General features: G+C 38.9%; 2 protein-coding genes across 17 annotated transcripts; one reads left to right on the top strand and one right to left on the bottom strand.

Annotated features, from left to right (window-relative positions):
* Positions 1–28,641: 28,641 nt before the first annotated feature.
* On the top strand, positions 28,642–129,991 carry EPB41L2 (erythrocyte membrane protein band 4.1 like 2). 13 transcript variants are annotated; one of them, XM_065680868.1, is made up of 25 exons: positions 28,642–28,729; positions 32,562–32,639; positions 43,139–43,190; positions 68,272–68,750; positions 70,075–70,287; positions 81,429–81,533; positions 86,928–86,970; positions 94,355–94,430; positions 95,715–95,933; positions 96,357–96,444; positions 97,941–98,093; positions 99,264–99,361; positions 104,512–104,684; positions 105,588–105,763; positions 110,222–110,284; positions 113,060–113,206; positions 114,578–114,682; positions 117,548–117,694; positions 118,667–118,720; positions 118,941–119,504; positions 121,375–121,497; positions 122,054–122,152; positions 124,183–124,263; positions 126,291–126,412; positions 128,728–129,991. In XM_065680868.1, exons 4-24 carry the CDS (start codon positions 68,286–68,288, stop codon positions 126,396–126,398), a joined length of 3,300 nt encoding a protein of 1,099 aa, XP_065536940.1. In that variant the 5' UTR covers positions 28,642–28,729; positions 32,562–32,639; positions 43,139–43,190; positions 68,272–68,285; the 3' UTR covers positions 126,399–126,412; positions 128,728–129,991. The 13 variants fall into 13 exon arrangements, with proteins under 13 accessions (XP_065536940.1, XP_065536939.1, XP_065536950.1 ...); XM_065680867.1 differs by lacking the exon at positions 43,139–43,190; XM_065680878.1 differs by lacking the exons at positions 43,139–43,190; positions 118,941–119,504.
* Positions 129,992–132,237: 2,246 nt separating this feature from the next.
* SMLR1 (small leucine rich protein 1) lies at positions 132,238–140,583 on the bottom strand. 4 transcript variants are annotated; one of them, XM_065680884.1, is made up of 3 exons: positions 140,342–140,583; positions 134,433–134,519; positions 132,238–134,018 (listed from the first exon to the last, which is right to left on the bottom strand). In XM_065680884.1, exons 1-2 carry the CDS (start codon positions 140,469–140,471, stop codon positions 134,476–134,478), a joined length of 174 nt encoding a protein of 57 aa, XP_065536956.1. In that variant the 5' UTR covers positions 140,472–140,583; the 3' UTR covers positions 132,238–134,018; positions 134,433–134,475. The 4 variants fall into 4 exon arrangements, with proteins under 4 accessions (XP_065536956.1, XP_065536955.1, XP_065536953.1 ...); XM_065680885.1 differs by lacking the exons at positions 132,238–134,018; positions 134,433–134,519 and adding exons at positions 136,946–136,983; positions 138,497–138,524; XM_065680883.1 differs by lacking the exons at positions 132,238–134,018; positions 134,433–134,519 and adding an exon at positions 136,168–136,980.
* Positions 140,584–288,358: the final 147,775 nt, after the last annotated feature.

Below are 288,358 nucleotides of genomic sequence, written 5' to 3' on the forward strand. Positions count from 1 at the left end.
TAAAGTACATGCAGTGGAAATGTGGAGGGAGAGTGTTTTACTTAAAAAGACACTGCCTGAAATGAAAAAACAGTTTGATTTTGAATGCAGTGAATATTGCCAGCTACATGCGGAAGTCATACAGCTGAGACACTAGATCCTGCATTCCTCGAGCAAAAGACACTTTTACTGGGAGTCTTAGGCAAGTAAAGAATGCAGTTCTCAATCCAAAATTCGTATTATTCCAGATGTGGGTGGGAGAAATACATATTTACTGGCTAAAGTGAAAAATCTTGATTCTTAGCTGCTTCTCTGTTGTGTTCGCTGCTCTCCTTTCCTGCTCTTCTGTCTGTCTTTTCCTTCAGCCACAAGCTTCTGTTTTAGCTGCGGCTTCCTTACCTTCCCCACTCGAGGTACTTCACAAACACACTATGTATTTGTCACCACTGTGCAGATTTCATGTGTGGCCTTCTATCTTTTTTCCTCTTTTACCTATGGTCTTTTGTAAAGTTACGATGTTATGTGGAATAGGGGCAGTATCTTTCATGCACGTTTGCAGAGCACAAAGTCCAATTAAAAGGAAACAAATCCAAACTTCTTATTGCTAGAACCTAAGACAGTGTCTTCTGAAGTTCAGATCATCACTGTTGGCCCTGCAAGCATTTCTTCCTAAGAGCAGCTGAGATGTTAGTTCACAAGCACTACCAAAGCTTCAGCCAGTTGCTTACTTAGCCTGAGATGTGAATGTACCTGCCCTGGGACTCTGCAGCCAGACTGAGTCTTTTCCAGACGGAAAATGTAATGCACATAATAAGAGTTGTTCTAGAGATGCTTTTTTCCGTGCACAACAGAGTTGGCCAGGACAAACCCAGCTTGTGTCCTGCTTAGCCATGTCAGTTAAAAGGCTCAAGTTGGGTGAAATGGATCGAGCCCTGAGTTTTGTGATCACCTTGTTCAGAATTAGGAAAAAAGCTTTGTGCTCTGACTCAATATTTCAGCCTCTGGCAAAACCTCTTGGAGCCCAGACAATTAAATTCAGCATCTACTCTCTAACTGGAAACAGTTGTGTCAAAACAGCCTTTCTCAAATATTATATTAACCCTCATCCAGTTAGAAGAACCTGATGATGGCTATGGCTAATGCTACAAAGCCCAAGAGCTCAGAAAACTTCACGCAGTGTAGGTTTTGGGACTCTGCCAAGTTAGACCCTACCTAGTAAGAAATAATTAAGCCGTGTTTTGTGTTTCACATGAATTTTGAAATTGATTTACCCCTGGTGTTACTGGGCCTAGCTGTGCAAAAAATCCCTCCCACTGCTTTCATACCAGCAGTCTCTTAAGATGTCTGTTTATATTTAACCAGAAGTATAACAAAAAAAAGGGCGATATTCAAAATACCTTTCCTAGGAGCTATTCAGGGAAACAGTAACTTATTGTTTGAAGGAGAAAAGGGTCCCTGATCTAAACAGAAATGAGAGATCTCAGTTCTAACATTGTTTTAGCTGCCACTCACACCTGGAGCAATGTGATCCAGCATCCAGTTTCTGCCACTGAAATCTCTTGCAGTTATCAGGATCAGTCTGTATGTATTACTTTGAGGGTATTCACCATCTCTTTGCTGACCATAGAGTTTCCTTATCCTCTTCTTGAGGCTCAAGGTTTTAATGTATCAAGTCACAAGGACGAATCAACTTAAAGTTCCCTTATTTATGATCATTATTTCTAACTTACATTAAGTGAAAGACTTGTGTCCACATTCTCACATTATGACAAAGCATGAAAAAGAAAACAAACACAATTAAACAAAAACACATTCTGGATAATAGGGAAAGAGGTTTTCATTCTCCAGTTTAGCACATTGCTATGTCTTTAACAGTCGGTCCTTTGCAGTTCTTGCTCAATCCAGCAGGCTTTTGCTGAGCCACTTTTCAATTCACATTCACTCATACAGTAGCACTAGATATGTTGCAATAAGTGATAGGCAGAAAATCATTTACATTTCCACTGGTAAATCTGACTTTCAGTCCAGGTTAGAACAGTGTTTTCAGCAGCCCTATTGCAAGGACCAGATTTGGGTCATTTTGTCAAGCATCCAGCCTGTCTCCATAAACCAGCATATGCCCATTACCATTATATCTGTGAAAGTGGACTAACAGCTTTTTAATACAGTTAGTATAAAGGGAGGAGGAGAGGGTGAGGAAAAGCATCTTCCCAGGGCTCCAGAAGAACTGTAATTCATTTGGTCTGATCACAACAGCCAGGAGGAGTGGCACCAGCTGGGAGTGGCTAAAAAACCTTCCCAGGGAGCGCGGCGACCAGGAGCGCGGCGAACAGAGCCGGCAAACAGAGAGCGTCGAGGCAGTGGGTCGAGGCAGTTTGCGCGGCAGTTCGCGCGGGCAGGCGAGCGGGCAGGCGAGCGGGCAGGGAAGCGTTCCAACCGCCTCATCGAGAGGACTCGCCTGGATTACAGGAGGGGGAAGGAGTGCTGAGGGACGTAGACGGATTGATTGACCAGATAGATCATGGTTACAACACGATCGAAAGCTGTAGTGAGTACTAATGTGGGTATCCAGACTGAGCCTTCCTGCAGACATGCAGCTGTGCAGGTCTCTGGCTGCAGCGAATGCCTGAGCCTGGCACTTGTATTGGAGGGAGCCAGTGAAACTGCTTGTGTTCACTGTGAGCAAATAAATGACCTGCTCAGGCAGGTGGCTGAACTGAGGGAGGAGGTAGAAAGGTTGAGAGCCATTAGAGAGTGTGAAAGTGAAATAGATTGGTGGAACCACACCCTAAGGCAAGGGCAGAGGGAAGTGGTTCAACAAGATATGGATCCCCTTCCCTCCTACCATCAGACAGAAGGAGAGAGCTTAATGGACAAGGATGGATGGAGGGAGGTTCCTCCTCGGAGAGGTAAGCGAAAACCCTCACAATCCCTTCCTCCCTCCCAGTTGCCCTTGAATAACAGGTACGAGGTCTTGGAAATTCAGGGCCAGGTGAATGGAGATGGTGAGGCAAATCTATCTAGTGAGTCACCCAGGGCTAGTCACTCACCCACATACCTCAGAACTTCTACAACCAAGAAGAAAAGAAGAGTAATTGTGGTGGGTGACTCCCTTCTGAGGGGAACAGAAGGGCCCATTTGTCGACCGGATCCACCCCACAGGGAGGTCTGCTGCCTGCCTGGGGCTCGGATTAGAGATGTTAAAAAGAAGCTCTCTGAACTGGTGCAGCCGTCTGACTACTACCCACTGCTGGTTTTTCAGGTTGGCAGTGACGAAATTATTACGAGGAACGTAAGGGCGATGAAGAGAGACTACAGGGCCCTGGGACGGCTGGTTAAAGGGTCTGGAGCGCAAGTGGTGTTTGCCTCCATACCTGTTGCAAGCGAGGGTGAAGGGGTATATAAGAAGACTCTGCAGGTTAATGTATGGCTACGTGACTGGTGCCAAAGGCAGGGGTTTGGGTTTTTCAGTCACGGGCTGCTGTATGGGACACCTGGTTTGCTGGTAACAGGCGGGATACACCAGTCCCAGAGAAGAAAAAGGGTTTTGGGGCAGGAGTTAGCAGGGCTTATTGACAGGGCTTTAAACTAGTTAGGAAGGGGGGAGGGGATTTAACAGGGCCTGTTGGGGACAAGCCCAAGAGGAACATGCTAGGGATTGAAGGATGGCGGGCTAAGGAGGACTATCAATCTCTTGTTTCACTTGTGGGAAAGGATAGCTTTTCAGACCCTGTCCCGCAGGGGAAAAAGGGTACTAGGACTGGCTCCCTGAAATGCCTGTACACCAATGCACGCAGCATGGGGAATAAACAGGAGGAGTTAGAAGTCTGTGTGCGGGCTAAAGGTTATGATCTAGTGGCGATTACAGAGACATGGTGGGACAGTTCACATGACTGGAATGTGGTCATGGATGGCTATGTCCTTTTTAGGAAAGATAGGTCAGCGAAGCGAGGTGGTGGAGTGGCTCTTTATGTGAGAGAGCAACTAGAATGTATTGAGTTCTGTCCGGGGTCGGATGAGGAGCAAGTGGAATGTCTGTGGGTACGAATCAAGGGGCTGACTGGCACGGGTGATACAGTTGTGGGGGTCTATTACAGACCTCCTGATCAGGACGAAGGAGTTGATGAGGCTTTCTACAGGCAACTGGAAGTAGCCTCGCGACTACATACCTTAGTCGTCGTGGGGGACTTTAATTACCCCGATATTTGCTGGAAGACTCACACAGCCAGTCATTCACAGTCTAGGAGGTTCCTCGAGTGCATTGATGATAATTTCTTAATGCAAATGGTGGACGTACCAACTAGGGGAGCAGCGCTGCTAGATTTAGTACTCGCCAGCAAGGAGGGTTTGGTCGAAGTGGTGACGGTCAATGGCAGCCTTGGCTGCAGTGACCATGAGATGGTGGAGTTTAGGATCCTGTGTGGGAGGAATAGAATACCTAGCAAAGCCACAGTTCTGGATTTCCGAAGGGCCAACTTTGGCCTCTTCAGTCAACTGCTAAGGGAAGTCTCATGGGAAAGTGTACTAGGCGGTAAAGGGGCTCAAGATAGTTGGTTAGCATTCAAGGACCGCTTCTTCCAAGCTCAGGATCGGAGCGTCCCAATGAGTAGGAAGTCAAGTAAGGGATCTAGGAGACCGGCGTGGTTAAACAAGGAGCTGCTGGGCAAACTCAAGTGGAAAAGGAGAATCTATGGATTATGGAAGGAGGGGCTGGCCGCTTGGGAGGAATATAGGACAGTTGTTAGAGGATGTAGGGAGGCAATTAGGACAGCTAAGGCCTCCTTGGAACTCAATCTTGCTAGTCGGGTTAAAGACAATAGAAAGGGCTTCTTCAAATACATAGCAAATAAAACTAAAACAAGAGGCAATATAGGCCCACTGCTGAACGAAGTGGGTACCCTGGAGACAGAGGATATAAAGAAGGCAGAGGTGCTGAATGCCTTCTTTGCCTCTGTCTTTACTCCTGCAGACTCTCCCCGAGGGCCCCGGATTTCTATAGCCCCAGAAGGAGTCAGGACAAAGGAGGAGTTTGCTTTGGTAGATGAGGATTGGGTTAGGGATCAGCTATGCAATCTGGACATCTGTAAATCGATGGGTCCGGATGGAATGCACCCACGGGTGCTGAGGGAGCTGGCGGAGGTCATTGCTAGGCCACTTTCCATCATCTTTGGTAAGTCGTGGGAAACGGGCGAGGTGCCTGAGGATTGGCGGATGGCAAAGGTCACACCAATCTATAAGAAGGGCAAGAAGGAGGACCCGGGTAATTATAGACCGGTCAGCCTTACCTCCATCCCTGGAAAGGTGATGGAACAACTTATTCTTGACTCCATCACTAGGCATATCAAGGATGAGGGGGTCATTAAGAACAGCCAACATGGTTTTATGAGGGGGAAGTCATGTATGACCAACCTTATAGCCTTCTATGAGGAAGTGACTAGGTGGAGGGATGAGGGTAGAGCGGTAGATGTAGTTTTTCTTGATTTCAGTAAGGCATTTGATACTGTCTCCCACAGCATCCTCATAGATAAGCTAAGGAAGTGTGGGCTTGACGATCAAGTAGTGAGGTGGATCGAGAACTGGTTGAAAGGAAGAAGGCAGAGAGTTGTGGTCAATGGCGCAGAATCTAGCTGGAGGTCTGTGACTAGTGGAGTTCCTCAGGGGTCGGTGCTGGGACCGGTGCTGTTTAATATTTTCATCAATGACCTGGATGAGGGAACTGAGTGCACCCTCAGCAAGTTTGCTGATGACACAAAACTGGGAGGAGTGGCTGACACACCAGAGGACTGTGCTGCCATTCAGCGAGACCTGGACAGGCTGGAGAGTTGGGCGGGGAGAAACTTGATGAAATTTAACAAGGGCAAGTGTAGAGTCTTGCATCTGGGGAAGAACAACCCCATGTACCAGTACAGGTTGGGGGTTGACCTGCTGGAAAGTAGTGAAGGGGAAAGGGACCTGGGGGTCCTGGTGGATAGGAGGATGACCATGAGCCAGCAATGTGCTCTTGTGGCCAAGAAGGCAAATGGCATCTTAGGGTGCATTAGAAAGGGAGTGGTTAGTAGGTCAAGAGAGGTTCTCCTCCCCCTCTACTCAGCCTTGGTGAGGCCGCATCTGGAATATTGCGTCCAGTTCTGGGCCCCTCAATTCAAGAAGGACAGGGAATTGCTTGAAGGAGTCCAGCGCAGAGCCACAAAGATGATTAAGGGAGTGGAACATCTCCCTTATGAGGAGAGGCTGAGGGAGCTGGGTCTCTTTAGCTTGGAGAAGAGGAGACTGAGGGGTGACCTCATCAATGTTTACAAATATGTAAAGGGTAGGTGTCAGGATGATGGAGCTAGGCTTTTTTCAGTGATATCCAGTGATAGGACAAGGGGCAATGGGTGTAAACTGGAGCATAGGAAGTTCCACGTTAACATCAGGAAGAACTTCTTTACTGTAAGAGTGACAGAGCACTGGAACAGGTTGCCCAGGGGGGTTGTGGAGTCTCCTACACTGGAGATATTCAAGGCCCGCCTGGACAAGTTCCTGTGTGATGTACTGTAGGTTACCCTGCTCTTGCAGGGGGGTTGGACTAGATGATCTTTTTAGGTCCCTTCCAACCCTTGGGATTCTGTGATTCTGTGATTCTGTGATTTGGTCTTACCGCAAGAACTTGTACCTGTGTAGGAGAGAAAAAAAGTCTTATTGTTAATTAGTTTCTGGGTGATTTTCATTTGAAGAGTTGCATTTGCCAGACTCACTTCTGTGTGAGAAAATCAGCCTACAGCTTAAAAGTCATGGAAGGTGAACACATGTTCTGAAACATTGAAAGGCAGGAGCTCAGGTATATATGAAAATGAACTCTGTCAAGAACTCTACTTTTGGTTGGCAGCCAGAGAATCAATGATTTTTTTTTTTTTACACATAATTCAAACTCAGTTCAAAATATTTCAGTATCAGATATGCTTGCATTCAGTTTTGACCAAATGATATGATAACTTCCCATGTAACACAGCATTGTGACATGGCTGCTCTCTTTCTTTCTAATTTGTACTGGGTCCTAAAAAACTTCATCATCATTATTTTGAGAAAAACAGACAAGCATCAAAATTGCAAATAATAGGTAAATCGAAAATAGCAACAAATAATACTATGGGGCATATAGTTGTTTTCCTGCTATGTCTTGGCACAATGGTATCTGCAATCCTAAGGATAGATTTCCTTGCAGTCTAGCTCGCTGAGACAGGTAAGCTGCATGGAGACTTTTAAAAGGGTGAGATCCTGCCCCAGGAAAGGTTGTGTTATGCTTTCGGGATAGTTAGGAAGAGCAGTAATAGGATCGCTCACTTGAGGGGCATTCAGTGAAAGAAGTCATGTTTTCCTTCAGTGGTGTAATATGGCCAGGACCTGCTCCCTTAACTGAAGAGGAGAAGGACCAGCAGAAGAATAAGGCGGAAAAAAAGCAAACTGAATTGCCACAGGAAATGTTGAGCTGCACTTTTGTCAAATGTATGTGTGGATCTACAGCAGATGTTACCAATTATGTACTGTATTTGGAGGACTCCAGAGACTCATGGGAAGTACCACTAATGACAGCTGACTTGTCATATCCATGCAATTAGAATGATCATTAGGGAAATTTCAGAGCAAGAGAGAGTGATTAGACAGAGTTCACTGACTTCCCATAAGAACTGGCAACCTAGGGGGCCTTTGTCCCTTCAATGACAAGTCTGTATATACTTGCATTTATAGAAATTACACGTCTTACCCATTCAGCTCCAGACTCAGTCAATACACTGTTTACATTTGCTGTCTATATTTTCCTAAAATTGTATGTTCTACAGTGCAGTTTCTGTCTTACAGCTGAAATGTTTTCGCCCAATTCTCAAGTGTCCCAAGTACTAGAAATAAGACTCAATCATTATTCTTAGTGGCTAGTTGACATCTTGAAAATCATATGGTCAGATTTCTCTCACTGAAGTCTTGTCTCGCTTGCTTTTTTTATGACAACACTGACTTATGATTCTCCCATTTTTCAGCACTGCCTTTGGAGGATTTGTCTTACCCTTTCTGTATACCCTTCACTTCCTACCCTCTTTCACTTAAAGCACAAGTTACCGTCTTTATCAAGATCACTCCCAGGTCTTTCTGTCCTTTATATTTGTCTAATTAAGATCTCAGCCTGTTTATGACTGTCGATCTGCCTGTGGATGCCTGGCTTCCAGCCCACATACAAAACCATGAAACACAGTTTGTCCTATCTCTCCATACTCCTTCAGTCACAAGCCACAGCTTACTGCCTGTCAGTTAGTACCCATCACATAGGCATTGTTTGTCTCAAACCTCTCAAAGGTTTTCGCTCAATCTGTCATAAAGATGTGTTATGCAGAAGCTAACTTTTTATTTAACATAGAATCTTGTCAATGTAACCTATAAAGCTTACTGTTGAAATTCTTGTCTATATCTTCACCTTACATGTCTAATGCTAAAACATCCCTTTTTTTTTGCCTCAACAAATACAATTTAATACCCCTATGCAGTAATTTAGAAAGTTTTGGGGAAGTTAATTTTTCTAAATTCAGCTTTGGCAATGTCACCTATCTTTAAATTCCTCCACAGCTTCTGTATTTTAGCAAACAGTTTAGGTGTCATGACTCATTCTTTATGGTTAATTGTCTTTTGTTTAATACTGAGAAAGTTGATTTATTTTTCTGGAAGATTTGTAACTTAATTTCTAAACAGGAGCTACCAGTTGTGCCTGCATAGCTCAAGAGAAACAGACCAGATCTTAACAACTGGTCTTGGGTACTGGAAACTAGGTGGCTGTATTACTGTGGTTGTACATCTGGATGAATATATTGTGATCCTTAGCTGGGTAAACAACCCAAAGATAATACTGCACTAATGAATTTGTTCTGCTTCCAGTGTGATTTTAACTCATTCGAAAGCAGCTCAAATATCTGTGCACATCATTACATTAGTACTGGTCAGACACAAAATCCGTGTTTCTTCCTGTGGTTCTTCTTTTGTTTGAAAAAAAATTAAAAAAAAAAATGCTGTTAGCACCAGCAAAACATCTTTGTTATTCTTGAAACTGTTATTTGCTATGATATTGCCAGAAAAAAAAAAAAATCCCAAATAACACCACCACTAATCCTTACAACTGCTGAGCTAGTAATGCACTAAGACAATCTTCTAAGCCATTTAACGCTTATGGCTCCCTTGTATATATCCCTGTCTGTCTCAGATGGAGCTTGTCTGCTTTAAAACTAGAAAAAAAAAAGAAGAACAATAATCAGGCTCATGAAAACTGGACAAGAAAACTTCTTGTTTGTGTGATACATACATCAGTTCAAACCTTGACAGAACAGCTGATGTCCCTTTGTAAACCTTTAAAATCTCATTTTAAATTATTAGTAAATAAGAATACCAGTAAATTGTGTGTCATAAAATGCACATCCTCCTGCAAATACCTTTTCCTGAATCTTTTAAGGTAGTGTTACTTGAAAAGTATACTTTCCTCCAGGTATATTTCCTAATGTTGATTTCTGAAGGACTTATTGCATCCAACACTGTTGAAAAATGATCCAGTTAATTACATGAGATGACATCTATGTTGGTAGAAATCCAGGATGTAAAGCTGTAATAAAATCTGTACTAGAAGGAATTATCAATATAATTATAAAGCCCTTTACATTTTACTTAAATTTGCATTTTTGAAAGTGGTGGGGTTTTTTTTTTACCCTGATTTACGCCATGAAACAGGAAATAATGTATATTGCCTCTCTACAGTGAGGACACTAGAATATTAACTAAGTCCTTTGCAGACAAAAAGGGGTATATGCTTACCATGATTCTGCTGGACAGATTTTTTGTATGTGTGTGATTCTCCTCTTGCTGGCAAAGGGTGGTTAAATCCATCTGCTTCTTGCTAAACAGTTACTACAAAACTACCAGCACACTGAAAGGAGAGAGTAGCTTTTGGAATACCAGGGCAATTTTTGCCAAAAATACTGCCCCTTAGGATCAGAAATCAACACTGTTGCTGCTGTGTTCCTGCTTTCAACCAGACTGTACATACCTAACAATGAGCAAAAATTTAGCACAAATATATTTAACAGAGTTAGCTTATTACAGTTTCTTGACTATATTGAAATAGCTGAGTATAAACCAGACGATAAAGTATCTAAGTAAGTGTTTGGAAAATGTATTTACTGTATTTTTCCTTACTATCTTGTGCTAGTTTTTCCATGCCTCATCACTGAGTGCTCACTGTGAAGGCTACTGTACTCCTCTTACTCAGGCAAAAGGAATTTTTGCCAGAATTAGGACTTCATGAGCAGGTTCTGTACATTATGAACCAGCACATGGAAGGTCATTAGGAACTGGCTGAACACTGAGCACAGAGGCTGGCAGTTCTCTTTCTTTCTCCTTGTATATCCTGCAGCACCTGATTTTATTCTGACGCATCTGAAAATCATATTTTTTAATACTGCAAAACTTTAAATTTCTGGTGTTCATATCTCTGGCACTGTTAACACTGATTTTATGGAAAACAGGTCACAGTCTGTATTAACTGACAGTGGTTTAAGAAAAAAATTGAACCAGGAAAGTTAAAATACTTGCATAAAATATTTACCTAAACTATGAATGTAAATATAGGCACAGCAGAATTAAAAGCTTTTTGTATCTTAACTAAGTTCTGAAAAGATCAGGATAGTTTTAAGTCTGGAGCAATACTAATTTTATCTTTTGGTCCTTTAATAATTCTTTTTCCATAGTTACGATTGGAATTTGTAATGGCAGGGCAGATTCTACCCACAGATAATGTTTCACAGGTTTTACTGCTATCCTAGCACAGAGTCACAACTATTGGAGTTTATTCAGTGCCAAGACGTTGAATTCATGGGATATTTTACTCCTGATGTCGGTGGGGGCTGGATTCTTGCCCTTGCTCTGTGGCTGCACAGACTGAAATTCTACCCACTCTGCAGTAAAAGACAAACTTTCTGGTATCTTCAGTTAGGACAGAATTTCACACTTCAGGGGTAGCTCAAAATTAATTCCCCATTAACAGCAGATCCACTTTAAGACTCATCTCCTTGCTCCTTTCCTCACTGCAGCTGTGCACATTTGCCCCTGCACCACTGAAGTGGAAAAGATAAGAATGAGAATGTTGGAAAAAATTAGATTAACAGTACCTTAAAAAAATTAATTGGGGTTTTTATATTTATTCCTAGTCATTTTAGCAAGCCACCTTACCCTAGCATCCACAGACAGCTGTGTTCACACAACTGATGTGGATGCAATGCACAATACAGATTTGATAAGATCAGGAGCAGTAGAAAAGAGTCCATCAACTTGACTTGACTTGAGCTGACTTCGCTACCAAAAGCAGTGCTCCATAGTACACCTAGTTTCCTAAGGCGCATGTGATTGTATTGTCAGCCATTGCCCTTTAGCTTTTGAAGCCAGTAACCAATTTGAGCCATATGTGCAAGAGGGTAGTGATATTAAAGACAGTTAACATTTTACAAGCTTTGTAAAAGAACCCCACAGTTGGCTAGAAGAGAAAGCAAAATAATTCTTTAGCAGATGAAACCCTAGGCTCAGCTACTCTCCTTGTTCCAGGTTAGCCACAGGTCACATTCTCCTTTGTCTAGGGCAGGTGCCACGGAAGACAGAGGAGGACCTGAGATCACTGCAGTAGGGAAGGAGATTTCAGGACCAGAAGACACGGATTTTGACCTAACCAGACTCCATTAGTTGTGCTGCTCAGCGAAATATTTGCTGTTTCCTCATTAACAGCTACTAAATGTTCCTGATATGAGTGCAAATGAAAGACCACTAGCTCCGAATTCTCTGGCAATGCAAATAAACCGTTTGATTTTTATTATGAGGTAAAAATAAAACTATGAAGAAAGAAGGAAAGAAATAACTTCCTGGACAGCTTGGAGGAAACAGGAGAAAAGACCTCTCTTTTTTCTGCTTTCCTCTTTACCGGATACAGAGCTCCCAATATCCTGGAGCATAACACCTATGAATAAGTGGAATCTGATAGTCCATTTTTAATTACCACCTTTATCTGCAATTCTGCAAACCAAACAGATTTAAAATCCTAAATCTGGGCTCGCACAGAGAAAACTTAGGTGTTCGTAGGACTGAATTCACCACACTTCTCTCTGCACCGTTTCTCTTTTCTTCATTCTGACTTTTGAATCTGCCCTGATGCCCTCATCTGACACAGCAACTACATCAGGGAGAGAGAAAACAGGATAGGCTTTCACTTTTGTCTGGCAGCACAAGCTTGCATTCTGTGCTTTGGAGGTTTTCAGAGGCTCTTTATTCCATGTAATGTTCCTGGAGTGGGGAAGCGTATCTTTTGTTCTTCCTTATAAAGGGATATTTTTATACACAAAGATATACAGTACACTGAATTACAAGAGTTTTTGTGTATTGGATTGTGAGGCTTTAACACAGAAATTTCTGATGATTCTTTAATTCCGCCTCATCCAAAGCATTTAACTTCAAAACCCTTAAAGCACAGATGAATCGAAGCCCCAGAATCCATCCAACACATCAACTAATTGTCTGACATCAAAACCAGAATGAGACTCTTAATTTAAACAGATTTCACTCCTAGCATGCTAAACATGCAGCCTGTGTGTATGTGCTAAGCTGTATTATCTCATACATACCCATACATATGTATGCCTTTGTACACTTGCAAGTAATTAAAATGAGGGAGACAGACACATATCTTCTCTGCAAACAGAAATAATTCTTTTATGTTTAAACGTATCTCTTGTTTTAAACACAGCTTTCATGTTTTCCCTGTGAAACACTGTATGCCCAAAGTGTCGAAGCCTGTATAGGTCTTCTGATTCCTTTAATATTGTTTCCGTATTAGATAGCCAGATGGTGGAGGGTGATAATACTCTGTACTAATCACTTAGGAAGTCTACAGAGTGGTGCTTTGAGATTTAGACCCACGGCTACCACCATCACTCTTTTGATGGGAAGCTGCAGATACTATTCCAACCAATTGAATGTTTTTAAATATATCAACACTGAACAAATTGTCTAAACAGGAAGAAGACTGATAAATACCATTCAGTGCTAATGAACAGAGGGTTTTGTCTGAAGGAAAGACTTGCTTTTACAATGGCCAGAGATCAATACGGCATATGCAATAGTATTTATACACATCTAAAAAAATATTTTTGTTTCTTCGTAGCCATCACAAACAGGAGATGTGCATTGCTAAGTTACTTTACAAAGAAAAAAAACAGCCTAAGGAGAAGAATAATTATCTCAATTAGTTCCTTAGGGTTTGATTTTTAGTTCCACACCAATCTGTTCTGCCACTTTTAAGATCTTGTACTTCCCACAGATAAATCAGCTGAAACCATTTTTCTCACAGCAATTTCCAGTTATGTACTGGAATACATTTTTAATTTGTGTTTGTACCATGAAAATACTTGGGTTTTCTTTCTGAACAATGCACTGTTAATCTGTGGGTGCATTTTATAGGAATGAAATGTCAGATGTGTCCATTTCTCATGTCATAGATTTTTTCATCTGTTTTATTGCTCTGATTTCTACATAGGAAGGGAAAATATTTCTCTGTGAATTTTACTTTTATTGCTAAGCCTTTCATAAAACCCCACACTGCAGACTCCACTCCACGCTGACAAGCAGAGGCTCTGGAGAAAGAGACTGAGGCAGCACTAATCAGCACTCAAATATGATAAGCAAGCAGCACCAACTGTCATTTCAGTAGAGGAACAAACAAGTCACTTCAGATTATCTGGCTTATTAATTGTAGAACACTTGAAATAGTAAAGGTAAAACACAAAGTAATGTTAAGCAAAAAGGTCTCTAAGGCAGTGCTCAGAACTGGGCTGCTTTAGCAAGAATTCTCAAACAGTAGCAATGCTTTCCTCCATCCTTAGGGTAAAATGAGCATCTTCATTGTCCTAATATTTGTACAGTATTGTACTAATGTTGCAAAGGTGGTGGACTTCATAGAATCTACCTATTCAGCATTATCTTCTCAACACTACTGAACACATATTTGCTCAGCATTTCTGAAAATCAGGCTGTTTAACATCCTAGAACAGAAAATTAAAGTCATTACTTAAAAAATAATCATGTATCAGATACAAGTCCAGAGGAGGGCCACGAGGATGATCAGGGGGGAGCACCTCCCGTATGAAGACAGGCTGAGGAAGTTGGGGCTGTTCAGCCTGGAGAAGAGAAGGTTGCGTGGGGACCTCATAGCAGCCTTGCAGTATCTGAAGGGGGCCTACAGGGATGCTGGGGAGAGACTCTTCGTTAGGGACTGTAGTGACAGGACAAGGGGTAACAGGTTAAAACTTAAACAGGGGAAGTTCAGATTGGATATAAGGAAGAAGTTCTTTACTGTAAGGGTGGTGAGGCACTGGAATAGGTTGCCCAGGGAAGTTGTGAATGCTCCATCCCTGGCGGTGTTCAGCGCCAGGTTGGACAGAGCCTTGGGTGGGATGGTTTAGTGTGAGGTGTCCCTGCACATGGCAGGGGGGTTGGAACTAGGTGATCTTGAGGTCCTTTCCAACCCTAACTATTCTATGATTATGTGATTCTTAACTCAATGTGTATTTTCCTCTTACTATGCTTAGTAAAAATATATTGTTATGAATGCCACTGTTAAATTGCTAACTTGAGTTAGTTTTCTTTCTGCTCTCCTAAATCCCTTACTCTGTATTATAGTATGTATCATTTCAGATTCATTAGTTACATTACCATGCACTGTGGTTATTTCACGATGGTGCCCAGTCAGCCTGAAGCCAGAAAGCCAGATTTGAACCTTGAATGACTTTGTGAAGTTATTCTTAATACACACTAATATATTAAAAAAAGATCCCACTGGATCATAAATTGTATAAAACCAGCACTCAAGACATAATTACTGTTACAGCACAATTGTGAAATATATGTGAGAAATAAACAAAGCATTAAGGAATGTCTTTAAAATGAGGATGGTGCAGGCACATGGATAGGAAGAGTATGTAAACAAGTGGTGGAAAAGAACAGATGTGTGCTGTTTAGACACACAGGCAACTTGCCCGAGGGAAGTTTGGATTACTGAACTAACATGGCAAACATACATAGTCTGTTCACATTTAAATCATAAGAGGTTTTGCGCATCTTGTATGAAGACTGTTCCTGCTGCTTCTCTAAAGAAGTATGCAATTTCTTTGAGTATGCCACAGTCATACATACAGCCAATTTACAGTTCAGTTTGCTTAGAAATTTCCTCAGAAATGCTGGTAAATGCTGCATCTAGTACAAAATTCAAGAGATGCAAGCTACAGAAGCCTCTCCAAGATGCTTCCAGGTCAAGAGAAAAAAGTGCTTCAATAAGGATAATAACTTCAGTAGGTGTTACTGGGTTTGCTTCCATAGATACAGCACCCCTGTGCTAAACCTTTACATTTTCCAGAGAATACAGAATACAGTTCAGTGCTGTCATTACTGTATGCAGGAGGGCCTGGATATACTTTTAAATTTTGTGGACAGCTTCCCAAGACAGTTGTGCATCATAAAAAACCCAAAACAACTGATGGAACAGGAAAGGGAGAAGAGAGAGAGGTAACATCTCCAGACACTCTGATGGAAGTAGTCCAGAGATTGACAGACCACAAAACTCATCTGAGTTAACTTTCCTGCCCTCACGTTAGTTATGATCCCAGTAAAAAAATAAAACAGACCAAGAAGGAAAGTTTCATCCACATTAGAAGAGAAGAAGGAATATTTCTGTGTTCTATTTTCAGTCTTTTCATAAAAAATGGTACATGAAGTGTGGCAAGCCACAAGAGTACATATTATGTAGGAATGACAGCAATTTGTTCATAGTGAAATTAGAGTTAGAGCTGAAGACTCTACAGCAGTAGTCAGTAGTTCATTGTCGCAAAAGTTACTCTTTTGTATGACTCAAGCTTGCACCTTCTCACCAGCATCAAAATCTTTCCCACCCCTTGTCCCTGTCACATTTTGTCACTCAGCTGAAGCCTTAACAGAAAGCAGGGATTGAATACAGGGCCTTGAAAAAGTCAAACAAACAGGGAAAGGAAGAGAGTGAAAAGGCTGCAGATGAGATAGGTGATGCTGAGTGAGGTGCAAGTTTTAAAAGTGTTTCATGTGGGGTGCCCTGGCTGAGCCCTGAAGGAATGGACAGACATGACTATCCCTAGCAACTCCAGCTATAATATTTTCTTAAAGAAAGAGAACTTAAGAGGATTTGCAAATGCAAGCATTAGCGAGGCATGCAGAACTGTTTGTGTGTTTCTCCACGTGCTGTTAGCAGACTCTTAGGAGGCATTTGGTTACCCTTTCTCCCTGCACAGTCACCCCCCTGTTCTTCCACAGAACCCCAAATCTCTTCTCTGGGTCTTGCACTTTGTACCACACTGCTTGGCTCCAGCCCTTCTTATCAACCAAGAGAAAATTGTTCAGTGCTGCTATCCTTCTGTAGTACCTGTGGGGATATTTTTGCATTTGTGATGGTGGCTTCCCATGGCAGCTATGCGCAGTGAGACTGTGGACTGAAGCAGTGGAAGGGGGAGGAAAGGGGCCAACACCATCCTGGGTGCCAGGCAACTTTCACGGTAAGACCAGAAGAAGCTTGGGGAGCTTGGCAAAGGTCTCTCCTGGTCCTCCTGATCTCACCTACAGCAACTTGCCCTCTGGCTCACCATGAAAAGTGAAGGAAAACAGACAGTGATGGTGATGGGTAGGGAAGACAGCCAACAAATACTATGATTAAAGGAACTCAGTGGGTCCTGTAAATTGCTGCTCCTTTTGAATTAGTCAGGGCCACTTTTCAACAGAGTCATGCTTGGCAGAAAACTACAAATAGACCTCACAAAACCAGGGTGACTGATGCCTGCAGGAGCAGAGAGGCTAAGACTGTCAGGCTTCCTGTAGGATAGAGGCTTACTGATTTTATTTGAGAGAGGGAGAATGAATAACGCTGCTAGGCTGGAAGCCAAGCCACTAGAAAAGAGTTGTGGAGTAAAGGGGAATCCAGGCGAAGTCCCTGAACACCACCACCTCCAAATGACAGATTTGTGAGAGGCTGCCATTGTGCAAAGGAACAGCTGAAGGTCCCGAGAGATATTTAACCTCCCTTTGCAAGGCTGTGAAAAACTGTTTGGCTATAAAGTATACATGCAGTATAGAACTCTATTGTAAAGTAAGTTTAACATTATTTATAACTTTTTTTATATACTTTTTTTTTTTATTTATACCTGTACTAAACAAGGTTGACGGTATATGAAATTACAGACCAATGCTTGCCATGAGTTAAATTGCATAGGGTCTGCAAACACTATATGATACAGCAGAACATTACTAATCCACAATAATGCAGGGAAGCCCCAGTGCAGATTAGCGGGGTTTGTGGATTACGGACTGTGAGGGCATTTGAGGAGAAGTCAGCCATGCCTTACTCCAGGCCCCTCTTCCCTCTCAGTAGTGCAGCGAGTCAGTGGAAGGGGCTGCAAGGGGCACCACTGTTCTGCTCACCTCCAAAGGACATTACAGGCAACATCGATGTTGCTATCATTTCTTTTTCAAAAGCCGTAGGAGGCCGACTCCGGAGAAATGCACTCCTGGTCTCCCCTGAATCACACACTTAGCACTCACCTGCTGTGCAGACACGTTAAATCAATTTAAAGTGAAGTTACTTTGTGCATATGGAATTGGCAACAAACTCTAACCTGCTCCGGGCACAACTCCCATGGGTATGTATTATTCTATGTGTGCAAGTCAGATCTTGAATGCAAAAGTTAGTTACCCAGAGTTTCTAGGCAAAACACTAGTGATGCAAACAAATACACTGTGTTGCTGCTAGTCTCTGATTTTATATATGTATGTATATATATAATGGCTATTTCCACTCACCCAGAGGACAACATCACTGCCTAATTCACATTAATCTAAAACTGCACACAGGATAACCATGTTTCTCACTAATGATACAATTAGCCACATAAATTTTTAACAGTGGGGGATGTTTTTATTTGTATGAAACTGAAATACTACTAGATGTCATACGAATAACAATCAAAGTTAGTATCATGATAAATACCAGTATAGTAACCATTTTGATTAAAGATTTTATGGATACATGCAATAATAAAGAATTGGAAATTGAGTAACTAAGCCCAATATTTATATTCATTGTAATTTCACCCTTTCAAGAAGCAAAATGAATAATCCATATTGAAAAAGAGTGTGAAGCTTTTGGCTGTGGGTCAGGCAAATTTTAAATTATATGAAAATCAGGATATTAATTATTTTTGATACAAGACATCACAGATGTCTCGGGAATGTCATGGCTATACATGGTATGCTTTTTTTATGCTAAGAAATTACCTGAGGCAAACACTTAAGATAGATGATTTTGAAGAAATTAGCTCTTTGTGATGAACATTTTCCCCTAGGCACTCTTTAGGCTCAAAGTGTAAGTCTGTGCATTTTGAGTTTATTGACCTTTTGGAATATAGTACTTGAAAACTGGTAACTGATTTCTTTGAAAATCAATGCCAGTTGTGAAGCTGCTTGTTACCCACTATTTCTTCTTGAGTGTGATTAATAATAAAAAATCACATAATTGAAATTGTAAGCTGTAATTGTTTAAAAATGAAATACTCATTCTGTTCTTCCTGGGAAAAGCAAAATGTAGAAGAGGTGGATGTTTTATCTCGATCTCTCTCAGATACATATATTAATGTAGTTCATCACAGACAAAAAAACCTTCCAAAAGTCAATCCTGACCTTTCCATGAGAAAACACTGTGTAGGAACAAACCAGCAAGCTCATTTGCTTCTTCATCTTACTTTCGTCTAAACTCTAAAGAGTTATTTCACACTGCTGGCCATATTTCAATATAAAAACATACAGGATAAATTTCAGGTCCCATTACTGTCAAGAGAGGTTGGTTTTTAGTGATGCAGTGAAGCCAGGATTTGCCCTTTGTTTCTCCTATCACCACTGAAGACAGTGGACTGACTTTTTACTAGAATAGCGACAATTAGAAACATCAACATAAGTAATAATTTTGCTTTAAAATACATTTTTCTGACACATTTTCTGACAACGGTGCACATGGTCTTTTCTCAAGGAATTTGCTATGAAGGTATCTAAGCCTAACTGGCTGCATGAGAAACCTCTTTTGGGCAAACCTAGTTTCTAGCTCTGCAAACAGACAAAAGGTATGAACTATGTACCTAAAGGTCTGCAGGACTGAGGTCTTAGCAACCTTAGGCCAATCAATACAAACATTAAAACCCAGTTATAGGGTAACTTGTCAATAGCCACATCCCCTGAATCAGCCATGGTTGCAATATATAGATGGGGCTCCACAAGCTATTCAAAGAAAACGTTGCAAAAGCTGCTTGCATTTAATGATTGCATTAACAGCATTATCTACCACCTAATCGATGCTGTGACTGACAACTTTGCAAATCAGATTAGCTTTCAGTCTGTGTATGATAGTAGTGTGGCCGGGAACGGAAAATTGCACGGGCCCCAATTTATGGCAGATGAACAACAACGGTCAAAGGTATCAAACAGAAAATCACTGATATTGCAGATTAGTTGTAACAACTAAACCCCAGAATGTATTAAAATCACCCCTGTGATTTTATTCTCATCTTGCATCACATCACACCAATGCTGCTCGCATACAGTGAGGGGAAGTTCCCACCCAATGACATCATAGTTTGTCTTTGGCTACAGCAAGCTACATATTTTTAAAGAGGTCCTGTTTGTTCCATAACTGAACTCTTCACCTTTTGATTATGTTTTGTTGGGGATGAGGGGGGGGTTAAAGGGAAGAAGCCTGCTAGTAAATTTACTTAAACTTGGCATTCACAGGCTCAGACTTGGGTGGGCTGCATTCCCTTCTCCGGTTACACCCTACCTGAAATCCTCATATGTTAAATCACTTGACTAGTTCAGCCTTAATGATTGGTCATACCCTGGGAAGCAAGTCCACAGATACTGGAAATGTGTGCTTACAAAGCACACTAATTGTAGAAAAGTATGTGGGTAAACTAAGAGAGGAACACTGGGACTGCACTAAGAAAAAACTCAGTTATTTGGAAGAAAAAATCTTAGTTGTGAAGTGTCACAAAATACACATGACATGCTACATGTCCAGTGACACATTTTTATGAGTAAACCCCTTGCTGATCAGGAAACTTTATTTTCACATACTAACACCAACTTGAATATTCTGTTCTGCTTCAGCTGCTACAAATACATTCCCTATTAATTGTATCTTCTTTGCTCGGTGAAAGGCTTACGCAGGTGTGGGAACACAGTCACATCATGAGGAGGAGCTGGGTTGTCACACAAGTACTGGTATGAGAGAAAGATATTCTGTAAATATCTGGATCTTTGTAGCAGTGGACCAAGCTATTGATAAGCTTGAACTATTAGAGAAGTTTTATGTCACAATCAAGTGAAATGGATTTATTATTACAGTTACAGGCACACAACTTTTGTGTTTTCCATAGCAGCAATCTCCAAGATGGGATCAGCAGGCAATTTTCTAATGGTCTGTAGATGATATGGTACATAGTGCTGCTTTCTTCTTTCCAAATACTCAAGAGGAATAGCCAGGAAAAAAAAAAAAGAAGTCAGTGATCTTATTTAAGAACTTGGAATGGGACAGAAATAAGTATCTTAACCACCTCTTGTATCGTTATATGCAGTGTCCTCACAGAGAAAGTGAAGGCTGGAACCTAAATATTTTCTTAACATTATTTTTCCATTGGAGTATTTGTTGTGGTTATCCCTGTTCCACAAATGAAATAGGAGGTGACACACACCATCAGTATCCTGTGTCCCTCACTACGGCCTCAGAAAACTTGCTTCAGAGGATCCTCAGCACATACCCCAAGGAGAAGCAGTGGATGCTGGATATGTTTTTTATTTTGAAAAAGTTTTAGCTTTCAGGGAAATGGTTGGCTATGGTATCAAATCTGTGGGGTTTTTTCTCTTTACTGGAACTGTGAGGAGAAGAAATGTTAACCACCATGCTTGGGCTGTGGTTGGTTTTGGTGGTTGTTTTTGAGGGGTGTTGCTGATTTGATTTTTTGCCTATGTTGTGAATCCCTGTTATTAACTTTTTGCCATTGGAAAGTTTCAAAGCTTAGCAGGAAAATAAAGTCAGCAAGTGGTAGAAACTTGAAACATTTTATAAAGCAATAGGGGAAGTATAGAAATATTCTGTTCAAAGTTCTTGCAGGAATTTAACTTTATTCCTTTACAAGTATTCTGATACATACTCTGGTTTGTCCTTGTCAGAGCAGTGAGGCCAAGACTCCCATGCAGGGTTGTGGGGTTAATATGTAACTCATCTAATTAACCAATATCATCTTTCCTCATTGTGTGGTCTGTCACATTGCAGTATGTTCTTTCCAAAGCATTCTTCGTGAATGGTTTGGCTTCCTACCATAGGCCACTGTGATACAAGACCTTCTTCAAAGAATAATGGTGAGTCTGTTCCTATGAGGTGTTAAGTGATTTATACTGAGTTATAATCAGACTCAACTTCTTTGAACTTTGCTAAGTGGTAAGGTTGCCCACAGCTTGGTTTCAAGATTTTTAGCTGGATGATTCTAGCAATATGTATGATAGATACCACACTGGTGACATAAATACCCATTTTGCCATCAAGGATAATGGGACCAAAGTGGGACCTTAGCCTACCTGGCACAGCTTTCATGGGACTCCAAAATAAATAAAAAACATCCCCCCCAGGCTACATTTTTTCTAAGATTCTATTTATCAGCTGCGTGAAAATGCCTTTCAAATGTGATAATTCTCCATAGCTTTTCTAAGCAAAGTGTGAGTTTCACACAACCCCATCTGCTCACTCTGAAATAGTAAACTGAAAGTCAAAACAAGAAAATCTTTACCCCCAGGAGGAAAACAGATCAGTGTGATCAGTACAGTCCACAGGCTTTTGGTAGCAACAATTCTTCAAGAAGGAATAGAGATTAGAGATTATACAGGCACACAGAAACCTTATGTTCCTGTAATAGCACTTATGCACATCCCTGCATGAAGAACATGTGGGCTCCGTCCTTGACTTACTTTAATGGGACAGCAATAAGATGTGCCTCTGCAAGTTAGATGATGATATTACTGTTAATGCACATGTATCCATTTTATCTAATCCTTTCCACACACTGATATCTTAGAGAGACAGCATTTTCTTCCAGTTCTCTCTTTTATATTCAGCTTCTTTCCTTTACACTGTATGACTGAGCCAGCTGCTTTGGCCTCTTTACAAGGTGTTCATTCTTTCATCCCAAATGCTTTTTACTTTATGGCCTTACACCTAAAAGATGTCGCTAGTGTCTATGTGCCAAATTTATCCATCACAGCTTTTGATTTGATGAAGACAAACTCTCTCCTACCAGAGTCTTGAAGCTTTCATCAGTACTTAAATAAATTAGAATCAGAAACATTTTAGAGTTGTTAACAGATTGTATATGAATTGAGAATTACCAGCTTTGCAATTGAAATATCAGAGACCCATCAATCATGTTTTCACTAAGTTACTAAAAAAATGCATCCTTTGCTTTTCTTAAGATTATTTTTTTCCTTGGAGTCTCTCTTGGTTGGTATGGTGCAGCTGTGAAGTACGTAAATTATTTTCTTTCATAATGACTTTCATTCTCTAATTTATTACCGCACAACAATGTTTCAACTACATTTCTTTTGCCTTAACTGATTTCAAGCCCTGGCTGGTCTGCCAGGTTGGATCTTTCCGTCTGTTGTGGATGTTTGTTCTACAAACAAAATCTAGGTCTTCAGCAACACTTCCCACTTACCCATGCCAATATTTGTTATCCGCTTCACTACCCAGTCGGTAGCAATGCCAAGCAGCAACATCAAGAGAATACAGGCTTTTCACTTCAGCAGTCACTTTGAACTACTGGTTGTTTTTTTGCTGTTCAGGGGAATTTATGTTATGGCATTGATTTTGATACTTAACAACACTACAGAATCAAACAAATCTAAAGATAAAAGATAAAGATCACCCAATTTTATGACCAACATAGTGTGCTTTCCATGCAATTCTCTCCCTCCCTCTTACCTCCAGCTGACTAGAGTTTAAATTCATTGTGTTTACCTTACATCACATACTGTTCATATTCTGTGGCCTTTTGTTGCTATTTTGTGTTTTGCCATTAACACTCCTAACTACAACTTCTATTGCTATAAAAGGTGCAAATGCCCCCCTTAAGGTGTGCCTTTTCTTCCAGAGGTAAAAGCAAGCTTCTTTTCTTTGATGGTATGGTCTGACAATCAACAGAGGCGACATGTCCCAACTGGAGGACAACCCTCAAACCAGTAGAGCAGTAAGGTGCATTCACAGGAAAGTCTTTTAACCAGTAGTGTCTGCAAATTGGAATCTCAGTAATTCCAAAACCTCACAATTACATTTATAATCTTATAATCACCATATAAGAGCTATCAGAGTGGGATTGCTACATTTGTCCCCTCTGTCAGCACTACGTCTGGGGTGTGAGAAAACTCATGCCTTCACACTGCAGCAATATAACTTGTCTCTTGTTTTGGGCTGTATCTGATGTGTCAAAATCTGAGGCCAGAGGGAATCCACAGCGCTGTTCTACTGCAGGGAACACAAAGCAGAATCACACATTCCTTGACAAGCAATCAAAGGTAGCAACATCCACTCATGTGATGCCACAGGGTACCTTTCACATGACCACATGCATGTGCCTAAATCACGTAACCCTGAAACGCTGCATACAAATTATATTACAGGCCACATGAAGCCTCGTGTGCCAGTAGATTAAAAATACTGTCCATGATGAGCATAATGATCAGTAATGCCGTTTCATCACAGTAGAATTTCAGGTACATGAATTTCTTTTCCTAGAGCACATTTCTATGCTGTAGCACATTTTCTGTTCATTGTGGAAGATATGTTCACCTACTTTTCCAATGCCTTTGAAACTTCCTGAATGCCAGGAGGAAGACCTTTGGACAAAAAAGGAAATACATTTTCTTTCCAGAAAGCTGTCTTTTAGCAGCTTATTCCCATCTATAAGTAAATTTACGGGAGGAGAGACACTCTTTCAGGACTCATTTCTCGACCACTCTGTATTTTACCCATTAAAAACCACAGTGATGATGCTGAATAACTGAAGTAGCTAAAATTAAGTTTAACAGTAGTTCTATGATTGTACTAGGAATAGATTATGTAGTTTTATTGTGTTTACTGTGTCCATTTCTTGGGAGTTTTTTGTTTGCTTTTGGGTTTTTTTTCCTAAATTTATAAAATGGAGATATTTTTATAGAATCATAGAATCATAGAATCATAGAATAGTTAGGGTTGGAAAGGACCTCAAGATCATCTAGTTCCAACCCCCCTGCCATGGGCAGGGACACCTCACACTAAACCATCCCACACAAGGCTTCATCCAACCTGGCCTTGAACACCGCCAGGGATGGAGCACTCACAACCTCCCTGGGCAACCGATTCCAGTGTCTCACCACCCTAACAGGAAAGAATTTCCTCCTTATATTCAATCTAAACTTCCCCTGTTTAAGTTTTAACCCATTGCCCCTTGCCCTGTCACTACAGTCCCTAACGAAGAGTCCCTCCCCAGCATCCCTGTAGGCCCCCTTCAGATACTGCAAGGCTCCTATGAGGTCTCCACGCAGCCTTCTCTTCTCCAGGCTGAACAGCCCCAACTTCCTCAGCCTGTCTATAAACAAGAAGGCATCATTTTTCCTTATGTTGTGTTTTCCTTCACAATAAAATAGTTTTAAATTAGAAATGGATATATTTTTCCTCATTTTCTTTTATAACAGACAGTGCTGATGGCTGTGCCATGAGGTTAATGCATAGACTGCAGGCTTAACACTATATAGGAGGAGTTACCCGAGTGTTATTTAGGTAAAGCCAAGAAGCCAACTGGTGCAAGAGCTGAGCAAGCAGCCACTTTGACTACAGATTTATAATCTACAGAAACAACAGCTCCAATATGAGGTTCAAAATTGACAGTGTTTACATTCAGTTGTATTGCTGCAGTCTCTGTATCTGTTAAACAAGTACTAGTTGTATCAGCACTTTCAGGAGATTTTGCATATTGAGTGCAACAACGTATCAGTAACATTCTTATCACTGTGGCACCTACACAAAATTAGATGTAAACTCAGAAGAGTGAAAAGGGCATGGAGGATAATATTTGAAGCTGCATTAATGGCATTTCTCTAGTAGTAGTGCAGCAGCAGTGTATCTCCAAAGAAAACAGCAGATTATGAAAATTGCCACCTGACATGCTGTAGGGAGAATGACACAGACTTTATCTGGCTACCCAGATGTTTCATTACTCTGCTTATGAAATTGTCCATATCTGTTTACACTTTAGGCCATGTACGTCCCACAGTAAAAGAGTTAAGGAAAAGCATACACCAAAAATTGTGTTATATTTTATACTGTTTAAAGAAAAGCAGCATAGCTTTTAAATTGAGTGAAACAGGTTATTTACTTTTTCAGAATCGTACATCAGAGAAGAAGAAAAGTTTGTCCTAATGCAGCAGATCTTTTCAGGAAAAAAATAAGGCCCAAAATGAGTGTGAGAAGAAACATCGGCATAATTAAAGCTCTCGGGGAGGCACAACTAACTGGGATTCTCAGCAGAGGTGTCCAAGTCTCTCTGAGGGATGAAGAAAAGAGTCAGAAGCAATTTCCTTCAGACTCCTCCTGACTTTTTGCAACTAGGGAAATTTCATTACAGGCGTTTCCCCTGGTTTTATCAACATTGGCAACATTACTGAAGACCAGATTGTTGCAGGTGCAGCTGTCTGTAGTACTGTGCCAATTAAACTTTGTCAGGCCAATGGTATTAAATACTGGCAGTCACACAAGTGCTAGCACTGAGAAAGAGCAGTTTGGATGGTGCAGACTCAGGTAGCCTCAGAAAGCTGCAGAGACCAACAGCTGAGCATGTAAATTAAGCCTTTTATAGTAGTAGCTATTGGTTCTAGGCAGGCATGTGAAGCTGCTACATTATTTCTTGAGAAACTGGAGCATAATCTATCATTCCTTATGTCAAAGCATCTGAGGAATGGACCAGGGAAGATCTCATACAAAGTTTTAGAGTCCATTCTGCATATAAGAAGCACCTAGAGGTAAGATCCTAATCAGTTGGTGCTGTGGTAATTTTAGCATCTGCTATATCAAATAAAATTAAGTTAAAATAAAATAAAAGCACAGTGACTGGTTTTCCTGAAAAAGAAAAATTATACAAGTGATACTCCATCTCCTCTTTCAAAGAGTCAAAGGCTTTTTTCAATGCCATTTTTGAACGCAGAGCAACAGATACTGAAAGTATTTCATTAGCTTAATTTATACACTATAATAAATAAAGCATGAAGATCACAAAGTAAAGCAATGTAGCTAGTAAGAATTAAAACTGCTTGTGCACATACAATTGCTTCTTTAATTATTGATTCCTAACCTCTTTCACTGAACACTGTGGGATTAAGCACAGGTATCTAAAACTGCTTTCACTCTATTCACTGCCAACTCATTGCCTCTCTGTGTGCTTACACTAATTTCTTTAACAGCACTCCTATGAGCTGCAGGGTTGTTTTTACCTCTGAAGCACCAAGATTAAAGAAAAGGTATTAATCAGTTTCTAATAGGACTTGATTTCTCAATCTTATGAAATACCTAGAATATTTATGGTATAATGCCTGTTGACTTCATTTTCAGTAGTAAGCTACTCTAAATGAGACTCTAGCATCTTAAGATTGGCATTGTGAAAACACATCCTTCAACCCCTTCACATAATCAGATTCAAGTGTGGCACATGGCATCACACAGAGATTTTTGATAAAGGAAATTTGGCATTTTACAATTTCTAAAGAATTCTTAAAGAACACTCAGCAACCTGTCATGATCCTGCTCTTCACTCTGCCTGCCCTTTCTAATTTTTCTAGAAATGACCAGGAATTACATATAAATTAATTTATTTCACTGCACAGCTCTGCTCCAAAGGAGAAAAAATTCTTCTGTGCACTGAAAAAAGAAATAGTCATGGCTTGGTGTGCATATGAGGGTGAGGTGGGAAGTCTGTGGTTAACTTGAGGTTATAATTCATAAAAGGGATAAAGTTGCACAGGCAACATATACTGTGTGCTGGATTATGTAAATTCAGTATGACTGCATGTAATGAGAAAAAAAGATCAAAGCTAAGAGAGGCCTCATTTCCTTAACCAACTAGTTGTTTAGTTGTTTTGTTTTTTTGATGTTTGGGGTTTGTGGGTTTTTTCTTTACACCTGTTAGTACTACATTTCTCTCCCAGCGTTTTCTTTTTCTTGTGCATACATGCACAAATTGCAGGCCAAAATATCATCTCTCAGCCCACGATTTGACACACCTTTTGTATGCTAGAAGTTACAAAGAGAATGAAAAGGCTAATAAATGGTTTAAAGGAGAGCCCAAAGGCTTAAAGACCTGCTCTTAGGCAGAGGTGGTGTCAAGGGCAGACTGCCCACAGCAGCACCCCTGGGGCCTGCAGCCTGTGCGGCCCAGCAGCTGCCATTACACAACATCAGGTTTTTCGTATCTGGTCTCTCAGCAGTCACCATCCACAAAGTCATCTGAAAGATCTTTAGCTAAGTGAAGGACAATCCCTGTCAAGCCTGTAGAACATCAGAAAACAGGTTGAAAGGAGATCTATATTCCAATCTTCTGCTCACGTCAGAGCCAGATGCGTGGTCAGAGGAGGTGTTGCTCAGGGCTGCCCCCGTTTTGGAGCGTAAAATCCCCGAGGAGCTCACTCCATCGCCCGGCTGCTCTCAGCAGCAAGGAAAACTTACTTGCACCCGGCCTGAACCTCTCATTTCAACTCTCGACTGTTTCCCCTCAGCCTCCCACCACGCAGCACTGACTGTGTCTTCTCAACCACCTTCCCATGGGTGCTGAGGGCTGCTGCGAGCCCTCCAGCGTGACTTCTTCCCCAGGCTAAATCAGTCCCGACCCTCGGCCTCGCAGCACGGGAGGGGTGCTCTGGCCGGCCACCCTGGGACCCCGCTGAGCTACCTCCGGTGTGCCCGTGTCCAGCCGGCGCGGGGCCCCGCTGGGCAGGGTAACCGCTTCTTCCCTTCGGTACCCCCCAGCCCAGCCCGCCGTGCCACTGGCCTCCTTCGCAGCCCGGCAAGAGCTCCTTCCGCCTAATACCAGCGGATTACGAGTCTGCGTGGAGACACAGCCACGACAGGGACTGCGGGACAGCGGCATCCCGCAGCCATGCCCGGCGGGCAAAGGCGGCGCCTGCGGCACAGCGCACAGCCCGCCCGGTACTCTGGCTCGCCCGCAGCGCTCCCCGGCAGCCGTCCCCCTGCCGCAAGTGCCCAGGCTGCCCCGGCATCCCCCCCAAAGCCCACACCACCGCGCAACTCCCCCGGCAAAGGGGCCAACCCCACCGCGCCCCTCACAGGCAGCGGCTGCTGGAAGCGGCCCAGGAAGAGGGGGCGGTGGAGAAGAGCCCGCTGTGAGGATTGACGGGAGCGCCAACCAATGGCAGCGGGGCGCGGGGGCGGGCGTGGCGCGGATTGGTCGTGGGGCGGTGCCGGCGGGGGGTTCTCCCGTGCTGCGCTGACGGCCGCAGTTGCAACTTCGCTATCGTGTGTGAAGCGGAGCGGCGGCGGGCGCTCGGGCGGCAGGTACCGGCGGGGAGGGGGTCCTCGGGCACTGCGGCCCGCAGCCCGGCCTCACGCTGGCGGGGGAGGCGGCAGGAGGGCGCCGGGCAGCCGCAGCGCTGCGGCGGGGAAGGGGGGCGGCTGCGCGCCGAGGGGCCGCTTTGCCCTGCATCCGTCAGCGCTTTCCGCCGTCCGGTGCGGGATGCGGGGGCCGCGGGCGGGGCCGGGCCGGGTGATCGTCCTGTGGGCCGAGTTGCCCCCTTTCTCCCGGCCGCGAGCGGCTGCTGGGCGGGTGGGAGGTCGGTCGGTCGGTCGGTGGGGGCTGTCAGAGCCGGGGACGGCAGGGGGCGGCAGCGGCCCTGAGGAACCGTGTCCGGAGCGGTGGCCTGGGTGAGGGAGATCATCTCGGTACCGCAGCCCCTCCTCGCCCTGGGGCCTTTCCCTGCTCCGGGGTGGACGGGGGTCTCTGAAGGGGCCGGCTTCTCCCTCCCGCCTCTCCCCCACGGGTTTGGGCGCTACTTCCAGCGAGTCGCGCCGCGGGGAGCAGCTCCTCGCCGCTCAGGTTCAAATCTCCCTCGCGGGGCTGCCCCGGCGGGCACTGCCCGCCCGCCGCGCTGCCCTATGAGCCTGCCGGGGCACGGCCCGTCAGGGCTGGGCGTGCTCCCGCGGTCCCGCCCGGCCTCGCATCTGCTGCCCTGTCGCGTCCGCCACTTCCTCGTCAGAGGCAAGCAGGAGAGGAGGATTTTTCCCTAAAAATACGTCCTGTTTTCTGCTGGCTGCTCTCCCGCACCCGTCGTGTCAATACTGCGAGAGGAGTGTTTAATTTTTTTTCCGTTTCCTGCTAGAGCACCACTCCTCGTTCTGATAACTTCATCTGTTTGCATCTTGGGCAGTTTCTTTCAGCTCTAAGTGAGCAACTGCAGAAAAATGCGCTAAATAGGATTCTGCACTAGAGCTGTTTATCAGTAGTTAGGTAGGGGATGAAGTTGAGGAAGACTACACATTCCTAATTTGCTTAAGAGTTAGACTAAAAGTCAGCTTAGAATCCTATTGTGTGTGTTCTTTATCTACTATTAAAAAAAAAAAGTCTACCTTTCAGCATGTAATGACCTGGTCTCCGTGTGAACATTAAGCACTGACAGCTTTAAAAAACTGAGGTGTTATTTATAAATTTAGGTCCAGAGTTCATCTCCCATTATTGTTCATTTGGGAGGCTTTGATTACAGGGCAGTAAAGTCTGAATACTCTCAAAAGAGCTATTAACTCTGTGGTAACATTTTTAGTGCATCATTTTTCCGCAGGTGAAGATACTGCTGAGTTGAAGATAATGCCTTCTGATGTTAATAGTATTGTGCCTGCATGTGTATGGCTGGAATGGACTTAAGGGAGGTTACTGTATGAATGATCCCTGATTGACAGAAAGGGAGTTGGTTTGAGGGTTTGTCGTCTTAATGATTAGGATTTCCAGAAACAGCTTCTGAAATAAATCACTGACAGGGAACAGGTAATAGCCAGCTAGGGAGTAAACTTAGGTTAAGGTGCTTCGATACCAGTAACGACTAGCAAGCAGATCAGTTAGTTGGGTTTTTTTCTTCATGTAAAGCTGTCTAAGACCCATTTTTAATTAAAACAGTCTAATTTATAGCTTTTTCATTGACAAGTACTGCTTTACTTGGCTTTACTGCCTCATTTTCCTGTCTGCTAGCATGGGTGCTTCCAGAGTGTTAGTGAAATGCAACAAGCACATAGTTCTGCAAAACTTAGCCTTCAGCAAGTTCTCACAAAAACACATATTTCCAGACCTGGAGTGTTTGAAATCAAAAGTGGTGTGATATTTTTAAGTTTCAAACATCAGATAAATTCAGCCCCTAAGTTGCAGAGCTGTCTGGTTATAGAACAGACCTAGTTCAGAACCAGTTTTGTGGTATCCTGGTTTACACAGAAGCAGTCCTGAAAGGGTGTTCAGCGGAAGCATCCTGCTTCAGCCTACTCTGCTCCTTTCCGACAGGTTTTCATTTTTGCTTGCCATGCTGTTTTCTATCTGGTCTTAACCTCTATGGTGGGAAGTTAAACTGCTTTCTCTTGCTTAAATTGCAGAGTCGTAATGAATGTGATTTGCTTTGTGCTTACGCTGTGATCTTCCCTTTCGTGTTGTCAGAGGTTATGGATCTCAAAGTTTGTATCAAGTGTGTACCCATGGCAGATGAGCTTATATTGTAGCAGTACCATTTAGAATGGTCCAGACAAGGCTTTCAAAAATTGTACGTATTCTGTGCGCACACATCTTGCAGTAAAGAAGAGGGAGAATTCAAAAGTAACAGTCAGGGCCATGTGGAATGGACTTCCAGGCTTCAGTTCTTTGAAAAGATAGCTGTTGAAAAGATAACTGTTCCAGTTTGATAAATCTCCAGCAACTGCAGTCAATTCATGATAGATTTTATTACCACTTTTTGGTATGACTTAAAAAGTAGGAACAAATGCAGTGCTCTGAAGCCGTTTTGACTTGTTGATGTGAGTTAATGGAGTTTTAGCAGCAACACTGAATACATCTCATTTAGAGAGGGTAACCTGAAGAATAATTGCATTTCTTATTTTATTCAATATAATCTGAATAATGTAGTGAGGTCAGATATAGGAAAAATACGCATTTTTCATGTGGCCATCTCCTAAGCATACATTTAAGGATGAACAACATGGGTCATAGAGAATGAGAAATGTTCTGGGAAATAAATACATTTGAAAGGCATATTGTGAGTTGTGAATAATAATAATTTGAATGTAAGTTCTCTGTAAGTTGTTAAACTAGGCATATAAACAACATATAAGATACATGACAAGGTAATAAAACCTTTCTGTAGTTGGTGCTTATGTGATTTGTTTTGGAATTCTGTGTTACACTTTTGGCATTAAACTTTAGAAAGTTGAGAGTAATAACCTGAAAGAATTGCAGAAGTTAGATGAAGAACTGGGAAGCATGTTTCAGTACAAAGATTCATCTATTTAAGGATTAAAAAGGGATGGAACAAGCTAAAATGGTGATAGTTGTGCCTGTAATGTGAATGACAGCCATTAATCATGGCCATGAAAAGATTTAGTGGCAGGGAAAGGATCTAAATGGTTTACATTAGTAATAGTTATGTCTCTAGTGCCTTATTCTAATGGTTGAAAGAGGACAGGTTTTCTACATTTTGGTTTACTGAGTGTAAATTTCAGTAGGGTCAAAATGGTTTTACCAAAGGTGGTTGTGAATAGCATATTTGCCATTAGATATCTTTAAAGCAAGATTAAATGCTTTCCTGAGAAAGACGTACTAATTCTAATGGTGATTTCATTCTGGAACTGATCAGAAGTTGGGGGGATCAGGAGGAGGGAAGGTGGGCTTTCTCCTCATTGCACGCAAAATTAACCCAAGAAAAGTAGTGTTGGAAAACTGTTGTATATTTGAACAGTGGCTGGACACAAGAAAGGATGGGAGCAAGAAAAGGGGATGTGGAAGTGTCTGATTGTGTTATAGCCTAGGTTATACAAGAAGTCAGACTACATTCTACGGGGTTATTTTCGGTTTTCTAAACTGAAAGACTCGACTTAAGAGTGTTAGACTTCACAATTAACTGCCACACTTCCATTTTTTTTAAAAGGAGATAAAATCCAAGAGCAAGTTAAATGACTGTGTAATGACTGTGTTGGTGTTTTTGTTTTGTTTTGTTTTTTTTTTTCTTATGTGAAAGGGTGTTCATGTTTTAAAAAGGTATTTCTCATTTAAGCACAGTTCAATTTCACTTTGGTTTTCTAATTCGCTTGGTGGGTGGGATAGTTTTCGATGTAATTTGACTCCAAATTTAACTCTTTCTGACAGGCAAAGAAGATACTGTGCTGTTACCCAGTTGTCACAGTTGACTGGATTCTACTAATCTTCAAGACTTTGGAGTGAAAGGTAACTTGTGATTAACTTTTTTTTTTAGTCAGAAAATTCACTGTAGGAATTTACTAAATAGGTGAAGTTCTGTTTCAACTTGTCCAGTATTTCTGCTGTTGTAATAAACTTACATGGTTTAAATTGTCAGTTTCGTAATGTTATACAGGAAAGAACATATTAATGGTACAGTAAATATTTCTATTTTTAACAAATCTTATTTATTAATTAAAATGTTTGTGATATAAACTCTTCTGTGAAGGTAATTTTACTGGGAATTTATTTCCTCCATAGACTTCACTTTGAGTGCTTTGTGAAGATTTACACTCTAATTGAAGGCCACATCAACAGATCATTGATTAATTAGTATTGGGTAATCCCAAAATAGCCATTCTCTTTGTCTAGTCAAATAAGAAAAGAATGTTCTGTGTATAGTATGAGATTATAGACTTGCATGTCATGCAAGTGGGGCAGCTCAACGGGAATACAGGCTTGTTTATTTTAATCGGCATGGAGGAAAAAAAGTTTGTTTCCATTGCAGTAGTGTCTGATAGGTTAGTGGCACTGTGCAAACACTACATTACAGCAACTATACAAGTGCTGTTGTCTGCCCAGCAAGCTGTGTAGGCATTGCTGACAGTAATGCTGAATAGTGCTGTCTGATTTCAGTTTCCAGCTCCTGGTTTGGTTTCTCCATTTTATATTATTCATGTAGCTCCTTACATCTGACATACTACCTTGAAAATAGAAACAATCAGGAGAAATCTGTGGACTAGATATGTAAAACTTGAAACCCAAACAAAACACAAATCCTTTTTTCTAGTAATTCTTTCTACCTTCTTGCCTTCTACATTCCTGCATTCTGTGTTATCTTCCTAGTTCTAGGGGAGAACTGGGCTGTATCTCCTTTAATTCTTTACTCAGTTGTAGGTAATGTTTATGAGGTCTCATAAAGGAGAATTTCAGATGCCTACCTTTTGCTCTGCATATCACATGTTTCATGACTGGACTTACGAGATTCTCTGAAGGCCTGACTTCAGCTAGGTTGGCCTCTTGTATAAAAACTGGTTGGCTGGCTCTGAATACTCTCAGAAGCAGGTAGTTATATTTTCTTGGTTTTTGGTTTGTTTTTTTTGTCTCTCTAATGGAGATAAGGTCCTAGTGCTGTTCATCTGTGTAGTGCTTTCATTAATAGTACCTTGGCTCTTCAGAGACCTGATTGAGAAGGAGCATTGCAGGAAGATACTCCCTTTAAAACTGGAGACTTCTTTGTCAGTGTCTAGGGGGTTAACTGGGTGTTTTACTTGATATTGCATCTGCCATGGTGCTCATAATTCATCTGTGTCTTGGTTTCTCTTCCCTGCATTCTTTCTGACCTGTCTTCTAACTTACCTTGCTGTTAAGTCATGCAGCCTGTGTGCTCTATGAGGTCATTGTTAGAAGACTTTGATATTGAGTAGTAAAATAGGGTTAGCCAAAGGCAGTTTAAAGGGAACTATGGATTGCCTTGGTACTCCAGATTTGAATCTCCCTTTCTCTTCTACATTGTCTACATGGTTTTCTGTTTGCAAAGCGGTAGTTCTGGAGAAACGTTCTGTAGGAGATGTTCAGTTACCAGAAAATAAAAATAGACTCTAAAAAAGTGTGGACTCTTTGAAAGATCAGTTTCATCTTAAATTGCTTGCACTGATGACAAAGCAGAGTTTAACCAAATATTTATTGTTGAAATTACTCTATAATTAGTAGTGTCGTACAGCTAAATGTAACACCAGATTTTACTGTAAATTGCTGCTATCCCATTACTGTGGTTTGAGAAGTATAGACTTTAACTGTGGTATTCTTTTTAGTGGCCTGAATAAGAATTTGACTACAATGTTTTAAGAAGATAGTTTTATATTTTTAATAACATTCTTCAGTACATATTTAAAATGCATGATGTGCTGTCTTACCACAATGGAAAATTAAAACAGCTTTTTCTAATTTGAAACATTCAATTGTCTTGTATATGGGATTAAAATGTATATTCTTGTTGCAGGCTTTTGAATGTGGACTAGGCAAACTTTTAAAATTCTGTTTGACTCAGCATGTATTCTACTTCTTCTGAAAATCAAACCAAAATTAGAATCTGATGATAAAAATACGTACTTAGGTTTCGTATTTGTTGAAAGCAAGAATTCATTAATAAAATATTTTAGAGTACACTGAGTCAAGCTCCTTTGAGTTTGAACATTTTGACTTTGGAACTGCAAGTTCTTGTTCAATTTCCAAATTGAACAAGTTTTGTACTTTGTAGTCACTATATATAAATGAACTGTTTGCTGTTTCCTAAGCTGGAAGAAGCTGCTTTATCCCCTGTTTGGCTTATTCCTTTTGAAGTTGTACTTAAATGCTGTACTTAAAAACTGTAACTGCTGTTGTTCCATCATCAATTGGTTAAAGAAATTTGGCGAAAGAGCAAGCCGGTACATCTCTGATACTGTCTTAGAGCACTGGATCCTTTTCCTTGAATAGCTTTTTGGGTACTTTTAGGATATTGCATTATTGGACCATGAATCTGAAACAAATGTCTGGAGAAAAAGAGGTGGGGAAGTGGGGCAGAAGCCACTATCAAAACGCAAAGAATGTCACAGCATAAACTTCATACTTAAGTTCATGTTTGGTCTTAAGGCTGCTTTGTCCTCTCTGTACTGAACAGTTTTGTATTGCAGTGATCTTTGACAACAAGTTACCTACTTAATGGTAAGAGGCAGCTACTTGGATCAAGGCTGAGATTGCTACATATCAATGCTACTACTTCTGTACAAACCCCAATTGCAAGTGATTTAGTATGAAACCTGTTTTGACCTGCAGTTATCTCATCTTAATTAACTTAAGCTGTTGGATATTTGAACTCAGTTTCACAGTGTGCTTTTTCTACTCTTTGTGTACTTAAGGATGTGTCTTATAGAAAGCAATTAATGTTTAATGAGATCTGTGCACTTAAAGTTTTTCTTTACCCCTCTTTCCCCCTCCTATACTTGAGCATGACATTTGCTTACAATGACACCATTGTAACTTTTTCTGAGTAGATTGTAATATTTTCATTCAGAAGGGTAAGACACATTTCTGAAGACTGAGATCCATGTTCTCAGACTTCTTCCCTTAATTCCATTCAATAGAAAAGGTGAAACACATAGCATATTAAAACTTTTTTTTTTTTTTGTCTCAGTTGAATTTAGTCAGTATGTAATTTCAGAAAGTAAGGATGCTGTATGTAAGTGAATTTGGGAATACTTCAGTCCTGCACTGCAGGTGAGAAAATGCTGGGGGGAAAAAGGTGCATTCTCCATAAAAGCGTTCTATAAAATGACTTGCCTTATTAGAGATTTATGTTTAAAAACCTCATCCAAAACCAAAATGAAATCTTACTACAGAGCACAGTAGTGCATGGCAGTGTTCTGACTTGGGGAGAGTGCCAGCATGATTGATTCAAATAGAATAGTTTGAAGACACCATATATAACAAATTTAACTGGATATTCCTGCTTTTTGAAGACCTGAAGGGGCTGAAGATAGAAACTTTTTTACCATGGCTCCCCCCCCTTTCATCTCCCCCCACACCCATGCGGACTTGTTTTGGCAAATTTAGTAAAACACAGAGCCCTACATTTTACTTTCATCCATCAATCATTCCAAGATCAATAATCCTGATAGGGTATTTGCAGTCTTAACTGAGTTACCGGCTGGGCTTAAACCACAACAACTTGAGATCAAGTATTAAATGTGAGACAGTTCTTTATGGAGGAAAAGTTTGTACGATTTTGGCTTTGATAGAAAAACATGATGCAGGAAGCTTCATTACTTGTCTCTGTTACGTATCACAACTCCTGTTTTTTGTGTTTCAAGAAAGCCTAATGAAGCTCTGTAAAAATACTGGTATGTTAGCTGAAGTGTATTTTACTATGCTGACTTATTCAAAAGTTAAAATAATTTAACTCGTCATCTTGAGGGATCATGGGACTTGGAAGTACTGGGCTAGGAATGTTTTATTTGTTGCCTGCAAATGGATTTTTAAAAGCCTAGGTGAAAAACCAAAACGTGCTTCCCGTATATTGGGAGCAGATTTGATTCAGTCTTTTTTTTTTTTTTTTTTTGCTTTTATAGAAATGCAGCTTCTTTGTTTTGTTTTTTTTTCCAGACTTTTGTTCAGTTTCCCCTGATTATTATTTTTTTAATTAATTTTTTTATTTTTTTCTTCATTCTCTTAACTTTCATCACAGTGGAGCACCTACTAGGAAGATGGTTGGTTTACCATAAAATTCCCCAGCTGTTGGTACTGGTTTAGAGTATGTCATATGTTTTAGATAAAGGATGAGACATACACCATATATAGCACCACATGAAAACAGTTTTTATTGGATGAACTTTTTAGTCACTGTCATGAGCCGTAATTTTCTAGAAACATCTTGTCTACATAAACTGTTGAATGGTGTGGGAAGATTAATTTGCCTGGTGAAGTTTTTTTGGGGTTTTTTTTAGGTTGGTGGTTGGGTTTTTTTTTTATGCATTAGAATTTATATTACATGGTGTGTGAGGAAGTTATCCTAGTCCTTACAATAGGGAAAGTGCTTGAAGTTTTAAGCATCAGGAGCTAGTGCAAGATGATATTATAAAATGCATTACATTGCCATGGGATTTTTTTTGGTCTCTTCCAACCTTAGTAATGGCTTATGACTTTTTTACTAAGAGTTAATTGTATTTTTCTTGAGTGCTGGTTTCTGTTGGTCTACCTTCTATTTGTTACTGGATGCTGTTCTCTGTTAAACTTGAATCCATTTTTAATTAAGTTTTGCAGTTTCCCTCTTTGAGGTAATTTTTTAGTAGAAAAGGTAGTTTGTTATATATGTGGGTTTTTTTCAATTTTAGTCAAGTTAGGTGACTTAATATGTAATTATTTGAGCTGAAGCTTAGTGGTGCAGTGGGCGCTTAGTGCTTCTGGAAGTATGTCCAGCTTTATCAACTTTTTTGAACTGTACTGTGTTAGGTAGTACTTGTGTGTTGCCCACAGGTTCTGTGGCGGTTTGTCAAATCTTGATCTTCCACCACCCTCTTTTTTTAGTATAAAGTGGTTTAAAGATTAACCCTTTTTTTTTTTTGGGGGGGGGTGGGGTGGGTAACAAAGTAGTTTGCTTGTTTGTTTGTTTTGCAGGGGTATGGAGTTTGTAATTTCTTCCAGAGAAAAGCAGCTTCTGCTTCAGGTTCTGCCTCCAGCCAGTGTACTGGGGCTGGTCACTTAGCTCCTAGTCTATTGCTGCTGCATGTATGTGTGGGGAATCTGTGGGACAGCACTGTGTCATAATGGCATTTGTCTGCCATCAGATAGTACTAATTCTTGAAATGATCTCTTCCTGATTTGAGGAAGAGGGTTTCTATATGCTTATGGAAAGCAGCAGTGTTTCATGACAGCTGTGACTCAGATTAGTCTGATTTTGTTATGCAGATGCAAAAATGTCTGATTTTATGCAGTTGTCTTTTTTTTTTTTTACCCAGATGATTTCATATGTAGTAGTAATCTCTGACAGTTTCTGATGATTCTGATACTTGAATGTGGAAATTCTCTTACTGAAGTTCCTTTAACTTTCTCACATGACAGAACAATTTTCTGTGCAGAAACAAACTTGGAAAGTTTTACAGTATATACTTCTGTTATAAAATGAAAGAATAACAATCATAAAATAGCAAGTTTTCCATCTGTTAAAGCAAAGTTTTATGACTACTAAATATTCTTATTAGAACAGCAAGATTCTGCTATCGTGGGAATTACACTTGTGCCATTTTTCAAGTTCCTTGTTTGCTGCTGTTAGGGTATTAACAAATCTTTTTATAGATGACAAACCGTGTTTTGCAAGCTTCAAATTATTTCTACAGTACCATAAAGTAAAATTACAGAGATTTGTTTTCTTTCAACATATTTTTGCAGAGCATTATTAGTCTCAAATGGTATGTAAACTATGACAGCATGGAGGGAAAATGTGCCACTGTGTAGGAGTGAATTGAAACTGGAGATACTAGAGACATTTCTGACTATGACACTACTTGTTTGCCTGGTTTATAGTGAAGACTGTGACTTTTGTACCTTTAGTCATATGTATCTGGTAGGTACAAACAGTCGAACAACAAATGTGGCCGCTAATTAGATTGTAACTTTTTTTCTTCAATACTTACTTTGACCATACTGAAGTCGTGATATCTGTGGGAAGCTCTGTGTCCATGGATCCTTCAAGGACAGTACTTTTGAGCTATTGCTCCTATCATGGGACCTTTAAAACAAGAATGTACTTAGAGATGCCTTTTAAGTAGGAGGCTGAGTATATCTGTAGTCTGTATGGAGGTTATGTTATGCAACTGAAGTTGGGCTTCCATTTTCAGCAATAGATGTACTGTTCTGAGTGATTTCCTTTCCCTTCCTTCCACTTCAGTTCATCCTCTAAAGGCATGGTTCCCTGTATTTTCTCTCTCCTTCATCCTTTGTGCTCCAAGCAAACACTTTGTAACCTTTCTTCCCCACTTCATTTTCTTCTGTTCTCTTGTCTCTTTTGGTCTCCCCTTGAATTAATGCTGAAGTAAACACTACTGTTGTTTACAAAGTCGTGTACTACTGAAGAATTGAAGATGGCTTTTCCTCTGCTAGTCATTGCTAAAGAAACATTTGGCATGAGTTGAGAGTGATCTGATAATTATATGATGCAAAGGTATGCAAAACTTCGTCTCTACTGTGAGCAGTAAAATGTTACCTGCTGGTTTTTTAAATGGTATGCTAATATGGAAGATTTCTTGTTGCTTTATATGAAGGTAGTCACATTCATTGAAATTGAAACTGATGCCTCAGAATTCTTTATTTAAAAATAGGCAGCATAACTATGGCTGCAAATGAGAACCTAATATAGACCCTTACATCAACATGATTAGAATATAAAGATTCTTCTGCAAAACCAGGCTAAGTTGAATATCCTCCCATACAGGACTTGTAAACTTTTGTTTTAAAAACAGTTGTTGCGCCTTTCACCTGGCTAGACCAAGGGAGATGCCTCGTTATCTTCTCAGGTATATCTTCCTTTGCATGAAAAACCTTTCAGTTTAGTGACTTGTCTCTATGCTTGAGAAACACTGCCATAGGCATACTTACATTTCAACAATATGCAGTCATTCACATGACAAAGCTGTCTTTTGATGCTGATATCGTGAAGGGCTGGTAATTCTGCAGAGGGCTAAAATATTCTGCAGGAGTTTTGCCAGAAGTTAAGTGCTTTTCAGCCAAGAGAACTTGTGTTCTATATTCAGTTTTCCTGTTTGATCTGGAAATCTGTTATCAAACATCTAGTGATTTGGTTGTAATTACTTTTTTGAATAATTTGTATGCTTTATGGTTTTGCTGCTGTTCAAAAACACACTTACAAATTTTAGTGTAGAAGTTTTGAGGAACCCTTGTTTAAATCCTTAGCATGCTGCAGCACAACGAGAAGTGATGGCAAAAGTCACTAGTGCATGTGGAATGAATAGGTACCAGTCCTGGACTTTGACTTCCACTAGCTTTTGATTTCTGATTGCAGCGCTAAAGAGGGTGTAACTTTGGGGGTGATAAATGTGACTTCTTAGTTAACAATTTTCATGCAAAAACTTTTTTATTTAGAGTGACATTTATAAATACAGAGTGATTTAATAATCACTCATATATATGAATCTGTAAGTTTGCACAAAAGAAGGTGTTGTAATACAGGAGCTGATAGGCAGACAGAAAATACGTTTTTGGGAAGGATTTGTTGTGGTGAAAATTATGCTTCTTTTACCACCAAAATGCAAAGACTTAAGTATTAAGATACTTCCAAATGCTTTTGAATGATTTTCGGTGGTCTTGTGAGTATTGTATCTATGTCATTCTGCAGCTTACATAATCATTAGGGGACCCAAGTGTTACTAAATACGAAGTATCTCCTGACCTTTCAAAAAAGGTTGAGATGCCATTATGAGACTTGTAAATCAGATGTGCTGAGTTTTTGTAATAAGATGCCAAAGATCCTTCACTTTTTTTCTCTTCCCCATAGAGTCTCGAGAGTATTGTAACTTGATTTATATTGTTTTCTTCCAAGTCAAGAAATTTATTTAAGCAGCTTAAGCTCTACACAGGCTGCAAATGCACTTCTCTGATGTATTTTGCATCTAACATAGCTTCTAACATAGCCTACTGGACTTTGTATTTTCTTCAAAAGAAAAATATATGGAAGTTGGTATAGTCAGTTCCCTGGGTGAGACTGAAGTGCTCTATGAATTGTCTGTATGTGAAGATGAGTCTGTGTGAACTATCACTGCAGTTTTGAAACTGTCCATTGGTGCTCAGATCAGAGGTAGTTGGACTACCTAGCTGTGAGTAAAGGTAACCTTTTGATTCAGGCCATGACACTTGTTTCCATGCACAGTGCTCTCTGCTTCCAGTCTAAGAAGTCACCATGCCCAATAAACTAAACTGCAACAAATTCTGTGCCCTTGTGATGGGGGGTAAAGAAACGATGCCATAATTTATTTGTAGTCTGAATTGCTGCTGCCAAAATTCCAGAATGACTGTCTAAAGTTTTGCTTTCTTAGATTTGTAAGCTGCAACCGTTGAGGTGTGTTCTGAAGTAGTTACATTTATACACTGTGATAAGATCACCTGATCCCAGGCCTTCTCTTTCCCAAACAATCTCTGCTTTCTCAGCCTCTCATCATATGGCAGATGCTGCAAGCCTTGAATCATCTTAGCTGGGCTTGTTCCAGTATATCCTCAGCTCTCTTGTATGGGAGAACCTAAAACTGGATGAACATGCAAACCGTAATTTGCAGTGGGGGCATGGTGGAAGATAAGTCTACTGTGAATCTGTAGGCATCAGTTAGATATGGGGGAGGGTCCCACTAGTTTGTCTTGTAATGCCTGTGATAACCTTGGCACTCCTTATAAGAACATATGGTTCATATTTGGTTCTGAAGACCAGTTTCCAGGCTTGTATAAGGTATAGTAGTAATAGGATAAGATGGGATTAGTGAAAAGACAATTAATACAGAGAATGGGGTTTACTTTCAAGTATGCGTGTATGTATACGTAAGAAGTTTGCTTAGCTTGTGATGTGTAATATAATGATTAAAGATAGAAAGTTACATGATTTAGCTTCTGTTTTGTTTCATTTTGATCGTTACCTGTACAGGTATATCTTCAGCAGATGTCAGGTGGGATTTGAACTGTATGTGAGGATCAGTAGTTAGATTGAGAGCAGTTGTGGAAATTTTATGACTGGGAGACAGAAGGAAATGTTTCCAATTTCATTTGAGAATTCCGATTTACTTCAGCAGGCTTTTTGGTTAAAAAATGGTTAATACTTCAGGTAAAAATGAGTATTTAGACTGCCTTTTGCTGTCAGGCAAATTTTGCTGCTATACAAACTTAATTTGTGAGTTCATGGAATCATGGAATCACTTAGGTTAGAAAAGACCTTTAAGATCATCAAGTCCAAGCATTAGCCCAGCACTGCCAAGTCCACAACTAAACCATGTCCCTAAGCACCACATCTACATGTCTTTTAAATACCTCCAGGGATGGTGACTCAGCCACTTCCCTGGGCAGCCTGTTCCATTGCCTGACAACCCTTCAGATGAAGAAATTTTTCCTAATACCCAATTGAAACCTCCCCTGGTGCAACTTGAGGCCATTTCCTCTTGTCCTGTTACTTGGGAGAAGAGGCTGACGCCTGCTCCCTACAGCCTTTGTTTCAAAAACTATGTCAACTTTTTTGCTATATCCTCTGTAAGCTTTTAAGTTCATTCAGCTAAATATATGATATTTAGCAATTGAAATTTCTGACAGCTTGTCATGAGTAAAAGGTCTTATTTCCTCCTCTCCTACAAATAGGAAAAGATGTTAACTAGCAGAAGGATGTTGCAAGTTAGGGAAAATACACTCATTATTGTTACCTTAGCAACACTTCAGTCTTGTCTGTTAGACCTAAATCTCACCTGATTCTTCTTCTGTGGAAACCTTATTATGAAAGTAAGAGTTTTCTTAAATGCCTCAAGATTATCTTTGATGCAGGGTTTTAGAGTAGTTATTAATACCTCTTTCACATTTGTTCTCCAACAAGATCTTTTGAATTTACTGTTAGCTACTCTTAGTTTTTCTTTAATGAGGAGTCTTTTGAAATTGTAGGCTGGGTTTGTCTAGTATTTTGCTGGTATCAGTCATTTGGGGTAACACTAAACTAATTACCAGAACAATTGTCTCAGTGCTGTAATACTGTCTGTTAGCTGATTCCCTGACCCTTGTATTTTTCTTTTCTACTTGCTATCTTCTGTTGCCTTTTAAGCATCAGAAGTTATCCATTAATTTATATGTATCCTGTTATTTAATTAAAACATCTGGCAGTGAAAAGTTTGGAGCAAGCTCCCCTTCTAATTTCAACCAAGGGCATGTCATGATTCAAGTGCAAATCCTTCATGTTTATTCCTTTACTGTTTCAGACCAGGAGACAACCTATTAGTAGACCACTCAGTAGAGCAGACCCAGCAACAGGTAGGGCCATACCCAAAAAATCTAACCCTCCAATGTGTTTTGAAGTGTTTCATGAGTAATAGGAGACAGAGTCTCTGTGTTAAATTACAAAACTTGTCCTGGTTATTGTCTTGAGTTGCTAAGAAAATATAGAATATTCTTAATCAAACGAATCTGAGTATTCCAGGCAGAGAATTAACTAGGCTTCTTTTAAATGTGGAAACTCTGTGGTTTCTTTTTCTCTGACCTTAAGCACGTGGGAAAGAAGATAGTTTCTAAGCAAAGGGAAAGGGAAATTGTCTCATATTTATTAAATCCTTTTCCTATCAGGAAGTATGCACCAGGATTATATGCTTGGCAAGCAAGAGTACGTATTTTGGCTCATGCTTCTGTCTTTGTAACTTTAACAGCCTGCCAGCATTGCAGGCAACACTAGCAGCAGTCTGTGTCCCAGACAGTTTTGATTATAAATCCCAGTCCCTGCAGTGGGGCAGAAAGCTCCATGGGGATGGGTACTATTTGGTCTCCTTGTCTCCTTTTCCTTCCTTAGTGCACTTGGAGAGAGGGTAAGGGATATCTGATGAGGGCAAGAAGATGGTCATGCTGATAGTTACCCCTCTGCATCTTTGTTAAATATCCTGTGAATATTGCCTAAATTTGATGATGTTCCAGGCTTCTTGTGATGGAACCAATGGTCTGCAACCTAATTGTATCTGAAAGATCTTCTATAAACCATTGTTTGAGTGCACCAACTGCCAGAATTACAAAAGGCATTGCCCACGCAGGCATTCCAGAAATTTTGTATGCAGTCTTTTCTTGCTTATCAAATGCAAAGATGATTGTTATTTCAAATTCATAAATATATGGCTAAATCTTCCGTGAATTTCCTCTGGGGCCAACAACAGTTACGTTAAGACTTCGTGTGATAGTGATGGCAATTCTGTTAAAGTATCTTAGGTATTTTAAATGAAGTAAAAAATTCTTGCACTGTCTTCATTTTCTGAAGTGTAAGGAGAGGCAAATGAAGAGAGTAGATGCACTTGTATGGGAGAGAATCCGAGGGGAAGACTGGATGTCATTTCTGTGAACATTCCATCTACTAATATATTTATCTTCATTCTTGGGGAATGAATATGAAGGGAACCAAATCATGTAATCATGTATGTCTTTCTAACTTAAGTCTTCAAGCAAATGTTATTGTATTTAAAACCTTTTTTTTTTTTTTTTGGTAATTTAAAAAGCTTACATCTTAACATCTAGGATGGTCCCTGTAATATTAAAGTTAATTCTTCGGACTGGAGACAGATATGTAAGGAATATTTTGAATAACTTATTTGACTGTAAACTGCTTTTATGGAGCAGTTAAATGCATACTCTGCTTTTGGCCAAAATGTAGTGATGTTTTTTGGTTTGTGTGTTTTGTTTTGCTTTCTTTTTTTAAGAAAGGTTTTTAAAGCCAGTCAGTTTTCTCAAATACTTGGGAGGTATTTAGGTTCTGAATAGCACCTTAGCATAAAATATAAACTCAACTACTGACATTGTTCTTAACTTCATATAAGATATGGATGGTGATATATCTTTGTGGCATGTGAACTCCCTATCTATGTATTTGGTTGTGTGAAATGTCTGATAATGCTCCATCCCTGGCAGTATTCAAGGCCAGGCTGGAAAGAGCATTGGCTGACATGGCCTAGTGCGAGGTGTCCCTGCTCATGGCAGGGGCGTTGGAACTGGATGATCTTAAGGTCCTTTCCAACCCAAACCATTCTGTGATGCTGTGTTAATAACAAATTGTCAGTACTCGGCTCAATTTTAGCACTTATCTGTTAGGCTCTGGTTTGATCTCAAATGCAGCTTTTTAAGGAAAGCTGAAGCTACAAAGACTAAAAACTTTTGTTGCTGTTTATGTAGAAGCTACTCTCCGTAATCCAAAGGAATTGGATTAACACAACAACGTATTTGTTCAAGGGAGCACTGAAGTCCTGCCAATAAGACAAATGTTGAAATAGCTGCATAGGCTTCCATAGTTTCATTTATATTGCCACATGCAAAGTGTTTAGTATCTTACTAGGATCAAGGTATTGAATGCGACATAGTCATGAAGATAAAGGAGGGTTGTTGTTTTGTTGTTTGTTTTTTTTATCTGGCATGAAATCTGAAAATTGAGTTCATAACTTTTGTAATGTCTGTGCTGCTTCCTGAAGATAGTCACAAGACTAGGTTTCTCTGTACAGAGACACAAAAAGTGGATTCCGAAAGCCAGTACCACAGCTTGTAAAGCTTGATCTTTACCTCTAGGTATTTATCTTGAGTCAAGGATCCTGAATTTCTTTTTTGAGGACTTTGTATTTCACAAGCCATAGGCAAAACAAAAACTACATTGCTATTACTGCTAGCTTTGATCATATCCTATAGTTCATTCATTAGATTGGTGTTTTTTTGCTAATTGCAAAAAAGGGTTATTGTTGATTTTTCAGATTGCAGCAAAGTCTCTATTATCTTTGTAGCATAAAAACAAACAGGTTTGATTACTTGCTATAATTACTTTGGCAGCAGTTCTCATTTAGGAAACTTCTGCCACTGTACAGTTTCCTGGTATCCCCCCGTTTACCACAGAAGAGACTGCTGCTTCAACTTTTCCTATACATCCTACAAAAACAGAGTTATTGTCCCTTGTTTATTTAGTTAACTGTTTAGGTAGCTTCTCCCTAAACCAAGGATGTGAAATATTTGATTTCAGATATCAGCTGGGGAGATGCATCTTAAACCAAAATCGTACCTGTAGCCTTACTAGATGGTACCTAGCATTCTTCTTCCAGTTATGGAACTGCTTTTTATTCAATTTGTTATAATCCAGCTTGGTTAGGAATGGGCACACTTGATATGCATTGTAAAGAAAAGTTGAATGAAAGAGTATTGTACATTTACTTCTTTTTTTTAAGGTTGCAGATGGTGCAAGATTTAACTGGATGAACATCATAGTGAAAAAAATGGTGCTGTTGTATGTACCAGTGCAGTTGTATACCTGCTTGGTATTCTTGAATGAAAGTAGCAGTGCTTCTTTCTTTAATAAGGCACAAAAATAACTCTTTGAAATTACTATTGAAAATACTTTATGCCTTTGACAAAATTCTGACTAAACTGCAAAGCTCTTAATGACTGACAGATTGTGGAGAATAGTTTTTAAAGTGCAGGTATCAAGAACAGTATTGAAGGGGAAATGCAGATGTCAGACAATAGTTTTTAAAGTATATGTATAGCCTGAGTCTGTGTAAAATGCAGGTAGCTGATGGCAGCAGTTAAGTGTAGCTGTAAACTGAGGGACAGCTGTAATGGGATGAAGAATTTATAGTGTAGCTTTGTAGAGTAATTGCAAGCTTAACACAGAAGAATGTCTCCTGAGGCACTTCAGGAGGTTTGAGTGAAATAATTCACAGTGAATTTAGCTCTAGCTGGAAACATTTTTGTTTTGTTTCAGTAGTAGTATTAACCTGATTGCCTTGTCTACCCACTCTCACCACCTGAAAAACGTTCAACTGAAATGCTTAAAGTAAACCCCTGTAAGAGCTGATAGGAATGATTATACAGGTTTGCCAAACAGCTGCTTGGTTTGAACCAAAAGTTAATGTTGGGGACAAAGAAACAGTTTTAATGTTTTTGGAAGGAGAAAGTATAGACCAAGATTGCCTTTGTTATGTGCTTTGCTTAACTATCTTTTGTCACAGAACTGATATGGTGCATGGGGGGCTGATAAGGGCAGCAAAACCTCAGCATAAAGTCAAAAGATGAGATTCTCTGGGTAGCGACTCTGTGTTTGGTCTGCTTTGGCACAAGGGCTGCTTGAATGGCTCAGGGAGCCTGCAACCCATTCCTCTGCATCTTGCTCCATCCTGTACTGGCATTTATTATGGTAACAGGGGGTAAGATAACAGTATGTCTTTGCAACAGCTCTTGGTTGTGAGAAGCAGAGGCAAGCGAGTGAGAAGCTTGATTCTTGTAGTATCCTTAGTTCTGTTTGTGTTCTCCTGGTATAAACTGGGCAGACTTCTGGGAAGCTGTCAAAGGTCAGAAATGCGGACAGAGAGGAGCCAGGAGCACAGTGTGACAGCAGTAGGACTGGAGTCACTGTGCAATGAAGGCTGGGCATTGGAGTTCCTAAAGTATGGGAGGAGGGATGGAAGTGGAAGCTAGTACTGTTGCTGCAGAAAAAATTAAATTGGACTGGAAAAGTTAGTCCTGTCAGTGCTGCTGAGAAGCCTTGAATTTGCACTGCTCTGTCTCTAAACTTTCAAATTAATTAAGTGGTTAATAGTCTTGTTCACTCACATGACTGGTGACTATTTAACAGAATAGACAGATCTTGGAAAAACTGAATACCAGCTATGTTTAAGTGTCTGTGCGGTTTGCTTTTGAAAATGCGTTCATAATAAGTGATATCATACGTCTCCTCTGATAGCTTTGCTTTTCATTAAAGTAAGTTTCCTTTTAATTCTTTGGCTTATCGAGATGTTAGACATAGGATAAAATGTTGAAGGAGACTTGAGAAACTTTAGTCTTCCAACAATGCGTACAAAACTTAAAGCTAAAGTAATTTGAGAAATGTGGTGCTTGACCTGTGATACTGCTGTAGCTTGTTGTTGGAATCAAATGAACTAGCCAAACCAGTAAATCCACTGTGTAGAAAACAGTAGTCTGAAAAAAGACCTCTTTCAACAAATAAATCAAATATGTTAACTAGCATGGAAGACCTTTGTTTCTTGAAAAAAGTCAATGCAGAGTAACTAGTTTAATAATGGAATAAAGACGGCTTTGTCATGACAATAAAAAAATTACCACTAGAAATTTTCACTTGTCATTTACTTCCTTATATTTCTGGAGGTACTCAAATGCTCACCTTTAAAAAAGTTTTCTACTTGTTCTGTAGGACAGCTATTTGAAGAGAATTAGTATTTGTTATGCCTGACACTCTACTTGGAAGTCAGCCTTAAGGGTGCCCTGACAATGAGTTCTGAAATGATGCATCCACTGTAACTTTCAATGCCTGTAGTGCCATAGAAGGATATTTGTCAGATTCAGCAATACAGTGTACCTCAAACGAACTGATTATCTAATTACACTATATTCCAAAGGCAGCCTTGGGTTAGAGATACTGAAAAGTCAAGTCATTGCAAAGTAAAGTGCTGTGTGTTCCAGGATAAAATAAATTTTCCTTGAAAATTTTTTTTCTGTGGAATAATTTTCTTATTGGCCCATGGAGTCTGATGCAAACAGTTGCATTGTGTCACTCTTGTTAAAATTTTGAAAAGTAGATGCGAATCTCTCTTCAGTGCAGGTCTAGTCACTTTTTTTTTTCCTTCCTTATAGTTAAGTATTCGTTTATTTTGAAAATTTCAAAAATGCCCATCATTTTAAATAGACATTGATAGGCATTGAAATAGATCTGATTTAATGGAAGGAGAGGGAAGCATCAGCAGTAGTTAATGGATGGGAGTGCTGAGTACAGTGGGTCCTCATGGGCCCACTTTGCCATTGTAGAGTCTCAGAATGATGCTGTGACGTCCCTGCGACTAGTGGGGATTCAGGTGACCATGTTTGCCCCTGTGGTAGCCCAGCATTGATAATTGACATGGAAGAGGAGCCATTTCTAAGCTGCGAGAAGCTACATTTGCTGTAGTTGTGCACTGGCTAGGACCACATTGTTGCTCAAGGGGTAAAGTGGAGTTAACTGTACTTTTTATAAGTCTTCTGTAAGTCTTGTATAAATATGTTTGTCTTATGCTTAAGTCCATAGAGACATTTCTGGAAAACAACATTACATTTCATATTTCATTTTGAAACTAAAGCCTTGATGTTTCTGGGAGTTTATAGATAATCTTATTAAATATCTCTATAAGGTGTGTATATATAGTGAGGTACACAGTCTGGTTGCCATCAATATTTTCTCATGATAAACTTGCAAGTCAGGGAAGTAGCAGGGGTACAAAGTTAAAGGTAAGCAAACAAACAAACCCTACCTTTTTTTGTAGAGAAGCCTGATAGCCTAATTTTGTGGATGAGGTTGCGGGGGTGGAATTTTGTGTTGCTTTGTCTTTTTCAGAATTTACATCTGTTGACAAGTGGCAGAGTCACATTTTCAGTGCATGAGTTCCAGACATAAGCATTTCTGAGTTAGAGATGCTAACCATGGCAAAGACTTGGTGTATTTGCTAGTTTTTGCTGCTTGAGGTGGTAGTGTGCCTGACCTAAGTGGGTAGAAAATTCCAGATTTGGTTCTTAGCCTTTTTCTGAGTATTTGGCAGACTTTTAAACTAAAGACTGCATGAAAATTTACTTCTCATTGACTCCTTTGGAAACAGTAGTAACCTTTGGAGCCTTAAAAAGTTTCCCCTGAGGTATTGGCTTCAGTTAAAATTACTTCAGTTCCTTTAGGTAGTTGTAATCTATTGCTTTGCAGTTTTGACACTTAAAAGGTGAACGGTATTGTGATTTGTAACTTAGTGAGAAAGTAAGTGGAAGTTTTGCTATTTGCCTTTTTTCTTTTTTTTTTCTGCTTATAAAGAGAGAATTTAAGTTTAGAATTTTCAGTTCACTGGGAAAAGTCATATTTAATGCTACCAAACGCTTCTAGAGGTTAAATTAAGTATCTTTTAATGAGGAAATAGGCATGATGCTCTTGATACCAATTTTAATGTAGATGTATATGTTCTTAGAAATCTCTGATATGCTGTGGATTTCTTACACATGTCACTTACTAACTTTCACTGCGAAAGCAGTTGCATTCAAAGCAGGTTTGTTTCAATAGCAGCCAAAAATTCACTTGAAGACAAGAAATACCGAAGCAGCTGCCTAGTACGTTGGTTCTATTAATTAAGTGGAGTGCATTGTATTAAGTGATTGAGTGTCTGTGTGGATGATTAAGTATAATCTGACTCATAGTCAAATCTTACTGCAATAAACAAGAAACTTCTGCAGGTTTGTCTGGGAATCTTTGCTGGCAAAGTTCGAGAAATACCTAATATTTGCGCATTGTGACAATTGCACTGTTGGTTTGGTCAGGTACAGTGCAGAACACAGCATAAAACAAATTGTCAGCATCTGCAGTACTATTGCAATTTTTCTTCAGATAAATACGTGGGGCTTTGGCAGGATGTCCAGTGATGTCTGTTAGGTATTCTGTGTAGTTTAGCTCGTAGCATGATCCTACTGGCAAGTGAGGCTTCTGTAGTTTGCCAAGGGTCTTTAATGGCTGAGTGTTTACAATGATGCTACTTTAGTTGGGTTTCTTTTTTAAATCTAGCGGTAGACCACTTCTAGATTTATCTGTACATCCTGATTGAAAATATTAACTCTGTAAATCTGGGCTTTATTTCACCACTATATTTTTATTTATACTCTTTTAAAAATTGAAGATATAACAGGACTTTAAGGAGCAAGGAATTGTGCAGGTGTTCTGCATATAGCACACAAGAAGGCAAATTCAATGAATTACTCTATGTAAAATGGTGATTTTTTTTTTTATTTTTCTTTTGTCGAGCTTTCAATTTCAACAGTTACCAGTTGAAAATTCTTATAAAGCTTTAGTATTTATAATAATGTGAATGATTTTTCTGACCAATCTTTATTATAAGGTAAATTTGTAAACTTTTCATGTAGGAGGATATTTCCTGAGGAATCCTTGGCTGGTCAAGAGAGATAAAACTATGGTATATATACATGTGTGTGTGCAAACATTAAAAAGAGTGTGTATGCATGTGCTTTTTGTGTGTAGCTTCTGTGAACTCCCGTCTGTTAGTGACTACTAATACATAATGATGGTTTTGGACTGGCAATGCCTGCATTTCTGGGCGCTTGCAGCTATTGCAGATATTACTTGCATGACTTCATTAACCTCACTGTGAATAGGGCTTGTTAAATGCATGCAGGTGTACTGATCTGAATTGCTGTTTTGCACTTCCTGAATGTTTTACTGTGTGATAGCTCCTAAGCCTTAGTGTACCTCCTAAAGCCACAACAACTCCTACACTTAACACTGTCAGCTATGCTTCTGGTCTCTTGGCAGAAGCAGCTGTGCTGCTTATCTTGTATGTTTTGTGAGCTACTATGATGACATTAAGATGCCATTTTCATCCATGAGCACCTGACTTGAATGAGATATTATTTCTGTAATTTAGTATTAAAATTTGAAGTTGTAATAAGCCATGCCTCACACTGTGTGAGCATGTGTTGAAGCACTAGAGCTATTGCTTGAAGGCTTTCATTTGTTTCTACTGTGAAAGTAGTCTTGAAAGGCTGTAAGACTTCTAGATTTAGCCTATGGATAATCAGAGGAGAGCAACTTGTTTGTTCGCAGACTTTCCAGCAGCTCTGTAATGGATCTCCTGTGGCTGATGCATGTGACTATGCTGCTCGTAAATTGACCATGCTTGAGTGCACTGATGGTAGAATAAATGAGTGGATTATTTTTCACAATAGGCTGTTATGACTGACAGTGATTAAATTATGAGAGATTGCAGAACACATTCTTTGGGTGGCTACAAAGAGAGCTGTCTGCTCAAAGCAACAGAGAAAGTACATTGCGTTTCTGTGTTCTTATTCTGAAAGGGTAAAGTGATGCATAAAGGAGACGCTGAGCACTGTGACAGCAGTGTGTCGACAAAATCCTAGTCTGAGTTTTGGTGAGTGTTAGGACATTTGAATTACTAGCTGTTAAAGACTTAGAATAGGTTCCCTGGGTCATCAAGAGCAAAGTAAGTATCACCTGTTCCAAGACCTTTGCAAGTGCCATCGAAAGATTGCTTTGGTTTGTTTATCTTGGCTATGTTTTAGGGAAGGTGGCCCCAAAATCTCATTCACTTGTAAGAAAAAACACTTTATTTAGTGACTAATTTTATCACTTTTATTCAGAAGTAATGTGATAAAGAATATTCTGCAAGTCAAACATGTTTAGAGACTTGAGAATTAACATTAATCATCTTAAATTTCTTGAGCTGTTTTGGTATTTTATCTTCTTTGCACAAATACAATTCTATTTTAGTTTGGGTACTACAGTGTATGATCTGCTGAGTAATACTGATTGTTGTTGTGGTCACTAGTGGAAAAATACCATGACAGTTAGCATTCATCCTTTATGAGCCTTTATGTGGTTTTGTATTTTCTTTTCCCGTGAAACTTACAGAAGCAGGGCAAATGGAGCTCTGCAAAAAGTGGGGAAATACTGTAGTCTGTTAGTAGAGAGTGTTACATGAGCTAGGGAATAGATAGATACCTAAGTTGGTTGATGTGATATACCTAGAGTAATATTATGTCGCAGATGTGACTTAATTTGTCTTAGTAAGCATTTGTAAATAATTTTCTTCTGCTGCCATGTTTTTTTTTTTTTTTATTTTTTTTTTATTTAACCTAGACAGTGGGAAGAAATAGAGCAGAGCTTGCATGCATTTCTAGGTAAAAATGTTGCAAGTATAGAGTAAAGCATGAAAAGCACTCTTTTCATTGGGAGTTACTTTCCAGCGTATTTCCTGTCATAGTGACTTAGCATGTGTTATGTACAACTCTCTTTCTAACTTGCTATTTTGTAGATGCCATAGCAGTGTCAGGCTTGATGTCTTCAGTGAACTTTGTATATTACTTTTTTCATGTTCTGGATCTTGAGCAGACTGATAAAGATGTCCTTCTAAAATGACTTTTCCAGTTTATGTGTATAAATTCAGTTCAGACTTAACTAAATGATGTGGGTCAGAACATGAATGGTGGTTGCTGCCTGGGGTGAGCCTGCTACGCCTGGCACAGCACTCCACAGGCTGCTTTGTTGGGTGTCAGTCTCCATCCTCTCCTGAGATCTCACCTTTCAGTTCCTGCAGCAAAAATGATGAAGCAAGAGGTGGAGTGTGCTGTCCAGCACCTTGCCTTTCTCCTTTCTCACTTTTGTGAGCCGTAGCATGTATGCCATTTGGCAAAGTGCTGGAGGCAAGCTCTGCTGTGTGGAGAGGGGCTGTCAGCCTTGTGGAGGGTTGTGCTGGAGTCAGTACCTCAAAGTACTGAGGTGACGTGAATGGAGGAAGGGACTGCAGTAAGGAGAAAGAAACAACCAACTTTTTTGCCTGGAATGTGTAATATTATTGATAGCTCTGGTGGTTATATTTTGATGTAACTGTTGGCAAATGCTGAATTTGTGTTGCATATTGCTAGTCAGGACTAATCTGCATGGTTTTCTGCACTGCACAGAGCACTAGAACTCCCATAGGAACATACGTGTTCTAGAGCTATGTGATTTTAAAAAGGGAATTTTAAATAAGAAATCCATGGCTTTAGCTTATTTTCAGCAGTAGCTTTTTTTTTTTTTTTATATGGGTAGATCAGCAAAAAAGCATGTCTAATATTCATGCTGTTCATTAGGTACCAATACAAATACAAGTTCATGTGCTGATGTATGTGTTCAGAATAGCACTGTAAATTGTGATATAGCGTATTCTGTTTTAAGCTGTATGTGGTTTTGTTTGGGAGCCAAATGCTGCCTGCTAAGTATGACATGAATATAGATATTCAGAATGGGGATAGCTGAAAGTTCTGTTGGATACATCTATACTAATAAACTAACCCATGTCAAGCTCCTGCAGAACCTGGCAGAATCCATAATACATCTTCTTTCCCTTCACAATAGGGTGGCAGACTGTTAGTGCAGTGCCAGAGCTGTAAAGAACCACTGGAATTACCTGATAGTTGTGCTAGACACTAGGGCGTAGGAGTGGAGAAAAGACCTTGATGGTTTGTAAACTGTAAGTGATCATGTATTAAAATACTGTTGGCACTTTCAGTGTAGACAATTTTTTAAAGCGTGCTGGAAAGCAGAGAGGAGAAAATTTCATTTTAAAGCTCTTGCATAATAGTTTTTATTTTTCACCTGTTGAGTTTATCAAAACTAGTTTACTAAAGAGATTGGAGTGGGACGATTTAATATAGAAGTACTTTAACACAGGAAGAACATTGAGAACCTAGGGGCTGCCTAGTTCCAGACAGGGAATGTTGTTTTCAGAGTCCGTGTAGAAGCTGAGCCTGACACACTTAAATTAGAAGCTGGTTGATACTTCTTAGCAAGCATAATTAATTTTGAAATCAGATTTGAGGATAGAAATGCGTTCTCTACACACCAGGTCTCTAATCAAACTGGGTATCTCTAAAAATTTTCATCTCAATAACGTAGTACAGTTTTCTGTGCCATGATTTGAAAATGTATTTCAACTTCATTCTTAGTATGATGTTATTAATCACAAATAAAGAATAATTATTTTCATTTAACATCGTAAAGTTAGTAAAAGTAAGTATATATCAAGGTAAAAAATACCTTGAATGTGTGGGTAATTGATTATCACAAGCAATGCTAAATGTAACATTAAAGTTGCATTCTACTGAAATAAATGAATTTTAACAACTACTGAACAAAAAGAAATGAAAGTTTCTTGAGAAGAAACATGAAAACATCTATGTGCAGGCATATGTACACAGTTTGATAGAGCATTACTGTCAGCCAGTTGAAATCAGGGGATCTATTCTTTATTCCTGAAGGTTAGACTGAATACTGTAGAAGGACTTCACAGATTTCTCAAATGGCAACACTGAACATTTCTAGAAAGTGGCTTTACAGAGTCTATGGTCACTTCATTAATGAATTTGGAGATTTTAACATTTTAAAACTAGCCTTCAGAACTGTTTGAGCACCTGTGACTAAAGCAACCTAAAAGAATTCTAAGAACACAGCAATATTAATAGAGCCGTTTCTTAAACAAATTACCTATTTTTTTTCTAAACAGCTTTTATAAATATTAGCTTTTTTTCCATCAGCTTACTTTTTAAATATTAAGGGCTTTTCTTGGATCACTCTCAGCAAAGTGCTCAGAAGAAAAACTTGCTCCAGCTCCACTTGTTAAATTTTATTTGCATTCCTCTTATTCTTGCTGTGTTCCCTGAAGGGATTAAACACCGAGTAGACGAAATACTGCGCAACTTCCAAATGACTTCAGTATTCTTTCTTTTTCCAAAGCCCCATAATGCTAAGAATTACTGAAAAGACAAATGGCATCTCTCCCTCTTAGTTTTTCTTTTGGCAATTGATTTTTGTTCCTGTTAGGTTTATTTTCATTTACTAAAGGATATACTAAGGATTAGTTAGAGCAAGTTCTTAAGATAGTGGCATGGTCAAAATTGAGAAGAAAAAGGTAGTATTTCTACCACCTCTCCATGACTTCTGCAAACACTATAACCTACTCTGATTAATGCAGAGTATATATTTTTCCTGAAACTTGTATGTACATTGAAACAGAAAATTTACTCCTTAAACAAACACAGTGCTTGACTAGAACAGAGATAAGGAATATTATTTGTCTGCTGGGCATGGGCAGATTGCAGCTCTCCAAGTATCTTAACTTGTAGACAGATTAACGTGGCCTTGTGCAGCACAGCATGCTGCTTAAACCCTGGCTCAGACTGAGCAGTCATAAAATGGATTGGTGACTTAGGCTATTCATCCCAGCCATGACAGTTTAAAGGAGGTCACTGACAACGTCAACAGAGCATACAATCCTTTTTTTCTAGATAGGCTTTGCCTTGGTTTTTTTGTCAGGCGGATTCTTTCAAAAGTATTTAGGCCTTCCACTTTCATCTCCATTAATCAGGGGTTATTCTGGAAGAGATTCCCTGTGAAAGGAGATCTAGTGTTGCTTTTCGATGCCTGTGATCTCTTCAGTTAGAGAATGCAGAGGTCTTCATAGGCTGTGGATCAAGAACATAATCAGTCCGTGTTTTTCAGAACAAGATATTTTGGGAGATAAGAGCAGAAAAATCTGGTGATTTATACCATTCTCAGATTTTATTATTTCTTTGTTTCAAGAGGATTTCTGTCACTTCCACAATTATTTGGGATATTGAAAACACTAACTGGAACATATGGTGTAATCTACAGAAAAGAAATAACTGACTTGCCTTTGTTTCAGCCTCTCAGCACGTCTTTTTGATATATTGGCTATACTGGTTTTCAGTCGCTTTGCGCAGAAATACATCCCCAATCCTAGGTAGTGTAATTGTCATTTAAAAAATTAGCTGCATTCTCTATTTCTGAAGCTGTTTCATGTTTTGCCTGTGGCATAATTTGATTAGTTGAACAGCTTTTAAGTACTGTTTGATTTTTTTTGTTTTGTTTTGTCATGATCAGTTGACAGATAAAAGCATTCACATAATTTCACAAACAGCTTATTTTGCTTGTTTTCCTGTGGATATGATGGAAAGAAAATTCCAGCTTGCTTTTTGAACGGCTTATGTTGTTTTTGTTCAGGTGACATCCTAAACTGTCTGGATGTAAGTCAGGCTTTTGACGAAGTCTGGCACCTTGGATTTCTAACAATGGTCATGGAGTTGAGTGGAAGGTATAGGACTTAATAATCAGGAAGGTTCTAAAAAAAGGCAAATAAAATTAAGCAAAGGTACAAGAGGGAAGGGAGAAGAAAAGAGAATGAAAGAGGGGGTTTATACATCAGACTAAAGAGTGTTTATTACAGATGGTGAAGCCCACACATCATAGCTTAAAACAGCCTTGTTGCAATGTCCTGGGAATTTTAGGGAAGCTGTGTCCCATTATGGAACATTATACTCCAACATAATTTTTTTTTCACCATTTCCATCTAAATGTCTTTATTGTATGGCTATATATATATTTAAAAGGCTTATCTGTGCATCTGAGTATGGGGTATAACACTAGCTGGTAATGTATTTTCAGAATATGAATTATTGATGTAACTTCTCAGCTTTTTGGAAGTCTTTTGATAGCTTAGCATATTGACATTTTATGTGAAATATGGTGTAATATCTTGGTTCATATAACCTTATGGGAAGAAAAGTTATTTTGTCTTTTCAACAATTTGAAACTTCTTTGGAAGCCACCCTGAGCATGCTGTATTACTTATCTGTATATCTTAAAAGGAATGCCTTCAGTTTCATTTCTTTCCCTTTTTCATTAAGTTTGCTATAATGTTTGCAACTTTTATTTCAAGTGTTGCAGTATATTTTATACATGTGCTATCTAAAATCCATTCTCCTTTGTTAAAGAAGACAATAAAACATTGTTTTAATTGGCATAAGAAATGCATGAGAAATGCTGCAACTTTGCAGAAAAAGGATAGCATATTAGTTTTGCTTCAAGTATTGAGTCATTTCTGTGTAAATGTGCTCATGGAGATTAATGAAGTTGCAGGGAGTAATTTGATGACAGCATTACCTCATAAGAGTAATCTGCCAACTTAAAATTCTTCACCTGATGCGACTGAGAATTTGGTTTGTTTGTGCATAACTGTGGTGAATTCTAATTCGGTTGAATTGAAATGTATAGTTAGTGGTGTCTGTCTCCTCCAGACTTGAATTTGAACTCAGAATTTTAGTGATATCACACAAGCATTAATTAGCTTGGATTGTTCAACAGGAAAATGTTACATCACTTGACAAGAGCAAACTTTTGGCTTCTTTGATAGTTATTTCAATGAAAATTGAGCTGGGAATACATATGTTTCGGAGTTATAGCTTTAAAAGCAAAAAAGCTCATTTCATAACTTTCTGTAGGTTTTGTAACTCCCACGTAACCCAGTATTGACACTCTGTAATGTAATACAATTTTTGTGCATGTCTAGAGGGTCTAATAATGAAAACAGATCAAAAAGACTTATCACAACTTTCTCTTTTCTGTATTGCTATTGAAGTATTGCTATTGTCTAAGCAGTATTAAACTCTTCCTGTGGTACATCACCCTTTTGTTTTTGGAGAGAAGTGACCTCTAGGTTTTAAGTGATAACAAGTGAAAAACTGTTGTCTTCTTACGTGGAACATCTAGAAGTATTTGATGTCATGAGAGGAGGCCTTGAGACCTGTTTATGTTTTGGTTTTACTACTGTCCCAGTGAACATGTCTTGTATGTCACTTCCTCTGTGTAGTGCCCTGAGTTTCTTTATCTGTAAAATTACTTTTTGCTAAAATCAGAAATACTTCTATAGACATATAGAGAGACAATTTTGTAACTACCACAAAGCACTCTAGCTCGTGTCTTCAGATAGTTATTTTACACAGGTGGTTGATCTTTGAGCTCCCCAACGAAAGTAAATGGGGTATAATTCATGATGTGTTTTAAAACCAGAAAGAGGCTTACTGTGTAGGAACTGGTGAGCCAAAGATGTAGTTCAATTGTTGAATCATTATGCCTCAAATCTTCCTATTGAGTGTAACCAAAACACTTATGAACGTGTGGATATGCCTGAGAAATGAACTAATGAGAATCCTGTCATTTAGGGATTTGGGGACACATTAACTAAGTTTTTCCAGGAAGTGCAACTTTTTGCTTAATCCGGCAATCCAAAGCAAGCATTTACTGCTTAAAAATAAATACATAAATAATTAGAAGTGCAAAGGAAGGAGCATTCTGTTTAAATCTGACAACAGGAGAACAGGTCTTGAAACTTGTTGTGAAATTAACGCTCAAAGATGAAGAGGCTACTGGAAAAGGGTTGTAAGTATTGCTCTTTGTGAGGCATTCGATTACACAGAAAACAGATTTTTAGGCTCTTAAAATAAATTCTTCTGTGGAAACAGTATGGTGTAAAGGCAGCAGATTTAAGGGTTTTGCTTTTCCCAGTCTTGTAGGGGGGTATTTGCCCTTTCTTGCATAAATTCTTTTGTGGTTAAATGACTTTGCTGGATAGGATTTTATATGTGAGGGTGAAATGACAGTTGCTGGATCTCCTCCAGCCAAGCATTTGAAGGGGCACCAGCGCTTGGAGACTGTGGTCTGTCTGGTGCCCTCTGCAGTATAACTTAGCCCATAGTGGGATTCTGGTGTCTTCCCACCCCGCTCCCCTTTCGGGCCTCACTGCAGTTTTTTGGCTATTACACAAATCATGATTTTTTTTTTTTTTTCCTGTTTTGTCTTCAGTGTCTGTTTCCTGTTTTCTCCTTCCCTCCCCCATCCCATATTTTACTTCTGACTTTCTCTCCACTGGTGTCTTTACGTTCCTTAGCTTGTTTGTTAGCTTCTTTTTCCCATTTTTTTTTGTTCATAATAAAATGCAGAGAAAATGGAGAGCTATAACATTGCCCTTCCTTTTTGCTGTGTTTCTGTATTGACACTTGTTACTGAATTTATTGAACATTAATTTGCATGGTGTTCCTCTTGTTTCCCAAAACTCAAGTATATTATATGGATGTATTTCTTCCATCTTAACACAGATACACAGATGTACACATTTTCCAAGGGCTAGAATTTTTCAGTCTTACTTGTAGAAGCTCATATGTTTAGGCAGACATCTTAGACTAGCACATTGCAGACTTCATCTGGATGAGAGCTTCAGCAGGTCTCTGACATCTCACTTTGGGAACTGTTGTTCAAGTGATCTTATTTCTGAGAGAATGTGATCTTTTTGTTAATTTACACTTCCTGTTGCTTCCACACAAGAATATGTTCCTTCAAAAAAATTTGTTCACCAGTGTAGTATGGTCAAGAAAAATTTTAAATGAATTACCAGTTTTCGCTTTCTTGTTGCTTTATATTCTGAAGTACTTCAGAGTTAAGGAAAAATTAGATATCTAGGATGGATGGAATGCATGAGTATAGATTGGATATAAGGAAGTTCTTTACTGTGAGGGTGGTGAGGCACTGGAATGGGTTGCCCAGGGAAGTTGTGAATGCTCCATCCCTGGCGGTGTTCAAGGCCAGGTTGGATGAAGCCTTAGGTGACATGGTTTAGTGTGAGGTGTCCCTGCCCATGGCAGGGGGGTTGGAACTTGATGATCTTGAGGTCCTTTCCAACCCTAACTATTCTGTGATTCTGTGAGCTCTATCGTGGTGTTGGGTCTAAGACTAAATGTGAGAGAAGTGTACCCACAGAGAGCAGTGTGGTAAATATGCTTTCAATCATTTGGTTGGTCAGCCCAAAACTGATGAGCCCAAAATAAGGCAAATAAACCCCCATACCAATGCAGATGAGGAGTTTCATTCAAACAAAGAAGTATTTTTGATACGGTGTTCATAATGCTGTGTTATGTGGTTTGTGTAATAAAACAGGTAGATGATGAATTGCTGCTGGCTTGGTTTTGTGTTTGCCTTGGACTGTTTCAAGGCTTGAAATTTTTCTGGATGTATAGAATGAGAACTGAAAATACAGCCCAAGAAGGCAGAATAAAGCCTCTACTTAAACTGCCCTGAAAGCTTGCTGTAATAATACAGCATCCCCATTTGTATGTGGTCATTGAAAGGCTTTTCTGCAGTGGGTGAGGCTGCTTCAGTAAACTGCAGTTTTGATGTATGTTTACATGGGAATGTCATTGCAGCTGTGGTTTGGCAAGTCACCATCTTTTTTTCTTTGTCTACAGGCCAGTTCTAAATACTCCTCCCTACCTTGTTCTTGGTGTTCACAAATGAATTATTCTCTCTTATCTGTTGTCTTTCCCTAACTCTCCAAAGAAAACTTTGTTTAAATAGTTACTCTCTTGGGACTTCCATGCATATCCTGTTATCTGTTTTATATTACAGTCTCTCATGCTGGGAATGTCCTTTCAAAAAGCACAAAATGGCTAAAGCACTTAGATGACTAACAAACATGTTAAGTACTGCAGTCAAGGCACAAACCCAGCATTATTAGCTTTAAAATTATTTTGCTTTTTTTCCCCCCTTTGTGTTATTAGACTTGTTTCTGACCTCTAGGGAATCATTTCACTTTGTCCGGCCTGAAGATGTTGCCATGGCCTAAATGTTGTTAGTGGCGAAACCATTGCCATGAGAAGTGGGAAGCTTTTAGAAAGTTGATGATACTTTCATTCTTCTAATCAGATACCAGCATTCAGAAGAGCCTATGGGAGTGATGAACTTTTGGCTGCCAATTTTATTTGCTCAGCTAAGAGGCATCTCCCCTCCACTGCTTTTTGTTTCTCGGGATTGTCAGTGTTATGCTCCCATAGGAACACCAGATGCATACCTTCCTGAAGAGCAATATTATCTGTAGTTTCAATACTTCATTATGTATTCCAGTAAACATAAATATGTAGGGAGATGTTTGCATTGTTTTGCTTTATATAAATCACTTTACGTGCATTATAATTATTGGGGAGGGATGGTGGGGGGGGCATGACACTGGGCAAATTGGTTCTTCTGTTTCAGTGGAATGCTTCCAGTAGCACATGAAAGACTCGGCTAGCTTGTGCTAGCTGCAAACATAAAAATGAAAACGCCAACACAAGACATCTCAGATGGCTAACCTCTGAGGTTTGTGGAATGTAGGATGGCTGGCAAGGAATATGAAATACCATTTATTCTTTGTAGCAGCAGTTGTAAATTACCATACTTTTAACTATTTTTTTTTTCCATTTATTTTCTATAAAATAATTCTATACTGTTAGCAGCCTGGGTTTGCTTACTTGCATGTGTGTCATGATCTCTGCAGGTTCTTCAGCAGTTGATTCACATACTGGTACTGACATACCCAGCAAAGAGACAGCTATAAGTTAGCTGCAAAAATCCTTAAATACTTCACTGTATAGCTTGAAAATTTGCACTTACTTGGAATTTGGATTAAGCTTGTTTAAGATTAATTGCCAGGGATGCCATTTAATCAAGTATTTGAAAACAGACTTTGCTATTGGTAGGAAGTGGTGTCATATCAATTTTTGTATTTCAGCTGGCATCCTAATAGAGGAAAATTGGTATTAAAAAAATAGTAGCCTGAGAAGATCCTACATCTGTCACCTGTATAAAATAATTTATTATTTTAATGTCACTTTCATCCAAGTTTTTGTTTCCCTCAGTAATGTGCAAACATCAACCAGTATTGTTAAACTGGGTTGCCAAAGAGAACTGTTCTCTCTATATTGCTTATCTTTGACAATAGCAAAGATGAAGTGCACTTTGAAGTTGAAATACAGAACTGATGTTGCTGCCAAAAAAGGCACTTCTGTGTCTGTTTACACCCTGAAGCTTTGTAAACAATGTTTGTCTATTGAACTCTATTCTTGTACATGACAGAGCAAACTGTCTTAATGCATTTTTCAGTTGGTTTCTGGCATTGTTCCTACGTTGGATTAGCTGAAATAAAAAGCTAACAGGAATTTTGAATGTGTGCATCTGTATGACATTCAGCCACGGCATACTGGTGAAATAAAGCTAATGGTTATATCTGCTTATGAAAATTACTTACAAATGTGTTCTGCTTGTATGAGACTGTCAGTACTGTCACCAGAGTTCTACCAAAAGCACAGATTAGTTGCTTTTCATTTCTCTTCCTGACCTTCAATCATGGTATTGTGATTATTTCCCTCTTTTGCATGCTGTTGTACATTTCCTAAACATGCGAGATGGTAATTATTTTCTATATGACTCCCACTGAAGAGGAAATGGATACTTGTCAAAACAATGATACGCGTCTGGGATTCCAGCATCCAGAGATTTATTTCACTGGGGCCTCTCAGTTTGCTGTTAAAAAAAAAAAATTCTCAGGTAATAGTACATGAATTTTCAACCTGAGTTGGAAAGTGCTTTGATTACCCATGTTATTATAAGTGCCTTCGAAGCATACCTTACGCAAGAGTAAACTTAATGTTGTAAGTATGAAAAGAAACTGGTTTTAATCTTTCCAAGAGATTATAAACAGAAAGAATGAAAGTTGGAAATGAGAAATTTGCTGTGGCATTAGAAATCAATTGCCACTTGATTTAGAGAGATTTCAGAACAAGCTAAATAATTTACAGAACACAGACTCCTTCCCCCCTCCCCACTCCCCTTTAAAAAGAATTGGAGAAAATTACATGTTTGCCTGTGCTTCAGTGGAGTAGTGGCACTGTTATAGAAACAGCCATTTGGAGAGGTGAGATGAGGTGGAAGGATAGGAATAGAGGTTGGAGGGGCAAAATTGCTAAAAGCAGATGTTCAGTGCTGTTTTTAATCTCTGAAATTGTGGTTATTGTGAGGGTTTAATGTGAACAGTGAAAACTCACTGTAAACTTGCAACGTTGATTTTAAAGATAGGGCAGAGATTTTTCTCAGACTGTGTTGTTCTTTGTTTGTTGGACAGATAACAGGAAAACAGAGCTGTCTCTTGACCCATATTCATTTTCTGGCTGCTGGAATGAATTTGGAACTTAATCCCAGTTTTCCACTGAGCATGTCCTTTAGCAGTGTCAGGGCCTGGGTGGGGTCACTCACTCTTGTTCAATAGAGCCTTTTTCGAAAAGGCTGTCGGATTCTCATCAGCTTACAACATTTTTTTCAGTGCTGGGGAACAGCACAAAACCGGTTTGATAAACAACAGATTGTATATGTGCGTGTGTACTCTGGCAGAGAGATTTCCTAACTTGAATTTGAAGTTGCTGTTTGAGATTTTTTTCTTTTTTTTTTTTTTGTTCCTTTTTTTCCTATCAGAGTATTTGTAGATTGAAAATACAGAAGGAATAGTTTCCTGTTACCTCTGGATATGATATAGGTAGCACTGAGAGAGCTGCAGGATGTGTATTTGCTTAAATGTAATCTCAAAGAAATGTTGATGTGGGCATCACAACCTGGCTACATATAGAACTTGAAAGGTATTTATGTTCTGGTTTTACTGAAAGTTTTGGGGTTGGTTTTGTGGTTTATGATGAGCTTTTCATGTTGCATGAGTACTGTTACACAGATGATGCAGTTTCTCAATGAATTTCATTTAGTTTGGGACAAAGCACTTTCTAATATTAATCTGTGGTTTTTTTACATGTTTTTAGGCTGCTACCCAGTGTAGCAAAGCTGTTTGAAGAACTGTTTAACTTTCTCTTCTTAAAGAATTCTCACTTGGTTTTGTGTCTCACAGTGTTATCTTTGCTTTCTGGAGAGTTGTATCTCTTCCACTGAATTTTCCTTTAAAACAAATCCTTTTAAGTTGTATATGGATTGTGGGAACTATGTTACTCACCAGACAAAATAAAGATGCCCTGCAGCAGGTGTTTTCTGAGAAGTTCAGAGCTCTTGAGTGATAGGATATAGATACATGGTGTTGTCCTGCTGCTTTAGCAGGAAAAAGATTCTGAGAAATAGTAGTGTTCCTGGATTCTGCTTTCACTTTGCAAGGAGTGGAGGTCGCTTCCCTAGAGATGGTTTTATAAGAATTTGTCACCATAATAGCTTTATTGTGAAAATGTTCTATCTAGACTGCTGATACTCACTTGGCAGATTTAGAGAAAAATAGCTTTGTCTTCTTTCATTTGCTGTTTATAGCCTTGATTTTTAGTTTTTGTTTTCACAGTGATCTTCAGAATTACTCCAGTACTTGTCTTACATTGCTGTTTCAGAAGTATCTTTTAAGTTCACACCACCCTATGTAGGGACTTTTAAAAGTTTTTCTGGACAGTCCCTGTGTATTCTGTGTATTGCAAGGAATGATGAGACATCTGCAGTAATTTTCTAGCACTACAAAAATTAGTTTTAGAGACTTAATGATATTTGAGTATTTATATAAGGGTAAAAATGTTTTCCTAGTCACTCAGGTGGGCTACTGTATTTGAGAGGGAAATGTATGCTTGTAAACATCCAGCTGTGTAATGGTTGTCATGGATGTAAACGTGAGAGCTAACAAAATACCTATTGTTTTGAATAGTGACTTTACTATCTAGGTAAAAGGATGATTATCAGTGTAGTTGCCATTAACTCTGAGGCTGCTAGCCACTGTGATGCACCTGGAATTCTCTGGAAACTGTATTTGATAGACATAGGACCCTTAGGGGAGACACCATTTTGTGCCATTTCTGCTCTTGGAGAAAAGCTTAGATGCTATGTGAATATGTGTATATACTTAGGCACACACATGTTCATGTACACATGTAACTAATTTTTTTTTGGTCATGAAGTAGTAATTCACTGTTTGGCTGTGAAGTTATATTTATTACAATATGTTAATACTTCTGTGAAAGCATTCAATTACTTTTTGTATTTTGGGAATTACGCTTGAAATTGAAGTATTGGTGCTGTTAAAAGTTTGACCTTTGAAATGTGGTACTGATTTTTAGAACTATTATGGCACCATCTGCTGACCAGTGTACAGACTGGCAATGGCAGTTTGCTCGCCTGGTTACTTCTTTGCAAATAAGCTTCCAGTTTAGGAGGCAGTGGGACCAGAATCATAAGGAGAAAGGGTGATCTTTATTTTATTTTATTTTTTATTTTTATTTTTTTTAGTTGCCTTTATGTTTGGGAAAAATATTTTTAGCAGGAAATACTGTTACAGTGCCAACAGTTTGAAGTATAATATACCTTTAGTTCTCTAATCAGCTGCATTATTGCATCAGGCTCCTCTGTGACCTGTGAAGCTTTATAAGAAATAATTTTTGTGTGTCTTTGACTATATGTGGCATAGGATTGTTTGTGGCAGTCTCTTGGTCAATGCATTACCTTCTAAGCCTCCAGAGAAGAGCTGTGATAGCATGAGATCAGTTCAGGCCCCAGCTCTGGTGGTATTGTCACAGCGTGGGAAACGGGTGGGCTCTGACAGGCGTCTGCCCTGTGGCTACTGCTGAGACTCGCAAAAAGCCGAGTCTGCAGTCTGTTCAGTGTAGGGAAGGGCACGTAGACCTGATATTCCGTTTTGCATAGTTCTTGTGCCAAAATTAAACTCTAGAAAGAAACAATAATGCCAAGCTTGTGATAAAGAAGATGATACATATTTGGGGAAGTTTGGGAAGACTATCTCTTACACTCCTGGTCATTGCCCTTGTTCAGTAAATTCATCCATCCCTTAAAAGTTCATTCGTAGACTACTGGGAGTATAAAGAAATCTACAGGCTTAGCAAAGAGGTGTGTTTTGTACGTTTTCCCTCCCTATTTTTCCTTTTTTCCCCTGGAAAACCACTGAAGTTGCAAGCTTACAGGAAATAGAGCTCTTGAAAGAAATCACCTCCTGCTGTTAGCATCAAATAAAGGCATTAAATGAACACGGACAGACCTGTTCATACAGGAGCTGTAACAAGTTTCCCTTGCTTCTGTAGTATAATGCCAAGTTCTCCTTTTAACTATACCTTCGGTTATGAAATCTGGACACTTGGAGATGCAGAACCTTTCTTTTTTCATACTGAGCAAGTTTGTATCACCCACTGCTATCCTGTCTAGATTTAATCAGTTAAGATGTGTAACTTGGTATCCTCAGTTCCTTTTATTGTTAGAACAATACCATAGGGATATGTTTACAGGGTGATTTATTTTGTGTAGTTCTAAGGAATTCTCTGGAGATGCTTCCTATTTGACTGTATAAACAAAATACGATCTTAATTTTGAGAGTTGGGGTATAATGACTTTTTATTAGTGTGTAAATGCATTTGTGCATATTTTGGAAAGTAAAAAAAAAACCATGCAGGGAATGCAGTGATTTTGCTTTCCTGTAGCTTCTTTTAAGATTTGTTTATCACTTTTTCTGAAAGTTTTCAAGCTACTTTCTGAGAAGAAATTGGTTCATTCTTAGAGATGCATGAGAAAAAAATCACCACCATGTCTGTTAATAATGAAATCTCCATTTGACTTTATTAAGTGGAGTGGATTGCTAATCTCTGATCAGCAGGAGTTTGGATTTTTCTCTTAGGGAAAGTAGATTATAGCTCTCTATATATTGTTCATTTTGATAATAATTTTTTACATTTTTAAGATTGATACCTACCATTAGGAAAGAACAGCAACAATTCTGTGTATATGAAGGTGACAACAAAATGGAATTTGATTGGTAGCAGCTTTAAAGCTAGCATACTAATATGTGGCTTTAAATAGCAAATTCAGTGAAAACCTGCTTTTCAGAGACCTATTACATCTGAGATAAATAATACTTAAAGCTAGTTGTGATAAAGTATTAATATTTATTAATAGTATTAAAACTTGAAGGGTTTTATAAAAAGTGAAAGAAATGGCTGCATAACTAATATTTAAGCTTGACATGTATTCAGAAGTCTAGTGTAGCAGTAAAGATGCTAACTTTCCCTTCAGTTTCCCCAGTTGGCAAATGTTTTGTTTTAGACAGTGAAGTTTTAAAGTAAGAAACAAAGAAATACCCACAACTTGTAGTTACTTTTGGTCTCAAGATGTTTGCTTAATGTGAGTTTGCCTGTAGATGGTTCAAAGTTCCCATGTCTATGCTTCTTACTAAGGTAACTGTCAAGTTTATTTCCTTTGGCTCAGTATTGTTCATCCCTTTTGCCAGAAGGGCATATCTCTTGTATATTTAGGCATCTATTAGCTTCCTAATGGCTTAGTCTAACTTTGTCTGACTACTTATGAATATGCTTTGGAAACCTGGAGTCAACATGTTGCTGCTGCCTCGTGATCTGAACTAGTTTCCAGTTGGCATGAAGTGCAGTTTAAAGTGTTGTGCAAGTTAACTGCATCAAGCCTGCATTAGGTTACTCTCTCCTTGACTTTTTTTGGCAGGGATAAGGGCAGCAGCTTTTGCATTCTCAGCAGGAGTCCTGAACTAATAGCCTTCTGATTCTAATGGCAGGCATTGGTGACAATCTAGAGAGTGTCCAATGTTTTAGTTATGTGATTGTAACTACTAACCTGCTAACCTTCAGGCCAGAGAGACCATCAGTTTAAAATTTAATTGTCACTGGTGTTTATTTACAACCTTCTTAAAACAGCTAATGGAATCTAACCACTTTAAACTTTGTTTGTTGGACCCTGGTATGCTTATTTTTGTTGGCTCACTTCAGTAAATTGGAAAAGATAATTATTGAGTTTTCAAAGTAATGCAGCAAAGTACAGTGCCACGCAGCTAACAAAATTTGTTTATTCTAGTGATTTTTTTTTTTTTTCAAGAAATACTAGTAATGTTAAGATTAAAGGGGAAGGAAACTATTGGTTAAGTCTGTCTAGAGCAGTACTTTTGAGAATGTTTATGTGTAGAGCACTAAGTTTTAGCTTATTGCTTTTACTTGAGTAGAGAATTTAAAAAGTATTTCTTTAACCAAATAATTTTACTTTAGAAACTCTTGTAGACTATTGCTACAAGTTACTGCAAAGAATTTAAGAGTCAGTAAAAGTAGTGATGTTACATAGCAGCATTATTTTTATTGTTGCTTCTTTTAGTATTAGTTGTGACAATGACAACTGAAGTTGGCTCAGAGACTGAAGTAAAGAAGGATTCTGATCAGCTGGGACCAGAAAAAGCCAAGGACAAGCCTGAAGAAGCATCAGAGACTCTAGAAAATCAAAAGTCCAAGGAAACATCGTCTGAAGAAGCTAAAGATTCTTCCTCTGTCCCAACACCAACTAGCCAAAGTAGTCCAGGTAGCCAGAAGAAGGAAAAAACTTCATCTGAAAGCAAGGGTATTTCTCGTTTCCTTCCCCCCTGGCTTAAGAAACAAAGATCTTACACCTTGGCAGAGCCCAAAGATGAGACCAAGAAGAGGACAGGGGAGCAAATAGCTGGAGAAAGTGAATGCCAGACACCAGAGGGGGTGTCTCAGCCAAAAAAGGGCTTAGAAGCATTAGTGGCTGGAAATCAGCAAAATGCTAAAGCAGATGACAAAGAAGAAAATCACTCTGTTAGTAGTGCTGAAACACAGGTACGTGTGGAAAGGTTAAGAGATGATTTGGAGCAATTTTACTGAAACCTGATTAATGATTTCTGTAATTCATGTAAAGTTCTGTTAGATCATATCGGGGGAAAAAATGACAGCTACTATCTGCCTTCTTTAATGCAGTTGGGTTGATATGAGAAGCATACCTGGTTTTAAAGGTTCCTACTCTGTGGCAGATCTTTTTTCACTCCAGTAAATAAAAAGAAAAAACTTCACGCTTTGGCAAAGGAACTTTTAACTGCATCATTGTGGTAGAAATGAGCAGGGATCAGAGTAGAAGCTTCTTAAAGTCAGCTTTGTCTCTGAAGCTATTGGATCACATAAATACTTCCTTAGTGACTTAACCACAACAAATAGCAAACAGATTATCTCTTAGTCCTTATAATCGCAATTTTTGTTATCCTTTACCTAGAAACCGTGCTTGTGGTCACTGTCCTTACTGATTCATTCTAAGAGGCTGGTGATGAGTTCCAAGCCAAACACAGCTACTGCAGTGCTCCAGAGTCTTGCTTTTTGAGAAGTTGCATGTCAGCTCTTAACACTCAAATCTCATATTCTATGGAGGTGAAGGTGATTAAGGGCATAAAGAATCTTTCACATGAGGAAGTTCTGAGAGAACTGATACTGTTCAGCCTGGAGAAGACAAGGGTCAAGGAGAATCTTATCAATGTATATAAATACGTGAAGTGAGGTAATGAAAAGGAGCCAGGCTTTTCTCAGTGGTATGCAGTTCAGTGACAAAAGGCAAGGGATATAAACGAAAACCATGAAATTCCATCTCGTATCACAAAAAAGTCTCGTTTACCATGATGATGAGTCAAACACTGAAACAGGTTGCCCAGAGAGTCTCCATCTGTGAAGATATTCAAAACCCATCCAGGTATGGTCCTGGGCAGACTGATGTAGGTGGACCTCAAGAGGTCCTAGGGCTATTAGACTAGATCATCTCAAGAGATTCCTTCCAACCTCAATCGTCCTGCCATTTGGAGTAACCTGACTTGCATAATCACTTGGTTTTCAGTTTTGTATAAGTCCTGGAGCTTAGATTTGTTTCTGTTAGGGGGGAAAAAAAAAAGCCAGTAAAACATTAAAAATATTATCTCATTTTAAATCAAATAAAACTAAACCCCCAAACCAGGAAAGGACCTTCTGTGGTTTGAGTGCAGGAATATCTGGTTCCCAAGGAAGACCTTAGTGCTTACACTGGTTATTGTGCTTCCTGTATGTGCATAACTTTAATGAAAGCTTTATGAACAAATTAAAAATACCCACCTTCCTGAGTTTATTTTTTTAATTGGTTTTTGCATAGCCTGCCAAAGAAGATGGTAAAGAAACAAAAGTAGAGCAAGTTGCAGAGGAAAAGGAAGAAAAACCTGAAGGAAAAGAAAAAAAGGAGACGAAAGAAGTGCAGACAGCTGAAACTAAACCAGAAAACATTCCTCAGAAGTCTCCCAAGAAAATTAAAACTGTGCAGTGTAAAGTGATGCTTCTGGATGGCACAGAATACAGCTGTGACCTAGAGGTAAGAGATCAAGTTTCTATAAAGAGAGCTGGTTTTTTAGAGAGAAAATTTGCTTTCATTGCACTGATAATTTAACAAATACTTTTTTGTATATCAAGAGAGCTCGTTACAGTGTTACATTCACATTGCTATGTGTCATGGCTTAACTGCACAGGCAGCTATACATGAGTCAGCCACTCACTCCCCCTTGCCCTCAGTGGAATGGGGGAGAGAATCAGAAAAAAAGAGTGATATTTGTGGGTTGAGGTGAAGACAGTTTAATAGGACAGAAAAGGAAAGGGAAATAATAATAGCGATAAAAGAATTTGAATATAAAAAAAGTGATTCACAACGCAGTTGCTTGCCACCTGATACTACTTTACGTTTACAACTGAAAAATTCTATTTTGCAGTATTTTAAGTCTATCATGATTCAGTTAAGTTGGTTGGCAAGAAATAAGTGTGATTATTTGTAATAAATGATAATTTTCTGTAAGAACAGAAGCAAAATTAAATAAGGAGGGGGAGAAAGTGGAATAGAAACAACTTGTTTTATACGTTCATTGGAATAATTTATGGGACATGAGCAGTGCTGACTGCAATTTTATAGATGAATGCATGTTCTTAAATACATGGAGAACTCTTTATACTCTGTTACTTTACCAAAATAATAAAGTCTCAGAAAGCTGCTTCAACTGGTAATTGAAATATCAGTGCATGATCTCTTCAGTGGATCCTTGATCACTTTCTGATGCTGATCTTTTCTTTAGTCTCCCTTTAGAATATTTACTGTTTGGGTAAATGTTTTAGTTCTGCTTTTACAAAGTAACAGAAATTATACAAGATTTAAAAAGAAAATAAACAAAACCTCTGCAGTCTAAGCATAAAGTGTGAAGCCCAGTTTACCTCGGTTGACTTTCTAGCAATACAGTTTTTAGTTTGGAGCAGTTTCCATGGCTGAGACATTCCTGATGTCTCCTCCAGTCTTTTCTGTGCACTGTAGATGAACTTAATTATATTTTATTTATGTTAGAGGCAGTTCTTTAAATATACTTGTTAATAAGGAAGTAAACCTGAAAAATACATTGTTTACATTGCTGTTATTTTACAGACTGTTTTTGGTAGAACCCTGTCTTTTTCTAACTGCCATCTTAAACTTTCATGATAAATCAAGTAATAAAATCTGAGATAATACACTGTTTGTAGGGGTCTTTTCTGTTTGAGTTACGATTGCTTTTTTTATTTCCTTTTAGAGAACCCCATCAGTTTCTACTTAACCTATAAGGAGTGTGAAAGAAAACAATTTGTTACGTTTTGTCATTGTTCATTCTTATTGCACGTATAAGACAGTAGCTGGGAAAGGGTATAAAAGGAGATAAAGCCATGACAGAGTAGCTTCAGTATCAGCATATAGATTAATGCTGTAGTTAGTACAAGTGGTTAGGATTGTCAGCAGTAACTAAATACTGAAACTTTTTGTGGTCAATTAGTAGATTCAATACTATACAATTAATCTGTGACAGTGATGTAATTGTAATGTAAGAGGACTTGATATTTGAATTCAGGTATTACATACCTTAGATTCTGGTGAACCTTAATAGATAAAGTTGATAGTAATGCCTTGTTTGTTTTTAAAATAAAGAAAAAAAGAATACTGGTATACTACTCTTAGTCCATAAGCTGTTTTAGTAAGAAAAGCTTTACTTTTTCCAGCTTAAAATCATAGAATCAACCAGGCTGGAAACAACTGGGAAGTCTCAGCTTTAGCAAGGCTTTTGACACTTTCCCATAATTGTTCTAAACAAATGACTTATGGGCTAGGTAAGTGGAAAATGATGAGGAGTGGAATCTGGCTCAGCTGTTGGGTCCAGAAGGTTGCAGTCAGCAGCCTGAGGTCTAGCTGGAGGCTGGTCACTAATGCTATATTAAAGGCATTGATTCAAAAGGTGATTAATGACCTGGATGATGTCACTAAGTGTGTCCTCAGCCTGTATGTTGATGATAAAACTGGAAAGAGTGGCTGATATAAATCAGAGGGACTTCAGCAGGCTGGAGAAATGGGCAGACAATCTTGTGAAGTTCCACAAAGAGAAATATGAAGTCCTGCACCTGGAGAGGAACAGCCCTGTACAGGTTGGACTGATCGGCTGGAAAACAGTTTTCCACAGAAAGAACTGAGGGGTGTCCTAAAGGACAAGGTGACCATGGGCTAGCAATGGGCCCTTGCAGAAAAGAGGGCCAACAGCTTTCTGAACTGCAGAAGGAAGAATGTTGGCAGCAGGTCAAGGAAGATGGTCCTTGCTCTCTGCTAAGTACCTGGAATGCTTGGTTAAATTTTTAGCTGCCCAGTACGAGAGAAACTTGGACATACTGGAGGGAGTCCAGCAAAGACTGCAGCATTGTTTAAAGGCCTTAGGCATGTGGCATATGAGGGACTGACAGAGGTGGAACTGTTCAGCCTGGAGAGGAGGAGGCTAGCAGTGTGTATGATTATTTGGCAGGGGGATGAATAAAGAAGACGAAGCCAGGCTTTTCTCAGTGGTGCCCAATGATAGAATGAGAAGAAATGAGCACCAACATGAAATACAGGAAATTCATGAAATTGAATGCATTGAAACATGAATGTGAAGGTATATCAATTGAGGGTGAGCAAACACTGGAACAGTTTGACAGATAGGTTGTGGAGTCACCACCCTTTGCAAGGGTGACTAGACGACACCTTCACCAACCTGTTGTGCGCAGGGTTGTTAGACTAGATGACCTTGAGAGATCCCTTCAAACCTCAAGTAATGTAGGTAATTATAGCTGTATTTTGCCATTGTAGAAAAATAATTCAGGAATTCTAAGCACGTTAGTCTAAATTATTAACAGTTACGTAACGTACATTGCACACATACTCTGTCAAATAAAAACTGATGGTAGTGTCTGTGGTGTTAGCATTAAGTTATTATTAAGGAAAACTGGAAAAGTGCAAATGGAGAAACAACATAATTCAGTATAAAATATTTGTCATATTTTTGAGGGAAACATTTTTGTGTGTCTTAAGTTCTCAAAATTAATAGCTTTACATGTGGTCCTTCTAGCAAGGTAACAAATTCTGACTTTTTTTTGCTTGCAGGAAAAAGCAATTCCATAAAGTCTCATCTGTTTATCACTATTGTACAAATGCCCATTTTTCTTCAGCTTTTTTGAGTAAGACAGTAAATTTCTAAATAATGAAAAACTTCCTTAGGTTTGTCACACTTGTCCAATTGGAAGACTGTAGTTAGAGATTTTATACTTTTTGGGACTACAGATGAATTCAGGCATATTAACCCTAACAGTCCCTATTAAACAGTTTCTAAAATGGCAGTTCTCTTCTGTAACTGCTCATTGAATTTCATGATCTAGGCCAGTTCTTTGGTCTGACAACTATCTTTTTATTTCCCTCTGTCTTCCTTCATTTAGAAAAGTAATTTTAGTATAGGTTCAGGTAGTAGCTGTCTTCCTGTGTCTCACTTTTGGCTTTTTTTTTTTTTGTTTGTTTTTCCTAAACTTTAATTTCCATTCTTTTTGCTGTCTTGTTTTTCATCTTTCCTGAAAGAACAGAATAATCTCTGACAATAGTTGCGTGCTTAGGAAGAAATGCAATTTCAGTAGACCAGAAATTGCTCTCTAAGCTTCTATCCACGTGATAGTTAGATTTCTATCCTGCTTATCTTCCCTTTTGCTTTTTGAGCTTAATATAGTTCTAGACGTATTTGTGGCTGCATTTCTTTAGCTCCAGTGCTTTAAAACACTTCAACATACTTAATTTTTTGATAATGAGTTTTGAATTTTGGATATGGAAATAATTGGACCTTTTTTCATTCAGCATCTTATACAGAAACCACCCTCCCCATCCCTCCCAGTTGAAGCTGGTTTTGTTCTTTATTTTGCAAAGTGGCATGTTTGGTACAAATTGAATTGGGCTAATTTTTCAAAGTTGACTGGTTCTAGAAAGTATATTATTCAAGCTTAAAAAAAAAAAATAATCTGTTCAACTAAATGCTAGTGAGCCTCTGTAGAATGCATTAAATGATTGTATTGGAAGTTACAGGTTTTAGTTAAGGTTTTGTTTAACAGAAGAAGTTTACCTGGGATTAGATTTTAAAACTGTATTATCTCTGAGATTTAGATTTAGCAGCAAAAGCTGTATAGAGGTTGGTCTGGACCAGGTTCTCTATGCCTCACTAGGTGTTTTTACTAATTTAGTATTTATCAAGAGATGACCTGATATCATAGAATACGAACTTGTTGAAAACTGAGTTCAGCTATAGGCCTTAGCACTTGAATTCTGTAACACGAAGCTAAGATAGGTAAAGGAATTAATATAAGTGAATAGGTGAAGTCATGTGGTTGTGATATGACTGAAGCCATTTTATGTATGTGGAGTTACCTGTTTTCTGTTATGGCTACCACAGATTGGTTTTTGTAATAGTTCTGATATTGCTCAAGAATCTTTTTAGTGTTGGCAGTTGAGAGCTGTGTGTGGCAGTGGCTTTGATTTTAACTGAAGGAGTATGGAAGAAAATTCATGAATCTTTTGTATATTGAGGATTACCAAGTTCTTTTTTGCAGCCACCTAGTCTTGTTTGAAAACAGAATTATTTCTTCTGGCTTGTTTTTGCATGTCTTTAGTGTTGCCCAGGGCATGCCTGACATGGTTGATGTTTGGCTTCCAACATAAAGTGCATCTCAGATATTTCTCCATTCTGAGAGTTACTTTGTAAATTAATTTATTACTTCTGAGAGTAATCTGTTTGTTGTCTTGCCCTTAGAACTCTTTATTTTGCCTTATTAGGTTTTCTGACTGGTATCAACTTGCTAGTTTGAATTTTAAGTTGATAGTTGTTTGGGGTTTTTTTTCTACAGAACTGTTTAAGGAAATATTTCAGGCTCTGTTGTGATGATCTCCTTCAGGTGTTGGTTGTTTGTTTTTTTTTTTCTCATCTATCTTCATACTTTTACTTTGCTTTTGTAGATACAAATTTGAAGGACCTGGTTTGTAGTATTTTTTTCAGTGTAGCTTCTCCACATAGGGTACTCCACTCTTGCCAAGAAAAGTCCATGAACTGTCAGTGTAATGAAACTAAGCCTTGTACCAGGTGAAACGTATTCCTCAGTTCATTGTAATTTGAAATTCTTACAGTGTTTCATGGTCTTTGATTTCTCAGTCAGTTCTATCATCAGCATCTCTGCATTGGTATCTTGGGATAGTTGGTAAAATAGGTCCCTCTGGCCTGGTAATGATTACTTTCTATCTTGGCTACTTGCTCTGAAGAATTAAAAATTTTAAGTGAAAGTTGTGTTATGTACTTGCATGCCAGCCACTCTTCAAACATGCTTTATTTTGGGGGTTCGGAACCTGAAAGTTTTGTAAGGAAGCAAAATAACCTCAATTGGATTGTTATATTTAACCTCTGTAGCTTTTACTCTGAAATGTATAAAGTTCCTTAAGTACACAGGTTCCATATTAACAAAATAGTTTTATTTTCTGTGTTCTGTAGCTTTAAAGTAAAAATGTCCAAAGTTCTTTCTCTTCAGAAAACTTCTGAAGTACATCACAAAAATATTGTTCTGTTAAAGTAGATGAGTTACAGGTACACAGCATGTACATACATAGAACATAAGCAATTAATTGAATTATTTCAGCACTATAATTGTAAGTCTTAGAGATCACTCTTCAGAGTAATGTGTGAATGCTGGGAGAGGAGGAAGGAGGAAAAAACTGTTGTTTGAATAGTTCTGAAGGAGCATGACTTGAAACAACTTTCACAGGCTGTTAACTGTTAAATTTCAGTTATATTTTACTACTTTCTTTAAAGAGTTCAGTTCACTTACAGGACTAATAACATACAAGCATATCAGATTTGTCGGAAGTATGTGAGTATGAAAGACAGTGAGTGGTATTTGCCAAAAATAGTGAAAGACTGAATCTTTGTGCTTACTTGAAATTACAGAACATTTATATTAAAGATTCTGTAAGAACCTTTATATTAAAGGATAAAATAATGATTCAGTACTGTAGTATTTGTGAGGTGTAATGGCAGTTGAGTTTTAATAGTTTGAATGAGTAGACTGTTGGAATGTTTGAGATTTCTAGAAGCAATTTTAAACTTATTTATGAAAGAGTGCACAGTGTAAGTGACATAATTTTGACCTACTCCTTTCCTGAAAACTGACATCTGTGGGAGCACATGTAAGTTGTTTCAGGGTGATCCACATGTGCCCCTTGCTTTCACGGTAGGGGAATCAGCTTGCTTTTTCTTCTTTTTCTGTGGTTTCTTAGGTAGTTGGGAGGAAATTTTGTTGAATTTGGAATCTGAGGTAAAGATTTGTTCAGATTTTCTCCTTCCTCTGGGGTTTAGTAGATAACACAGTTTAAACAAACAAAAGAGTGCTAACTGCATAATGATTATTAGTTAGAAGCAAATGAAGATCCTGTTGGGTTTGTTTACTGCATTCAGTCAGTGGTCTAATTAAATATTTATAACAAAAGGCATTTAAAGGTTGCCAGCATTGACCACATTTTATGCACGTATGAACAAGTGAAATGAATTGGAGTTGACATAGTTTCTGTGGTTACTTACGGTTTGCTAATACAAAGTAAAAATATGCTTCCTTAATGTACAATGATCAGTGTTTAACCCTGAATTAAGGAAAGTACGAATGAAATGCAGGGTTGGTTTCTGCTGTGGCCTGAGAGAAGAGTAGCAGCACTAAGTTTGTCCTTGGAAGCTGAATGGCACAAGTTTTCCACTGCAAGGACAGCTCCTACTTGGGGTGCATTTAAAGCTCGTTTGATGGACTGAAATCCTACCTCAGCCGTTGGGGAACAGATGCCATTTCCTCAGATGAGAAAAGGCACCAACACCTAGAAGTATCAGAAGCTAAAAGGCCTTTTTAGCTGTACAGCAGTGGAAAGACCAATGGAATGCCTTTTTGAGGAGCGTCGAAGAGTTTGCTGTTGTCATCCCCTGCACAGTCAGGAGCAGCAGCTGTAAGAAATGGGATGCATAGATGTTGCTTAGAGGATTGCAGTGCTTTGGAACACCCACTGGTGTCCTGCCAGGCAAGGGAAGGTTTTTTGCCCTCAAGTTTGATCAGGCTGGGGGAATTTTGCTGCTCTTGGACACATCTCTGAGAGACTTCAGGTTGAAGAATTGGGACTGGGCATCTCCTGCAAAGCATGACCAGCCTGTGGGATGAGGAGTCAGGTCTATCCAGAAAGCAGCTCTACAGTGCAGGTCCCAAGCCCTTCCAGGAGACAGGGTCAGAGACAGGCATACCTACAACATTGTTCAGGCATGGACTGAGACATGTCTTCTGGGCCCTTAGGGTGGGGGTCCCAGGGGAGGCTGCTCTCAGCCATTGAGGCCTATGACCTCCAGGACTCCAGGCACTCCTCTCCCAGTTTATACTTGTGTTCTTACATATACTTCTGGTGTTACTCGTGTCAACGGTGCAGAATCCAGCGCTTGTTCTTGTTAAATTTCATCCCATTAATCATAGTTGAGTGCTCCAGTGTATCTAGATACCTCTGCGAATCCGCTTGTCCTTTGAGAGAGTCAGCAGCACCACCGAGTTTGGTATCATCAGCAAATTTGCTAATGGTGCATTCAGCTCCTGCATACAGATCATTGATAAATGCATTGAACGGGACTGGTAGCTGCAAGTGTTTATTTTGTATTTGTAGCTGGCAACTCTTTTATAGCCAAACAGATCCATGATACGTTATTCCAGTTCCCAGCTGGGTAACGATTTGGATTCTGTATGTCTGATGCAATTGCTTTGCTCTTGTTTGCTGCTCTTGTGAGAAGGAAGTAAATGACAAACTTTGTTACTCCTAGTTTTATGGAGTGGTGGCAACTGTGATGTCTAAATAGACTTAGAATGGGTACTGGAATAACTGTCATCTTTTAAACTGCTGGCTCTGCAAGCTTGTCCTCACTGCTTGGACTGTTTGTATAGCTAGGCTGAATACGCTCACGTTCTTGCAGGACCTGAGAATGGATGTATACTTTTACTGCCATTTTATTGTTAGAATCAGGACTGAGGAGATTTCCTTATTTTCAGTGCTTATGTCTGCTGTGCTGTATCCACAAGCATATATGTGTGTGTATACCTATGCATAAAGGCTTATCTATACATATATATAAGGTTAGCAATTATCATTTTACACTGTTGTGACTACCACTCGACATATCAAAGAGCTAGTAGAAACAGGAAGAGAATCCTGCTGAAAGTATAACATTAAGCTGTTCAAACCATGATGTTGACTTCTTAAAGTCTCCTGCTCTTCTATGAAAAAGTTTCTAACTTCTGCAATGACTGGATCACAGCGGTTGTCTTCTCTATTTAACTTCACTTCTCCTTTAGAGACACCCTCCTAAGAGCATGTGTTTTTCCAGAAAAAATTATATGTTACCATCTATTTTAAACTATGTAGCAATGCCTGTTTCCCAAAGGGATTACAAAGAAATTTCACTTGAAAAGGTTGTTTTTTCAAATTAAATACCCCTGCAGATTTTTAAAACTATACAACTATATATAAAAAACAAACTAAGTATTTTAATTTTAGAATTATATACAATTTTATAATGAGAACTGTTGCTGATACTGATAGGCTTCTTATGCTTTTGAATTCACAACAGTTCTATAAAAGTCATTTTCTGATGCTGTAACTTCTTTGTATCATATTGTAGTTTAGAATGTAGACTAACATAACTTGGCCTTCATGACATGATGTTTTTCCTTACATGGACTTAGAAGCTATAAAAGCTTATATAAAAGCTTATATAGAAGCTATAAAAGCTTAGAAGCTTTAAAGATACAGTGTTTATTGCCGGTGTATCAAAGTTCTGTTGACTATAACTACATAAGAAACTGCAATATTTTGCTGTTAAATTTGAAATGTATTTCCTGTAAATGTGGCCAGTTTGTTTCTGTATGTTAAAAGATTTAATATTAACCATGGGTTTTAGTTCATGAACTTCATAAAAAGCTACATAATTAGCAACTGGCTCCATATACGGTCTTAGTCATAGCATACATTATTTCTGCACTAATCTCTACATTTCCTTTACTGAAATATGTATGCCTGAACTTGCCTTTGCAAGGTGTGATGACTGATGTGCACAGTGATTTAGGAAGAAAAATGATACATGCATCTGAGCAGGCTAAAATTCTTTAGTCCCTCTCAAACTTTTCCTGCTTTCAAATCAGTTCTTTATATTTCTGATTTTTTTTTTTTTATTAAGCTGAAGGTGAGGCTCTCAAGAAAACAAAGTATTTAATTCAGACTCTCGTAGGAAATAGCCATGTCTCTTTGAAGAGTAAAATTTTTGAGAGTACCAAACAGACTTAAGGTTCCTAGCTCCCCATTTCAAAAGTGACTGACTTCTAACTTCCACTGCTGTATTTTGATGCTTGTGCTACTAAATGTGTTCACTTTATGAGTTTGCGTCTTTGAAAATTTTCTGATCTCCAGGACTGTAATGTTTGCTGAACAATGTGATCTTGAATAAATAAAGGCTTAGTTTTTTGGGGAATAAGCCAACAATGCTTTCAGTATTTGCTCAGCGCATGCCTCCGTTTCTCTCCCTTCCTCCCCTCCTGGCCCTACTGCTTTGTGCAGTGGAGCTGAGCTGCAGGCCAGTGCAGAGCTGGGGCATATTGTGAGCATGCTGCCACTGTCTGCGGGGGACAATGGCTGCAGTGTCACCAGGGCCTACACAGGGGCACTTGATGGCGTTTCTGTGGAATTGCAATGGTGCTTGGCATTTACTGAAATCTGTAGGATGAGTAAATGCAAAAATTCCTTTAAGCTGCCAGGCCTCTGAAAATGCTATGTTGAGGCCTCATTGATAAATGCCCCGAATAGCAGAACAGTCATGAAGGAGTTGGTTCAAACTGGGAGACTGCATGCCATTCATGTTCAAATTTTAACTGTGGAAAGAAATTCTCATTTTCCCTATCAGTGTGTGCTGTGGGCCATCTGCTCTAAAACTTCATCTCCTATCACCTTCCGTTTCCAGTACAATGAATCTTTTCCCTCACACCTGGCTCACAGAACTCAGGCTTGAGCCTGGTTTTCATTAGCAGCACTAGGGAGTTATGGGATGCCCTTATTTACATTCCCAGTTCCAAGGACAAGAAGAACAGGGAAAGCTAAAGGACTAATTGCCATTTGCTTAAGCTGTATTAATACTAAGCTACAGCAAGCAGCCTTTTAAGAGTGTGTTAAAATTATGATTACTTTTCAATTACTGTTATAAAGTGGCAGACTACAATATTGAAGCTAACCTCAAACAAAAAAACGTTTAGGTTTTTTTATTCTTTTGTTATTGACTACCACAAATATTTTTTTGAAGAATAAACTTCCTTAAGGCTAGTTTTTATTTTTGAGTACCTAATGGATTTATTGGGTACTGAGAGAGTTCATAAATCTGCAGGTAGAAGGCAACCCTCATGTCTAGCTGTCTATATTGCAGAGGTTTTGAGGGGCAGAACATGTTGCTTATGTTCTGCTGACACTTGTATGCTTCTTTGACTGATCTGATCACTGACTTTTAGTGGTTTGATTGTTCTTTTTGCCTCTTGAAGGTGATAACATGCTTTATTTTCCTTGGGAGCTCATATCATGTAATTCATAAAAGTCATCGAGATGAATGCCAAAATGCTATAAATGCAAAATTTAACAGAAATTAGCACCATTGGAAGTAAATTAATTTTTAGAAAATAACAGTATAGAAAAAGTTGGCTCACATGAAGGAATCTTATATTATTTTAAAAAAAGAGATCCAGGAAAACTGAAAGCTATTTATGGTACACACTTTATGGTGCAAAATATTTGAATCAATGTAGGTACTGAATTTTCCTTGTGCATTCAAGCTGGTTTTTGTTGTTGTTGTTTAATTTATTTTTTATTAATTTAAAAAATTTTGAAATGTTTTTATATTTGTCAGTGATATATATACTTTTCAAAATACGGTGAAAAAAAGTATCGTAAGAAAGCCACAGCTGTGTAATCTGTTTTATTGATATTTTGAATTTTCCTAATACCATCAAATAACAGTACCTGTAATTAAGAATTACTGATTTACTGATAGTAACTTATTCCTTTTCATTTTGTTCTTTCAGAAAAGAGCAAAAGGCCAAGTGCTGTTTGACAAAGTATGTGAACATCTCAATTTACTGGAAAAGGACTATTTTGGGCTGCTGTTTTATGAGAATTCAGAGCAGAAGGTAAGCCCGTACGAGGGTTTTGCTTGTTTATTTGTTTTTCTAAATTGCTACTGAGTTCAATAGTTTAGTCAGATACTAAATGACAAACATTTGGAGTAAACTGTTGTAAAATGCCAGTGCCAGTCTGCTAATTATACAAATGAATGGTGTTTTGATATGACTTCATTTAAAAGGATCTCTTAAATACCATTTGGTAACTTATTTTCAGTTTTCACTTGCACCTGCTTACATGTTGAATGGTTGAGCACACATAGATTGTCGAGCTGAGAAGAATCTTAAATCAGTCAGTGGCATTCATTCCATTAATTACCAAAAAGCCAATTTAGATTTTCTCAGCATCTGGACATTTACAGTTATCTATGGGCTGGCTGCCACTTTGTGAAGTAAAGATATACCAGAGGTTATATTTTGCCTCATAAAGTAAATGAACTAATAGTTACACGTTGAAGTGGAAAAAATTGTAGTTCTTTTTAGTCTCCATATTGTAGCAGGAAACATCATTACATGAGTACTATGCTTGGTCTGGAAGGTTTTGCTTTTTTTCTGCCATATTTCTCATCCCACTGTTGTGTTTGAAATGTAGTCTAATTTAGTGGTCTGAATAGATCTGAATCTCTGACAACTTCCATTCAAATACAGTAGTTTTCCAGACTTGCTTTGCTGCAAGCATTAAGCAAAATACTCAATTCCTCTGTGTTAAAGATACCCATATATAAAACGGGCTTGATGTATTTTTTTACCTGGGTATTTTGTTTTTTGTCTTAATTTCTATAAATGGTTTACAAATCTGAACTTCTTTGGTGTAACAATGAAAAGCATGTCAGTTGGTTTTCAAAGTAATTGTTGTGGTTTAAATATCATAATTATTATTTGTTATTATCACCTGTTGTCCCTTTAGTAGTGCTGCTCATTATTGAAAATCTATACACACAGCAAAATAACATAAAAGGGCAGTCTGATCTCTGACAAGAAAGGAAAAGTCTAATAGCAGACCTGGGATCCTGGAGCTGAACTAGGACATAGCCCACTTGAGCAGATCCTACAAGGTGGAATAGGGAGCCTTTGGCTTTTGAAAGTGCAGCAGGAAAGTCTGGATTGGTGTAGGGTTTTTTTTTTTTTTTTTACTTATTTTATTTTTAATGTGCTTCTGGTCGGAGTAATATTTCTTGCTCTTCCTCAGTCATGTCAATGGAGGAACAGCGCATCACACCTTAAAAAGATCTTATCTGTTTTTTCATACTTGACTGTATATGAGCCTGGGCAGTCTCATCTGTTCCAAAGCTGGCTCTGCCTTGAATCACAGTTAGATCAGTTATCTCCAGAGGTCCCTTTCAGCCTGAATGAGCCCCTGAGCTCCCTATCCATTGACTATGGAGGTGCTATTGTAGCAACACTCACAAATGAGGTATTTACATAAATTCAGTGAGAAGTATCCTGTTAATGAGGTCCCTGTGGTTCTGTTATTTATATGCCCAGGCTAATTCTAGCACTCTATTCAAGGAGTAGACCACTCATCACCATAATTATGGACAGCAGCAGGCTTTTGTTTAAGAACTCCTGGAGAAAGCTGGTCTGATTTGTTACGAAGACTTAAAATCCAACAACTGTGGTTTTTTTTTTTTTGTCTTCTTCATACAAGTATTATTTGAAGAAGCTTAAAAAGGAGTCTTCTAGCAGATTTGCATTTCTCACCTCCTACTTTCTATTGCAAGACTAAGCTTAATTTATGGTGAACTGCAGGAACTACAAGATTTTGAATGCCTGTGAGTAGCAGAGAAGGAGGGGTTTATTTTGGGTATTTCCTGGCTGGATAGCCCATATGCTCTAGGTTTTACTCAAAGTACCATTATGTGGCTGGTACTATGCCCCTGGTGCAGCTCTACGTTGTGATTACCAGGTAAGTGGGAATATCCAGGTTTTCAAAGAGTTTGAAAATGTGGGTTTTGGCATGAACTGGTCACTTGGCTAAGCGCTTACATTCTTTTACAGGCTGCACGGTGTACTGTAACGTGCACATTGATATATGCTTGTTTTTACTGCTATCATCACTCAAATTACCTAATTCAAAGCTACTGTTTTTGTACAACACTGTGTTTGGAATTTCTTATGGAGGTTATGGTATAAACATATCCCGATAATGTGAAGGGTAGCTACTGCAGTGTCTTAAGAAAGCTTAGGGACTTAGAACTTTTACTGGTTTTAGGGCCTTCTATTTTGTTCACCTCTAAGTTTTTGACAATTTTTTAATCTCGGTACCAGTTCTTTCTGATCCTTTTCTTCTCCTGTTATGACTGCCTCTTCAGATTAAAACGCCACAAATCTCTGACCTCTAGGCCGGTCAGTACTAAATGCTGAATGATGTGTTTTTCTCATTCTTGTGCACACATCACAGCCACCCATTTATAAGCCAGCTGTTGAACTCAATGGCAGCTGTGGGGTGTGGAAAATGAATGCCTGGTTCTCTTTTAAATTAGAGCTGCTCCCTAATGCACTATCAGAGTACCATTGGAGGAGCAGTCCCATTAACTTTTCTCTATAGTGTTCTGTTCAGCCTTGAGAGATGTCATGTCTTCGAATCAGACAGATTTTTGTTAGCTTCAATACACATTTTAAAACTCTTTAGGTCAAATTACTCATTAATAATTTCCTTCATTGTTTTGCAAATGTTAAATTTATTGGCCTAAAGTTTATGTAGTGATTTCACTGCATTACACCCTCAGAAGTTCACAAATGAGCCATTCACACTAACTGGTCTGCAGAAGTGTTAAAAAGCTTCTGCTCTTACGTTCTGGGCAGCAGCTGGAAATACTGCGTTTCTGGATTTGTACAAAATACTTTTGTACTGGTAGAGAACATTTTGTTGTTCTTTGACAATTCATTACTTTCTGGTCTATAACCGTACGAATCAGAGATTAAACCAATAATTATTGCCTACTGGAGCAAAGTTGTGTATATACACTGTCTTTTGATTTGAAAGACAGACCTGTCTGTTCTGCATCAAGAGGTCTGTTTCAGGGTAGACTCTTTCAATAGAATTTTTGTCCATAACAAAGGGCACAGATGCAAAAAGCCCACCTTTGGAGTATAAGCATCTGACTTTATTTGACCTAGTAGTAATGGAAGTTGGTGGAAAAGTCTGCTACTCTACAATAAGCTCACTCTAAAGTTTTGAAAATCAGAAAATGAACTGTGTAACTTCTGGAAAGAAAAGGTTATTCTTCTTATCTTGCAGCATATTCTGTATTATACATGTTCTACTTGATAGTGATAAAGTGTTGAAAGTAGCATGCTCAGAAATCCTATTTTTTTGCTGTAGTTATGCCATGCTGTATTCTATATTTACTTACTTTATTTTATACTTGTACTATAATTTATGAGTTTAAGCTAATTGCAGTTATCTTTAAGCTACTTGTAGTTATCTTTGCAGTTATAAGAATATGGCTGTGTATCATTTTGGAGTAGAACTCATGCCAAAACTGAAAACCTAGGGTAACTGTAGCTGAAATGATTTTCAGCTAAAAGTATCTGAAGACTTCTGTTGTCTTCCAAGGCCTTTCTATGTCAAGGCTTTTCCAACAGATAGTAGTTTTTCTGACTTAAGCAGAATAAAGATTATCCAGAGTTTTTTTAGGAGTGTTTTGTATCTCTTCCTTTGTAATGATGTTATGGACTGTGCATCTCTGGAAAAGTTGTAGTAGCTGTGAAGTCTGGATGTCACAGACTTCTTAGAGCAAGTAGAATGAATTTTTTTATTAATTTTTTTAATAACATCTATAAATTACAGGAAGGAGGCTTTACATTTAATTTAAAGAATAGTTGTCTAATATGTGCATGCTGCGTTTGTGATTAAGTCAACTTTGACCAAGGTCATTTACAAAAGGGAACTTAGTATTTTATGTCATATTTACAGAAGCCACATCCTTTATCAGCATGAAAGATGTGCAGTAGTGCAAAACCACACAGTCCCACATTCTTTTAATCCATGCAAAAACCTGTAGCCTCATGTTTTGTCTCCTTTAAATAACTTTGACTCTTGGTGGAAAAGCCTGTAATAATGACTGAGGGATATGGTATTGGAATACAGTTGTTGCATCGGCAGTTTGGTACCACGGACTGAAAGTTGAGTCATATTATACCCAGTGTCTGCTGCTGGCTAGGTTAGGCAAGAAATGTTGGTAGAGATAAAGGTTTAGCAACATTTGTGCTGGCATTGAGGTCCCCTCTGACTTTAAAGCTGCTGATATGTGTAGTGATTTGTGGAAATGCACGTTGTCCTTGACCTTGCAAGTTTTCTTCCCTACTTTGCACAACCCTGTGATGTGCGCGAAGTCCTGCTGGCAAGTTGACTGTGAGCATGCTTGTTTCTTCCACGTATATGCATGTGTATGTGTGTCTGGCCATGTGAAATAATGGTTCAAACACTATATAAAGTAAATTCTCAGTAACTGCAGTTAAAAGGCTTGTTTCTAATCTCGCATTCAGTCTATTTTGTAACATCTATAGGTAAAATTAGTAAACAGGATTGTCTGAGTTAATGATGAATATACATTACTGATTTATTAGTCTTATTTCCCAAAGTTACATTTTTGGATGATCAGTCACAAAAAGGTGTCTTTGTAAATATCGATAGTAACTGAAATGCTATGAGCTGTTTAATAGGTTGCACAGATGATGGGAAAATATTTTTGGTATTGAGGATAAAACACATTTGAAAAAGGCATCTAAAATATGAAAATCTGACTTTATTTGCATTTCCTAAAATAGAGCTGAGTACCCAGACTTGAACCTTGCCAGTGTATCACTGTTAACATAATATATGTTCATAAAGAACTTTGCTTTGGGGGAGGTTAGAAAGATGCTTGAAATTTGATTAGGTTTTTCCAAGCACCCTTGATTGAATGTTACCAGAACTGAAACATATACGCCTTGAGACAAATGATACAAATAGTAAGTCTCTGGAATTCAAGAGAAGTGTTATCTTAGGTAGCTCTTATTTGGGTGTCATGAGCACAAGCATGTAGAGATTACGTAGCCAGTCCTGGAAAGTCTGCTTATGTTCAAAAAAGGACTATGAGAGAAAATTGTGTTTGTCAAATGTCATTTGCTAGGCCACCTCCACTGGAGGACTCTTTGGTTTTTAATAATACAGGGCATAAATATTCTAAAGCAGTAAGACAACCATGAAGGGAGTGTCACTGCACAGTTTCATTTATGTGCATGGGTGGGGAGACTTGCTAGCAAATCTCAAGTTCAATTTTAGAGTTCTCTGGATTATTTTAAAATGGAACAGATGTCTGAACAATACAAACTTTAATTGCACTGAAAGAAATTACTTCACCATCTTCAATCTGTGGTGATTTTAAATGTTGTTTGTGGGTTTGTTTTTTTTTCCAGAACTGGCTAGATTCTTCAAAGGAAATTAAGAGACAAATTCGAAGTAAGTACTTCTGTATTCAGATATTATGCTCCTTTTATTTCCTCACAGAAACATTCTTGATAAACTTAGTAGCCTGGATGTTGACTACATTGTATACTTGCAGCATTAAAATAATGTGTGTCTGATAATGACATATTCAGTGTTAGAACAGAAAGCAAAGAACAGAAAGCAAAGAATAGAAGCTGTTTCTGTCCACTGTCCACTTAGCCTTGTGTTGCAGAAGTTAATCATTATACTGGCTGCTGCCTCAAAATTTTCCTGTTATATGCAACTAATATTTGGTCTTTTTGCATCCTGAAACAGTAGATTTATTTTTTTTTCTCAACTTTTGTTGATATTTGTGTTATGGGATGGAGAATATCATCTTGCAACAATGGTCATGGTTATTGCGATGGGACTTTCTCACTTAAGACTCACCATAATATGAAATTATAAAAGGAGAATCAATATGTCTTACAGAAAATACATATTCCTCAATACTGCTCAGTCCAGCATAGTCTTTTTTGATGTTTCCATCATTTCTTGGAAGTCTTACTTTTCAAGCTAGATCCATGTGAAATCATAGTGCTGTTAATTCAGTTTTCTTCAGGGCTTTCCCAGTTGATGAAATTCCTTACTAGGCAGATGTGGTTTGTATTTTCAGAAAAGAAATTAAAGTTACAGAAGCTTCCTTGGAACCTATTTTTTTGATACAACATGCTCTTGTGTAAGAAAACTAGACATATTAAAATGGTGAATGTACTAATATGCAAGTAGAGGACACCTTTTTAAGGATTGTAAAAAGAAACTTCCTTACACTAATTTGCAAGTAATCAGCATACTGTCACTTGTGTTCCTCATAAGCAGTGCATTAGCATTTCTAGATATTGGAATGTACTGCAGATAAATTTTATCCTCCAGCTACTTATCAAGTAGTGAGGCTTTCCTTTGTTTTAGGTTTTGTTTTAAATACTTGTCTTTGAATCAATAATAGAAATCTTACATACTAAAATACTCATTCATAATAAATTGAAGGTACCTCCAAAATGTACTAGTACATTTGAACATTTGAAATGAAGAAACTAATTTCTTTCTGTCTTGTACAGCACAAACTGAAGCACTAGTATGCTATATAACCATCTAGACCATCTAGACCATCTGAACACACAAAGGTGATAAATTCAGAAGTGGAGTTGAGCATGTCAGTCTGCAACTTTATAATAATCTCTGCTCTCTCTTATGTGAAAGCAATACCAATACTCTGCACATTGGCCATATATGTATCACCTGTTGCTGGAGAAGGCAAAATAGAATCTTTAAATCTCTACATCTGGCTGCCTCTTCCTAAGTCAGTGACCTCAGGCTTTCTATGTGGTCTGTTATTTATTCAGGCTGGCCTTTGGCTAGGCAGTTATGTTGGATCTCAGCAATTACTGATGTTACTTTGGCTCACGAACATGATGTGCAAATTACTGGCTCTGTTCTCAGGGCCACAAAGGTGGCAAGAAACTTGTTTGCTTTCAGCTAGCCTGATCTCTTCAGGAAAATTAATTCTTGACTTTTTTTGACTCATGTAATTGGATATCCACCAGCATGTGTTAAAACCTCTATTAAATTCCATTAGGGATGGGTAGGGTAATTACACTTCTGTCACTATCTTCTTGAAATTTGCTACATCTAAAGTGGATTGAGGCTTTTGCAAAACTGCCAAGTTCAGCTTGAATATTGTGATGGTACAAGCAGTAAGAACTGACTTTCGACTAGACAAATCTCAGACTTCACAGGGGGGTGTAGGGGTTCACTCTTATGTAAAGGTAATTTGAGAATTTATCTGTGTGAAATGTACATGGAGTTAGTGTAGAACACGTTATTACACTCTTTTTTTCTATAGGTATTTTCATAACTCAGTGACAGAATTGGATGAGTAAACTACATAAACCTGATATCATAGTGTTTATTGCAGTTGAAGATCAATCTTCTGCCTGCAATTTAGGTATTCACAGTTATGGATTAAGATTAGAGATGTGAATGTTATAAAGCATCTGTTGGGAAGTCTAATTATTGGCTTTTATTGTTTGTATAATTGAAGTAAATGGAACTGGGTTACAGACCTCGTTATCTTTCTCTTCACGCAAATTTTGGAGCTATTTTTTTTTAGATATATCCTGGGTTTAGTGTAGATGTATTTAATTCTCTTCCAAATGGGAATTAGATTTGTATGCTGTGTGAAATAGTTTAAATCCAAGGGTAATGTTATGTCAGGTAAATCTGTTTCTAGTCTACAGCACAATTAGTGGTTTTATTACAAAAAATACACAACACCGGATAAGCAATATGGAAGTATCTTACAAAAGTTGGAGAGGATTTGGATATTCTGAGGTCAGAAAAGACTGGCATATGGAGGTTTTTGTGTATTCTCTCGCAGTAAAGGATACATTTAACCGTTTTGCTCTTGAAGTTACCTGTAAAATTGTCTTAATGTCTTCTGTCAAGAGAACACTTATTTAGCTTGAACAATTCTTGAACTCGTCACTGTATCTGGGATATGACTTATGGGATGTAATACAGGTTGACTGTGTCTGTCTAAGGTAAATGCACTTGTTTTTTACAAGGAACACGCACTTCTAGGAGATGACTGAGTTCATTCTGAAATACATGTCTGAGAGGGGAACCAAACTAAATGCCTCTGTTCTTCCATCGGCTATGAAGGGAGTCAGTACATACATAATTACATCTCAGCAGTCTAGGGTAAAAAGAAGCTGTGTCCACTAGCATCAAAAGAGATAATGGCTACAGTGATAGAAAAGACATTTTCTTGTTAGAAAAAGGAGTGATTAACTGAAGGATTGAAGACAGAAAACTTACTTTGCCTGTTACTTGATTCAGTTTAATTATTGAGGGGAGTAAGGGAAATCGTCTGTATAATTCTATGGAAGTGGATTAGAAGAGATGAAACAGTATAATAGGTAAGGCAGCTTGTGACAAATCTTGGGTTACAAGTTTAAACCTTTCTTTTAGCTCATGCTCAGTATTCATGTTCTCTTAGCTCATGGTCAATAAGCATCCAGTCTCAGCATCCTTTTGTTAATGGGAAATCAGTCATTCTGATTCGGGAACCTGAAAACAACAAAATGTGCAATACTGGCCTATTCTGAGACATACTTAGCCAACAACTTACATAGTTCTGGGGCTTGTCATGGAGTTGAAATGGATTTTTTTTTCCTTCTCTTTTTTTTTTTACATTCTTGGTTCTATGATGTATTCTGCAACACAGCCTAAACAACTGCTGAGGAAAGAGGATGAAACAGAAAAATAATTATATGGTTAAGCAGGTATATTTTCAAATTATGCAGTGGACCAAATGGTGATAAATTCATAACTAAAATTCCATGAGAATAATGCAAACATGAGTTCAGAATTCTGCAGCACAGTGTTCTAAAATATTTAAGAAATCTAAAGTTTGTATTTAAAGTGTTAAGGTAAGTTAGAATTAAGAAAAGTGCTTGCATTTTGAATGTACATCTGTGTCTGGCTGACTTTAATGCTAACAAAATGTATGATCATGCTCAGGCACCAAAATATGGGGGTCACTTTATGCAGTGTCACTTTATTTTTAGATCCATATCTTTTATGTAAATAACTATGTATCTGTAGAAGTTGTAGCTAATTTTGATCTAAGCTAATTACACTAGAGTCTAGCTTACAGTTTCTGAAGAGACCGAACTACCTGTGCCAAGGGAAGAATTTTCCTGCAGAGGTACTTCTGTATGCCTGCTAATTATAAAGAATGATTTTGCAGTTTGGAAATGTGTGAGTTTGAGAGTTGAATCTTGTCAGTCCAACCAGGGCTGTCTGTATGCTGCTTTCTATGCATTTTTGAAAATGCGGACTGCGCATGTATCTTCCTTATTATTCCCATTATATATCCTAATGGTAATTTTAAGAAAAACGATAGAAAAAATTTTCTTAATTTTATGGGACATTTTTTGCATCTGCCTGTGAGTAACATGTCTGTCCTGGTCACAGAGTACCCTAAAAATCTTAGCTCGGCCAAAAGAGACATCATGAGTAAAAGCCAAAAAAAGCCTTTACTGGAAAAAAGGCCTCTCTGATTTTCCAGTTTAAATGGGATGAATCATGTTATGTGTATGCTGCTTGCTGGTTGGTTTTATTGCATTCTTTTTCTCTCAGAATGTGCCTAAAGTTGCCACAGAAGCATTTTTGAGGTAACAAGCTGGTTAGAAAAATTTCTGACATTTTTGCAGCCCATATTATTAACCATCAAAACAGAGAGCCTTATCAGGGACAGAATGCTACGTACTATTTTAAATATCAGATTTATTTACTTTTTTTGTCGTGGCCACCAGTTCAAAGAGCCAGTAATAGTGTGCATCATTGTGTGAAGACAATTCCATTTGTATGCCTCAGTTATGCGGCTATAAACAGTACGCTGTAGTGAGAAGTGTAAGTATAGACTGCTCCCATTGTAGTATACTTGCTAGTGTGTATTCAGGGGATAGATGGGCTTTCAGTAATCAGGGAAAATATAAGGTCACCAACTGTCCAGAAAATATTTAGTACAAAGCCAACTACAACATTTTTTCAACGGATTAGCTATGGAATTAGTATTTGAAGACATCTGAAATTTCTCACATAGCCTATACATTGAGCATTTACACTCTTTTTAGCTATTTGTAGAGAATACAGCTTTATTTCTTCTTCTCCTTCAAATGGTTTCTAGATCTCCTGGCAGCAGTGCTTTCTGAAAGGTAACTGTAGAAATGCTGACAAGATAGAGGAATATGTTAAATAGGGATGCGTCTCTGACTAGTTTAATTTCAAGTTTTAGATCAGGAAAAAATGCTTCCAAACAGGAAATACTGTTTCATTCCAGGAAAACTTGATGACTGGTTTAGTATCTGTATAGAAGGACACGTCCTTCATCCATTTCTCCCCATCCCACTGTCCTGTTAAGATGACAACGATTCCTGAACTGTTTTGCTTAGACATTTTGGCCCAATTGCTTATCTTCATCAGTTTGGCTTGTTCCTTATCAGCAGCTTCTCATTAAATGATGAAAATTCCCTGGGAGATAAATGATGGAAGTAGACTCATCTATTACAGATTTAATTCTGTTCATGATGCTAGATGTATTAACTAGTGTTAGACTTTTTTTTAAAGGTATCTTTGTCCTAATTCTGTTTTACACTGCATTGCGGTAGATGATGCAATGAGGCATATTTTACCTAATTCAGCACTATATGTTCATCCAATAAATTAGGCTTTTCCATTTAAGGAGTCCTGGCTTGTTTCATAAGCAAAGTAATCAATATTCTAACAAATAATTGATAACTGGGATCATTAAGATGTGCTAAAACCCTAAACTCTCTGCAGGAAGTAGTGATTTAGGGGCTAGGTGGAGAAAGAGCTTCACATGTAAGCAGAAATTGAAGTGCACCAATGAAGAGACATGTTGGGAAATCTGAAATAATTTTTGAAATGTTGAAAGACTTCATTACAAATACTGACACAGAGCACCTCTTCACCTTTAACAGATGTGAAATTTTAAAAGGGGATTTTTTTTTTTAAAGGAAATAACCTTAAACCAAAATGTCAGCACTCTTTACTAGAATTATGCTGGAAATGGCATTTCGGTGGGGTTTTTCTGTTGTTAAAATACATGTTTTTCAAAGCATGGTTTATCTGTGTAGCACAAATATTTAACATGGTTTACTGTCCAGAATTCATCATTAACAAGCTTTATAGAATTATTAACTTTGTACCAGAGATTTTTGCGAGACCTTTCACCAAAATACTATTTGCACTTAGGAGAAAAGGGGCAAAAGACAAAAATGGCTACTGAATTGTTTTGATATATATTTTCATAGAATCATGGAATGATTTGGTCTGGAAGGGACCTTAAAAGTCACCCAGTTCCAGCCACCCTGCCATTGGCAGGGACACCTTCCACTAGACCAGGTTTCTCAAAGCACCATCCAACCTGGCCTTGAACACTGCCAGGGATGAGGCAGCCACAGCTTATCTAGACAACCTGTGCCACTGCCTCAAAACTCCCATAGTGCATCAAGACCTTCCTCCTAATATGTAACCTAAATCTTCCCTTTTTTTGTTTATAGCCATCCCCTTTGTCCTATCACTACAAGACTGTGTAAAAAGTCCATCTCCAGCTTTCTTGTAGGCCCCCTTTAATTACTGGAAGGGTACTCTAAGGTCTTCCCTGAGCTTTCTCTTCTCCAGCCTGAACAACCCCAGCTCTCTCAGCCTGTCTTCACAGGAGAGGTGCTCCAGCCCTCTCATCATCTTTGTGGCCTTTCTCTGGTTTGTTTTTATTAGTATTAGTATTTCTTCAGTTTTTAGCAGCCCTACATTTTGGTGTAACTTTGGTAAGATACATTAAAGCTCAACTGCATTTGCTTTCAAGCAGTGTGCAAAACCAAACTATTAAATTCTTCTCCTAGACTTCTAGTTTGTAATTTTCTATTACATCTGTGTCTGCATTGTACTTAAAATCTGTTTGAATTAGGAAAGTTCCACATTTTGTCAAGCTGTTAGTGCTATCCGATGAATGTATTCCTCTTGCACATAATGTTACAGTACTGGTAAAGTAACATTCTGAGAATGTATTTTAATTATTGATGAGTGACTTCAGGTTTCAAATCTTAAAGATTTATTTAAAATTAGAGCTGTGACTAGAGGTAATGTTTTATAATTTGTCAAACTATTAATCTAGTTTTAAGAATCCTTTTGCTTAAAAACTGCACGTGGTTTTACCAATTCTAATCCATGAGAATTTAAACTAGGAATGTAATAGTTATTATAGTTGCTAAAGGTATAGTTTCTCAAAAAATATTTTAAAGGAGGAATGGCTAATATTTTTTTGTCCTGCATCCATACTGTATGAATATGAATATTCATCTTTGTGTATACAATGCAGACCTCATTTTGACATCTCGAGTTTGTAGTTATTGTACAGTCTCTCAAACTAACAGTCAGTTAAAACAGGAGGAGACTGTTAGCCTTTGAGGAGTTGGAACTAAACACAAATTCAGTGCAAGTGCCTCTGAACACAGAATATCTTTAAAGTGTTAATTATATTATGGTAGTTTTCAAAATAAAAATGTCTTATGATATTTACATAACTTGCTGTAAAACTTTATTTAACAATTATTTTAATGTGCTAATTGTTCACTGTCTCTGTATATGATTTGCTACCTGAGAATGAAAATATTCTATGCTTCTTACTAGTATGTTGTAAAAGGAGGAAAAAAACTTTACTCAGGATTCAGTGATCTAAGATTTCTATGACTGCCTAACATTTTTTGTAAGGTTTTTTTGCTTTGTTCATCTTGTTAGAGAGTAACAATCCAGCATTTCCCATGTTTAGGTTTACCTTGGATATTCACCTTTAATGTGAAGTTTTATCCCCCTGATCCTTCACAGTTGATTGAAGACATCACTAGGTATGTGTAGTTCCTATTTCAAACTAAAAAATGCCTGTTAGTCTGTTTTGAAGGACATATAAAATTTCTTCAGTTTCTGGATGCCATAAGAGTTTTGTCTGTTACTTTAGAATACTATAGATGTTTTTACATCAACTTCTTTTGAACAAGGTTGAAAAAGGTAAAGTGAAAACTTCAGAAAGAAACCCGAGAACGAATTTAATGGTAAATGGGAATATGATTTGGGCAGGAGATAAGATGCAAATGATCTTTTATGAAAGAAGACAGTGGTTTATTGTCCGGCTGCTGCTTTATTATAAAGTAAACAAGGGTGTGGGGTATTGATGTTAAGCTCAAGGGATCCAAGGTACTTCAGCAATAACCTAGGCTAGGCTGATGAAAAGCTAGTTTTATACATATGCATTAAATAGAAGCATTAGAATCATAAAATTGTTTGGGTTAGAAGGACCTTAAAGATCATCTAATTCTAACCCCCCGCCACAGGCAGGGACACCTTCCACTAGAGAAGGTTGCTCAAAGCCCCATCCGGTGTGGCCTTGAACACTGCCAGGGATGGGGCATCCACAACTTCTCTGGGCAACCTGTGCCAGTGCCTCACAGTCCTCACAGTGAAGAATTTCTTCCTAACATCTAACCTAAATCTACCCTCTTTCAGCTTAAAGCCATTTCCCTTTGTCGTATCACTACAACCCCTGTGTTGGGTAGGATGTCTGCTGATTGTTAACTTGTTAAATTTGGTAAAAGTCTGTATGCAGTACCTGAAATATTAAATTCTAATACATACATTTAAGGCAGGTAATTATGATTTCAGTACTAAACCAGGTTTCTTTTCTGTATTACATGACTTGATTAGTTCATGAACTGCAAGGGATATAAAAGTTAAAATTTTACAGCCGAAGGGAAATGTCAAATAGGTTTTATTTTTAAACATTAGATACCTGCAGGCTACAATGTGAAATGTATGAGTTCTAAACCGGCTTTTGTTAGAAGCTAGATGCAGTTTTTCATTCATTTATACTGAAAATCAGAATCTTTCCTGTTTTTCACATTATTTATGAAAGTAGTATCAACTGTTAAAAATGGAAGTGAAATTTACTGTGTGGTAGTAGTACTCAAAGAATGTAAGGTGTAACGAATTATTAATGCATTGATTTAATTTAAAATAAATGATTACATGCATCTCAATAAATTCTGTCATATCTCATAAGCGCCATTAGTAACACTTTGTCTGTTCTTGGTTTTGTTTGATTCCCCCCCCCCCCCCCCCTTTCTTTTATCTTGCAGGTATTTCTTGTGCCTACAGCTTCGTCAGGATATTGCTTCTGGTCGACTGCCATGTTCTTTTGTGACTCACACCCTCCTTGGTTCATATACCCTGCAGGCTGAGCTGGGTGATCATGACCCAGAGGAGCACCGCAGTGACTATATCAGTGAATTCCAATTTGCACCCAATCAGACTCAAGAAATGGAAGAGAAAGTAGCTGAGTTACACAAAACACACAGGTGTGTTCGATACAGTGGGATTAAATGAAATCATTATGCTTTGTCATGTTTATGTCAATCCTTTTAAAAGTATGTATGTGTAAAACTGCTAAGCTGAAGTCACTCTTACTTTGGAAATCTTTTTCTGTGTTACTAGAGCCCCTTCCGTATGTTTAAAAAGTTTTTAAAGAGAACTTTTAGAGAAAATATTTTTATCTGAGAATATGAATTAGTTTAAGCAACATAGAGCCTGGACTATTTTGAATGAGTGAAGGTGGATATCTCATTTCAAGAAATTTAATATGCTTTAAAATAACTCTTTCCCATTAGGGCAAAAGTGCTATTGATACCTTACAAAATGATGTGTCTGAATTCCAAGATTCCACTCAGTTTTGATTCTCAGTTCTTTTGTCAATAAATTCAAGGCTTATTCAATGGTTTTAGGGGCTTAACTCCAGCACAGGCGGATTCCCAGTTCCTGGAAAATGCAAAGAGACTCTCCATGTATGGAGTGGATTTACATCATGCCAAGGTACTGGGGATTGGTTTGGGTTTGTTCTGTTTTTTGATAGACATGCTTAGTATTAAAGAATATAGTATATATATATTTTCTAAAAAACGTCATACTCTCAGTTTTTAGGTATAAGCCTTTTATCTATTGGTCATGATAATTTACAGTTTATAGCTTTAACATACGTAGAATTTATTTTAAATCTAAGCTCGCTTAATGCATGATGTATGTGCAGCTTAGAAATAATATTTTATTTATAAAAGTGGCTGAATATATTTAAAATGTCAGATTTTTTGATGCAAAGGGGACATAGGGCTGTAAAATAAATCCTAAAAGAACATATAATGGTTTTAGTAATACCATGAGAGTTAAAATCAGGATGAGGGGAGGAGTGTGTTTTTTAGTGTTTTCCACTCTTCTGGGAAGGTCAAATCAAATTTACATTTCTAGTGGGAATATTTTTGTTTGTTTGTTAAAAGCCCAACTAACCAACCCCTTCCCACTCCCTTGCACAAATCCAGAGCCTCAAGTAATTAGGAAAATCAATGTGTTCTAAGCATAACACTCCTATATTTAAAAACAAAAAAAAAAAGAAAAAAAAAAAAGGGTTTTAAGTACTGGCAAAACACTTTTTTATTCTGTTACGTATGGAAACAATGTGCACTTGTTTTTGCAAATTTTCCATAGACTTTTTCCTGTGTTCTCGTTAGAAGCACTTGAAGCAAATACACATAAATTTTTATTCCTGTACAGTTAACTATATAACATTTATTCATTTTTGTTTAATACAAGTGCAGCGGTCAGTTCAGTTGGTCTGTAGTGTTTTAAGGAACTTAGATTTTTAGAGTTTTATTGGAGCTTTCTTTTGCTGGAGTGAAGTTATCTACAAGCATTAGAACTGCTGTTTTCCAGGAACTACTTGCAGCATTAGTTATGCCAGTGAAGTAACTTCTTAATGATAGTGCTGGCATTTGATGTAGTTGATTCGTTATTGGGGAGGACATGAGATTCTGCTGTATTGCATACCACCAGCACTTCGAAATTATATGTTGATATTTTCAACCACCTAGCCATTACTTCCCCGTATCTTCACTGGAATAGTATGTGGCTATCACCATGATCATCAACTTTTTCAGACTTTCACTCACTGTTTTAAGTTGGTTTAAGTTTTCTTTTAATATTTGTTGAAATTACTGGTAGCACATCCACCATACATTTTCTTGCTTTTAGATTGTTAACTTTTAGTCCCTTTTGTTCAGAATATTGAAGAATTTCCCAGAAATGTGGCATACGCAATGGCATATGAGAGCCAAAGCCATTACTTAGAGTCCAAAACCTTTCCTGTAAAATAATATATACTTGGCAATTTCTGCTTTAAGAGTCTCATTGTTACGGTCTTTCGGGTTTAAATATGAAGTAAATTCCAGTTACATTATTCCATCAGGGTATGCTAGCAATCATTACTTGTTTGGAATGTTATTAAATTGATTTTTATGAAATTGTCTCATATGTGGTAGGATTCTGAAGGTGTGGATATCATGCTGGGTGTATGTGCTAACGGCCTGCTCATTTACAAAGATAGACTCCGGATCAACCGCTTTGCTTGGCCAAAAATTCTTAAGATTTCTTATAAAAGAAGTAATTTCTACATCAAAGTCAGGCCAGCAGAAGTAAGTAGCACCTTTCTGTCCTGCTTCCTTTGAGCGATCATTTCTGTCTAGTAACAAGAAAACATCCTAATTTTTTCCCCAGATGTTCTCACAGGCTTTTGTTGCATTCGAGCAGAGCTTAAGATCATTTTATTTTCCTTTTTGTATTCTACTGATTGTATTAAACACTTGTCTGGATCACTAAATGCAAACCAAGAAGAAAATCAATTTTCTTTGGTTAATAGATGCCATGTTGTAATTTTGAATTTTTTACAGCAAAAGCTAGTTATGCTGGCCGTGTTCTGGGTGTTTATACAAACTTGCAGTCCTGGGAGAGAGCCAGCTTCTCTTCTTCTTTGGGTATAATTGTTCGCTAAATGTCAGTGCATCTAGTTTATGGCTGTAACTGAAGGCCTGAGTTTTCTGTAGGAGGTTATATAACTTTTTCTGCTAGCTGCTATGGAAATGGTAGATTCAACTTTCTTTTCAGATAGCCTTCTAAGTTCAGGAGAGTTGCCGAAGGGAGGGCAGGGGGATAAGTTTTGAACACATTGTAACTGGATATTTAACAAGATGTCAAAAACTAATGCTTTTTTAGATTATATTATAAAATGTTTAAAGTAGCTTTTACTGTGTGAACAAACAAAACAAAAGAGAAGTCTAAATACCAATAATACAATAGTAACGTAGTTTTATAAGTTTTGGAACACAGAGGTATTGTTCTTGCACTCGCTGTGGTATATGGATGCAATAGTTTTGCTAAGAAACTGTTACATAGTGAAACTGCTTCGGTGAGTTTAACACTGGACTATGGATTTCAGGCCGTTTAATAAATCCAAGGGAAATGTGCAGCACAACCTGCAGTACAATTACTTCATGCAGTTTAAAAATAAATACATCAAGCAGCTAGTCAGAAAATGAGCAAGAAGCAGTAAAGCATTAGTGGGTTTTGCAACAGTCATAAGTTCAGTTAGGAAGTGGTGATGTGATTACCCATCATGGCTAACTCCCCAAGTATAATTTTATTAAAAGGCTGGAAATTTTGATTAATTTTTTTATTATTTCTAAATCTTATGAAGCCTTATGAAAGGAGAATTAGAGCTTGTTACAGTAATGGAACTGTCTGAACTCTACTGCTAGTTAAAAGCCAGCTTAAGGAAATGGGTTAATTTATTTGTGGATTCTTTCCAGACGGAACAGTTTGAGAGCACTATTGGGTTCAAACTGCCAAACCATCGGGCTGCTAAAAGGTTATGGAAGGTTTGTGTGGAGCACCATACTTTTTTCAGGTAAATGATAATTCTCTGCTTCTCCCACTTTACCAGGTATGAGCATATTTTCCTTTTAAAGCATAGGAGGAAACTAGAGATTTCCCCCCTTTTTTGCCCCTTATTTCCCAGTCATGTAACACCTCTTAGAGAGAAGACGCTCCCAACAATCACTTACCCCAAACTGACAGCTCTGAAAGTCTGAATTTAACTGCTTTATTTAAACTTTGAGTTCTAACAGGATGGGGCTAACATAGTTACTATATGTTAAAACTTCCTGAGAGATTGACTCTTCAGTGACCATCAAGAAAGCCACTGTACACCTTCTAAAGAAGTTCTCAGGGCTTGACAGTAATCTTTCTTCACTTCACTTTTTAGAATATTCTGCTGAGTATAAATGCTTACAGCTTTTTAATATTCTGAACTGGTCATTAAAATTATGGTCTATTTGTAAATGAGCACTTTAACAATAAGGTACAGAGCAGTTTCTCTTTTTACTTCCTCCATTGAAAAAGAATTTGAAAAATCCTAATTTCATTTTTATAATAGCACAAACTTCATGAGGGAGTGCACATGCCCCATGCACCCTGAGAGTCACAGATTTAGGTTGACCCTCTTAAGCATTGAATGGGCACTGAATAAGAGTTTCTTGCTTCAAATGAGCACAGTAACTGAGGTATTTAACAGGTAAGCTTTCCATTCAGTAGCCTGTATTTTTATTTTAAAAAAGCAATTATGTTTTAAGTTAGATACAATCCTGATGCTGAGTACTAGTCTAAGCTGGATATGCTTTCTAGACAGAGAACCTGGGGGCCATGAGACCTGAGCAGTTCATTACTGGAACTGTCAGATGGTTTTCAGTATTGAGATTTTCATTAAATGTATTCTTGAATGCAATGTCAGAATTTGTGCCAAGACTGGCAATCAGTCTCAAAACGCTTAAATTGGAAGTACTTTTTTAAACCCTGATCAAAGACTTTTTTTTTTCGTACTTGCTAGAGTTCATTACTAATTTTATTAAGATACATTCTATTCTTTAAAATTTAAAATATTTTTTTGACTGGGTATGTGTGTTATGTGCAGTTCTGTCTGCAGTGGAAAGTTTAGCAACACTCTTCAAATAATTAATGCCTTGATTTTCTTGTCCGGGAAACTGTATTTCCTAATTATATAGGAATAAAATGGACCTGAATATGAAAAAACAAATCCTATGGAAGTCAAATATTGTAAATGGACAAGTACCATGTGAAAATATATAAGTTTTTAGGAGCATTATCACATATTTTATAATCTTGCAACAGAAATTCTGACATAATAAAAATAATTGGATTTTATTCCAATCAGAAGTGGCTTTTGCTTACTAGAAATTACATTATAATGAAAATTATGTAACAAATACTTGAATAATTCTGTAAAATCCATATACTTCAGTGATGTCACAGAAAATCCTCATAACCCATCATCCTAAACTGTAAAATAAATCCAGCTCTATTTTTCTCCAAAGACAAAAAGCAGAATACAACTGCAGTCCAAGAGATTGTAGCTCTTTCAGAGCACGTGTAAAGCTTGTGTATGATACCACAGTAAATGGTACTGAATTTAGGTGTACATTTTTAGCTTCCAGATCTCTTAACATACCCTGTGTAACACTGCAAGACTCCTTGTGTTGTCTTTTGCAATGTTTCAGTTTTTCTCAAATAATTGCATTAAGATTAGTCTTCTTCTAATGGATGGGAAATTCAACCAGCATATGAAGTTATTAATAAAATTTTCTAATGAACTATATTGAAAAGACAACCAGAAGGGATTGGATTAATTTGTGATACAACCTTACAGGATTCCGGTACCATTTTCAAAGAGCAACAATCTTCTTTAAGAAATACAGTTAGATTATGTATCTACAAAAATCTTTTGAGCTAAGTTTTGTCTGCAACTTCCAATTTAAGCAATAGCTGCAGAACACCTGCTTAGAATTCTGCTTTACCATGTTTTATTTGAAACTCTAGCGATTGTATCTCCCTAGAATGTCTTAAAATGTTAAGGGATAGGCTTCAGTTATTTTATGTAATTAATCTTGTAATACAAAAAAATCCATTAAAATGCCCTTAATCAGGAAGTAATAGGTTCTCTTGTTTTTTCCACATTAAAAGATTAGAAGTTTATCTCAGCAGGGTGAAAGATAAAAACTGGCAGTTAATGCTATAGCCTTGCCAAGACTAGAAAATAAAGAAGAGGAATAACCTTGGGAAAACCCTTTTAGCCTTCTTCCTCTTAATGCATAATGCACTCTCTCTTGAAAATCATGTGGAGAAATAAATTGTCACAAAGATTGCATAAGGTTTTTTTATAGAAGCAATGAAAGTGAAGCTGCAGATACTAGTGAATTTATTTCATTAGTGTCCTTTGTGCAGAAGGTTGGATTAGGTGGTCTTGAATTTTGTTTTCTTTAAAAAAATCTGTTGAAACATATTAGGATTCAGGTGCTTGCGTATCTGAATCTTAGGCATGCAGGATTAGATCTTTCTGGCTAGCACTCTGACAAACCCATAAACATAGAATCATAGAATGGTCATAGATGACACCCTCTCCTAGAAAAGATGGTTACCTTCTACCTAGTGTTATTTGGTTTGTTTGCATGGCAAGGTTTTGGTAGCAAGAGGGTTATAGGGAGGGGTGGTTTCCATGAGAAGCTGCTAGAGGCTTCTGTCCAATACAGCCAGGGTCAACCAGCTCCAAGACAGACCTGCTGCTGGCTAAGGCAGAGCTGTCAGCAACAATGGCAGTGCCTGTGGCATAACATATTCAAGAAGGGGGAAAAACCCCAAACCTGTGGAACCACAGCCAAGGAGAAGAGTTGAGCATATGTGCGAGAAACACTTCTGCAGACCCCAAGGTCAGTGCAGAAGGAGAGGCAGAAGTGCTCCAGCCACCAGAGCAGATTCCCCTGCAGCCTGTGGTGCAGACTGTGGGGAGGCAGGCTGTGCCCCTGCAGCCCATGGAGGTTTTACAGTGGAGCACTTATCTAGCTGCAGCCCATGGAGGACCCCATTTCACAGCAGGGGGATGTCTGAAGAAGGCTGTTGCCCTGTGGAAAGCCCATGCTGGAGCAGGCTCCTGGCAGGAGCTGTGGCCCATGGGGAGAGGAACCCATGCTGGAGCAAGTTTGCTGGTAGGAGTTGTGACCCTGCAGAAGGGACCCACGCTGGAGTAGTTCAGAAACTGCAGCCTGTGGGAAGGACTCACAGTGGAGCAGTTCATAGACAAATGTCTCCTGTGTGAGGGACCCCATGCTGGAGCAGGGGAAGAGTGTGAGGAGTCCTCCCCTTGAGGAGGAAGGAGTGGCAGAAATAACCTGTGACAAACAGACCACAACCTCCGTTTCCCATCCCCCTGTACTGCTGAGGGGAAAGGAGGTAGAGAATTTGGGAGTACAATTAAGCCCAGGAAGAAGGAAATGGTGGAGAAAAGGTTTTTTAAGATTTGGGGTTTTGTCATTATCATAATCTGATTTGGTTTGTAATAAATAATTTTTTCCCCAGTCAAGTCTATTTTGCCCACGACAGCAACTGGTTAATGATCTCTCCCTGTCCTTATCTCAGCCTAAGAGCTTTTCCTTATATTTTTTCTCCCTCCCCTGTCCAGTTGAGGAAGGGCAGTGATAGAGCAGCTTTGTGGTGGTACCCTGGCATCCAGCCAAGGTCAGTCCACCACACTAGTTCACCATTCTGTTTGCTAAGTATCTCAAAATTCTTCAGAATTTCAGAAACTTGCTGAAGTATCTTTAGCGTGACTACCAGTTTTCACCACCCACCACTGGATACTGTCTTAACATATCTTGGATTGGATTCCACTGACACAAACATTCCCTGGGCAAATGCTTTAAAAGAAGAGAACAAAGTCAGCATACTTTTTAAGTCTCGCTTGCCAATCTGTGCTATCCTAAATACTCAGGGCACAGTAGCTGCTGGTTCTGCTTGAAAGATGCTGATGTTCTGTGAGCTTCTCATTCTTTGCAGATCCTTAAATCAGAAAGCTTTATCTATTCTGGTGGTTTTATACAGAGAGAGAATAGGCCATAGAGGCAGCCAGGCTGGGTGATCATGTATTTGAAGTACTACACTGATCAGGAGGCAGCATGAGAGGCCTTTCTAGAGGAACAGAGACTGGGAAGAGTTCCTGCAGTGATGACTGTTCTGTTCTATCAGCAGGGGTAGCACTGGATCAAACAGTTCCATCAGTGTTGAAGCTGATGGCTCAGATTTCAAAAACTAAGTACAAGCAATGAGGGTTAGATGAATAAGAACTTTAAGTCCTCATACTAAAGGGAATTCACGCATCACACATGTGATGTAAAAAACTGATGGAACAAACCAGAATTAATCATCGCAAATTCTGCCACGTTGCTGCTTAGACTTCTGACATTGACTCTGACGCTTAGGTACAAACACACAGAATCCAGCATTAATAGTCCTCATAACTGAATCCTTTTTTTCACCCTTTCCAGAATATGTTTTTTTCTTGTCCTTACATCCAGTAAACATCAACTTACATAAACCTATAAATGACATTGTAAAGAAAGTGGAATCTGAATCTACCTTGTTAAACTTCTTATTGCTGGGTCGCACCTCTCCAGCCGTCTCAGTCTTTTTTTTTTTTTTTTTTCAATTGATGCAGCCTTCTATGTAGCTTTGAGATGCTGTTCCCTAACTTGAGGAATAGCAACTGCTGTATTGATACGTCAGAATATAGAAGGCACAGTGGAGGTGGGATGTATAGATTCTACTCTAAGTAACATTCTAAGGAGAGAGATTTGAGAGGTATTTTACTTACAGTGGCCTCAGCTTTCTACAAAAAATATAACTTCATTAGCACCAAAAGATAAGGAACCCAGTTGCTTAGTCATACTGTCAAAAATATGATGGTTATCAGCATCACTTCAACTCAACTTCAATTAATAAATAACATGCATTGGTTTATTAAATTCTTAAGAGCTTATTGTATAATCCTTTCTTGGAGTGTGCATATCATGCATGGTGAACTGAAGTTTAATAAGGAGCTTCAAATGTGCATATCATGCATGGTGAACTGAAGTTTAATAAGGAGCTTCAAAGTACCTTATTAAATACATAAAATAAGGTCTTTTTAACTGACTTCCTTCATATTCCTTTTAGGCTTGTATCACCAGAGCAGCCGCCAAAAGCAAAGTTTCTAACCCTGGGTTCCAAGTTCCGCTACAGTGGCCGTACACAAGCACAGACGCGACAGGCTAGCAACCTCATAGACAGACCAGCTCCATACTTTGAACGCACTTCAAGCAAGCGTGTTTCCAGAAGCCTTGATGGAGGTATGAAGTTTGTCTTATTTCTTCAGTGTAATGATTACATTATGTGTCTGGTTCTGAACTAACCAGCGCTCAAAATGTTGACATTATAGATGGCCAGAATGCCTACTGCAAAATATGTGAATTTCAGTTTCTGGTGAGTGATCTGAGGAGTAGCCACTTTGGTTATTTGTCAGTTTTAGGTAACCTAAACCGTAAGTTTAGTCATTGCCTAAATTTTATGGCGCTGCTGTGAATATGTGGAGAATTCTGTATCGGGCATGTAGCATCTGTGTTCACGACTCGTATGTATATTACAGTATATCAATCAATTAAGAGAGAAAAATAATTTAAGGCTTTTCACTCTCTTATGCTTTGACTCTATTAAAGTATACATATGCAGTATTTCCTAATTTTTTGCAGGCATGTCAGGAGGAAAATTCTAACATTCACTGAGCTGTTGTTTCTGGAGTTTTGCTAAGAATAAAAATACTGTGACAGTTATATGCATATATGTATGCTATTTCTGTATTGCATTAAACCAGTCCTCTCAAAATAGTGAATTTCCACAAAACTCTGTGGCCTATTTCTCTCTTTTGTTATGCTGATTTACATTATCACAAGAACAGTACTTTCAATTTGTCTTCCAAGACTAATCGAAAGTTGATTATCAAGTACCTACCCAATACTGTGAGATTTTTCTCCCTTGCATGGTAAGTGCACATTGTATTACAAGGTTGTGTTGCTGTTCATGATGAGAACCATAGACTTCCTGCAAAGGCGAGAAGCTGGAAAAGTGTACTGTTCAGTAAGTAGCCTGTATTGCTCATTCCTGACACCACCATAAAATGGTTATTGTTAAGAAGTCTTAAAACCAAAATGTTCCATCTTACCTAAATTAACCGGAATTATTTTGCTCTCTAATAGCTCCTATGGGTATCTCAGACCTAAGTCTGTTAAGAGACTTCCATGCTACTGGAGTGCAGACTGCTGGAGGGAAAGGAATTGACAGTGGAGCTGCTGGTCAGGTCAAGTTAAATGAAGATGGTGAAGATGGAAGCCCTGTCAAAACTCCACAATTAGAACTGACTCAGGATGGAAAGGTATGGCTGACTTTCACACCAAACTTATTTGTTCATGTGGTATGTGTCTGTGGCCTGTCACTTCTGGGCATTGTACAGAACACCATATTAAAATATTAAAGGAAAATTGTCAAGTGCTTTCTATAGATTTAACTTAATGTAAATGTATGTAAGCAAAAGAGAATACAGACTTCTGAATTGCATTGACTTAGTGTTTCTTTTATTGCTAGAAATTTAATTTGATTTCTCCGTAAGCTTGCATGAGTTTTTGAAAAAATGTTTCAAAGGTTATATAATGTTGTATTAATTTCTTTAGTTCATTTAGACTTATAAGTTAGAATGTTCACAACTGTGGATATACTACAAAGTTGGGTATATAACTGTATTTAATTACAGTAGGTAACAGTACCGTTTTAGTAGCCATTGCAGAATTATTTCATCCTTCAAGAACTTGTATGTTGACTGAGGAATAGATTTCTGTGAGAAGCAGAGTACTTTGGTCTGTGCCTGTTACAAACAACCATTTACTTGTCTTGTTTGTTTGAGCTACTGGAGAAATAGGTCAGAAAATTAAATTTAGATCTTGTATGATTTGATGTAAAAATTCCTTGTGGAGTGTCAGCTAAAATCTGCTGCTCCTCTCTCCTGGAGAGCCTTTCTTTTTCAGCCAGTTCTCCAAAACTTTGTCATACTTTGAAGTAGTTTTGTTTTCACACATTTTTGCAAGTGAGCTACCTGTTTGATTCCTAGGGGGAATGCTGAGTTTCTCTGTGTGGTTCACATGTTCCCACTGCATTCAAGTGTAGCCAGGGAACAAGTACCAACAGCTTTTTGTTTTTCTTTTTTTTTTTTTCCCTTTTTTTTTCCCCTTTGTTGGTTGGTTGGTTTTTGTGGTGGTTTATGGTTGTTGGGGTTTTTTTGTTGTTTTTGTTTCGTTGTTTGCTGCTAAGTTGAAATAATTTTGAATTAGCAGAGAGTTTCTTTATGGGAGAAAAATGGTAAAGTAATTTGCTATGTTTTGACTGTGGGCTTGGTAAAATAATGGTACTCCCTTGTTTTCGAAGTGGCAGCATCTTTCAATATTTTAGCCAAAAGAAGAAGAGAAAAAAGCAGTATTTTGGGAAGTTGTTTCAGGAAGCTGTTCAGTAAGGTTTTGTTACACATGCCAATTCTTTGAACAGCTTTCTTTTCCCTCTAGTGCAGATACTTCTTTAAGTTTCTGGCTCTCTTTAAGTCTTAAAGGAAATGGCTATAAACCCAAGAATCAAAGTGGTAGCTTGTCTTTTGTGTACTGCACTGTCCCCTGACCTTTCTGTCTTTGGATGTCTGTCTGCTTCCATCTGTTGTGAGTGACTATTACAGTTCAAAAGTACAAAATTCTCTATAGCCTGAGAACAAAACATTTATAATGGGTTCCTTTTATAATCCACGGAAGTAAACAAGTTGGCTGCTTGTAAAATGCAAGGGGAGTTCTATTTTTATTTGGCATTTCTATTGCGTTAGTAGAGCTATCCCTGCTTCTAAGTGAAAATTTTCACTAACTAATAATTTCTTTTTTTCCCCTTTTCTTGTGCCTTCAAACTCATATTTTGTTGTGCTTTCATTTTCCACTGTGCACAGAATTCTTTTCTTCAGCTCACTCATGTACACCCATCATCACTACCCATCCATTCCGTGTCATCCAGAAACCTGTCACCTGTCCCTGAGATGGACATGCTTTCAGATATTTCCGAGGAAGATCCCTTTGGGGAGCCCCTTCTGACCATCCCAGATGCCTCAGAGTGCAATTCCATGACAGAAACACCAGATCATAATAAAAATAAAGTAACTTCGCTGAATAATACCTTTGAATCTATGGGACCTGTAGCTTGTCAGGGCTCCCCAGCTGTTGAGGCAAAAATCTATACAAAGGACTACAAACCCACTGACTTGTGTGTCTCATTCAGCTTTATCAGATGCTTTGCTTTTAGTTTCCATTCGCTGCTTGATGAGAATGGTTATATTACTTTTCCTAGCCTTCCTGATGTTTGCGTCTCTTTCCTCCCACCCGGGCTTCAGCACTATATTCCTATTACCTCTCCTTCTTTCATCCCCTCTTTTCTCCTTATCTTCCTGCTGCTTCTGTCTGCTTTCCAGTCTATTTATTTTTCACTCACATTTTCCTTTCCTCTCGCTCTGTCCCTCTGCTACCTGGAGCCTAAGGCAACTTCCTTTAGTGGCTCTAATGACAATGACCTCAATGACAAAGCAGAGGAAGAGGAGGTGTGTAATTTTGTTGCTTAAATGTTGACACTTGCACATAGCTTTTATGCTTATTCTCCCAGAAGCTTGCTCAGTTTTGCACACTTCCTAGTATAGGGATATGTCTATGTAGATGTCTGTACATATATATATATATATATACACACACACACATGTGTGTATCTGTATCTTTCTAACTTTTCCCATTTGTGAAAAATCGCTATTGTGGTATTTAGTAAATAGATAGCTGGTGGGGTTTTTTCTTCCTGCCTGAAATCCTGCAGCATGCATAATTCTACAGATAACTGAGCTGCAGGTACAAAAAGAGTTGCTTTCTAGTTCAGAATTTTTTACGGGCACATAAATCTGAATACCAAAAGTGCTGCGCAATAATAAATACATTATTACTTGATGCTATTTGCAAGTTGTGCTGCTTGCATTATCAGCTTGTGTTAAAACACACATTCTGTGTGCATTGACCAGAATGCACATCTCCAAAATTCTAGTTAGATCCAAAAAGTGAAGTTCCTAAAAGCTAAATTCAGAAAACTCTGAACACTTTAAATGCTTTTGTTAATCTAGATTTCAGATGTTTCTGGTCTATGAGGGTGTGTGTAAATCTGAGTCCATCCTGGGCACTTTTTATGTTTTTCAATGCTTTGATTAATCTCTAGGAGCAGTTAAGGTGGAGACTGATGTCATTCATGAGCTGGGATTGCAGATTTTGTCAGATTTTAATCACTGGAGTCTGAACATTCTTTGAAATACTCAGTTAAAATTGCTGTACAGAAGCTTCAGCCACACCAATATGTTGCTCTGATCATCTGGAGGGGTTAAAGAAAATGCCTCCTTTCTCTATGTCTACTGTGCATGTTACAGCAATACCACTAGAAAAAAAGTGCTTTATTTTGATCTTCAAGGGAAATATGAATCCAAATATTACAGAATCAAAAAGGGGGAGGGCATGTTCAATGTTCCATTTAACAAAGTTTGTTAAACTGATTAAATCGATACAATATACACATTAAAACCACACTAAACACAACATGCCATTAAAACCACTGATCTAAGTTTAAAATAATGGAAAATTACTTTAAAGGCTTTGCATCATTTGTAACATAAAGTTGCAGAAAATAGAATCCCAGATAAGCAAGAAATAAATTAAAACGTGGTATGTCCCACATTATGTACATCAGTATATGCAGTAAGTGATCCCCTCTTCAAATTTATGAACTTGAACAGTTTTGAATTCTAAATGCATCTTTTCCTAAGACTAGCAGTTGATAGTGATACCTGTGGAAAAACTGTGAAGTTGTTTGCTTTTTAAACAGTTGTGTTCCGTAAGGCATTTCAGAATACTTGTACGAAGATCAGCTATCATTTTCGACGAGTGCATTGCAGTTTGAGGAAGAATATATTCACCTAAAAATGGGGGATGTGCAAATAAGTATCCCAAGACTGCAACTTCCTTAAAATAACTAAAACACTTTGTAAATACTTTTTGTAAATACATCTAGATATTTAGGTGCTTGACTTGAATCCTAGACTCTCCTACCAAACAAACTCTTGCATTAGATTCCATTTTCACATCAACTTGTTGCGGAGTTGAAGGCGCTTCCCACAGAAATTACGCATATCATTATTCTTTTTTCTTTACTCATTCTTAACTTTCCATCTGGGAAAACACTGCAAAGTACGGCAAGAAAGGGACACAGTGTGAAACTTCCATTTTTCATGCCACTTACGCCAAATATTGCTTCAGCCATTCTACAACATGTAGGTGAAGGAAGACCAAAGCCGCTTAATAATTTCAACATCTGGGGCCGAAACAGTAAAGGTGTGTAAATACAGCACGCTTTGCAGCATTTACAAAGAGATGAAGCCTCTGTATTAGTCTGGAAGCATGTGTTAACAGTTCCTTTTCTTGCTAATTTTGCCATGTGCTCACATAGGTGGAATATGAAGAGGAGGGAGCACAGCAGAAGGTGCATGGTTCTGTTTTTTTACAGTTAAATCTGGCTGTAGCTGCCTGCCTTGACAGCACCCCGAGCTTTCTGTGGATTTAGTCTGAATAGTGCCTTTTCAGCTTGCCATTTATTTTTAATTTTTTTTTCCCTTTATTTAAATGTGATTCTAAGGGTCTTCTTTATTTGCTGGTACATTTTATGTTCTCTTTTTTTTTTTTTCCCTTTTATTTTTTCTTTTTTTTTTTTTTTTTTTTGTGGCTTAATTTCACAGAGCAATTCCTTGAGAGTAGACGGGGAAAATATTTATGTCAGACATAGCAATTTAATGTTGGAGGTTTGTATATAATTTAAGCAACACTTTTCCTTCTCACGGGCTGCCAGGCTGCATGGGATGGGAGGCCACTTGCAGGCTGTACAGACACAGTGCATGAAGTGCATGGGGGAAAAACAGCTTGGAAATGTTGCATGTCACCATTCTAGTTTCTGAGTTTATATTCAAAACAAACAAAATCACCAACAATATCCAAACAAACAAAAAAAACCTTCAGCTTGAAAGTTCAGTGTACATTTTTAGTATTTTTGCTAGATGTATTTCAAGGTGGCAACTGGGAATAATAGCCCTATTTAGATAAAGCAAACACTTGGGTCCAATTCATAATCCTAAATGGGATTTTTATACATTGCTTCTCAATGTGGGCATCTTCTGGTAAACAGGGTATCTAGTTTTTGCCAGTTTAATCAACCTTTATCACATACATTATGTGAATAAATGGAGTTAGTGACGCATAAGCAGTGGTAGAAGTATAGAAAAACTTAAGTGTGGTCCTGATGTGCATTGATTGTAGGAGTTTTGAGAAATGTATGTGAGCATCAGATTTTTAAAGAGAATGTTTAGATATGCTTCTGAAACTTTTATTTTTTTTTTTTTTTTTCACTTTTCAAATGGAAGTAATTTCTGCTTCCTGAAGGTTGGTTTTCATTGAAGATGAGCAACAACAAAAGAGCTTTGAACAATATGTTAATGCATAGTGCTTTGTCACTGAATTTCCATATAGTTTGTTAATCTGGATTATTTTATCAAAGACTGTAGTTCTTATCATTTAACTTGTGGTTATTAACATAAGATAGAAACTGAAGAAATTTTAGAAAATCCTTTGTCTTTAAATGTCATTCATTTATTTTATTCATCCAGATGGGGCTATAAGTAATTCCCTTTGTCACAAAAATTAGGTTTTTAAAAAAATCATTGGGTTTGTTCTGTAATAAGGAGATGTATGGATCGCAATAACCCCACTAATAAGTTTTCTGGCTTTTTGCAGCTTTTGATCACTATTGAAACTTTGCTTATGTATAACTTACTAAAGCACTGAGTGTGTGTTGCATAACTGTGCTTTAATCAAGTCCAAGAAACGTGCCTTGTGTCAGGTTTTAAAATAATTACGTGATTGTTACGAGCTTCAGTTTTGCAATAGGATCCTTCGGCATAAGACTTTACTTCACTCGGAAAGTACATACTTTAGGGGCACATATTTATTGTCTCGTTTGTTAGTCCTAGATTAAAAGTGAAGCACTGATCCTGTCACAATATGAACCTACAGGGTTGCCAGAAGGGGAGAGGTTCTTAGTGTTCAAGGTGCATGTAAGAATATTTGTAGAATTAGGAAATAGATGTGCAGCCCCAAACTGTTATTTGAGCTGAACACATAAGTGAAAAGAAATCAGAAACTAATGAATTTGTATTGGGTTTGGATTTTTCATGACTTAAGACAAAGTGTCTTTGCATTGTGAGCACTGACTACAAAAATCCCAACCAAATCGTTGAAGTAAAATTTCAAAATATTCTGTTACAAAGTATGTAAAATCTTTGTACAAAAACCAGCTGCCTTACGTAAATTATTGTATCTGATTACATTTTGTTGTTAAAATTTAATTAATTGTATCTGCAGTGATATTATTCCATTTTAATCTTCAGTCTTTTAATTCTGGACTACAGATGGGTCTGAGGCTTAAACATGGATTTCAGCACAGAATACCAAAAAAATATTCTTGTGTTAGAGTGTGCGTAACCCACACCAGCTTGTCACAAGTTCTGGCATCCTGGAAGGAGGACAGATTATAAAAGCAGAGTGAAATCTGCTCTTCCCACCAGAGCCTAGCATTGTATTTAAAGGATAATGAATTTCTAAGACAGCTAAGCAGACAGATTTTTGCCTACCTACCAGAACAGTTATGTTCCTGCATAGCTCCTGATCCTTGTATCTGCTCCTGTATCTGGTACAAAGTGAAAGACTAGCTTGTAGTTATTTGATCCAAGGTGCTGCAGCTTGGCCTCAATCATCACAAAATATAATTCAGTATTCATGCTGTGGTGTCCCCTTTGGCACTTGCCTGTGTCAGTGCAATTTAGAGAGAAAACCCCTTTGATATCAGCATGCACAAAAACTATCCCTACTTGAGTGGTGTGTCTGCTGTCAGGTTCTTAAATTGGTACATACCAGGCTTGAAGTCTCTAAATCTTATCCTTCCAGTAAGTTTAAGCCTACATGACAGATACAATGAGTAGTCCCTCTGAAGTTGAGCAGATGTTAGATGCTTACATGTTTGGCCCTGTAGCATTGTCTTCGCAGTAATATTTTTCACGGAGCTTGTACTATCAAGAAAGATGCATTTTTATAATGCTTCTTGGGTTAGACTGTTGTTTCTTACAGCTACCTTCAGTAATGTTTGTTGTGCAATATCCCAAAGTATTTGCTTCTGGACTTACAAATTTTAGGTGAAAGCCAGTAACTACTGTAAATTATGATTGATTCAGATTGTTGGTAGTTTCACGTTTTGGATGAAAATAGCCCTCTGTTAAATAACCATGCACAGCATTATTTTTCTTTGCCCTAAAATATGGAAGAAACTGTGTGAGTGATCCAGATAAATCTTGGCTCCCTCATAGCCTTCAACTTTTTTATTTCAAAGCACTCCAGAGAAGTGAAGCTCTTCAGACACAAGGCACTTTCCTTGGTTTGGTTTCTTTTTTTCCTTTTTTTTTTTTTCCCCAGTTAAGTTTGCTTTTGTCGTTACGTTTTGTCCTACTTTGTTTTACGTTGCGGGTTGCTAGGACCTGGATAGGACCCAAGACGACTTACTGAAACACCAGGCTAGCATTAGTGAGCTCAAGCGCAATTTCATGGAATCCACACCTGAACCACGCCCAAATGAGTGGGAAAAGCGGCGTATCACACCTCTGTCCCTACAGACACAAGGGGTATGTCACTGCTGACACTTGTCCACATGCGTTTCATACAACCCTGTACGTAATACAGTAAATGCAGTTTGTCCTTTGGATTAACACTTTGTTTGGCTAATGTGATATTTGTATATACTAAGTATGCATTAACTTTTTAGCACTTACTTACCATTGAGCCTGACTTTAAATAATGTGGAGGATTTTATTGTTCTATAAGAGCAACTTAATTCAAATCACTAGAAAAAAAAATGGAGGCAATAGCAGTATTTCTTTGTGTGTTAAGGACAGCTGAAATTTTACTTACACAGATTGATGGAGATAATATTTCAGTGACAGTAGAACTTTCCATTTCCCACTCTTTGACTCTTCATACACAGCATGTGCATAAACAAACACACAGCCTGTGTGTTGTTTCAGAAGGACCTTACACAATCAGTTAATTTACACTGATGACTTCTTTGGAATGTATTTAATGTACTTGTTAAAATTTACTCAGTCTCCAAAAGTCTGTTAAATGAATTTATCTACTTTTCCTCTATACCTCCTTCCTTCCTGAACCTTAAAACAGCAGTTTGAAAAACAGTTTTCTACAGCTATCACCCTGAATGCTTGTGGCAAGAAAATTACCTAGATTTCTCTTGCTGTTGTGAAACTTACAGGTTTATGCGGAGTTATTTGTTGCTTCTTTCATAAAGTAAAAGAGCAAATCAGTCTTCAGAAACAATCAGATTATCTTCTGTTGTTACCCTTAATTTTCACCACTGTTTTTACCCTTCCGTCCTAAATGTAATGTTGTCCTATTCCCATTAAATTCTTAGGTATTCTCTTCAGTTCCTAGAGAGGTGAACTTTCAAGCAAGCTTGCTTGCTGTTACCAAATTATTTTTGTTAATAAGACATTATTTCAATAAGAGATTTAAGGAATCTGAACTGTGAATATGTGCCTACAGATAAGTCAGTGACTGTACGGATCGCTTCTTTAATGAGTATTTTGTTAATTTATGGTTACTGCCAGGAAATTACCCCTCAAATTTCTGAATAGTTCCCAAATAGTTCTTCATATAGTGGTATATACATAGGTACAAAAGTTGGTCTGATTTTCAATTGTCTACGATACATTGATTCATTTATTGTCTATTTTAACAAACAAATATTTATAGCCATTTATGTAAAAACATAACTTATTTTTTATTATATGTTTGTATGTATTTTCTGTGTTGATTTCTTTGTATTGAAGTTGAAGCCCCTCCAAGTTACTTTATCTCAGTATTTTTGTTTATCTAGTATGTTCTGTCAGTTTCAGATGGTTTGGTTTTATGTTTATGTATAGCGTATGTCTGTCTCATTGCTTGTTGATTTACATTGGTTTTATGAAATGAAAACCAAATAGAAAAAAGGAGACCACATTTTCCAAGTCAAAACGCTGCCTGGGAAGGAGATGCAATGGAGTGCAATGCCATGGATTGCTGGAGCAAAACCAGAGGAAACTGATAAGGTGGCTGCCCTGAAACCTACTGCCTTTTTGCTGTACCTGCTCTGGGCTAGCTTGGGCACTTCTTTCTTTTGCTTTTCCGCCTGATGGAGACAACTTTTTTTTAAGCTAGTACTAAAAGCGAAGGTTGAGTTGTAAAGCAGGATCTCTGTGTGTAAACACATACATGAAAGCCAGCAACATTTTGCTTAAACACCATGAAGTTCTGAATGGATACTATTGAAAAGAAAACCAATTTCTCGCTGGAAAATTACTGTATTTGATGGGGTTAGGATGACAGCAAAACATGTTATTTCCATTCTATATGGAAATAATTGGAGTTGTTTGACAGCTTCACGCAAGAGCTTTTGTTTTACTTGTACACTATATAATCATTATTCAAATGAATAATGCTGTAGAAGCAGCTTAATTCCAAAGGCAGCCTGGTTGTGAGTATCTCCACACTTCTGTACCTCTCTTTTCATCCGGGGAAAGAGGGAGGTTTCCTCCCCATAAGCTGGTTTAACATCTATGTGAAAAACACTAGATAACCAGTGAGGGGTTACTACCGGTGTATAGTGATGATGGGTGGCAATTGTGATGTTGTTTTTTTTTTTTAAATCACCTTTGGACTATTTTCTATCACTGGGACAAAAGTATGTTAACTTGAAGCTGTTCCAGTAACATATATGGATATGAGGTTTGTGAAACAGAGTATTTCCAGCCTGAAATATCTGTGATGGATGTAGAGAAGTTTGTGTACAAGTGCTTTGTTATCCCTGGTTTATAAACTTGCTGGCATTAGTAGACAAAAATACATTGCTCAGTCCTATTGCTGGACTGTGTTTCCTGTCTTTTAGGATAGCTAGACAATATACCAGAATAAAGCAGGGATACATAACATTGCTAATATTCTTTCTCTTTTTCCTTCTTTTGCTCCAGTGAAAATACTTGCAAATAAGTATATTTTTGCATATGAGAAATGTTATTTTGGGTACATCTTGTTAGTGCCACTATACTTCTGTATTGCTGTACTCCCACAAATGCACAACATCTGTGACTTAATTGTAAGAGAACTTGTGACACATTGATGTGTATATCACAAATGTGTGAAATGCTATGTTATGGGTGCCCCCAATATTTTCCTTTCTTGTAATACATCCTCTCCTGCCCACTGCTTGTAAACTGTATTTCATGTTAGTGTTGATGACTGTGTACCAGAAGGAATTTGCCAGGAATTTAAACATCTTCACAGACTGATACAGTATTGCAACTACAGTAACTTGATGAAAATTGCCAATTCTATCTATACATTTTAATAATTTTTAGTATATGCCTCCTCAGGGAATGGGGGCTACGTTCTCAAACAAATTGCATGATTGGGGTTTTCCTTTTGAAAGATTATAAGACCTAAAAATTTGAATGTGGTAAAATGCAGAAAGATAGGTGGTATGTGCTTCTCTTAATTATATATGTATTTATATGTGTGGGAGAGAAAGAAATGCACACAGTCTGACCACATACCACTTTGATAATTTCCCCCCACACCACCCCTTTTTTTCATTGTTTTGAGTGGTTAGAAAACATGAGGTACTAGAATATAGTAGGAGTATCATGAACATTTATGTCTTTTGGTGTAATCTGTTAATAAAAGAACATTGGACACATTAAACTAAGCAAAGAAAGTGGGGGTGAGGAACACATTGCCCTGATGGATCTTGAATGCGGCAGGAGGGCAGAATTCAGTCAATTGCATTCAAGTTAACTCTTCTTAGCCACGTTTGAAATACACTTTCAGCTTTATTTTGGGGAAGAAAATATAGGGGTTCTTTTTCTTTTCCTTCTCTGTTCTTCTGCATGCCATATGTGTTATAGGATACACACAGTAGCATGTTGTAACTTACGTCAGTTCAGATTCTACATTGCTACTCACATGCTGAGTCCACATGGACCACAGTTGTCTGCATGGCACCTTGGCTTTCCTCTGGCATGTGCTTCTGCTGTGATTCTCTGTAGTACCGTTTTCTAAGACAAAAATCTGCTTTCTTGAATGTTGTCAAGATGTACGTTATGACCGTGTTGGCTGTTTTTTACGTTACCAGTTTTTAATTTTAACTGGTTTTACTTCTAACTTAATAGAAGACCTTGTGGAAGGAAAACTGGAATGAAGAATTTTAGCCTTTTCAGAGGCTTGTACCCACGTGAATTTTAAAAGTTTGCTTTGTTATATGGATTTGTAATACTACAGAAAATAGGCCAGAGGATGAACATAATTTATGCTTTAGAGCAACATACCCTTTTCATGTGTTTGATTAAACACTTTTTCCCAATAGAATGGCGAAGGCTTTTTGAAAACAGATTCTTTAACAGAAACAAATTTGCTTATGTGATGTAAGCATTTGAAAAAAAAACCCAAACATATATATATAACACATATAAAGAAAACCTTGTTTCAGTGTTGTGGGTGTGTATTATTCAAAGTATATACAGCTGAATACCCTAAAGCTCTGAGCCAGTTGGGCATCAAAAGGTTGTTAAAAATGGATTTTTAAAACAGCAAAATGCCACTAGTAAATATGGAATTACTGGCTAAGTGTTCAGTTTGGGACGTCCATGGAAGTGTTAATGTTTTTAATGTGTATGGTGTGAGTTGCATGGTGGAGAGATGCAGTATTAGAGTACAACTGTGTGCTGTGGTGATCACCGTTCTTGTCCTGTCTGTTCTTCTACTGCCCGGGACTCTGTGCCCTGCAGCGCTCCTTCAGTGTTCTCCCAGCCGAATCCTTTGCTCTGTTACGTTGCTCTCTTGCCAAACCTTTCCTTTGTAGGTCGCTGCCGCTCCGTCTGTCACTGTTTAATTCTTTCCTTTCCCTTCTCTGACTCGTCTAGAGCCTAGAAGAGGAGATTACGTCCATTTTGTTTAGTAAGGAGGGCTTTTGCGCTGGCACCAGAGGGCCCTTCGCCGCCGCCAGCGTTGGGCCAGCAGAGGGCGCTGCGGGGGAAGAGACAGCCGCCTCGGCCGCGCCGCCGCCCCAGGTGCATCCCCCCGCCCTCCTCTCAGACCGAAAGCATTAAAATGCCGGAAAGGGGACCCGCAGCTCGGTTGTCTGTCAAGACGCTGGGCTGGTGTTAGAGGGGAGAGAGATCCGGCTAGAGAGCTTAATTCTGTATCTGCAGCACTCGGGAGGTACCACTTGGTGCTTGGTTAAGCGTCACCAGGAGTGCTGCCTTACACTTGGTAGGTGCTTTACTAGGATTAAGTCACAGATGGTGTTGATTTTTCCTTTGAACTCAACTTTTGCTGCAGACTGTTCACTAAACATACATTGCATCAAAAATACTACCTAATGCATAATTTATCGTGGGCTTTCTGGAGTAACCATTACATAGCATGCTGTTACAGAGCAAATACTAATGTAACTGCTTTAATCTCATCATTTTGGCTCCAAACTGAGTCCTAATGAGAGCAGCTCAGTAATTAGCTACTGCTATTCTGATAACATACAAGCCTAAATAGTTTCCTCCTTGCTATCTATTAGCTTTCATAACGTAACAGACCAAAGATGAACAACTAATAAAATCTTAAATAAAGTATTTTTGTATTTTCTGTGATGATAAATGGATAGTAGAACACTAAATATGCTTGGGTTGATGGTTTGTTTGGGTTGTTTGTTTTTTTACTTATTATTTATTCTTAATTTCTGATTTAACTGGGAGAAATAACTGCCTCAGTAGGATCACTGGCCAGTGCATTCATGCTTTTATTTTCAGTCTTTCATAATTAAATTCTTATGCCAGTTAGTAATACCTGTAATTCTTCCTTTTGAGTGGAATATTTCAACAAAGTAGAAGGAAATTAGCATAATTCTATGTGAAACTTGCAGTGAATACACAGTATCTGTCTAGTATCACATATATACATTCTTAAAAGCTTTCTTGGAGGCTATTGCACTGTCGAAAAGGGTTATGCATTGATTTTTATCCTCTGATTGCTTTTTTGTTTCACAGAGGCATGCTTCCAGAGCAGAAGGGCCGTGTACTGGAGTCAGCGATGCTGATAAGGTTCTACTGATTTTTTTTTTTTTTTCCCCATGGTTAAATTTGGCTCTAATTCTTCCAGACCATCTTCATTCTTTCTTTCCTTCCTTTTTCAGTTAACCATCACAACCATCTCTTGTCTCCTACATGACACGAAACAGCCATCAGCTATTTTTTTTTCCCACCATTTTAATTTATTCATATACCCTACTTTTGTTTTTCCTCATCCATGTTTTTTGTGCAGAGTTCACATGAGACTCTTGACATAGTGGAGGAGAAGAAGCAGGCAGAGGTTGGGATAGAAGAAGTAAAACTCGTAGATGAAACCAACAAAGGGAAAATGCAAGTTGCCACTGATGCTGGGGAAACATGTAAGGTGGAGCATCTGTCAAAAAAGGACTCTTCCTCATTGCCATCAGATAGTAGCAGCAGCAGCAGCAGTAGTAGTGAGAGTGAGGATGAAGAGGTGGGAGAATACCAGCCACATCACAGGGCATTTGAGGAGGTCATCAGGGAAGAACAGGAAGCAGAGGAAGACATGAAGAGGAAAGAACATGAAGAAAAAATACAGCACGTGGAGGCCACACCAGAAAGCAGTAAACTACATGTACCAGTTGAGCATTCACAAGTTACAGCTGAAGATTTGGTCCAGGAAAATGCAGTTGCCGTAGCTACAGAGGAGATGATTTTGTCAGAAGAAATTAAGCAAGATTTAGGTGAAGAAAAAGAGGAAGAACAGCTCAAACTCAATGGAGATGTGTCTCATGTTGACATTGATGTTGCACCACAAATAATTTGTTGTTCTGAGGTAAATGGTAGAACAGTTTGACAATTAGATTAAGCAGAGATATTTCTTGGGGTGAAAATATACCTGCCTTTCTTCTTCTCCTATTCCTCCAGCTCTTCAGGCATCCAACAAGATTCAGATCATTTGGAAGGGGAAACCATTGATGAGCAGTGAAATTCTGTCTCCTTCTGTTATGGTTTCTGACTTTTTGCTAGAACTGAGTGAGAACCACCAGTAAGGCAAACCTTCCGAAGACTGAAATCTCCTTTTTTACGCTTCCCCCCCCCCCCACCTTGTTTTATATGCACAAACATACTGTATTACTTACGTGTTTCCAGTGTTTTAAGTCTCGTCTTGTCTATTTGTCAATTGTTTTTGACACGTCCGTGACATGTAATTGTGATTGGAAAGAAACTGAAATTAGAAAACACCCGACAAGAATTTTTGTTCCTTTTTCCCCCTCATTACTCACTGCTGGTCTTGCCACCCTCCTCCCCCACCTTTTTTTTTTTTTTTTTCTTTTAAAATACGTCACAGATTTATAGACTAGACTAAGTACAGCTATAAACTGCATAGGTGAGAGCACCACGTTGTAAAGCGATAAGGCATATATCACAATCTTATGATGAAGTATTCTGGTGCAGTAGATACTTAGGGAAGCATGGGTTCCAGTCTCAAAATCAGTTGTTTTAAGCCAAACAAGGTTGAAGGGTTTGTTACTGAGAAAACTGTATAAAGAAGCAGAAGGAGGAAAAAATGAAGCATGGGATGCATTTCTTTCTAAAGCTGGCATGATGTTCTGCTGAGTTCTTCAACAACTGGGTGGGTTTTTTCCTGGTTATTGACTTGCTTGTTGTCATAATGGTGGCACTTATTTTTTTTCTTTACACTTAATTTCCAAACTACTTATCTTGTTGCTTTTGTAGTCTTTAGCACACACAGGTGTTCTGATTAATGATGAGAAAGAATTGGTTTATAAGACCTCATGAAGTTGCAGGCATTCGTGCTTCCTGAAACTGTAGCTAGTTTGAAGAAAAAAGGGAAAGGGCTGCTGTGTGTGCATATGTGTGTGAGCGGAAAAAAATAAGTACTTTTTTCCCCTGGGATTTCTCCCCCGTGCATCTCAAGTCAGTGGGAGATAGCAACCCATGCATCTAGAAAAATAGCAAAAGGCTTTACTAGATTTTTTTACAAGTTCGTAAATATATTGAAAATCTGCTCCAGTAAGTCACAAGTTCACTGGTTTGTAGGCCCCAGGTTAATGCTTTCTTTGTGATACTGCAGAGAACACCACTGGTTAAAATGGCTTTTTAGGATAGTTGCAAATAGAAGCATTTGATTTCCAGAGTTATTACGTTGAATATAGACTGCTTAAAGTCCAATTGTCAGAAGTAGTATGTGTGTAAAAGTTAAACTTGGAATTCCTAGTCCTTATCTATGGTGAAGGAGTAATGATAGGTATTTTTTCAAATGGAGTCTAGTATGAAGCTTATCCATCTGAGCTAGCTATCAGCTTCTATATGCAAACTAAGATTTTTAATTTATTTTTGCTAGTGATACACTTTTAAACATTTTTCCATACCTGTGTTGCAGCTTGGTTTTAGCAGTTGCCTTCTGTGATATGTACTGTTGGCTAAAACAGAACATTGCCAGGGTTACTAGGACATGAGAATTTACTACCATGTTGTCTAGAAGTAACAGGGCTGGCTTATTAGTCTTCATTTCACTTTGCTTACTTATTGCATGCTTTTTCATTCTGAAGACGGTCAAATATCTTACTGTTCTGATATCTTTGAAGTTCTGATTTCTTTGAATTTGTGGTTGTGTTTTTCTTGGTCCACTTTACAAACCTTCTGTCTTTTGAATTAATTGGTTATTTCTTGCACCACAGCCTCCAGTAGTGAAAACAGAGATGGTAACCATTTCAGATGCTACACAGAGAACTGAAATCTCCACTAAAGAAGTTCCAATTGTTCAGACAGAAACTAAAACTATCACATATGAATCTCCACAGGTATGGTGGCTGGGTTATTATATTGCTTGCAGGCTGTTTTTTGTTCCAGTTACTTATAGATCAGAATAGATAATGTCCAAAAAAAGCTTTTCAAAAGCCTGTACTTTTTTTCTAGCAGCTAAAATTGTACTTCAGCTATGATTTAGGTAAGTAAATGTTTGTAGATGCAGTATTACTTCTGAAGTTCTAAGTGGTTCTTTTGTTGGGTTTGGGGATTTTTTTAATAAAAGGATTTTATTGCTGTCTGTAAATGTATAATTTATGGAAACTTTGCTAAAATACCTTCTTGTTCCTGAAAGGAACCTGTAACTTTGCTCCTAAATTTTCTGCAAGAATGAACGGTAACAACAGCATTATATGACTTGGTAAACTTGGGTGACTTCTATTTAGATTTCAGTTCTGACTGACCTACGGTAACAACAGCATTATATGACTTGGTAAACTTGGGTGATTTCTATTTAGATTTCAGTTCTGACTGACCTGAAAAATGTGTTTCATAAGTAAACCTGTTTTTTCCTTTTTTTTTTTTTTTTTTTTTTTACTTTCTTCATCACAGTTTGATGGCAGTGCTGGTGGCAATGCTGGTGTGCTGCTGAGTGCACAGACAATTACATCAGAGTCAGTTTCTACTACAACAACCACACACATCACAAAGGTAAAATATAATAATGTCTCTCTGAACTAAAAAAAAACCCAAACAACCAAACCCTCAGAATAAAGTCTTACATGAAGTAAGCCAAAACAAGCACACTCTGCTAATTTATTGAAGAAAGTTGAATTGAAATGGATTGGAGTCATTTCAGGCTGATCTTCCTGTACAAAGATTAGAAGAGCCCTAATACACAAGCAAGTGTATCTGAGAACAGGGCAGGGAAAGGGAGAAAGATGTGATTAAGTTTTTTAGTATTTAATACAGGTCTTATTTCTGTGTTTGACAGATGAGTATGTACCTAAATTTTTATTGTTCCAGTCCTGTCATCAGTCACTGATATTTTAGAGAGTGTTTGTTAATGTAACTGATTTTCCTGAGGTCCATGGGGGTTCTGCTAATGGCATCAAATATTAGAATGAACTGAAACAATGTTTTCTCAGCCTTTGTGTTGATCCTTGTCCTGCTAGGTTTAGAGCATTTTTAAAAACAGATCATACCACTAGGTTAAGTTGCAGGCATATTTTGGTGCTGAATTATATGCTCTGCATTCCATGCTTGAAAACGAAAGAAAAACTCAGTCTCAGTAGAGCATCACATCTGTTCCAGTCTTATGTAATGTTTATGCCAGAGTATGTTAGAGCTATGGTGGTAACATAACAATGATGGTTATTGTAATTATTTATGTAAGTATTTATTGTAATTATTTATGTAAACATTTATCAGATTTTAGGTGTGCCCCAACAACAACACAGTTTTGAACTCTTGTCTTTGAATTCTTAACATAGTTTTCCAAGAAAATTACAGAAAGCATTGTTAGGGTAAAGCAAAAGGGAAGAGGGAAATGTAAGGTGGGCTTTTTTTCCCGCCCAGGACAAGAATTTCCACATCGTCAGACAATGGTACAGTAATTCACTGCTTACTCTATATATATTCAATTTAAAATATTTTTAAGATTGAAAAATTGTATTCACATAATGACAGTGGAAAGGTGATGTTGGAAAGTTGTCAGATAAAATCACATGAAATAAAGTAAGCTCAGAATTCAAAGTGTCTGGGTTTTTATACAGCTGAGTCAAGAGGTCCTTTTCTTTCTCTTGCTTCCCTTTTGGGGGAAGTGTACCTTTACTTGTCAAACTCAGATGTCAAATAATGCTGCTTTTTGGAAGGAACTATTAAAGAAAATTGTTCTGGTTTAGTCTTCTACTAAAAAATGACTGGGATTGCCATAATGCAGCAGATACATATCTTTTCTTACTGACTGCTTATCACCAATTCAACAGACTGAATTTTCTAATCTAACTTTGTATTTTACATCCAGACACTTCATTATTGATAAAGGGACCTGCCAAAATAGTTTTAATATTCTAATGATGTTCTTAAAGTCATCTTAAACCTTTTCTAATATGGTCAGTGATCTTAAGTACTAGTTCTTTTCTTTAAGACAGGCTTATTAAAAACAAAACCCAGCATATAATGCTATTTCTGTGAGAATTTTTCTGTAAGCTAAAATTTGATCCTTAGTATAAGAGACAAAGCACAAAATTATTCCCATCAATGTGAAATATGTTGAAAATATCTCACTAAGGTCCATGAGTGGCAGACTTGAAAACCAGATCATCTTTGTATTTAATGGCATAGGTTTCTTCAGAGACTGAGAAGTGGTCCATTGTTGAAACCAAATTAAAGACTAGTGGAATTTCCTGGTTGCTAGATTTATATGGTGGAAGAAGCTGGAATTCCAGATTGTCTGCATATCTAGATCTGTTCAAACTTGGGATCCAGTAACAGGAGGAATTCTCTATGGCTTTTTCATTAACAAGTTTAGCAGTAGCTGGAATGTGACTTACTGTGTGACCGAAAAAAGAAAGGATATTTTAGCACCAAAATACTACTAATTGTAACTCAGTCACAGAAATATATTTGCTTCAGTGCAGTAGAAATGAGTGCTTTGTGGCAATATGGAATAATTACAGGGATGGTTTCTTCCTTTTTGTTGTGTTTTTGTTTTTGTTTTTTTCTCTGGGCATCTGTAGATGGTAAAAGGTGGGGTATCAGAAACAAGAATTGAGAAGCGCATTGTCATTACTGGAGATGCAGATATTGATCATGATGAGGTAAGCATGTAAGCTGTTATCACTTACAGTGTGCTTTATGTAGTCCAGTGAGATCTACACGGTATTTCAGAACCTGAAAATTGGGTGACGTACAGAAGCTGAATAAGAGCGCATATAAAGACCCTGAGGCTGTTTGTTGTGGCAAAGTTGTCGAAACAATCATGTTTTGTGAATAAAGAACCTTAGGAACATAACTGACAGAAGAACAGCATTTATAATCTTGCATCCTAGATCATGTGGGCGGATTTCCTACTATTTTAAAAGAGATTTCTTTTTTTCATAGGATCATAGAATAGTTAGGGTTGGAAAGGACCTCAAGATCATCTAGTTCCAATCCCCCTGCCATGGACAGGGACACCTCACACTAAACCATCCCACACAAGGCTTCATCCAACCTGGCCTTGAACATCTCCGGGGATGGAGCACTCACAACCTCCCTGGGCAACCGATTCCAGTGTCTCACCACCCTAACAGGATATAACCCTTATATCCAATTTAAACTTCCCCTGTTTAAGTTTTAACCCGTTACCCCTTGTCCTGTCACTACAGTCCCTGACGAAGAGTCCCTCCCCAGCATCCCTATAGGCCCCCTTCAGATACTGGAAGGCTGCTATTAGGTCCCCACGCAGCCTTCTCTTCTCCAGGCTGAACAGCCCCAACTTCCTCAGCCTGTCTTCATACGGGAGGTGCTCCAGTCCCCTGATCATCCTCGTGGCCCTCCTCTGGACTTGTTCCAGCAGTTCCATGTCCTTTTTATGTTGAGGACACCAGAACTTTACGTAATACTCCAGGTGAGGTCTCACAAGAGCAGAGTAGAGGGGCAGGATCACCTCCTTCGACCTGTTGGTCACGCTCCTTTTGATGCAGCCCAGGATACGGTTGGCTTTCTGGGCTGCGAGCGCACACTGTCGGCTCATGTTCATTTTCTCATCGACCACAATTTCAAGTTTCTGAATATGAATGCTGGCATTGTTGCAATCTAACGATTAGAGATTTAAGGCTTTTTTGTTGTTTATTGTTTGATTATAAACACCGATTCTTAAGTCTCAATACTCACTTTCTTTTCAGTCCTCATTTGTACTACAGGGATTACACTTGACATAGGTGAACTAATAAAAAACTGTTGGGATGAATACATCAGCAAACATAAGTATTGTTCCGAATGGACACTGTTCTTCTGTACATATTTCCTTAATAGGACTTCAGATTCATTATTATATAATAGTTAAGGTGACTAATTCTGGTGTTTCCAATCTCTTTTCAGAGTTAGGAATTTCTTCTCCCACTTACCACCTGTGGCTCAGGAAAATTGTCACTTTTTAAAATCAAGATAAACCTTCAAGATAAACCTTTTTGTTACATTATCTTTTTCTTGCTCCTTTTAGTATATTCACGTTTTCTTCCAGTTATGGTCGATACTAAGGTGAACAGTGAGCTTACTGTTGCTCTGGAATGCCTTCCAGTTTCTTCTTTTTGTCTCGTGTTGTGTTCCAACAATAATACAGCTCACTGAAATAGGTTTTAGATCAGGGGAAAGGATAGAAGGTCCCAAGTGCTCTTCTGCCTGTTCTGCTTCAGAGGGTGCTCTTATGTGGTTGGCTCTAAAACTTTATATAGCATAGCATAGATCAGTTCAAAGGGACCTACAACAATCATCTAATCCAACTGCCAGTTCTGTATATCGGTGCATCTCTTAAGATGATAGATAAGCTAGAAAAGTTACAAGATAGTTTATAGTTACTGCCTTGAAATTTTGGTGAATTTTTAGCTTTTTTTGGTTGGGTTTCGTGTTTTGGGGGTTGGTTGGTTCGGGGTTTTTTGTGGTTTTGTTTTTCACTTGTTTGGTTTTTTGTTGGGTTTTTTGGTTTTGGTTTGTTTTTACCCCTGAGACCTCTGAAGTTAGGAATTTAGAATTCTGAACAATTACAACCATTATAACCAGAATTTCTTACGCTAGTCTCCCATTCTCTGTTCCCACATGAATGACCTTTTGCTGCTGCTGTTACATATTTCAAATACATTTGCAGGCCCTGGCACAGGCAATCAAAGAAGCCAAAGAACAGCACCCTGACATGTCTGTCACAAGAGTAGTGGTGCACAAAGAAACTGAACTTGCTGAGGAAGATGAAGAGTAAAGCAAATACTTCAGGTAAGCTTATGTATGTAATGAACATATTAAAATGCAGCATCAGTTTTCTGTTGTGTTCTGTGATAAAAGGCCTGAAAAATACGGGGCATCTGATTTCCTTTGCTTTCTGCACTGGTTGATGTTAAACTGCAGTTTCAGATTTTTCAGACTTGGTGTTTTCTTAATTGTAGACTCAGATTCAAGGAAAAGGTTTCATTTGAAAGGATTACATGAGAATGGGAGAGATTCAAAGATAAATAAAGTTTGAAAAGCAGTGTTCTAAGTCTTCACTGGGAGACAGTTTTTACTGATGGGTCTGTGTATTTACCTAAAAGAGCCAGGGGTGTTACCTGTCATAAACTTCAACCTGCAGCTTCAGGAGACTTCTAGGTATCATGAGTGCTGTTCATGAGGAGCCACAAATATATGAAAAAAGAGACACTAACTCAATTTCAAGTTTTATGTAAGCTACTATAAAGAGAGGAGGAAATATTTATTATCCTGGTAATTTCTCATGTTGAGAAGATCAGTTTTATTCCTGTGCCCAGGTTTCCAAAGGGCTGATGATTTCACTGTTGAGTATCAGTTCTGCAATCCAGAGGAGAAAAGGGGCAAGCATCAGGTTGAGAGGATATAAAGCACACTTTGTGAATCCTACTCTGTGAAAGGTGACCATTAAAAAGGAATCTGATTCTTCCTGAACTCTGGTTATTGATCATAGATGTGGGGTTTTTTTTTTTTTCAGCTGAAAGACATAGGCTAAAGCCTACGTTTATTTCATCTACCCACAAATGTGTTGGTTTTTTTTCGCGGCTGGATATGAATGGAGGGTCTATGTGGCTGAGGAAAGGAGAGCTAATATACATTGCCAACTGTTGACATGTATATGACCAGTTGGAGACTTGCATGTTGTGTGGTATTGGGGAGAGGGGTTTTCTTTGCCTGTGGTTTGGGTTGTTTCACTGGTCCCTTGATACACAGCAACATTAAAACGTGCACACTTAAACCATCCTTCTCACAGTTTCAGCATTTACATAGCACAGTCTAAGGTAGAAAGATACACTAAAACACCAAAAGTGATCATTTGGATTTGCAAGCATTTGCAGTTGTAATATGTGCTATCATGACATTCTTAATTTATAATTAATTGGTGTGAATTTAAAGGTCTTGGGAGTAGGGATTGCCTCATCTTTTTTATTTGCGCAGAATGTGCCAGTTTCTTCATGCTACCTTAGTCTAGAAAAATGTCTTTCAAATAGGTGTCCAACATAATCTATCCCATATATATCCCATAACAACGCCTTTCTTGAAGGGACTGAATCATGGGAGGAAGAAACCATTTTGGCAGGTTTGCTTCACATTAGCAGCCAGCTGCAAAGTTGATTCTGTGCCTTCATCAAATATTTAACTACTTTGTATTCAGGGGGAAAAAGAATTAAAAGAATTCCTTCCATCTGCTGAGGGTGTTTTGGGAGGTCTGTTGGGCTTTTTTTTTTTTTTTTGAGAAATACATGTATTGTAGAATGGTGTTCGCAGTGTATCTGAGAGTGTCAGATGCTCATGTCTGAGTTTGCCAGTTGCTTTACAGCTCTTGGTCTGAAATGTTTGTGAGAGAGTAAAAGAGGCCTAGTGAAGACATTTCTCCATGCTGCTCTTACATTTGAGACCTGGTGAATTGTTAGACAGATTTTTTTCCTTAGTAAGTGAAAGCCATCATCAGTCTAAACACAGGCCACCTGAAGTGCCTTGAATGTCTCTGTGTCTTGGACCAGCAAGACCTGTATGCCCTCCTGTAGCAGCAACTGAAGGGCAGGTGGGGTTGCAGAAACAGCTCTAGACAGTTGTGCTTAGGCAATGGAGCCATACCATGAACTTTGTTTAGTCGTTTCTAAGCTCTGCCCCAATGACTACAGCACTCTTGTTTTTGTAAACTTGTTTTCTCTAATAAAAGTGAAGATGCTGACCCTGATTCTGAGGGGTTATTAGTTGAACAAATACCTTCATTCTTTATTTATGCACTAGATTCTGGATTAAAATTTTGTGTAAGTTGTGCAATAGGCAACTCTTAAAATACCACGACAATTCTGGTGAGGGGAAAAAATACAGTAAAGCAAGAAATGCACTGAAACTGAATTACTGTTTATCTCATGTTGCATTAACTGAAGCCCCCCCCCCCCCCCCAACCATTTTTTTTTTTTTTTTTTTTTTTTTTATGAAATAACCTTCTTCCCAAATAACCTCTGTGGAAACAATGACTTTTTGATTCAGATAATGCGACATTCACATAGTACCTGTTACAAATGCTTATGTAATCTTCCCCCTCCTTTTTCTTCCAGAAGTAAAAATGATACTGACCGTGATCATGACCATGAAGAACTGTAACCATTTCAAGTCACCCCTACTCTACTGAATTCACCAAGCCTAGCGATGATGACCAGATGCTCAAGACTTAAATGCCAATACCAAACTCCATTTTAACATCTTTGGTCTATATTCCCTTAAAATCTTTCTTGTTTATTTTTATAACCACTTCTTAACAATCTTAGACTATTTTTTTTAATGAAGTTTTATAGGGTATGATCTTCTTTTGCACAAATACTTGTATTTTTGATGCTGATTCTTAATTATATGAAAGTGAACAAAAAAGTCTTGCAAGCATTGTTCACTGGAGCAGGTGGTAATTGTGCAGGAAGAGGGATCTTTACTAATTTAGATACAGTTTTTTTCAAATACTTCAAGTGAAGTCTTTTACTGGAGTAATTTACAGATTTTCTTTTTCTTTCAGATTATTCAGGTAAATATATGATATCAAATAACAAAGATTTTTATAAAAATACAACATTTCCTAAAATTTGAAAAAATATATTTCTTTGGATAAATTTTATACTGATATCTCTGTAACTCCTTCTGTTCTGAGGTTCTCTCTGTGGAGCAGAGATGGTGTGGCAATCTATAGAGGAGAAAGAGTTGCAGACACTTTGCTTCTGACTGAGCACTGTGTTCTTTTTGCACTTTGGTGCCAATGCTCAACTTTTTGCAGCCATTTTGCCATCTGCAGCATTCCAGATAAGGAAAGAAGGAAGACAAAATCTTTTACTTTTTTCCAACAAAAGATGATCTAGGCAGCTTAAAACCTTAGTGCTTTTTTCTTACTGTGTCCCAACTTCAGCACTTCCATTATTTGAATACATGTGTAGAATGCTTGCTTTCTATTAAACCTGTCTCCATATTAGAACTGACATTTCTGCTATAGAGAAGGTATACATTTCAGATGCTTCATCTAATGGGTAATGAAGGTTTTTAGGATACTGAGTAAAATCGTACAATGGGCTCCATCCATAAAACAATAAGACAGTACCATCATTTGAGACTGCCATTGAGTAAACCTGTTAATTATTCTGGATTTTATTTTTATGTTGTTCTTGCAGGGGGGTTGTTTGGTTTGGTTTTGTTTCATATTTTTTTTTCTTGTTTGTTTTTTTCTGTCAACTCTGTGTATAGTTAAAATGCCAAATTAGATTTATAGCAGCTTGAAGTTGTATTAAGTGATATTTTGCTTTCTGTAATTCTGTTATAAAATAAAGTTGTTTATTCTCTGTATGACATTTGGCACTCAGACATAAACTTCGAACCTGCTTAAAGTGAGCAAGTCAGTTACGAGAACTGGAATTCTAGAGGTCACAAAACCTCTAAAAGCAAGGATTTCTAGATGAGTGGCACTATTATCTGGCTCCTCATACTGATACTAAAGTATCAGCAGTTTTTAAAAATCTTCCAAAAAGCACCCTGGTTTCTGTGGTTCAGAGAGAAAATATTCACATGCCAAAATACACGAGGTTTGGACAGCACAGTGCAAGTTCAAATGCCTCTCAGTCTGCAAATGGTTCTACTGAGTTCATTGACTTAGGATGTGCTCTGACCTTCAAGTAACAAAATAAATCGTAATACTTTCCCTATGTTATTTTTCACTTTTGAGCAATGCATTTTTTGGTGCTGTTTTCAGTTTAGATTGCTGCCATGTGCCAGCATGCTTGCTTAACAGAAATTTGTATTAGTTTTGGCTTTGTATAATTTGGATAACATAAAACAACAGTAACCAAGATGTTGATTTCTGTATTCATGTAGGTGTTCTCAGTTACATCCCGCACTACCCAGAAAAATAGTGGCAGATAACAATTTTACTTGCCTTTCTTCAGAAACAGAGACATTCTGCCTTCAAAAAGGGGAAGAGAACTCCCCATAGCCTAATGATGTAAGAATACTGACACCTGTGAAAACAGAACTCATACACTGAACATGAGTAGTGATTCGGAGAAAACTCCAGGAACAAACTTGTCAACAAAGTTTTCAAGCTGACAAGCAGGTATTCTTTATTGCGGCGCCGGGAGACACAGGGGATAGCTCCTCCTAACGTGTGTCTCTCTGTTGCTCCACAAGCTGTCCTTATACAGTCCCTGGGCATACATACATTACGTCATTTTCCAGAAAGTTCCCCGCATGCGTACAGAATTGTGGTGGTGGTCTCTGAGGGTCGTTTACTTCTTCCAACAGTCTTCATCACTTCTGGCAGCCTTTGGAGCACGCGCAGTAGATGCTCATACCAGTTTAATTGGTTTGTTAGCACAGGAGACATAACAATCTTCCTATCCTCCTACTTATCAGTTAGTTTAACTGTAGCCCATCCTGGACACCTGCCGTTCCCAGATACTCCTTATCCCTGTGTCCTGTTCTTCTAGCCTGTTTTTCTTAAAACTCTGTCAACTATAACAATTTATCTTGTACAAGAATGCTCAGTGTGTTCTCTAGCTGCACTCTATTTTTTTTTCTATGTATCATGCACTTTAGTAATTTTCCATTGCTACTGTTACAAAGCCATCAAACTTAACATTACTTAAAACTGATTCTAAAGGTTTATATATTCCATTTTGTGATTTTCTGTCCCCCTTGTTTCAGTAGGGAGGTTGCCAAGGAAGTTGTAAGTTTGGGATATGTAAGTGGAGGTCAAAATGGAAATAAATGCATTTAAGGGGATGTCTTAATGGATTTTTCATACAAAGGTATGTAAGAAAAAGCTCTATACATCTTTTCAGGTATTTTTGATACATCATAATGTTAGTTGCAGAACTCGTTTGACGGTAGGAAAGCTCGTTACTTCATTCTTACTGATTTGGATCTTTCTGGTTTGTTAGACACTAGATCAGTATTGGGTTTTATTGCAATTGTATTCTTAAAAGTGCAAATACAATATTCTTGAAAGCAATATTACTTTCACTGAGAGCTGCATTTCTTCGAAAACTAATCAGAACCTTTTGTCAGAAAAATTAATAGGGCTTTCAGGTCAGTATATCTTGTGCATAGCTATCCCTTCCATTGATTAAACATGCACTAATTAAACAACCATTGTCACACAGAAAGACATAAGCCCCAAGTGTGATCTAACCTAAAAATAGTCAAGTTTTACAGATTCTGGTTGTATGTAATTATTCAATTGCTGTGGAATATTGTGCTGTTCTGAGTTTTCATCATTACTTTTTTTTATATATCTATAGCAAAAACTGCAATAGGCAACAATTGAAATTGTTTTCAAGGCATTTCACAAGCTGACTTTATAATACATAGGTAATTTCAAATACAATTACAGGCCAATTTAATGTGAAGATATTCCAGTAATTCTGCTTAAATACTTAGAATAATGAGTCATGTAGGTCCTACACAGATATACTTAATAAATCTTCTTTTTAATCATGATGACCTAAGGATTCATGATAAATGTTGGAATTGCTCTACAGATTGTTTTCTAGATTAAGATTTCATAAAGAACAAGTAAGCAACTTTGGTGACAAGACTGGTAGAAAAAAAAAAGCTTTATTGTTCAAAGCACTGAGCAACTGCAATACAAAGTGTCTCAAAGTATTCATTTGACAACTCAAGCTGAATGGCAACTTTTATTTTAAATCAAATAGATAAAATAAATGAAATACATTGACACAGGTCAGAGTTTGAGATGTGATAGTGATCAGAATGACAACTAACTACTTTTGGCTGGGATGCAGTGGGAGCTTCTCAGCTTTTAGGCACATTTGACATGGAAGTAGACTATTTGGAACAGCTGCTATCCTGCGCTGTTGACCTGTCTACACCTCTGGAAGGCTGGAAACCAGTTTGATTTTTTAGGCTGCGTAGTTGTTTTGAGGTTTGTATACTACCCTTGAAAAAGAGAGTTGGATTAGTGATATTAGTACAAATTGCAAGCATTACAAATGATGCTCATACTTGTAGCTTAGAGTTACTCTTTGGCATGTAGCAAATAACACGAGGTTTTGGAGACAAAGTTTATATGAATGGCTGTACTGGGCTAGGCTAAATGACTTAACACTCCCAGATTCCTGTCTCTGAGGGCAGAGATAGGAATTCCTATTGGTAGTTGCCTAGGGGTATGTGTAAAAATTAAGTACTGAACTAGCAAGTGCTGCTTTCTCAAATATTCTTCCAGCTTTCAGCAATTATCAAAGACTTACTGGTCTATCAGTCTTTCATACTTACCTTTCTGGATTTTTGGCTAATTGCTCTTAAAAAAATTCCTCTGTCAGGCATTTTCACCATTCCATATGCCTTAAGAAAAAAAACCACCTTTCATTTCTCTTGAACCTGCCCCTGCTGGCTTCATTTGATAGCACCACTGCAGATAGAAGAGACACCTAGCACTCATTCTCTTCAGGCATTCCCCAGCCAGAGCCTATTCGACAATTCTTCATTGTTCTTAGCACCTTCCTCTACATTTCCTACTTGAATGTTGAGACTTTAAATTCTGTTCTGGGAACTGGAGAGGAAGCAATCACAGATAGACAAGAAGGTTTAAAACATGCTTACATGTTGTAGGTGGAGTGGAATCAGATTTTTACATTATTGCTAGTGACAGGAAGACAGAGGTCTTCTCAGTGATAACAAAAATTGAAGGCAAATTATTTTCTTACAATCACTGTTTTCATATAGATTTAGAGAATGCTTTTATAATTTATCTAGACAAAGACTTAGTTCTATGTTGTCACTTAAATATATCTTTCCTTTTTGAAGAAATTATGTAAGGTACCGTGATGTGTTTTATGCCAATAGCGTAAAAACTGAGATATTTCTTGACACTGTTCAGTAATGGAACTGAAAACAGCAAGGCCTGAGGGCTTTCATGACATGTTCCTGAGTCTTGAATATGAGATCCTTCTACATGTTAACAATTACTGCTCTGGAAGCAGTTGTATCAAAGGCATCCAGTGTATCTATACAGTAATCAGTATCCATACCACTATTTTACAGTAAAGTGCTATTGAAGAGTGGTATCACTTTTCAACATGTTCAATTTATCTATTAGAAGTCATTTTGATCAGCAAAATCAATTTTATGTTGTGGCAAGGCTTGCTAAACTTCAATTCTATATCTTTACACGTGGTCCGGGTCAGTATTTGCTTGGCAAATGGGTGTGTGGGATAGGGGAGTGGGATGGGTGGGGGTGTTACATTTCCTTTAACATTTCGTTTCCTATTTCCTGATCAGTGTCCAAGATCACCAATTTTTCTGTTGGCAGCATCTTTCTTAAATATATCAGTTCTTTGCAGTAGCTGTCTCAAATTACCTGCAAAGGATTGTGTAGACTGTAATTAATAAAACCAGAGGAAATTATACATTACAGCATTTTGAAAGGTTTTATTTAAACATACTAATATCATTGAAATTTATGTACTCAGGTAAGCAACAGTTTCTCTGTTGTGGCTGAAGAATTCACTCCTTTTAAAAGCTGTGGGTCTACTTAAAGCAAAAATTTGTTATCTAAGGATTATGTAGGAAAACATGAATTGTTCCGCAGCACAGAATATTAAGTCATTTGGCAGTATGTCCGTGTTGCAAGGACCTATACTAGCTGAAGAACATATTCCTTGTAGGGAATAATCCTTCTAGGAATTCCTTCTAGGGACATATTCCTTCTAGGGACATGATCCTTCTGAGGAATACGTCGGACTCTTAAATAGCAAATGACAAAGTAACATACCTCTGGAAAGGTACAGAGCACAGACATGGTAGGAAGCCAGCAGTCAGACTTCTCGATTCTGTACCATGGGTTTTCTAGCTGAGACAGCTGTAAGCAGAGGTGGATCATTAGAATCACACTTTCAGGTCTCTCTCCTTAGACACCGTGTTATACCTAGTTTTAGCTTTTGGCTCTTTACTATCTGTGGTCTGTTTGATCTTCAAAATCACAGCTGAACAGGAAGGAAAATTGACGCTGAAGAAACTGTGGAAACAGGAGAACAGACCTCTGCCTTTACATTCGTGTCTGGGTGTACTAGGTGTAAAGAAAGTGTGCGCTGCTTTGAACTGTGTTGTATTAGGCCTGCCAGGCAATGTAAAAGTCCAGGTAAGAGAGGAGCTCAGGAAGGAGGTGCTCCCGGATATCCTGAGTAGCTATGCATGTAACATCCACTCAACAGCTGGGTGATAGGGAGCTACTGTCATTTCTGTTTGAGAGCTGCCTTTTGGAATGCTTTTTTCCTTTTGTTGTCTGAAACAGATCATGTTTGGTGCTAGTCAAGTGAAATTATTGGTATCAAGTTTAAGAACCAAAGGACTGCATGCTTTTCTCTTAGTGGGAAGAACAAGTATATATGAAAAGTAAAATAAAAAGAAAAGTGTCTTTATTCTTTTGATTGCAAAATATTGGGTAAAGACTTCTGGCATAATCACACGTGGGGCATCCTGAAACACATGGAGAACCTCTTAATGTGCATCCAAGTGAATTGCCAGCTGGAGGTGAGGAGCAATGTGACTGAATTGGAGATTCCTCTGCCAGCTGACTGAGATAAACTTGTTTCTACAATCTTTGCTCTTGCAGGTTTGGCTGTGGTTGTCTTACAGGGTTGCTTCATTTGATGTCAAATTCCATACGTCTATCTTGTGTTTATAACTTTTGATGTTCAAGTTAATGCTGTGACTTCTGAATAAAGGCTTTTTCCACCCAGCACCTTCTGTTGATTTCAAATGGAACCACAAAGCACTTTGCACTTTCAAACAGGTAATTCTTTTGGGAACCTAAAAAGAGACTACTATATCTAATTCGAGGTACTTGCATTTAAGCGTCCTAACTTTATTATACAAGTGTACAGGTACCTTTTTTGAAGTAACAGTTGGATCATCGCCTGTTCAATGCAATGTATTACTTGCACAGATGTAAACCAGTGTGATGACTTAAATACTTTAAAAAAAGATAGAATGTGATAGAGGACGGGTACATATAGTAAATATACATGCTGTTTGACTCCTGTTCTTGCAGACTTTGATAAATTACAGTATTTCTTAAATCTGTGGTCATGGTCTCATTAGTGTTTTTAATCAAATAATTCAGAGGAGTTCTTAAGTCTATGAGAACAAAAATTGTGCAAAACCACACATAATCTCAGGCAAGGCATTATCCACTTGTTCTTGAAGGGTGGGTAATGACAAACAGCTGTAATGGAAGGTAATTGCAGATAACAGTTGCTAGCAGATAGGGATATTGAGTGTCATGGACAGAAGAGTCACTTTCATTCTTCATCAGTTTGGGTTAAACTTGAGAATCAGAAACAGAGAAACTAAAAGGCAATAGTGCTTTCAGACAGTCTGAGTAATGTTTTTGTCGGCCATCTGCCACAGCTAATCTAGGGTGCACTAAAAAATACACATCTACAGCAAAGGGGCGAGAGGCAGATTTTTTTTGTGTGAGATATGAAATGCAAAGAAAGAAAACTCCATACTTATGAGGGTGTTTATTTTACAAATCATCCATTTGTCCTTAAACTAGAATAATAACTAGCTGGCTTACAGAATACTGAGTGCATCTTTCCATGGTTTCAAAAACTGGCATGGTCATTCAGCAGAGAGAAGTCCTTTTGTTTCCCGTCACTATTATATTTTGCAGAGTTTACAAAAACTTAAGATCTTCCCCAAAGTGTTCAAACTAATGAAAAAGTCAGCTCCCCTTCATTACCCTTCTCAATTCCCTAGACATCAGTTCTTGTAATGAACTTGCTGTTTCTGCATCTTCAGTTTAATAAGACTGCCTGCCTTGTATGTGCCAGCTCAGCTCTCTCAGGAGCTTGTTATACAGCTTTCTTAGTAGACTAGGGAGGGGCTAGCAAGCAAGGTGCTTTCCCTCTCCCTAGATCCTGTGTTGTGTAAGGGAACTGATACAGAATGTTGTAGGAGGTCTCTGGTGCCTGGTGAGTTCCATAAAGTACTTTGCTTGGCCTCATGTGAGAAAGCAAAACCTGTTACAAGACCTTTTTGTACGGCAGCAGCTGTTTCATTTGTACAGCACAGCACTGATTTATTTTTTTTCTCACTGTTTTGTTTTCCTCCATGGTATTTATCTACAGCTGGTTATTTTTAAACCTTCAGAGCTGCATGCTGCATTTAAGCTTGCTTCCTGAGATGTGAGGCTCCCTGAAATTTCCTTCGGTTCTTGTATTTGGTCTGGTTTTGTCGAGATCTCCTGGGTTTCTGCTGCTGGCCCTGGTAATTCAGGAGGACATTTATGGGGTCTTCTGCTATGGTAGGTTCCTCATCTACTGAAAAATAAACCAACAACACAAAATTCTATGAGGATGGGCTATTTTTTTATATGTGGTGAATTTTTATAAAGAAAAGGAGCTGGTGTGTATTAGTAGAAACTAATGTTATGAAATTGAAGGTACCTAAGTAGCACGTTTGTGTCAGTTTGCCCATTCTCCTAGAAGGAAGTCGTCTGAGACTGGGACTGTGTTTCTATGGCCAGTGAAGATTGACATCAACAGAAATACACTATTCTCATTTGCCTCCAATCAGAATAAAATCTCTAAGCAACAGTGAGGAGAGCAACTAGCTCATACTGGCAATTCACATTGTGCTTTACTGTGGCGGTGCTGTGAGAGCCTCAAACTGGCCTGGTCCTCCTGGTGCTGCCCGTGGTACAGACAGAACGGAAAAATTAACTCTTAACAGGTTCTCTGTAACCTGCACTCTTCACAACAGGACAGTGTCATCAGAGACTGTCAGGAGAGCTTAGGGAGTATTTGGAGAGGGATGGCGAAAAGCCAAAATGAAGAAAATAATAAGAAAAATCCAGTTAGCATAAAACATTTTTTTTCAGGGTGCATTACCTTGGAGAATTGTGTGCTGGTTTGATGCTAAGGTGGAGTTTATTTACATGAAGCCTCTCTCTTACTGCACAGAGGAAAATGAACTTTGCTTTTAGTAATTCAAATTTGATTATTTTTTCTTTGTTTTTGAGATCTAAGGAAACAGGCACCTAAAGCCTGCTGAATTTCTGAGGTTTTGTCAAAGAGAGGAAGCATTGGTATTTACAGGAGTCTGTTCTCAGGTTTCTCTGTGATTAGGCATTTTGCTCACCTGATAGTCTTACCTGATAGTTTTAAGGTGAAGCTGGCTCTTTTGCCTGTATTGGGAATGCTGCTTGGGTTGGGCTGTGTGAGTTGTCTGGAGGCCTACATGATAGGTTGGACTCTGCCTATCTCAGATTAAGCAAAAGAAGGGCTTGGAGGTAGACTTGGGACTGTGGTGCTCAAACTATTAAATAGACATGAATTCATCCTGCATCCTTTTGAGAATCCCAGCCAGAACACCTGAGTTCTGCAAGCTGAGAATCTCCTTCCCTGAGGTGCTGAACAGCCAGATGTAATTCCCTTCAAGCATTCAGACATGTGAGAAGCACAGAAGCAATATTCCTTTGGCAAATTAGTCTGTCAACTACTTTATTCACCTTTCTCTCTTAAAGTCTTGATTGCTTTAAGAAAGTTTAGGAAATACCTAAACTCATGGCAAGTGCAAAGCTAAGAATTCTGTGCTTGAAGAGAAGCAGGGTTTAACACCTGGGTCTGCTGATTATTTACAGACCTGCAGCAAGTGCAGCTATGGAGGATGTGGGCTCTACAAAAAGGAGACAGGCCGGTTTGTTTCAGCAGTTGTTTGCGCAGCATGAATGTGAGTGTTTGTATGTGTCTTTTCAGATGGGCTCTTCTGGCTTAATGAAAGTATAGTCTGAGCCTCGGCAAAATACCTGGATTGATGGGATCTGTAACCCACCTGCTTTTCCTGTCTTGGTTGATCCCAGCTGGAACAGAAAAGCAAGAGCATCACCAGAGACGAATGAGTGTCTCAGTATTATTTTGCAATAACTAATGTCCGTAGCAGACGGACACAGATGGTTATTTGTTGCAAGGGAGAAGCTGCGCTTTTATCCAAAGCCTAATGCAATAGTTGAATTAGTTTCCATATCAACCATTTTAATGAAAGAGCTCCCAACATTTAGCCTTCCTGTTCCCTCATAGGTACTGAATTGTTTGATGTTCTTGGCACCACGCTACTTTTTGGTTGTTATTAGTGTGTGAAAAACTGTCAGCACCTTGCTGTAAGGATAATACATAACTGAAGTCAGAGCTGGGTTAGGCATACAGAACAGACTTCCCTAGTTGATCAATTCAGCATCTGAAAGCACATCTTGAACAGGAAATATTTGAGTTTTAGCAGCCTGAAGGTAACTTGTGGTATATGCTTGTATGCAAACAAACACCTTTTTTTCCTCTTTGTAAAAGGGTAGGGTCTAAATGCCTGGAGGTGTTACACAAAATAATTTGCTCTGTGTTTCAAGGTGTGACATTTTTACTTTTAGCACTGTGTTAAATTACTGTTTTTTTTTTAGGATTTCAGAAGCTGCAGGATAGAGCAAACTTAACGAATGTGCAAATTGCAGTGCTCAATCTGGCATCTAGATAAGGGTTCTTCCCTAGCCTTATGCTGATGGGTGCATCTAGCTTTCTCCTGTTGGGCTGATGAACCTTGGGCCAGCTCAGGGTTTATCTGCAGAGCTCCTGCCTGCTCTAGACAAGGCTCTGCGTTTGAGATCACAGGTGAGCTGCTAGAGCTGAAACCTACAGTGCGTGCATTGTGGACTATTGTCATGGGCAGGGTTCTCACTAAGCTGTACCAGGAAGTATATGAAGTTCACAGATGAAATCTAGGATGTCATCTTAGCTTCCCTAGTGCTCCCTATGGAGAAAAGATTCAAAAGGCAGCCAATTTGAGGAACAAGCTTAGCCTAGTGCCTGCGACAACACGTTTTGGAAAGGCTGAAAGAAAGAAAGGATGAGGACTCTTAACATGCGCTGGGCCTGCCCTTGGCAGCTGGAAGCCTAAATGAAGAGCAGAGCATGTGTGAATCTGCTGCTGCAGCTGGGACCCAAAGCTGGAAGGCATGAGGGTCGTCCCATTAAAACTGGATGGTCTGATGTACAGGGGTTTCCATCTAAAAGAAACTCCCTTCCTGCTGTGGTGGTAGCCCAGTGTCTTTTTTGCGAGCAGCCCTGGTTTGCAGTACCCGGGTGTGGTATGCTCAAGCTGCATTTACTTGGGGGGGTGTTTCTTGTGTTTTTTCTCTGAAGATAGAAGTTTGAAGTGAGTGTAAGCTGATTTTAAAATAGAAAAGGCAACACGGCAAGCATGGATTCAGGTACAAAGTAAAAGCAAATGCATACCTTTGAAAGAACAAAAATATGTACTCAATAACCAGCTGCTTACAGGGTGGAGCTTCTCTTACCTGTCTCACTGAATACTTGCATGGTGAAAGCACAGATGAAAATTATCTGTACTTTAACAACCCCATTATTTTTCTCCATTTTGGTTGTCTTTTCTATAGTGTAGTGTAATAAAATCTTCTACAGTATGGTACCTAAATCTACAGTTTTGAGTGAGATTCCAGTTCAAGTTGTGAGCAAATTCCCATAACATTTTTCAAAGAGGAAATGATCTAAAATGCAGTGCAACTTCGTAAAATATCATACTTCAGTTTAGTTAATGGTACAAGCCTAACAGCCTGTTGCATTGAGAAGTTCTGTCTGCCTACCCATTCAGTGCCCCCAAGTCCTGACTCACCTTCTGTTAGTTTGAGCCTGAAGAAGGCAATTAGCAGCAGGAGTAAAGCCACGGGCATAAAAACCCCAGCAAGGAGAATATAGCCAGGCAGCTCCTTCACAAACACTGAAAGTAAGTAACTCGTGTGCATTTTCCTCTGCAACAGATGAGGTGAGCAAGATCCTTCAGATCTTCAAGTGTGGAGCTTATTTATCTTGCTTTCTTTCTTTTCTCCCTGCATCCACGTTCTGCCCTTTGCTCAATCCATTATCTCTTTTTGGACTTTGGCTTGTTTGTATAAGCCTGTGATTCCCAGTGGGACTGGAGTTCGCTTGCAAAATTGCTCAACCACAACATTTAAAAGTGCACATTGTAGTAATGTGGGTCTTTAAAACCTCTGGGATTCGTCTGGGAAGGGCTCAATATGCAAGGCTGCTGCCTTTTGAGCAATACAGGTTCTGTCATCTGCTAACTTTGCACAGGCCATTCTGAACAATAAGCCCTCTCTTTCTAAAAATATTATTAATTTGACAATAGATCTCAAATGCTCACTCAGGGTGAAGACCTTGTTATGAACACCACACAGGCTTCTCTGCTCTGGAGGGTTTTCAAACCTGACCATTGAGGCCAGCACCAAATGATGGAGTGGATGCTGTACCAACAACATTTTCCCGAAGACCAACTGCAGAACAGTGAAATTCAGGAAGGCTTCTTTCTTAGCAAAGTAGAAAATACGTGACTCTCTGTGTGTGTGTGTATGTATGTGTGCGTTCAAGGTGTGCCAAAGAGTTCAGGAAACTTTTAAACACTGAAGTAACTGGATTTGAGATGTACAGCATATTCAGTTTTTCCCATCTGCTCACCAGCCTATGGCAGAACTGTGTCTAGGATACACTGGTTGGTTTAAAAAGATGAAGTCATTTTATAGCCCTTCCCTACACCTTCAGGTTTGTAAAAAGATGTAGACGTGGTATCTTGGAAGTGCTGTTGTGCCCAGGTTGCATTGACTTCACTTGGAAGCAATGCAGAATCTCACTGTTTGACCTGCCTTTGTGCTTGAATTCCAGCAGAGATGTGCTTCAGGTTGTTGGATATCAGGTTAGTCTACCTGGACATTCAGTCTCTGGCTTATCAAAATCTGATGCCTAATGAAGGCACCAGGTGACATTAAGCATTGCGGGATTTGTGGCTTCACCACCTTGTTAGAACATGGACAACTGGGTAGGTAGGCAGGCAGGCAGGCTGGAGCCAATGGGAAATGCAGTAGATTTGTAGATTTTCAGGGGGAAAAGGTATTTCTGTGTTCACCTCATTTCCTTCACCTGAGGTAAACAACCTCAGCGAATAATTTTCTTAATTTTATAATATTCGTTTTGACTGCTAACATATTTGAGATCCTTCCTTTAGCACTACAAGTGATGTAGAATATTGTGTTTGCAGGCAAATTCCTGGATTTGTTAATCATCCACTGTTGTGACTGATAAAAGAGCAAATGGAGTGTCACTTACTTCTTGCTTTATATTTCTTTGGCTTTGACTTCTAACCATTACATCTTATTCTGCATTTTCTGGCTAGGTGTTTGACCTCATTCATTAAGTGCTTTATGATTTACTCATGAAAAGCATGGACTAAAAGCCAGGTTGTCAGGATATTATTATTATAGGCCCATCTGTTGCCAGATAGTTCCTTCCTTGCATAGATACCTGTCAGCTGTGATCAATAACTTCCTTTAACTTCTTTTTTTTCTTTTGCACATGTAAAGTTGATTGAGATTTTTCTTTAGGCTATCATGAATGTCAGTATTCCGGTCTGCAGAACTGTTGCAATATTTTGATGAACCCTCTTCTGGATCCCTTTTAAAATTCCTTCCTAACTGATGTTCTTAAAAAGATATCTTGAGCCATCAGAGAGCTCAGTCTGAGAGTGAAGGTTGTGACTGAATTCCAAGTGCTGTAGCATTAAGAAATGAGCCGGGGGGCAGTATTTCTCTGTGATACATGTGCATGCTCACAGCGATATTAATGGCAGCTAAATACCTGCATACAAGGGCAAAACAGTCACTTGGATTTTTTAATTGGTTTTCCTTGTGCACCTGAGGTATTAGTTCTTTCTGTCAAATGTGAGTCAGGGGAGACAATGGAGTGCATATCTGCCTTGCTTGTCACAACTGACTGGTGTGGGGCCAGACAGCTGACGGGCACAGAGCAGACAGCTTGGAAGTGGTTACATTCTGCCTGGGAAGAGAGAGAAAATCCCCAACCCTCCACGTTTGTACAACCTCCTTGTGAAATGGCAGGTGTCGGCTCTGATCACAGCGAGGGGCAAACCTCATGGCTGTTCAGCGCAGCAGACATGTAAAGCAAGTTTCCGCACGGAAGCAGGGCAAACGCAGGTGAAGAAGGTTAAACATATTTTTACCATGAAGGCAGTTCATTTTCTACTTGAGTTGGTCGGGATGGCAGCCAGTGTGTGTGAAGCCGACAGGAGCTCTGCTGCCACATGGGGAGTTGCCTTGGGCAGAGGTGGGCTTCTACACTCCAGCAAGACCTGGTCTTGTGGTGTGGACACATCTACCACAGCCAAAGGAAAACTGGGAAACGTGGGCCAGGCATAGATTAGTAACGCAGGAACATATGTTTTCTTGGATGAGGTGTGAAGCTTGGGTGTATTTGGGAAAATAGATGGATTCACGAGCTCTGTGAGTGTGTCACAATTGCTCAGTGCTGCAGTGAAGGGCAGACCTGCCAAAAGGTCATTTTCAGGCTCATGGGAAATCCGGCCATTTCAAAGTTTTCTTTTTGGCTTGAATCAGAAACTTAATTTCCTGTGAAATGGAATCTAAGGTACATTAATTTTAGAGCCACTAAAACTCTTATTTCAGCTGTATCATTTTGATTATTTACATAAAATATGAACACACATGAATTCATTCAAACTTTAAATGAGTTCTGTTTCCAAAACCTGCCAGCTAACATTAGAAATGGTGCACATCACGCCTACCTTGTTGGAAGGAATTACCTTAACTGCTCAGCTTTGTGTGTGTGTTAAGCAACACATTCTTGTTGAATGTTTTGATTCAATCACAGTTTCCAAATGAAAACTTTCTCTTAAAATTTCTAGATTACTTTAGTAGGGGATATAAAAAGGCAAAGAAATACTGGAGCTGAGGGGAAGGAGTAAGATCTGCCCGTGAAGACTCAGCCGCCATAAACAAAAGAGCCCTCATTCTTGAGAGCCTTTTGGGCAATAACCAAGATGCATGTAAAGGCAAACTGCCAGTGTGCATGGCAGCTGAACTGGCAGTGCTGAGGTTGCTCTTTCTCAGGGAAAACACTAAAAAGGTTGCTGTGAGACTGAAACAGTTATAAAAACTCAATATTTATGTAATTATGGTGGAAAGGGGAGGCAGTTGGTCTGGACAGAGCTTTCCAGCACAGACAGTGGATTGGGCATAGACTGCTGTTTTTCCCTGAGCCAGCGTTGAAACTGGCCCTACAGGGCTGGATATTCCAAGTGTCCCCTGGCCCTGGAGGGGTGGCAGTAAACTGGGCCCACTGCTGAGGAGGTATGTTTTAAATGGAAAAAGGGCTTTAGTTTCCTGTGCTATCAGGCTAAAAAGCTTCCCAAAAAGTGTTTTAATGTTATTGAATTTAAATGCTAAATGAGCATTTAGATCTCATCTTTCTTCTGGATGTTCTGCTAGAACACCAACATCCTTTATTCTCCTGTTCGACCTAAATTTGATAAAGGTTATTAGATTAGGTAGTTTGGTATCTTTATTATTACAAGCAATTTCATTTCCTTCCATGTCCTTTGTAGAATCCAATATATTGATTGTTTAAGTCTTGTTTTCCCCAAAAGCATTTAAGCTTGATTTGAAAACATAAGAAGATGGAGAATCGCCTGTCCCTTTCCATGGCTGTTCATGATGTGAACCAACTTGTGTCTGGTTTACAGCTTGCCATGTTTCTGCTTCTAGCCACTTGTTCTGCTTGTCCTTTCCTTCCTCAGTGGGTCAAGGAGGCTTTGGGGACCTGGTATTTTTTTCCCCTGTGAAAGTACTGATGTCATGCAGTGTCACTTCTGAATCTCTTTGCTGTTAAACTAACATACCAGTCTTTTAATTCCTTATAGCAAGATTTCATTTTTCACCCATCTTTGAAACGTCCCTGAAGGTTTTCTGTGTGTTCTCTAATTTTTAAAGGATATCTTTTGAAACATGGGCATACCAAAGGCTGTAATCTCATAACAATGTCACCTGTGACACTCCTAAAAGTAAAACCATGTCTTTATTCCCACTTTCTGCCCTGCTGTTGACTCATCAGAAGGGCTGATTAGCCATGATTGCTGGATCATTCAGAGGCACTTGCTGCGTTGCACACCTGCTCTGGGTCTCAGTCCTCTTTAGGCTTGTGGTTTCCCAGGACAGTCTCTAGGGATGGCCTCTTAATCTTGTTTCTAGGTGCAAGCCTTGCTTTGGAAATGTTGGAATGCTTTTTCTTGTAATAAACCCAGTCTCTCACAAATGATACAGATCACACAGGCTAAACGCTGTGTTCAATCCTTAGTAATTAGCATAAAGCCTTTGATCACCTGCACTTTTTCACTTTTTAGGAGTGCTGATTTTATATCAATTTCTACTCTGTTGTTTTGGTTTTTTTTTTGGTGGGTTTTTTTGGTTTTGTTTAGTTGTTGGGGTTTTTCCTCTCTCCTGCTTTGTTTTCTTTCTACTTGTTGCTTTTTTAGTTTAAGCTCTTGTGTATTCACATGGTCGGGTGGTTCAAGTTACTGATCATAGATAGAATCATAGAATGGTTTGAGTTGGAAGGGACCTTAAAGATCACCCAGTTGCAACCTTCCTGCCATGGGTAGGGACAACTTCCACTAGACTAGGCTGCTCAAAGCCCCATCCAACATGGCCTTGGTTGAAAAGTCTCATAAGCTGTGCCTGGGCTTTCAGGGTAAGGTATAACTAGATTACTTTTAAACTGGATATGTTTTCTGATTGAGTTTATTGTGTGGGCACCCACAGGGAGATGCTGGCATAGCGTGTAAGTTGTACAGAGGTGGTGATGAATGGCTGTTTAGGAAGGAGCCCCTTCCCCAAAGTGAGACAGCAAAGGGAAATGTCTCTGTTGCAAATGCCCAAGTATCACCACGCCAGAAGCACTGCAGCTACTCCCCTGTGGATGTGACTTTTAAGATCCCTGCAGCAATTCCTAATTTGTTACTTGTGTGCTTTATTGACAGAGAAGAGTGATTACTTTTTAATGAGCACATTGCATGCTACTAATTCAAGTGCCTTAGGACATCTAAGTGTATTGAAGCTGTTGTTGCCTTTATCAAACAAACTTGTAATCTCATTAACAAAGTAACAGCTATTTTGCATAAACCATGCTAAGCAGCTTATTTATATTCCAATTCTCTTTTTGAACAGTCTTTACATTCTTCCTGCTTTCAATTTATTTTTCTTACCTATAACTAGGCCAGACCATTTGAGCCTTGGCATGGAAATAACGGGTTTCTAGTCTCCCTCCTTAATATTATGCTTAAGATTTATGAAAAATTAGCATAACTGAAATAAAACCCTGTCACCCAGTAACAGTATCACAGGATCATGGGTCCAACGGTATAGTTACTACAGTGACAAGGTGTATAGTAGCAAGGGGTACAAGCTCAGAGAAAATTAGGCTTTGCTACTTCTGCTGCTTGTGGGGAAAAAATTATTTCTAGGTGCTGCCTTTCCTATGTAACCAATAGAGTATTTTATTCAAAGTAATTTTTCTCCTTGGCTGGAAGATACGATGCAACAGAGGGTCAGTAAATGTTTCTTTAAGAGGTCTTGCATTTATTTCTGTTAAATGCAGATTTGTTAAGTATGTTGGATGTTTTATTAAGTTAATAAATATTTTTCTTTTCCATGAAGCAATTCTGCTAAAAATTTTGGAAGTAGGTTTATTTCTAATACCCATTTTAGTGTGCATGCATATTTTCTTGTTGAGTTGCTCACAGTTCACCTCTACCTAATCAGGCTAGTTTGCAGTCAGCTGCACTTCACCAGCCCCAGCACCAGGATTATTTCACCTGTACATGGCATAACCCAGTCCTACATGGTTCCTCCCCGCCACTGAATCCAATTTTTCTTATAATATCATAGATATTTAGAATCCATATGATGAGCGTTCTTTGCATGAGATTTCAAGAGCAGTGTATTAAACGAAATGGTATCTTTATCTTTTTAAATAAGCGCTGCAAAACAAACCCATTCTCTTTCCATCTCATCTCTTGGACGGCTCAGCTGCCTCCCAGAGTGCTCTTCTCCCCAATTAGTAAAGAGGAAATTGATGTAACATTTAGACAGTGTAGGTAAGTGAGTGGTGGAAAAACATGCTGCTTTGGCATCCCAAAAAGGCACTGGGAATAGTTGTGTGGTGGTAGCACAATGCTGTCTGTCTGACCCGTAACCCATGGCCTCAGCTATGATGGCAGTTTGCTGTATTAGTGTTTGCTCACTGAAGGTCATTTTTCACCTAGCAACAATCAAAGCAACAAGATGTGCTTTTAGAAAACAGAACAAATTCAGTGTTCATCTGGTGTCCCAATTTGCAGCCGATCCTGAAACCACTGTGTAAAGAGGTCCATAGAAGTGATCAGATCGTGAAAAGTAAGCTGATTCTTCTAGCTGACCTGATTTCAAATGAGTTATGCCATTTATTGCCTCTTGGCTCGCTAGTATATCTTGATACTACTTTGCAACATCACTACTATCTGAGTGTTGCTACCCTACATCAGACAGTTCTGAGTCACCATATAACTGTGGGGCAGTGTATCTTTCCTCTTCTCAGTTCCCAGCAGTAAAAGAGGACAGAGAGCAGGCCACAGGGGCAAGATTTACAGCTGTGCCCTGCTAGTTCAAGAAGCTGAACTGAATATGCCTGTGGGTTTCCTGCGCCCTGCCTTGGGCAGGCTGACCCCATCCCTGGCTAATCCTGCATGGGGCTGAGATGCTGCAGTGACAATGACAGCTGGCTGGGGCAGCCGCGGCACAGATGGCAAGGAAGGCTGCCCAGCACCATGGGTAGTTCTTAACCCCTGTGAACAGGCTACACTGGGTGGCACTAATGCCTCAGCTGCTTTCTGTTCGGTGGCTAAATGCGTGCAGTTGTGTAGCTGCATTACATTGAGGCATCTTCCAAATCAGAGTGCTTTTTACAATGTGTTAGCTGATTTGTGCTTGCTTGTGTGCCATAAAAGTGACCTGAGCCACGATGCCTCAGCTGCTTTTCAGGATGGCTGAGGATATTGCAGTATCTCAAAGTCTGTATTAGACATACTTGAAAAAAAGCCTAGGTTTTCACAGAGCTGTAGAAAACTCCACATTGAAAGTGTCTGTGTCACTGTTGCCAACACCTTAAGACTTTTAAAGTTATTCATTAAAGGTCTGGCAGACATTTTATGTTGGTCTTCCCAGTGAGATTTCCTCATAGCAAGGTGAACCCTGACCCCTCCTGTAGCATGGACTGCCTCCTTAGAGGAAGCAGGCTTCTCTGTGCAGCTGTAGGCCAGGGAGACAGGCAGCTGGCTAAACAGGGCTGAGCTATGGTTCCATCAGACACTCAGTGGGCTAAGGCCTAATGTAACCATTGGTGAGAATAATCCACAGTGAAACGGATAGAAAGGTAAGTAAGCAATGGTGAGAGGTGCATGTGTGTGCACAGCTACCTCCTCTGCCACAGTGTCTGTAAAGAAATAAGCATCTCTGTGTGAGAGAAATCTGCTACTGCTTGCAAAAGCTATGGTTAGTTTAATGCATTTTGTCAGTTATCTAGTACTCGATTAACATGACATGGAATAAAATGGCATGAGCATGTATCAGTCTCTGTTACGGATTCCTGGTGAATGCTAATTAATTTCTCATTCCACTTCCCAGGCTGTACATTTGCACAGTAATGAGTTGTAGCCATCTGCTGGCATGAAATGATCTTTTTTTTTCCCCCTTTTCTTTTTTCTCTCCACAGAAAGGAGAAAGGCAGGCGGCCCGTCATGTTTTTTCCTTATACTGTAACATATCCAGGAAACCTTATGCTTAACCCTGACACTGGCATCAGCAAATGCTAATTTATGCATGCAACTGTCTAAGATCAAGGGAAGAGTTTTTAACCCTACCTTGTTCAGTGATTTAAAATAGTTACTGTGAATGTTTTGTCCTGGGGAGCTTTATGTGGTGTTTTAAGAGAGCAACATCTGCATTTTTTCCCTGAATGAGGAATGCACTCTAAGGTCTTTTACTCACTAGAGTGTAAATATACTCCATCCTCATCAGAAAACTGCCCTATAGGCAGCAGCTTCTCTAGCATGAACGTCACACTGCGCAGAGCTGTGGCAGCAGGATAAAGGAGCCGCAAACAGATAAAATGGAAAAAAAGGGGAAATAATTGAGACAAATGTTTCCTGTCTGAGAAAAAGTACAGCTGCTTTGAGCATCTATTGCCCCGGGCTGCTGACTCTTCAGATTGTGGACCCAGTTTGTATGGAAAAAGCTGATAGCCCCTGTAAGACCTGATTGATATGGTAGCAAATCTGTAATGGGGGGGAAAGACTATTTACCTGATTTTTACAGGTACTTCAAGACACTGATAGAATAGTTGATCCTGAAGGATGAGAGTGAGGGGAAATGAGATCACTTTTGCATTAAATTGCAATAAAATGCTAAATGACTCAGGATTAGGGCATGGTGAGGACACACAGTGTTTTTATCTTGTAAAATCTGAAATTCATAAATGCTCTTTTCCCCTCTCTTTGTAATGTTAATTTCAGATTAGAACTGAGCAATAACCTAATGGTGATATAAGTATAAATTTGTGATAAAATTATGAGGCATTTTGGTTTGACCAGAAACTCAACATACCGGGCTTCAGAACCTATTGTAAAAACCTTCCATTGAATTGCAATTGGCTTTGGCAAATAGATGTTTTCCATGAAACAATATTTTGACTAAAAACTTGTAGTCCACCCCTATTTCAGTGTTTCTTTATTCCTTTCATGACCTCTTCCTGTTGCTAAGCCGGATGCTCAGCGACACTGACTTGCAGCTCACTTCAGAAGTTTGTAGGAATTGAGTAATCCTATCCTTTTATTCCTTTATTAGTGATTCTACTGATTTGCCTAGTACAGACATTAACTTACCAATTCTTTTACCCTGGAGTTTCCAAGGTCTCTCTTACAATTCAGTGTCTCTTTTGCATCATCTAATGCTAAGATACCAAGGCAGTTTACTGCTGGTACCTATTATAAAATCATAGAATAGTTAGGGTTGGAAAGGACCTTAAGATCATCAAGTTCCAACCCCCCTGCCATGGGCAGGGACACCTTGCACTAAACCATGTCACACCCAAGGCTCTGTCCAGCCTGCCTTGAGCACTGCCAGGGATGGAGCTTTCACAACTTCCTCACCTATTAGATCCTAGATTTCTCTTAGAAACTCTCAGGGAACAATGGGGATGTGTTAGCGTTCATTTTCACAGCTTCTTTCACAGTAACTTCTTCTGCATCCACCTAAAATTTCAGATTTGTGCTTCCCCTTTGTTCTCTACCAAGGAGTTACAGCATGGCTCTCCCCAGTTTCTTCCAAAGTGGATACTTGCAAAAGGAGTTCATGTATCTTCCCTGTAGAGGTTAGGCCAGGGGCTGCCCTCGTAGTGATGTCTGATCTTTGTTTTAAAAGTACCTTAAGTATTTTGACTCCTCAGAGGAATAGAAGTCACAAATGTCAAGAAGATCAAGCAAAATGGATAGGCAGGAAGAGCTGCGGGTATGTTTAATGTACTAAATGCACTGAGGACTCTAACTCACAGTGTGCTGTCAAGCAAACTTTAGTTCATATGAACTGAAAAGGATATGAATGCAGAGTAGCACTGAGGCTACTCGGTATCTACCCCCAGGCAGATTTTTACCTATCCTGTCAACACGTGGTGGCTTATCACTCTTCTGGTGAGCAAATGCCTGGGTAGTCATCAGAGACTAGCTATGGATTCATAGCTTACTCTACCTGGTGACGTATGTTTGTGTATGTGTGTATGCACACATCGAAGACTAGGATTTATCAGTCATGAGTGTCTGGCCAGTTTTATTGTTTACAAAAACAGAAGCAACATGGCATCTGCAGAGCTACAATCATCTATAATTATCATTGCAGCATGTGTTTTCTCTGGTAGATTGAAAAGCTTGAAAGAAATTAGCAAAAATACACATTTTTAAGCTTTCTGATTAATTTTCTTCCCTCATCACCTATACAGATTCTCTCCTGCTCACTGTTTCTTCTATTCGTGCTGTTTTTATCTTGGTAGCATTATCTGTTTTCACTTATAGTTAGTCGTGTGATAGCAACCTGCTGATTTTTCCATGGCTTCCAACAGCATTTATTATCTAGCACTCTTCTTCAATCAGTGGATTGCAGAAGCACAGTGCACTCAGGGATACTCAGATGATGAGTTACAATCAATGACATTGCAGAGGTATGTTCTCCTGTCTTTCTGTAGTGTTTATTTGTGCATTTGGCAGAGAGTCATAACACCAGCATTTAAAGTTTCTACCTAAGGGTGCCCAAGGGCTGTGCGAAGCACTGATAGATTTGCTTTCTTAGATGTGCTGGGGAATTCAGCACCTCCTGGGAATGCTGGGATTAGTGGTTCCTGTTTTCATAGAATCATAGAATACATAGGGTTGGAAAGGACCTTAAGATCATCTAATTGCACCCCCTGTGCTATAGGCAGGGATGCCTTACCTTAGACCATGTTGCCCAAGGCGCTCTGTCCAACCTGACCTTGAATACTGCCAGGGATGGAGCATTTACCACTTCTTTGGGCAGCCTGTTTCAGTGCCTCACCACCCTCACAGTAAAGAACTTCTGCCTTGTATCCAACATGAACTTGTCTAACATGAACTTTATCTAACATGAACCCTGTTCATGCAAAATAATGCAGGTGGACTACTCTATCTCAGATATTAGCAGTATTTCAGTACAATTCAGGGGTATTTACCTAAATGTGAAGTCTTCTGTCCCAGTTGTTTATGCTTAATGAAAACTGAGTTAGCATCATCAGGCTAAAAAATGACTTAATTGAAGTAATTTACTGTACCTGTATGAAAGTTCACAGTGTATTGAGAAGCTTTCAGGGTAGAAGTATATCTTATAGGAAAATTTTAATCAGAAAAGTTAGGCTTATTTTTTAAACAATCTTGTAAGGTGATGCTGTGACCTTCTTGCTGGCTTATCTGAGTGAATATGAAATACTCCTCTTTGTTTATAAGTTCTTTGTGCTGAAGTGAAATAGAAGAACTCCTTTCCCTATTGCATTGACCATTTTCTGCAGGTAACTGCTGAAGGGAGGCTGAGATGAACATTCAGTTTCTCTGGTAAACATTTTGAGGTCTGCTCTTTTACCTTGGTGAGCTTTTTTCTGTCTAAAAATATTTCTTCCTTTAGCTCCCTCCACTGGAGAACTTATGCCCTGTGTCACTTAGGTGCCATCTCTGGACAGCTCTAATTCTCACCCTAAGTATTGCTGCCGGTGTTTGAGAGTTATGTTAAAAATCAAAGAAACAGCCCTGGAAAAGCTTTTGGGAAGCTATCTAACCAATACCCCTCCTCTGAGACAGGGCCAGGAGTATCTGTGTTTCTTGAACATGTCAAAGTAACCTGTTCTTAAATGTCTTTAAAACCCTCTAAGGCCAATCTCCTGAGGTATTGCCTCGCTGGGGCATCATGTAATATATAGATGCTGAGACCTCCATACTGTCTAACCTGAATGTCTCTTACTGCATCCTTTTTTGATGCAGTATATAACTTTGCAGTCTGCTTTGTGCATCTTTCCATTCCAGCTTTAGAGAAAGCCCGATGGGCTTTTGTTGTCTATTTGTATACCTCATTTTTGAAAACTTTATGGCTATTCTTCTCTGAATTATGCCTAGCCTCTTTTGAAAATGAGCTGCTTAAACTCCAACTGGAGGTCTCAGAGAAAATGTCTCTGTCTGTATCATAAATAATTCTATTGCAAATGTCTTGCAATTGGTTTTTTTTTTTTTTGCTCATATAGGCCTTAGTCTGGCCAGAACTGTTCACTTAGGTGCACCTGCCATGTCTGGCAATTGTTGGCCGTCAAAAAGTACAAGCCTGGTAGTACAAAACTGGCGAAGGGGGAGAACGTGCAAGTTGGTCTTACAAGGGGGATCAAGAGGAACCCTAGAAATATGAAGTGGCCTGAATACGAAGGAACTGCTAGAGAGCCTTAAACTGTCTGGGAACTAAGTCATGGCACAACAAAAAATGGTGTCTCTGTCTTCAAACAAATTGATCTTGAAGGCACAGAAAGCGGAAATGTGTCGGTAACTGGGATCATCTTCTACAAAATGGAAAGACAGCATCTTCAAGAAGAGGTCAAGCAGGAGAAAGCCTAATGAAGTGGTAGGAGTCTTACAAAAAGGCTTGTATGAATTCCTGGGAGGAGTCTTGCTGGGATTAGTAGCTCTGGGTTTTCCTACAATCCTTGAAGAAGGAGCTCCTCTAATGCAGAGGAAAAATTGAAGAACTGTTGCCTGGGGGAGAACTGATAGAGTTATAACTAAAGAATGGGTTGCAGAGGAAATAAGAGGTGGAAAAGCGCAGAAGAGCCAAGCACATTGTCACTGACCAAGGGAAAGAAAGATGTTGGTGAATTTCAGTAGATCCCTTTTTTGCAGCAGCAGGATCTCTTCACTTTCAATTTTTGAGACACAAAAAAACCCAATGCTGAAACATATTTTGACTGTCACCCATTTTGTATGTATGACTTTCAGTTTTGGTTCTAGCATGGTCCTTTGTACATTGAATTTTATCATTTTCAGACTATTACTCCAATTTCTCAAATTCAGCTTATATGATAATCATCTCATCTTGGCATGACCTGCATGCTAACCCATCACCCAAGTCATTGAAAAGATATGAAACAGGTTAGTCTTGGGACAGACTGTGTGACCTAACTGGAATGACCTCTTCATTTGAAGCAAGTAGGCTAACATATTGATGTGCATTTACCTTATAGGCTTTCTTTCAAGCTCTTTTCTGAGAACAGAAATGGGACTGTATCAAAGGCTTGCTAACATTAAGACATGCTGCATCAGTAGTTTCTTCCCCTACATGAGACTAGTCATCTTTTCAGAGAAAGAGGTGAAAAGATTTCTTACAGCTTAATCCTGACAAATACAGTGCTGCTGAGGAAGGACCTGCTTTCAGGGTTGGAAAGTCTGCAATGACATCAGTCAAAATGATGGAGCATCAACTTTCTTGATAAAAAGTTAGTAGCTTTTTTGCACTCATAACTTTGGACAGAAGAGGTTTTGACATCCTCTTTCAGCTTAATTTCTTGTCAAACATGTATACTAGCTGAACTACAACCATTTTTCTGAATATGTTAGTGGGACCGTTGACATTAATGGGGAATTTTCTATTGCCTTAATTGGCCAGAACCCTAACTGACTGCAGCCAAAAGGAGCTGAAAGCATGTTTTCATGCCAGCAGGAAAGAATAATTATGCTCAGCAAAAACTGCATCCTGGCAGTTGCAGCTGACAATCTCTGAACCCTGTAGCTCAAGTCTATTTCAGCCTCTATTAATTCAGTCAACAGTTATTTTATTTTACAGGTAGTTATAAAGCTATTTTGTCCTTGATATTAACCTGCATAAATAATACAAATACGCCTTTTCTTTTTTTTTTTTAATAATACAGATATTCTGGCAGTAAAAACAAGTATGCAAGGAATTAAAGCATCTTTAGGTGCTTTTGCTGTTTTCCATTAGCACATACACACGGCATGCACTTGCTGTCCAGTGTGCATGGCAAGATGTAACACTATAACTCAGGCAAATTCTAAATAATCTTGCAGTATATTTCCTTTCTCAGTTCTTTTCCGTTGACCTTTTTGTTTGGTTGGTTTTAGGTTTGTTTTTGTTTCACTTCCCTTCTACTATTTCCTCATTCTCCTGTGTTTGAGTTAAATAGTTTGACTGTGGTCCATTCCCAGTCTGGAACAGTGGAAGAAAGGATGTACCAGGAGCTGGAAAAATGGCTTGCCAGACCGTAAGGTAGCAGGTTTCATACTACACTCTGAAGAGCACGGAAGAGCCCAAATGCTCTTCTGTGTGCTGCTGGGGTGTGGACAGCTCTGAAGAAGGCAATGACTGTCTGGTGCAACTTTGTGTCCCTGTCACAGAGGCAGGCTCCTAGCAGGGGCGTTCTCATTGCTGATGGATATGGGAGCCATCTAGACAGGGGTCTGTGTTGCAGGGGTGAGTGATTGGACTGGAAGTACCTGATGCAGGTCATTTCGCACTAAAAGACAATTGTATTTCTACCCAACTTGATTCTGAGGTAAAATACAAAGCTCACATCATGTTTGTGTGCTTTTGGAGAGTAGCAATGTGTATTTTCAAGAGAAGTCTGAGGATAAGTTTGGGTAGCTCATGAATTTTTCTATGCACATCTGAAAGGTAGGTATGTTCCAGAGCAAGCCTATATTCTTGCCAGATTTGCTGCTTGGAGTAGCTTTTGCACTACTAGGTTTCTTCTATCCCAATGGGCTGTGCTATTATTATCTCTTTCTGCATAATATTTACCCTTTGTCTGTAATCACATCTGTTAGAAGGGACGTTACCCAGCCAACAATACTCTTGATGGCATATGGTGCTCTTTAATTAAATGTAAGTATTCACAAAAGCATAGAGTGTGCTCTAGTTTTTAGGCCTCCAGCTATTCCCCATGGCTCCCTTCATTCATTTAAATGTATCATCAGAATGTTGGCAGTTATTTTTCCTAATACGCTAGGCATGAAAAATGGAACCTGAAAGCATAGTAACGGAACTACATGGTGTAGCTTGCAAAGTTCAGTGAATTTTAATCTTGGAATGGAAACCTGCCTTCCCTTGTAAATAAAAAAATATCAGTTAGGTAATTCCATATAGATAGATGATTGTCTTCTACTAAAAACCAAGTATGAGACAGTTGTGAGCTTAGCAGGGTCGTGATGTCCAACTTCTGGTAAAATTGTGATCAATAACGTAGTCACTTTTTAGTTTTGAATTTTCTTTGTTGGGTTGTTTTCTGTGCATGGAGTGATTCCCTTCTCAAGTCTTATTTTCATTTCTTCTTGAAATACCTGCATTGGAAATTGGGATGTTTTAGTTTTGCTCTCTAGTATTGGAAAGAGAAGCAGTACCAAAACATAGCAAAGCTTTACTTTTCAAAAACTTCATAGGTGGGTCATGCTGCTTTTTTAACACCAACACCTATAGCACAGCATGCAATGGTAGTTGAACACATTTTACTGTGTGGCATTAATTTACTGCCCAGCATGGCGCATACATACATTGTTCTGGAAGCTTTAAACAGAGCTAAATAAAGAGCCCACCTCAGACACTGTACACAGCAAGACAACCAGCAGTTAGATGTAGACAAAGAGACAAAGGTCTACATTGGTCAGTGTAAGAAGTAACAGACTTAGCATAGTAACCATGGCTTCTGTTTAGTCATCACAGTAAGGGAAGTTATAAGAAATAATCTGAACGTAGTTACTAAGGCAGTTTATAGGGTGCTACCTTCTGGGTTACCTTCCAGATGTAAACGCATACTAACTTGAAGCTCCATGGATATGTGATGCAAACTGGCACCATAAGCCTATCAGTCTCTTGGTATTGTTCAGAAAAACAGGTCAGTGAGGTGGGACAGAATACAGAATACCTTGGAAGAGTAAAGAAGTAACTTTATATATATATATATGTATATATGTGTATATATGTGTGTGTGTGTGTATGTACACATAGCATATGGCAGAAGCAGCATGCAAAACGAACTCCAAAGTTTGCAGTAGCTTTCTGTGTTATGGACTTAGTTTTCCTCAGAAGGTCCAAAGTTTTCTGGATGAAATATAGTGATGAGATAGGTTTTCCCCCCTCCCTGGAAGGAGAAGGGTTAATTCCTCATTGTACTTGTCCCATGAAAATTCACCAACTGCAGCGATGTAACACAGGAGGGAAGAGAGCCCTCCCTCACTGTCTGCTCATTGAAGCTGCCCAGTCAGTGAAAACAAAACATCTCTTTAAAATGCTTTGGAATGAAAACCTGAGAATTAAAGGAAATTTGGTATTAAATAGAACTTCTATTCGAATTCTTGTTTTCTTGTTTTCATTTGGGTAATTTTGTCAGCTCCCACATGATGTGCACATTGCTTTCAGCCACCAGCAGAGCTGTCGATTGCTGTGCAAAGAAGCTGGCAGTAAATTAAATTATGCTTCTCTGAAAATGTGTTTTTCTGTTCTATCCCAGTGGCATCAACCTACTTTACTGCCTCAAAGTGGAAAATGCACCACAGTTAATACAGAAGCTCCTATTGCTGCATATAATTGGGAACAAGAGCTGCCTTTTGTTGTCAGTGGTGGGTTTGGAATTTTTTTTTCCTGATTATTTTGCTTCTTTAAGGTCTTGGCTTTAAAGCAAACAAACACCTCTCTGAAGATATGCATTGACTTAGTTTTTCCAGGTAAGCATTTTTGAATGGATATCCGGTCTCAGCTTACTGACCTGGATAAAGGTGTTAGAAGCTGAAATTCCTTACCTTGTGGGATCCTTGTACCAGACTCTTGAATACATGTATTGAACCAGCAGCTACTCCCATCACTGTCACATCAGTCTTAAAGGACTTAATGTCAGTCTCTCCTCTAATGAGTATTGTAATATCTGTCAAATTAAGAGGCAGTGTGAAAACTTGCTGTTAAGCTCCATTTAGCTTAAGCTGCTACTTTGTGTTGGCTTCCAAAGCACTTAAAATATCTAGAACAGAAAAAATTCAGTAAACCTTGGCAGGAATTCACTGAGAGAAGGAAATTCAGCTCACATCTCTTCTAATTGGTGCTCTCACAGGTCAGGCTTTCAGGCCAACCTCCGGACTTCTCTAAATTTTTGCAACCTGATTTGAGACATAAGCTGGCACATATGAAATGATCAGATGAACTGAAAGATACTGTACAATCTAGTAGCACTTTCCTGTTGCATAATTTATATTTTCCTTTTGAAAACATCAGTGCTTAAAATTTCCAACAATTTATTTCCACCAAAGCTTTCTAATTAAATACATCTTTTAAAGTCACCGAATGACTTTATTAAATATGGTTTGTCACTCAAAAGAATTTTGTAAACAAACTTGGAAAGAAAATGAGGGAAATTCCCAAGGAAGGGAATGGGTTTGCAGTATCCTATGTTAGTAACTAATGATGTTTTTAATGTTACAACAATGCCTTGGGCTCCCACACAGTTAAGGAATCCTCTGTATTGAGCTGTTAACTGCCGTTCTGGCTGCATAAAGAACAGGCAGCAGAGACCAGTATTTGAAGAAAAACGAAGTACTGCTATCTCCATTTTACATGCAGTGGACTGGTGGAGGGAGGCTAAGACTGGCCAAAGGTCCGATAGATGGACTTTGTTAAGGTCAGAAATAGAAGCATGGTGGATGGAGCACTTAGTCCCAAGACCAGCCCTGTTCTCTTACAACCCTGATTGCAGCCAAGATGCTTGTTTATAACATGAAAAACCTCAAAGTTTAGTTCAGATAAGCATTAATTCTTCTGAGTGCTTATCTCAACCTAACTCAAATTCTCTGACTCTTCTGAGCCTGCAAAATGGATGTTTCAAAAGAACTTTCTTTTCAGTATGTTTCTGTATCTTAAATTCCTGTTAGAAGCAAGCACTAAGAGGGATGAAAATGAAAGATAACATGAAGTGAACAAATTAACTTGCAAATCCCAAAATGATTTGATCTGGCTGGTTTTGGTGAAAGTCACTCTGGTTCCTCTTTTTCACTCCCGCCTGCACTGGAAAAAAACCCAATTTCAGTTACTTCCATGTGCACTAGAATTGAAACAATCAGAAAGGAGATGTTTTGCATGGACTGTGTGCCTAAAAACTGCTGGCAAAGAACTCCAGTCCCCGTAATCTCTCAAGTGACTGAAGTGCTTGTTGGTAAATGTGTTATAAAAACATTTAAAATCGTACATTTATGATAATGGATACAGTAAATCATGTGTAATGATTAATAAGTAGTGAGGTTGGGTTTGCCAGCAGAAGACATAGCACTTTCATTAGCAGCACGGAGGCTTTGTTCATTCTGATTTGGCTCTGGCTTCCAGGAAGATTAATTTTATACTGGATATGCTTAGAAGTTCAGTGCAGGTATTTGTAATCTGTTTCCAAGGTAAGTTTTAACAGGCTGATGCTACTCTTCAGCGCTAGTGTCACTTGCCATTACACAGCCCCTGTTTTCACTTGCTTAACCATCACAAACATTAAATGATTTGGGCCATAGATGTCAGTCTGAAATGGAATAGAATATGGAGATGTCCTGGTTTTGAGCAGCAGCAGTCATTTTTCTCCTTCTTAGGAGCTAGTACAGTGCTGTGTTTTGATCTTTTGGCCTTGGAGGAGTGGTGATAACGCCAATGTTTTCAGTTGCTGCTCGAATGTTTGGTGTGGCCAAGGACTTTCTGAGCCTCATGCTCTGCCAGGGAGGAGGGGAGGCTGGGAGGGAGCAGAGACAGGACACCTGACCCAAACTAGCCAAAGAGGTATTCCATACCACAGCACGTCATGCCCAGGATGTAACGGGGAGTTACCCGGAAGGGTTGGGACTGCAGGGTTGGAGGAGGTATCGGTCGGTGCTCGGCTGGGGGGAGTGGGGCGAGTTATTGGTCGGCTGGTATTGAGGTGTTGTATTCTTTCCTCTTGTTATTTCCTTTATCATTATTATTATTGGTGGTAGCAGTAGTGATCTATGTTATACCTTAGTTACTGGGCTGTTCTTATCTCAACCCGTGGGAGTTGCATTCTTTTTGATTCTCCTCTCCGTCCCTCCAGGAGCAGGGGGAGGGCAAGAAGGGGGGGAGTGAGTAAAAGAGGTTTGTGGTTGGGTTCAAACCACGACAGGAGAGAATAAAAATCCTCAAGAGGTCTGGAGAGAGTCAGGCAGCAAGAGCTGGACTTCCGAGGATGGAGTAGTAGAACCTCTGTACACTTGAGCTGCCCTCTCACACAGCTGGAATGAAACCTGAGATTCAAAGTCACAGCTATTTGAGCACTGACGTGGCTTAATATCCCTCTGCGAGGCTAAATGTCTCTTGTCATTAGACTTCTCATTAGCTCCAGTAACAAAAGAGTTCTGTGTGTGGTAACCTGACCATACAGTGGCCACTTGGAAGTTAAGAGTGCAGCTCCATGATTCAGATAACTTTTCAAAGTTGGGAATAACATTTAGCTGCCCACATGAATGTATAACCAACACGTAAAATGTAAAAGTTATAAAATCCAGTGTGCGGCACTGAAGATGTCCATGGAATTTTAATTAGTCCCTGTGTGTCCACTATAATAGTTAATTAATCAATTACTATAATAGTTAATCAATTAATATAATAGTAATTAATCAATTACTACAATTCTGGTTCTTTCTCAGCTTGGTTAAAACAGTGAAAAGATACTTCTTGATCTTAGAATTTCTCTTGGGGCAAACATGTTGTACTCAAGAACTTCAAAACAAAAGCAATATTCACGCATCACATTTAAAAGTAGGTTCATGTGCCAAGCCTATGCATTAGGCTTAATACATTAATGCAAGTTGCATCATAACTGAGGGCAAGGATGCCTATGTAATATTTTTAAAGTTGTGAAAAAAAAGAAAAATTGAAAAATTATAATAGAATGTGAGATAAAGTGTTATTTACTGGTAAATTAGACCATATAGCAGACCAATCTAATTTCTGAACCAAGTAGACTCTAAGGGATGATTAGCCAGGCTTTTAAAGTACTTTCAAGGTTTCTGTCAACTTTCTGTTACCATGAACCAGTTCAGGTATTCTTTCCACATTAATAATAACAGGTTTACTCTGTCCAAGCATGTTATGAAATAATTTTCTTGTAGTATATATGGTATTTAAATGCACCTTAATAGTTTAACTGGAGAAACAGACTTTCAAGTGGTATTTTTGCTGATACAAAAGCATACTTTTTACATTTTGCAGAATATTTTAGTGTCAAACCAAGATTTAGGGAATTATATTCACAAGGATGCTTGCCGGTACTTTCTTACTAGAGCTACAAATAATCCGCTGTTCAGACCATGCACTCCCCTGGAACATTAATACAGATAAAGTAATTTCAACTATTTGGCTTTTCAATTAGGTTCATCAGAATCCAAAATAGTCCCATTTATTTCGGTGGAGTAAATTTGGATTTATTGAGAAGCAGTTCTGAGCAGAACATAAGACCATAATTTCAGCAGATCCAGATTCTCTCTTCAGTTTTGACAACCTCCCAGTTGTGTGTGTGTATGCATATTATGCCTGTATATGTAGGACTTGCTGGTATCTGGTGTGGTCCAACTGAAATATATGTTGATATGGTCCTAGTTATAGCTTCATTAGTACTTGCAATAATCTCTTAATTGAAGTCTGTAAATGCAATTTCTTTGCACTTATAAATTTGACTAAAAATGTAAGGAAAATTACCATTATACTTATCTGAAGGAAAGAATAGGCCAATGTGCCAATTTTTCTCTAAAAAAAGGCATTGAGATTATTTGTTAAATGTCATTAAATATTTACCACAACCATTACACTGTAAGGAAAAGCTGATGTTCGGTGGTCTTGGATGCTTCCATGTGATTAGTGATTGATGATATCTAAGTGGTGGCAAACATTTGTCCACAATATACATTTAGGAATTCAGTGTCAAAGAGAAATATGAGAGACCCTGTAGAAAGTGGGGAGAAATTTGTTGAAGCTCTACGGAAAATCTGTTCTCTGTTGTATTTTTTATGACTTTTAAGATTTTGAGATTTTGAAAGAACTGAGATATTAGACATCTCTGGGCTTCTGTGCTACCAGCTGTCCCCTTTCTTGGCTTTGGCCTCCAAGGGCTGAAGTTATGGCAACACACAGCAGTGGCAAAGCAGAGAAAAAGGACTCTGCAGAGAGAAATTGAGAATCTGCTCTGCCTCTTTAAACCCTTGCAGCCCTCAAGTATGGTCAGCCAGTGGGCTGCGTAACAATCTCAGCCAATTCTTTTCCCTAAAGGGTATGGCATCCCAGACAAAATCTTGAGCACTTCCCCTAGCACTGAGCCTCTTAGGTGAGCTGTTGCCCTGTGCAAGAAGTACTGACTGCTGTTACCCAAGCTGACAGGTTTCAACTCAGCTTTCCTACCTTGTCCCAAAGCACCCTTACCCCTCTTTTTAGGCATCAGAAATGCCACAGCAATTCCAAAGCAGATTGCTTTTCCAGAGGGACAAGATAAAGGGCAAAAAGCCCAATTATGGACGACACATATAGATGAGTTAGAGTGTTCATCCTCTTCAGCTGAGCTGTTCCTGGCAGGACTTCACTAAGGGATGTAGCATGACACCATTGCATTCCTTCTCTTGCAGCGAAACTTCCAAGAACTGGGTATTACTCTTTGATTTTGGGGTAATATTAGCCCTGAACTTTCTGTCTTCTTTCAGGTTTTGTCCAGTTTTTATAGATCTCTTCTTCAAACACTCTTGCTTTTTGCATAGTTTTCTGTAATAGGTACTGGAATGCTGTGTGGTTTCCTGCGTAGGGTTGAGACTCTTGAGAGTATTTTTTATCTGCAGGCCTATCTTAGGGAAAGTGCCTTGGTTTCTATGTGTTCAGAACAAGAACCTTCCTCCACAAAGCCTTTCTGGATCTAGAACTGAGATGTGGTCTAGTAGTTGCTTTGCCATTCTTAGTAAACTATCAAAGCTGGGCATTGGCCTTAACACTAACATCAAGATTTGCATGAAAATTGTGTCATACCTTTGTCCTTAACATGCCTTTCAATAACTTCCTTACATTTTCTGTCCTTTGGATGCCAAGATCTCGTTTTCTTGCTTCTGAAATATCTTATTTACTTCATAGTCATATTTCTGGGTACAGACTTGTGGGGTGTTAAATGCTCTCAGGTTACTGTAATACGAGAGCATTTAAATTAATAAAACCATAAATTCATGCCCCTGACACTGTATAAATCTATTGATACGTGACTGTTTAAAGGGAAATACGACCCTCTTTAACAGTAATTTAACTGCTGCAGAACCTTTCTCAGCTCTCTCACCTCTCCATTTTTCACACGTAAAGAAAAAAATCCCCCACATTTTCAGTGCTTAATTAATATTCTTTGCCTCAGCCAGGTGTTAGCCATTACACTACTACTAGCATATCTCATTCTCCTCGTATATCTTCTGAAGAGCAAGCAAGGTTATTCACAGAAAATTAAGTAGTCAAGGACTAGAGTTTGTCGTATAAAAGAGATTTATTTTGCTTAATAAGTTGCTATTAGAAAGATGTTTCCTGAGTCAGTTAATAATCCCTTTGATTTTTTCCATGACTACAGTGAAAGCTGAAGCTCATCAGCCCTAGATAAATCGTAGGCCTGCAGAGATCTGCTCTACTAAAAAGTCTGCAATTAGAGTGTCAGCATCCTAAGAGGAGCTCTGCCCGCAGCTATGCGTTGCCTTATCCAAGAGGAAGCCCCTTCCCCTGTCCTCTGACCTAGCAGTTATCAGCTGAACTACTTGGAAAGTTAGTCTTTGAAATCACATGCTTTGGTAAGACTGTATGATGAAGCCCTTGAAACTATATTTATCACTAGTGAGTAGTTTATTATGTCTATATCTGCAGCAGTAATTTCTTATTAAATGTTGCTCCAGCTTCTATTTATTTTTCGGGGGATTTGTATCAGTATCAGAAATACAGGCTGAGAAGAAGGCAAGATATTTATGTGAAAGACAATTCCAAATTAATGAACCATTGAAATACTATCATGGAACAAGTATCCTTAACAGGTTATAAGCTAGAAATACAGCACAGAATTTCATACTTGTTAGAGTTAAGGAGTATGGGAAATAATAAAAGGATTAAATACTCCTAGAGCTTCCTTGCAATGATCACATTCCAGGTTTTCTTTTGCAGATTTTCCTTCTTTCTGGGCAAAGAGGTCATAAAGTCTAAAGCAATTTAGAAAGCTTTAAAAATTGCTCTTGTGCTTTAAATAAATTCTCAGAGCAGCATCAGAACATTAATATCTTAGTTATGGGGTGAGTAGGGCAATTTACCATATGTATATGACCAAATGCAGTCTCAAAGTAATGCAAAATCTGTTCTTGGACCAGGGGATGATAGTACTGACATCTGGGAAGGCTTTCTATTGCAAAAACAATCATGAACCAGGCACATGCCTGTAGCCTTGTTTGTTGACTCAACAAGAAGGACCAAGTCTATGGTTTGAATGTACATTCCCTAATTCTGGTCCCTAAGTTTGGGTCAAGGCACAATCATGTGCAAGGTAGAGAAGCTCCTGTTGCCATTAAAGGGTCTAAGGGGTCTGTCCCCACCAGGCCAGTCCAGTACCGTTACTGTCGCTGTTCCTCATAGTGGAACAATGTCAGGTGTAGTTATGATACAACCCTATGTCTCAAACTGCTTTTCTTCTTTCCAAGACTTATTTCCAGATATCACAGTGCAACCACAGCTACTCCAAAACCTAAGTTGTCAACCTTCTAAACAAGTTTTAAAAATAAATTATTATATTAGCATAAATGGCAGAGCTAAAAAAAAAAAAAAAAAAGCTGCTTTTGGATTAAATACACGCAGCTGCTTTGTTTGTAATCCAGTTTTCCCTGGGGTATCTGGCAATCAGCATAGAAAGGCATTCTTGAAATTAAATTATTTCTAGGACTCTCGTATACAAAAGCATCTGGATACTTGGGAGTTAAAAAAAAAAAAGGAAAATGAACATTGCTCAGACATTGCAGTGCTTATTAAAAGATACGTGCTTCCCAGGGATGTATTTCTGCTTAATATAATCCTGAAAATTCTTCAGAAGACACTAGATGTAGAGAACGAAGGCAGCGTATGTGGCACATTTCCTTGCAATCCACCCTTGCCTGAAGCAAGACTAATATTTTAAGTTACCTATTCCAACTAGTTTTCTTGGAAGTTGGGGTTCAATTTGCATTTATGACTGCTTGAAGCTATTTTGAGGAATCCAAATAAAAGAATAGCCAGCCTTCAAAGCTGTCTCAGAAACGACACAGAGAATGTTAAGAATACCTGTGGCTTGCACTTGTGTCATTTGTTATTATCAAACCTACATTGCCTCTGGTTTTGAAATCTCAGGGGAATATTTTCTCTGCAAAGTGGTGCCTTAAAATGTGAATGTGTTTTCTGAATTGCATTTTGTTATAATTTCTGAAATACTTTTGAGTTTTTTATTTGTCCTTCGGAAAAAAAACAAATACAGAAAACAAACACATTCATTGCCCTTACAGCAGCACTTTCACACAGGAACAAACAAACCAGACAGCCAAGAAACCTTTTCATGACTGTGGAGTTGAAGCAATCGTTGTAGTAGCTCTTCAGAAAGGGCAAATTTTGGAGGTCTTTAAGAGATATGGACCTTGTTTAAAATATGCTGCAAAACCACAGCAGCTCCCATACTAAAATAGGGCCAACTGACAGGGACTGGGTCTGTGGAACAGGTTAGCAATTGCACACTGGCACTGCACCTCCTTTTCAGGAGCACAGTAAATACCAGTAGGCCTGGACCTCTGCAAGCCAGTACCCCCTGCCTAGTCTTTGCCACACAAGCCTGCTGCTGGAGTACCATCCCATGAAGTGCCTGGAGCATCCATGCAGGCAGACAGGAGACCAGGAGGATAACAAGCTTTGGTTTACCGAAGTACTAAAGTAAAAAAACCTGCTCGGTGTTGTGAAGACAGCATTCAATACATGCAGATGATATAATTCACTTGAAAGGGTCGTATTTTTAGCAGATTGCGGAGGGGTTGGCCTGTAGCACTGGATCTGCTGGCACATCCCTGTGCTGTGAGCATCCCTAAAGACCAAAAGGTTTCAAGCTTTAACAAGCCAGCTGCTATTAGAAAACAAGACATGACTGTTAACATTTTGTTCAGAGAAAACTCTGGGGCTAGGGAAGAGGTAACAGAAATAAAAGGTTTATAAGGCACTCTCTCCCTGACCTCTGTAGGACTGATGCTTTCTGCTTTTATTTCAGCCAGCTCAGTGGATTTCTGATTGTAGCAAACTCTGTGCAGCACTCTGTTGTCCCTAGGAAAGTTGTTCCTGTCACCTGTAAGGTGACATCTCTGTCCCCCTCAGCAACCTCTCTGCTAAACCGATGTCTGTCACTGTCTCATGGTTACCTTTTGTACCGCACTGTCAGGTCTTCCCTCCACTGCTCAGTTGCTTCTTGGAGGATGATCAATCCCCTTCCCTTATTGGGTTTCATACTACACCATTCCTTTTCCTAAGGGAAGAGCTTGGAACACACAGCCAAAATACACAGCCTCTGCCACCAGCACTTTACTTGCATCTTGTCACAGCCCTGGATGAACAGAAGTGTTTCTGGTGCTGCAGGCAAAGGGTACCTGGCAGTCAGTGTCCTGGCCTTATCTCGGAGGCAGTGACAACAGTGTCCTGCCCTTATGTGTTCCCATGTATAGCCAGAAATAAAAACAAAAGCCAGAGAGTGCTTCTAGTAGCTGATCTTCCCCCAGTCTCCAGCAGGTTTAAGTGTATCTTTGAATTAGTTGGTAATGACCATTAACTCAGAGTTGTTATAGAGGACAAAATTTGGACTTTCTTTATTTCTTTATTTCTTCAAGGTCCTAAAGATAAGAAACATTCTTACTAGCAAATGCTCTTGTTTGGTGGGTTTTTTTTTTTTTTTAGTCTGGAAAAATACTACTTGTGCCAATCAAGAAAGGCACTGAATCCTCTGTAATCTCAAAGAGATATTAATTTGCAGTTTATGAGGTATCATATAGCTCTCTGTACATTGTCTTGATCAGAAAAACAAGATTAAGAATTTTTGTCCTCAATCATTTATTCACAGTTTTTATGTATGGTGAGGATGGAACAGTCAGTGTTTAGCTTTGGGCAGCAAGGAGCAGAAGAGAAGAGGCAGGAAGTTTTGCAGCCAAAGAAGGTACACAAAACTGCCTGAATTTAGAACTTCCCTTGACCTTTAAAGAGAGACATTGGAGTGGAGGGGAAGAGGGTGTACAACGCAACACCACAGAACTGTCAACACCTTCTAAGCTCATCTAGGCTCAATATCTTGTCCCCTAAGGGTATCAAACTCTGATGTCTCAGAAAGACTCTAATCACTGAATGTATCTAGTTGTACCTCTCCATGTTATTCCCACGTGACAGGGGTAGGGCAGGGTATGATTTCCACATTAACCCATCTGCGATTTTGAAAGTTCACAGTAGCATTTGGAAAAAGAGAAGTCAAAGGAATAATCCTTTCCTGCCAGCTGCATCAATTAAGAGCTGCTGAAATAGAAGATAATGGACGTTTCTGGAATGCCAGTTATCAGTGTAGAATTTCTGATAGACTATACTGGGGGGGCTAGCTCATTTCCAGCTGAACAGCAGTTTCAAAACCATCGCATACTTCTTTTTGAATGACAGCACCCATCTGAAACTGAAATCTCTGGAAGTGCCTTCCTTCCATTCCTGCCTCCCTCCCCACCGGCCTCCCCAAGCCACTGCCAAGGACTAAAAGTGATCCCATTGTCATACTGCCAAAGTCAATGAACATGACTCACAATTTTCCATAATAGCTATTCAGCATTAAAGCAGTTGGTAATTAAAGTAATCCTTGCTACCTAGTGGCACATGCAGCATGACAAAACAGAAGTAATGTGACAGCAGCAGAACCTGTCTCCTTAATTTACTCGCTTCAGTGCCTTGTTCTGCTGAGTGACTGATCTTCTATTGAATTACAGAAGAGCAACTGAGTTAAATGAGAGCGAATATTTGTGGTGAAAATGCTAACCTGAAAGTGTCTGCTGTGATAGCCCATAAAATAAAATCAATATACTTTCAGATTCATCATGCCCCTCCTGGGGCTGTTGTTGGCTTTGCTGTGGTTTTCAGGGAAGCAAAGAAATGCTGCAGCTCAGCTGCTGGACTTCAGCTGGGAAGCCGTAACCTGGAGGCTTGCAGCTCAGAGACCAAATACGTTGCTTGTCACAGAGTAAGTTGCTTTGAAACCACCTTCTCTCAATGTTACATCAGCAGCTTTGAAAAAGGGACTTTTAAAGAGAGAAGCCAATTAAAACTGGAAAAAAAGGTTGGTTTAAATTCTTAGGGCCAGGCTGGGTAGGTCCTGGCAGAGTGGTGCCTTCTGTAGGATAGTCTCCTGGATAACTGCAGTGCCACAGGTCTCTAGAGGGAGGTCTTCCTTCCTTCTGGGGGGCCAGTTCTGCTTGCTGTGTGCCAGGTGGTGGGGTTTGTCTGTGCTCAGCCTTCCAGGCCCTGGAAAACCAGCATCTTATAACAACAAGAAGTTGTGCCTCTTGCCTCCTAAGGACTGATTTACCAGAAAGATTTCTATCTTGCCTGATTAAAAGCCTTATTTTAAATAATAACATGAATTCAGAGTCAATTGATGAAGGGCAAAGAACAGGCACATTTTTCATTTCTTTTGAGTTGTGAGGTTTTGTCTTTTTGCATTAATTCCCCAAAATAAGAATGATGACACCTGGATCCTTCATGCTTTTGTATTGTTCCAGTAGCATAAATGTATGCTGCAATTAGCAAATGCAACGTGAAATGCTCTTTGTCCTGAAGAGATTCTATGTGAATCAGGACAAAATAACAGCTTGAGATATAAGATAAAAAAGAAGTTTTATTGATGAGTGAAATCTTGGCCAAAAGTAGCTGCTTACAAAGTCTTTGGAAGATGAAGATGGAGAACACTTAGTACAGTCAGCACTGCCCTTCCTGTGGAGTGCTGGGCAAAGTGAGTCCTAGGAAGTACAAAGTGAAAGGACTCAGAAATGAGTTGTGGTGACAACACATGGGGATGGGATTGCACTGATTCATTAAAATGGGTGCAAAGAAAGGCTTGAAGATCAGGAATAATGCCCAAAAAGCCACCAAATGAAGGAGCAGAAAACACAGTTGTTTAATGTTAGCATAGTTTAGAGGGAAGATTAAACTGAAGAGACATGATCATTCCTATCTCATTGATGCTCCACAAGATGGTATGTCAGAGAGGGCAAAATCCTTATAACTGTCAAACTACGTCTCTCAGTCTGCTCTGCCACAGCCCTTTTGTATGGTTCTGGCAAGACTCATTCTCTGCATGCTTCTACCTTCTTCCTGTCTCCTGGTGACATAGGGGTAGTAAATTCCTGTGGGTCGGAAAGAGAGATGTGGATACATGCTTCAAAGCTCTTGAAGCACTCAGACACGCAATGTGCTCTCTGCTGCTAGAATTCCTGTAATAGTTTCTCCTTTTGTTAATTGGAGCTGAAGAGTTGCTGTTGACTTATGTAAGCTAAGCGGAAAATTGTTTCTCATTCTACATGCACAGCTCCATAAAGAAAGAAGCTTACTTCAAAGGCTAAACTATGACCAGCTGTTAAGTATACCTGGGAAAAGAACAGCTACTATTGTAAAAGATTTTATTCTGTTGCCATAGAAACCTCTACATCATGGAGTGTCTTATATGTGAGTGGTATAGAAGAAGAAATACAGAAAAACATTGTATTATTCACAACCAACGAAACATGGTCTTTCTTTTTGTGCTTGTGGAAAACAGGAAATGTATTTTCAGGGAAGAATGCAGTTATTTTAAATATTTTCATATGGGAACATTTGTTCTCAAGCTCTACCCTCCTCTGAGTTTTGAACCGGGAAAGTGCCATCTCCACTCTGATTGCAAGCAGTATCCCTTAATTCTCTCTCAGGGACCCTTGAAAGACCTTTTAAATACTTAATATTCACTTCCTCTGCTCAGTGTTTCTAAATTATTTAAATGACACAAGGAAAAATGCAATTTAAACCACTTCTGTGTGTGCAGGTGTCTGGACAGGAGCTCAGCCAGAGAAAAACACAAAAAAGAGAGCTTATATTTTCTGAGCTGCTTTGAAAACCACCTAAAATGCTCCCACTGCAACTTTATGGGTCCATATGCAGATGAACATGGTAGCCACAACGGGAAGGCAGCTCAAGCAAGAACAACCACACAAACGTTCCATTTTTGCCATTGTTACCCTAGTTAAAATCCTGTGGGGGTGGGGAAGACTGATGTGTCTCCTCAATTTCAGCTCTGATCCACACATGAAACTAACTGCGGGTTGTAAATGTCCCCAGAGTGAATCCTCCTAGGCTCAAACCACCAAGGAGACGTTTGCAGAAGTTAAAATGTCCAGGCTATAGTTCTGATAGAATTCATGCAGCTGCCCAAGAAGCCAACCGGGCTATCTTGCTTTACACAGATTTGCATTATGCTTTGAATTAGATCTGCAATGATTTGCAGCTTTCTGTCCCCAAGTGACCCGCAGCACTGTTCAGACTGGGCAGCACAGATTGTACTTCTGTCTGTCTTTCCAGATGTCAGTGTGTCTAAGCCAGTGCGTGAGGCAGGCACTTTCTCAGGGTCATTAAGTGACTAAGTTAAAATTGCTTCCCCAGTATCAGCTGAGTTGTGATACCAGACTCTGTATGCTTTAGCTAACCCAGAAATGGGTTAGCTGAAATCACCCAAGGCAGTGGCTTTACTGTCAAGAAGTGAATTGCACTCACAGTGTGTTGGTTTTGAATAAGCCGTAAGTTATAAAGCAAGCATTGCACAAACCAAGTGATGCTCAAGAGTTTTCTGCCAAGAAAAATAGTGAAATTGTTAATGTATTATTTCTATCTTTAAATCACACCTCCCTTAGCACACCCCAGTCTATATTTATTTAACCAGCAATGCAAAAGTGTTGAGATGAATCTAGGACATTTTCTTGGTGGATTTTTTTTTTTATTTTATTATGAGCTCTAATTTGAAGTCCAAATATGTGTTTAATTTCTGAACACTACCAGAGTACTACATACCAAAATGTCAAGAAATTGGGTGATGGTCGTGGTTATTGTGGTGTTTAACTTTCTGGGTTTTCAGACAGCTTTCAAAGGGGTCAAGTTTGTCTGAAATTCAGAGGCATCTTAGGGTGAAGAAGAACATCAGAAAATGAAAGCTTGATAAAGCTGAGAAATGTGTTTTTCCATCTCCTGTCCTGGTTATTGCAGGGACCACCACCTTTCTTACAAGGAGTGGTGTTTCAGGCACTACTATCACTCAGCGTGTGCTTAAGATCTTTTAAGACATAACCGTGGTGAAAATCAGATTATCTGCATGCTTAGCAATGAGATAAACATATGTCCTGAATTCCCATTTTTGCTGAGAGCAGGGCAGGTTACTCAAAACATTAATTGCAGCCATGAATGAAGGTCTTCCCTTTCTGCTCCCAAACACCCAAAGGCAATTATTTCATATTCTTTGGCTTTTTCAGTGAGGTGGAAATACTTCAAAATCCTATGTTAGCATATTTCAAATCATGGATAGCTTGTGAGCCTCTCAGTGCCCTTGGTTTTCTGGATTTTTTTCTTGCTTCAGTTCAATTTTATTCTGGCTTTGACATTTTCAAGAGGTTTTCTGCTACTTGTGTGTGTAAGCAGGATTTAACTTTTGCTTTTTGTGTTATCATGGCACTCAACAGTCCACAGTCCATTTCTTTATCAATGCCTCAGTAGGCTTTGGTATAATTAGCCAAGTAAGCATATGGCAAAAAGTATAACTGAAGTGTGTGTTTATAAAAAGTAGGTCAGTGCTTGATTTAAATCAGAACACACACAATTTGCTCTGAAACTATTAAAATGCCTTTTTGCGACATTTTCAAATTATTGGTTTGGGCGCCTATATTTACAAGACTCATAAAGCTTCTTACACGTGTCTTCAATCTTTTTTTCCAGGTTTTGGTACATTAGATTATGATGGTGACATGTAAAGAAAGTTGAATGCTCTTTCTTGCATGTGTAAAGCCAGTATTTTCCTGTCTTCTTCACATATGGCGAAGTGTAGAAGTACATGGACAGCTTCTAATATCCTGAATGTTCCCAATGATCTTAAGGTAGAAATAGTTTCCTCAACTGAGGTCTAAACAACCACCCTTCTAATAGTCTAATAGTTGCCCATTATTATCACTGGAATAATATTTCGTGTTCTGTGTCTTATCCTTGGGGAACACCCATAAGTATGTCTCACTTCCTAGATGCTAATTAACAGGGACCATAATTAGCCCTCTTGCAAATGGTTTTAATTACTGTTGCTGAAGGGATTGGCCCCTCAGCTGAACTCTTTGACAGTCAACCAAGGATTTTGACGTGAAGCAAATGCTTCACACTTGAAGCACTTTAGCTAAGGAAATCCGTGCTTGGTTTTAAAGACAAATCACTGCAACACTTAAGTAAATTAAAGATAACCTACTGTATAACAAAGTAGAGTTTTAAACATTTCTATGTGCTCTGGTATAGCTTCTTGAGTTTTAGACATCGCAGCTGAAGTTCCTGAGAGAAATGTTTGGGATTTCTTTACCCCAGCTGTAACATTTCATCAAAATGAAAAAGACTAGAAAAGTTGTTAGCGAGAGACGCCCTCTCCTAGGCCAGAAATGGTTCTGGTGGTTGTTTAAGAACTGTCTGGGGTTCATCTTCAGTAAGTTGTTTCTTAGACCCCCTGAGAAATAAGTTATCCATAATTCTGATTGATAAGATATCCATAGCTGATACTATGGAACAGAGTGAGATACTGGCACAGAGAGAAATAAATGGCAGAGGCACACATGGTAGATGTCTGAGAAGAGCCTATCCTAACAGAATTTTATGTATAAAATTGGCTTTATTGTTATACACAGAGCCAGATTGTCACTGTATCATAAACTAATGTACCAAAACCTTAAAAACAAATTGAAGACACATGTAAGAAGCATTATAAGTATTGTAAACATAGGCGTCCAAACCAATAAGTTGAAAATGTTGCAAAAAGGCATTTTAATAATTTCAGAGCAAACTGTGTGTGCTCTGATTTGAATTGAGCACTGACCTACTTTTTATAAACAGCTGTGCAGTGTTTGGGTAGAAGGAGCACAGGCTACACCTCTCTGATCTTGCAGAAGACCAAGCTCACTATAGCTTTGTGTTTCTCTGAGCAAGAATGCAGCTCATGTTTGCTTATCAGATTCATTGTCTCTTTCTACACATTGTCAATATAAAAAGTTCGGTGTCATTAGAAGACACTGAAATCACTCTTAATTTTATAATTCCAGTGTTCCAGGTAAAGGTACATGATGTTCAAAGACATTTTTAATTTTTTGTTAATGATGTCACTTTTCTTCTTGTTACTGCAAACAGACATTGTACTGCTGGAAGTTTATCTGTATTTAAATCCCCTTGAACTGAAAGCTTGATTGAAAGCTCAACTGTGATAGCTTTGTGCACAAAGACACTCATTTATTTATATTAATGTCGAGCTTGTCTGCTACACTTTTTTCTTCATCTTAATTGAGTGTTCCTGCAGCAGGACAGAGAGCATGTGCTTAAGTAGGAAGGACTAATTTGAAGAAGCTGTCAGGTTAGCAGAGATTTAGCTGGATAGATTATACTTCAGTAGAAAAATTTCCTTAGGATAAATTTGCACAGTTTATGAAGGCACATGATGGATGCATGAGAAAGAGGGTAGGAAGATACCTGTTTGGGAAATGTGTAAGGAAGGCTGATACATGGTTACAATGGATCTTTTAATCTAGAATGGATAAAATACTAAATAGATGAGTTCCCTGTAGGTAACTGAGACTTTCAGGGTTTCCTTTCCATCTTATTTCAGCTCCTCTTTAGTCCTGCACTCTAGGCAGGGGAGTTGATTGGTTTCTTGTGACACCACGGAAATAGCAGAGGTATAACAGGCAAAAGAAGACACATTCTCCATCTGTTATGTCTCGCTGTTATGGCTGCAGAGCTGGGAAAGCTTGTTCTTTCAAGTTACTGAAAAAATATCTAATGCTAGACTGAATGTATAAACACCGTCTTGCAACTCTTGACTAGATTCCTAGAGAAGATAATGAACAACTCAATACTCTTCTTCCAAATATGTCTTTAACATGTTATCATAATAACAGTATAGTTTAATCTTTTAATAGTGGGTATCTAAACACTCTTCAAGCCTAGCTTTATAAAAATGGTAGCATTGATGCTGACCTTCAGTTTGAGAGGTCTCAGCTGTTCACTGGTCTCCAATATGACTGGCCGTTTTAAAGGCTGTATCTAGCACAAGAATCTGCTATTGCTGATGTCTGTGCATTGCCTTAGCTTGGCAGTGCAGCTGTGATATCCACTGGGAACAAATCTTGTGTAGTGTTCTAGCAATGGAAGAAGAAAAATGGCCTGGAGAGGCAGGGGAAGCTTTTGAAGGGGTCACTGTGCCCTCTCACTGGACCTGTTAGCCATGGGCATCCCACTCAGTGACCTAACCTTAAATGATGGTTTTATATGGTGATACATTTTATTGTCATGTAAGTAAACAGGAAGGCAGTTAAACTATTTTTAGCTTTCATTTTATACCACTATTTATAAAGAGTCAGCTGCCCCCAAGCTCTCTGAATAAACAGTCGGACTGAGTGTACAGTTTTCCAATGTTTTACATAAAGAATCCCTTTGAGAGAAAATTGTGTTACCCATATTCTGAAATGAGCTAAAGTTTTTTCCACTGAGAACAGGCTACCTATTTGCACCCGTGTTCACAGCCCCTACTGCAGGTACAGATTACATTGCTCTTTCTTTCTTTCTTGAAGTAAATTACACAGAAGCTCTCCTGTTCCCAGAAGTTGCTGAGGCGCTTGCAATGGAGAAAGACTTCACTGCAGTATTTATACCAGGAGATTTCTTCTCTGACACTAGCAACGTTTCAGTTTCATTTGATGAATATAGTGCATTTGCACTAAAACACCACCAATTTTATTTTATTCTTTTTAAAGAATGCGAGCAACTGTTTTATACTCTAGGTAATTCCATCTGGAGAATACTCCAAATTTAAATTCATGTTCCAGAAATGTATCTGTTTATTTCTCTATAGATGTAGAGAAAAACAGAAGGAAAATCAGCCCAGAAAATGTTTGAGGTAGCACTAGGATCTGTGCCACTGTCCTTTTATTTACAGGCAAATTTAAAAGAAACCTGAAAAAGTTAGGAAAATACTTGTTTCAGATGAACACATTATTGATTTGCTTTTCAGTATCTCCCATGGTGACCTCCTGGGGTCTGGTAAAGTTCATATGCTTACAAAAAGAATTCAGTGCTTTGTGAAATTGAAGCCATGGTTTAATATGGTTTAAGACTTGCACTGTTTCATAGGTATATTGTACCAGGAACAGCTAAATATTTTTCTTCCCATTAAATCATAATGGAAAATAGCATCAGCCTATTGGAAATTTCAGCTTCCACCCACTGATTCTCTGAATTAATTACCAGTATCGCTGGTTCCAGCTCAGCAAAGAACACCTGTTGAGCGACAAATTGCGAGCAGACGATATTAATATTAAATATATGCTTAAGTCTGCTTTCTCTTTTCAGTAGTTTTTAGCACACACTTGACATTACACTGGAGGCAGGTTAATACGTTTAAAGTTTTGTGGTGTTGTGAACTTGTCCCCTACTTGGATCATTTAGCATTTGAAACAGATAACGCTCATTATTATTTTAATTTGCAAAATCTTAGTGCTTAGCCTGTTTGAAGGCTTTTTTTGCTCTTCTGCTGGCACCAGAGCTGCCTACTCTGGGTTTTGTTTTTTTTTCATAGGTAGGGACTATTGAAAATAGTACTATTAGATTTTGCCACTTGGTGGCACTAAGAAATAACATAACTGCCCTTGAAAACAATGCTGTAAAACATGGTCAAGTGGCTGGTGATAACCAAGCCCAGTGGTCCTCAGAAAGAAGACATCAAGTGAGCAGAAGTCCCATAGCTGTTTTGCTTGTTGCAGGTGTTAGCGCATTTTCAGCATAGAGCATGCCCACTGTGATGCTAGTTCTGCACTTGGATGTGCACAGCAAATCTCTCTCCTCACTGCTGACTCTGCTGGCAGATGTTCTGTACTCGTCTTACATTTAATACTTAAGAATCAGATGTATCTACTGAGAAGGAGTTTTGCTGGAAGTCAAGGAGGAGGAAGCTGCAAAGCCTTTGTTTCCAGTGCTTTCGTTCAGACACTGCTGGAGAGTTTCTCCTGGACAAGGAGATTTGCATGAATCTCCCTGGAGAGCCCCCCAGTGTAAATATTATTGCCTGCTTGGCTAGAAGAGGCACAGCAAAGCCATGTAAGGAATAAATTAGCTCCAGGCTGTGTGCGTATGTGTGTGTGTGTGTGTGTGTGTGTGTGTGTGCATGATTTGACTGACTTACAACTGCTGCTAGTAGAGAGAATGAAAGAACTGAACCTAGCATTTATCCAGGTTATTCTGCATCTTGGTCAATAAATACCCAGTAAAGGTCAAAGGCCCTAGGAACTGATTTCATTTGTGGTTATATTCCCTCTCCTTAGTGCAGCTCCTCTTTCAGATCTGAACTGAAATACTGCTTTTCTCTTCCCCCCTGCACAAGGTCTTTTTTTTTGCTGAGGTTATTTACACGGTTTTTACAACGCTATGTAGGGATAGAACAAGGGAGAATGGCTTTAAACTGAAAGAAGGTAGAACTAGATTAGATATTTGGAAGAAATTCTTTACAGTGAGGGTGGTAAGACACTGGGATAGGTTACCCAGAGAAGCTGTGGCTGCCCCATCCCTGGAAGTGTTCAGTTCCAGGTTGGATGGGGCTTTGAGCAACTTTGTCTAGTGAAATGTGTCCCTGCCTATGGCAGGGGGGATTGGAACTAGGTGATCTTTAACGTCCCTTCTAATTGAAGCCATTCTCTGATTCTGTGAACTGAGAGCTGTTTTTCTGTCTGATTGGTCTTTTCTTCTGTCAGTGCTCCTTACAGTGTGTAAAAAGAAAAAAGGTAATAATTAATCCCAGCCTTTTAAACAAGGAGGTTTTCAGAGTGGAAAATACTCTTGCAACAAAAATGGAACAGGCATCTGAAAAGCAGTGTCCTTATTTAATTTCCCTGTATTTCTAGAATTAAGGTTATGTCTGAGAAATTAAGTAGCACGGTTAAATAGGACCACATTTATAGAGCAGAGGAATTGATGCTGAGGACTCGGTGTGCACTCCACATATGTTTCAGAGAGTGTGAACCTTGGCTCAGGTCTGCACTGTGGGGGGAGCACACCTCACATATAGCTTTGGTTCAGGAGAAGTCCAGTCCCTTCCCTTCTGTGCTACTCAGCAGTGTGAACTGAAGGCCAGCAAATGAAGATCCTTGGAACAATCATCACAGATGTAGCCTCTTTAGCCAAACAAAACTGCTTCTGTTTCCTGCGGCAAGAGCCAAATTCCCTGTTGTGCTTCTCAGGCTGTAGGCAACACAATGGAATTGTAAATTGCAGCTATCACAATATGTTAGTGAGGATAATGAAGTAGGCTGCCCTGGGAGTTTATTACTGACAAAAATTATTCTTCGTCAATGATTTAAACCTATCTGTCTGTGGTAACTGGAATCTAGTACCAGCACACACGTGAGTGTCTTGCTTAGCTAATACAACCAGTCCAGGAGGATGTTGCACATATAATGCATAGCACGTGCTTCTGGCAGTGCCCCAGCACATGCTAGGAAGCAGATTTTTGTGTTTTGGATGTTCTGGAACACTATTTGGAAACTGGAAGAGCCAGAGATGAGACTGTAGAGTTCACAGAATCAAGGAAGAAAAGTTAAAGAGGGAGTGAGAAGATGGATGAGACATTAGACCAGAGAAACCAGATTTTGCCATCTGGAGCATGAAACCTGGGGGAACTTCCACCCTGACTGATGAATCAATGTCCATGAAAAGCCATATCTGCACAGAACTGCTTAAGCTCAAGATAGGGATGGTCAAAAAGTAATGAAAATAACCTCTCTGAGTAGAAGCCACATTAATCTCCACAGGAGCAACCATTATCAGCTGGTTTGTACAGTGCCTGGCAAGCTAGAACCTCACCCACAACAGCTTTTAGTCTTTACAATATAGACATTTGAGTTTAAATAAAAACAATGTCAGAACCATATTATTCTACTAACAAGCAATAACTGAGTGAAAAGCACTCTTGCAAGAGCTCCGCAGTCTTGGTGACATTTAGTGCAGTTAATCACTTCATTTAGTTGTTTGTGGCTTTTACACACCCCACCATTACTGTCCATACCAATAATACCATACCATACCAAATATTGTGTCAGAAAGACAGTCACATAACTAAAATATAGACATGAAGTTATGACTCCTAGGTACAGGATTACAGGTGTGTCAATGTTTGGCTCCTAAATATTATCAGAAACTCATCTTTTGAGTTTTACCACAATGGGCTATATCGCTTTCAGCAGCAAATATCAGCTAAGAAAAAATGACCTCTAAAAAGATGCCTTTAAGGGGTTAAGTTTAATGCCTACTGCTGACGTTATGGAAAGTAACCAACATATTGCAAAAATCACACTTTTAAAATAAAAGCTAAGCAAAAACATCCATTAGAATTATTCACTTAGCAAAATTGCTGAAAGGTATTCCTTTACCATTCCTCTACCAGTAGCAGGTTTACTTGGCCATAAACAAATGCTAGGCAATCACTTTGCCAAGCATCACTTTAATAGCACAAACTGTCTTTAATAGCCAAAAGCAATGAAATAGCAGGAGAGCTGTCATTTAAATGACACATTCCTCTTTAAAACAGCCAGCCATCCATCCAAGCCAATGCTTTTTGGCAGTATCTTCCAAAGGGGGGGGGTGGGGGGGGGGGGGTGCGTTGCGGAAAAAGGAAACTTTCTAACATTTGATGTTCACTGAGCATGAAATTCCATCTTGCACACTTGGGCTGTGACTTTCTCCAGTGACTTGGTTCTTGTTTACATTTATGTTTCATTTACGTTGGAAATAAAATGTGTGAACTGCCTTTGTGTAAGCTTCAAAACAGAGTTTTCCATGTTGGAGGGATGGACAGTACTGTGTGATCATACAAAAATAACAAGTAAACTACGAAAAAAGTTTTTGCTGTATAAATTCCCTTTCTTCTTTTTGTTAATGATGCCTCCTGAAAACTTGAAGAATTACAGGATAAACTACAGGATAAACTACAAGCTGTGTGGTTCAGTTGATACGCTGGAGGGAAAGGATGCCATCCAGAGGGACCTTGACAGGCTTGTGAGGTGGGCTGATACCAACCTCATGAAGTTTAACCATGACAAGTGCAAGGTTCTCCACCTGGGTCGGAGCAATCCCAGGCACAGCTACAGGTTGGGCAGAGAAGAGATTCAGAGCAGCCCTGCGGAGAAGGACTTGGGGGTGCTGGTCGATGAGAAAATGAACATGCGCTCGCAGCCCAGAAAGCCAGCCATATCCTGGGCTGCATCAAAAGGAGCGTGACCAGTAGGTTGAAAGAGGTGATCCTGCCCCTCTGCTCTGCTCTCCTGTGACCTCGCTTGGAGTATTGTGTGCAGTTCTGGTGTCCTCAACATAAAAAGTACATGGAACTGTTGGAACAAGTCCAGAGCAGGGCCACGAGGATGATCAGGGGACTGGAGCACCTCCCGTATGAAGACAGGCTGAGGAAGTTGGGTCTGTTCAGCCTGGAGAAGAGAAGGCTGCGTGGAGACCTCATAGCAGCCTTCCAGTACCTGAAGGGGACCTATAGGGATGCTGGAGATGGACTCTTCATTAGGGACTGTAGTGACAGAACAAGGGGTAACGGGTTAAAACTTAAACAGGGGAAGTTTAGATTGGATATAAGGAGGAAATTCTTTACTGTTGCCCAGGGAGGTTGTGAATGCTCCATCCCTGGCAGTGTTCAAGGCCAGGTTGGACGAAGCCTTGGGTGAGATGGTTTAGTGTGAGGTGTCCCTGTCCATGGCAGGGGGGATGGAACTAGATGATCTTAAGGTCCTTTCCAACCCAAATTATTCTATGATTCTATGATTCTATTACATCCACTCTACTGTAGCTCAAGTCCATTGTTATCCTCGACAGGTATCAGCACCAGGGTATTATCATCAGAAACTGAGGATGGTCACTCTTGCTGCATCATGGTTGTTCAAACAAGAGGTGGAAACAGGCACAACCCTTCTTTATAACGACCACCAGAAATAATGGAGCAGTCTCCAGACAGAATTTCTGTAGGAAACACATTAACATAAGATACATTTTTTCCAGCTAATTGACAGCTGTGTAAAGGTTAATGCTAAAATCAACTCTCAGCAAATGCTATAGGTAATTGTTGTGAACTTGCAAACGTTAATTATACCTCATATCACTCTCTACAGGGCATCTAATTAACAGATGAAAAATTACGAACTTAACATCCTTATCATCCTTATAACCAAAACCGTATCACAGTGCCACTGGTTCCAAGGGACCAGAAGATTCAATATAAAGGGAATGGAAGGTGGCAAGTATGACAATATTTTAAACCAGTCACTAACCCAGGAAAGTAGAGATCAGTAAGTCTGAATTCCATAACAGCAAAGCTAGATGAGCCCTAATAATAAAAAGAATAGATTTTTTGCAGGGGCATAGAAGAATAAAGTAATACTTCAAGAGTTTTCCATGGGTATACACTGCAACCTGTGTTGTAAATGCTCTCGAAGAGGGAGTGAATAGAAAGACATGATGACGTTTTTACTGTGGAAAAATTTGACTAATCCAAGTTAAAATTGATTGTAAACTGCCTCAGAAAAGTCATGTAATACTGACTGACTGGGTAAAAAACAATTACAGATGAAACATAGGGTGATACAGATGGAGAGGGAAATGACGCATTTGTGATGACAGACTTAGCTATTGCCAGTCAGAAAAGGGACCTTGTCACCATTGTACAAGCTTCTGAAAACACCACCTCATCACTCAGTAGTAGCAAAAAATAAAAACACAGTCCAATTAATTGCTAGGAAAAGAAAAGAGGCAGAAATAGAAAATAACCTCTATGCTAGTTTAGAAATCCAATGTATTTCTCACATCTTGAGTTACTTCTCTTTCTGAGATGATGAAGAAAAATATAGAGAAGGGTATAACAGCTATTAGAAGAAAGGTTTTTCTGCTGTGGATGATGAGATTTAATCTCTGCATCTTAGAAATTGTCTATCTGAGAGACAATAGATAGGTCAGGAATTTATTAAAACAAGATTGGTATGAAGAATGTGAGCAACAAACTATATACCTTTCATCATGACCCAAAGTTAAGAGAGACACTAAATTCAATAGTTTTGAAACAAATTTAAAAGAAAGAGAAGGAAATATTTTTCATACTATACTAGTCAATTGCTGAACTCCTGTGCCAGTGCTTTGGGGGCCAAGAGATTAAATAGGCTCAGAAAAGTGATGAGCCAAATTGGTGGAAGCAAGTTTGTCAGAGGGTGCTAAAACTCAATAACCATGGTGCGTGCTCCAACTCTGGAAGCCTCTGAACAGGGGATAGCAAGGGGCTAGAAGTAGTGGATGCATGACATAGACACTCACAAGGTCTGTATTTTACCTGAATGTTACATGTTTCCCCACCGTGCATTACTGTACATTTTTCACCTCCAGATATACAGTGAACATGTTCCATCTCCTCAGTCTTTGCAGATGAGGAAACACGAAAAAAAAAATCTCAGTCACAACACTGGCTTCCTCTTAATCCCACTTTAGAAAAAAACAGCCTCTTTTTTACTCCTGTTTTCCCTCATCCTTCTTTCCTTCACCACCTCAAGTGGTGCCTAAACATCGCATTTTCTCTGCAATAGCTTTCATGTAGGACCATCCCTCAGCACGTGTTCACAGAAGGAGACCAAAAAGAAAAATCCTGAATACCATCAAAATGTGAGGACTTTTGCAAAATGGATGAAAGAGTTCAAAACTGGAGTCCTGTGACAAAAATCATTTCAGTGTCTCTAAAGAAAAACCTAAAACCACGGCATAAAATAATCTCTAGCATTTGCTTTGCTCTCTTTTGTAATGGACTTGCTGGAAATAATGGGAATTTGCCCTTACAGTCTGCTTGCAGTCCTGGAGAATATGAAAGAGACCATTTGTGTCTCTACAATACTTACACTCCACCAATTGAATCCTGTATTCTTATGCAAGCTACTTTCCTACCGGAGCTGATAGGAATTTTGCCAAGTTTTTGCCTTGAATTGAAATGGTATGTGTGGGAGGACTGTGGAGTGACACTTTGGGGATATTTAGGCATGGCAGATACTCATTATGCACTCAGAAATGTTTCATAATGAAATGTTATAAATTACAAATGATGATGTTTCCTTCTAAACTCTTTCAAAAATAAAACACATCAAGAAATTTATCTATAAAGCTGCCTTTCCATTCCTTGCCCTTCAAAATGGATCTGTCAAGTGTTTGTTCCACATTTAGCAAATGTCTTAAGCTGACTGCTTCCCCCCGCTTTTTATCTACTGTTGGACACATCTATTTAATGCAAATTCTGTGAATGAGGGAAACATCAGGCTTCCCACTTAAAAGAAAGCCATGCTCATACTAATCAGGATATCACTGTGAAAACCCACGTGGAAGGAGACATTTTGCCTCACATTAATTCTGAAATGTGCTTGAAAGCTGTTTTGTTTGTTGGGTTTTTTTCCTGAATCTTATTGTTGAAGACAGTTATCTTGCCAGGTGACACTGGCTGTGACATGGGCAGACAGGAAGCCTCACTGCAAGGAAAAGTTGCCTTTCTGTTTTTTAATGATTTAGCTGCAATGACAAAACATAACTTTATGTGATTTACAAGCTTCTGTGTAAAGTACTGTGGGTTTTTTTCCACTGAGTTTCACCAGTGGCTCCATTGGATGAAAGGATGAAAGACAAGCATCCTCATGCATTGGTCCCTCAGATGCCTTCACTGGTGGAGACAGCAAAGCTATATACTGCATGGGAGAAGAACCAGGATAAGCATGAATGGTTGGTTAATTCTTCCTTGCATTACATATTTTTAGTTCTTGGTTTTGTGTGAGTTTTAGGTAGCAAACGTGCTATGAGAGCCTGTAATGACAAACAAGGTTGCCTTGAGAAAAAGAAAAAAAAAGAAACCACAAAATTCTCCTAAATTAAGTAGAATGAAGTAGTGTTTACTCTCATGAGAAAATTGTGGATGCCAGGGGTTTATGTTATTTAATGCGGAAAAACTCAGTAGGAATCACTTGTCAGAAGCTGAACTTATATTAGTGTTTCAGTGCCCCTCAAGTAGAGAAGCTAAGACAAACATTGATTATGAGGTCTGGCAAAATGATGACCAAGTGAAATTGAATAAGATTTGATGAAGAGGCAGCCAGAGCAGATGACACAATGTTTTTTTCTGTTTTCTTTGGTACTGTGAAAATATATAGACTGTTGCTTTGGCCACTTGTAGCAGTATGTCAGCATCTGGCTGCTGAAAACTAGTATGTCTTGTTGAGAAATATGGCTTGTTCTGTTATCTCGATTATTAGACAACTGAGATACTCAGTTGTTTTTTTAAATCTAAAATTTCTAATAAAGTAAGGGTGATTTTAATTTAAATTATTAATTACATAACACACAAGTTGGTCTAAGCTATAAATTTTCACAAATTTGAAACATCTGTATCCATGCAGGCAGACAGTTTTGATAGCAAGGGATATAATGAAAGGGAAATTGTTCCATGGGTTTTCCTTCCTATCAGAATTTCTCCTCTTTTGCCTGTTTAAAGCCTAGCTTAGATGTACTGTTTCTTCCTATGAATTATTGCTAAATTTTGAGTACTCTGAAAGATGATACTGTTCATGTTCAACACAATAAAGTCATAGAACTCCATTACTAGTGAAAATATCAAAACTGGTATTTTGGCAGTTCATCTTTTCACAGAGCTTTAAACAGTCTGGGGACGATTAGACTAAGTGAGAGCTTTGGTATTAAATAACCCAGCTTGCCCACAACAATTTTCAGAGTTTCGTTTGGAAGAAGGAATTCAATTTCATGTCATTTCTGCTGACCTCTAAAGCTTCTTAGAGCTTGATATTTTTGACAAATAACTGTAATTTGTTGGCATGAAGAGATCCAGCAGGATATACTTATTTTGGATGGGAGACCTCACCACAGAAAGAAAAACAAGCATACAGTCTGCTACATATTTCAGCTGATGGTGAGCATCTGAAGTAGCCACAGCTGGTCAATGATGATGTTGGAAACATTGTGTTTCTTTTTTTTGTTTTTAACTAACTAGTTCATCAGCTTAATTAAAAGTGAAGATTTTATTTAAAGACCATAAGTAATGGGCACAGCACGAATTGCATATATTGCTATTGCATTCTGTTTAGAAAACACCATCCACATAGGTTAGTGATGCTGTTACCGTTCTTTTACTGAGAAGCAAGACAGGACATTAATTTAGTATAAAATATAATTTTTTAAGGCATAGAAATGATCTTTCTTAACCTTCATGAAAAGGAACTTTTCACATGAAGTGCTACAAGGGAAATTTACAGAAATTATCAACTGGAAATGCCATCACAGAATCAGCTTCAATATATTTATTAATGAATGCAAATGTGGAATAGTGTTTTTACCTGCATTAACCACTATAACTGTTTTTTAGAGAGAAGAGATAGGGATGCCTTGAATCAGCTTGGAGGATGAAAATAAAACTGACTGCCAAGTACATCGGTACCTTCCCTTTCTACTCTTGGCAATATTGATACTTTCAGCTGATTCTGTTCTAAGATGTATTCATGAGGATTTAACTTGTGTCTCTTAGAGGGAAAATTGGCCTTTTTAAGGGAGTTAGATCTTCATGTTCTGATGGTTAAGCAACACAAGATAAATAATGGTATTTCCTTATCATGTCCTTAAATAGCAGGTAAAAGCAGAATGAAAATAGAAGTCGTATAATTGTAGCTTAATTTACAGCTGATAAAAAAGGAAACAATTTGCAAAGAACAGTGAGAACAATATGTAATTTCGTTCTCTGTATTAGCATGAAGATACAAGTTTCCAGCAGAACAGTCCATTCCATGCAATAACTTCACCCATATTCACATGACTTCAAAAAACTCTTTCTCCAATGCAATAGACCTCAGACAATATCTGCCAGAAAGGAAAGGGTTAGCAGTTGTCCAGAAACAGTTAGGATACCCTTGAAGGCCTCAGGCATAACTTCATGAGGGATTAAAAGGATTCTGAAAACCTTGGTAATTAAGATCAACTGATCAGTGACAACATTGAGTTGGTGCTCAATAGCAGTCTAGAAAGTTACCCAAATATAGGAATTACTGGGACAGAAAGAACAAAGAAGAAAATGTTGTTCTACCATTGTGTAAATCAGTGTTTCTGTCACATTATGAACACAGTAGCAGCTCTGGTCACCTCATCTCCGAAAAGATACAGAAGAACTAGACAAGTTTTGGAGGAGCTAAGCATTTTCCACATGACAAATTATTGAGTTATATGGGAAGAAAAGGAGGACAAATTCGAGGAGGGCATTGCAGAGGTCTGCAAAATTATAGATGTGTGGGCCAGAGGGTTACAGGCCTTCTCAGGGAGACTGGATTGCAGGTTGCCAAAGAGACAAACTACAAACGGCTTAGGGAAATCCTGGTCTGAAAAAGATAAGAGGCTGAAGGATGATTCATCAGGGAATGTTTCACTAGCAGTAAAAATTATCCCCAGTGACTAGGATAACCAGTACCTCTCTACCAGCCAACGTGAATGTTACTGAAGTTGCCTAATGTTTCTAAAGACAAACAAACAAACAAAAGCTGTTTAGATTTTCTATGATTTCACTGATTTTGCTTTCTAGAAGAAAGGAATCTGTGAGACCCACAGGGATCGATGTGTCTGGCATATATATGGACTTCCTAAAATATGATCAGTGTAATCTAATCCCTATAATGTGTTACAAGAGGGATACTTAATATATTTTTACTGTGGTAAAGCACTATAAGCACTGTGGACGAAGGTGCTCACAGGAATATTTTTTCCTTGGAAACTTGCTCTCATAATCATGGTTGAGGCCTTTGTGTGGGGCGTATGGATGTTCTGAGGGGGAAACCTCTGGAAATCATTGTTACCAATTACAGAAGTGATTATTGAAGTGAAAATAAAGCTCTTTGGCAACTGGGGAAAAAATATTATGAAGGAATGCTGTGATGAGTCAATATTCTGCACCAGAAAAAGCTGTGTCATATGTTGTACTTCTTAAATGCCAATACAAGTTTTCTTACTGAAAAGTTTCTAGTGCAGGGGTTTGCCCAGCCTTGACATAATCTTGAGGATATAAGGTAGACTATGTGAAAGAATTGAGACCAGAATTTGTGATTTCTTTAGGACAATTGATACCTTAAAGAGAATGATCACATTTCTTTTGATTACAGATCTCTGTCATTCATCCCAAGAGTATCCTTTCCCAGATAAAAGAAATCAAATAAAAATAAAAATTAATATAGCGCATTACAATTAGATATGAATCTAACATGGGGTATTTCATTCTCATTTCTAACCTCTCCTTTAAAATCTACTAGGATCCCACTTTCAGAAATATATTGCATACTTAAGTACCCTAATTACTTTTGATTACTAAGAAAACTGATTTAGGTTTGCAGCTATTGACTGTGTAACTACTTATATGTACCCAATTACATCACTTCTGCACTGCATTTTCTTTCTGTGGCTAGACTTAATAATAACTCAGGAAGATCACAAGAAAATTCTGTTCTTAAAATAAACCCTGTTTCCATGATAATCTTTTGGGGATATCTTTTATGCATAATTGCTCGTTTATTTGTTTCCTTTTCATGCATCAATTAATTTCACAATGGCAACATGCATATACCGCATTTGTCCAAGCATTGGGCAAAGCTGGTTTTTTTGGTTTTGATGTTTTTCGGAAAACCTCTTCTTACATTTAGAGTCAAAGGCCATGAGTGGCAGTAACCAACATAGAGGATGGCAGAACTGAGGACAGTCAGGGTTTAAACTAACATAGATGTACCCTCTCTTCCAGCTGTCCTACAGGTGATGGCTGTGGTCTCCTTTGCCATCCACCTACTCCACTTTAAATAGGCATTGCTTACGAGTAGTCTGGCTGTATTTCCTTCTGGGTAACAAAAGGCAGACTTTATCACCATTTAGGAACAACCAGAAGTATACCACTGCTTGGATATACATGCTGCTTGTATTTCACAACTTAGCTCTACAGAGCAGTGTAATGCTCCATAGCCTCTTCATGAATCTCTATCATATTTTCCCACTCTCTTTTTTATCCTGCCCCTTTGATGCTTTGGATCTGTAATTTAACTGTCATGAAATGAAAGACTCAGTTAATAGTCTTTTGTTAATACAAGATCTTAAGTATTTTTCATCAAATCATTGTGAGATTTTATGTCTTCAATAGACAATTTGGACCACAAACACTTCCACTAAGAATTCCTCTTCTCCTATAAAAAACAGATTAAAAAATATGCAGGCATCTGGACACAAAAAAGAAAAATCCCAGCAGGATCTATAAATGAGGACAATCACCTTGTTAGAGAAACCTGCACACAAAATCCTAAGGTGCCACTGTTTGGCTCACCATCAGCTGGATGTAGGAATATATGTGATTGTTCCTGTGGCAGTTGAAAGCTCGCTAATAGCAGCCTCTGAATGTGCCCTTCTGCCACAGACTGCAGAGTTGCTGCTGCTGCTTGTGACAGAAACAGGGGAAAGGACGAGGGATGCAGTCCTTCAGATCCCCTGTGCCAGCTGCAGCCAGCTGTTGAGCTCTGGCTGCCAGAATCTGATGCTTTGAGTTCTTCAGGCAAATCTGCTTCTTGAACAGCTGCATTTCATCCTATTTGTAGCAGCACAAGATAGGCCATACTGACTCTTTTTCTAGCATCTTAAATCTCTTGCAACTTGAGAAATGAGGGCAAAGGTTGTGTTTGGGAAGATACCTCTACGAAACAGAATTTCATTGCAAGTTACCATATTTTTTTTCTTCTAATAATCTTTATTTGAATTAGAACTGAAGGTATTTCACAGAAATAACCTGCAAATTAGAATAATAGGCAGTTTGTCTCTGTCGTTGTTGCTTATATTTTAATACTAAATTGTCAAGATGTTCTGTAAAAATGTATCTAGTCGTTTTATCTGGAAAATTAATAAAATCTCTACAAAAGCCTGGTGGTCTAAGTTTCAGGAAATTACCTTGGAAAGTCTTCATCTGAGATAGACTTGCGACAGCATGGGTTTCTCACATGCCTCCAAAGAGCTTTGAACATCAAGCAACCTCTTTTTCCTAGCATTTTAGTCGGCCTTGGTTCCCTCAGGAATCACACCAGGTTTTTCTTATTCTTTAAGCTTGAAAACATCAGAAAAAGAGTTTTCTTTCGCATTCTTTAATTAGCTTTTTCGTTCCGAGGTGTCCAAACCCAAGTGTCTGCTTTCATTAAATGACAGGTAGGTTGAAGAATGAAAAGTTGACAGGTTGACAGGAGAATGACAAATGTGATAAAAGATTTTGATAGTCAGATCTGTTAGTCTGAAGGAATGATGGCTGTACTGGGAAAGTCTCACCTTGGAATGGAGACAGGAAAATTGATAGGCTATTAACAGAAACAATGAGAATTATAAAAATGAGAGGAATAATCAAACTGACAAACTGCAAATACAAAATTTACAGCTGTGAATACTTCTATCCATCCACATTCTTACTGTATGAAGCATCACCATTGCCAGTTTAAACTGATCTTTCAAGAAGGTATCTGAGGTAAGAGTGGTAAGGGCCATGGAACAGAGCACATGTACTTCCAGGGTTTTATCTGTACAACATCTACATAATGCAGTATGAATAGTAGGTCCCTCCAAGAAACCCAAAAGGAGCAGTAGAAGTGGATACACTATCTTCTGGCAAGTATGTATGCTATTTAGAAGAAAGGCACCTCATGGCCAAGTATGAAAGAAAAACCTTGACTGCAATATTCATGATCAAAGACCAATAGCTGCCTCACAGCTGCTCAAATGCTATCCCACAGTCTAATTCAAAGCTCTCCAAAGTAATGAGTCTTTTCATCCATTTGAACAAGCCTTCGATCAAGCCCTGTGTCTCAAGAGAAAAGGTTTAGACACTATTAATGCTAAAAACCATGGAAGGCGTTCAAATGTTCATTACATACCAAAAAAATGGACAAACACTTCTGCACTTTACATTTCCAAATTGAAAACTGATAGGAAAACCCAGTGGTGATCTTGGATATTTAGTGGAAAGTAAAAGCTGGCTCTGACTAACACTTCTTTATGTAACCATTATAGGCCATGGGAAAACTCAAAGATTTGCCAAGAACTCAAAGGTTCACAGCAGCAATCTGTTCTCAGGAGCTTTGTGCAGTGAGAAGTGAGATTTTCATAAAACTGAAGTTTATAGGCAAAAAAAAAAAATCAGTTGCTTGTCACCTCTGATCTGACTTCACTGCACAGCACATTTTCAGTGACAGCTTGTAATGCAGATCAGGTAATATGCCGAGTGTCATAGAAATGATTCAAAATGTCAAAATAAAGCATAATTATTAAAAGAAATCAGAGTGAAGAGGAAAATGGAGCACAAAATGAGCATACCTATGAGAAGTCATTTTGGTCTGCAATTTTTTTTTGAGAGCAATGTAAAAATGGTAGCACTTAGCATGTATGTTTCTTTTATAGCGACATGCTGGCTTCTGAGTTTAGCATCGCAATGTCTGTGAGCATACTTAAAAATGTTTTGGAAGAAGCAGTTTCAGGTATTTCTTCACTTATACTTTGGGCTACTTTTGAGTTGAACATTTTTTTCCGAATAGGACTCATGCCTTCACAACTTCAGTGGGTACGTAGCCATGGCTTTTAATTTAGCTGACAGCACATGAAGTTAGCCCAGAAGGAGAGATGCCTAGGTAAATGCAATGAACAATGCTAAACTAAGTGAAGCTTATGGGCCATCTTCTTAGGGGATAGCACAGGGAAATGTTTTTGTCTCAGAGGTACTTGGAAATGAAAATATGACCCCCATATAATATACCTGATATAAAGGAAATGTCTTCTTGTCTTTAATAATACTGCGCGAATTGCTGAGGCAAGGTAGAAGAGTTTCAGGTCAGCAAGTATTTTATTGCTGTTTTCATGGCTGTACAATAGAGATGGACAAATAATTTGGAACATTTATTCTCCTAGTCTGCTACTGGAATAGTAGTGACGAGATCATGATTTCCTTCAAATATATCCACATTATATCAAAGCATGCTACTTAGCAATGCTACATACCAGAGAACACTCACCTGTGATAGGCATGCTGTCAGTGGCCACAAGGACAGAGATTGTTGAGGTCCCCATAACTGTCGGTGTTGTCCTTTTCAGGTGGTACTCGGGTTCTAATGCAGAGGTATCAAGAACTCCAGTGTTAAAAAATTCACATTGAAGGGATCTCAAAATGTAGATTGCTTTAAATGGCTGCAGGTTTTGTTCTGTGGCAAAGTTTTAACCAGGATTATGGCATCAATCCCAGATCCGTATGCTTAGCCTAGTAATTTTCAGGTCAGGAGTTAAACCCCATGTCCCTGTGACAACATGGTTTACATAGCATCTAACGGTGTTCCCTTAGCCCACTACAGTCATTGTCACATCTTGGTCCTCTCTTACAGTAGGATCAAACAACACAGAAGACTACATTCCATCGGAGTCTTTGTTTACAGGCTATACTGTCCTTGGTACTCTTATTCCAGCCTTACCTAGATCGTATTGTGCCTGGTCCAGAGTTCCTTGCTGTTGACTCTGACAAGACTGCATAGCTGGATCAATGGCTTGGTGAGCCTCAGTGGGAGCAATGCACAGGGACCAGTGCTCCAGTGAGACTGGAAGCCTCTCTGAGCTACACTTCAGTATGGCTCCTCTGGCTGAACACCTGGTATTCTTGTAGGCCTCCTCTATGCAAAGACAAATGAAACCTGTCCGGTCTAAACAAGTGAAAACAGTCTGTGATTGTAGCCGTCTAAGAAATCCATTTAATTAAGCAAATGGGTGTGGTAACGCATATGGAGTGCTTGCCTGGATGTAGGTCTATATTCATCAGCTTAGAATAGCTAGCATGGAAAAATAGCAATGAGCAGAACATTCCCTAACATGGAGTTTGGAGCACTGGCAAACTGGGTGTTGTGGTTTAAGCCCAGGCCGTAAATCAGAACCATACAGTCTACTCCCCCGCTCCCAAAGGGATGGGGAGGAGAATCAAAAGAATGTAACTCTCACAGGCTGAGATAAGAACAGTCCAGTAACTAAGGTATAACACAAACCACTGCCGCTACCGCTGATAATAATAATGATAAAGATATAACAAAGGAAGAGAATGCGACATCACCTGCTGATACCTAGCCCGACCCAGCAGTGAACCAGCCCTTCCGGGTAACTCACAGTTACATCCCAGGCATGATGTGCTGTGGTATGGAATACCTCTTTGGTTAGTTTGGGTCAGGTGTCCTGTATTTCCTCCCGGCTTTCCCTCCTCCCTGGCAGAGCATGAGCCTCACAAAGTCCTTGGTCAGACCAAACATTTGAGCAGTAACTAAAACCATTGGTGTTATCAGCGCTGTTGCCAGGCTGAAAGTCAAAAACACAGCACTGCACCAGCTACTAAGAAGGAGAAAAAAATGACTGCTACTGCTGAACCCAGTTTACTGGGAAAATATGAAATGGGCCAATGAGTGACATCAGCTGAGTTAAGACAATTTATGTCAGTTGATGGAAGGGACTGTTCTTCATATTAGTGAGATCATACTGACTTACGGCCATTTTGTCTGGCCTACATCTGCAATTATTCTATATTTTGCATATTTGGGTGGAAGAATGAACTGACCTCATTCAGGTAGATGATCTGTTTCCCATATATGTGCCAGGAGACAAAGATATCAAATATCAAACATTTATTTAAGCTTGCAAATATTACAAAATAAAATAAAAAGTATGCTTGATCAGTCTGCAGCAGAATGGTAATGTTCTTTGAGAGCTTTATGTTTGCGGCTCCCCAGGAAATAAATAGTATCTGCTATTTTAATATTGAATTTTCACTCCTCATCATTCTTAGTCAAGCCTTCCCAGACTAGGCATCAGCTATTCTAACAAAGACTAAGCCAAGGAATGGGGGGAGGGTAACAGGTATACCCAGTGCAGCCTATTCCCTTGACTATCCCAAGTGATCCATTTTAGCAATTCTCTTTTCTTTTAGTGACCAGATGGTGGTACAGACTCAAGCTAAGCTCTTTAGAGCCAGTAATTTAGTCTCAGCATGTAACACAAAGGCGTTTTCTTCAGCAGTTAGCTCACACATTATTTAGCTACTGACTTGGAATAGTTTTATACATAACTTTCAACAAAGGAAAAAAAGAAGAAAAAACTCCAATGTGAGGTGAGATTGACTAGCAGTATCCATCGTGCTGGTGGTACTGGCCCTGGGCCCCTCGTAGGTGCTTCATTACAGCATATTCACCCCATCCCACTGGCGAGTATGTACACGTGTCAGAGGGAGGTGGAGAATCTTCTCCTACCCATTCCATTTGGCAGGCAGTACATGTCACAGAGCTCTGGCAAAGTAGAATATCTGCAGGAGAACAAAAAACTGCTGTTGTAGCCAACCGCTATGTTGAGTAGGGGTTGATATTTTAGACATATTATAGTGGTGAGGATTTTCTGTTTTTTTCTTTTTACAGCTGGCTTGTAAAACTACTGAAGACAACTACATCAATGCTGACACCATGAAAATCCCTTAAAATTAAAAAGTTAACAGCTTTTTGGCTCAGGGGAGTTGTTTTACATACTAGATGTTCTGGCCCCAACAGCATCCGGCAATCATGGTTTGCCAAGCTACCACAACTTTTGAGGTGAATGGGAGTTCTGCCAGTAGGTGATGACTGGAGTAGGTTGAAAGCATTTTTTGCGGAATCCGGCAATTACCTACCCACCTTGACTTTGCCTACCTCACCTTCTGGTTCCAATATGAACTCTCCTCAATTTATCTCACACAAAAGAAAAAAGTAAATCAAACCAGGTTGCTGCTTCTTAGATACTCTATGCAGACAGAATGGTCTGCAGGAATGAGAAACAACAAAAAAAAAAAAAAAAAAAAGAAAACATTTTAGAACAAATTTCTCTTGGGAGCCTCACATTATTATCTCCTAAACAGTACAGTGCTTGTTATGGAAATGCCAACATTCATTCATGACATTATATTTTTCTACAAAGTGATTCTCTGTAACTAATACAGTTAACTGTGTACATAAAGAAAATGGCAGCTATTAAAAAGCCTTTAATGGTAACTACTAGAAATTAAGGTTACAAACAGTTAACAGGTAACAGATGAAGCTGCATTACTGGAATTTTTATTCCTAATTTTTCCGAGGGCTGAACAAAATATGTGACTATGCCATCAATGGAAACAAAAAAAACCCTAATGACCTACATGTCAATTATTATGAGCCATATCCTCAGGGGTAAAAAATGCAGGTAAAAATACCCTATGGAGAGCAGAGGGGATGTGGTCCCCATGGCTGAATCTTCATGATCACAGAAACACTGAGGCTGAGCAGATTGGAAGGACAGGTAATCTTTCCCTCTGTCCTGGGTTCAGCAGTAGCAGTCATTTTTCTCCTTCTTAGTAGCTGGTGCAGAGCTGTGTTTTTGACTTTCAGCCTGGGAACAGCGCTGATGACACCGACGTTTTTAGTTGTTGTTCAGTAATGTTTACTCTGACCAAGGACTTTGTGAGTCTCATGCTCTGTCAGGGAAGAGGACAGGACACCTGACTCAAGCTAGCCAAAGAGGTATTCCATACCACAGCACGTCATGCCCAGTATATAAACTGGGGGCAGTTACCTGGAAGGGTTAGATGGCTGCTCGGGTGGGCTGGGTGTCAGTCGGCAGATGGTGAGCGGTTGTATTCTTTTCCCTTGTTATTTCCCTTATCATTATTATCATTGGTGGCAGCAGTAGTGGTTTGTGTTAAACCTTAGTTACTGGACTGTTCTTATCTCAGCCTGTGGGAGTTACATGCTGCATAGTTCTCAGTTACCGGCTGGGCTTAAATCATGACACCCTCCCAGTAGTTTTCTATCTCTCTAACTGAAGTTGCTTCAGCAACTATTTCCTGTGCCTAACAACCACCTTTTCAAAGCCATATTAATCTAAAGAAAAGATTTTACCATTCAAGTTTTCATAATACATAAAGTTCTTCATATCTGGTTTTACATCTGCTCTGCCTACCCTCTTCACACTGTCATGTATGGGGCTGACTGATTTCTGTGTCTGAGCTGTGTACGGGTAGTGCTGAAACTTCCTTTCCTCTGCCTACACTTCTCTCCCTCTTTCATTTTCAAATTGCCATGTTATTTCATCATTGATAAACACTAGAAGCCAGTGTTAATCCCAAATGTGGACCCTCTTAAATGTCTTGAAGTGGTTCCTTTTGCATAGAGACCCTTTTCCTTCAGCACATTCAGCCAACATTTTCTTTCAGCACTTTCTACTGGATACGTGGTGCTCGTTATTTGATTTTTGAAATTATAGTCTCCCACTGAGAATTAAAGGACTCTTGAGTGTTTTGCATGCAGGTCCTATAATCAGCCTGAGAAAAACAGGAGGCACTAGATACATGTAGTGCTTGCAAAGATCACTGCAATGCCCTATTGCCAATGCGAGTTTACTCCCATTGATAGTAATTTCACCTAATCTCTAACCTAATGCAATACATTTTTATGGGATACACTCTGTTTTCACATGGTCTCCCTACGATCTCATCTTATTGTAGAATCATAGAATCATAAAATGATTAGGGTTGGAAAGATCCATCCAGTTCCAACCCCTTTGCCATAGGCAGGGATGCCTCACACTAGACCATGTTGCCCAAGGCCCTGTTCAACCTGACCTTGAACACTGCCAGGGATGGAGCATTTGCCACTTCTTTGGGAAACCTGTTCCAGTTCCTCACCACCCTCACAGTAAAAAACTTCTTCCATGATGAAATTCATGGTTTAATGCCTACTGATTAAATAAGAATAGTGTTCCGGCCTTTTAGAAGGAACATTATACTGGGAGTTGAGACATTTGTGATTCTTTAACTCTGATGCATTCTTTAGCAATGATAAAAATATATAAAACATGGGTGGATTTTTTATAATATTTTTTCATCCTCAATTCTTGTTTTCTGAAGAATTTTGTATTCCATTGCTTATAAGAGAAACTTGAAAACCACCAAAACAAAAGTTAATCCCGTCTGTTTTAAGAACTTTAAGTGCTTAAAAGTGCTTTAAGTGCTTGCCTCTTTTCTTCATTGTGGAGAACATGTTAATTCTTTCCTGAAAAACCTGATTTGCCTACCTTGTTTTCTTACTTCTTGTTGGGGCAATGTTCTGTTCTCCCTTCTTTCATTTTTTTCGTGTTCCTTTCTTTGAGCCTTACACACCCTCTTTCTTTCTATTTGACACATATTTCTATTCATTAATAATCTTCTTTTTTCCCTGTCAGAATAAGAATTAGTGTTACCTCCAAAATTCTGTCTGAAGATGTTTGGTGGGCGCATATAAGTCAGTTTCCTTTTTAATTTGCTTTCCACATTTTTGCCCAGTTAAGATGAAAAATTCCTCAATAATTTCTAAGGAAAGAAAAAAACCTGAAATTTTCCTGAGTGTCGTGGCTGCCAACTGAGTACCACAGCCACAAAATACCTCAAGAAAAGAATTCTCTCCACCAACTCTCCAAATATAATTCCCACTGCACTGATAACTCTCCAAATGGATTTGCAGCTGGGATCAGTCATTGCAGGACTTGTTGCTGCATGGTGAAAGAGCTGGAATTATTAGAGCCATAATAATTTAATTTAAATGGCATTTTAGGGGAAACAAAACCTGAAATTTACTGAGTGACATTATAAAATCTCCAGTAATTATGGTTATAAAAGATAAGATAGGCAATCAATTGTCCGAATGACTTCGGTGTGACTTAGCTTGCTCTGAGGAAGATAGGTGGATTAGAAAACAAATGATCCCATCCTACATTTGGATAAGGATTGCAAATTCTTGATCATTATATGCATCTTTCATTCTCTTTTCACAGACTATTTATGACTGTTGCATGAAAGTAGAAGGCAGCAGCATTTGCTGCAGTATCTTTCTGAGATCTCTAGGATCATGCTACATCTAGGATCATGCCTAGGATCATGCTACAGAAGAGAGCTCCATGCAGAATAGATACAGAGAAAGTATTTAATCTGTGTTTATTAGTCCATGGCAGATTTGCAGGGAGGTATTGCTTTTGGTACAGTATCTTTCTTCCCACAGGAAGCCTGTGTCTGCAGGTGGGCTTGTATGGGCCGGAGCAGGACTTGCAGCAGGAAGACCCCCATGCCAGCCACAAGGCTCCTCCATGCAAGGAGACTACAGCCTAAGTGGCTGGAAAACAGGCCTCCATCTGGTCCCCAGAGCCTGCAGGGGTTGCATGTGCATTCATGGATGCAGAGGCAGAAAAAACCCTCCCACAGTCAGTGCATGGTTGGAGGGAGTACTACAGACCAGTTAGGATCACAGTGTAGACGTAATTTTCTGCAGTGGCAAGAAGCATCATGCCAGCCATAATTTTTTCACACAGCCCATTCTTAGACTGATAGTAAGGATAAGGAGGTAAGCTGCAGATTCAGGACTATGCAAGCTGGAGTAGTCAAATCCGAGAGGAGTTCCCCATGCAGTGGAAGGGTATAATATCTTACAGCAGTATTAGCCATAGTTTCTTAAGACATGTTGGTGTGTAGACTTTGAACAAAATAAAAACAAGACTCACACAAGTATGTTTCTTTCATAGTCCATTACAGAGAAATTCTGCCCTTTAACAATGACCTCTGGTGCCTCACTTTACTACAATAATTCAAGCTTCTCATTTCTGTCATCTTTGCCAACGCTTAATTGCTCTAAAACCTGCTATTATGCCAAATATCCTAAGAAGGAGGTTGTTGTAGCAGAATCTGAAAAATATTAATATGCCAAAAAAGAGGATTAAAGAAATCAAAGAGCAGAAAAAAGAAAAAAAAAAGCATTCATTAAAATCATTATTTATTTAGTGATCTTCTTGTTCTGGACAGGTCTAAAACTTTATTTGGCAGTGTAGACTGAAGCTTAGTACTCACCACCTGTTGAAGCACCAGTTATGGTGGTAACACCATCTGAATAGATATTCTGTTTAAATGTCATCTATGCTACATCTTAATTAAGCCTCCATCACTGTCACGTTGCTGTCATTAGCAGAAGAAACTGAGTCCCAGGAGATGTCCCAGCTGAGTATGTGAGCTCCAGTTAAGTGACCGAACTTTCCAGCTCAGCCTGGCTGGAACATGAGCCTTGGAAAGTATTAACTTCTATATACTAACAGAAACAAGCAGCTAGTTCTTAACTGAGCAACTATTTCAGATGCAGGAACTGAAGAGCATTTTAAATGGACCATAGCGTCTTCCATTTCTTAAAACCTACATCATGTCTGTGGTGATGACCTAAAATACTCAGGAAGGGAAGCATTCTTCCTTGAGCTAGCACTAGTCTCATCTATTTTAGCACATTAGCCTTTCATGAAACAACAGAATAAGATTATAGAACAAAATCCATTGTACTGTTCAGATAAATTAATTGCATTCAGGATCACTGTGTACCACCAGAAATCAATGAACTGGTTTCATTAATGGTCAGGTTTAGACACAGCTTTCCGCCTTTTGTGATTTGTAGCAGCTTCAGTAAAGAACAATTATACCTATCAAACAGAGAACAAAGAAAGAAAGAATAGCATGAAACATGGAAAATCCCTGTTCTTTGAAACCATTACTCATTCTTCAGTTTTAGGGACTGATTTGGGTAAATGTGTGCTACAGGTGGGACATAGGCAGAGGCTGGAGTCCAACATGTAGACATGCAGTCCCCATAACTCATACTTCATCCCCTAAGCCTTACAAGTGCTTGGGAGTTCAAAGTGCTGCCCAGAAGTGCCTCTGGGCTGGTACTGCATAATCTCTCAGAGCTTATTTCATGCTTATGCCAGTTTATGGCTGACAACCTGGTCACTACCTGTCCAGTAGTTATGCAGATAGCATAAGTCATCTATAGTGTTTGTGCCTAGGGCTTGTCACTTGCAGCCATTTGCACTCAAAATATATCCCAAAGGGCTGATGATGCTGCCCAGAGCCCTGTTTATATATTGGCATAGTATCTATGGTACTCAGCCATGACCTGGGAAGACTCTCACCTGAGGGGGTTCAGTTGCACACTATAAACTATTTCCACTCCTAGCACTTCCTGCTAGAAGTAATGAGAATGACTCGGTGGTCCCTTTCCTCCTCTGCTAATCCATGCAGAATGAGTGCTTTGAATCCTTTTTCATTTGGGAGTCCCTCCTGGTACCAAAAATTCAGGGAACTATGTGTCTGGAAGTTAGATACAAAGACTTTCAGGGTCACTGCATCTTTCTGTCTATGTGTCCAATCCTAAGAGACTCCATGTGAATGCACATTGATTCAGAGAAAACTCCAGGAACAAACTCAACAACAAAGTTTTCCAGCTGACAAGCAGGTATTCTTCATTGCGGTGCTGGGAGACATGGGGGATAGCTCCTCTTAACATGAGTCTCCCATATTGCTACACAAGCCATCCTTATATAGCCACTGGGCATACATCTATATTCATGAGGCTACGTATGGATTACATAATTTTCCAGAAAGTTTCCCACGTGTGTACAAAAATGTGGTGGAGGTCTCTGAGGGTCGTTTACTTCTTCCAACAGTCTTCATCACTTCTGGCAGCCTTTGAAGCACGCGGTAGATGTTTATAGCAGCATAATTGGTTTGTTAACACCACAGACACAACAATCATCCTGTCCTTCTACTTATCAGTTAGTTTAACTGCAGCCCATCCTGGATGCCTGCCATTCCCAGATACTCCTTATCCTTACGTCCTCTTTTTCTATCCTGTTTTTCTTACACTCGTTTTGTACTAAGGTCATAAGGGCCTAAAACTACGTCAACTACAACGGTTTATCTTATACAAGAATGCTCAGTGTGTTCTCTAGCTGTACTCTACTTTTTTTTTCTGTGAATCATGCACCTCAGTAATTTTCCATTGCTGCTGTTACAAAGCCATCAAACTTAACATTTCTTAAAATTGATTCTAAAGGTTTACATATTTCATTTTGTGATTTTTTTGCCCCCCTTGTCTCAGCATGCACACATGTAAGTGAAAGACACCCCAGACTTCTTCATTTCAGCACTGCTAAAGTCATCCCGCTTCAAGGTAAAGCAGCCCCAGTGAATAAACAAGATAAGTCCTGTCAGTTTTCAAACTTCAGAAACCATAGATGACAAGCCGCCTCCTTTCGGACCTCACCCACTGCCTTAAGACTGCTGAAGTTAATGAAATATTAATCAGGATTTAATTTGATCCAGAATTTCCCACATTTTAAGGCAACAGAAGGATATCTACACTGAATGCCTATTTTATCAAAGACTGGTAGCTAGCAGAAAGCAGATGGTGACCCTATTGGCTCCTCCTGGTCTGCGGTGCATTAGATGCACAGGGCACCAAGACCACACAGAGTAAACTGGGAAGAGGCAGTACAGCTGGCATTGCCAGCTCAGCTACTCACACCGCTGGGGTGGCAAAACCCAACTCTGCCTGTGGACCCCTTGATTCAACTTGCTTCTGACTTTCTTTGGAGTGGGCAGTAGCAGGCTGTTCATGTGTACTGATAGGGTCCTGGCTGGTCCTGGAACAGTTTGTATGGGTATGTCTCTATTGCACTGCTGAAACCAAGGGGATCTTCCTGGGTTGGCACTTGAACTCACTGTAGGCAGAAAACTAATTTATAAACCTTGCAAAACTAAATGGAAGGTGTTCAAACATAATATTTCATTTTTTTCTAGCATGCAAGGTCTTAGTCAAAGCGCCATAATAGATTGTTAAAGCCTGTCATGAAAATTACACCATACTAAAAGATTTATGTCGATGAGTATTTCTGGACTGTCTGATGAGGCTTACTACATTTTTGGCTTAAATCAAGGAAGAAAATGATCTTTAAGCTTAGTTATCAACCAGAACAGACAATAATTTTCAAGTCTTTATTTTGCACTTTTTTCAGGTGAAATCCAGCCAGCTAACAATAAGTATTCCTTATTTTGCACCTCACTGGTGCTTTTAAATGAAATATTCCATTAAATGCTAAACAGATTTTGTGGGTCAAATTACAGGAAATTACTTGCTCAAAACTTGTTTTGAACCCTGCTGAAGTTAAAAGAATTCTTTTCAATTACTTCAGTGGGCTTGGGACTAGGCAGTGAAGTAGTTTGACTGGAGCAGATAAGAGAATTCCAGTTAAGGGACTACCATCTTGTACAAGAAGGGATTTGAATGTCTCATCCAACAAATAGATAGAGCCATAATGATTATTAATGTTGTAAATGTTATGGTATTAAAAATCAGCTGGCATTAATCCAGCAAACTATTTTTTAACAAAAGAAATGGCAGTACGGTTGGCTCAAGAGAACATCAGTTTATGAGTGTCTACAGTGTTGTATCTGAGCTCACAGCAGTGCTTGTGTATAATGATGAGTCCATGAAGGGCTCATATTTTATATGTATATATGGACACATACATACATAAAAATATTTACATGAAAAATTCCAGCCAACCTTCAATTGCCACAGCCACCAACAGAAGTTTGTAATGTTTACGGCTTTTCATACTCCTTTGTCAATTGCTGCCTTGTGGGTATTTTCATCTCTGCCTTTAAGAGCAAAGCCTTTTATTTATACAGAAATATGAAACCAGTGGCAGTCTCTGAATTATTTCTCACTTGGGGGAAAATGACCTTCATATAAATATTGATGGAACAACCACCAGAAACATAGAGAAATTATGCCTATCATTTCCTAAATGATAACAACTTGAAGTGATTCTGATCTTTCTGTATTTCACGTCTATCTCTAACTCACTGGTAGCAGACCAAAGAAAACAAACATAAGTGCAGATAAATGCTTAATCGTGTGATGTTAAGTCATTATTCTCCTGCAATTTCCTGTCTTTTAAACATGTATATGTTTATGATATGACTCTCTGCTGAATAATGAAAATAGCTACTTTTTAATGATTATTTACAGTCATAGCCATGGGAGCTTTTTGTTGTTGTTGTTAATGTTATTGTGGAAGTACTTCAAAGATCAGGATCTTTTTGTACCAAAGTCTGTGCTCACTAGATATAAACTGTTTCTATTCCATTACATCTGAGTTCACATTTGAAAGACCTGGTGTGGAGTTTGCAAGCATGTGGTCATCAAAACAAGAAGCAAGAAAAATAGCCTGTAATCAAGTATTCGCTGATCATTTGTAACTGCCTCCTTACAGGTTAAAAAGCATATTCCTCTGTGGAGTTTAACATAAAATTATGTTCTTCTAACTCCACAAATTATTCCTGATATGGAATGTGTTAGATAATGATATATAAGCAGTTTTTATCCAAAGAAAAAGTCTGAAGACATCTTCTTCCATGAAGCCTACTGCTCAGTGCCAACCAGGCTGCAATTTATTACAATGCTTAGAAAATATCCCAGTACCCTTTCTTACAGAAAAATCAGCAAAGATGGCAGGCAGGCTCATAAGCCATAAGAAATGTTTACTAAAAGAAGAAAATCTGCTGAGCATTTCTAAGTCCTTGTGGCTTAAACTCGGTGGGCACCTAAGCACCATACAGCCACTTGCTTACATCCACCCCCGTTGGTAAAATGGGGGAAGAGAAGAAGAATAAAAGAAAGAAGACTTGGGAGTCAAGACAAAAACCAGCCAAACAAAAGTTTAATAAGTGAACGATAAGTGCAAGAAGAGGGAAGAAAACAAAACAAGTGATGCAGAGGCAATCACTCACCACCCCCTGTGGGTAGGCTGATGCTCAGTCAGTTCCCAAGCAAAAGATGACGAACACTCCTAAAACCTCCTCTTTTCCCTTTTATTACTAAGCATGGCATTATATGGTTTGGAATACCTCTTTGGTTAGTTTTGGTCGTCTGCCTGGTTGTGTCCCCACTGCATCCACTGTGCAGCCAGCTTTCAATCTATTCGCTGGGGGGCAGAGTGATAAATAGAGTGAACAGCCTTGGCACTGTGAAATGTTCAGCAAAAGCTAGAACACTAATGTGTTATCAGTACTGTTTTGGTCAAAAATCTAAAGCACAGCACTATATGAGCTGCTACAAGGCAAATTATCTGTATCCTAATCAGGCCCAGGAATGACCTTTTGATTTTCTCCCCCAAAATCCACTCTTAGCAGACAATATGCATTGCTACAGGAGGAATCTAAAATGTTCTTGCTTTTACAAATTTTGCCTGGAACTTCCAGATATTCAGACAGCATCATACAGAAGACAAGAATACTGCTTTCCTCGTGCTTGCTCTTCTCTTTCTGGGAAAAGTTATTCTTCTCTTTATTGAAGCACTTTCTTTTAAGGGGGGGCTGTAGTTATTTGTCACTTTACAATAGGCAGCAGATGAATTGTACTGCCTCTCTGAGTAGTCTGTTGTTTCACATTTAAATATTTTGCTGGTGGGATGTGTAAGACATTGGGAGAATGGGAGTTTCTTGTATCCTTCCAATCAGAAGAGCTGTTGTCATCTGACAGGAAGAGCCAGACCTCCTAGCCAGCTGAATCGGAAGGCTGGCCTCCCCTTGATGCATGTGAGCAGGATGGGACCCCCAAGAGCCAGAACATCCCTGTAGCTGTCACCCCAAGAGATACAAAAGTTTCAAAAGGTCAGGAAAGATTTTTGGGGCATACAATTGGCACAAAGCCGTGTCACATTAGATCCCCATTGGTAGGGAAGCTACACCAAGCTACACTGTGTATAGAGCCTGCAACTTCTGGGAATTTATTTCAGCTCGATGTGATCACAGGCACGAGGGCTAATAAGAACATAGTGTATTATTAAAAATGCCAGCTTGACAGGGCTCAGCAAGTGCCTGTAGCAAACGTACCTAGGAAACTGGGAAAAAGCCTGACTCCATTAACTCTCTGCATCTGAGCCTTCTTACTTGTCTGTGGAGAGAGGCAGAGAAATTACATGAGGTTGAGATTTTAATGAGAAGAAGTAGAGGACTAATGAAATGCTAATGAGAGCGACATAATCCAGTGTGTCACTGCAGGCTCTCAGTCCTTTCAAGCCTGGTAAACAAAATAGCAAGCATTAATTTGCCTGAAGTGGATTCATGAATTTAGCAATGGAATTTAGAAGGTAATGAAAAATACTCCATGTTCTCAGCAGTGACACAACATCTTTGTTTTCTGAAGACATTTCCCAAAGGTGGAAGTAAGATTTCCGTTTTCCACCTTCCATGAACTTGCTCAGAAGGCTTCAGAGGTGATGAGGTTGTTCCCACAGCATTTCTACACAGGTAACAAGCTTATTGGGAAGGAGATCTGTCAGAAAGGTAGAGATGGATTGTGGGTTTTCATGGGAGACACGGGTTCGGAGAAGGAAAGTGGCTCCAAGTGCAGGTGCTGGGGGGTGTGGGCTGGCTGCAAAAAGAGGGCTTTCGCTTCAGGTACAACCAGCTTGTTCCTCTGCTTGAGACCCAGAATATCTCAGCCCTACAAGGAGCTTCCGGGCAAAAGCTTTTCCTTTCCAGAGTGACATAACTCTGGGCCCAAATAGGCTGTGTCATAAGACCAGAGAGGTAAGAATGCAGAAGTAGGTCGGAACTATTTTTACAGCCCTGTGATCCACAGATGATCTTTGTCTTACACAGGAAAGAACAAGTTTCAAGCTGTTCTGCTTAGTTTTTTGTGTTTTTTTTTTTTACAGCCCTCAGTAGCCCATGCTGTTCCTCAGGGATTATTGGGACACAGGGCCACGGCTGCCACTCATCTCCCTTCCAGAAAAAAGACTTGGATCCACAAAGGAATAATTTAAATAAGATCTCCCCCGGTACAGAAACAGCCTAAGGCACTACAGAGTACATCCAAAATTACCCTTTTGCTTTTCATCAGCAGATTTCTTTATATATGGCTCCTAAAAAAGTTATGTATGAAGTGAACTTTAACTGATGTTTTAATGCTACTGTCCATTACAGCTACATTTGAAAGTTTGGGGCCTTCTTAAAGAGAACTTATAACCAGTTCTTTTCACATGGAAGACAATTCTTGCCTTAGAAGGTACCAAGGCTACCTTGACTGACTAACTTTCCTTTGGATCCTCCATTTATAGCATCACATTGCAGATTCCAAATACTTGTTCCAGACAAATTCCTTATTTTCCACTGAGAGAAGAAAATGTAGCAAAAGCAAATAAAAGCAGTCATTCAGAACATCTTCAGTCATATTTTGCCTTGAATCTGTCTTGTTATATATTTTAACTTTTGTAATTCCAAGGAAGAAATCTGTTTCCTTTTTAACACTTCTTTTCAGTTATACATACATCACAATAATTTAGCATACATTTCACTAATCTTTGATTAATGTCTTACCTTTCACTTAAATACCCATTAAAATAAAATCATCACAGTAATTTTGGTTGAATCCCATATTACTGACATACTGTTAATGAAAACAAGATTAGCATCTGAAGCTTTCAAGGGATGATTGCTTTCGTGTTTGGATTCTTTCCTGACAAGATAGACTCTCTAATTCTTTTAAATGAGAAGATAAAGCGTCATGTGCTTCTAATAAGACTTTCACACTTCTTTATGTGCAGAGCCCCACGTCAAGTTATGTGCACAATTCATACACATTAGGAATTCAGTATTTGGGGGAAAAGTGTGCTCAGATCACTGCTGGTCATGCTGACCAGCATTACTTTCCTATTTTTCCATTTTTTCCCAACTGTGTCCATCAGACCCTTGTCTTCTACCTGGGTTTTTAAAAATCTGGGGCAGGGATTACCTCTTATAGAAACACAAGTAACAGCATATTTTATCTTCTAAAATTCCCTTTCTGAAACAATTTTCACCTCCATTTATATGGAGCCACATGCAAATTACATCCCTTCTAAAATGTTCTTTTCAACAAAAATAGTTCTCCATATGCCTTTGTTGGTTACCTGCTGTATTAAAAATAAGTTTCAAGTGCCAGAATTCTGTGACTGACAGTGCATCTGTGTTTATAGCTAAACTTTTAAGATCCACTAAAACTCTCAAAGGCAACACTGAGAATGGCAAAAAAACATTAACACTCCTGAAGTCCCTCTACTTTTGTTCTCTCATACATAAAGTGAGAATAGTACTTGGTAGAACTTGGTAGAGATGGTGACTTGATAGAACTACCATGCAAGAGTTGAATTCATTAGTATTTGCAAAATACTTCAGGACTCCAAAGTGAAGTTCACTAAGAAAATGTTACCCTAAGAAATGTTGATCTTTTCTTGCCTTTTTCTAATATTTTCTCAGAACTGGAATACTGCAGTTTTAACACTGAAAGACAAATCATGCATAAAGTGTTGTTTCACTGCCCTGTGCTGCATTAGCACCTTTGTCCCATTCCTCATGCCTCATGTCATCTGCTTGGACACACAGGTAAGGGCTAACATCACCTGCCCTGGATGTGCAAAAACAGAGCAGAGGAATTCATAGGGAGCCCTGCACTGCTGTTTGTGGCAGTGCAGTGTCTGCATGAAGGAATTCAGATGCTTTTGCTTTGAATGCAAATTGGGTCAGCTGCCGAAATTGTCCCCTGATACCACTGCTGATGCTTTGCTGCTGATGCTCCCTCCTGCCGTGTAGATTTGTCTCCTTCAGGTATCAGTGGGGGAGGGCAGCTGCTCAGACAGAGAAAAGGTCATCCTTATCCATCTCTTGCCCTTACTCTGGTTACTGCTGCACTGTTTTTTTTCTTAAGTGTCAATGAGGGCTGACCTGCGTTTTCTTTTGGGCAGGGTCTGATATTCATAGCAGTGTGTGCTTAGCCTAGATTAACATGGTTGATTATGGCATGTATTTTCATGGCGTTGTTACTCTATTTCCACTCTTTAATTGAGTGAAAATTACCTGAGGCTCAGTTTGTCCTCTGTACGATCTAAGTGACTTGTATCCTCCAGTGGAAAAACACTGTTCCTATTTGGTGAACTTGTCTTTCTCCTGTGTTAATTATTAGGATGTCCACTTCACACACCACTACTGTGGTCCTCAGCCTGAATACTCTTGTGCATAATGCTAATCTTACGCATGCGAATAGTTCTACTGAAGAAAAAAGCTTAAGTTATACATTATTATAATGCAGTATTGGGGCTATTTATAGACTATTAGAATGCTGTCTCGTAGCAGTATGAGCTCAACTCCTCGGCTTGCTCATCTGTACCTCATACCTCATTTTATTGTTTGCAAATCAGACGCTACATCTTATATGGTTCACAACGCAGTAATATCTTAAGAGTATTATTAGAAGTTTTATGCAGTGCAAGTAAAACATATGGGTCTTTAAAAAGCTTCATGTGCGTCTTAGATATTTAGTAGAAAATTAGTTATTGTAATAACAGAAGCACCAGGCTGAATTTCTGTTATTCTACCAGTTTAAAAACCACTGGAATATTTTATTTACCTCCAAGAGTACACGTGGCCTGTCCAGAGTGGGATACCTAGGCAAATCTTGAAAACTGAACAACTGAAACCATAAAGGCAGAGAACAGAAAGAAGAAAGAGATTTGGAGAGCAATTGGTGAAGAAAAAAATAAGAAAAAAGAGGCAATTTAGAAAGCAAATTCAGGTGTAATTCAGCTTTAGTCAAGGGGAAAGAGGGAAGATTAAGAAACAATACATTACTCATCTAGCTTTATGTTAGATCAAAGGCCTACATTTTAGTTTTATTTTCTAAGGTTCTCTATAATTGATGGAAAGAGCAAGCAATTATGCAAGTTTGGATCGTACAATGAAAATCACTGTCTAAAATATCACCATTTTAACATCTTTTTCTCTGTCACCCACCTCAGTGGATCAAGAAGGATGTGCTAGTGTTTGCTACTCTTACAGTGATAATGGTAAAGCTTCTCCTTCTAAGGATTTCTGAGATTATTCTTACATCATGTATTTATGTAGGGCACTCTGGGACTGTACTGCTAATGAGCTGGGGAAGAACCAGATGTGATTAAAATAAATTAAAGAAAGGCTTTACTGGGGCTTTTGTTATTCTTCAGAAGGCCGGTGGACATGCTGAGTATTTATGGTGAAGGTCAACATCCAAGCATACTGTTTACAAAATATTTTCCACAAGATAGGGTTTTTTTTTTCCCAGTTTCCAGTCCTAGCTACAAAACATGGATGTTTAAAAAAAAAAAAAAAAAACTGTGCTATTTTTTATTTGATCACTTTTTGAATCAGACTTCACTCAGAAAAATCGTACAGTCAGTAAGAAAATGGAGTTCACAGATCACATTGCCTGGCTTATAAAACATGGAAGGAGAAACTTACCACTGGAGATGAAACAGAGCTCATGTCCCAAGAGCCATAATAGCGTTTAAACTATCTTTGTACCCTTCCACTCTGGGGATGTTCTGTTATATATAAATGGTATCATCTAGATAAAGCCTGAGAAATGAAGCTTGGCCTGGAAGTCCAGATAGCCCTGAGAGTCAAACCTGGAAATTCACTGGTTGCCTAAGTTGCACTGTTTGAAGTCCCCTCATCAGAGGTGCCTTATCCTTCCTCAACATGCTCTCTTGCCCCATCCTTAACAAGCTCCTGGCTCCCAGGATACATTAGTATCATGCATCTTCCTTACTTTGTGCTGGAAGATTCATCCCTCAGCAGAGCCCCTCCACAGCCTGTGCTGGGGCCCTGGAGGCAGGTGCTTTTCTCTGGATTAAAGACACTGAATCTAACCTGGAGGCACCAAGTTCCTGCATGTATCCCAGGAAGTATGCCTCTAACTGGAGAGGAAACCCACAAACACCAGCACAAGCCAGCACCACTTTTGCCTACAACACAAAATGATGAAAGGGTATAGATTTGCTGAAAATTCATAACAACTTAGTTTCTTGCAGAGTTCCAGGGATAAGTAAGACAGGCTTGGCTCTGTCCTGCTATCACAGGACTCTTCAGGTAACTTTCCCATATGAGCCCAAAGCACGGCAGGTGCCTGCAGGGTAAAATGGTCCCTTTGCCTTCACACAGGATGGCTTTGGTGGAAGGCAGGCACAGAGTGGCAGGCACAGGGCTGTTTCTGCTGCTCTCACCAAAAGAGGAGAAAGTAGACAGGCTGATATAGATGCCAAGCACTCCCTTTGAGAGCAGCTGAGCAATGAGGGTGGCAAGAGGGAAGCAGGAACAGCCCTGTGTGGTTTGAAGGTGGTAAAAATAGCCAGTATTGACTCATGTGACACATTTAGATTGTTTTCTTCACTGCCACTCTTTCTACTTTCAGATGTTTTAATTTCCTGTAATCTTTACATAGTCACATGTGGACAAGTAAACAGATTTGAATCAAACAACTGTGCTAATTTATTGTACTGTTTAAAGCAAAGCTTGAGCATTCTCTTAACTACAGGCAGGGACTGGATGTGCTGGCAGATACGAATGGGTACATTGTGGTCTGTGCACAGAGGAGGTCAGGGCTGTGCCTAGGCTTCATGTGGCAAGGGGCCCAGGGCCAGCCAACCCCAGGGCAGCAGGGGCAGACCCCCTTCCCAGCATGAGGCTGCCCTTTGCATTCCTTGCAGTATGGCTGCGTGAATCATGAGCATGTTTTCTTGAGCTGCCCCTGAGGCTGCTGGGGCTCCCAGGGGTATCCAGGTAGTGCTGGGGGGCTGTGTCTCTTAAGCCAGATGGTTTCTAGCTTCCCATGCCATGGGCCTTGTGGGGCCAAGCCCCGCTGTGTTTTTTCCTCTTGTTCTGGCCTGTTTCCTTGGCAAGGCAATGAATGTTTTCCTGTCCAGAGCCTGTGCTGCGGGCCAGAGCATAAACAACCCATAACAGAAAATAAAATGGACACTTCACAGGCTGGAGCTCCCGAGTTCTTACAATAGTTCATACACCAGAGCTGAGATCAGAGCAAATTAAAGGATTCAGGGAAATGTCCTAAAACCACAGAGCAAGTAAAACTGGTTTTGAATACAGGGTCTCCTGGTCATCAAAGTCACCCACTGTTCATATAGCAGTTCCGGTTTCCTGACATGAGGCACAATCTCAAATACACTGTTTTTCTATAAATTCTTCTTTATGCTTGGAAGGGATTTCAGGGACCCTAAATGTTTATAAAATGAAAATCATGAAAAGTGGAAAGCCATTATCCCCTTGTGAACTGGTCTGGAAAAATATGCATATGAAATAAGTCTAGAGAGGAAACCAAACGAAGCTGCAGTCATGATCAAGGAATATTTTTTCTTTGTTGTCATTTTTGGGTTTACTTTCTTTTGCAGTTGTCATATCTGAGACTGAGTCTTCTAAAACTACCCTGATTTTCTACATCATGCTTCAGTGAACATTTATACAAGGAGCCAAGGGAAAATATTACAGTTGCATTTCTAACTATCTAGTGGCACACGACCGATCCTCTGCTTGTATTTACCTTTGTGCCATGTCCTGACTGCCCCTTCCCTGAAGCAATCTTAAGAGAAAAGTTCAGTTAGCCTTCTTGACAGGCAAACAGAACTTTGACAAGCAAGTTCCATGTTTCCTCAATATCTATTCCTAGGTTAGCAAGTTGGGTATTTTAAAAAGAACTAGGCTACAATAAGAATACACATACAGGTGCAGCTTCTTCTGCACAGAGCCACACAGGAATCATATGTTCTACAAGTTGTCAGTTGAAAATAAGCAGTGTGGGTAAGTCCCTATGTGGACAAAACCTAACAATGTTAGATAGGAAGGCAACTTTAAAAAGAGAGAAAGAAAAGAGGAAAGAGGTAGCTTGTTCCAGGCCCGCCAAGAACATTTTGGAGCCTTGATAACATGCTCTCCCTTGCTTTGCTGAGTGTTCCTTCTGTCTTGCCCACTGCATGATTTCTCGCCTTTCACACAGCTTCTTTCTGCCACCTGCAAACAACTTGTTCTCTACTCATTTTGTCCATTCCCTGGGAGTGGGCCTTACTGTCTAATTCTCCACCTTTCCCCTTCTTGATGTCACATCTTCCTGACTTGCAGATGCCCGGCGCTGGCAGATGATTGCCCTCTGTACCCTCACCTTCCGTGTTCTCCCTCCTCTTCAACCCAATAGAATTCAACATTTTTCAAACGTTTTACTTTGTGGCTGAAACTCTGCACTTTCTGTGAGACATATTGACAGTATTGGTGAATACAAATGCTCAAGGCAATCATTAGCGAAGGTGTGGTCCTCCTTAGCTCACCTGTCTTCCTTCTTCATCACTGAAAACCATTCCGGCATTTAGAGAAAAAAAGTCTGTTTTCTTTTTACTTTTCCAACCAGACTCTTCGGTTGCAGCTAGTCCTCTGACTTTAATAAAAGCGGAATAATACTGGTGCTCATTCCTCATCCATGATTTAGACAGACAGTTCAATCAAGCTAGGAATATTACAGTGACAGCATTGACAGATTTATTTATGCTTTTTCTGGATCAGTAGAGGACCACATATTCCTTGAAATGCTTATACACTCCCAGAATTACCTCTGTAAAATCTCTACCATACTTCATTAATACAGAAGTAGCGCTTTCATATCTATGCATTTCTTACACATAAATGAACACACAAGTGCTGGACAACATTGTGCAGTGAGTTCAGTGCATCCAGGACACATTAAACTCCAAAACATTTGTGCTGTTCATTTCTGCGTGTGCAGTGTCTGCCATTTGTGATTTCCAGATGTCTGGACATCTGGAAATTCCAGACAAGTGTCCGAAGCCCAATTTTTTATGTGGACAACATTTCTGGGGTGACAAAGAGATCATATGCAGAAAACCAAATGTATATGTATGACTTATTCAGAAACCCTAGACAAGCCGAGGATACTTCCAGTGTAATAAAAAAGAGAGAATTAAAAAAAGGTCAATTAATTCCTGCTGAAGGGCAGTAACAGTTCAGTGCCAGATTCCTCTTTGAGCTTCTAAAAACCTACTTCATATCTCATTTTGCCTTGGCTTTATTGCACCTTTAATTTCATCCATTCTGCCTAAAAGACACCCTCAGTAACTTCTTTCATTTTTCACTGTGAAAATATTTCTGAGTATCTCATTACACAATGCACTTTAAAGCTCCCATGCTTACCTCTCTCATCATGTTCATCACTAGTCCTGTTTTGTGGGCTTTTTCTTCTCCCATGGCTTCATGACTTTTGCTTCTCAGGGGTCCAGTAGGTTATTTCTTACCGATACACCACTTACTGTGTGATATGTGCATATGTCTTTATAGTACTGCTATATAAATACTTGATATGAGCTGTGCATTGCTTTATGAAACAACAATTGATAAGGCAATTGTTTCAAAACCAAATTGGGCCTACATTACTCCTGGAATTATTTTCTAGAGATCATGAACACATTGCGAACTGAGTTTAATTCATGCTAAAAACTGCGGTCAAAGCGAAAATTCATGCTCAGAATATTTGGGATGACTGAATATGCATGGACCCTTTGCAACTACTGTGGCACAAATCTAAGTCCTGATTAATGAATATAACTTCTGTGGTCAGAATGATTAATTAGACAGTAAGATTGCAGAGAAATGTATTTAAAAAAAAAATATGGACCTATAGGGAAAACATAGGATGGATGTTATTCCATCCTAGGAATAACAGAATGCTGGGTGTGATTGTTGGCCAGGTGGCTTGCAGTAATTTGATCTGCTCGACCTGTAAATTAATAATTAATCAAGGATATAAGAACACATGAATAGAAAAAAAATGTTGAAAGGTAAAACGCAAGCAGTATCAGGTTTCAGAAAGTAGGAATTCTTTCAGATCACAATCCTGTTAAGACTCACACTAAGAATTAATGTCAGGATTGACCTATAATGCACTGAATGATTTTTTCAGATAGTTAATTCTGTTATTTATAGGTTGGTAAACTGTGTTGAAACTTTTGTTACATTTTCTTTTATAACTATAAATCTATCCTATTCCGCTGTTCATTTTTTTATATTGGTATGTAGACTATGAATGATTCATCTGACCAGCGCTTTTTGCTTTAAGGCATTATGGATCAAAGAACTGCCGTTCATATGTCCCTCACCATTCTTGCTGGAGGCAGAATTTCCCTTAATGACATGAAACCATTAGGAGGAACCAGAGACAGAAAAACACACCAAGAGAAATAGCCATGGCTATAACATAAGAGAATAAATAATTGCAAGCAAGGCTCTTTGTAGCCTGGAGAAAGCATGAGAAAGTTTATTTAAGGACTAAATTGACAATAAATCAAAGAATTTTTGAAAACGCATGAGTTTCTTTACTGCATTTGGGCAGTGAACAATGCAGGTAAGTGCTGCTACTGCTCACAGTAGGTTGGTTTCTACCGTACAAGTAATGTAGCTTGGTCTTTGTTTAGGCCATGTATCAAAATTTTTACTGTCGCAAACTTAATAAGGAAATCATCCTGATATTTGTGTATGTTCATTGCATATCTCGTTCAAAATGATTTTGTGAATAACAATTATTACCCCTTTCTATGAATATGCAAATGAGAAGACCACCATGCTATGGTCTGAAAATTCTGGTGGAAATTTTTGCAGCTTCATCTGGGAATTTTTGTTGCTGTCCTGAGATTTTTCTTGCCAGGAATTTCCTTCTCCTAGACTGTTCCACCTTTTAACTTCAATATTAATTCCACTTATGACATCTAGTTCTTTCCAGGCTACTTTCAGTTCTCCAACACTTTCAAGGCCAAAGAATTGAGTAGTGACACCCACAGGTATTTCAAATAAATCCAGTGCACATCTATGTTGGCACAGAGGATGGCCTGCCTAGGAATAAATTCTAGAATCAAAACATATTTTAAGTGAATCTTAAATGTGTCTTAATATATAAAAACTGATAAAAATCCTTCTGGTGCATTACTTGGAACTACATAAGATCCTGGAAAGCTTAGTGATCTCCTATGTTCATTTATTTTTAATTACTAATATGTATTTTCAAGTCTTCTTATAAGCTTAATATGTAGGTTGACAAAGTAGTATGGTTAGGAACTTGAGTCTTATCCCACAGAATGAAAATTGCACAAAAAAAAATAATTAAACCATCCCAAAACAAAATCAGAAGATTTTCTGTATAGGGTGAAGGGTTCACATACTCAGACTAAATATCACAGGCAGAATCTTTGTTTTCTTACTTTTTGATATGTCAGAGCAGGTGGAACTAGAAAGATAATAATGATCATATATATATGTGTGTCTGTGTGTGTTAAAACAAATATGAAAGAATTTTAAGTCAAAACAAAGAACTAAATAAAATGTTCTAATCTATGTTTCTTGTTGGGTTTTGGGCTTTTGAGTTTTTTTTGTTTAGGGTTTGGTGGTTTTTTTTTCACAGATTAGCTCTTGAAAGCCCCTGTTTTGCATTTACTTCCTATGACAACTGTAATACTGGCCTTAAAATGTGTGAGTGATATCTTTCAGTGGAAGGTACTATAAAAATGCAAAATATTTGTATTAATAAATAGTCATAATACATTACTATTAGAATCATTGCACTCTAAGCAAAAGGAATTCAGATTTAAGTCCCATAATTAAGTTTTTTACAGTATTAAGATGGAATGAAAGGGACTGAAGAAAGTTGATCTTTTTATGAAATAGATGATAAAATTCTCTAGCTGATGGAAAATAATGGCTGATGGAAATAACGGATTCCAAAGCAGGTTTCAAATGGATTTCAGACAGAATGTTAAAAAAAGGGAGAAAATGTCTGTACTATCCAAGAATACATATAATCTATAATTTAATGCATAATAGCTGCTCTAACCCAGACATTACCCTGTCACAATATGACTCATTATTATATGAAAATGAATACCTCACAAACGCTAAGTGCTGTATGAAATCAAGTAACATTTTTATTTTGAGTGGCAAAATCTTCAGAAAGAGAAAAGTTTCTCTCCAGATCTTTACTAAATCACACTCCTGACCATGTTAGGAGTGTGCCTGCACAGTTCTAGTACAAAAATATCTTTTATGGCAATTCTCATTTTTAGGTATTGAAAACCTCCTTCTCAATCTACAGGTAAACTCCCATGTTCTCCTAATCTGTGAGCACTTGATAAAGCAGATGGGATTGCTAGAATAAGAATTTACCTCAGTAGGCAATCCTTTGACTGATTATAACATTTTAAAGCTCAATTTGAATGATCTTTCACTGTAACACATAGTTTTGGGAAGTGAAACGCATTTCCTACCCACTGGTTATTCCTCATTGAAAAACTTTCCCATATGAAGAGCAATTTCCTTTCTACTTAGAGTGAAAAATAGGGGTCAGATATAAAACAATTTAGTGCCTTTTTTGAGAAATCCCAATTGTCACATTCAGCTTTTAGTTTTAGGAGTAAAGTTGGACTTTTAATTGCAGTTCTTGAAGTGTAAACTTATAATTCTATTTTCTGTACAAGTCTACCAAACCTATATATTAAAGTTTGTTTTCTTATAGATGTTAAAATCTATTTATAAAAACCTTCTCCCAAAGGTCAAGTCTTGTCCTTAGTCTGATTCAACCAGTTCAAAATGTTTCCTTCCAAACTGACTCTCTTTGTAGTTCTATTGACTGACGGTCTTTCATCTGTCTGAAACGCATGGTGGTTTTGACAATGGAAGACTATATTTCTTGTTCATTGCTCTGTTGAGTGATATTGATCATGGCATTTGGAATAAAAATGCTCCCTTCATCTGTCATAATTCTTTTCTCTCATATATATTTTTTTTTCTTATTTTCATTTATTTTTTTTTCCCTTTGGATGCATCTATGCAACATAATAAAACATAATGCAGTACCTTGGCAGGCCAAGCTGCTTTGGGCACCAAAAGCAGTATAGCAATATTGACACAACAATCTGTCTAGGTTAATTAAGCTGGCTGAGAAGATACGTAGGTGGAGCATCATGCAGCTATTGTAGCCTTTATTGCATCATAATTATGTTGCAAGGTATTTCTGAGTCATAGTATAGCCTTGTCCTTCAACATTGATAGTGTCAGATGCTGCAGAGACAAAACCTTCAACATCTCAAGCAGAGATGTTGCTTGATAGTGTCAGATGCTGCAAAGAGACAAAACCTTCAACATCTCAAGCAGAAAGATAAGGAATAAGGATGGTGATTGTCAAGGCAGAAAACTTACATAGAAAAATCCCTTGGTCTGCCTTGGCTGCCGAGTCCACTGCTACAACCAGTTCCTGACAAGGACTTATGAAGACTGAACTAGCTGTCTGTGGGGGATACTGAAAGGCAGAGTGTGTTCACAACACTTAACCAGGATTATAAAAATCAAATCTTATAATCTATGAAGAGTATCACATTTTCTAGAGGTCATCTCTGAAGATTGTTCTGCAGCATAAGAAGTCCAAGTCTTTTGTTACTAATGATGACTGCAGGGATTGTGTTGCTATTGAAGTCAAATGGTCCCAGGATGCCACTTCTTTTGTGGGGTTATCTTTTTGGCTAATCTGTCTCATGTTAGCCCATAAAATTTGCAAACAGTCTGACTTCGATCTGGAAGAAATTAAAAGTAAAAAGTTTTCCCCCCAAAAGACAACAACTTTGTTCAATCTTTTTAAATTATCTTAGTCTCTGTAATGGCTGATAGGACACACACATGCAGTCAAAAATAGCCTCTAGACTCAAGCAGATTCATAATGTGCCCATGCCTTCATGAGTGGCTACAAATGAAACTAATTCAATAGCTTTTACTTGTTCTGTGGAACTAGAAATGGAATAATGAAAAAGAAAATATTCAGGGTATGTTACACTTGTGTGCAAGATCAGCTCCTGTAACATAATTCAGCTAATGGATAAAATATCAGCATGTTTGCTGGTAATAGGTTGGAAACAGAAATCTTTCTCCCCATAAACCATCTGCATGGATTGCTCAAAATGAAGACTTTAAATGACTGCAGAAGAAATTACTTTATATTAAAAGAACAGTTGTTGCTCAATAAGCTGTTGGAATACTCAAGATATAAAGATTTTTTGCAGCAAAGACAGGACATTTAGTAAAACATAGTGATTTCCAGTAGGGACAATATAAATTACAGACAAAATAAAACTTAATTAACAGAAATCTTGCTAATTACCAGTAGTGGTTTATTCATCTTATGGCATTTCTTCTTAAACAAATTAAAATAGCTGAACTCTGCAATGGCACTGGATGGAGTTGGAATTGTTATGCAATGGGCATGTATTAGCTGCAGTATTACATAGTTTGTTTACACAAAATTATTTCTATCAAGAACATGGTTTGGAGCTGACCACAGCCTTAGAAATGACATTTTAAGCAACTCGGGGATGGCTGTACCAGTGTATCAGGCTGCATCTAGAACAGACAGGCAGAACCATGCAAGAGAAGCTGTTTACTTTGCTATGTCATAGGAAACTGCAATTCTTGATTCATTTAATTACCTGAGGTCAAACGTGGTGTGTCTTGGGAATCAATCAGAACATTAACACTGGGCTTCGAAACCTCATAATAGATACTACATACTAAAATTTACCTGTTAAACATTTCCTGTATGTCTTAGGAGTGCCATTAAAATCGGGTTCCAGTTATACTGTAGCTATGCAGTACTGTCCAGGTGAGTCAGGAGTGTATGCATTTACAGATAGGTTTTGAATGAACACAGCTGTATTGCTTAGTGATTCATCACTACAGTAGTTCAATTATGTTACCTAATTAGATGAAGCTCAAGATGAATGTATTTGTTACCAGAACTGTTGAACAGGGTCATGAAAAAGGCTTTAGAAATATTCTTCCAGGTATTTCAATATTTTATGTAGCATTTCTTTTTAAACCTGGTGAGAATCTTTATCATCCAGATATTTATCCAGTCTTTTGTAGATTTGATGCAGAATAAAATGTCATGTACAAATAAAGAATAAGAACAAGCAAGATACCTGACATTGCTCATGGGTCGGCAACAGCCTCACTAACCACTGCTAATCTTGAATATCATGAGATTCTTGTAGCTAAACCAAGACACCAGTTCTGTTTATGTGAATGAAGTAAGTAATGGAAATTATAGTCTCTGAAAACAGATGTCTGTATGAAACCCCTTTAACCCAGTAGTCATCTGTCCTGGTCTGAGTCTTGCTTAATCAAAATAAAGAGGTATGCAGTTCCCAGGAACTCAAAAGAGTGCATATAGGGTCAGAAATGTCTCCATGGAGCCTTCAGCAGAGCCAAAGTTTGTTTGTGGAGACGTAGCTTTGTGTTCAATTGTGGTGTAATTACTGGGCGACAAGGGCTCATAGTGGGGGAATACATATGATGTGTTAAGTGTAAATAAATGCTGTTTCATGGAAGTAAGGAAAGAAGAGGCAGAAGGACTGCATTTTGATGAGTTATGGGAAAGGAAGATGAAGAATAATATAATGGTTATAGTGAAAAGCAGGGAGGGACGTAAAAAGAAAAAAAAAGAGTAAAATGATGAGAAAGGAGACACCAAAACTAGTCAGAGAGACATTTTCAATTAATTTGATGCAATATAGAATAAGAAAAGTGTTGTTATTTCCTATCGATTTACCCATGTCCTATCTCCATGACCTGAATCAGTATCAATTATAGTTCAAATTTTCAAAATGATCTTTGACATATAACTTCACTTGAGATTACTATGAATCTGATATATCGAGAAAAAAGTATGCAGGTTTTTGTGGGCTGTTGAGAATAGCTTCCCTAGGCCATGTGCTGGCTACATGGCTAAGCTGGATATGTTCAAGGGAAGGACCTGAAAAAAGCCACAAAAGGTCTAGAGCAGAGCAGGTGAGCAAATAGATTACTCTTGAGAAGGCCACACATGCAAAAACAGTTGGTGTGCTTTTTCTTAATTCAGGATGATTCCTGAACCGTGTCAGGATATGGGAGATTAACAAAGCTGCTAGCCAGCCTGCTGATACAGCTCCTGCTCAGAAGTGAAATCCCTCATCAAATCATGACATTTAGAAAACTCCTAGAATTTATCCTGTGTCTGTAACATTTGGACACTGATTAAACTGGATCATCGGACAGGATCATCGGTATCCAGTTATACAGAGCAGTATTTTCAAAAAATAAGTCACTTCAGCTTCAGTGAGCTGCAGGAGTGAGCACCAGCAAAGAGCCTTGGACAGACACATGGGCTCAGCAACTACATGCGAAATACTGTATCATCAACTAGAACTGAAATAATTAGTTGACGTCCTCCTAGTAAGTGTCAAAAAGATAATATGCATCTGAAAAGGTTTGGTTTTTTTTTTTTTTACTAATCAAGTATAAAATACTGCTGTAATAAATAAATTATTACAGTGTGTCATAAATGATTATTAGGAACTAAGTTTTTTAATAGACATAAAGTCAAGGATTTTGGGGGATGCGGGTTACTCTGGTGTAGGTTTCAGACTGGCATCTGTGTGATGTTTCAAAATGATTACTCTGTCTGCATGTGTATGTGTGCACACGTGTGGAGGGGCCATCTGGTCACACCCTTACTGGTTTTAGAAGCTTTCAATGTACATCCATAAAAAGAAACTGAAGGTGCAGTTTCCACAGGAAGGTAAACCTGCTGTGGAAGCCTGTTGCAAGCTGCTTTGTTTGACAGGTCTCTCAAAACATTTTTTTAACATATTGTAATCTTTTTCTTTCCTCTTTTTTTAATTTACTTTTTAAAAATTAATGTAATTTGTATTTTAATTTTTCATGCAGGGATTGAAGGAGACAAGGTCTTACTGTGAATAAAGAAAGACTGTTTTCAGTTGCTACATGGTGCAAGTTTTGTATTTTTAAGGTTTTGAGAGGGCTCCCAAAGACTACTCTCTACTGTGAAACCTGCTCCTCACTTAAGTGACTTTGTCACAGTCTCTGGATGACATGGCACACAGATTTCCCTCGCCTTTGATGTCAGTGCCTATAGGTAGTGTGAAATAACCTTGCTTTAGGGTTTCCTCCTGGGAGGGTTTAAGTAGTTTTCTTAGGATTTCATGCATCCAGTTCTGTGACTGGAGTTTGCCAGGCAACAGGCTGTACATTCGAATCTTCAGTGCAATTAATTCAGTCTACAGTTTGTACTGCACAACACATCTGTAAAATCAGGTGCAGAGGGCTGCAGGTAATTCTAGGTGCAGTAAAGTACATTAGAACATGTTTCTATAGAAATGTATAGTTAAGTATGCAAAACATGGAATTTTCCAATTTTGAGGTAGATAATGCTGCCTCTTCTGCTTCCCTGTGCTCTTGGGAATCATAGAATCATAGAATAGTCAGGGTTGGAAAGGACCTCAAGATCATCTAGTTCCAACTCCCCTGCCATGCGCAGGGACACCTCACACTAAACCATGTCACCCAAGGCTCTGTCCAACCTGACTTTGAACACCGCCACGGATGGAGCATTCACAACTTCCAAGGGCAACCCATTCCAGTGCCTCACCACCCTTACAGTAAAGAACTTCTTCCTTATATCCAATCTAAACTTCCCCTGTTTAAGTTTTAACCCGTTACCCCTTGTCCTGTCACTACAGTCCCTAATGAAGAGTCCATCTCCAGCATCCCTATAGCCCCTCTTCAGATACTGGAAGGCTGCTGCGAGATCTCCATGCAGCCTTCTCTTCTCCAGGCTGAACAGTCCCAACTTTCTCAGCCTGTCTTCCTACGAGAGGTGCTCCAGTCCCCAATCATCCTCATGGCCCTCCTCTGGACTTGTTCCAACAGTTCCGTGTCCTTTTTATGTTGAGGACACCAGAACTGCACACAATACTCCAGGTGAGGTCTCATGAGAGCAGAGTAGAGGGGCAGGATCACCTCCTTCGACCTGCTGGTCACGCTCCTTTTGATGCAGCCCAGGATACAGTTGGCTTTCTGGGCTGCAAGCCCGCACTGAAGATGGCTCATGTTCATTTTCTCATCGACCAACACCCCCAAGTCCTTCTCCACAGGGCCGCTCTGAATCTTTTCTCTGCCCAACCTGTAGCTGTGCCTGGGATTGATGTGACCCAGGTGCAGGACCTTGCACTTGTCGTGGTTGAACTTCATAAGGTTGGCATCAGCCCACCTCACAAGCGTGTCAAGGTCCCTCTGGATGGCATCCCTTTCCTCCAGCATATCAGCTGAACCACACAGCTTGGTGTCATCGGCAAACTTGCTGAGGGCGCACTCAATCCCACTGTCCATGTCAGTGACAAAGATGTTGAACAAGACCAGTCCCAACGATCCCTGCCGATCCCTGAGGGACACCACTCATTACCGGTCTCCAGACGGACATTGAGCCGTTGTTCACAACTCTTTGCGTGTGGCCATCCAGCCAGTTGTTTATTCACTGAGTGGTCCATCTATCAAATTGATGTCTTTCCAACTGATATCTCTCCAATTTAGAGACAAGGATGTCATGCGGGACAGTGTCAAACACTTTGCACAAGTCCAAGTAGATAATGTCTACTCCTCTACCCTTGTCCGTCAGTTCTGTAGCCCTATTATAGAAGGCCACCAGACCAGTCAGGCAGGATTTCCCCTTAGTGAAGCCATGCTGGCTGTCACCAAGCACCTGGTTGTTTTTCATGTGCCGTAGCATGCCTTCCAGGAGAACCTGCTCCAAGATTTTGCCGGGCACAGAGGTGAGACTGACTGGTCTGTAATTCCCCTTCTTGAAAATGTAATACCCTTCTTGAAAATGGGGGTTGTATTTCCCTTTTCCCAGTCATCGGGAACTTCACCTGACTGCCATGATTTTTCAAATATAATGGACAGTGTCTTAGCAACTTCATTCACCAGCTCCTTCAGGACCCGCGGATGGATTTCATCAGGCCCCATGGACTTGAGCACGTTCAGGTTCTTAAGATGGTCTAGAACCAGATCCTCTCTTCCAGTAGGTCTAGGGTCTTCATTCTCACAGTCAATATGTTGATATGGCACAGCCTGAATCAACACTATTTATACTACTCATGTTACTAACTGGAACTGATGGAAAAACAGAGGACTTTCTGCATTGCATTTCAACTTTATGTTGAAAGAAACAGAAGCTGAAAATTATCCAAAGGCTAGTACTTCTCAGTCTGAATTCTCATAGAGGGGATTTTATTTTCCAAATGAATCCCAGAGTCTTCTTATGCAGCACAGACTGGTTAATGCCTTGACTCAGTCAACGAAAAAAATTTTAGCAGATACATTTTCAGCAAGGTGCGATTTGTTCACACATTTGAGATGAGGTAAACAAGAAAAGGTTCTTCTACCTTCCCACATCCTGTCTTTAAATGCTGATTTTAAGGAATTAAGGAAAATAGTAAGTTTCAGGATTTGTTTCTCTGCATTTGCACATACTTAAGTGGTCTTACTTAAGGTTTTATTGACCTGTGTGAATAACAGGCTACTTAGGCCACACCCCACCCAATATTGAATATTTGATGACATATCAGCTAGGTATAGTTAACATTTTAATAAAAAAAATCCAAAGCCTGAGCAGAAACAGATCTTTCTCGTGCTTATCCTGAACCATGCAGGAGGGGTCTTTTAAGAAGGTCATTTGAACATGCACAATAATTGACCAACACATTTGTACAATATACATTTCAATGAAAGTAACAATTTTTGTGCCTGTATGTTTTTTATTATTTCTTGTATATGTGCCCTGTATGCATACATTATTTTGTCTGAAGCTCTTAACAGGGGCTGATCTTTAATTATTAAAGGTTCATTCAATAATTTACACATACAAGACAGCAAATGATTCAGTCAAGTTATTTAATATGTCCCTAGAATAGAAGAGGTGAAGTTCAAACAACTATAGCTTTAACATTTAGCACTCTTTCACACAGAAAAAATTCCAGTCCTTTCTCTTTCTCCAGCTCTGTCCTTGTCCCTTGTAAGGGACTGTGAGGGTTAAGTGACTATTGCAATATGGAGCCTGTTCTCAGCACTGCCCAAAGAAAGCTTCCAGCTAAATGCTACATAACAAACATATGAGGAATGTAATAAACCCATCTGTGGGCATAATGATAGACAGTCTAATAATTCTGTTCGGTATAGCCTAAGATTTTCACCCATGACTGTACTTGGGCATGTTTCACTTTGTGTTAGCGTCAGCACGTGGTTCCAAATATTTGCAGAATAGACATTAAATCATTTTCTTGTAGCAAATTTTTACTGTTATTGATTTGCAGAGTATGCAAGTTTACCTGCCATTAATTCTTTTTAGAATGTGGAAAAAACTCGGTATCTTGTTAGAGTGTAATTGGATGAGCCCTAATTTATGACTTAGGAAAAAAGATCAACCTTCGTTATAATGCACAAGACTGGATTCCACTCAATTTTGCTGTTATAGATCCACTGTAATTCCATTAGTCAATTAAGTTCTTTCCAGATTTATGCCAAAGTGACTGAAATTCAAATGCTTCCCACAATTTCTATTGCCATCTTGAAGCAAAAGGCAAAGTCTCCTGGTCTTTTTCTTTCTTCTCAGACAGTTTTTAAAGAAGGACTGAGGGAATGGTAGGTGAATATGAATGGATTTTTATTATATGAGGGCAAAATTTTTGGATCCCTATTCGACAGTGTGGAAATACTGCATATCTACATTTTTTGTCAGGGAACAGGTAAAATCATGCTGCACCTATTCCCTTGCACTGCAAGAAAGACCTGGGCAGACCTTAGCACTAGTCAGGCTGGAGGCATTCCCAGTGGGCAGAGGATGCCTTCAGTTCACTCTGCTTATATACATATGCTTGTCCTTTTCCAGGTGTAATTATGCAGTATCACAACTACTGCTTCATTCATGTACCTAGAGCTGAACAGGCACCAAAGGCTGATGATTCCAGGCCTTTTTCCAGATACCCATCCGTTAATTAGACATTTGCCACACATTTCTCAACCAGTTACCCTGGAGCTGCCCAATTATGTTTTTTCTAAATCAATTATAAGCAATAAAAAATAAGTGAGATTATGGCTGTATTTCAATTATGATGATTAATGCCATCAGTATGACAGGAAATTTTGTCCTGAAAATCTGAAAAGTACTGCTATACATAGAAATGCTATATTGCCTTTATTATGAAGAAGTAAATGACATTCTATGGCCTAAGGAGAGCTTGAAAAATGGGAAAATAGCTACTAAGTGCCGCAGAAAAACTTATGGACTCAGTCAGAGATCAGTGTGATCAGACCAAAGCCATTTATTATAGAGCATCAATCCTTTTTATACTGTTTCTCTGCCTCGGCTTACAATAGCTTGCCGTATTATAATTGGATACATGTATTATGATCGGATACATTTTCATGTAATACACCACAACTATGGTTACATTTACAATAGCTCGCTGTACTATAATTAGATACATGTTCAATAGCTTGCTGTATGATGACTGGATGCATCTTCAATAACTTGCTCTGTTATAAATGGATACATATACAATAGCTTAGTATATTATGCTTTTATACATATTCTTGCAGCACACAGCAACTAGTAACAAACAAATAAGTGTATGAGATCTTAACCTTTAAAACTTGCTATCAGGCCACTGTTTTGTGACTTAGCACAGTCCAGTTTCTTCTTATCTTGCTTGCACTGTTACTTTTGCTTCTTTACCCACGTCCTCCTTCATCCTCGGTTCATGTCGAGTTCCATGTAGGCACTTGCTGACTTGGGAACATGGCCGTTCTTTGCTAAAAATCCATCCACAACTGAGAATATTTTAAATTTAACTATCTTTTTAAAAAGTATTTTTATCAAAGTGTATCTGTTAGGAAGAACTTTTCCTACATCAAGCATACTTCTGCAATCCATACCAGAAAGTGTATGTGCACGTCTTCAGAAATTTCAAGAACCTCTGCAATATAGAAATTACAGATGGAGCAGAATGTAATGTCATGCCTGAAGCTGCATGTTTAAGTCTTTCTCCATTATGCACTTTAAGGAACAAAAAGGAGCCTTTAAAAGAGACTTTTACAGTATATCTAAATTATGTCAAATGAATGTTCAGACTGGCTGCTTTCTTCATGGCAATCATGCATTACTTTATCAGGCAGTTGTATGAATTTAAACCTCTATTGTTCACTTGTTCACGGTTTCCTGAGGTGAGCTATTTGGACTTGAGCTTTGAAGCACAATCTTGTCAGATTGCTTTGAAAAATCTGGTCAAAACTTTCTCATGTTATTATTGTCGTGAAAACTTGAGGGCAGATGGTTCGGTTCCTCTTCCATTCTCTGGTGCTACAAAGGAGAGAAATCTCTTTGCCTTATAATCAAACCCGTTGGTCCAGGTGCTGTCACTGTGCAATATCAAGCATAGAAGTAACATGCTTCAAATGGTGAAGTCTGTGTGCCAGTTCCTGAAACAGATGGACTTCCACATTTGGTATGGAAATGGGAGAAGGATATCAGGTACCTGCATCTTATGCTATTTGCACCAATGCTTACACATGGAAAGAATGAAATTTGCACTAATGCTCCTTAATAGAAAGAAGGTACATTTAGAATCACAGAATCACAGAATCCCAAGGGTTGGAAGGGACCTAAAAAGATCATCTAGTCCAACCCCCCTGCAAGAGCAGGGTAACCTACAGTACATCACACAGGAACTTGTCCAGGCGGGCCTTGAATATCTCCAGTGTAGGAGACTCCACAACCCCCCTGGGCAACCTGTTCCAGTGCTCTGTCACTCTTACAGTAAAGAAGTTCTTCCTGATGTTAACGTGGAACTTCCTATGTTCCAGTTTTAGTTTAGAAGTAACAGTAAAGTCAACAGGAATAGGTAGGTGCTTCAGGGTGCTCATTTATTCAGGTTTTTTAGACAATTTTTAAAACATGCTTCATCTTCACCTTGAGAGGTCTGACATTTGTTAGACTTCTTCCCTACTGGTTGACTTAAATCAGAAATAATTTCCATTTTGAATACAATGATATCAATAAAAATATTCTGAAGCATAAAATTCAAACTGAAACTAAGAGTGGTATTAGAAATTTACTCTCTGTACAGAAATTATACCAGTTCAGTTCCATCCATTTCTATTAGACCTAATTTCTGCAACACTTGTTTTTATTTTAATAACTCCTATTTGTTTTGGTTTTGGAATGATAAAATTATATGTTGTTGAGCTTCAAAGATATGCAGCTGTGCCAGTATACAGAATGGACACTTCGTAGATCAGAAAGTGTTGTCTAAGCAGTGATTGGGAAGATATTTATAATATGCAGAATCAGCTACTGGCATCACAATTCACTTCCTTTCACTCAGCATGTTTTCTCTGTTACTAAATGTGATTCTTGCTAGAAAGCCTGGCTAGCTTTAGTCAACAATGTAAACAAACTCAGTAATGGGTCAGTGGTCGTTCTGCTTGCTGATATGAAACACAGCTTAATTTCCACAAAGATGCTGTTGTCACTGACACAGAATGGCTTTCACTTGACATTTGCACCTTTTTCATGTTTCATGTTTGTTTCTCTTTTTCATGTTCATGTTTCTCTTCGTGTTCTGAAATTATCGGCTTATATTGTGCAGGTATGCAAATGGTGAGTCCCAGGTTCAAAATCCTTTCCAAGCAGAAAACTGGTAGATAGCTTAGGGAGTTTTAAGACTTCTGACCTTTTCTAAACATGCAATTAATGTTTCATTGTTGCGTATTTACAATCTCTTGCTATTTGAACTTTTTTTGAGGTTTTAACTTCTAGCTGAATATCTGAGAAATGTGAAAATAAAACTGTAAACAGGAAAAAAGTGGAAGGAGGGATTTTTTTCGTGTTTATCAAATATTCAGGTTTTGGTTTCTTTTCATTTTAGATTTCTATCTAAATTATACTTTGCAAACAGTAAAGTGACCAATACTATATCATGTGCTTAAGCATGAAAGCTTCTTATTTAGGAAATAAAATGGTCTTAACTTGGTGGTGACACAGAAACCAAAGTCATTGGCAGCTTATCTGTAAGAGCATCAGAAAAAGAATCTTCATATTTTTCAATCAGTAGATAGCAAGATTTTACATTAATTTTAGTCAATACGACCAAGTGAAACAGCTAGAGCATCACAGCAGCATTTCCTGCCTTCATCTCCTAACATGTGAAATCAGGGCAAGGTTACAGCCACATTTATCTGTGGTAATGAAAGGAAGACATGTGTTTCATACCAAAGTATAATGTTTTACTACAGAATGAATTGCAATTATGGGCAGCTGCTCTGATAATGTGGTTGTACTAGTACTTTCCTGCAGGATTAGAGAGAGAATCAGGTGAGCAAAGAGACAGAAATGCACCTTCAGCCCTTCTCCATCATCTTTCCTTCAACTCTCATTAAAATTTCACTAGAAAGCAAGGATGCAGAAAACCCCCCATGTATTTTATTTTCCATAGTAAGCTTTACCTAATCTCTTCACAGACTCTGAGACTCTGGTGATTGATAAGCCTTCAATGATATCAGTTAGTGATGCTTAATGGGGCATACAGCTGACCAACTGAGCTGTGAAGCTCTCCCTAAGAGGTTTCCAGCTGGGAAAAAATTCTTGTCAACCTCAAGCTAATATCTCAGTTTGCAGATTAATTTCTTTTGGACTGCTGTCACACCACATTACCTCTCTGAACATGTCTGATGGTAGCAAAATATAGATTTGTGGTATAAAAAATGACATAGGAAGCTATGAATTTTCTGTTATTCAGCGAGTGAAGTATAATCATTGCATAAAAATATAATTTCCCCAAATTATCTAATTGTTAGCCTTAAGCCTCTAACTCAAGATCTTAAAGCATAGCTCTTTCTGTAAGAGACAGTGGGTGATCAGCCAGCAGCTGGTCTCATCTGAATCCAGCTGTGGTGGTGGGAGAAGTGGTCTACTTATCCTCACTTTACTTATTACTGTTTATTTATGAGAAACTACTGCCCGTCAGACTTGGTGGCTGAACTGCTTGTTTTCTGCTTGGTGTGTAAGCTGCTTCTTGCGTAAACTGTGCCTTAACTGGCCTCAAGGAAAGTGAGCTAGTTTAAATAGTTTACGTAGCTTTACTAACCTGGATCTGCTTGGTGCAGTTATCACATGAACCTCCGGTCTGAGGAGACCACAGTGGTCGGGATCAGCCAGGTGTGGCAGCAAGAGGTGATAGAAAACTCATCCCTCAGCTCTGACAGAGTGTACATGTGTCTGTATCTGTGACTGATTATGGTTAGAAGAGAGCATTTTGTGGTCAAGATGTTGGTATGCTCTGAAAAAAAGAAACCAAAAATTTACTGACAAGTCACTGAAATCAATAGAAGCCCATGTACAGCAACTGGCATGAGAAAATAATGTTTTGAAATTATGATTTACCCTATTTTTGCACTTCAACAAGATTCTATTACTTATGAGCAGGGGTTTTTGCACTGTTTGTGTTTCCATGCTATGGCCAGGAACAATCTTTAATTGCATCTCACTCTTTGCTGTAGAAGGCTGGCACTGAAATATCCCCATTTTCCAAACACAGTGTTTTACCACTAATTTTTTTCTGGGAGGATGCCTCCACCTGCTCTGGCACATTTCTACCATTTTTTTCAAGTCCAAAAGCACCGACATGACAGGGCAGGTGGAAATATGCCGTGGCGCTTCCCCACTGAGACCTCTCCTAAAATGTCTGTTGGTTTCTTCTTTTACCCCACAGCGCCAAGGAGGTTCTGTACCAGGGCAGAGCTCATCTCAGTGTCATGTAATATTCTGCAGAAAACTTTCAAATTCTGTTGTTAATGACTGTCTTTTAAAACCAAGGTCATTTTTTCAGTCTCCTGACATACCTTAAGATACCATGTCCCTGGTCTCAGACTTGTAGTTAGTCATGATTTACTATCTTCCTTTTAATTTTATTTCATTCCTTTCTGAGTATATTCTTCAAGAGTTTTTACAAGTTCTAAAACTCAAAATACACTATCCATACTAGATCTTTGCTCTGCAACAGTTACTGATGGAAAGTTCAAAGCTTCAGCTACATTAAAGGCAATTTTTCACACATCTCTTTTATTTTTTTTCTCCGAAGTCATCAGATGGAATAATTTGTGGGAATTTGCATGAGATTCACAATAGCTTGTTCTTCTCGGCTCCACCTGTCGTCTACTTATTTCAGCATGGTTACAGCTGATTTATACATCAGGCTCAAGTGAAGTCAATGGAAGCTGGCCTTCAACATATAATGCCAAACATGCTGAAAAATCAGATCATAGATAATAGAGTGTGGCCATTCAGGGTTACTAAATACTATTTACTTTAAAATTCCTGGCCTACATCCATAAGGGAAATCTCTGGGAAGATATCCAGAGATGCACTATACCCCTGATATGCATAGCTAGACTTTCTATTTTTCGCTACTTTTATGCAGATGACCACTGCCATCTTGACAGTTCTGAGTTGCATGAATCCTCTTCCACAGGTTAGCTTCAGCTGGGTTCACAAAAGAGGCTAAACCCTGATTCAGAATTGCTTGTAAAAAGGAAACGGTTCTGGATAATGAGGCTGAGTATCAGGGAGACAGAAAAGACAGGTTGTAGTTCCTGATCTGGTGAAGAGGTACATACATAAGTGAGCTTCATAGGGAAATACTGACAGCTCGACTTAATCATGGGCAGTATACCAATACCACAGTAAGAAATGTCTGCTGATAATAAACATATCGTATTCTGCTGTGATAATGAATGGCCAGCCGTGCTGGTTGGTTGCCCTGCACTGGGGCCCAGTCTGGTGCCACGCTGCCCAAATCTGCTGGCTCCTGACTTCAACCCCCTGTTTTTCCAGATGTAGTCAAAGCAGTGTTGCTGTACAATCAAGCACAGGCCTCTCATCTTCTGAATCCACAGCGTGGTGAGTCCAGATAAAGGCCTCTGCTTGGTTTGAAAATCCCATTTGAGGGCGGAAGGAGGGCAGAATTTCCTAGCAAAAAATTTAGAGTCAGGTCCCAGGTCCACAGCAAGAACACAGCATTGGGAGAGCAGTGGGGGAGTGAGGAGAAAAGTAACACCCTTTGAAACCCTGTCTCACATAAACCTACAAGTGCTGCAATACCCAGTGGTGATGTATTTGTTTTCAATTTCAGTACTGTCATATCCAATTAGGATTGATCCACATTAAGTCTAGTTATGCAGAAGAAGGATTTGCATCTATTTTCTGTATTGTAGATAAAAGCTATTACCTACGAACTATAGAGCACAAGAAGAATGGCACAGACTGCATCACCCTGGTGCTCTCTTAATTAATCACAGAGGTAGGTCCTTGGCTGTGAACCTTGAGGGGAATGGAGATCTCCTACTCCTGGAAAAACAGTGCTGACTCTGTACCCTTCCTGGCAATATTTTTCCTTGGCTAGCTAATGCTGTTCTTTGCTCTGTTTGCAGTGGGCCAGACACTAAATGGCAGAGTATTTATAAAGTATATGCTACAAATTACACCCTAAATCCTCCTAAGAAAATAATTCCCATGTCCTGGTTCTCAATTTTGAACATGAGATAACTACTTCCACCTACCTTGTATGGATGTTGAAGAAATGCATTTAGATCTAAGAAATACCCAGATACTGGGGAAATGCAGAAAAGCCTATAGAGGCTAATACCAACTTTGGAAGAGGTTATAGAGTGTGGTAAATGACGCCTGGTGAGCTGCATGCTGAGAAACAAGAAGTGAGCAAGTATTAAATAGCTGCTAGCTGCATGAGAATCTTGGGCTGAATAGGAAGGAGGTTAAAAAAACCCAGTATATCATAAAAGTGAGTCATAATTTCTAGTCATACAGTGAAATAATTAATGTTGTACAGGCTTTCCCTAAACGTCAAATGATTGCTTTTTTAAATTCTAAATTTTGTTCTGGTATATACATAGACGCGTATTTCTTTGAAAATGAAGTCATGTATTTCACTAGGGAGTTTTCCCTCACCTTGTCCTATGAAAACTTTCTTACATAAAAGTAAACCTGAAGGGTGTCCTGTTGAAGGAATGTGCTGATTTCTTTCATTCCCTTTTATTCTCTGTATGACAGCTTTCTCCAGGGCAGACCTGCACAGACAGGTCTCTGCTTGAGCTCTGTGTTTCATGTTGTGCTCACCTGGATCACCAGGCTCCTGTCCCCTACCCCTGATATCAGTTTATAATTTGTCAGATGTGCAACATTGCCTCCCATGTAGGAGTGTGCAGAACCCAGCTGTCTCTGATGGCTGCACGATGCTCTCCTCTCTGCATGTGTGCACCTAGCAGCTGGTTGAAGCAGATCAGAGAGGCTTCTGCCAGGTGTAGGTGTTGCTCATTTACCCACAGACACAAAGAATGCTGAAGTGTTAAACACACACTTCTGCTCATCTGCATGTGCAGTGCCTACCCTTCTTAGAGCTTAGATGGATGTCCAGCGATCTCAAGCTCACACAGCTGAATCCAATTAGCTCTCTATTCCTGCTGCCTGCTAAAGGCACCACATGTATACAAGGGGTTTGTATATAAAAAATATAAATATATGGATGTATGTCTATACTTATCTCTTCCCAAGCTACTGCTACTTGCTCACCTTCTTTTTCTGCTGTCAACATACTATATTTGATTTCCAGGTTGGCATTTGTCTAAACTTAGATTTGACCTCAGGTTGCATAGCCCACAGCAAGCAAGTAGGTGTTTTCTGCTAATTAGCTCTCTTCCTGCTCCCTGAAAGACTCTCACTTCCATTGCTCACCCCTGTGACCCACATCCTGGCAGAAGGAACCAGCGCATATAGTGAACAGCCTTGCAAAACTCAGTGACTTTCTCCAGACTTCATAATGCAGACCAAGTGCAGGTCTCAGCTTCTCTCTGTATTTTTATTATCTACCCAAATTCTCTTGCACTGAAAACTTTATCATTTTGCATCGGCATACCCTGGCTTTGGCCTTTGTCAACTTTAATTAACATTTTGAAGAGCTCAGTGTGGTTTCCTTTTGAGGTTATCATGCTGATTTAGGAGGCCTTAAGAGATGACTCCTGCTGCCACAGGCAGCTCTAGGAACAGTTCTGGCTAACTGCCCTTGGAATCTGATGGAAAAGAGAAGCTCTTTTGGAGCAAAAGATGAAGAAGGGAAAAATAATTGTATATGTCCTTCCTGCATGCACATTGACCTTCTGTTTGCCACTGAAAAGCAGAAGCTTGGAAACATGTAATTAACTTGTCTTTGTATGAATTTCATTTTTAAGCCGTGACAGTGAACAGAAAAACAGAGATAATCTGCTATCATCTGTAGCAGATACATCAAAGCAGCTTTTCCTTTGCTTGAAACACACTGGAACAAAGCTTCCAGAAGCAACATCAAGGTATGAACTCCATACACCATAATCAGTGTACTGTCGGATGCCAACCCCACCTGTCTAGAGGAATTAATAAATATACATAAAGTAATCTGGCCAAGAGAAAAACAAGGGTGAGGGGAATTGTAGTTTGTGAAGTGTCCCACACTGGCTTTAAAATCTTTTCATGTCACTAAGCCCAGACCTATGTTTTATATCAAGCCTTTCAAACCATTTATATTTGGATTAGTTGCAGACCCTGATATAGTAGCCAGAGCATGATGGCCATGTGATTCCTGTATGTGGCAAAAGTAGCTCATCTTCCTCGTGTTGTGAAGTCCATTGTTTGTAAAAATGCCTAGTTTACCAAGCTGTTTCCTATGTGCTTAGGTGGAACTGGAAAAAAATAGGGAGCTCAGTTTTGGATTTACAGAAGATACAGAGAAATTATGCTTCAAAATTGAAAGAAAAATGATGATGAAACACACAGCTCCCTCCCGCTCATACTAGACCAGCCTTATGTAGCACAACATGATGTTATTACATGCTTAGCTGGCTTTTTGGCACTGAAAGTATTGTGCTCAGAGCATGGAGATGGGGAACTCTTTTTCATACCTTATCCAGTGTGCCACTCTGTCACTACTTAAATCTGAGAAGACCAAGAGTAGCAATGACTTCAACATCAGTGTATAGAAGTCAGTCAGAACCACCAAAAATAAAGACTAAAATTATGTTACAGCATTAAAAGCTGGATTAACTACAGGGAATATGAGTAGATAGATAGCTGCATGTATAATTTTATTTTTAAAGCTTAGGTAGCTTCATGGAATAATGCCTTGTCTTGCTGGTACTATTCAGTTATTCTAATTTCAGAAGTTTTCTCTTGCTCTCTTCATTCAGGCATGTAGCCTTTCAAGGCTTCATCAGGAGACAAATATTTTTGTTTGTGAGACAGAGCCAAAATTACTTCTATGATCTTTTAGGAGAGTAGCAAGTAGCATTCTTTAAGATCAGCTCAGTTAAGAAGAACTTGTAGGTAAGGGGTGAAGTTTTTCCTCACACTTTCTTCATGAAGTAACCGAGTTAATGCAACTTTAGAGAGGCATATCTAATGATCTTTAACAACAAGTGGTAAAACTCACCCTGTTTAACCGATTTTGGCTGTAAATGAGGGTCCCTCAGGAGAACCAGCTACAGAATGGCTCACTTCTTTTAATAATAGCAACCTCTGTTTCTATGGAAACAGCACATCATGTTTGCTGCTTGCAAGACGTGTTTAGCCCCCTTTAAAATAAACTGTGTTCTCTTTACATTGTTTTTAAGACTGAAAGGATCACTCTGCTTCCAACACACCAAATTGTTAATGCCTTTCACTTCCATCTAAATAAAAAAAGGCATCGGATGTACAGCTTGTAATTGTTAATTTTTGTGAGAAGTCATGGCCTTTTTGTAGTTTGCTGTTTCTAAGAACAATGGGTAGCTCACTGCTTTATGGCAGGGCATTTGAAATTTTGGAATTGCAGCAAAAAAACCCAAATGCTATCCTCTTAGAAATGGTAACTGTTTGGCTTCATTAAGCACATGCTCCCCTGCATGCTTTTCCATATGTCAGAATTTGGTGGTTTGCACCACTGCACATTGAAAGTGCTTGCTCTTCATATTGCTAGATATTGGAAGATAATAAAAGACTATCTGCCAAATACCTGAAAAGATATATGTGTGCATGTACTTACCTATATTTGTACCAGTCCTTCCGTTTTCCAGCTTGAGTGACTACTGAAATTAATGAGGTTTTCCTCCTGGACTGCTGATATGAAGCAGCACTGGGTAATAAATAAGATGCTAAAAACTTGTCTATGTCATTGATGGATGCTTAGGTCATACTGAAACAATTTCATAATCTGATGAATTTACTGTGGAAGCTGTTTTTATAGCTTTCCATATCTTGAGCGGTGAAGATAGACTGGTCTGTTTCAAGCTGTGATGGAATGAAGATTTACAGAGCTTGGACAGTGAAAAGGATGGCATTATAGGGTTGTCAGAGTAACAGGCTTTGGGAATCTGCACTGTTTACATTTAAAGGGAGAAGTCAGCTGGAGGCAGACATCTGAGGCATGTTGGATTGATTTGCAGCTTAAAAGCAGATTGTGTTTGGGGAGAGAAGAATGGAATTCTGGTTTGCATCTGTTTCATATAACGTAACAAAAAGAGGCTTTCTTGAAAATATGGTATTAATGCAGCCCCAGTTCAACAGCAACAGTATCAAACATCCAGTAAAACACAGCCCCACCTTTGTGCTAGGTCATTAAGAAAGTTGGTGTCATGACTCATATCAAAGCAAGCCAGTCTAATCCAGTTAAAAATTAAACAAAATAAAAATGGGGAATTATTCAAAGTTTAGAGAAAGACACATCAAGCAGATTTCATACACCACTTCATATGGCATTTGAATACCGATTTTTGAAGTATGGAAGAAATCTGATCCTACATTTCTCACTCAGCAAGCTACCCTTTCTTCAATTATCATGTACAAAGTATAAAAGAATAATTTGCATATTGAACTTAAAACAGCATTGTGGTGAATATAGGTTGGGATGAGAGAAAAAAATTGCAGATGCTGTAGGGCATTGCCAAGATCAAATGAAGGATTTATGAAGTCTATACGTTTACTCGATTGAACCACAATACAAACATGGCTGATAGGAAGCCAAATGTCTCTTTCTTTTGTGGAAAATAGGAGTTTTACTGTGTTAGGAAGCTTTTTATACTTCTGTTTCTTGAGTACTTCTTAGAGTTCTCTGCTGCAATTCATTACTGCAATGGAATTCCTTGCCTGTTAGTTAAATAATACTGCTCCTTAGACAATTTGTGAAGATCTGCAATTTCCTGTCTGCTCCTATTGTGCTAAATTGCACTTCATCTCTTATTACTGTAGCATTTTCAGCACTATTGATCAACATGGCACACTGTCATTTAAAGGAAACTTCCCTAGAGTTGAAAAAGTTTTGTACTGACACAATAATTTTCTCCCAGGACGAGGCCTCTTTCCCTCTGATGTGTTCTATGCTATTTCTCTGGATCTTCTCTTTACAGAGAAAATTGTTAATATGAGCTTTTAAAGATGCAGTATTTGTCTCCATTACAGCTCAAACTGTTGATTAAACGGGTAGAGATATCATAAACTTTTTTAGTCAGTTCCTCGTGGCTATTTTAACCCTCAATCCCACATAATCCAAGCTACTTCTAGAAGAAACTTTTTAGTCTACAATAAGGTCTTTCACTCTCTCCATTCTTAGTTTCTGTTTGAATGAAAGTATTTTCTGGAATCATCCAGGTATTTCTATGTAAATCCTGTGCTGGGGGATATAGAGCACCAATGAGCCTTTTGATTTGCCCTGCTCTTTTCCCATTATTTTTTTCAGCTTTTTTTTCATAGGTGCTGGGAAGTGTTGTATGACTTGTACAGTACATCTTCTATGGACCCTCTGTCAAACAGATCAATGCAACAGTCAGTGACAGTGTTTTTATGTTCGCTGAGCAGAATCTAAACCTTAGAGCAATGCACTTTAGCGATTGATACATTGCAAACAAAACAAACAGGGCTGCAGGAAGGAGGAACTATGCACAGGATGAGCTCTCTTCTCACACAGGAGAGCACTGCATTCCTGCCTCACTCTTTGGTGTCCCCTCACTGCAGCAGCTCCTCTGCTGGTAGCACATCCCACTCCTCTTCAGCCACTCAACCCTCTGACATACTGGATGTTGTCGGGCTATATATCATCTTTTCTAGCACAGCTATAGCAGTCTAAATCTTGCGTCCAATCTGGCGTTTATTGAGCAGACAGTTTCTCTGCTGGTATCCAGGCTGTCAGAAAGCACTCTCCTTCCCTCAACGTCTGTCTGAAAATTCAGGACTGGGTGCAGAAGGACTAGTACAGGTAAAAAAAGTGCCTTTCTCTCACCAGCAGTAGCTGGAGTAAAATACTTGGCCCCAGCTGTTGAAAAATGTAAGCCACTGAATGAACTTTTTTCAATCAACAGAAGAGGAAATACTGTTTTGTAAATGTCACGGAGAATTATTCTAGGCTGTAATTGTTGAATTATTTCTTCCCATGGCAGGGGGGCTGGAACTAGATGATCTTGAGGTCCTTTCCAACCCTAACTATTCTATGATTCTATGATTCCTGTTTGTTGATCCTCAGCAAATTTTGAAAGGCTGGCATGCGGGTTTTGATACACATTCAAAAATACCTCAAGTTTCACAAAGTAATCGCTGTAACACCAAGAGGTACTATGATTATGTCGATGTCCGGTGTAAGGTACAGCAGGAAGATGCACCCAGTAAGTACAAATTCATGCTGAAAACTGCCAGGTCTTCTTCAATCTTTCTAACATGATTAATGTCAATATTACTTGTTCACTCTCCAGTAACAATTAAAGCAGTGAGAGGATTACTTTTCGTATTTAAATTCGTATTTTCTTAAATCTCTACAATTTATTTGACATGTTATGACAATGTTTGTTTAAAGTCAGAATTGTATTTTTTGTGCTGCCTTTGCACCAGTAATTGTAGCAATAGCTGTTTGTCCCATCCATAGGCCGTGGCACAGCTGAGAAGCTGTAATGGGTTTAGAAACTCTACCCCTCAGTGACCAAATGTGATTCTAATACACAATTTGGGAAGGAAAAGGAGGATGTTTCTGCATCCATGTTCACCAAAGAAGAAGACAAGGAAAAATGTGATCATTAAAATGTGATCAGTGTGATCGATGTTGTACAACAACATATAAAAGGCCACTTCCGTTATAACAACCATTATCAAAATCTTAATTTTTGTTGAAGATAAGAACACAAGAAGGGAGAAAGCACTGATGAAGCATTTCAATACAGATTTCTCTCATTTTAATAATTTTCTCATTTCCTTTTCATTTGAGCTACGTAAAATATTGTATGGGACGGTTTGCAAGGACATCACCAGCTATTGCACTTCCTTGCAAATTATTTTGAAAGAAAGACGCCTTTTAGTAGTGCTGCCATGTTCATGTTTTCTTCTAGGTTGTGTTTTTGGCGAAAGCATCACAACACTAATCCAAACAGTGTTGCCAGAAACCCTAGTATGATAAGACAAGTAGCCACAGGGAGAAGTAGAGAGAAAGGTTGCTTCTTCCAACCTTCCCTTCATCTCCTATTTAGTGAACATGTGATAAACAGCATTCAAACACAACAGGATAATCTGGATAAAATTGATTGCTTCAAACACAGTCTGGTGATTTCAGCCACAAGATTTCTCCCATTACTAGAATCTTTCGTATTATTTTTCACAATCTTGAAAACCCTTCCACATGGCCTTTGTAACATAGGTTGTCCATTTGGTCCTCCTTGGCTTTTCAGACTGGCCTACAGAAGATTGTTTCACAATGCCAAGTATGTTTCTGCTATCTCAGGCAACTTAGAATAAAAGTCCCATTCTCTGAATCTCATTTGTACCATTGGACACAGCTCAGCAGCAGTTCCCAAAGCTAAATGTCAAGGTGGTGCTGTGAGCAAGCTGTGACCTTGATGAAGGGAAGACATGGACAAAAAATATGACATCCACCACTGCTTCCTATGTCCAGCAAATGCACCCAAGCAACTATATCTGCAATTTTGTACTTCAGTTGTGCCCCTTCTTTCAGTAATTAGAATCTTCCGGCGCAATTTTTGTGGTACTACTTAGTATTTAGCCTGGCTAGTGATGAGCAAGCACTAGGATTTAAAGAGGGAGAAAATTGAAAGTATAATACAGAAACCTTTCAAGACAGTAATGAATTCATGAATATGGAATTGTGATAGTGATCAGCTTCCTCTAAATGCATGATTTCAAAACACTAGATTTACTTCAGAGTAGATTTCCTGTGGGAATACAAAGCCAGAACAGGCCTCCTGAATCATCAAGGCCAGTCTTCTGTTTTGTCTGCAGTCTCAGGCAATCACATCACATACTCCTAATAACTGTTTAAGTGCTGTCTTAAAGCTAAGATGCACTTAGATGTTTTGTGCATTAGGAGATGGTCCCAAAATGGTTTTGGGCTAAAATCTTATAATTTCTTAGTCTAACCAACTAAGTAAAAGCATATTCAACTGGATATACGCTTTCATGACCCCATAGGCTGTAGACTTTATGGGGTCCCTCACTTAAAATCAGTCTTGTCTCTATCTCAGGCTGGGTCACTCTCATTCCTATTCTTCACCCAGCCTTTGGCCTGGTGTCCCAGTTTTCATATTGGTCCTTTAACCTGTCCTGTAAGCTCTTTTTGTGTTCTTAAATACTCTTCCTTTTTGAGATGGCTTAAAGATTTTCTGTAAATATTTCCCCTTATTGATGTGACTGAAGTTCCAGATATGTTGTGGTTGAATCTTTGACTGCAGACATTTGCTTTCAATCCCTTGAACACTTCAGGTTCCTTCACAAACTTTTGGGTTTACCACCATTGGCTTTGTCTCCATTCCACTATCATGATTGCTTCAAGAATTTGCAATTCAGCAGAAAGGGTTAAAAGTGTCTGAGCTCATCATGGCACAGGGCTTGAAAGTGTGAAGTATGAGGTGGAATAAAAATGCCTGAGATAAGTATACAGAAGTCTGTCAGCAACAAGAAACACAGAGAGTGGACCAGAAGTTTCAATAAGATTTGTGTCCTCATGACTCAGCTTTTATGATGGGGAAGAGGTTTGTTCCAGGGAAGAGAATAAGGAAGGCTGGCAAAAGGTCACACAAAAGTCTGCTCAGGACAGCATGCAGTGACTTCCAGAAGCAGAAATTCTCTGATTGAGCTGATGGCAGCTGGTGAGAAAGTAGGTGAAATATGGTAAAACATGTAAATACAAAATACATCAAACTGCGATCTAACATAACTTCTGCAATGTTCACACTGTGGATCCCACTGTGCCCACAAGGGATCAGTGGCACAATCTGCAGAGGTTCACCATGCAGTCAGTTTTACACCATGTCCTCTTGTAGCCTCTTTCTTTCTGTTAATCACAACTATAGAGGACTAGGAGCAATGGCCATAAACTAAACCACAAGAAGTTTCACCTTAACATGAGGAAGAACTTCTTTACGTTGAGGGTGTCAGAACACTGGAACAGGCTGCCCGGGGAGGCTGTGGAGTCTCCCTCTCTGGAGACATTCAAACTTTGCCTGAACACATTGCTGTGTAACCTGCTTTAGGTGGCCCTGCCTCGGCAGGGGTTTTGGACTAGATGATCTCCAGAGGTGCCTTCAGACCCTAATGATTCTGTGCTGAACTTGAAGCTATGTAAGACAATTCTGTAACCAAAGAATTGATTGAAATTAATTTTTTTGCCTTCATAATGAGCTGTGAAAAGACAGCTGCATAGTACATGAGCATGCCTAGTACATAGTACTAGGGAGGCTTTGCCTTTTTACGTACTTAACAGATAGCAGGCTGTGGGGGACATGTTTTCTATTGGCTGAATGCAATTGTATACATCTAGTGCATACCATCTAGCTGAAGGCATACTTACAATAGATGATCCTCCCCAAGTAGTCTATGTATTCTTTAAATATTCAATTATTTTGGGTGTTTATAGTAATTATATGTCTCAGGCTCAGTACTGTGAGATGAAATTCACTTTAGTGCATGATTCAGTTTCTTAGTTTGCATTGCTCTAATATTTAAACATGGGAAATGAGTTGCTGATTACATTTCAGTCATTACTTTTGATTCCTTGGTTTTGTATATTTAATCAGGTCCCATTTATTTAAATACTCAAAATTACCTTGTGATTTTAAACATGCAGCTAGTTATGCTAGTTAGTGTTTAACACAGTGAACAAATCACTGCTTTTTTGTGTTACAGTTTTTGTGATGCTTTATATCATGGCTAATAAAAATGCAATTTTTTTCCTTCAGTATTTTTCATTTTAAAGAGCTGTAAAGTCATATCACAAGTATAATAGCAGTGTGGCCTTTTGTATTTCCTTCATTTTACAATAGTAAAATAGCATGAAATCTGTTGGCACAATTCCAAGTTATGACTTTTCCAGTATGCATATGTGAACTTCTTTATGTATAGAAAAATCTCCTTTATGCACTGCATGAGATCTGCTTAAATCTGTGGGGGGGAAAAATCTTTAATATTTGTCATACCAGTGAATGTTTTATTCTTCCAACATTCTTTTCTCTCCCATTAATCATTGTGGGAGTGGCACTATAAGTAGAAAGCACATGCCACCAGCATCATAGTACCTAAATTCTAAATGGCTGTGCTGTTGAGGCTACCAATACAGATCCAAGTTTGATGAATTCCTCCAGTATTTAGCATTCCATTCAAATGCCGTTATAATAGCTCAAATTAGGATAGATTAATTTTAAACTTTTGTCATCTGTTTCAGAAAATGAGGAAGAAAGTAATAACTCTGTATGTGCCTTAGTATGTTGTACTGTGTTTAATTTATGGGGATTTTTTTGCAGCTGACTGCATCAGTGACAGGTGAGTCACTAGATGAGAAAAAAAGAATCTATCTGCCTGAAGTATCCTGCCCTCATTCCTCCATACACAGCTGGCTTTGTCCTGAAAAATACCAGTAGCTAAGTATTTCATCCAGTTCCTGACTCAAAAGTTTTATATTAATAAAGAATAGATTCCTGTGTATGTGAGGATTCTGTACTCCACAGTAAACCCAAAAATGCATGTGGCAAAAGCATGATTCCCAAAGCATAGCACAGGCAGCACTTTATTTTTCACAGAACCTAGTCTGTTGATCATTCTCAGTCTTTTCCCATGATGATGCTTCATGAATGGGTAACTCAGGCTACCATCAAAGAACAGGCACACCAGCAGAGAGGAAGAGGAGGTTCAGGAGGTTCAGGAGAAGATTTAAGTCATTGGAACTGGAACAAACCAGTAGCACCACCAGTTAGCCTGGGCTTTTATGAAGGGCCAGTGTTTTGCTCTGAACAGATTCACCAGGAACTTCCCCACCTGAGAGGCCCATAGCTCTTCCCCATAGGGATCCCAGCTGTTTTGCAAGTCCCCCACAGAGTTCACTCCTCCAGGAGTCATCCGCCTTTGCCAACAAAACACCACTAGGAAATATGAGAGAGACCACATAATCCAAACCTCTGACACAGAACATATGGTAAAGTACAACCAAAGCAGTGAACGTGGAAGAATGTGGTCCTCCTCATTACAACAGTTAACAGAGGCAGTAAAGACCTGTGCTGCATAGCAGGCATCACTAGAGACAGAGATGAGCTTACCCTGCTATGAGAAAAGGTAGCTCTCCAAGAAATGCACAGAGGATCATTCGACTTGTCTTGCCAATATCTTCTGATGGTAAAACTATAAAGAAGCTTATGTCAGTGTGAGAAACTGTTTACAATATTCTGGCTGTAGAAGTTTTGAAAAATGGAGTTGAAACAGCCTGAGAAAGTATGAAACAAACAGGTGCAAATGTTTCAAAGCAAAGCAGAAGTGTAAAAGTCAATACCTCAATCAGGAAAATAAACTTCACTCCATGAAGCAGCACTTATTGCTGTAGTTGCAGAAGTAACCATAAGAGTCCATGATTTTTTTCATAATAATATTTCATAATAATATAATTCATATAATAATAATACGAGCATAGAAAAGTAAACTTTATATATCCTTTTGAACCAGAAATTGACAGAAAACAGGTTTTTAAAAAATGACTAGCTGTTTTTCCCAGCCCTTTTGAAGAGTAAACGATATTTTCAATCTTTTTTTTGATTTAGGGTGCGAAGTAAATCCCAAAATTGAGATTGTGGATTTATCACTAAGTACGCACTGGGGAGCAGCTACAGCCACATAAGCACGAATTCACTTTCTATTTACATTCATAAATCTTAAAAGTACTATTTTTATCAGCAAGAAAGATAAATGATGACTCATTTTGACTTTATGCATTTGTACATAATCTTTTCTTTGTTGTTTCCCCCCCCCCACCGTGTGTGTTCTCTTCAGATGTTTAGAGCATTGTCTCTACCTATATTATTTTCTAAATGCACCAAAGCATATGGAATGTTTAAAGGAAGGATAAAAGGTCTGTGCTTAGCACCAACTAAGATAGGTCAGTTAGCCTATCAGCTAGTAACAGGTATCAACGGGGTTCCCGGCAAAAAGTGTGGGAGCAGAAGATCAGGTGGGGAAACTGGGAATTTAATGTAGGATTGCATAGGTTCACATGAGCTGTGTAGCTCCTGCTCCACATGCACACCCCAGTGTGATACAGGAAAGGTTGCTGAGGAAAAACTGGGAGCAATTGGGCAATTGTGAGCAAGATGTTAAATCTTCCAGATTAATGCATCCTGCCTGAAGCTGAATGTCTAAAGAGGCAGCTGGAAAGAGGACCAGTGGGCCAAATGACAAATTTTCTCAAGGGCTGGATTTGAGTCATAGACTGTGGGCTGGGTGCTTCTTACTTGGAGTGCTCGTTTAACTTCCCCACGGGCCACTGAAGGTTGGATCAGTTTCAGCTCACAGGAAAGAGGATATTTATGAAGTCAAAAGTATTGGTGTTTTTTGCATGATTCACCTGCTGTATATTCACTCGGAGGAAGTTGTTGTAGGAGTGCTTCCTCACCAGTGCTGAGAGTGCCTTGAAGCCAAGCTGGACACATCCCCTGTGGTCTGTTTACATCTGCATTTTCAATGCCTTTGCTATACCTGCTCTGAAGTAATATGTACCTTGTCTGTCTCCAAATCTTTCTCTGCAATGGTTTATTGCTCAAGATATCTGGCCTTCAGGTGTTAATTTAATAGAAGATTAATCAATTAATACTTTTGATAAAGAACAGGCTTTCCACTTGTTGCTCAAACCAAACACAAATCACATTTTATAATTAAGGTGACAGATGAAGAAATTGAACATGCCAGGGGTGAGCTCTGCAGTGGGCAATTCTAGCACTATAGTTGTGTTTTCTTATTGTCATCCTCACATTTTTCCAATTTCATTCCCCGGGATCTTTGTTAATGTTCAAATTATGATATCATTGCATAATGTAGGTTAGAAGGCATCTCTGCAGGTATATCGTGTTGTGTTCTCCTTGAGAAAAAAATAGCGTCATTTTCAAATGTCATAAGAATAATTTCCCCTTCCTCTACACACAGGAAAAAGTTTCTTCAGAGCAAACTGTTTCTTAGTGAAAGAAGTACTTGGTTCAATAAACCAAGTACTTGGGTTCAATAAACCAGATCACTTGCTTAATAGGACCATCCCATTCATTCCTGGGACTACTAGGTCAAATGTATCTGTTGCACCACATTTGCTTAGCTACATTTGGAATAAAAATCTAGCTTTTACACTATTTTACTTTTTGAAAATTGGCTAAAAAAAATATGAAGTGGAATTATAGTTGGTAGTGGTCTATACAGTACCACAAGCTAGAAATAGCTGGTTTTTCTAAAGTAGTTCTTTGCCCTCCTGCATAATGCTGTGAAATCTGCCACAGAAATGGTGTAAATACTTTGATTCTCAGTATTTATACTTGAGCACTTGAAATACTAGTTTTAGTTCAAGGCTTCATCAAAGCCACATTTTTCTGAAGATGTTGCCCTCAGATCTCTCTAACCCACAAAAATGAGAGACTTGGCCTCCAGGAGATTGGTTAGTATGACTGCCTGGTTAGTGTGTTTGCCTGCTGTGTTGAAAGGAGGTCCATATGATATCTGATGAAAGCATGAGTACACACATGATCATCGTTTTGGAGAATGCATGAACTGTCAATAGCCTTATGATATGAGGCTTGGAGCTGTGCAGCCCACAATGATGATGATGATAACACGTGCACGTCACCAGGGGTTGCAATGGGCCCTGGTACTTACCTTCCTCATAAGCAAGTGAGATGTGGGAAAGACCCTAGCTATTCGAATGCTTCCATAAAGTCTTGTCAGAGGAACTGAAACAGAAAAAGCCTGGAGGAGAAAGTGGATGAGTGTGACATGGGAAAATATGGTATCAGCACAATACCCATCCCACTTTCATGTGGCTATTGCTCGAATGAGAAAACATGAGTGTCATGAGCCAGCTGGACACCTCTTTTGCCCATCTGTTCCATAGTTATTTATTTTTTCAACATTTGATTTACTGTTTAATGTTTACATTTCTCATCTTTGATACTCAGTGGAGAGCTACAAAAAGCCATCAACGCTTCCTTCCCTCCCAGCCACCCTGGAATTCCTACAGCTAAACATGGCTGCAAAACCAAGCGCAAGCTTTCTCACCAAGCAGATTGGCACTTGATTTATATGCTTACATCACTTTCAATAACTGTGTATTTTCCAGCTATCTTCACGCACTCATCACTAACATAATATTCTCCAGGATAAAATAATGTCTGATTTGACTTGGAGTTTTCTATTTTCTTTTCAAAGAATCAATAAATTTCTAATAGACGAACAAATCATAATCCTAAATCTGGTACAGGAGCAATCCTAAATCCTCAAACCCTTTCTTCACTTCCCATCTTTAAAAGACAAGAAACACAATGTGGTTATTCTTGGAAAATTTAGGGAAAGAGATGGAGGGAAATTAAACTGAACACTAAATGTGCCTCATAATATGTGTCTTTCAGTTCCAATTTAAGTCAGTCATCGCATCTTTGGGAATTTTCAAGGCTGCTAACCTGTTTTGGAAAGCAATAATCTCACAGGTACAGTCTCAATAAATTAGTTTAGTTTTGGACTTGCAAGGCGGTTTCTTCATACTTGTTAATATTTGTATTGTATCTTTGGTGCCGGAGGGACAGAAGAAAAGAGAACTGGGAGAATAAAAGAGTTACCAAGTGACCATAACCTTAATAAGCATTTAATGGTGCAAGAGATCCCCTAACAACTACCACTCCTGGCAGCATGGAGAGTTAGAGCCAGATCAAATTGTTCTTGCTTAGAACAGCTAAAACCTAAGCACTCCCAAACACCTCAGACCTAGCAAGTCTAGGAAGCCGAAGTGCAGGAACTGCAGTTTTGAAGGGGCTGCAGACCACAACACATGGTTTGTGATCACTTTTGCCACAGCTCAGCAGCAAACACCATCATCACAACCACTCTCTACTATTTTTACTGAATCAGGAATACAATGTGAAGTTACCAGTTTTACTAGCAGTGCAGGAAAATATGATTTTCCCTAGAAGGAACAAGCACTTGAAGTGTTATCCTGCACATCTAAGCTTGGCAATGTCTGCCATCTTTTCATTAATCCATTTCACACACCATTGTTTGGAAGACCACAGCTATTCAGCTCTTACGTGTTGCCTGAATTTCTCACCTTGGATCCAATATGTGGGTAAACAACTACAGGCACACAAAGCAGTAGGAAACAACCCACTTTTTATCTGCAGTCCTACTGCAAGGCTCATGACACTGGTGGATTTGTAATTTCACTTGGGTTTGTAAATACTTGTTGGGGAACTGCAACAGTCATCCAGAGAGGACAAGGGAGGACAAGGAAGGAGGACACAGTTTGCACCAACCGTGAGGCAGGCCAGCACAGCAAGTGCTCCTCTAATTGCCATATACTACCTGAGTAGTATGAATTGATAACTACTGGTATTATATATTTCCTTTTAGATATTTCTGTATTTTGTTGTTGAAAACTTTGTTGGTTAAATCATAATATGCAGTTCATTTTGCTATGCTGCTGGCGGGCTACAGAACAATCCACCTTTCCTGCTTTCTTTATTGTACAAATCAAATTGTATTGTGCTGTTTTACTGCTGCTTGCCTGATTTCCAAAATTCTGATTTATTATTATTTTCAGAATCTGGGCTGAGTCACACCTCTATTAACAGTAGTCACAGTACGATGAATTTTGAATTGAACATGTCTCACTCAGAAAGATCTTTGTTTCCCTAAGTCTCCCACAAGTTTGAGCAGTGTCTATTTAATTAAGCCTCTTCTATTTAGTCCAGGCTCTTTTGGATTTCAATGGCATAGATTTTTTTCAGAAGAGGACACAGAGTGGAATTGTTTAGGAAAAAAGTCAAAATAGTATTTCTGTAATAAACCCTGCGTGGGAGCAGCAGTGTATTTAATGACAGGAGAGCAGGCAGCCAGGAGAGCTCCAGTGGGACTGGGCTGCCCATATGGATATTCCAGAATCAAGAGGCTGAAAACGCTCACATCAGTGAAGTTAGTTGGTGAGGAGAAACAGTGCTGAGACAATTCCTAACTAGATTTGCTGCAGGGCCTCACAATAAATAGATTAAAGCTGAAGGGGTTAGGCAGGACAAAGAATGGATACAGGGCACAAGTATAGTCCTGGAGATCTTCAGAATTGTCTGAAAAGATTTAGATATTTTTTGGCATATGTTTAGGACAGCATCCCAGCAGAAACCCACTCTCATGTCAGCTGCCTGGCAACTGCACACAAGAGACATAAGGTTGGGCTCAGCAGGGCTCTACTGCCTGCAACCAGAGGTGCATTCCGACTGATGCAGATTTTTGCCTCTCGGTCTCTGCCTCAAGAAGAGGGGATGATTTAAAGAAGTTCTAGTTTTTCTCCATCTGATTTCATGAAGGGAAGTCACAAGATAAAGAAGCTGTTTTGAAAGAGCCAAATTATTTTTGAAGTAAAAATCTTCAGCTCTGTTACTGGTTCTGTGCCTGGATTATCTTTATTTGTGAATGAGCTTAAGGTCCTTTCCAACCCCAACTATTCTATGATTCTATGATTCTATGTGTAGAACCCAAGAGTTAGTAACATTATATTTAATCATCAGAAAGCCCTTTTGAAATTAGGTTTATTTGGAACAGTGTCTGGCTTTATAACACTGATTTTACACTTCACTGGATTGATTGCTGTATTGCTATAGAAGAACCACAGCATTTTATGTATAATTACTTGGCAGTGTTGCGTTAACAGCTGGACTTGATGATCTTAAAGGTCTTGGAAAGCAGCTTTAAAGAACATTTCATCCAACCCCCTGCAGTAAGTAGGGATATCTTCAACTAGATCAGGTTGCCTGAACTCAAATGTTTCCTGTGATAGGGCATCTACTACCTCTCTGGGCAACCTATTCCAGTGTTTTGCCGCTGTCATTGTAAAAAATCTCTTCTTTATGCCTAGTCTGAATCTACCCTTTTTTAGTTTAAATCACTTCCTCTGCACCCACCCCGACTTTCCTGCTAATCTTTATGAATTTTGACATGAACCCAAACATAATTGATTGTATTTGATGTAAAGTGCTGGTGTTTTCTTGTCTCTATATTGTATAACCTCCCTCACATACCAGTTTAGGCAAGCAAAATGCCAGCTGATGTGTAGTACCAGTGAAACAGTGTGGCTTATCCCAAGCACAATGCATGAGTCCAAATGGGATTTAATGTACCTGTTGATAACAGAATATCCTGTGCCCACTTTAGCTAACTCATGTGGGAGGTATGAACGTAGGTGCAGGGATTAAAAAGATCAAATATTATTCCATACATTGTTCTTCATATCATTAAGGGGGAAAACAGCTCTATTGGGCATTTTGATACAATGCATTCATTAAAGTACACAGACACACCCCTGGAAGAATAGAAACAGTGGTTAGAGACGGTAAAATAACAGAAACACTGTAATAAAAAAAAGCTTATTTTATTAATAGCTTTAAATGTAACCTCACCAAAACTATTTATGTGACCAGATTTGTTACCAACATAGTAATAGCTGTCTTTCTCCTTCTGTCCCTAGACTCTTTGTTTATTCATGTATAGGAGCATTTTTGGGATCAAATGCCTTTTGGAGGCAGGTCCCGTGTCTAAGTTATGCAAGTACATAAATAATAGTCAGGCTGTCTCTTTGGGCAAACAGTAGTGTAATAGGATGTGGGAGAAAATTGGGAGCTTGGAGATACTGTTGTTGAAGGGAGAAAAGCCTCTGTCTTGTGCAGAAGGTGAGGATGCCACACTCCTGAGACAAGAATAGAGGGTTGTAGGGTGGCTGGAAACTGCAGGATATATCTTATATGGCTCTTCTGCTTTCTTTTCTGTCTGCCAAGAGCTATTAGCCACGCACATACACAAACAAACCAAGAATAGTTAGACATGCTTTTAAAAATCTTGCAGTTGTATTGCCTCTTAAAAAAGGGTGTTGATGCAGCTGACAAAACCAACAATATCCGCCAGCTAGTCAGTTATACTCAGTATTTCTTGTAAAATACACTCTACGTACTTCCCTGCTCTCCCCAGTCAGCCCTCCCAGACTACTGTGAAGGACCACTGTTTACATCACCCTGCCCTTGCACTCTGCTTTTGCTTCTATTCAGGCAGTATGAGAAATGTCATGCTCCATCTTGTCACTGGGGTTGATCCCTTACAGGAGCAATAGCATTTCTCTTTCATGCAGCAAGAAGCAGCACCCAGTTCTAAGGGGAAGGGGAAAATAAAGTTTCAGGTCCAATACTTTCCTATGTAAATTCACTTGCACACCCAATGCAGAACTTGCTGTGGCTGTATCCAGCAGTGTTTTGTGCAGAAGAGCACCTTTGTGCAGGTCTAATATGTTCCTGAAACATCTGCTGCACTTTGGAGTTTAAAATCTTTTACTGGGATGTAATCGAAAAGTAAAGAATTCTTAGGCAGAAAAACACAACAATTTGCAGGACACGAGTCACAGCAGGAATTGACTGAAGGTTTGATTAGGCTCATTAGTCTATAGAGGTTGAAACTCACTAATTAATAGTGAGTGGTGATTTCGATTATTTAATTAGCGGTCTCCAATGCACTGCAGCTCCTGAATTTTGTATTGCAGTTATTTCCTACAAAAGAGCATTGCCTTTCTTCCTTACCTCTTAGAAACACAGTTAGGAAAAAATGGAATTTAGTGCAAAGTTCCAGAATAGCAATTCAAGGAATCAAGTCTCCTTGATTATCTAAAGGAGACTTGATTATTTAGCCAATCTACATTATTTAAAGCACTGCAGTGCAAACTTTTCAAATTGCCATGACAATGTGTCTAACACTGCCATGCAGAAGCACAACACAAGGTATTGAGTGGGTGTTTCACACTCCTTCATTATTAAAACCTTGGTGTCTGCTCAAACTTCTACCAGGTCTTCCAATTAGTGTTAGCTGTAGTGATGGTTTTGACCATGGGGATGCTTTTCCACCAGTAAACTAAGTGAGGTCCCACTGCAGATCTGAAACAAGAATTCCTCAGTAGGAAAACAAATCTAGGAGTTCTAAGAATAGCATCTCTGAATGAAATTTAAATTACATATTTGCAATGTATTAAAATCCTTCAGATATCAGGATTATAAAAATATATTATGAGAAAACAATGATAAATAATAATAATATCAAAATATATTCTGTTCTTTAAGATAGCAGTAGCAATTACTTTTCAGAAACCAGAGGAGAGCAGTGATAGGGAGCAGTTAATATTAGTGACAGGCTGCAAATGTGAGATAATTTTACACAAAGCCACTGCTATCACAAGTTATTACTTAAATTATTTGTCTCTGTTCTAAAAATCATTTGGACCAGCCGTACCTGACTCTTAGTGCATATCAGTATCTGTTATTATTAAAATTCATCAATTCCCCAAAAATACTGTTGAAAGAACTCTCTGCATTTCAAAGAGACTTTGAGCAGTATTTCTTGGTTTACTTCTGAAATTAAGGCAAGTAAATGATGAGCATTTCTATAGAGACAGAATGACTTGAGGTCAATGCAATTTTGTCTCCACCAAAATTCATTATACATGCGGGAGAAATGTAAGAGTGAAAGAGGACTGGGAATCTTCAAATGGAATAGAATAAAAACAGAGAAACAGAATGGAAGAAAACTTCTGCATACGTGCATGCCAGTCCATGTGAGCATGCAGAAAGCAGAAGTGGCAGCAGGGAGGATGTTACATAAGTACAGATTTCTTTAAAAATCATTCTCAAAACCAACTTATGCATCCCTGGATCTCCCTTGCCCTGTTAATCCAGAAACCTCATAGCAAAATTACTTGTAGAACACAAACTTCATCTTAGTTGGAAATACCCTGGTGACTATGAGTAGCCATCACTTAGATATTGGGGACAAGGCAAAAGGCATCTCTCCTACGTCAGCTTATTTCTTGAAAACAGGACGTACTGTTTGTTGAACTATTAGTATCATCAGTCACAGCAGGAAGAGGGTGGTAGCTATGTCAATGCACATGGAGAAATGCCATATTTTTTGTCTCTGTTAACTTTTTGGAACAGGAATTGCTTTGGAATCAGCATTTATGTCTTCTCATGTTCACACCACATACTCCCTCTGCATTTGAACTAAATTTGGCTCAGGTAGTCATTTGGGTTTTCTATGCTACTAGTGAAAACAGTAACAACTGAAAAGGAATAATGAGCAGACATTTGTTCTGGAATAGATGTAATGTGGAAGGATGATTGAAAGACCCCTGTAATAATACTTTTTTGAAATATTGAGGGATGTTGTGCATTTTCAGCTTCTGAAACATTTTCATTCAGCATCTTTCTGTTGGTTTAATGTTGTATTTATTGTTTTCACCACAGGCTGTTCTGAAAAAAAGTTATGATTGGCTTTGCTTTAGAAAATCAAAAATCTGCTGGAGAGAAAGAAAATTGACATTTCCACATATTCATTAGATGAACTGGTCAAGTAATTGGATTTGTGTGCTGTTAACAAAGAAATGGGAAGTTCTGTTTTCATTCATCACATATAAACTTCTGCTCTACCAGGGCAGCCAGTTCTTCGCACATAATCAGCTTTACAGCTCAGTCTGTGCCTGAGCAAAACATAAATTTGGTCTTTCAGGCAGCGAAATGTGTGTTCAGTCCTCTTCATGTATCGTACCTCTGGATCGAACTACTAAGCAGAATTTGGTCATCTTATTTTTCTTCCAGGAACAGCCAGCACAGTGGCAAAATTCTGCAACACATCAAGACTTCAGTTTACACTAGATGCTCAAAAAGAAATATGCTCAAGCTATTACTCATAAACAGGAAGAGATTTCTTCCCATCTCATCCCACAGGGATCTCATGTGGCTGTTTATGCTCTTGTCACTACCAGGCCGCTTCATTGGTCTTCAAGCCTGAAGGCCTCTGTCTTCAGAAAAGCATGAGCAGCCACAGCTGTCCTCTGCTGTGGATATTGATGAAACAGGGCTAAGTTCAGGATGTTTGGAAAAAGCTGGGAACTTACATTCATAGTAAGTTTAGGCCTAGTATCCCTCTCCTAATTGGTAGACAGAGAAGGTTTCTGAGGTGCCCTGAATTGCCCTTCTGTAGATCCTACTGTTTAGTGTATCTATCTGGGTTTGTAGGGAGCTAAACTGGGTTTCACATATGACTGAACAAGTGCACAGGGGTGAAATTCATTGACATCTGCTAGACACAGATGCCATCCCTGATTGGGCTGCAAAACATCAAAAGCTAGAAGATTGTTCTAGGGGAGTAATCTTACACGTTTGCTCTATTTTTTTACTCTTTCTGGGTCATTTTCTGTTGGTTACTTCTCTGAGTACTCTGCATTTACTTATGTGTTATGGTGTGCCACAGACAGAACTCAGACAAGCTGCAAATCTTCACCTGCCCCCAAAAGATAGATGATACACTGTAGTATGGCTCCCCAATGTACCAGAAATTTTAACAACAGTGATAAACCTTGACTATGGAGCTTTTGAAGATTGACTTGCAGGTACATCTCCTTCTCTAATTGCTGAGCAGTCTGATCACCAAACTTACGGCTGTGAATCCCACCAGCTGTGTAGATGCTAATGTACTCTAGTGTTGTCAGTGTTAAGACTGAAGATATAGCTTTGTCTTCATCTCAGAAAGGCAGATACCAGAAAAAGGAAAGTTGTAGGTACTCTGCCCAATAAAGTCTTCAATAAGCAGCCTGCAGGGAAAGAGACAAGAGCTCTAAACTGGAAACGGATTAGCACTCTGGAGCATGCAAGGACACATGACACATTCCTATGCTCAGGACAAAGGATGTGCTAGGCGTGTGTTTCCGATACTTAATATACAGTAACAATCTATTCTAAGAAAAAATGTTGTGGTTATTTTCTACACTTGGAAGCCAATCGTATCAGAGTGCACTATAAAGAAGAAATGTTCGTGAACTTTTCAGGGCTTTGGATCAGGCTGTTACAAACATCAAAACATCAGAAAAACAGGTCACGTTGTGTTTTAGCTGTGCCCAGTGCAAAGGACTGCTTCCTTTTCTAAGACATTTTTTTAGTATGAAGAAGCCATAAAGAGCGTGCTGGGAATTAATTTTCTAAAACAAGACAATCTATTATATAATATAAATGACACTTTCAGGGCCTTTAATTGCTTTCATACTTGGTTGTAAATCAGTCACTGCTGAGATGCCAGGAAGGTTATAAAGAACGCTGCAGTATAGCAAAGCCTTGAGGTGTGTTGATGTGTAGAGCAAGCGAGCATAGCTGCAATATTCTTTCCTGAATCAAGGCAGTGTTTCGTTTTCACATCCTGACCTACCTTAAATTCTCCACCAAGAAAGGAGGGATGCAAAATGGATAATTAAAGTCTTCTGCTTTTACTATAACTGTAAATTGAGGGGGAAAAGACATTGAACATACCTGTTTGTATGCCATCTGCATTTTTGTCAAGCTCCCTTACATGTGCAAACCAACAATGTTCAGAATAGTACTAAGATTACATATCAGAAACATTTTACCTAAAGTTGCAATGGCTAATTGTGTTATAATGTAAGTTAAGAAGAATTCTTCCCACACCAGGCAACGTATCATGCCAGGTTTAAGAACCTTTATAGCATGTTCCCTCCACATACGGTTCTCTGCCTGGGGACTATCAAAGTAAGCTTTGTAAGGAATTCTGGTAACCATATTAAATCAAGGAAAGGGAAAGTATGTTTTGCTGTGATGAGTCTCATTTTGTTGTTTTAGCCCTGCCATATGCTCAGTTCAGGGAAATATGGTACTCCTTCATTGCAGTTGTACAAAGAGGAATTTTTAGGTTATTTAACTTTGAAGATTTCACAGACTAAACTCAAATATATTTTTTCTCCATTTTGACATAAATGTACACCCACATGTGAGAAAGTATATCCCACAGCAAGAAACATTTATAGAAAATCCAGCTATACATATTGTGCTGCATCAACAATGATATCAGTGGAAACAAAAAAAATCAAGTTCACGTCTATGCTTTGCTTGTGTCCAATTATTGCCTGAGCTGAACAGAATGAAAGTTTGTAGCAACTGCTGAAAGCATACTTTGCTTGATGTCAAAGACAATTGCCTTATACAACAAGAATAGATTTCAAGAAAATCTTGGCAGTGTTATTTAGGAACAAAAAAAATTGTAAGCCTCTTGCATCCATCCTTACCCTGAAAACACAAGCCAGTTACTGCTTATAATAATAGATCTTTAAATAGAAAATTAAATACTTACTCAGAATAAATTAGGTCTGAAATGAAAGAGCTGTACTTGCAGCAAGCATCTTAGATCTTAGCCTTGCTCCATAAGGTTTCAGGTTTTGCTAGGCAACTGTACAAGTAGCTTTTAAATTTTAAAGACTTTGCATCTATTGTCTGTGGGAGTAAAAAATAAATGTTTCACTTCACTTGGCTACCTGGGAGAGGTTTTATGTTGAGAAATTAACTATGTATGTGGGGTCAGTTTAGAGTAGCACGGGAAAAAGTATAGAGAATTAAGCTGGCCATTTTCAACAAATAAAAAACTTCAGACAAAACAGATTGGACAGCCTAGTGTAAATTAAGGCTGTTCATTTAGTATATGGAATAACACAGCCTGCAGCACTTCTAGCTCAGTGTTAGTGAAACATTTCTACTAATTCTGAAAAATAACGCTATCTAATTACAATTAGTGTAAGTAAGATATACACATACAACTTTGCCGAAGGAGAACATTCTGGGTAAAATTCTGATCAGAGGTAGTTCTTAGTGTGATTCTGGTTGTGAAGTCTCGGTTTACTAAATTGACTACATGAAAAACGTGTTTGACTGGCAAATCCATAGTGCTTCTCTGAATGTGACATTAACTCTGAAAGGTTTCCTCTGATTTAAAAAAAAAGTATGTGAGATAGGTTAGGTGTATTACCAGACCTTGCACTCATTATGTGTATCTTTTCTTCAGGCAGGAAACGGAACAAGTCATTAAAACCATGTAGTCCCATGAAAGACAGGACATGGTTTGAGACAAGTAATGCAACAGATCATTTGAATTGCAAAGAATTTATGTTTTAATATCTAAATTACGCGCATATTGATGTGATAGGATTAGATCTTCTTGCCAAAGATTTTAGTGGTGTTTGGTTTATTATTACTAGTATTAATAGAGTGTTTGCAGGTTCTTATTCAGACTTCACACTGGGTCAATGACAGAAATTGCTTACCACTGGCTTAAAGTTAACTTTTTTACCAGCTGTATTTCTTAGTTTCAGTGAGTTATGAACCAAGCTCCATCATTAGTTTTCATCATTCTTTCCCTGATTTCACTCTGTCTATTGAAACAGACCACTTAAATGTTAGAACAATACTATTACTACTATGATTTTGGTTATTAAGTTTGTTTAAAAGCAAGACCAAAGCTGTCACTGCAAAAGTAAATGTTGCAGCTTATTCCCACAACAAACAGAGAATCTGAGACGGCAAAGTTTTATGTTCCTTTGAACAACAGCAACAAAAAAGTATACTCTGCTCTTGTGAGACCTTGCCTGGAGTACTGCGTGCAGTTCTGGTGTCCTCAACATAAAAAGGACATGGAACTGTTGGAAAAGTCCCGAGGAGGGCCACAAGGATGATCAGGGGACTGGAGCACCTCCCGTATGAAGACAGGCTGCGGAAGTTGGGGCTGTTCAGGCTGGAGAAGACTGAGTGGAGACCTCATAACAGCCTTCCAGTATCTGAAAGGGGCCTATAGGGATGCTGGGGAGGGACTCTTTGTCAGGGACTGTAGTGACAGGACAAGGGGTAACAGGTTAAAACTTAAACAGGGGAAGTTTAGATTGGATATAAGGAGGAAATTCTTAGGGTGTTAGGGTGGTGAGGCGCTGGAATTGGTTGCCCAGGGTGGTTGTGAGTGCTCCATCCCTGGCAGTGCTCAAGGCCAGGTTGGATGAAGCCTTGGGTGGGATGGTTTAGTGTGAGGTGTCCCTGTCCATGGCAGGGGGGTTGGAACTAGATGATCTTGAGGTCCTTTCCAACCTTATTTTATGATTCTATGGTTCTATATTTCTTTCCCTTCTGTTCCAACAAGCATGAATATTCTCATTCGCCCACAGTGGCAAGTGTGGGAGTGCGAAAGCTGGCAATTGCAGCTGGAATACCTGAGTGACTGAAGAAGTTGCTCTGAAAATACTAGTTTGTTTTACCAGATAGCCATGAGATGATGAAGCAGATTTGCCCCTGACACCCACTTCTGACTAACTCACAGCATAATTAGAAAGCTTAGATTAAAGCTTTTCACTTCTAAAATTAAATGTCTGCAGGACCAAGCCTTAATAATTATGAAACAGGAGGAATCAGGTATAGTGAGTGGAAAACGTAAATGCTGCAAAAAGTGGCCTGCAAGTAGCTGAATTATTTTGGCTTGCCTGGTTTGGTAACTATTGTGGCTGGGAGGAGGCTGCAGGCACTCAGGTCTGCCAGATGTGTTTCCTGAAATTAGTCAGGTAACTAAACAGGAGGAGGAACCTAGAGAAGAGGTTGAGTTAGAAATTATACAGGAAGGCTCTGTGTACCTGTCACCCTCTCGGATGCCCTTCAGACAGGAGTCTACAAGAAGCAGATGCCTTCAAAGCCTTGCAAACCATTTAGAAACAGTTCTCACTGGATCCCTGCTTGTCTTCTCTTTGTGTACTTTCACTACACTGAGCTGAAAAAGTAAACGGCTTCAAATAATGGCTTGGAGTTGGCTCAAGTTCTAGAAAAAATACTGGTAAAATCATACTGTGCCAATTACTGGTGGGCAGATGTTTAAAAACAGAAGCATAAATAAGGAAATGTGCAGCAGTCAAGCATTACAAAATCTACTTAGAAATGCAGGCAAACTAGTGTCTAAGAAGACAGAAATTAAAGCTGAAATTTGATGTATAAACTAATTAGCCACCATAGGAGTAGTACATTGCAAAGTTTTACAGACTTTCACAATGAACTAAAGGCTTAGACACACTTTGTTCTATTGTATGATCAATACAAGCACAAGCAGTTTCAGAAATCACAGTGTTTAGTTACTTCGAATTCTCAGTGATGAATTTTCAAACAGAACAAATTCTGCATGAGCAAGTGAGCAACCTGAAAGGTTTCTTGTTTGTAAATTAGGTTTGGTTTAATCTGGAAGAGTTCAAAGATAGCAGCTATGACTACTGAAGACATAGTGTAGTTAATGGCTGTTTAAGGATTTCAATAATAAAAACATCTGTTTCCTTTCATATCCAGATTTTAGGAAACATTGCAGAAGCAACTCCCCACAAACATAAAATAAAATCTCAAGGACAGAATCTCCCCCCTCAGGACACATTAAACACTTGTTCTAAGTTCATACTGTGCTTCTGCAGAGCTCAGAATCCCTCATGAGTGACTGAAGATAGCTCCATTGTGCTATACATTTTGTGAATGCATAAAAGTGACCACCCTTGCCCCTTGAAAACCATGACAACAGGCCTCAAGTGTGAGAGGGTATACAGAACGTATGAGAAACTCTTTTGTACCACAGAATATGGTGATTTCAGGCACCAGCAATTGAACCACTGTCAAGATTGGTTTGGAGGCATCGCGACAAAGGAGATCCTACAAGGTGGCTTTCATGGTGATCCCATGGATCTTTGTTTCTCAGGCAGGAAGGTCAACCATGACAGTAACATGGCAAGGGAAAGTGGTCTTGCAGACCAGTTTAAACATGTAGGGTAAGGAGGCAGTGTTGTGCATGTAACCTTCAGAGTACTTAATGAGAACTGCAGTGTCCCACTGTGTTCAAGAAGATTTTTACAGTCTTTACTGAGATCAACTTCAGCGAGGCATAGATGTCAAATGGGGAGGTATGAGGACCAGGACAGCAGTGCACAGGACAACCAAGGAACTGACGCATGAATGGCAGAAGGGCAAAAGGGGCTGGAGGGGGAAGTGGATTCACTGGTCAATTTTAGATAGATTTGACTTGCGAGCGAAAAGTGTTAACTAACCATGAGTAGTAAAAGGAAGCTGCAAATTACTTGTGCAAATGAAGAAGAGTCAAGCAAAGGAAAGCAGCCAATAAATCTCTAACTCTGTGTATTTCAGAAGTGAGATGAAAGAGTTGCAGGAGAGGAAGTTTAAAAAGGGATTAGAAGAGGGGAAAGACAAGTACTCTGTCACCTTTCTCTTTGAGGAAAGCTACAAGATGCTATGCAGGAGACAGGAGAGGAAGATGTAAAAGAATTGACACAAATGTAGCAGTAAACCAGCAGATTTACTAATTACTACGAAACAAAGATGCCTGGGACAGGGGCTGCCCCCATCTCCTCCCTGCCCTGCCCTGCCCTTCTCCCTGGCTGGGGATGACCAAGCAGGGCACTGCAGCCAGGGACCATCCCACCATCCCCTGCCCACCTGACCTGGGCAGTAAACACCATCATTATTGCCAGTCATGTCAGGGGGGAGAAGGAGCTAGCAGCTTCCTAAATTTTGTTCTCCTTCAAACTTTTCTGAATTTAAACTCTCTCCAATGACATTCCTTAAGTGTTTTTAAACATTTTTTAATGTTTAAAGGATGTTTAAGGAATGCAGTGACTCCAAGTCTCTCACCTACTGCCTTACATATTAGGCTCACCCCAGTGATCCTCCTGATGCCCTTGGGGATGAAGAACTGTGAGGTAAAACAAGGAAGGAGTTACTAACTGCATGATTTGGAGTTGGGTGTCTCAATTCCATCAGCTTCCTGCTTTAGTGGTCTGGCCTAAGTACCTTAAAATAGAGGTGCTTAAGGCCATAGATATCCCAAAAATGGTAGCCTAAATTAGTCCAACTGAATCAATAATATGCCATTCCCTGGAGACATTGTATCTTTGTCATCAGCCAGAATTCTAGTTATGAAAAATATAGCAAATTGATCATTATCAAATAACTTAAATTGAACTTCAAAGCTATATTTGGAGCTTTAAAATATGCCCTTGTATCAGAAATCAGGATCAGAGTATATGTTGATATAAGAGAGTAGGAAAAGATTAATAAAATGTGTTCTGGAAGTATATTACATAGTTTGAAAGCACAACAGACCAACTTATGAGGCAGTGTGTTATCTTACTACTTCCAAGATCATTATCATAGGAAACAGCACATTGGTCATGTGGATGTGTATTATTTCTCCCAGGAAAGAGCGAGACATATTTTCAGCACTCTTTCTTTATAAAAAAATATAGTGTTCTCTATTACTCCTTGAGTAATCACTCCTTAGTCAAAGCCCTACAAATAATTGCAACAGTTAGAATGAGGTGAGTTGAAATGAATTTACACCCTACCTATTGCAATTCTGAGATATGGAGAATCTGAACCTGGACCAAGATACTAAGTTTAGTGTAATGGCTTACACTATTGGTAATCCTTAGGTGAAGCTATTTCATAGAATCATAGAATCATAGAATAGTTAGGGTTGGAAAGGACCTCAAGATCATCTAGTTCCAACCCCCCCGCCATGGACAGGGACACCTCACACTAAACCATCCCACACAAGGCTTCATCCAACCTGGCCTTGAACACCGCCAGGGATGGAGCACTCACAACCGCCCTGGGCAACCAATTCCAGTGCCTCACCACCCTAACAGGAAAGAATTTCCTCCTTATATCCAATCTAAACTTCCCCTGTTTAAGTTTTAACCCGTTACCCCTTGTCCTGTCACTACAGTCCCTAACAAAGAGTCCCTCCCCAGCATCCCTATAGGCCCCCTTCAGGTACTGGAAGGCTGCTATGAGGTCTCCACTCAGTCTTCTCTTCTCCAGCCTGAACAGCCCCAACTTCAACAGTTCAAGTAACGGTTGTCCAGAAAGCATTTCAAATACAAGCCCAGCCCAGTTCTCACCAGGTACTTTTCTTAAACAGTTCTTAAAGTATCTAATTCTTCAAGTGTCTAAGTGCCTCCTGTGAAGTACTGAGTAATGTCAGTTTTCAGAGTCATCAATCATTTCTTCCAGCACAGAAATTCAGGATGCTTTCCTCTCTAAGGACCATTAAAGTCAATGAGGAACAGCAGATGGGTGAAGAGAGAGACAAATGCATGCAGAACTGCCACTGCTGATCTCAGGAACCAGGTACAGGGAATAGGAATCTAACTACTAAAGTGGTCTTTGTTAAGAAACCTGCTGTAGTACCCCTTTCTTATACCATTGGTGTCATAATTTTTTGAAAATATACTGGTTGCATTTGACACTCCCTGTGACTGCTGCATAAAACATTTAACCATGCTGTCTCTTAGAGCCTCCAAGGCTTTCACAGTCAGCTAAAGGCTTCAATGCTGTCATTTGTAGTGTATGAATAATGCATATAGCTTTAACATCTCAGAAATCTTATTAGCCCTCCTGTAATGGGGCTTTTTATTATCAGCACCAGAGTTTCTGTGAGGTTTTATGTGTGATAAAAGTAACAATGCTGTGTGAATCACATAACTCCCTGCTAGAATCAATAATCACTCAAATCTGTGCAAGTGAAATCTACATATAGAAGGAAAAGAATCCCTGCCAGCTTAAAAGAACACCTATCTTAACAGCTTTGTAATTACAGAAAATGGCCATCATCACTCATCTTTTTCCTTCTAAATGTGCTTTCACTCATGTATTTATTTTTTAATCCATATGATGATTACTGCACATCTAGTGCTGGCATGTGTTGCTATTTTAAACTGCAAAGCCAAAAGCTGGTTACCACTATGTGTCTCCAGAAGAAGGAATCAGTTATCAAAACCCTGACCTGAAGCTAGACTGTATGCACATAGAAATGGATCACTAAGACACCCAGCATCTTTTTATTTACTGTCCTAGACTAGAAGGTAAGCAGGTAGACTGGGAAGCCAGAGAGAGGAGTACTGGATTCTGCTTTCTGTTGTGGTACAGTGGAATCCCACCAGATAAGGCTGGTGCCATGTGCAACCATTCTGTCTGCAAAACAGGTATTTAACCCCTCCTACATATTCTTTTTATTCTGAACCTGGGTAGGCATTATAGGCATGATAATATTTTTTTACTGGACTGTGGTTTCAAGAAGATTTGGTAGATTTGTATTTCAGTTCAGTGCTTGCAACCCATGGATTAACACTAAATCCACACATTTAAATATGTTAAACTAAATACTTCCAGTGTTAATCAGCTCTATCAGTGAATAAACAGTTTTTGCTGTAGACAGTATCAGGACACAAAAGAATGAAAAATACTGTAAGAAAAGAATTTTCATCAAGAAAAATATGAACAAATTCTTCCTGCATCTGAGTCATCTGTCAATAAATGTCATCCTGTAGAAACCATGGTTTGAGTACTGGCATGTGCCTTAGTACAGGTTATCTTCATTAAAGTCCGTGAGGCTTCTCATGAGTGGACCACAACATTTGATTTAAACCCCCTTGAAAGCAGCTGGGGACTGCTCTTTGGAGAATTCAAAGCATCAGTGGGTAGTATTCTTGGAACAAAGAAGATTCGTTTAATTTTCACTTGATAAATCATACTTACATGTAAAAAGTTTATCAGCCTTTAGAATACGTTTTCATATTGACATATGGTTGTATTTGCCTAAGTAGTTTTTCTTCTATTTTTCAAAATAATACACAGAATCGATTTGCTTCCTGTTACATATTTGTTATTGAGTTCTAGGATGACATTAGGAAACACAGAACATTGCACAAGGCCTTGAATTATTTTTAACATGCTACATATCTATTTATTTTACAATTTGAATTACTCTCAATATAATATCATCCCATGACTCAAAAAGGGAGCTGTCAGGAACGTATGAGCAGATTACTCAATTTTTCTATGTAATTTACGATGTTTAGCTTAATTCACAGAACTTCTGTAGAAGACAAGCAAATTGATTCATGTCAGTCAGGGCAGGGAGAAACTAGAGAAAACATTTATCTAGTAATACATTCAAGTAGACATGTATTAACACTAGCATTTGAAGAATTTATACTGTATATATGCACTGACTACAAATTGATCTCTTCATGAGACCAAAGGCAGAGGGTCATGATGGGAAATTTGTTAATATAAGGTTTGAAGAAAACCTATTGATCTAGTTTGGTCTCTGTTGATTAAAGTATAAAATCATTCATGTTTCGATTCTTTGCATGCAAAGTATGACCAAAATTCTGCTATTCTTGCTTTGACAAAGTGTGTCATATCACCATTAGACTCTTAGCCAAGCCAGTCTTTGCTGTTCAGGCATTACTGAGAAGAGCATAATTGTAGCCAGCTTAGAAATGTTTATTCATGTGCTTAATTATCTCCCAAGAGTGGCCCTGCGGAAGCCAGTGAAGCTATTCTCATCAGCAAAGTTAAACATGCACAAAAATGTAAGTGGTAGCAGGGATCCAGCCTGCAGTTACATTCAGACAAGAACTGAAGTGGATTTAGGCTAAGTTTAGGCACAGTTTAGGTGTCAAAAGATTTCACGCTTGCTAGTCAGAAACAGTTTTGGAATTACAGTTCTGAATTTCAGCTCCAAAAAATGTTTACAAGTAACGCCTTTGTGTTCTCTGTATACCCTCAAAGAAAATATTTAGCAAGACTGTTAAAAACGACATGATTTTCAAAAACACAGAGGGGAAAGGAGTGTCCTTTCTGTCATGTAAAAGGGAAGGAAAGAAGAATTTCTGAATGATCTTCTGTGCTACAGGATAAAATGATAAAAGCTTGATTTTGGGGGTAAAGGATGCTTAGGTCTTCATAAAGCTAGGATATTTGTGATTTGTCCCAGTGAAAGATGAAAGAAGAAGAGTAGGCTCTTGTGTAAAGTTTCTTGTCCTCTGACTTACGCCTACAGCAAACCACTGCAGTGCATGCATGCCTTGGTGTGGGATCCTATTCATGTATTCCATAGCCAAGAAAATGTAAGGCACTTGAGGAATAAACTGCAAGCCTTAGGGCATGCTTAGAAATCTTAAGTTAGCAAAACCAGATTTAAATATGGCTCCAGATATGGAGCACACAACTGGTTCATCATACTAGCTTGCATTGGAGCAACTCCATTGAAATAAATGAGGTAAGATAAGGCAATCAGAAATCATCTACTGTCCCCTTCTCCCATGCCCAACTGCAAAATTAGACCAGCGGTTGTATTAGTGAAAAACCTTCATGTAGAAGCAATCTGTTAAAATCTCTAATAACATGTAGACATTCACCAAAATATTCAGGACAGATACTCCATTCTCTCAAAAATATATGACCTTCATTCTTGCCATAAAACTTTTTATTATTTGAGAATTTTGGTGAGAGAAGGTGTACCTGTGATAACAACTGAATTTAAGAACTTAGAAGATTTTTAGTATAGGAAGGCGCCAGTCTTATTCCCCTCCAGAAAATCCAGCATTTTGAATAGAATTAAATTTAAAAATTGATGGGCAGAAGAAAGAGACAAATCAGGGACCTACAGACTTTCCCAAAATAAGTGTTTACTTATTCATCAGTGAGCTTTCCAATTTAATGAAGAATTACATCCTCCAGTTCATCTTGTTCACATGGAACTACACAAAAGTGGAAGTGGAAGGAATTTTCAGAGACAGTGGCATTTGTCTCCCTGCTCTGTACTACAAACAGGTATCCCAGTATCATTCATGACAAAAATTGAGTATCCCTTTCTTAAAATTGCCATCAGCTGGAAACCTTCAAGCAGTGTCCCTTGGATACAGAGGCAGGGAGGACAGGAAAGTGGGAGATTCATGAAAAGGTGTCAAGAATACCACAAACCACTGAGCAGCAGCTCTTTTTCACCTGTAAGTGAGAACAGATTGTGACCACTGGCTGTGACGGTTCATGGGAAACAGAGAGCTGATATCTAACATTAAACACAGGTATACTGCAATTCTTCCTAGGGAGGAAAAAATGTTTTCAATGCAAGGCATCACATGGGAGCAAATGATCCAGAAGAAACACTTCCAAAAAGCTGGAGGAGCACTGTTTTCAGGTATCTATTTTCTATTTGAATTCCTAGCTATTCTTTTCCTCTTAATTGTAATAGAGACCTTATTTACAGTTTAATTGTAATAGAGACCTTATTTGTAGTTTAAAGCTAATGCTTTTTATTTCATTCATACCTCCAGTCTTTCTTGATGAGCATTCTCAATGCTGGGCTCATTTTATTGGTCTTCATGTCTCTTAAACCATGGATATGCAGTATGCACTTGTATTCATTTTTCATACAGCTATTAGTTTCAGTGAGAATAAATTTTCTTGGATGGGTTATATGAGTATGTAATGAAACAATTTCAATACATACAAGGCATGTACTACTTTTCTCCCACTCACAAAGTATATTATCTTGTCCTAAAAGGAGTTTACAGCAGTCTGATGTGATTTGTTCTTGAAAAATATTTTTCTCATTTTCTGCTAATTCTCACCCATGCTTTGTTTATTTGTTCCAGAATGTCAAGAGATGGAAATTTATTTGACCAGAGCCAAAACTCTGGTTCTTCTTTTTCCCTTTTTTAAGGACTACTACATTTAGGTTTTTCCTCTCTTTCACAAGCCTACCCATCATCCACAGGTTTTTAGATCACTACTCTCTGTCCTAAAGCAGCCTTCCTCCATTCTCATGCTAGTGTAACTCATCTGAAACTGCTAACCAATTAGAAAATATCTCAAAGAAAGTAACACAAGCACCTACACTTCTCATCCAAAATCTAGCCTAGGTTTGTAATCTTTTTACACTCATTTTACTTATAGAAGCTGACTGTTTATTGTAAGACTTTCAGAAAGATATCGACCACCTCAGACTTCTTTCTTTCATCCATTAATATAATCCATCAATTGCTGAATAGATGGCAAATATTTTGTCTTCCTCTTAAGTCCTAACATGCCTTTTAAATGAAGTATTTTTAGCTTTTCTTACCCTTTCTGTCTCCATAGCCTTTTATAACCTTCCATTTTTCCTTTTTATGCTACAATTATTTAACTTTTAAATGCATCTTTCAAATATAACACTTTTTTCTGCCTTATCTACACTTTCTCTTTACTTCCATGAGGCCATTGCAGAGTTCTCAATGCAGTTAGCGTAGTCTTCTAGTACCTTTCCATTGCTCCTCTCACTGGGACAGTTAGGATTTGCGGTTCTGGTGTTACTACTTTCTGGAACATTTTCCCAAAGTCTGGTGTATCCAGCAGTTTCACTCATAAAGTCACCATAGCTATTCTGATATTTTAACACTTCTCAATGCTTTTTTCACTTGACACATTGAGGACCACATCTAGAGGTGGAAGAAAGCTAAGGCTATTACACTTCTGATTCTGGATGGGAACATGTTTTCTAATTGTACTCCTGAAGAGAGAGAAATCTCCTCATTCTTTCCAATTTTCTAAAAACAGGTAAGCATGGAAATTTTTTCAACATTAAAGAAAAAAAAAAGCCACAATAAAAATCTATTAATACTTTCTTATTTCCAGGTTCAAACTTACATAGGGGAAGTTTAGATATGAGATTAGAGGTAGATATAGATATAGATGTAAGATTAGATATAAGGAAGAAGTTCTTTACTGTGAGGCTGGTGAGGCACTGGAATGGGTTGCCCAGGGAGGTTGTGAATGCTCCATCCCTGGCGGTGTTCAAGGCCAGGTTGGACAGAGCCTCGGGCGGGATGGTTTAGTGTGAGGTGTTCCTGCCCATGGCAGGGGGTTGGAACTTGGTGATCTTAAGGTCCTTTCCAAACCTAACCATTCTACAATTCTATGATTTACCTAAAACCCTATTTTGCTCAGCGCTGAAGAGAAGTTTATACAATTCAAACCAAATTGACCGGTATCAGTAACAATGCTTTAGGCTCATTTTGGTAAATGCTATCTCTCCTACAAGTCACTGTAAATTTTAAACTTTTCATGTATCAGGGAGGCGCATGAAAAACTGATCCTTAGGAACAAACAGAAGGAAAACTGGATTTTATGCTCATTCAATGCTAATAGTAGAAGTTCTTTGTACAGATCTAGCAGTACCAGGCAACTTCTGTTTTAGAAAAACGTATTAATTTTGATATTCAGTTTTTATTAATGGATAACCTCAGAGACTGAAAGACACCACAAGTGTAGACTGGCATCTGAGGCACAAGGAGTGATTTACTCATAGAATACCTAAATTTGCTACTGTTAGTGCTAACAAGATTTATTTTTTTTTATTGTAACTTTTTTTTTTCACAGACTATTGTGAAATTAACATATTTTTTTGGCTAAAACTCTAAAACCGTAGAGTAGGATTCTGTTTATAAATCTCCTTTTCTGTAATGGGTTGTAAAAATTCTCCTAGCACCAGCTGATGTACTTGGATTAAGTACGAAAACTGTCTATGGTTTGTTTGTTTAGAAGTTTCTAAATATTCTTCAATAGTCTTCAGTGTATCTATTTACATCCCACTGTGGCATGCATGACTCTGGGGTGTGCTATATGGTTTTCTGTTTTCTCTTAGTAGCAAAAAATAACCAGCCCACAAAAAGAATATCCTTCTTGGACCACCATCAAGAGGTAAGAGGAAGAACTTGACAAATATAGAGTTATTTTTTTCAGAGATGCTCAGCTACATTACACTGGGCCATAATTAAATCAGCAGAGAGTGATATCTCTGGAACACCCATTGTAAATCAGACTGGTATTAATCATCTCCAAGGTGATCCCAGTTACTATGGGAACTACAATATTTGTTTGTGTTCTTAGCACTGGCTGGTTGCTGCCAAGTTTGGCAGCCTCCTTGTAGTAATCCAGCAGATTAGAATGTTAAGTCTCTGTCATGAATTTTTCATTACTGCTGTCAGTATGAATCTGTCCTTTACAGAAATAATTACTAATTAATAAATCCTACTCTGTGTTCAGATAGGAAAGGTCTGTGCTAAACCTGCCATTTTATAACCAAGCTGTTTAAACCCTTTTGGATTTTGTCAAGAAAAGAAAGCAATTTTTTCTTCACTTGCTAAGCTCTTCTTTCAAAAATGTGTAAACACCTCACCATCACTTTTTTCACCATGACTTTTGGAAATGTTTTCCTGCTTCAGTGGATGTCTTTCCTCCGTGTAGATGCCATGCTTTACTTCCCTTTATATTTTGACAGCAGGAAAGTGAACAGCCCTTATAAAGTCAGTTGCACTTGGATTATGCAAAAAATCTTATCTCGCTTCACTGTGAAGAAATATAAATTCTAAAAGACACCTTCATTGTAATGGTGAAGTATGGAGGTATCACAGTGCCTGGTGTTCAAATACTTCTTTTTTTCTACAAAAACATGCTTACCCTGAAGAACTTGCAACCACCCTGCCCCTTCTCTTTTTTCTTTATTTCTTTTTTTTTCTGCTAAAGGGCTTTTTTCAGCACCCATATCTAAACCTTACTCCAGCTTTTCAATTGATTGAGCCCAAATCAGAAGAATTTCAGGGGCTCACTATAAAGACTTCTTGGAGGAGTGGGACCTTAATGACAATACTGGAGAGTAGTTCAGACCCCTAACAGGATGGCAAAAACTCAGAGAGCAACATACAGCAGCCAGGAAGAATGAGCTAGGAGCCAGATTGGGGGCTGCTCTAAAGGGGAGCACTTGTACATGTAGGCGAAGTGGAAATTTTCATCTGAACTCTGTTGCTGATGTTCTGGTGTACGCAACTAAGATCATTGGCAGCATTAATTTGTGCTGAGGAATTTGCATCTCCATTTTAAACAGAGCTGCCTTGCAAAATATTACCTGAACACAAGATGTGTAAAATGCTAAGGAACAATCAGTCAAGTGGTTAGAGCCAAGTGAAAGAAAACTTTGAAGTTTGAACATCTGAAAACCTGTACAAGCAGCTTAAATAACTTAAACAACCTATATCACACACACCCCTCCCCCCCCCCCCCCCAAAAAAAAAAAAGGCCAAAAAACCCCAAGACACCTTCAAGAATCCCAGAAATACAGTGTCAGGAAGTGTGGATTATTTACATTATGATAGAAACTCTTTGAAGTATGACTGTTCCACTATACACTTTTAATATAACAACGTATAAAGCTTATTGAAACATAATAAAAATTGATATATTCAATAAGAATGAAGACAAAGAATTTCTTTCAAAAATGAGACACAAAACCAAACGTATAAAACTAATCTTGTGAAAATTTTATAATACTTTTATCATCATTCTGTAGAAATAATAAAATAGAAATTAAAAAGGAGAAATTTTAACCCATATAAAATTTTCAGGTTCTTAACAAAGGATAAATTTTTAAAAGCATCTTATATTGAAAAATTAGCACAAAAAGGCTTTCCATTCTGTCACACCTTTCTAAATATTTTAACGATAAAATGCGTGACATGACATCCAGTAAGAATCACTGCAAATATTTGCATCAACTTTGTAGCATCACAGAAAAATATCATCATTTGCAACTTCAGAGACAAGGAAAATAACTGGTGAATTAATTGACCAAGATATTGACCAGGGAAAATTCTACACTATTCAAAAAGCCAGTAAGTGCTATCACAGTTCTGAGAATATTGGTTCTTTGCTTATCACAGAGAACTGAAATCATCCAAACCATTGATCTGTTACAGAAGTAGACAATGTTATGGAGTTTCTAAGTACATAATTTACATTTCTCCAGTTATCTCTGCCATACATTATGGAGGTTGTTCTTTACTCCTATGAAATATTCATCATGAAGATTATTTTATATTGTCCAACATTCACAGTATTATAATCTTTTTTTTCTTTTCTATTAAAATAGACTTGTATCAAAATGAGTTTGATTTAATTTGCCTTGTTCCTTGGAGAAGGAGCTTTCCAAAGATGAAAAAAGCAATAGCCATAGAGACAGGCACCTAATCCAAGGCTCCTGACCTAGTCCAATCATTTACCTAATGTTCTGGCATTCTGCACATCACTTTAGATATAATAAATTAGAACTTTTGACACTCTTAATTTGGAAAGGCAAGGCAACCTCATAGTCACAATTCACTAAACCTCATGCTACCAGCAGCTCAGTGCTTAATTGTACTTACCAAAGAAATGCCAAAGGTTTATACAGATGTATTCTCAACATCAGTACTTCAGCCCAATTTTAGCTACTTTAAACGTACATAGAGTATGTGAGTCAGACATGTAGCTAAGCTAGAATTAATTAAGATCCTTAGTCACACTGAGTATGCCGTAAATCAAAGCAAAAGTTAAAAAGAAAAACAAACTCATTTTCAGGTTTCTCTGAGTGGATGCTACACAATATGAATTAGGAATTTGGGTTATTCTCTGCTCAGCCTACCATATTTTATGCCTGTGTTCAGTAAAATACTCACAGAGATTCAAAACTCATTTAAGAGGATATTCTTCCTCATCAGAAATGAAAGAGCATATTACATGAGTAACGATGAGACTGAAATTAGCTCTTGCTCTTCAGAGAACCACGAGCTCTGTCTAGTTCAGTGTAGTTATGGAAGAAAGGAGTTCCTGGTGTCACAACTGTTTTTTAAAATTCATGTTGTCCACAGGGTATGACCACTGTCTGTGCATCACTCATGCAAGCCACCCTCACAAAAACCACCCTTTTTCTGGGACTTCCTTATGGAAAGAAGCTGCTGTGAAGGGGATGATAGCTAAGCTGTTTAATCCTTTCATAATGAATTTAGTGCTTGTGAAATGTATCAGATGAAAGGGTCTTCAGAACTGCCTGCTCACATCATAGGTACAGCCAAACCTCCCCACAGGGATCTGGCAGTGTGCCTTGCTTCTCAGAAAAAGCATCTTTAAAGATAACGAGGCAGTTCAGCCTCTGTATCCAGCCACAGTTTCTTTCCTCTGCCATCTACAGAGATAGTCAACTTGCCTTCCTGCAGCTCAGGCAGGAGAAACCATGTCTTCCAGTAGTGCAACAATAGCAAAACTGAGACTTTGTGATAACTATGACACTTAGTATAGACATTTGAAAACTGTTCTGGTGGTAATTCAGTGATACCAGGCAAATATTTTCAAAAAAACCCTAGGTTTTGGTTGCATAAATGCATAAATTTGGGGGAGTTACTGTTCTTCATAAATGCCAGTATTTTTACATACAGAAAAAAAAATCTTGTGTATAAAGAGGATTATTCAGTATTTGCTTTTCAATGTTCTTTTAGTTAAAAAGCTTCTGTCACCTAGACAGACAACAAAAAAATATTATGTAACGTAGGGCTGCAGTTGCCAAAGGCATCTCAGGAGTTAACTGACTGACATGGGAATCTGCAAACTCCCATGAACTTCGTTTAGAATGCCAGCTTGGATGAGCATTCAAATGTCTCAGCTATTGTACAACAACCAGCAACACAGAGAAAAATCAGGTTGCAAAAACCCCCTTGGGGCTAAATGCAAAGGTACAATTTAACTTCAACTAGCCTACATTCAAACTATTAATGACTAAAGAGGTGAATATCTGCTGCTGTTAGTTTGAGTATTTCATTGGGTATCTCTTTTCCAAATCAATATTTCAGAACAAAGTATTTTTTTATGAAACAGCTAATACACCTCACTGCAGGAAGCAGATTTTAAAGATAAAAGCTGAAAAAATGGGAAAATGGAATGTTATTTAAATCATATCAGGAATCCTGTAGTAAGTGTTTGTGTGAGTACAGGGCTTTTGGTGGGAAGGAGGAGTTATGTTTTAGCATAGCTGTTCATGACAGAGAATTAACATTTAAGATTTGTTTTTTTTGTATTTTTGTCACCCCAAAACTGAAAAGAGAGATGGATATTTCATTTCAGGTCTGTTAGTGGACCTCTGCTGAAAAAGTACCAAAAAAAACCCACATCATAACCAGCCACACTAGAAATAAAAATAAAAGTACTAGATGTATGTGTAGTAAGACAGCTCAGATATCAATCTCTCATTCTGATGTCTTTCCTCCACAGGAATACATCATTCACTGTTCTCAGCAAAGACCAGCATTGCATTACTATGAATGTCAACTTGATGGAAAATTAAACTGAAGGTAACCTGGTGAATTCAACTGCCGGCATCACCTGACTTGAGGTGCTAACCCTAGGATGTGCCTATCAGAGCCTCAGCTTTTCGTGCTCAACAGCAGTGCCTGAACTCCATAATGATATGAAGCTGCAGAAGATTGCAACCTGAGAAGCACTTCTGCAACTGAACAGCTCATGTTTTAACATCAGCAAGTTTAAAGATTTATTTGATCTTGGGGAAAATTTGAAGTTGTATCTATCTCCCTCATTGTTGCCCTTTGGAAGGAGAAGAAGGCTAGGCAAACTTTCTTGTAGAAAGTGTTGTGCAAGGCTTATCGTCCAGGACTAATTTTTAGACGAGCAGGATGCTGCCTCTGAAGAAAAAACCCTCAAATTTGTCAAATAAATTAAAATTTATTAAAAATTAAAAGAACAATTAATTTCATTATTCAATTTAGTATAATGGTTTAAGGCCAATATTGGCCTTATGTATATTGGTTTATAGCTTAAGCTTGTAGACTAATGATCAATCATATATAGCTAGATTAATTTTCTATGTTTTTCCAGTAAAGGTGTAACAAGATGCAGCAATGGAGGAAGAGAGGTCACAGCTGAAGAAATCTGCTTCCACTGTCACTGTTGCAGTGTAGGTCACTGTAAATCCTGATAAAAAAAGCAGCACTATGACCTACATATACAGTATGTCACTTCACTTGCAGCTGGATAAACCCCATGTGATATTACTGTTAGATAGACAGAACTCTTGCACCAGTGCTACCCTCAATAATTAAACTACCATGTATGATCTGGCTTTTAATAACTTTTTAATTCCTGCACTGCTTAATGGAAGAAAGTAACTCCGAGGTTCCCTTCCCCACAAACAAAAAGAAATAGGCTCTTCCAGAAGGTTACTGGTGTTTAGATACACCGGATCACATTCTGTAGAGCTTTTTTTTTTTCATTTATTTATTAAATGTAAAGGCATTGGGGCAACTTAACCTCACTTTCAAGTTTGTTTACATGGAAGGGAAAGGAAAAGGTTTCAAACTGCTTTGCATACCGAATAAGCTGCAATAGTTTTACATGACACTTTATGTTAACTTCTGGAGCTATCAGTAGGAACACAAAAGGAACTTACAAGCTTGCAAATGTTTGTCAAGAAAAGTAACCCTCAAGTCTGTCTTTTTTAACCTTTGTTGACCATTTGCGAAAACTTGGACAGAATTATTGGGCAGTTGGGATGCGAATCTTTTTTTCATTATAATATCATTTATCCCCACATTTCAGCACTCTGACAGTCAGACTGAATGCCACTAATAAGAGAATACTGTCAGAGTGATAACAATGCAGTAATGACACAGATCATCCAGAGAAATTAATAACGGAATGGCTTGCTTTTTCTTTTAATTGCTTTTCCTTTTACTGAAAGACTGAGGCTCTGCTTTCTATCCAAATCTTTTCACAAGTAATTACTGGGTGCAAACTTCTGTCAGAAGTTAATATTTTTCCGTAGTCCTTAAACCAAAATAGGCAACAGAACATTAGGTCTGGCATTTCTAATTACAACTCTAATTATATAAAACCTTTTTGCCCAAAACAGCAAGAAACAGTTCCTACTGCTTAATGAGAGTAGAGCTCTCACCAATCAACATTCTAGTACAGTATTCATCTATGTAAAAGTCTATTGCTGCATACTACCCACTGCCAACTGTTACCCACATGTAGCTTGAGTGCAAAATCCATCCAGCAGTGTATGATCCTTCCAGCTTCCTTTAAAATTCTGCCTCAGCATGGTGCTTTTCATTTTTTAGTAAGTATGTTATCAACAATAAACTAATATCAGAAGCAATAGGGAATCTCAGCTACAAGCCAGTGAATTCCAGTGCACTTTATACTATCACATAGAATCATAGAATCATTTAGGTTGGAAAAGACCCTTAAGATCATTGAATCCAAACGTTAATGCAGCACTGGTAAGTCCACCACTAAACCATGTCCCTAAGCACCACATCTACACATATTTTAAAAACGTCCAGAGACAGTGACTCAACCACCTCCCTGAGCAGCCTCTTCCTATGCTTGACAACCCTTTGCGTGAAGAAATGTTTCCTAATATCCAACCTAAACCTCCACTGGAGCAACTTGAGGCCATTTCCTCCTGTCCTATCACTTGTTACTGGGGAAGAGAGACCTTGTCCCGATCACTGATAAAGATACTAAACAGAACTGGCTCCAATACTGAGCCCTAGAGAACACCACTCAGTCTCTCATTTCTATAGCACTTTTTCACTGTTTCTGCATCTTATAGCCTGAAAGGCCACTGGCAGCTGATATTGCTCACAGATAAATACCATACAGTGTTACTCACCAAGATCTTTCACCCAGAAATAAAAAACAGGCATGGAACAAAATGAGACAAACACCAAGAATATCCAAGTAAGATGCAGTAAGAGGGAATAGTTTACACCTTATGGAAAGGAGGGGGAGTAGGTTAAGAATCTTATGATGCAGTCCTGTCTACACTGTATCTCACCTCCTCTAACTACCTGAGGAAACACAGAGTCCTACAGGGCAGAAAGACATCGTCAAACAGCATCATAACCAGGGTTTCTTCCACTTTTTTTTTTCTTAATCACACGTAAAAGAATTTTTGAGCTCATATAAGTGAAAGACAAAAAGAGAAGGAAAACTTCCCAGCAAAACACAGTCTTCTGCCATTAGGAAATGCCAAACAGCTGGCCAGGAAAGAAACACATCTTCCTAGCACAATAGACTCAGAAGCAACTAGCAAAAGTGGGTGACAATTTTATGCTCTTCATGCCCAGTGTTTGGATACACGTGAACTGCATCAAGCTTATGCTACCTCTTACTTGCACATAAAGATATAAGACCATACTCTTACCTAGATGGTTGTGCCAGGCTGTAATATTGGTCATGTATATACCAAAAAACTCGTGCAAGGGAGCAGAAGTGTCATTAATGCTGCCTTTACTATACACAGGCATTCCAGCTAACGAGTGAGGAAATCTTCCCACCTGCTTTTGCAGAGCTTATGCTCAGATAGTGGAGCACAGTTTAAATAGCCAAATCTGACCAAAAGTTAATTTTTATGGTATTTAGGTACCTGTTTCCCATTGCTGCCATAAAAAAAAACCCTACAATGAACACTGTAAATTTAGCTTCACCCATATACAGGCTATTTTTCTTCCTGCCTTATATGACATCAGATCTGTGGGCACATTTCCAGTGGTATGTCTGTCATTTCCAGCTGTATTCCCAGAGTCCTGCAGAAAGGCTTCTGATAAAAAATGATTATAAAATGGAAAAGATTCCATTGCAGTTTTGCTGTAGAGCTTCCACATCAAACATCTTTCCATGGGCTAAAACCAGACCTTCGGCCTCTGCTGGGAATAACAAAAGTATAGCCCCAAGTCTTTGTCTTACCAGCATAAATCTTTGTGTCAAGCCACTAAAATTCTCATGTTCACAGAGGTTGCTGAAGCAGTATAAAATGTTCCTTCATTTGAGAAAACACAGAAAAAGAGAGGAATAACACTTTTTTTCTTGATGCTTGAGATTAGTGGTTAGGATACTATAGGTGTTGCCTAGATATCATTAGGAAAATTGTCTAATAGGTTTAGCAATTAGATAGCAGATCAGCACATACAACCAACTAATCTGAAAGGTCTCCGATGGAGAAACAAACACTGAAGAACAGCAGTGAGAGGGAGCCTTTGACAAAGGAACCCGGCAGCTCCATTCCCAAAAGATAGAAAGGCAATTCACCCCAGGAATGCCTGAACAGTGCTATCAGTCAGCTAATTGCAGTGTTCCTTACCCAGATCTCAAATATGGCCTTTTACATAAATGTCTGCCTTGACTGACAGGCTGAAGCTGGTTTCTCCCTTGAATTTTTTAGGACCTCACCAGAATTCCTCACTTGCCCTAGTTATGAGAACAAGATACCAAAAATACGCATATGCTTAACAGAAAACAACTGTCTCTTTTAGCCAGTTGAAGCATATCTTCCTCTTCACCTTTTAATTTTCTTTTCATTTAAAAAGTCATAATTATGCCTCACCATTATTCTTATGACTTTTGATTCTCCAGCCTGCAGGAATGTCAGCGCCAGGGCTGATTTGAGAACACCTGCAGGGAATCAGCTTGCAGTGAGCACTGCCCTGGTGAGAGGATGTCTCTGGTCCTGCAAGAGCATATGAGCCCTGTGGGGCTCTGCCATGCAAGAAAACAGCCTCTGTTTATGCTTTGGTATGTGTTTGCTGCTACACTCCCCAAATAAGGACAGCAGCCATCTTCTGTAAATGGTGCTTTCTTGTATTCTGCATTTGCAGGGGAAATCAAAATACAATTCACTTACCCTGCAAGTTATTCTTCTCACATAAGAAGCATCCTTTCCAGTGTTGATTGCCACAAGAGTCAGCACATACCTAATCGTCTGTGTCCCAGGGTCTCTCAACTATTTTTGCCATCTTTGTGCTGTCTCTGTGTGGTGTTGTTTTCCCTGTCCACGGGTGGTTGAAGGCTCTGCTGCAGCCTGCAAGGCAGGATGGCACTCTGAGTGGGCAAGAATGTATATTTAGCTGTCAAGCACAGTTGTTTTGGAGCCACTCAGTCTGTCAAGTGCAAAAGAGGGCCAGGTTTCAGGGCAGTGTAGACATAAATGGCAATGAATACATCTATTTAAGGGTGCTTACTCCACTTGCATCAGCCTTCAGCCACCAGCACCAGCTGAAGGAGACAGTTGACTTGTGATCTACGAGAGAAGCAGAACAGAGCCCCTTGTTTCCTCAGGATGTGGCCCCTTTGCAGGCTGGCAGGCTTGTGTATATTTGGTGTGTACATCAAGAATGCGTTAGGGTCACATGTCTGGTCCCAGGCAGATTTACCCACAAAATGTTAGAGGCATATGACTCCATAGAATCCTTGCAGGCTCCTGCATACCAGGTAGCATCAAAACAAATACTGAGCCACCTTTTTTGAAAAGCTGGTGATCTATAGAAAGTGTCTATAGATCATATAGATCTAGATCTATATGATCACAAGGATCTATAGACACTTCAGTATTTCTGCTGATCTTTGGAGTCTTGCAGACAGACCCACACATGGGAGAAGAATGCTTTTCCCTTTTCCCAACACACATGTCAAATGACCCCTTTTCACATTGCTTTGTTTCAAAAAGATGTTCAGTAAACAAGGGATCAAGAAGCCAAAGAAAGAGAATGAGAAAACCTTAGACATCTAGGAAATCCTCAGCTTCCAAATTTTTCTGTTCACCAGCTCTGTGTTTTCATCCAGGACTCACTGAATTAAATGGTTCTTAGGGCAGATCTTAGTCCTACCAAATTCTGTCATCAGCCACTTCAATTTAAAGAACCAGATCTTTCTGAAATACGATATTGAAATAAATAGTGTCATGAAAAACATCACTTTTTTTCCTATCTTTACACAAAAGCACAGAAACTACATTTTGAAATAAGATTTCTCTTTTCTGCTCTCTTTCTTATTTTCTTGTAAGGATACTTGCGTCTTGTAAGGACGCAAAAACTGGGGAAAAAAGCTGTTATAGGAGGAATCTCTCCACACACACCTGCAGTTGTGTGGTTTATTCAGGGGTTACAAACTCATCCACCCAGTTAGACATTATGAATCCCACTTGTCAGTTCCATATGCAGCCACAAGAGAGATTCAGACTCAGTGCTGGGGTACTATGACCTTTTCCACATCGGATGAACATGTGTGTCTTCTGCAGGAGCACACAGCCTTACAAATAGTTCCCTGTCTCCGCAAGGAGCTAACCCCCCAAAACTGAGCCCTTCTACCTAGCCCAAATTCTCTTCAGGCCAAGGTCTTCAAAACTGAGCAAAGTCCAAAAAAGAAATCAAGAGCCTCCCTTTAAAAATTCTCAGATATTTTACAAATCACTTCTTATGCTTAAGTTTTTGTTTAAAACTCAAAGTTTTAAGGTTTTTCTAAAACTTAAAGTTCTGCAAGGCAGAAGGCAAAGAATGGAGTGGCTGTTGGGGGTTTGTTTTCCCCTCCAGTGAGAACATGTATTCCCACACACAGCAAGAAAATTAGTCTACAAATACAGCAAGATTTGCAATAAACCAATTGGCAATACGGTAAGACCAGCTACAGCAGATTTGGTTCCTGCTGCTTTCCAGGACTCTTTCCAGTGGCCCTCAACCCCCCCATTTCCCAAAATACACAACTCCCAACATGATACTGGGTCATTGTCTTTGGCAAAACCCCTCGAGTTCTGTTCTCGGCCAGTTTGTCCCGATTCTGTGGAGAGCCACCCCTAACAGCTTTCTTGCTTACTCAGCAACCTGTCCAGTTTATTGTCACCACACTCCTACCCGGCAGCTGAGACCTCAGGCATTTCTGCTATCTCTGGGCTTGAAATTGCCTGCTGACACTGATTTTTTCCAGGCTGAGCTTCTGCAGTGATCTGTTCTATCGTTGCTGATTCCCCAAGCTTACTGCCTGGCTGGGGGAACCATAGCTCTGCAGCTCAGGTTTGGATGCAGAACCAAAACAGCAGCACGCAGACACCCAGCCCTCTCGAGTTCAGGTAACATTAGGCAAACTGGGAGGTGGGTGATCTCCTCTGTGCAAGACTTTGAGGCAAAACAAACCCTAATTGTTTGCAAAAATATGCCTATCAGACACTCCTTACTTAAAGCCCGTTTCTTGGTGTCCAAAGCATAGACGCAGTTGTCGCTGATGTTTGCTCCTGAGCTTCAGGGATACAAGGGCCAGCAGGAGGTCTGTCTACCTTCCTTTTCTTCCTCAATTGCCTGTTTTCTCTCTGGAGGGATGCCACCTACCTCTAAGTGAAAAAAATGGATCTTTCCTGCAGTCTGTTGATCTGTTAATTATTCCATTACTTTTGATCCTTTCTGGCAGTTTTCCCTCCATTTTCTTTGGCACTGTCCCAGCACAACAAGCTTCATGCTCCTCAGCTGGCTGCCACAGCAGCAACTCCATTTGTCACCTGCTATGGCATTTATAGAAAGATGTGTATTGAACTAAGCAAATGTCATGGCTGAAGTGCAGAAAGGGATGTGAGAGACCAGAAGAGTGCAGCCCCTGTGCCCCTTTAAAAAAAGCAAAAGAAAAAGAATGTTAAGTCTCCCTTTATTTAATAGCTTTGTGTGGGAGTAAAAATGAGAATTCACCTCCATTCTTTTCTCTTTCAAAATAAGCATCTTCACAGAAACTTCTACTTTTCAGTTACTCCATTTTGAGATTTTGTCATTTATTTTTCTTACTTTCACTCTTATTTTCATCAAATGAGTGAAGGAGAATAAACATATCGTATGTGGAGGAAGCAAGGATGATTCCAGTGATGAAGGAGCCAGCCTTCTTCTGTCTCCTGATGCTGGTATATTCAGAGCTGTGGTCACACTCCAAAACAATACAGATTTTCTTTTTTGTTTTTTGTCTCTTTGATCCTTGTTATAACAAGACTTGATGATGAAAATGAGGTCAGACTGTGACCCCTGCCCTGCCAGGACTCTCTGTGGAGTGTGTGAGTTGAAAAGGCTGTTCCATCACCACCTTCGCCATGACTATTACTGAGGTTTGTGTTGGGTTTTTCTTTCAGGATATTAATCACTGCCAGGCCAGTATCTGCAAGGGACATTAACACTAATCAAAACACTTTCCATCCCACACGCAACATTTAAACCAAGCAAGAGATGGATATAACTAACTGCAGGGACTTCTGTCTCTTTGATCTCAAATGTGAACAATGCCCTGTTGTGCGCACACAAGGTCTTTTTGAGGCTGCTTTAGAAATATTCCCAATAACATCAGTTCTCGGTTTCATAAATGTTCACACTAATGAAGCTCTGTGAACCTAACAGAAACTATTGGATTTAACTTTCTAGAAGACCTACAAAGCCACATTTCTTCCTTTGCTCATTCTTCTAAGAGCAAAATGGATTTATATTTGGGATTCTATAAAGAGATCTTTAACAGGGACTAATGTGTTCCCAGCATGCACTGGTTTTGGTTGCACCTTTGAGCTTCGGAAATCTGTAGTCTGAGGCTTGTGATCTCCTTGCTGGAAGATGTGGGCTATGAAGGATAAGCCGAGATCCTGCAACAGAGTTAGAAGGACATAGGGAAAAAAAAAATCAACGTAGCTGTTATTGCAATGGAAAGGCTGCAGGAAAGAAAACATCTGCAGAGGTATGAAGAAGACCACAAATATCAGAAGTAGAATGGAAACCCTAGTATATACATAAAGTAACGCTGGGATATGAAGTCCACTGTATAAAAGGAAGTAATGTCAGTTATGGACACCAAACCTTCTTTTTCCACCTTTGTTTTGAGTCTGTATGTGGGCAAAATGAGGATATTTTAAATGTGAAAAGGTTTAATGAAGAAAACAGAGTGAAGTAGATGTACACTTTTCACTTCATGAAGGAGCACGTCAGGCACACTGCTCTGGCGGCGTTTTCTGCCATGACCCTGATTTTGTTGCATTCCCTTAAGTGTCGAGTAAATCCTTTCTCCCAGTGAGCAACTAAAGATGCTGATCTGTACCTGCTGAAAACAGCCACAGTTTGAAAACGACTGACAAAATCTGGAGAAAAAGTCAGTTAATTTGAAGGGTAGAAATTGGAATGGCAAGTGGCTGAAATAGGAAAGATTTAGACAGTCTGCTGGGCAAAATGATTCTCTCTCATTTTCTTATCTGTTAAAGCCAACAGTCACGGTGACAGGAAACATGGAGTAGTGACAGGGCTAAGAGAAAAAGCAATATAAACCTCAATTCCTACCAATAGAAAATTGAATTTCTGTTACTATAACCAGTTAAACTTCTGCTATATCCAACCACATACACATGGTGGATGTTCATATACTTTCCAATATGTTATTTATGTTCCTTGGGGAAAGCAAATGTTGTTTTCCATTTAGATAACATTATAGCAGTTATATATGTCCTTTGTCAGTATTACTTGTGTAGGAGAAAAAACAGATGGTTCCTTCATACTGAAAAAGGCAAGTACTACATTCTGAGCCTTAGGATAATGCCCACAGGCTTGAGTAACAGAAGAAACCTGAAGGAAATGATTGCAAATTAAGCTATGCTGATTCAAAGAGAGATAAGCTTCAGTGGAAACTTAATGATAATTTCAAGGTCTCAATCCTGTTGCTCCTGTTGTTGATTGCCTTTTCTGATACTATCCCACTTTTCCCATGTTACTAGCTTGAAGTCCAGAAAATAAAGTTTTTATCAATTCTACTAGCCACTAAATGTCATTTTAAAATAGCTGAATCATTTGTACCATCAGATACTGGAGTTGCTGAAGATATGGCTGACTGCATGAAGATCTGTACCCAATGCTCACACAAACCTTATTATAGAAAAACTAATATTCAGTAAAGTTCCCAATGTACCTAATGTTCCGAAGATAGTGAAATGTTATTATCCTTACAGTTTAGCAGCATATATGAGATAAATAAGGGGTCTTCAATCTGGTGTAGACACTTTCTTTTCACCATGACATTTTTGCTAAGTTTAGTTATTTATTTTTTTTCTACTGTTCCTACTGATAGTTCCTACTATTATCTACTAATAGAGATTCTATTAAAAGAAATAGAACACTTCAGTACTCTTTATATTCTTGAGAGGCTTTATTTTAAATAAAGCAGATGCCTATTGATGAACAGATAGGGAATGGCCTACACTTTCATGAAGAGATATTGCTGACCAGGTCCAAAAATCTAACACACAATATATATTTTAGGCAGTTGTATGCAGCAAACAACTGCCAGGACACATTTCTTCAACAGCCTCTGTTTTATAAATAGGAAAAGGAGAAAAATCCTTATTTTAAAGTTGTCCACATAATTTATCCACTCTCTAGAATGGCATGCATCTAATTCTGTCATCTGATGATATTTATGTCTTTCCACTATACCAGATCTATTTAGAGTTCACTCAATGTTGTGGGTTTTGACAAGAAGCAAGAGAGTCTTTCAAAACGATGCTCATTCAATTTCTACAAGTTCTTTGACAGCTTCATCACAGAGAAGCTGGGTTTGAAAGTTATTAAATTTTTATTCCTGTTTAACATTATTTTCTTCTACACCCTTAAAAAAATAAGGTGAAAGACTACACTACCTTAAGGGCAAAAGAGTAAAGACGATAACAGGACCGTGTTTGTCCGCCAAATGCCTATAGTTTTAAATTTATGTATAACTTACAATTTTATACTAGCAGACATAGTTACTCATTCAGGAAGAAAGCCACCTATAGACAGTAAAAGCAAAGCACTTCTCTAAACCAGTCTCTTGGCTGCTTAGGAGGATATTTTTGCAGGTTATAGTTGAGCTGAGATTTCTGGACACCTAGAAATGAACCATCATCCTTCCCACAGCACACAACCTGGATGACATTAAGTAGTTGCAGAGAATCTATCAACTTCAGCAGATTTAATTTCCCCTCTCAAGCAAACCAGTATCCTCTTCACATGTCACTGTGCTCAGGCTCTAAATGATTCAGCCTCCCATTGTATGTGCTTGTTTATGCTGAACCTATATTTTAGGAAATAGAGGAGCTTTCCTTAGGTAGATAACATGAAGAAATCGAAAGTGAATGAAATTTTCTGCAGATATTAATTTGATAAATAAGGTCAGCTGAACTGTGGACATGATCTGTGTATGTGTTTGCCAAGAGTACTGGCACATTGCTTATCCTGGCACCTGTGATGAAAGTAATTTTAAACATTGATATTATCAAAAGTAGATGTGAATAACATCCCTGCAAATCAGGTTACCTATGATTAATTATTTGTTCAGTTCAGTGAAAACCAGTCTTTCTTTCCTCAGACCAAATTTTAGCCATGATCCAGGCTAGCGTATTGCATCTTACGGAGTTTGTCGAGTCACGTACCTACACTGCTTCAGGTGAAGCCGATACCTCCTCCTTACTTGATTCTTTGCATTTGCAGATCACATTTGAAACAAGGACTATGCCTAAGGCTTATGTAGCCATTTCTTGTATAGATTAAAATTTTTATGTTGCAAACCATTGTTCTTTTACAATAAGGGAGCATTTAGCGAGAGGTGTCCCTGTCCATGGCAGGGGGGTTGGAACTAGATGATCTTGAGGTCCTTTCCAGCCCTAACCATTCTATGATTCTATGATTTAAATGCCTTTCAAGCTGCCAAAGCCTAAATATGCAAAGACTGGTGTCAGCATCTCTGAAAATACAAGCTTCTTTACTGTTAAACAGATTCCTGATATCAGGGAAGGGACAAATTGAAATCAGAAAGGGTGTGCAATTCCACAGCATTTACTGTTGATATTAATCAGTATTAACCCTGCAGGAGCTCTTAGCCACTGACTTTCTCAGAGACCTGCCTCAAAGAGGCTGCAAATCTCTGTCACAGAGTCCAGTAGCCCTTAATGGTTTCAAGTCAGCACACAAGTTTCAGGACATCAAAAGGAAAGAGTGAAGACAGGCTGAGAAAGTCAGGGCTGTTCAGTCTGGAGAAGAGAAACTGCATGGAACCCTCATAGCAGCCTTCCAGTATCTGAAGGGGGCCTACAAGGATGCTGGAGAGGGACTCTTCATCAGGGATTGTAACTATAGGACAAAGGGTAATGGGTTTAAAATTTAACAGGGGAAGTTCAGGTTCGATACAAAGCTCTTTACTGTGAGGGTGGTGAGGCACTGGAATGGGTTGGCCAAAGATGTGGCAAATGCTCCATCCCTGTCAGTGTTCAAGGCCAGGCTGGACAGAGCCTTGGGCAACATGGTCTAGTATGAGGTGTCCCTGCCCATGGCAGGGGGATTTGAACTAGATGATCTTAAGGTACTTTTGAACCCTAATTATTCTATGATTGATTCTCCCATGGGGAATGTGGAAACGTGTGTCTTAATAATGCTTTATACTACATATTTAGGGGGTCATTCCTTCTCAAGGAATTCCTTCTTAAGGTATTTTTTTGTTTGTTTTTGTTAATAGTGTATGATAACAGTACAAGTAATGGACTATTCAAGTCTACTGACAGCAAAATATCGCTTTGTGATTCAGTGCATTAACCTTTTATTCTTTATGGGGTTCTCCAACAATGATGACATCAGAGACATCACCTTATTTTTTAAAACTCAGAGAATTTGATAGTGTGGTGGCCTGAATGCTTCAAGGGTCAATTTGGTGATATATCAGTCTACATCTTCACAAACTCATTTTGGCAACCCAGCTTTTTTCTTTTTTCTTTTTTTTTTTTTTTTATTTTTTTTTTTAATCTCATCAATGATTTTCTCACTTTTCTAAGTCTTTGTTTAATGAGTTATCTTGCACTTACTTCCACTGAGGCAGGAACGGATGAGTGCAACCCAGCGTTTTAGACACGGGCATTTTCCTCTCCCCATCCACTTTGCACCATGTTGTTTACTTCTGCTGGGCAACAAAAGCAGAATGCTCTGAAGTAGATCAGCTTCCAGCTCCAATAAAAAATGTTGTGTGTACATACATATATACATATGTATGTAAAAATACATATTCATATATGATCTAGGACATGATTCAAATTAAATTATTTATTTAAGAAATAAACCTTTCAAGCTGTTCTGAAAATCAATAAGACAAAGGGCTCAGGGGTACATATTTTTCCATCTGTCTTAGGTTTGGAAAGCTACTTATAACATCAACTAATTATGATTTAAGGACCTCACCTCAGAGGAGAAAGTAAAAGACTATTATAAACACAGAGTCATTAAAAAGCACCCCTGCCTACCTTTAGAAACAGAACAGAAGCCGAATTAAACATCTTACCATCAATACAGATCAAGCAAATTTTGCTCTTTTCTCTTTTCAGGAATGGATTTTGATTTTACCAGATGGTGTGCCCTTTCATATGCAATCACCAAGAAACTGGCTGCTTGAAAAATGACAAGCGTAAATAAAGACCAAAAACCGTAGACGGGTTTTACATAGATTCACAGGGATTCATTACCAGTACGGATATTAGAATCTACAGATAGTCCATTATGTTTCTCTAGAAGACATTAGATATAGCGGTGTCCAAAATCACAATTCATCTGGGTCAGTATGATATTATGAAGATAGGGTGAGGGTCACAATCAGACAAAATCAATCTGCTGCCACAGTAGTCTGGCTCTTCCTCTGCACTTACACAGGTAAGTGTTTAAGCAGACCAGATGAAATCTTTGACGCAGTCTGCCTCTCTGATCCTGCGCCTTTTTGCTACTGCTGACTGCTGCAACAAGTTGTTGCAGCTGTAGTTGGTTTTGCTGAGGGCTTTTTTGTTTCAGTTCCTGACCTGGTTGACCACAGCTGCTAAGGGAGCGGGGAGAAAGGGTGGGAAGAAGGAAGGGAGTGGGAATCTGTCCCTTATTTTGGCAGAGAAGATCTTAGATGAGTTATGAGACTAGAGACTAAAGCATCACTGTATGGGTGCTACTGTAAACATCGGAGAGTGCTTAATGACTTCCAGAAATGCCCTAACCTGTCCTACCTGCAAAAGGAAAGTGCAGAGTAAAATGAAGTATTAAGAAAAGAAAACTTTGCAAAACTGACAGTCAGGAAAACTGAGATAGGTATCAATGTTATAAGAATAAAAACATCCATTCAAAAAGACAGTAGACGAGAAACAGGCGTATTTTCTCCCTTAGAAGAATGACCAAGACTATCTTCTATGATAATAAGAAAGAATTCTCCATTTCAGTGTTAAGTTATAAAGCATATAGATTTAGAAAGTATAGTTTAATGAGAATCTAATGTCCATTTTATTAATTCTAAAGCCCTCCTAATCTCTGTACTCACCTGACTCCTCCACACAAGCATCAAAGGGTACTGCCATTTAATTAAGTTGTAAGTCTAATTCTCTTCCTAGTCGCCATAAAGATAATAAAGAACACTTGCTTGCTGGAGATAATAAAATATGCTCACTTTGTATATCAGTGCTTCCTCTTCTTGAAAACCGTAATGAATTCTCTATAGGTGCAAGATGAGTTTAACTGTGTTATACCCTCTGTGTGACAGTAGCTGATCTTCTCCATATTATTCATTCACGTATTTTTATCTGAATCTATTGAGACCTTTGAAAAACTAGTTACTGCAATAAGACAGTAACCACAACAGATTGGACCAATATTCCTTCAAGATGGAATAGAGCATGTCTAAATTGATAATTATTTCTGAAACATGCCACAAAATGCACCCTGGAAAGAGTTATGTGAAGTGCTTTTGTATGGTGATCATTTCAAAGCTGCACTCTTCTCAGTGAAGGCAGCACAGATGTATATGTTCCACAGTCAGACTGAAAAATGAAATTTTGGGATTATGCTGAAGTAACTATGGAGGTTAATGCTGAAAATGTTATATTCCATTAAATCTATTTCATTAAGTCCACATAACAATGTTTGTTATACTGTCATCTTGGATACTCAGTCTGAGCTCGCTTTTCAGGATTATACTGCGCAAATATTGAAGACCTCCAGAGAGTCAAGATAAGTAGATAGAAGGCACAGGAATATTTTAACCTTGTGACAATTGAATTAAAAAGCAGCAGTATATTGATGATTACTAACCAAGTTAAATACTGTCTTTAACTTGCATTTTTACCTTTGCCTTGTAGGAAACTTAATTTCCCAGAGAAAAAGGCTGTGAACAAATGGTGGTTGTGACAACTTGGCAGAAGAGCCAACAGATGTCTACCACAAACAATTGCTGTAGGAAATACTGACAGGCTTTTGTAAAGCACTGCCTGTGCCATAGATAAGATGCTCCTAGAAACTCAAGTGCTCGTGAGCTGATCCAACGAGCATTAAACAAAAAGGATAGACTACAGTGGGACTCCAAGTAAAGTGCTTATTTCAGCTGAACAAGTTTTGATAATTTTAGGAGAAAAGCAGTTACTGAAATCAGCCAGGCAAGAAGGCTGCTGCTCTGACTCTCAGGTAAGGCAGAGCATTTTTCAAACCAAGTGTACACAAACGTGTACCTTGACTGTAGAAAGCTTCTGAAGATAATTCAAGGCATTGGTTAATGACAGCATCACCAAAGCAAAATAAATTGAAAAACCCCATCCAACCAACCACCCAAACAACAACAAAAAAACCCCAAACCAACCCAAAAAACACAAAGGAGGAAACAAAGTGGGGAAATGTATGTTCAGGCACACTTTAACCCATGCTAAAAATAAACAGCTCCCCCCAGACCACTAGAAGTGATTGGTTAAGTCTAGATTAAGCCTATACACTAAGTGAATACTTTTCCTCAGCTTGGTAAACTGTATTAGAAACAGAAGAAAGGCAAGGTGACAGCAGGAAAAAAAAAGTCTGGAAATGGGAGATAGGAAAGTGTGGACAGTGAAAGAAAGTAACTGTGAAAATGGAAGCTGCGTAAACCCTCACCTGTGAGAAAGCTAAATTCAAGCCCTGAATGCTCTCAGGGTTTGGGGGCACACAATCGCTGCTATGGTAGCCTGGAAAAATTGGCATGTGAAATACATTGTAGCAAGGGATTTCAGTAAATGTACTGAGCTGACAGAGAGAGGGAAGGCAACGTGTATTAAAGTAGTAATGTTTTAAACCGTCCTTACGAAATAGCAGAAGAAAGGAAAGGAGGACTTACCTTTTCACTTCCAACACTGTCAGTAAGATATGGGTAGTATGGAAAGCTTCAGAAAAAGTAATTTCAAGGCACTAAAGACAAAAATGAAAATGGGAAACAGGATAAGATGCTGAGTAGAAATGCTGACGATAGATCATACCACACTGAGCTGATCTCTCCTTTTGAAATAACTTTCTAGACAAAATATGCAGTACATCTCATCTGCTCTGACTACAGCGAAGCATTTCATACAGTGGCACATGTGAAATTATTAGCTAAGATGAAGAAGAGAATTAGAAGGAAAATATGTTCAGTATTAACCAACAAATGAGGAGGTGACAAGTTAGGCTGATAGGTGATGTGTAAGGCATGGGGAGGTTATTAGTGGAGTTTTTCAAGGATCTGACTTAGAATAATCTTACAAAATGGCATTTATTATCACATTGAAGAAAAATACATATTTGTGCTGTTACAGCTCTCAGAATTCACTAAGGGTGCTGCTAAACATTTTCCAGGTTAGTACTGTTCTTTCGAAACAAATCTCCAAGTTGGCTTCACATACAACTCTTCAATTCATGCCAAGGAGCAATCTCATAGCACATACTCAACTCCTTTCAGAGGAAGATGAATGGGGAGATGTCCTTCAGGAGCATATACCATGTTCCAGTTGCAAATGGATGTTCAGTCCAACCAGCCCAGGTAGGAGCTAGTCAAGCAAACCCTTTGAAATGAAACCAGTGTGGACAATGAGTCCTTGGCACCAAACACAGACCTGCTCCTCTTGGGCTGCACTGATTGCCCATACACCCCAAGTAAGTAAGTGTTACCAACATAAAAGAGATCAGAAGGAAAACTGAGTTGTCTTAATGGACTGGAATAAAATGGAGTTTAATATTAAAAGTGAAAAAACATGCAATTTGAGGCCCAAACACATGACATCTTGCCTACAAAGTTGGAATGTATTCTGAGAACAAAAAGATCTAATTGCTAAACTGGTTGTACAGTGAAACACAGGATAACTCTGAACAACCAGAGTGATGAATTCCTTTAAAAATAAGGAAAACAACCCTTCAGAAATATCAATAAATTTACAACAGATATCAGGTTATTCCTGATCTCCTATTTTTAATAGGTGAGCGGTTGGCTGTTGCAACAAAATTAAAATGCTCATAAGAATTTCCAGCTGATAGCGGAAATAAGTTTATTGGCAACTCATACTTAATCTGCAGTAGTGTGCAAAAACAATATTGGTATTAGGGTTTAGTGGGATTTCAAAATGGATTAGCTGTTTTTGTGAATGCCATCCTGAATAATTACACTAGCTGGAGTAAAAACTGATAAGGGACAAGAATGTTTCTATGGTGCTTCCTACGGACAACTCACAGTCATTGTATATTATTCTCCTCTAAAGCATCATCTACCTGAATTAGAACTAAGACAACAGGTTAGACATACAGCTTTTTCTTTAATACAGTGGGTTCTTACATCTCAGTTTCAACGAAGTCTTCTAAAATAAATGTAACTATCAGATTTTCATTCTCTAAGAGACTGAGGGTTGTAATTCTGCCAACTGTCGTTCAGACAAGTAACACTATTAAAAACCAGGCTTTACTGAATGTGTAATACACTCCAGTGATCTTAATTTGAAATACCAGTTCCTAAAATATAAAACATCACCATACATAGAACATTGATGTAAGAGTCAACAACTGTGACCTGAAAGTTAAACATGTGGTAGCTCTGTTAAGTACAATTAATTTGCTCTTGAGTTTAATGCAAAAAGGTTTAAACAAAGGGCATGAACTTGCCCTTCAGTGTTAAATCATACTAATTGAAGCACTCCTACATCCATCTGCATTCTCTTACATACCTGCAAACAGTCTCGCTAAAGGATTTCTACTTGCTCATCATGCTGTATTTGGTAGAAATATTAATGAAAAGAAAAAGTAGCGCTGGGAAGATAAAGGCAGAAGTTCCTGGTAAGGGTCAAAAAAGACTCGCAAAAGAACTTGAGTATGAAAGACTAAAGCAATCCAGGAACTCTACATGCTGCCTGAAAAGCTTTCGAGAGAGAAAGCTGCTGCTGTAGGTTTAAACTGTTACCCAAATTTCACTCAGCAGAAACCAAAGTATCAGTAATGTATTTGAAGGATAAGTAAAATCAGGTCTAGGTCCAAGAAAGGCACTCTGATAGGCCTGCACAAAAATACAGCCTCAAGAATTCTGCTCAGCTGTAATGTTAAACTTAACTTTCTTTCAGAGCCAGACTGGTGGTGCCAGGTTGCCTTCCCATTCTCTAGAGTAAACAGGGCTCCCCAGAGGAGCAGTTAAAGTATCAGCCCGGCAAGAATCCAGTCCCTGTTTCAAGAATTTTATCCAGCAACCATTTTATGTAAAATATAGAAACAATCCGCTAAGAGACAACGTAACCCAACATTTCTGCTCTATCACTGCAGAGTCATGCTCTTCATTTACTGATGAAACTTACCCAATAAATGAGCAGAGGGAAACAGCTTTGCCCAGGAAGGAAGGACAGACCTTAACATCAGTCTAATACATAGATAGTGGTTAAGATGCTTAACTGAAAGGTATTTTTTTTTTATTAGTCTTAGTCAGCAGAAGGAGCAAACTCATTTCTTGCACAATCAAAATTACTTCTTTTTTGGAGTTATTACATACAGAGGATGCAGTATTGTAACATTTCCTGTGGCTAGACTTAGTGTTTAGCTTCTCATTCCAATAAAAGGCTTGTGGTGTGCTTATACAATTATTTTGTTTGATGAGATAAAACTAGTTTAGAAGCTCCTGTCTTTGGCTTATTTTTCACCCTGCAGTTGTACCAGAGCAACTCATTGTGGGGCTGCATAGAGTGTTGATAACAGAAATTAAATTAAAAAGAAAAAAAGTCTGTGAACTGAATCAGCAAGAGACTGAATATGATATGGGTGCCCTAAAGATAGAATTTAAGACATGTTTTTGTCTTCACCAATTTCTCACTTGCCAACTGTACATGGCTCCCATTTTGGCCACTGAAAGGTTCCTAACTCTCCCCATGTACTACTACATCTTTGCTCTACTGCAGTTTCTGACTTCTGTACATGAAGACTAGTGTTCAGGCCTTTTAAATGTCTGCAAGCTTTCCTGACTAGCTTGAGCTGGAACTACCAAAGTAATATGGAAGGATGTGATGTCCTACATTACCATCAAGGGAGGGGATCCTTTCCCTCTACATGGCACTAGTGAGGCCACATCTGGAGTGCTGGGTCCAGTTCTGGGCTCCTCAATGAGAAACATGGACACATTGGAGACATACCAGTGAGGGGCCACAAAGGTAATAAAGGGACTAGAGCATCTCTCCTCTGAGGACAGGCTGAGAGACCTGGGAGCAGTGCTTAGCCTGGACAAGAGAAGCCTTAGGGGGATCTTAACACTGTATGTAGGTGTACAGACACCTTAACACCTAAAGGAGGGCGCAAAAAAAGGAGCCAAGCTCTGAAAAGAGCCTGGTGCCCCGTGACAGGACACAAGGCAACTGGCACAAACTGGAACACAGGAGGGTCCCTCTGAACATCAGATAACAGTCTTTTTACTTTGAGGGTGACCGAACACTGGCACAGGTCACCTAGGAAGGTTGTGGGGTTTCCCTCCTTGGAGTTACTCAGACACCACCTGGACACAGTCCTGGTCAACCAACTCCAGGTGGCCCTGCTTGAGCAGGGGATTGGACAAGATGACCTCCAGACATCCCTTCCAACAGCAACCATCTTGTGATTATCTCAATGAAATATTCCATTTTGGGGTAATTTGGGAGTGTCTGTCAGCCATGGAGTTTCTTTGTACGGTATTATTTTGATTTCTTGCTTTAAGTCAGTAGCCTTACTCTGGTCCCCCAAGTGGGTAATTTTTCCAAAGTGAGTATATTTTTCAGTAACAAGTATCTATGTTGAAATTAAAAGCTCATGCCCTGCTA

Source organism: Lathamus discolor, chromosome 5, assembly GCF_037157495.1.
Source record: "Lathamus discolor isolate bLatDis1 chromosome 5, bLatDis1.hap1, whole genome shotgun sequence".
In the NCBI taxonomy this organism is placed as follows: domain Eukaryota; kingdom Metazoa; phylum Chordata; class Aves; order Psittaciformes; family Psittacidae; genus Lathamus; species Lathamus discolor.

Coding starts and splice junctions, on each gene's coding strand:
- SMLR1 (XM_065680881.1), bottom strand. CDS start 140,471: ATGCACACGAGTTACTTACTTTCAGTGTTTGTGAAGGAGCTGCCTGGC. Junction 136,984..140,341: donor CAGGCTCAAACTAACAGAAG/GTGAGTCAGGAC, acceptor TTTATTTTTCAG/TAGATGAGGAACCTACCATA.
- EPB41L2 (XM_065680868.1), top strand. CDS start 68,286: ATGACAACTGAAGTTGGCTCAGAGACTGAAGTAAAGAAGGATTCTGAT. Junction 68,751..70,074: donor TTAGTAGTGCTGAAACACAG/GTACGTGTGGAA, acceptor GTTTTTGCATAG/CCTGCCAAAGAAGATGGTAA. Junction 104,685..105,587: donor TTCCAGAAGCCTTGATGGAG/GTATGAAGTTTG, acceptor GCTCTCTAATAG/CTCCTATGGGTATCTCAGAC.